The 288,358-nt window shown below is 46.8% G+C and overlaps 2 protein-coding genes across 4 annotated transcripts; one reads left to right on the forward strand and one right to left on the reverse strand.

Annotated features, from left to right (window-relative positions):
* Positions 1-75,255: 75,255 nt before the first annotated feature.
* On the reverse strand, positions 75,256-79,504 carry FHIT (fragile histidine triad diadenosine triphosphatase). 2 transcript variants are annotated; one of them, XM_075321921.1, is made up of 2 exons: positions 79,416-79,504; positions 75,256-76,188 (listed from the first exon to the last, which is right to left on the reverse strand). In XM_075321921.1, exon 2 carries the CDS (start codon positions 75,942-75,944, stop codon positions 75,498-75,500), a length of 447 nt encoding a protein of 148 aa, XP_075178036.1. In that variant the 5' UTR covers positions 75,945-76,188; positions 79,416-79,504; the 3' UTR covers positions 75,256-75,497. The 2 variants fall into 2 exon arrangements, with proteins under 2 accessions (XP_075178036.1, XP_075178034.1); XM_075321919.1 differs by having other exon boundaries at positions 79,014-79,467.
* Positions 79,402-211,312, forward strand: SLC25A17 (solute carrier family 25 member 17). 2 transcript variants are annotated; one of them, XM_075321917.1, is made up of 9 exons: positions 79,409-79,614; positions 112,548-112,608; positions 119,265-119,331; positions 128,742-128,893; positions 160,566-160,682; positions 180,269-180,414; positions 181,936-182,031; positions 205,682-205,764; positions 211,082-211,312. In XM_075321917.1, the coding sequence occupies exons 1-9, from the start codon at positions 79,516-79,518 to the stop codon at positions 211,215-211,217; spliced, it is 957 nt and encodes a 318-aa protein (XP_075178032.1). In that variant the 5' UTR covers positions 79,409-79,515; the 3' UTR covers positions 211,218-211,312. The 2 variants fall into 2 exon arrangements, with proteins under 2 accessions (XP_075178033.1, XP_075178032.1); XM_075321918.1 differs by lacking the exon at positions 181,936-182,031 and having other exon boundaries at positions 79,402-79,614.
* Positions 211,313-288,358: the final 77,046 nt, after the last annotated feature.

The following is a 288,358-nucleotide window of genomic DNA, read 5'->3' on the forward strand; positions in this document are numbered from 1 at the left end:
CGGGCAATAAAAGCCCTGGCCCTGACGGGTTCCCCGCCAAATTTTATAAATCCTTCTCGGAACAATTAGCGTCTCTAATGCTCCTTTCCTTCAATTAAATCTCGGACTCAGTCCCCTTTCCGCCCCACTCCACCACGGCCAATATTTCACTAATTCAAAAAGCCGGAAAGGATCCCATTACGTGTAGCAGTTTTAGAACAATATCACTCCTGAACGTAGATTTAAAAATTTATGCCAAGCTTTTGGCAAATAGATTTAGCCCCTTGCTCCCCGACTTGATCCACCTTGATCAGGTCGGATTTGTCCCAGGTAGAGAGGCAAGGGACAATACCATAAAAACCCTGGACTTAATCCAATACGCACACAATAAAAAGCTGCCCATGATGTTACTGTCTTTGGATGCCGAGAAGGCTTTCGACAGAGTCTCCTGGCAGTCGATATCACAGACCCTAGACCATATAGGCCTGGGGCCAGTTTTCTCGTCTAAAATTATGGCTCTATATCACTCCCCGACTGCTCTCCTTAAGATTAATGGCACTCTGTTGAGACCCTTCTCCATCCGAAACGGGACCCGGCAGGGCTGTCCCTTGTCACTGTTACTATATGTATTAGTCATGGAACACTTGTTGTCAGCCATCCGGGCTAACCCAGACATACGGGGAATTAGAATCGCCAATCGGGAGCATAAATGCGCTGCCTTCGCCGACGATCTTCTTGTATATTTAGGTAACCCCACCACATCCCTCCCGTCCTTAATAATGGAACTAAACCGGTTTAGTAAGTGGTCCGATTTTAAAATTAATTTTGATAAATCAGAGGCCCTAAATATCTTCTTGCCCCAATCAACTGTAAATGTTATAAAACCAAACTTTCCCTTTAGATGGCCACCCCATGGTAGCATTGGATACTTAGGCATCAAGATCCCATCTGACCTGTCCAGACTTTTTCAATTAAACTACCAGAGTTTTTTGTCACGGCTCGAGGGAGATCTGACTCGGTGGCATAGGGGCACTCTTTCATGGTTTGGTAGGATCAGTGCACTCAGGATGACGGCCCTCCCGAGATTGCTATATTTGATACAGACGGCCCCGGTCTATGTTCCAGCAACCTATTGGGCCAAGATGCAGCGCATGTTCGGTATATTTGTCTGGTCTGGAAGACGTCCTCGTATATGAAGTGGCGTCTTAACTAGGACCAAAGCAATGAAGAGGAAAAGAAAATGTGCAAAAAAGTGGGATCACCAATATAACAAATAACATCATTTATTAGACACAAAAAAACAAACATAGACATGCATTAAAAACAATTAAAAAAAAGCACAAGCTTATAATCATATGTTTGGTGTCAATGGTATATGGCACCAAAGAAACACCCCACACCCTCAACAAGCCAAACAGCCCAATGAAAAGGACATAGCCCAGCATACAGGTTCAAACAGATATAATGCAATGAGGCAGGTGAATAAAATACCACACCAAAAAATGCCCAGACGTCAATAGAATCGGTAACTGACTAGCAATACATTGCAGTAAATAACACACATGGGCTGAAACACAACAATCACCTGTCTCAAGCAAGTATGTAGAGCCGGAAGAGTGCAAAGACGCACGCTGATGAGAAAATGAGGGCTGGAGGCGAGAAAAATGCAGGAGAGGGGGTGGGGTGATGACCCCACGCGTATCGCTACAGCAAAGTGTAGCTTCCTCAGGGGAAATTGAGGAATGCCATGAATAGTGTGCCTTAAATACAACATAAATTGATTAGTAAATTGTTTACCAGCATGGAGATAGGAGGCAGAGAGGAATCACCATGTATGCCGAAAGACGCCGATGGACGCCGCCATATTCACCATGTGATGCGGTCAGGTGGAGTCATGACATGAGAGTGCCATGTACTGCGCATGCGCTGGATCAATGACGCTCGTAATCAAAAGAGCCTCACATGCGCATGCGCGACGCTATGGGCGAGCAGAACACACATGGTACAATCACATGACTAAAAGCCATGCATCACGTCACTCATCCGCGCGCCTGCGTAAACACAATCATATTCCAAGTAATACAGGTTCCTATAAAGCGTCGAACGCATATAAGCGGAGAGAGGTGCGCATACATAATACACAGCACTGTACATGCCATAGTGTCATAAGCAGCATCATGTAAGTAATCTATTATCCAATGCAGGCGCAGAAACGACGGCACTCATTACAACAGGAATGAACTCATACAAATATTGAAGTGACCAGAGATCTAGACTCTGATTGCAGCGTATAGGGCATGGTTCACATGAAAGCTGTAAGAATATCAATGTGATGCCAATGTGGCAGAATGGACCACCCACTGCACAAGTGGACCACATAGATGAAAGATATATCCATATGTATGAGAGATATGAACAGCAAAAATTGCTGATTTTCACACACGTCGCCTGGGAGTGCATAGAAGTAACCTATGCCATCACAGCCGACATACTGTAGGTGAGTCATTGTCCAGCGCATGCGCAAAGAAAGCGGCACTCATCACATGAACCCATAAGGATATTTAGATACCCAGAGGTCTGGATTCCAGATGCAGCAAATAAGATAGTGTAGGGCTTAACGCACATAGAGACAATAAACAATGTAAACATGATACTATTATGGCGGAATAGACCAGCTGAATAACAGATGGACCAAATATATGATGACAATTGAAAGTCCTTGAACATGAAAAGTCTCTGTGAAGGAAAAAGAAAACCTTCATAGTAGGGCATGAGACACACAGAATTTTTTGTTGTGGGATTCAAACAGGAAGATGTCACGATGATGTAAAAAAATCTGTAGATCCAAAAGAGCTTGATGAAACACACGGCCAGAGATGAACAGATGAAACTGTAGGTGGACCAGAATTCATCACTCAGAGAGCATACCAACATCAAATAGGAATCTTCAAGCGTAGAAAGATGGTTACGCACACTATTCCATCGCAGGGGATCCGACCTTCCCAGGTGTGGGAATGCCACCTATAAATAAGGGAAAACCCACAAATGAATAAACCAGTAAGGAGAAACCCCCCCCCTAAAACAACAACCCCCCCTCCTCCTCACCACAGAAGAAAGGGGGGGGGGGAAGCCACTGGGGAAGACAAGGTGACCCAGAAACAAGTAGGTGTCAGGCCAGTGAGGAAAATTCAACTGGCCCCTACGGCAGGAAGAGGGTTCAAATACCGGACACAAGCGAGCCCTCATTTCTTATAAAAGCCTGTGAATAGTAATTCCTCGTTGAGGCCATTGGGAGAAAGACTCTGTAGTTGGTAAATCCACCTAGCTTCCCTTCTCAAAAGCTCATCGGACATCCTGCCCCCCCGAATATTAAGTGGGACAGACTCAAGCACCAAAATACGGACCTTGCGAAACGAACCATTATGTGCATCAAGGAAATGTTTAGCCACAGATGTAATGGGCTTACCTTGAGCTTGATCCTTATTCGCCCGTCCAATGTCCGAAAAGTGGTGTTGAATCCGACGCCGGAGCTCCTGTGTGGTCTGTCCAACATACAATTTGGGACAGTCACAAATCAGAAGGTACACAACATTTTTGGTACGACAGTTGGAATACACCTTAGTTGTGATAGTTCCTGGAAAGATAGAGATTTGTACAGACCTATCAGCAGCAAGAAAAGGACAGATCGAACAGTCCCCACATGGAAAAGAACCGACCAATCTCTCTCCACGACCCAAAGGGACCGTGGGTCTTTTGAAATGACTTGTGGAGAGAAGGTCTTTCAAGTTTTTAGCACGTTTAGCGATCAATTTCGGACAAGTATTAATGAAAGGGACCAACCTGGGTTCACTGAGAAGAATATTCCAGTTTTTTGCCAAAACCTGTCGTACTTTGTCCCATTGATTGTTGTAGGTTGTCACCAGATTGATAGTACTCATCTCTGTTTTTTGGCGGCCATGGAAGGTATCAGACCGTGAAATATTAGATGAGTGTTGAAAGGCTCTGGAAACCACTTTACGTGGATAACCTCTCTTGAGGAAACGTGTGGTCAGATCTTGTGCTTCACTCCTAAATGTAGTCACTTCGGAGCAATTGCGACGTACCCGCAGGAATTGGCCCTTGGGTATTCCATCCCGAACATGTTTGGGGTGGAATGAAGTGTAGTGTAACACACTGTTGGTTGCAGTCTGTTTCCGAAACAGAGAGGTCGTGATCCGATCATTCTCCAACGTAATCCTCAGATCGAGAAAATCCACCGATGTAGTTGAAATATTTGATGACAATTTTATGTGCCACGGGTTTTCATTCAGCTGGGCAATGAAATCCTCACACGATGCACGCTCACCTACCCAGAAAAACAGAACATCGTCGATGTGCTTGTGCTTTTTTTAATTGTTTTTAATGCATGTCCATGTTTGTTTTTTTGTGTCTAAATAAATGATGTTATTTGTTATATTGGTGATCCCACTTTTTTGCACATTTTCTTTTCCTCTTCATTGCTCAAGTCTTCTTTAAAATGTGCTAGTGGCTTTTTATGATCCCCTTTTTTTCATTTCTACATGCTATTTGTGTCTAGTGCCCTCCCACACCTTAGTGCTTACAATTTTTAACTAGGACCAAAGGTGCAGGAGGAACGGGGCTGCCCGATTGTAGGCGGTACTACTTGGCGGCCGCTCATGCCAGGGTCTTGGACCTTCTACATAATTCTAGTTCTAAACTGTGGGTTAGCTTGGCACAGGAAATATGCCCCTTATCAATACCGACTCTGCCGTGGACCTGGCCGCTCCTCACCAAACATAAGATTGAGATGTCTTATAGCACCAAGCAGACCCTGAAAACGGTGCACTCTGGGCCGTCACGTAATCTCATGATCCAACCTAGAGGGCCCCCTATGCCATTGTCGGACAACCCGGAGTTTCTGCCGGGTGCATCATTCAACAATTTTCTAGGAAGCACGAAATTGAACCCCTTGAGGCTAAATCGAGTGATCCCGAGGGGGTCCATTATCCCACTTCAGGAGATAGTAGAGAGTTGTAATTTTAAACTACGTTTCCATTTTGAATATGCCCAACTCAAACACTTCTTGGCTTCCCAAGACACTATCATGACTCACCCCTTACCCCAAACCCCTTTTGAAAACCTATGCACTGGTTCCTCTGATACGTGCCATGCTATATCAAGGGTATACAAGCTTATGACGAGTACAGTAGAGGTGTCGCCTCCTCGCTTCTGTAAAGCTTGGGAGTTAGAGCTCAACCAAACGATAACCGGGAGCCAATGGGAGCGTTGTTACCGCCTGACCCACAGGTCCGTGATTGCCACTAAGATGCAAGAAACTAGCTATAAAATACTTTCCAGGTGGTACAGGGTACCGGCGTCTCTACACGCGTGGTGCCCCGAAATACCTGACTCTTGCTGGCGATGTGGAGCCTCGGGAGGCACCATGTCCCACATCTGGTGGCACTGCCCGAGCCTGTCGGTCTTTTGGAGCAAGGTACTGGCAGCCATACGGGGGGGCCACAGGGATTGTAGTACCCAGTCGCCCGGAGGCAGTTTTACTGTATATCTTTGACGTATCAGAAAGGGTTTTTAAGAAATCGATCCTAGGCCACCTTCTTCAGGCTGCCAAGACCGTGATCCCTCGGCGCTGGAAAGATTCAAACCCTCCGACGGTAGATGAGTGGATAACAGAGGTAAATGTGATTCACCGCATGGAAATGGTGATGGCCCAATCCCGAGGGCAGACGGTAGAAACAGCCTCCAAGTGGTTCCAATGGGAATCTTTCTTGCCTAGTAAAACACTTCTTGAACTAATTTAACCTCCGGACGGGGGGCACTCTGGCCTTTTCTCTTCCAGACAGCTCACACCACATTCTTGACAAATTTTTAGCTCAACAGACAACGTATCAGTCCCGGTCGCCTCACTCTGCTTTCTATCCTCTCCCTTCTCTGCATTACCCCTCTTTCTCTAGATTCTGTGACTTTCTCTTGTTTTAATATCTTCTCCTTGATTTATCATTTTATTGTTTCTTAAGGTTTTAAGTGATTATCTATGTATCATTTCTACCATCGATAGAATTTTGCGAAGCCTGCGAAGGCTTGGTCTCGCATTAACTTCTGATTTGTTTCATTTTCAATAGTATGGATGCATGTTCTAACTTTGTATTTCCTGGAAAATTAATAAAATCTTAAATTGGAAAAAAAAAGAAATATAGCACAGACAGAAGCTCGTGTTTGCTGCTCCGTGAGACGTCCGGGCAGTGATGTCCAGGAGTTCTCTGTCTATGTCATGCTTCTCTGAATGTAGTTCCAGACAGATGATGTCCAAAACTCCTTGGTGATGTATTTAACTGTACTTAACCTTTGTATGTTCAATATACAAAAGTGTACGCAATATCATACTTTTCCTTTAAGTTTGTATTTCATATTAACCTTTATAATAAAATTACTTATTTGCCTTCTTTAACCCCTTCACCCCCGGCCACTAAAACACCCTAATGACCGGGCCATTTTTTGCAATTCTGACCAGTGTCACTTTGACAGGTTATAACTCTGGAACGCTTCAACGGATCCTGGCGATTCTGAGATTGTTTTTTCATGACATATTGTACTTCATGTCAGTGGTAAATTTAGGCCGACATTTTTTGCGTTTATTTGTGAAAATTTTGGAAATTTTGAGAAAATTATGAAAATTTCGCAGTTTTCAAACTTTGAAAATTTATGCCCATAAATCTGCGAGATATGTCACACAAAATAGTTAATAAACAAACTTTCCCACTTGTCTACTTTCCATCAGCACAATTTTCGAAACTAATTTTTTTTTCGTTAGGAAGTTAGAAGGGATCAAAGGTCATCAGCAATTTCTCATTTTTCCAACAAAATTTACAAAAGAATTTTTTTTAGGGACCACATCACATTTGAAGTGACTTTGAGAGGCCTAGATGACAGAAAATACCCAAAAGTGACCCCATTCTAAAATCTGCACCCCTCACACTGCTCAAAACCACATCCAAGAAGTTTATTAACCCTTTAGGTGCTTCACAGGAACCAAAGCAATGTGGAAGGAAAAAATGAAAATTTTACTTTTTAACACAAAAATGTTACTTTAGCCATAAAATTTTCATTATTACAAGGGAGAAAAGAGAAAGTGTACCATACAATTTACTGTGCATTTTCTCCTGAGTATGCTGATACCCGATATGTGGTAAAAATCAATTGTTTGTGCGCATGGCAGAGGTCGAAAGGGAAGGAGCGCCATTTGAATTTTTGAACGCAAAATTAGCTGCACTCATTAGTGGATGCCATGTCGGGTTTGAAGACCCCCTGAGTTGCCTAAACAATGGAGCTACCCCACAAGTGACCCCATTTTGGAAACTAGAGCCCTCACATAATTTTTCTAGATGTTTGGTGAGCACTTTGAACACCTGGGGGTTTCACAGTTGAGCCGTGAAAAGAAAAAAATTTTTTTTTACCACAAAACGGTTGCTTCAACTAGGTAGCTTTTTTTTTCACAAGGGTATCAGGAAAAAATGCACCATAAAATGTATTGTACATTTTCTCCTGAGTATACAGAAACCTCATATGTGATGGAAATCAAATGTTTGGACACACGGCATGGCTCGGAAGGCAAGGAGCGTGATTTGAATTTTTGAGTGCAAAATTAGCTGCACTCAATAGCGGACGCCATGTCAGGTTTGAAGACTCCCTGAGGTGCCTAAACAAGGGAGCTCCCCCATAAGTGACCCCATTTTGGAAACTAGAGCCCTCAAATAATTTTTCTATATGTTTGGTAAGCACTTTGAACACCTGGGGGCTTCAGAGAAGTTTATATCGTTGAGCCGTGAAAAGAAAAAACAATTTTTTTTTTACCACAAAACGGTTGCTTCAACTAGGTAGCTTTTTTTTCACAAGGGTATCAGGAAAAAATGCACCATAAAATGTATTGTACATTTTCTCCTGAGTACGCAGATACCTCATATGTGATGGAAATCAAATGTTTGGACACACGGCATGGCTCGGAAGGCAAGGAGCGTGATTTGAATTTTTGAGTGCAAAATTAGCTGCACTCAATAGCGGACGCCATGTCGGGTTTGAAGACTCCCTGAGGTGCCTAAACAAGGGAGCTCCCCCATAAGTGACCCCATTTTGGAAACTAGAGCCCTCAAATAATTTTTCTAGATGTTTGATGTGCACTTTGAACCCCTGGGACTTCACAGAAGTTTATAACGTTGAGCCGTGAAAAGAAAAAACATTTTTTTTTACCACAAAACGGTTGCTTCAACTAGGTAGCTTTTTTTTTCACAAGGGTATCAGGAAAAAATTCACCATGAAATTTATAGTGCATTTTTTCCTGAGTACGGCGATACCTCATATGTGGTGGAAAGTAATTGTTTGGGTGCATGGCGGGGCTCAGAAGAGAAGGAACGCCATTTGACAGCAAAATTGGTTGGAATCATTAGCGGACGCCATGTCACGTTTGGAGACCCCCTATGGTGCCTAAACAGTAGAGCTCCCCCACAAGTGACCCCATTTTGGAAACTAGACCCCTCAAGGAGTTTATCTAGATGTTTATCGAGCCCCAAGGGGCTCCACAGAAGTTGATGATGTTGAGCCAGGAATACAATTTTTTTTTCACAACAAAACTGTCACTCGAACCAGGTAGCTTTTTTTTCCACAAGGGTATCAGGAAAAAATGCACCATAAAACGTATTGTGCAATTTCTCCTGAGTACGCAGATACCTCAAATGTGGTGGAAAGTAATTGTTTGGGCGCATGGCGGGGCACAGAAGAGAAGGAACGCCATTTGACAGCAAAATTGGTTGGAATCATTAGTGGACGCCATGTCACGTTTGGAGACCCCCTATGGTGCCTAAACAGTGGAGCTCTCCCACAAATTACCCCAATTTTGGAACTAGACCCCCTCAAGGAATTTATCTAGATATTTGGTGAGCCCCTTGTACCCCCAGGGGCTCCACAGAAGTTGATAACGTTGAACTGTGAAAATTATTATTTTTTTTTTAACCACAAATGTTTTGCATCAATCAGGTAGATTTTTTTTTTTACAACGGTATCAGGAAAACTGCACCATAAAACGTATTGTGCAATTTTTCCTGAGTACATAGATACCTCATATGTGGTGGAAAGTAATTGTTTGGGCGCATGGCAGGGCTCAGAAGAGAAGGAACGCCATTTGACTTTTCAAACGCACAGACGCGGTGCACTAATCGGCCGCTGCAGGACGCACGGTCGGATGCGATACAAAAAGTGTCAGGGATACGGAAAAAAAAAGTCACGCCAAAAATTGACCATGGATGCAGATACGTTATGTGCATCCCTGATCAGCGCTTGGCGGGACGCACGGACGGATGCGATACAAAAAGCGTCAGGGATACGGAAAAAAAGTCATGCCAAAAATTGACCATGGATGCAGATACGTTATGTGCATCCCTGATCAGCACTTGGCGGGACGCACGGACGGATGCGATACAAAAAGCGTCGCAGATACGGAAAAAGTCACGCCAAAAATTGAGCAGGGATGCCGATACGTTATGTGTATCCCTGATCAGCGCTCGGCGGGATGCACGGACGGATGCGATACAAAAAGCGTCGGGGATACGGAAAAAAAGTCATGCCAAAAATTGACCATGGATGCAGATACGTTATGTGCATCCCTGATCAGCACTTGGCGGGACGTACGGACGGATGCGATACAAAAAGCGTCGCAGATACGGAAAATAGTCACGCCAAAAATTGAGCAGGGATGCTGATCCATTATGTGCATCACTGATCAGCGCTCGGCGGGACGCACAGACGGATGCGATACAAAAAGCGTCGGGGATACGGAAAAAAGTCACGCCAAAAATTGAGCAGGGATGCCGATCCGTTATTTGCATCCCTGATCAGCGCTTGGCGGGACGCACGGACGGATGCGATACAAAAAGCGTTGGGGATACGGAAAAAAAAAGTCACGCCAAAAATTGAGCAGGGATGCCGATCCGTTATCTGCATCCCTGATCAGCGCTTGGCGGGACGCACGGACGGATGAGGTGTAAAAATGGACAGGATACAGGAAAAAAAAAAAGAGTTATACTCACAGTACCCAGAGGATTAGCAGGAGGATCACTGACCAGAAGAGCTACAGGAGGAACAGCTTTACAGGAGCAGCAGGCAGGACGTTGGGCAGATCAGCAGAATGCCCAGGAAGGACCCAGCGATGGAGGCAGAGGTGATCGGGCCAGTTAAGACCTCGGACGAGCCAGTGAAGACAGGTAAGAGGACGTCGGGGGACAGCAGAGTGGTAGGGGGAGAGCAGAGGGGGATAGGGGGGGAGAGCAGAGGGGGAGAGGGGGGGAGAGCAGAGGGGGAGACCGGAGAGGGAGCTGCAGAAGCAGAATAGAGATAATGGGGGAGGCAGTCAGATCGCGGGGGAAACAGATCGGGATGTCGAGGGGGCAGTTCGGGGCGTGGGGGGGGCAGATCGCAGGGGGGCACGGGCAGGGGCCAACACGGGAGCGCGCACGGGGCACCACGGGAGCGCGCACGGGCTGCAAGGTGAGCACAGTACTCACATGCAGCAGGAGCGGTGACCTCAGATACGGAGGCGGCAGCAGCATCGGTGGCGTGGTACCACAAGTACCAGCCACTGCACGCTGCAGACATGTTGGGGGAGGGCTCGCAGGCCAGCACAGGCCTGGGGAGGGCGGCCACCGGCAGATCAGACCGCCCCACTGCACACTGATTGGAGCGATTGCGTGTCATAGCACGATCACTCCAATCAGTGCTGCAGGGGCTGGGGGCGACATTTTACAGCTCCAGCTATGATTTGTTGAAGCTGCTAGAGCAGATCATAGCCGGATCTCACAGTATCGCAGTAATTCTGGCATTATTTTTGCCGAAATTAGTGCGAACGATGTGGTTGGCGGTTCAGATTTGAACAGCCAATCACATCGATCGTCGATAGGGGGTGGCGATGCCACCCCCCCTGGGGTCAAGCAAAGATCCCCTGCTGTAAGAAACAGCAGGGAACATCATTTGAAAGCTGTTGCTATGGCCACGGCAATCAAATGAAGTTTAGGCCGTAAAATTACGTCCCTGGTCGTTAAGTCACGTTAAAATAGGACGTAATTTTACTGCCCGCGGTCGTGAAGGGGTTAAAGCCGTATCTGAACCTTAGTGCTAAAGATATTAGCAAAACATTTGGCGTAAACATTTGGCGTCACAAACAGGATATACGCAGAAGGCTCTGATGTTATTTTTGTTAGTGTGATATTGCGTAAAATATGCCTCTTTTTAAGAAAAAAGTGGTTGTGAGTGAATGCATTGAGATTCCAGGTTGGGAACAGAGTCCCTATGATATTTTAGCAACCAAGTGGTCGCATAGTGTTGGTTTGAGTGAACCATGGGACAAATGTTTGAAAAATGCTGAACCTGTTGATGTGGTTGAATGCTTGCAGAAAGTAAAAGTGGAAAAAGGTAAAGAATTGGGCGCTGTTGGTAGGCGTGGATGGATCCTGTTGTCTGCATATAGAAAACAGCATGAGGACAAGGTACGTATGTTAACAAAAGTTCAGGAATTAGAGAGACAGTTGTGTGAGGTCCAGACTGCATTGGTTACAACACAGTGTCAGAATAAGTTGTCAGTGGACAAATGTGATGGATATCAGCATGATGCAGACAAGTCTGCTGTATGTATAGAGCAGTATAAATACAGAAAGAAGAGAGGGAAGGAGAATAGAAAGAGAGTAGCTTTGGCCATAGCCAAAGCAGGGACAGAGGGGAACTCAGATCAGTGGAATGGTGACATACAGAACTCATCTGATTCTGAAAACGTCACCGACCCAAAACAGGAGGATGAACATTTCAGTGGGGAGAAGGAAATTGATCCTTCTCTTAACCCAATAAAAGTTCATCCTATATACCGGACACGAGTTGTAGAAACAGCTACAGGTAAACAGAACAGGAATATGGTACAGGATTGCAGTCAAGAGGAGCTTAATGACCTTCATGATCGTTATTCACAAAGGCCAAATGAACCTTTGATAGCTTGGGCAGTCAGATTGTGGGAGGCAGGGGCTCATGGAGTACAGCTGGATGCTGTGGATGGACCAAAGTTTGTTCAACTCAGCCATGAGCCTGTAGTGAAGGAGGCATTTTGTTCCTTGATAGTTCAGCAACCAGATGTGGTGTGTAGTATGTTGGATGTTGTGGCTATGGCATTGAAGCATAAATACCCATCTGAGGCGGACTGGCCGCCCAATGGAAAACCATGGTTTACATTGAAAGATTGTGCTCGGAGATTGAAGGAGGAGGCTATAAAAAATGCTATTTCAGCAAGTACATATGACGATTACATGCAAGTTGTTGTGTTTATATTAGAAATTGTATGATTAGAAAGGCCCCTCCAGCTTATAAACATGTCATGATGGCATTAATGGTAAATCAGACTGGGAAACCCATCTCCAATACATTGGAGGCGATCCGACAGTTAGGGGATTTGGGAGAATGGGGTCCCAAACAGAGAGGTCAGCTTAATTTTGAAGAACAGTGTAAGAACGTCAAGAGTAGTAAAAATCGTAGATCCCGTATTACCAGGAGAGATATATTTAGGGCCCTGATAAAGGATGGGGTTGCTTGGGATAAAATAGACGGGATTAGTACTGACAAGATGTGGAAATTGTACCAAAAGAGAAAAAAAGTCAGGGGTTTCACATAATAAAAAGGTTGCAGCAAAAGATTCTGAATCTCCACAGCAGGGGCACAGCAGGACACGGGGAGAAAGAGGGCCCACTTTCTCATTGTCACCAGCACAGCCCACAGCACCAGGGTTTGAGGCTCTTTATGCTGAAGTCAGATGTTTGGTGCAGGAAATCAAAGCCCAGCAGAACAGGTTATCATCATCTTCCACCAAGATGTCTTCATCTGAAATGGAAGATAGATGGGGGGAAATTGATGAGGGTAATATTGAGACCACACAGGAAATTGCCACCAATACAGAATGTACAGAGATATGTAAAGAGATAAGTATTACAAAAGCCATTCCTGCTCATAAACAATACAGAGCCATCCAAATGTTCACAAAGGAGAGACTAGAACCCAGCAGGATCTCTGTGTTCAGTCTATTTGAAGGGCAATTATTTTTGCTATTGTTTGGTTGGTCATATATTTGCATACCCATGCTGATAATTAATACAGCACAATATACCAATATGGTTGGGTAAATAGTGAGCTTTTTTTGGCAACCAAGTTAGATGTGAATCTTTTAGCATATGGATAATGGACTGGATAAAATTGTGTTTTGTGTATTATTTGAGCTCATATTCTAATCATGTTTGTGCTTTCTTTTTAGACTGGAGACCAGAGTTTTACATGTTATTAGAGCAATCAGGCTAAAACAATGAAACAAGTAATCATCCCATTGTGATGAATGGGTATTATATTTACCTAATGGTTGTTGTTTGTTTTTTGTGTATGTTCAATCAGGACCACAATAGGCTTGTAAATGCCATCTCAGTATGATGGTCTCATAAGGCCCCTTTACACACTGCAACATCGCAAACGACATTGATGTAACGACACTGGTTTTGTGACGTAATAGCGACCTCCCCAGCGACATTGCAGTGTGTGAGACACATCAGCGACCTGGCCCCTATTGTGAGGTTGCTGATCACTACACATCTCTCAGGACCATTCTTTGGTCCTTTGTTTCCCGCTGTGCAGCATGATCGCTAGAAAGTCTCAGTGTGTAAAGGGGCCTTTACAGCGACTTCGTTAGCGACTTTCCTTTCAAAAAGCTGCTTTACAACGTCCCCAATGACTAGCTAGGTCGTTCTGCAGGTCCGTATCGCTGTTGCGTCGTTTTCCAGGTATGCCTGTTTGACAGCTCACCAGCGACTCACCAGAGACTTTGTAGCGATCCCGGCCAGGTTGGGATCGCTGGTGGGATCGCTAGAAAGTCTCAGTGGGTAAAGGGGCCTATAGTCCAAAGGTCAGATTTTGCCTTCAACTGATTTCAGTTAATAAGAGAAGGGATAGATCAGGATTATTAATTAAGGTAATTCTAATGAATAGTGGAGACAGTGACATGTTAATACAGAAGTGAGATAGAATAGCTCAGTTGATGGTACTGTCTATTTCTAAAATGTAGATAGTCAGAGGGAGGGCTCCTAGAGTCCTGCAGAGAAGATAAATGATTTGGATCTTCACATCCTATCAATGATTGTGCAAAAATTTGGGTGAAACAATTGAGTGACAAAGGTCCTCCAGAACCTGCTGAAGTCATTACTCAAGGAACAGACAATGTGCTGACAGTTATGAAACAAGAAAAGTGGGAATACATCCCAACTGACAGATGAGTAATATGCATTATATATTAGGAGTAATTTTTGCTATTGTGCATGGATTGCTTTTTGTTGTTGTATCATTCGCTAAAGCTATGCCGTTAGGGTATGGTACCTGGTATAAATAATGTTTGGCTCAAAATAGCCAAGGGTGGAATGTATTGCAAATATAAAAATGGCTATTTTTGAGCACATACATTATGTTATACTATAACATATTGTTTAATCAGACAGACAAAGTGTACATGGTTACAAAATCTTGTGTATTCTTAAGGGTTTCTGTGTGTTTGTCTTGAATATACAGGCAGACAATATACCATTGTAGGAGAATCCTTATGATTTACTTTAGTTCAACAATCTGATGTTTTATGTGTTTGCTATATACACAGACAGACAATATATCCATTTACCTAGCTCAAATACCTGATGTGTATTCTTGGGAGATTTGAATGCTGTGGGTTTATTACCCCATTGTCTGATGTGTGGTGCATTTCTGATTCATCTATGCCCAATGACTGGCCATCAAAGGGCATGGATCAATAAGACTACAACACATTAACTCTAAGGCTTGTAATATTGTTCAAGCCTCTATAAGATAAGATGAAATATAGCACAGACAGAAGCTCGTGTTTGCTGCTCCGTGAGACGTCCGGGCAGTGATGTCCAGGAGTTCTCTGTCTATGTCATGCTTCTCTGAATGTAGTTCCAGACAGATGATGTCCAAAACTCCTTGGTGATGTAAGTATTTAACTGTACTTAACCTTTTTATGTTCAATATACAAAAGTGTACGCAATATCATACTTTTCCTTTAAGTTTGTATTTCATATTAACCTTTATAATAAAATTACTTATTTGCCTTCTTTAAAGCCGTATCTGAACCTTAGTGCTAAAAAATATAGCAAAACAGAGACACAGCACATGAGTACTACCACATGAGTAGTACCGCCATACAGTGCACACATGAGACATTGCACATGACTAGGACCACATGAGTAGTACCACCATACAGGCCACAGGACCTACACACTACAAGATGCACAAAGCTGGCTCATAGGTCAAGCACAAGTGATACTAAAGTCCTGAGGAAGCAAGACCACTACCATAACTGTTAACTTTCACGGTGGCCAGCACCCGGGAGTGGTTTTCAGAGACTGTAAGTAAAAACCCGGCCAATAATAATCGCTAATCAAGGGTTTAAAAAAAATACACATAAACACCTAGGGACTACATCTTTATTACTTCCTCTCACCTCTGAAACTATGCTGGTCTTCTGTCTTCTTCATGCTGATGCTTCCCGTGCTGTCATAACACGTCAACGCTGCCTTAGTAACCTAACGAGCGGGTTACTATAGCAATGGCGACCAATGAACCAGGAAGTCAGAAATTCAAATGAAGTTATCGTACCAGAGCCTGCTCTGATCCGGACTTGCTGGGTGGTGGCTCGAGCGTCTACGGACCTGGGGGGCCCTGTGGTCCACTCTGATCTGAAAGGGGGCTGGCGCTTTAGGGGACGTAGGTGTACGGCCAGAGTCGTGTTTTTAAGTTCGTGACGCTACCCACGCCGCACCAGGAAACACACGCACACACACACTGTGCACATATACACACATAGCAGATACACATGAATACACCGAGCGCATACACACATAGCGCACATGCATTTATCTATACACACACACACACATACTCTGCTGTCCACTCACCCAGCGATGCGGTCCCTGGCACTGAAGTCCCCCGCGCTGTACCCGCTTCCAGCTCCAAGGGGCACTGAATATTCAGTGAGTATAATGAGCGGCGGGCGATATGGAGCGGTAGGTAGCAGAGCCGGAGACAGCATCGCTGGAGAGAAGAAAATATAGAAATTATTTTTATTAAAAAAAACATATTTTCTGCGGTATGTATTACACTGATAATAAGTTGATAATTTGTTGCGGCCAGTCCATGAAGTTTGTTAGAAAATTCCAAATGGCCCACGGCAGTACAAAGTTTCCCCACCCCTGTTTTAAAGTTTTGTAAAAAAATTTACACAACAGCGAATATAAACTACAAATGTTTCTGAAAACAGTAAAAAAAAAAAACAACAGTTTTTGTAAACAACTTTAGTGGCCCTGCGGTTGGGCCGCCACAAACTTGCTGAGCAAGTCACCATGCTCGCGGATGACTTCTTCCATCCGCCTGTGTGACTCCACCAGGTCCTGTAGTGTGGGGATTTCTGTGGAGGGAATGGTAAAAGTTAACCAGACAAATTCGGTTCAAACAACGAACTGACAGCTATGTGTTAGTTGTTTACCACTTACGGTTTTGGGGTTCATCAGCTTCTTCCTCTGATGCTGGTGAGGAGCTGAGGACTCAACCAGATCCTGAGGCTAGGGAACACACATCAATTAATATTACACGACAGCCCTCCATCATTTTAACACCCATGTATCCTTTACAACTTGTAGGGACACCATATTATGTGCTTCAATTACAGGAAGGGTAGCCTGCACCAAACTCACCAACTGATGCGGGGGAGAAGGCCATATCTGGAGAATTGGTATTCGGAGGAGACAGGGTAGAAGGTGGCGATGGGGTAGAATGTGGAGATGGCGTTGCAGCAGGAGATGGTGTAGGAGAAGGAGAGGGTGCCTCAGCAGGAGATGGTGCAGCAGGTGGAGGTGGGGGATCCGCAGGAGATGGTGGAACAGGAGATGGTGGAGCAGGTTGCGGTGGTGAACAGCTGGAGGTGGTCCTAGGTATAGGAGAAAACTTCTATTGAGCGGATAACTCCAGGCCTTCATGGCTTAAGCCTGCTTTACAGCATACAATTCCACATACGATATCGTACTGTACTGCGGTATGAGCTCTATTGAGGTATGCTGTCGTTCAATGTTCCCGGGGTGTCACACACTGCGATGTGTGCAGACTCGGGAACATTGATCAACCCGACGTTCAATTTTTAGCTTTTGAACGACGTGCAAGCGAGGAACGGTTTTACGTTCAATCGCAATCGCACATAGCTGTCACACTCTACAACAACACTAACGATGCCGTATGTGCGTCACTTATAACATGACCCCACAGACACATCGTTAGATTTGTTGGTGCGTGTAAAGCACGTTTTTTTCATGTATGTTTTACATACTTTTTCTCTTGTGGTACCAGACACATGGGGACCCCTTGCCTCAAAGCAGCAGACATGCTGCATTCATTGAAAAAACAAGGCACAAAAAGCAATACCCAATCAGCAAAATTCTTTGATTTAATTTAAATAGGAGATCATATGGCTTGTACACAAGGCTTCTAATGTCACTCTGATATGCACCGAGATAACAACGATAGTCAAGTCAATGGACAATACTACAAACGCGATTACACAGCATGGTTTTTGCAAAGAGGGTGTTGATCAAATGCTAATATATGCAAAGAGAAAATAATCCCATTATACCCCAGGAGCATTGAAGTTTTACCAAAGGTATCAGAAATTTACATATAATCAAGTTTGCATATCAGACTTTACAAGGGGTAATTAGCTCTTTTTCGCCACCTTCTCCCTCTGATATGCAAACTGTATATCTAATGTGATTGTTTTATTTTGAATATATTAGCATTTGATCTACACTGTGCTTTGCAATGAACAATGTACACGCCTCCGTGACCCTATTCCACCTCAGCGGGACCTTTAGGTAAGTTCTCTAAATTGTTTTTTATTTGCTCACAGCAGCCTGGGCTCTTATACAGCATGTTATAATGCTGTATATAACAGCCCTGTGATGGTGATGGCCACAGCTTACAGCCCAAAAAAGTGGTGACAGGTTCCCTTTTAAGGAAACCATAAGTTTAACCATACAGTGGTACCTCGCTTAACGAGTAACCCACTTAACGAGAATTTCGCTTAACAAGCAAAGCTTTCTGTAAATTTGTAACCCGCTTTACGAGAAAGCTTTGCTGTGCGAGCGAAATTCTCACCGCACACACTTCTGGTTTCGTCCATCCACCACATTCTGACCCGCACTTGCAGTCCACACAAACACACACATGTACGCACAAACACACACACACACGCACGCACGCACATACAGTATTATGCTCACCTTACCTTCCGTTCCACCGCCGGCCTCATGGTTCTTGTAGTTCCCGGGTACATCGCGACGTCCTCACGGTGAACTACAAGACCCAGGAGGCCTGCGATGGAACGGAAGGTAAGATGAGCATATAATATAACATAATATGTTTACCTTTCGTTTAATCGCCAACCTCCTGGGTGCTGTAGTGCGCCGCTGCGCTCCAGTCCACGCTGTGTATCTGCATCCATAGCGATGAGGGAGGAACTTCCTGTCACCGCTAATGAAAGGCAGCGCGCTGGCCAATCAGAGGCAAGCAGCTCTGCCTTTGACGTCAGCGCTCTGGCCGGGAAGTTCCTGCCTCGTCGTTATGGTAACGTGATACACAGCCCAGCCCCATACCAGAGAATAGCAAGTCCCAGGAGACCTGCGATGGAACGGAAGGTAAGGTAAGCATATAATATGTGCATGTGCATGCGTGCATGTGTGTTTGTGTGAGTTTGTGTGTGTTTGTATGTGTTTCTGTGTGTTTGTGCATGTGTGGAATGACAGAATAGGGGATCAGGATGGGACATTTTAGAAGTTGTGGAACAGATCATCAGCATTGCAATGATTTCCTATGGGAAACCTTGCTCTGCTGAACGAGTACCTTGATTGACAAGCACAGTCCCAGAACGGATTGTTCTCATTAAGCAAGGTTCCACTGTATAGTGTTCTTGAAAACGGGAAAAAAAAAAAAACTCGTGTCGAAAATCGGAAAAAAAGGGTGATCCTACCATTTTTTTTTTTGGGATATTATATTTACCATGTTCACTAAATGGTAACACCGATGTTTCGGTGTGATGCCTCAGGTCGGTGCGAATTTGGAGACACCAAACATGTATTGTTTACTCGGGGGGCCGTGACCTCCGATGGTGAAGTTATCGAAATGGCTAGGCGCATATAGCTCTTGCTGCCAGATTTTGTCAGAATGAACTATAAGGGGTTAATAATCGTGGGTGGAACCATATTACACCCGCGACTACACATGTACACCCGCGACTACACAAGTTAATTGTTGAAATTAAATTATATCTGTACGGATCGCCACGTCATGCTCAGGGCAGAAGGTGGCGATTAAGGAAACAAGATCCATGACGTAACCAGTAAGTCATGGGTTGTTCAGGGGTTAACAAAACAGAACCTTGCCAGAGACGCTAAACAGCACTCACCACGACGCCTCTGGATGTCTGCCCGGATGCTGACGAGGAGCTCACTGGACCTGTAGCACAGGTCCGCCAGCTTCTTACGTATTTGTGTTGTGGACCGCTCCACCCCAAACCTTCGGGACAGGCCTCTGCTGATCATCCCCAGCACTGCCTGTTTATGAAGCATGGGATGCTCATGTTCTGCCTCACAAAACTAATCTTTTTTAATCATCATTCTGATGCGATAATGCACCTCAAAAGGCCCCCAGGGAGAACAGCGCCTCCTGGCTGCCATGTTCCCGCCTCTAAACATAACAGAACATCAACGCCGCCCACTAGACTGAAACGTCATGACGTGACGTCGCACGAGCGTCCACAAACGACATAAACCGCGTCGCAGCAGCGATCCCGCTAGCGGTCTGCATATAACAGCCCTGAGGACTCTACTGCGATCTGCAATCCAGAACCTTTTGTCACCGCCCAGTCATAACGCACTTACGATTACCAATAGGAGCGGAGGGGGCGCGGAAAAGGCAACGTAGATGCACGCCTATATGTTGTTAATCGTTCAATGTGACAGGTCTCAGTGACCAACAATGTTGTTGTACAAGTTGTTTATGGATCTCAGGATCATTGGTGCGTCGTTGTTAAGGTTTGACTGTGTGACATCTCACCAGCGACCTCCTAGCAACTTACCAGCGATCCCTATCAAGTTGAGTTGTTGGTTGGGATCGTTGGTAAGTTGTTTAGTGTGATGGTACCTTAAGGCTTGTAATATTGTTCAAGCCTCTATTTAAGATCAGATTAAATATAGCACAGACAGAAGCTCGTGTACCTGCTCCGTGAGACGTCCGGGCAGTGATGTCCAGGAGTTCTCTGTCTATGTCATGCTTCTCTGACCTCCAGACAGATGATGTTCAAAGCTCCTTGGTGATGTAAAGGGGGCTTTACACTCTACGATATCGCTAATGCGAAGTCGTTGGGGTCACGGAATTTGTGACGCACATCCGGCTGCATTAGCGATGCCGTTGCGTGTGACACCTATGAGCGATTTTGCATCGTCGCAAAAATGTGAAAAATCGCTCATCGGTGACATCGGGGTCCATTCTCAAATATCGTTACTGCAGCAGTAACGAAGTTGTTCCTCGTTCCTGCGGCAGCACACATCGCTCCGTGTGACGCCGCAGGAACGAGGAAGCTCTCCTTACCTGCCTCCCGGCCGCAATGCGAAGGAATGAGGTGGGCGGGATGTTACGTCCCGCTCATCTCCGCCCCTCCGCTTCTATTGGGCAGCGGCACAGTGACACTGCTGTGATGTCGCTGTGACGCTGAACGAACCGCCCCCTTAGAAAGGAGGCGGTTCGCCTGTCACAGCGACATCGCCGGGCAGGTAAGTAGTTTGACGGGTCCGGGCGATGTTGTGCAGCACGGGCAGAGATTTGCCCGTGTCGCACAACAGATGGGAGCGGGTACCCACGCTAGCGATATCGGTACCGATATCGCAGCGTGTAAAGTGGCCTTAAGTATTTAACTGTACTTAACCTTTGTATGTTGAATATACAAAAGTGTACGCAATATCATACTTTTCCTTTAAGTTTGTATTTCATATTAACCTTTATAATAAAATTATGGGCGGCACGGTGGTTCAGTGGTTAGCACTGCAGCCTTGCAGCGCTTGGGTCCTGGGTTCAAATCCCACCAAGGACACTATCTGCAAGGAGTTTGTATGTTCTCCCCGTGTTTGCGTGGGTTTCCTCCGGGTTCTCCGGTTTCCTCCCACACTCCAAAAACATACTCAGAGGGAACCTAGATTGTGAGCCCCAATGGGGATAGTGTTGTCAATGTATGTAAAGCACTGTGGAATTAACAGTGCTATATAAATGAATAAAATTATTATTTATTTGCCTTCTTTAAAGCTGTATCTGAACCTTAGTGCTAAAAATATAGCAAAACAGAGCCCCATATGGAGAGGGGCAGCATGATGTGAGGACAATGTGCAGATCATATTTCATAATTGAGGAAGGTGTGGGGGGTATAATTTATAAGGGAGGACAGTGTGGCGTTTTAGTTTATTAGGGGGCAGTGTGGTGGTCAGAGTATATAAGTGGAGATGTGCTGGGAATATTTTATATGAGAGGATAGTGTGGTGGCCATGTACGTTAAGAGGGATTGTGTGGAGTAATGTTCTTTTGTGGGGAGCACAGAGAGGAGCAGTTATTTTTTTTTTTTTTCAGACAACAGCATAGGGCTTATTTATGGCACAGCATTTGTGGTTATTGTTGTTCAGCAACATTATTTATTTAAAACATATTTTATTTGATGTCAGCAAGCACATATTGTGGCGCCCTGGACAAACCAGGTCGTCACAGGTACTGCAACAACACACCCCACACCCCGAGATAGGCACATCAGTCACACACAAATCCTTGTTTCCTCCCTCCAGGGGCTGATGTCCACACCAGGTGGGGTGGAGCCAGGCGGTTGGCCCCACCCACTGAAGAGTTCACAGTCCTGGAGGCGGAAAAGGAAGGCAGTTGAGTTAGGGAGAGTGAAGGAGAAGGAGTGAAGTGGCAAGTGAGGAGCAGACTGACCGTGTCCGGGTACGTGGCCCGGGCACATACAGTAAGGTTGGCAGATGGTGGTGGCCGTCTGCAGGAGTGGCCTATCGACGCGGAACCGTAGGGCCGGGGCTGGGCGGTGGCCCACCGGTACCGAACCGGGGAGCGAAGAGAAGCCAGCACAAACCGGCAGGGCCTGCAGACCCCAACCAGGCTGGGAGTCGCCGTTAAACTGGTTAAATCCGTTAGCGACGGGAACCTCCGGGGTTTCCTAGTGACCAAGACCGGATAGAAGGCAACCGTCCAAACCGAGAAGGGAAATACAGCTACCGCCAAGGCTAAAATTCCCAGGGCCAGAGCCTGCGGGCAAAAGGGGCTCCTCCGGCACACATCCAAGCTGGGGAGCGGGTTACCGGTGGGAAGCCATCGGGACCGAAGACACACAACAGGTGCAGAGAAAGGCAGCCACCACCACCCGTCCGGGAGTAACCACCGCAGCCGGCTGCGGGACCCGTCCATCCAGCCGTTTGTTTTACTGGAGACTCTGCATTCATCATTGGCTGAGTGAGTAGCACCGTGCCATCAGGCACCGCGCTGCCTCCGCGACCCTGCACCTCGCCAACCCTGCCTCCCCCGGCACCTCACCGGGCCCCGGGACCACCAAATCCCCCTACCCACAGAGGGGAGAGAAACATCTCGGCTGCTCCCTGTCATCACTCCCGGGATCCCCGTCCAGAGCAGTGGTGGTGTCCCAACCTCACCACAAACCGTGGGTGGCGTCACGGACCATACCCTCCAACCCCAAACCACCCCTTTCACTCACGGGCGAGGAGCGCAGCGGCCCCCCTCCCCGCCCGCGACAACTTGGCGTCACAAACAGGATCTTACGGTTCTACCGGCTGGTAGAAGTGCGCCTTGTGTCCCGCCGGAGGTGTCCGGCCGAAAAATTTCAGAAGCCGCCATCTTGGGCGCGAAGATCTTCCCGCTCGAGCGTCTTCTCGAGCAGTGGAGGTGCAAAAGCCGAAGCTCCGCCCCTGAAGAGGAGGTTCTGAGAAAAGACGAAGGGGGACGCGGATGGAGAGATGGTGGCGTCCTCGAATTGGAGCGCCGGAGCGCCCGCCACTAGAGCGTCTAAGCTCTGGGGGAACCGAGGCAGAGTAGCCTTTGAAGATTGCGGTCCTGGTGAGCTCCCCACTGGGACCGCTGCTTGGCTGGAGCGGGAGCTGGCCGGATCTGCTTGAAGGTGAGGGCGCAGAGCTTGCTTAAGCTGCTGGATTGGAAGGCGGAGATGCGATGAATGGTTGCCGTGGTGTGGGCCCGTGAGAAAGGGGCCGCTGCAGCAGTAGCGCGTCGCGATCAGGCCACCCAAGCTCCTGAACCAGCCTTGATTGCGTGGGAGCCGGGGGCCAGCACCGCAGCGGGAGGCCCAGAGAGAGTGCAGCTGATGGAAGAGGAAATTCCGAGCACGCTGCCCCCGCCACCGTTCCCAGCAGCGATCAGCGGTTCCGGGCTGCACTGCCAATGGAAGGAGAACCCGATGTACCACCCGGTCCCTGAGTGGGCCGACCCCCTGCGTTGGTAGCCGCCCCAAAGTCAGCGGTCCCCCCGTTGCACAGTTGTTCCCGTTGGGACCACCAGTACCGTTATGTGAGTAAATGATAAGAAACTAAGCAAAGGACAGAGTTGCACAGCTATGGTCACAAATAAGGAAAGTGAGGGTGCAGAGCCTACCAAGCTGATTGAAGGAAGAGAAAAAGAAGTAGGCAAAAAGCACTCAACTCACTAAATAATATACAAAATATATCAAGAAATTTATTGGAGAATAATTCAGTGCAAAATCCCATAAAAACATTTAAAAACAGGACACTCACTCCAAGGACCCAATAAAAAAGTGCTAATGCAAATACAATGTAGGTACATCAATACAGAAAACCAGACACAAGTACTGACTGGAGCAATAAAGTATGTAAAGAGCCCAAAGATAACAGCCTAAGTAGAGCCAGCAATTTATAAGAGCCCCAGTAATACAGTGCCAATGTAATACAAATAACAGTGTCAGTCAGTAATGCAAGAACAAAGCATAAATACAGAATGCAGCACTATAAGTATGCATGAGACCCCAAAGTCTTGGCCAAGGTAGAGCAAGAGAATAAACAAGGTACCAGCAAGGGATTAGTAACCCACAGGGTCCAAGGAAAAAATCACCTGGAGCAGGGCAAAATAAGAGCCATATAGGAGTGTCAGGATATAGACACCGACCCGACGCGTGTCGCTCCAAAGAGCTTCATCAGGGGAGGGTAGTGAAATAAAAAGAAAGCACACACATAAATACAAAAAGAATAAACATAAATTAAATATCGGTGTGGCAGTAATTGAAACTGTGTGTTCGGCGTCCGGAAATGAAAGTCAGCAGGAAATGAACAATTGTGCACCCATAAAGTGCTTCCCGGACGATACAAGACCTACGAACGCATCTGCGCATGCGCGGATATCAATAGGCGGAAGTGCAACCGTATGAGGAGTCCTCCTAAAGTTCAGAGATGATCGACGTAAATGCGCATGCGCGGAGGCCACCATGGAATGCCATACTGCGCTTGCGTCCAAAGTATACAGCGCGACATGTTCAAAAACAGCATCCTAACATCAATATGCAGGGCTGGGGACACGTATAGTGAGGCGCAAATATTATCGTAGCCAGTTAGTAACATCTATTAGGATGGCTGAAAACAGCCACATCACATTTTTTCCTTGGTGTGAATAAAAGGTGCTGTAAGTATATATTTAGTAATAAGGCACCGATGTTTGTGGAGGACAAGTACTGAGAAGTAACACTAAATCATTATCATATGACAGAAAGATCAATGAAAAATAGGCGCATTGGTAGGCAAGAGACCAATTCATTTGAACATTGCCAATCCATATCCAATGGAAAAAGGACTTATATAGTGGATATAGACATAATAATGATCATTATAGGTCACTACCCTCCCCTGATTGTATACAAGCAGAGAAACACATAAGGATCGACCAATAATTCAGATATCATTGCAGTGAAAGCATAAAAATTGATATGAGGCACTGTAATAATACTTTAAAGGGATTATAACATACAGATAATATGCCAAATACAATCATAAGAGATATCATAACTCTTGTGTCACTGAATAATCAAAGGAGCCAGTACAAGTCCCTAGATGGTAGAAGAGAGGTCCAGTTGGAATCCGAATGAAGAAGAGACGAAGGCTCATCAGTGATCAGTATATCCATATGTTTAATTGAAGCAAAAAAAGGTTAGGAAGCGAAGGGTTCTCCGTTTCTTGTTCTCATGGAGGGAACCAAGGAACTCCAAAAAGATATAGTATAAGTCCAGAGGGCTGTGGAGAAACATATTATGTATAAAAAGCAGGACATAAACCAGCAAAAGGTAGCCATAAGAAGATGACCCATGTTCACCCAAGGAACCCGGTAAACAGCAACTCCTCGTTGAGGCCTGCTGGGGAAACCGAGTTTAGGCACCAAATCCACCGAGATTCCAATTGTAAGAGCCGCTTGGTAAGATCCCCACCCCTAATGTTGGATTTAAGGCGTTCCAAGCCCACCACCCGCAGGCCTCTAGGGTTGCCCCCATGATGGGACAAAAAATGAGACGCCACCGAGGTGAGCTTCTTACCTTTCCGTTGGTCTCCAGCTGCCAAATTAATGGTTGATACATGCTTCTATATCCTTTTTCTGAGTTCCTGGGTAGTTTCTCCCACGTAGAGCCTGTTGCAAGGGCAAATGATAACATAAATTACACAGGAGGTCTTACAATTGATAAACCCCTTCAATCTGTGCTGACTGCCCACCGTGGGGTGTGCAAAACTGTCACGTACAGGCCGCATAAGGAGGCATATATTGCAATCCCCACAGGGGTAGGAGCCAGTACCAATGGAGCCGTGTCCCAAACGGTGCGTAGGCCTAACAAAATGGCTACTAACCAGTTTATCACTGAGACTTGGCGCCCTTTTGGCTGTGATAAGGGGTTTATCCCCAATCAAATCAGAGATCCTTGGATCAATTTTTAGAATCCTCCAATGGCCCGATATTATCCTGCCGAATCCTTCCCACTGATTGTGGAAATTGGTGGTCAACCGAATCTGATGATCCTCAGATCGCATTTTTTGTGTCAAAAGGGAGTCTTGAGTCTGTAGACTGGCTCGCTTGAGTGCTTTGGATAGAGGTTTTTTAGGGTACCCCCTTTGTGTAAACCGCCTGGTAAGATCCTCGGCCTGTGTCTGGAAGTCAACATCATCCGTACAGTTTCTTCTAACCCTTAAATACTGACCGACAGGTATTCCAAGTTTAAGATGATGAGGATGAAAACTGGAGAATTGTAAAAGCCCGTTAATAGCAGTGGGCTTACGGTGAAGGTTGGTATGTAGACGTAGTTCCACCACAGATAGAGACAAATCCAGGAAGATACCGCACCGCCTGTGTGGGAGATACAAGAAGTCAAGAAAATATTCATAGAGTTATTATTCAAAAAGGCAAGAAAGTTCTTTCAGTCCAGTTCAGATCCCCTCCAAAGAAACATGATGTCATCAATGAACCTGAACCATCCGAGGACATGAGTGGTGAAGAAGTCAGACGGATAGACAATCGTGTCCTCCCACCACCCAAGAAAAAGATTTGCCACCGAAGGTGCACAGTGGGCACCCATGGCCACGCCAGAAACTTGCCGGAAGAAGGCCCCATCGAAGGTAAAGTAGTTGTGTGAGAGCACAAACTGTAAAAGATCAATAAGAAAAGAGTCATGAAACCCATCTGTGAATTCCTTTTGGCGTAGAAAATAACCCACTGCCTCAAGACAGTCTCGATGAGAGATGTTGGAATAAAGGGATTCCACATCACAAGTGACAATCAAAATGCCCTCAGGGAGGACAATGTCCTTGATGTTTGTAATAAAGTGAGTGGAATCCCTTATATAAGAAGAGAGAGACTGTACCAGGGGTTGTAAAAAGAATTCCAGATAGGAACATGCCTTCTCACACAGACTACCCATACCTGTGACAATTGGGCGACCCGGCGGCTGGTGCAAATTCTTATGGACTTTGGGCAATAAATAGAACGTTGCCACAGTAGGTTTAGGCACCCAAATGAAGTCCTTCTCCTTTTTCGTTATAATGTTCATGTCCAGGGCTGATCCAAGTAGACGGTCTTGATATCCACGCATGCGCAGATGCGTTCGTAGGTCTTGTATCGTCCGGGAAGCACTTTATGGGTGCACAATTGTTCATTTCCTGCTGACTTTCATTTCCGGACGCCGAACACACAGTTTCAATTACTGCCACACCGGTATTTAATTTATGTTTATTCTTTTTGTATTTATATGTGTGCTTTCTTTTTATTTCACTACCCTCCCCTGATGAAGCTCTTTGGAGCGACACGCGTCGGGTCGGTGTCTATATCCTGACACTCCTATATGGCTCTTATTTTGCCCTGCTCCAGGTAATTTTTCCTTGGACCCTTTGGGTTACTAATCCCTTGCTGGTACCTTGTTTATTCTCTTGCTCTACCTTGGCCAAGACTTTGGGGTCTCATGCATACTTATAGTGCTGCATTCTGTATTTATGCTTTGTTCTTGCATTACTGACCGACACTGTTATTTGTATTACATTGGCACTGTATTACTGGGGCTCTTATAAATTGCTGGCTCTACTTAGGCTGTTATCTTTGGGCTCTTTACATACTTTATTGCTCCAGTAAGTACTTGTGTCTGGTTTTCTGTATTGATGTACCTACATTGTATTTGCATTAGCACTTTTTTATTGGGTCCTTGGAGTGAGTGTCCTGTTTTTAAATGTTTTTATGGGATTTTGCACTGAATTATTCTCCAATAAATTTCTTGATATATTTTGTATATTATTTAGTGAGTTGAGTGCTTTTTGCCTACTTCTTTTTCTCTTCCTTCAGTAAATGATAAGATTGAATCAACCGAAGTTTAACCAGATTGTCAACCGTGATTGAACTGGCCGTTGCCGGCAACTAGTCCCCGTAGGTACCTTTTGCAACCGTGCGTAAGGAACTGCTTACGGACAAGCCCGAGAACTTGCAGGGTAACCACAAACTTGTGGAATGTAAATAAATGTTGGCTTAATTCCGTGACCACCTCCGGAGAGGCTGATTTGGAGGATGGGCCTGGAGGAAAGAGATGACCCAGGCCCGCCACTACCGTAACCGGTGGCGATCCTCCGGGGGCCAGGGTTTCCCCATGGACGTAGGTCCCCTGAAGTGACCGTAGGGTATGAAATACCGTACCCGTACCCGCTCGGGCAGCTTGGTTCTGGACTGGGGTCAAGGGGTGCTGCCCACTTCTTAGGGGCAGCATCAGGGCCAGGTTGTTTGGGTGGGAGAGAGCGGAAGCCAACCGTTACCGTTGATAAAAATGACTACCGTTAGTAACGTTTAAGTACCGTGCCTCCCCGTGATAAAAATGCTTATGTTTGAATGTTTACCTGTTTTCTACTTTTTCTACAGAACAAAAATAAATGATGACGGGCAGCCCGCGGATGGTCTGCATTTAACTAAGAGGGAATGTGATGCCCTGGAAAAACCAGGTCGTCACAGGTACTTTAACAACACACCCCACACCCCGAGATGGGCACATCAATCACACACAAATCCTTGTTGCCTCCCTCCAGGGGCTGATGTCCACACCAGGTGGGGTGGAGCCAGGCGGTTGGCCCCACCCACTGAAGAGTTCACAGTCCTGGAGGCGGAAAAGGAAGGCAGTTGAGTTAGGGAGAGTGAAGGAGAAGGAGTGAAGTGGCAAGTGAGGAGCAGACTGACCGTGTCCGGGTACGTGGCCCGGGCACATACAGTAAGGTTGGCAGATGGTGGTGGCCGTCTGCAGGAGTGGCCTATCGACGCGGAACCGTAGGGCCGGGGCTGGGCGGTGGCCCACCGGTACCGAACCGGGGAGCGAAGAGAAGCCAGCACAAACCGGCAGGGCCTGCAGACCCCAACCAGGCTGGGAGTCGCCGTTAAACTGGTTAAATCCGTTAGCGACGGGAACCTCCGGGGTTTCCTAGTGACCAAGACCGGATAGAAGGCAACCGTCCAAACCGAGATGGGAAATACAGCTACCGCCAAGGCTAAAATTCCCAGGGCCAGAGCCTGCGGGCAAAAGGGGCTCCTCCGGCACACATCCAAGCTGGGGAGCGGGTTACCGGTGGGAAGCCATCGGGACCGAAGACACACAATAGGTGCAGGGAAAGGCAGCCACCACCACCCGTCCGGGAGTAACCACCGCAGCCGGCTGCGGGACCCGTCCATCCAGCCGTTTGTTTTACTGGAGACTCTGTATTCATCATTGGCTGAGTGAGTACCACCATGCTGTCAGGCACCGCGCTGCCCCCGCGACCCTGCACCTTGCCAACCCTGCTTTCCCCCTGCACCTCACCGGGCCCCGGGACCACCAAATCCCCCTACCCACGGAGGGGAGAGAAAAATCTCGGCTGCTCCCTGTCATCGCTCCCGGGATCCCTGTCCAGAGCAGCGGTGGTGTCCCAACCTCACCACAAACCGCGGGTGGCGTCACTGACCATACCCTCCAACCACAAACCACCCCTTTCACTCACGGGCGAGGAGCACCACTCGAGTCCCCGGGTATGGCCCACCGCTAGAGCCACCGAGCAGCGGCGAGCAAGCAGCAGCCCAGAGCCGGACCCGAGCGCGGTGAGCGCAGCGGCCCCCCCTCCCCGCCCGCGACACATATCATCAACAAGAGAACATGTTGTTACATTCCATAAAATGTCTCCGGATTGTACAATGCTTCTGTTACATCATTTTCTTTCTCATTGTCACAACAATTTCAACTCCATAGAATTATCTTAACAATAACTATCTTTAACTTAACAACCTAACCTATTTATTCAATTCAGTTGGTCCTTTGGATGCTCCCTACCTTCAGTGTCCCTAGTGTCCCTGCAATGTCTTCCACACAATACCAAGATGTGTGTTCAAATGCTTTAATTAACTGGGTGATTTCCGTTTGTGTGAAGCTTTGCTCAAGAAATGTTCTCCAGTTTTTGAAGAATTTTTTAGTGGACTTCTCCTTATGTTTCTCCGAATCCAGTTTGTCGTATATCATTATTGTTTTTAGGGTATCAACTATTTCTGTATTTCTCGGAGTCTGTCTTATCAGCCAATTCCTAAGTAGGCATTTCTTAACTACAAGCAATACTACGTGTATTACACCTGGAATGTGAGAACTTGCTCTGTCAGTTTCCGTAGGGGCTTCTATACAGTGAAACAAACAGGCCTGAGGGGTGACGGGTATAACTACTTTCCAAATCCTCAATATGTTCGCCACCGCTTACTCCCATACCCCCCTCACTCGTGGGCATTCCCATATGCAGTGAAACAGTTTTGCCTTATGGAGTCCACATTTAGGGCAATGGTCCAAGAAATGCACTGGTGAGCTGCTATGTGGTATATTAAAGGCGTAAATTGCGTTGTGTACTAGCTTAAATTGCATCTCCCTCCATTGTTCATTTATCATTACTTTCTTAACAGATTCCAACCCCCTTAGAATTTTATCATAGATGTCCGAATTGCATAGAGCAGTCTCCCAGGTTTTAAATATTTGCTCTTTCCAGGGGCCCTGTACTTGATCTCTCAATCGTTGGTATATGATCGAAAGGGATTCATGTCTCGCTCCCTGACCAATCAATACATCAAAACTCCCCTTCTTTTCAGCCTTCCCAACCTCTTTTACCACTGATGTGTAATGTCTTGTTATTTGTAAATATTGTAGGTAATGGTGATTTTCCATGTTAAATTTTTCCGATACCTCCGCCCAGCTCAGGACTCTCCCCTCCTCAGTTTTCAGTAAATCACCCAACCTCTATATCCCCCTCTGCTTCCATCCTTGAAATCATTTGTTTTGAGACCCTTGAATAAAATTTGGATCCTCCCACAGCGGGGTAAATTTTGAAAGACAATAAGGGAGTCTATACAGTTTTCTCAGTGCTCTCCAGGCCCCCACCGTGTCCTTTATTAAACAGCTCTGTTTCACCTACGTTGGTATTTTATCTAGCTTCATATGTAATACCGCTACCAAGTTAAAAGGGCTTGTTAGCTCCCTCTCTAGCTGAACGTTAGAAAAGAAGGTTGTCCCATTGATGCAGTCTTTTATATGTCTGGCAAGCGCCGTTAAGTTGTACAATCTAATCATGGGCATTTGTACCCCTCCATCTTTTTTCTGTAGACATAGCTTTGAGTAGGCTACTCTTGGTCTCTTTCCCTGCCATAAAAGTTTTACAAACGCTTTTTGCAACTTGTTGATATCGGTGTGTTTCAGCAGTAAGGGAATAGCTTGTAGAGGATAGAGCAAACTGGAGAAGCTGATCATCTTTATCAGATGTGCTCTGCCAAACAGGGACAGGGAAAGATTTTTCCACCTGTCTAGCTTTTTAGTTATTTTTTCAATTAGGTGTGGATAGTTAAGTCTATATAATGACATTGAGTCTCTGCCTATTTTAATTCCTAAATAAGTGATGTAGTGCGGGGCTATGACTACTTCTATTCCCTCACCTTGCCTATTTCCCAAGGGTGTCAAATATAGAATCTGACTTTTACTGATATTTATCCTGTAGCCTGAAAAGGAGCCAAAGTACGCCAGTTTGTCTATTACGTTCTTCAGATGGTTGTCTGGGTCTGACATAAATAAAAGCATATCGTCTGCAAAGCAGGTTAGTTTTATCTCACTATTCCCCACCTTGATTCCTGAGAAATCATCTGATTTTATTAAGTATTGGGCTAGTGGTTCAAGGGTCAAGTCAAACAGAAGAGGAGACAGGGGGCACCCCTGCCTAGTTCCCTTCTGTAGCTGAAAAGATTTTGACAGAAAGCCCATTGAGGCAAGGAAATTCTAGCTTCAGGCGTAGCGTAAAGTGCCTCCATATAGTTCCGAACAGTACCCATTATACCAAATGTATCTAATACTAGCCCTAACCAATGCCAATTTACATTGTAAAAGGCCTTTTCCGCGTCTAAGGCCAACAACGTAGGGTTCCCCTTTATCAGGCCCGGTCTTTTTGTGTCAACTAGTACCGCCAACACTGTGCGAATGTTGAATACTGCTGACCTATTTTTAACGAACCCCACTTGATGTAGTCCTACTATCGATGGGAGGACCAATGCTAGCCGGTCCGCCAGGATTTTAGAGGTTATTTTAATGTCTTGATTTATCAGCGATATGGGCCTGTATGATGAAGGGTCCGAGGGGTCTTTTCCTTGTTTGTGTATTACCTTTATATACGCCATATGGCCTGACTGTAGTAGAATTTTATTTTGGAGAGTGTAGTTAAAAACTTTTACCAAAGTGGGCATAACATCTTCCTGTAGTATTTTATAAAATTCCCCCGTCATTCCATCTGGGCCTGGGGCCTTGTTATTTTTAAGGTTTTTCACAACTGTTCTCACTTCCTCCTCTTTTATTGGGGCATTTAACATTTCCCTGTCCGATTCCGTAATTGTGGGTACTGACAGATTGTTTAGGAAGTTGCCTCCTTCTATGTCATTTGCTGGCCCTTGTTCATACAGTTTTTTGTAGAATTCTCCAAATATGTCATTGACTTTCTTTGGGTCATTGTGGCTAGCCCCAGATGGGTCCCTCAAATGAGTTATAGATGTTAAATGAGTTATTCCCTTTGCCATTCGTGCCAGAAGCGAACCTGCCTTATTCCCGAATCTAAAATAATGTGATGCAATTCTCTGGCCCCTCATCCTCTCTACCCTGTCCACACACAAGTCAAATTCTGCTTTCTCTTTTATCCACTTGTTCCTATTACCAATAGATGGATTATTAATGTAGTTTGTGTATGCTTCTCTAGTCCATCTGCTGGCTACAGTGTATGCTTTAGTTGTTTTGTTTCGCAATGCTTTCACATATCCCATTATTCTTCCCCTTAGTACTGCCTTAGCTGCGTCCCAGTATAAATGGGAATTTTCCTCATGCTCCTTATTATGCCATGTATATTCCTGCCACCACATTTTCACCAGTTTTTGGAAGTTCTCTTCCTGGGCTAAGTGTGAAGGGAATCTCCACAGTATGTCTGTTCCCTTGGAATAGGTCTCTTCTAGGTCTAGGAGTAATGGGGCGTGATCTGATATCCCCAGATCTTGTATGTCGATCCTCCTCATTTTGTTGAGTAGACCTTGTGTTAGTAGAAAATAGTCTATTCTAGACCATGTGTTATGGACGTGGGAGAAATGAGTGTACTCTCGGTCTGCCGGATATGAGTTTCGCCAAGCATCTATTACGCTAGTATGTTCTGTGAATGGATTCAGCACCCTGTCATGTGTCCTGGCTATCATGCGTTTGTGTTCTGTGCCCGACCTATCTTCTTTGACGTTCATTACCGTATTAAGATCCCCTCCTATTATTATGTTCCTCTCAGGGTCCTCCAAAACCTGCCTCTCCAACTCCTGGAAGAAAATCTTATTACTCTCATTTGGTGCATATACATTATAGATTTTGAGTCGTCCACATGGGGTATCAAGCAAAGCTTTTTGTATTCTCCCATCTCCATCATTTTCCTGTGTTATTACCTTACAATGTGCCTGCTTATGGAGTAGTATTAACACACCTGCTTTATTATTTTGGGCTGAGGATCCCATCACTTCTCCCACCCACATTTTGCATATTCTGGTGAAATCCTGATTTCTCAAATGGGTCTCCTGAAGTAGGGCAATGTCTACTTTAAGCTTCTTTAAGTGCCTCAATATCATTCGTCTTTTGTGTGGCGACTGCAGGCCTATATCCTATATCCTTTGTAGGAAAACACAGTTGCGGACTTCACTTTTTTCCCGCATATATGTAGGGACTCCTAGTGATCCCTCTTTCGCTCCTCAAAATATTTTCGCTTTCTTGAGCTTCCCCACTTCACTTAAAGGCATGCTAAACATAGCTTCAGAAATATATACAAGTATCCCCAAGCCCTGAGGACTGAAAGTAGGTTGAACCTCGACCCAGGATAGAGAGGCTCATTCCCAGGAGAGATGAAGGAAAAGAAAAGAAAGAAAAAGGAAACAAAAGGAAGAAAGGAGGGAAGAATGGAGGAGGGGTCCAGAGGATGGTTATGGGAAGGAGAAGGGTCATAAATGGGGGGAGGTGTGAATGGGATGGGGGAGTTGATTGGGACGGATGGGGTGGGAGGTAGTTTGTGGGTGGGAGAAAGTGTGTAGTCAGGGGGGCAGGAGAGGGTTTGTTTGTGGGTGACAAAGGGGGTGTGGGTGGCAAAGGGGGTGGAAAGTAGTTTGTGGGTGGGGAGTGTAGTTGGAGGGAGTGGGAGGGGAGTGTGGTTATGGGGGTATAGGGGGGCAGTTATGTGTTGGAGGGGTGTGTGTTTGGGTGATGGGATAATAAAGGGGTTGGGCAACACAGGGAAAGAAGGAAAGAGGAAGAAAAAAAAAAAAAGGGGGGAAAAACGGGGGTATGGAGAGGGACTGGGGGTGTCTGGGTTATGGTAGAGTTAACGCTTTCAGGCCCACATCATGAACTCCACACCCCCATACAAATCCCGCTCCCCTATCGCTCCTTTAGAAACAGCATCAATACTCCACATTAATCATCAGCAATTTTGCCCCTGTATGGGCTATTTTATGTCCTCACCCCCTCTGGGGAGTAGCATCCCCACTCTTCGCCAGGGGTGATGATTTAGCAAAAGTCTTGTCCACATAGTGTCTTGCCTGATCAGGGGCCGTGAATGTCTCTGTACCTCCTCCTGGGGCAAAGATTTTAAGGACGGCCGGGAATTGCAAAGCAAATTTTATCTTCTTTCTGAAAAGCTCTGTGCAGACATCGCTGAAGGCTCTTCTTTTCTTTGTGACCTCCGACGAATAGTCACTGAATATTAAAATCTTATGTCCCCTTACCCCCGTGGGGGATGTCTTCTTCCGAAATGCTTGTAAGATGTTAGTTTTATCCACAAAGTTCAAATATCTGACAATCACTGGCTTGGGTCTTGGAGGTGTGTTTGCACTTGTGTGCTGGGCTGGGGGTCCCACTCTGTGTGCCCTTTCAGCCTTGACTGTATCAGCAATCCCCAGAGCGTGAGGTATGTCCTCCATGCATATCCCCATTAGCTGGTGAGGGGTGATAGTTTCTGGGAGCCCAATGATTCTTAAGTTGTTTCGTCTGGAGCGATTCTCTAGATCGTCAATTTTATCTGCAAGTTGCTGGTTCAGCCTGGTGACTCTTTGCAGCTCGGCCTGCACCTCAACCAACTCATCCTCTGCAGTGCTGAGTCTGTTCTCCATTGTAGCCAGTCTTTCTGATTGCTGTGAGATGGCTTCCTGCATTTGCTTCAGGGCATCAGACACTGTCTGCTCCAGCATTTCCTGAAGCTTGGGGGTTAACATCTTTATCACCTCATCTGCTAGGGACTTGTAAGAAATGCTGAGACCTGTGGTGCTTATCTCCTGCTCACCCCCTCCCTCCTGCTGGGTAAGCTGATTACCAGGTTTATTGCTTTTCCTGGGCTTGGTCACCTCCACAGCCATTTTAGCATGGCTATTCCACTGGGTTAGGGGGCTCTGTCCTTCAGTCCCGTTCTTGTGTACATACCTCTCCATTATGTCTGAGGGGCATGCACACTATCTTATCTCCTCTTTCCAACCTCTTATCAGCTGGTTTGTGTGCTGGGACTGCAGGGGTCTTGATAAAGTAGCAGGAGCTCTCTTCACAGGCTGCCTTCCATGTGAGCACAGGACCCGGAAGTCTTCAGCAACATTATAATGACATTGTTATTTTTCAGGCCACCATGGTGAGATGTGCTGCAGAGGACCGGAGAAGAGGGAAGTCTGCAGAGACGAGCTGTGGATGTGAAGTCATCATGGAGTCGGGTGCATGAGAACAACGATCGGTGAGTGAATTATCACAGACCTTAAAATACACTAACATTTACACAGGTTTAGAGGGAAAAATGACTGCAGTGCTTTTTTAAAGGGAACCTGTCACCAGATGTAGTGACTATAACTGCGGCCACCACCAGTGGGCTCTTATATACAGCATTCTAGCATGCTGTATTTAAGAGCCCAGGCTGCTGTGCAGAACATAAAAATCACTTTATAACGCTCACCTAAAGGACAGTGCGATGCGGACTGGTCGAATGGGTGTCTCCGTTCTCCGTGTGCGGTGCCTCCTCTTTTGGCCATTTTTGTCCTCCTTCTTCTGAAGGCTTGGTGCTTCACGCGTCCTACGTCATCCACACTAGACGTCATTGAGGTCCTGCGCAGTACAATACTTTCATCTGGCCTACTCAGGGCAGATCAAGTGCACCTGTGCAGGACCACAATGCCAGCTGACAGGTTCCCTTTAATATTAGCAGAAAAATCTACATTTATTTAATATAAAACATAAAGGACCGTGGATAAATATTAGGTAACAACTCAAACAATATTATTAAATCTTGAGGAATGAGTCTTTAGATTTACCGAGTATGACATACACCCAAGAGGCAGACATAGTAAAAAATATAAACATTTTTATTTTTCAATAATTGCATAGGGTGTGACATAAATACAAAATAGTCATAAGAAACCAGAGTATAGAAAAGTGTAGGAGGGGAAGAAACCCCACGTGACCTAGGGAAAGAAATCAAATATCACCAGTGATCTGCATAGAAGCCTGGACATACAAAGAAGTGCCTAAATGCAAGTGCAAAAAGTGGCCAGCTAAGAGATGGCAAAAATCTCAAGGCATAGCCTAAATAGGACAGCTTACCAGGGCGGCAGATCACTGGACTTGGACCCAGGTGTACACGTGGGGACCGGCGTCCCAACACGTGTTTCGCGTGGTGTGCTTCGTCGGGGGACAGATAAGAAATAAGTGCTCAGTACAGGGTTATAAAGGGGCCAGATTGCCGCTTAATCGCCAATTAGGCGGCGCGCCATGATATTATGCTACGGGCTGCGCCGTAGTTCAGCGTCAGCAGCGAAGGCCGGATGGAGGAAAAACCTCCGGTGACGTCACTGGTGCTTCCGGTCCTTCGCTACTAGGGACGCTAACTCAGGCACGCCCATAGAGGCGGATACTACGTCTGTGACACATTACGAGTGTTTCCGGTCCTCCGCTGCTAAGGACGCCAGCACAGGCACGCCCCCAGCAGCGGACAACATGTCAGTGACGCGTCGCTGATATCTCCAATCCAGGAAGAGGAAAAAAGGGGGCCCTCTGAACTGTAAGTTATAATGCAAATAATTGCATTAAATCGATGATCACCTCCAGCAAAATGGCAGAAGGTGACAATCGTTGTTAGTTTATAGAGAGAAGCGAATACATAAAAGTTAATAGAAAAAGTGAGAATAGAAAACAGAAAAAGAAGCAGACGTCTGCAGAGAGTACATAGTAAATATTATTAATCACACAATGCATGAATATACAAAAAACAAACAAACAGACGGCTGCTACATAATTCTTCATGGATTTAGAGATATAAAGTTCGTTCAGAAGGCATGATTGCCACAGTATTTCCATTAATTCCTGAAGGGGGCCTGGAATGGAAGTAAGGTGGCGAGATAACGGCAATGGATCCCTTTTAACTAGACAAATATAAAAGACACACTGTTAAAAAAAGGAGTTATATATGACTGCCACAAGTCCCAGCATGAGCAAGCATCAACTTATATGGGAAAACACATCAATATACTAAAATCTAGGCAGTGCGCAGCCCTCAGCGGAGATACATTCATCATGGAAATATATAAAATATATCCATCTTCGGGAAATATCAAAAAGAGAGAGTAATGAAAACATCCGGGTCCACCAATGTCAGGGAGACTGGGAGGCTAGAGAAAAGGGGCATAGGAGAGACGTTCATTGAGGCCATGTGGTGTCTGGGTGCCCAAGGTGAAGATCCATCGACACTCCATCTGTGCCAGGCGTTTTTTGAGGTTGCCGCCTCGGATTCCTAAATGTACCTTATCGATACCTCTAACCCGCAGAGAGACTGGATCACAATTATGAGTCTCTCTGAAATGGCGGGGTATCGTTTTCAGGGTCTCAGGGTTGGTGGTCTCTTTTGCTGCCAAAATGTCCCGCACGTGCTCTCTCGTGCGAATACGGAGCTCGCGGGAGGTCAAACCAATGTAGATCTTACCACAGCCGCATGTGGCGTAATAAATTACGCCAGATGTGCTGCAGGAGATGTATTCACGAATGGAGAATTCTCTCCCTCCGTCTGCGGAGCAAAAAGTGGTAGCCCTGATAATATTTTGACAACCTCGGCAGCTGCCGCATGGGTAACAACCGACTCGTTGGGGGCCACATCCAAAGAGGGGGGTTCTCTTGGCCACATAGTGGCTATGTACCAGTATGTCTCTGAGACTCCGACCCCTCTTTGCTGTCATTAATGGGCGTTCAGGCAGATACCCCTCAAGAGAGGGTTCAGTTTGGAGTATGGCCCAATGCTTGCTCAACACCCCTCTAATTTGTTCCCACTGACGGCAATAGGTAGAGATAAACCTGGCCACTGGATTAGATGTTGTTGACGGGCCGTCATTCCCAGACAGTAGTTGTTCCCGTCGGGAGTGTTTAGCACGTTGGTAACCCCTTTTGATAGACCTACCACTATAGCCCCTATTAGTGAACCTCTCCCTCATATCTCCCGATTCCCTTTCAAATGAACCATCCGAGGAGCACAGTCTGCGTAAACGCAAGAACTGGCCCGTCGGGATTGCGTTAACCGTTGATCTGGGATGTCCTGAGGTGGCATGGAGGAGGGAGTTGACCGCGGTGGTCTTGCGAAAAATAGTGGTAGATACTAAGCCACTAGGTTCAGCAAAAATCCGAATATCAAGGAAATCGATGGTCCGAGGTCCGATCTGATGGGTCAAAAAGATGTTAAGGTCGTTGGAGTTGAGACGACGCACAAAATCCTCTAGTTCAGGGCCGGTTCCACCCCAGACGACAAGAATGTCGTCAATATAGCGGAGCCAGCACTGCGCATGGGAGCTAGCCGGCACACCGTCCCCGAAAACCTCCCTCTCCCAGAAACCGAGAAAGAGGTTCGCGTAGGACGGCGCGCAGGCCGCCCCCATCGCAGTACCGCGCCGCTGGAGGAAGAACCGGTCCCGAAACACGAAGAAGTTGTGCGTCAACACGAACTCCAACAACTCCATAAGCAGATCGGACAAGGACTCATCGAGGTTACTTGCATCAAGGTAAAACTTCGTGGCAGCAAGACCATCGCGGTGACAAATGCTGGAATAGAGGGCCTCAACATCCATGGTCACCAATATAGCCTCCTCCTCCAAGATAAGCCCATCTAATCTCCTAAGGACGTCAGAGGTGTCTCTGACATGGGAGGGCAACGTCTCCACCAAGGGGTTCAAGTAATGTTCAATGAATTTGCATGTGACGTCGCATAGCCCTCCCATGCCAGAGACAATTGGACGCCCCGGAGGTGTACGAGGATTTTTGTGGATCTTGGGGAGGAGGTAAAACGTTGGAATCACTGGTGTTGTTACTAAGAGGCCCTCATAAATTTTTTTAGGAATGATCCCTGCCTCAAATGCCCTCAATAGGATCACCTCAAGGTCATTGGTAAAGCCACGCACTGGGTTATAATGTAAGGGCTCATATGCCTCACGATCCCTCAATTGACGCCATGCCTCCTTCTCATATAGTTCCACTGGCCATATCACCACGTTCCCGCCCTTGTCAGCGGGCTTAATCAAAACCCCATCAAGGGACTGGACCTCCCTCAATGCCGCCTGTTGCTGTCTGGTGAGGTTATTTTTCCCCCCTCTACGTGAGAGTTGCTGGATGTCTCTTGTCACCAACTCACCAAAGATTTGGATCGAGGGACATAGTGACAACGACGGGAACGTGGTAGATTTTGGCATGACATGGCGTGGAAAATTACCTGGTGCATGGTGGGCCGACTCCTCCTCCAGTTCCTCGAGTGCAGCTATAGCTTCCTGTTCCCGGATGGAAGTACTGGGTTCACTAGTCAATCGCTTGGAGTGCAATTTATGCAGTACCAGCTTCCGCAGAAACAGGTGGAGGTCCTTAATTACTGAAAAGACATTAAAATTAGTCTGGGGCACAAAAGATAGTCCCAACTTAAGGACCTCAGTCTGCACAGGGGTGAGCGTGTGTTTAGATAGGTTTATTACCTCCAGATGTGATTCTCCCCCTTTCCTTGGAACCGGAAGAGGAGCCGCCCGTCCAACCCCAGAGGTTATGACTTGTTTATTGCGGGCATTAGTAGCCCTAGTGATGGGTCTCAAATTCCTAGTATTGTCAGATGCGGGGTCCTCATCTAATGAGGAGATGGACGAAGCCGAAACCGACATAGATGAGGCATGGTGTTTTTTCTTATTAAGATGAGAAGTACCCCGCCAACGAAACACCTGTCCGTTCTTATAGTCCATGACATCCCGCTGATACTTTTTGGTCTTGGTATTGAGAATCTCCTTCTCCCATTTAGAAAACTCCTTATCCAATGATTCGTTATATTTGGATAGTTCCTCAGGGGTTAATTCCGAGGTAAGGTGGGCCTGGGCGTCCGCAATTTCGGTCTCTAAATCACTAATGGACTTCTCATTCAGCTCAATCAAGAGCTGCATGAAAGTCCTGGAGCAGCTGGACGCAGCCTCTTCCCATTTGTTTTTAACCGTTTCATCAGAGACGATGAAGGAGGGGAACACCCTGACCCTCAGTCCCCTCGGGATCAACCCCCTATCCAAGTATCTCTTCATAAAGGCTACATTCCACCATAATCTCGTTTTCCTGTTGAGCATGGTTTTAAGACTGCTCATACGGTCTAGGGCAGTCCTAGAACTCAATAAAGGTAACTCATCCCCTCCAGCTTCAAATACTCGGTCCAGTTGTGTCTCCCACGTTTTCTCGCGGGCTTTGAGATCCATAGGATCCTGAGAGAGGCCTGTGGTGAACCACAGATAAACTAGAATATAAAACATAAAGGACCGTGGATAAATATTAGGTAACAACTCAAACAATATTATTAAATCTTGAGGAATGAGTCTTTAGATTTACCGAGTATGACATACACCCAAGAGGCAGACATAGTAAAAAATATAAACATTTTTATTTTTCAATAATTGCAGAGGGTGTGACATAAATACAAAATAGTCATAAGAAACCAGAGTATAGAAAAGTGTAGGAGGGGAAGAAATCTCTAAATCCATGAAGAATTATGTAGCAGCCGTCTGTTTGTTTGTTTGTTTTTTGTATATTCATGCATTGTGTGATTAATAATATTTACTATGTACTCTCTGCAGACGTCTGCTTCTTTTTCTGTTTTCTATTCTCACTTTTTCTATTAACTTTTATGTATTCGCTTCTCTCTATAAACTAACAACGATTGTCACCTTCTGCCATTTTGCTGGAGGTGATCATCGATTTAATGCAATTATTTGCATTATAACTTACAGTTCAGAGGGCCCCCTTTTTTCCTCTTCCTGGATTGGAGATATCAGCGACGCGTCACTGACATGTTGTCCGCTGCTGGGGGCGTGCCTGTGCTGGCGTCCTTAGCAGCGGAGGACCGGAAACACTCGTAATGTGTCACAGACGTAGTATCCGCCTCTATGGGCGTGCCTGAGTTAGCGTCCCTAGTAGCGAAGGACCGGAAGCACCAGTGACGTCACCGGAGGTTTTTCCTCCATCCGGCCTTCGCTGCTGACGCTGAACTACGGCGCAGCCCGTAGCATAATATCATGGCGCGCCGCTTAATTGGCGATTAAGCGGCAATCTGGCCCCTTTATAACCCTGTACTGAGCACTTATTTCTTATCTGTCCCCCGACGAAGCACACCACGCGAAACACGTGTTGGGACGCCGGTCCCCACGTGTACACCTGGGTCCAAGTCCAGTGATCTGCCGCCCTGGTAAGCTGTCCTATTTAGGCTATGCCTTGAGATTTTTGCCATCTCTTAGCTGGCCACTTTTTGCACTTGCATTTAGGCACTTCTTTGTATGTCCAGGCTTCTATGCAGATCACTGGTGATATTTGATTTCTTTCCCTAGGTCACGTGGGGTTTCTTCCCCTCCTACACTTTTCTATACTCTGGTTTCTTATGACTATTTTGTATTTATGTCACACCCTATGCAATTATTGAAAAATAAAAATGTTTATATTTTTTACTATGTCTGCCTCTTGGGTGTATGTCATACTCGGTAAATCTAAAGACTCATTCCTCAAGATTTATTTAATATGCAAATGAGGGCGCTTTGGTTCACTATTGGTGTAATATTTGCTTTGGTGCACTATTGGTGTGGTGTTTGCTTTGGTGCACTATTGGTGTGGTCTTTGCTTTGGTGAACTATCCCCGCACACTCAGAGATGTTGGATCACAATTATGGAATCTCTTAAAGTGGCGAGGGAGAGTTTTTAGCAGAGACATCCGTGATGTCCTTGGATGCCGCAATGTCTCGAACATGCTCCCGGATACGTACGCGGAGCTCACGTGAAGTGAGTCCCACGCAGATCAGGGAGCATGTACAAGTAGCATAATAGACAACGTAGGCAGTGTTACAAGTAATATACCTACGTATGTCCATCGTGCGAGTACCATCAGATGTCCTAAAAGTGTTGGTACGTAGAACATTGGAACATGTCAAGCATCGTCCGCAAGGAAAACAACCCAGTAGAGGACCGTGAGCACCAAAAGGGTTGGAGGGGGGAGGTACATAATGACTCCTTACCAGGATATCACGGAGATTGCGAGCCCGACGAGCCGTAATGAGAGGAGTAGAAGGGAGAACATCAGCCAAGGTAGGATCCGAACAGAGAACAGGCCAGTATTTGTCCAGGATATCCCGCATAGTATTCCAGTGATGGTTAAAAGTACCTATGAAGCGAACAGGTGGGTCAGATTGTTCCTTTTTTGGAATATAGTTTAGTAATTGTGCACGAGGGGTCTTCTTTGCACGTAGATATGCCTTTTTGATACTGTGATTGCTGTATCCATGGTCCTGGAAGCTGCGCACAAGATCAGCCGACTGGGTTTCAAAGAACTGGTCAGAGGAATACCTGATCTCCTCGTGACCGTGTGTGCGCTCTCTGGCTCTGCCGTTAGTGGCGTATGGGCGGTTGCCGGGGGGACGCGTCCCTGGCGCCAGACATTCGCTCTCCGGCGCGCTGGGCAGGCGGATGTTCTGACACTAGCCAGCGTTTCCTCACTTCCGGATTACATGTCATACGCCGTCAATCTGATTGCTGCTAATTGAGGAGGCTATTTATAGCCCCTACCATGCATACGCCACTAGGAAGTGAAGAAGCGTGCAACCCGTAGCGAAACACGCGTTGGTGGTCCCTTGATCCCATCTGAGGGGGTCTCTGATGGCCTAGGAACGTTCCTTCACTGCACTTTATCCGCACTCGCACTTTAGGTAATTATGGCTTCCTTGAACTCTATGTGAAATATGCGCCTATATAACTTCTGCCCAGAATGAACTTTGTTTATGATTTGATGCACATATTTATTATTTTGTTATTTTTTGCATGATATACATCCTTGGAAGCCATGTATCCTAACTAGATGGCCTCAGCTCCACCTTCTTTCTCCATTCATTGTGATTGATTTTATTACATATTTTTATCTTTGTCTGTTCCGTGATTTTTCAATAAAGTTAAAATTGCTTTTTGCACATAGTACTGAGACAAAGCAAAATGTGCCTGCAGCTTACGGAAGCGGAGGTGGCAGCGTTGGAGCTTCCAATATCAAACCAAGAGCTGTGGGATGCGATAGCATCCTCTAAGTTAGGCAAGGCACCGGGCCCTGATGGACTGCCCCTCACATATTTTAAAAAACTCAGAGACAAGCTGACCCCACACCTTCTGCTGGCCTTTAACTCTAGAGCTCAGGCAAACTTTACTCCCAACGTGGACTCTCTAAGGGCACATATTACTGTAATACATAAGGTGGGAAAGGACCCGACACAATGTTGTAGCTATCACCCAATTTCACTTTTAAACGTTGACACTAAACTCTTTGCAAAAATTCTTGCAAGCAGATTGGCACCTTTGCTCCCAAAGATGTTTCATCCAGACCAAGCAGGGTTCATGGCGGCACGCGATAACACCATCAAGGCCATCAACCTAATGTATAAGGCTAAATTATGGGGCATTCCGTCCATGCTGCTCTCGACCGACGCCGAAAAGGAGTTTGACAGAGTAGACTGGACATTTATGGAGGCCACGCTCAGGAGTCTGGGGTTGGGGAACGGAATGTTGAGATGGATATTGTCTCTCTACTCGGCCCCTTCAGCTAGGGTACGGGTGAATGGGATCCTCTTGAACTCATTTAATATCTCCAACAGCACCCGCCAAGGGTGCCCGTTATGCCCATTGATATTCATCCTGACTCTGGAACCCTTCCTCAGACACATACGAGCCAATAGTGACATCGCAGGCATGCGACAGTCCCGAGGCAGCTGCGGCTGATATTCTTGGCTGCAGGAGGAGGGGGGACAATAACCCTGCCCCCCGTCCTCGCCAGCCTGAGAATACCGGGCCGCCGCTGTGTGCTTACCTCGGCTGGAAGGTAAAAATACGGCGGAGCCCACATGTTTTTTTTTCTATATTTCCGTTTGACTTGTATGTGTATTCTATATGTCTGTGTGTGAGTGTTATGTGTGTGTATTCTATGTCTGTGTGATGTGTGTGTGTTTACTCTCTACTCCGCTTCCTCTTCCTGTAATGACATCACTTCCCTGTGAGATTTCACAATTACATTGCAGTCAATGGAGTGAAATCCCGCAGGGACCTGCGGAAAAGAAGTGACATACAATTGTTTTTGCTGCGGGAATGCCGCAGCAAAACATGCAGCTGTCAAATTCCGCATAGTGCGCACAGCATTTTTTTCTTCGCATAGGTTTTGCTGGTGAATCACTGCAGAGATGTTATGAACATTTTCTGCAGTGAAACATGCAGCAAAGCCGCAGGAAATCTGCGGGAAAAAACGGTAAGTGTGCACAGGGCCTTACAGCGGCAGTGGTGCGTAAAGCATTCTACTGTTGTGAAGCCACGATGGCAGCCTGCAGCGGCGCCTCCGTGCATGGGACAGGATCATCAAGGGGTGCCTCTTGCAGACCGCAGGTACATACACCCCTCCGTGACTGCGTCCTGTACACGGGGTCACCGCCAATTCTGTCAACGTTTTACAGCAGTTGAATGCTTTGTTGCACTGCCGTCTTAAAGCATTCAACTGCAGTAAAGACATGATGGCAGACAGCAGCCCCATGCATCGGACGCTATCATGGAGGGGTCTACAAGGAGCAGCTGAGGCACCGCGGGAATGGAGATGTAAAAATAATTTTTATTTCTTAATAGAGGACAAGGAGGACATTACTACAGGGGACATGACTACAGAAGACATTACTAGAGGGCACAAGGAAGGGGCACAAGATGGGCACATTACAATAAGGGGAGGGGGGAGAAGAATGGGGCACATTACTACAAGGGGGGCACAAGGATTGGCCCCTTAATACAAGGGGGGACATGGATGGGGCACAGTACATTTTATTGGAATCTATTTTTCTTTTTGAAACTTCACAGTAACAGATGCATTATCCTCCCTAGGCTTATACTTGAGTCAATACGGTTTCCCAGTTTTATGTGGTAGAATTAGGGGCCTCGGCTTATACTCAAGTCAGCTTATACTTGAGTATAGACGGTAATAAAAATACACAGTTGGTATTGCTGCATTTGTAAATGTCCGATCTATCAAAATATAAAATAAATTAATTGTTAAACAGGTAATAAGAAAAAAAAATTAACATGGCAGAAATTCAGGCCGCAACATCAGAAAAAAAATGTGATAACAGGCAATCAAAACATGGTATATAGCCCAAAATAATATCAATAAAAACATCAGCTGGGGCGCAAAAAACAAGCTCTCACACAGCTCCATTTCCAAAAAACGTAAAGCTTTATGGCTCTCGGAAATTAAAGATTTTATTTCAGAATTGTTTTTTTTACCACTTTAAACAAAAACTATACATGCTTGGTATATAGACAATTGTAATGACCTGGAGTATCACACTGCCTGGTCAGTTTTATGGTAAAATAAACACTGTAAATAAAAACAACTTGAAAATTTCACTTTTTTTTGCTATTTTGCCAGACTTGGAATTTTTTTTCCCCCTTACCATCATATGATCAAATTAGTGGTGTCAATCAAAAGTACAACTCATCTCGCAAAAACAAGCTCTTACACGGCAATATTGACAGAAAAATAAAATAAAAGTTTTGGCTCTTGGAAGAAGGGGAGAAAAACACGAACGAGCAAAACAGAAAAATCGCCGGGTCCTTAGGGGGGTTCATCATAGCATGAAAACAAATATGTAAACAGCAATTTAAAAACCATCTAAATGGAAGTGACATGATACAAACTGATTCATTTATTAATTGCACTTGGGTAACTGGATATTACGAGAGATTGCTTGTAACGTGTAAGCGACATTCATATCTTCTGTTTATGGAGTCTCACCGGAAACACGTTTTTAACTTGGAAGAAAAAAAAATAAAATTCCAGGTTTTACTTAATTTTGGAAACTGACTTCAGTTGTTCCCTTCTTTTAAATGTTATTAATTTAAACACAAAGTAATATGAATATAACCAAACATGTTATGAAAATATACATTGCTGATGTTAGTAAACAACACACGTCAATATTCTAGGTTATAGAATGTTACTTTTAAATTTAACCACTACATACTAAACTACTACAACAATAAAATACATTAACTGTCAATCTGTCTTGTTTACTCATTGGAGTGGAAATCACCAAATTACAACATATCGATCAATCATAACCACAAGGATATTTTAGAAACGTAAATTATTAAATATATAACTGGGAGAGGGGAAAAAAAAACCAAAAAAAACCCCACAGGTTTAAATAGAGTTATTTATCATTAGGTTATTCCATCGTTCCCAAATTTTTTGGTATTTTGGGTATCGATTATTAAAAGTGGCGAAACTTCTCTCATAATTATTATGAAGCATTATCGTTTCTTTAATTTCTGTAATAGATGGTATATCTGTCTTTTTCCATTTAGCCGCTATATGAATTTTGACAATTAAAAAAATGTGAATAACTAGGTATTTGTCTTTGGTAATACTATCTAAATCTAATGAAAGAAGAGCCATTTGAGGTGTAATAGTGATACTATTTCCAAGAATTTGATTTATTAAAAGGTTAACCTCCCTCCAAAGACATCTCAATTTGGGACAAGACCAAAATATGTGAAGGATATCTCCCTTTAAATTACATCCTCTCCAGCATAAATGGGAATTATTACTTGAAAAGAGCGATAGCTTATAAGGAGTAAAGTACCACCTAGAAAGCAATTTATAATAAGCTTAATGAAGTGTTAAACATATATTAGAGGAGTATGTATCTCCAATACATCTATTCCACTTTTCCAAGGAAAAGGTGTTTTTTAACTCTTTTTCCCATTTTATCATAAATGGCCTTTTTTTCAAAGAGAATGTCTCTGTTGAATACTTCATATATTCATCTAGTTTGCCAAATAATATTATTATTGGCATTACAGATAAGATTACAAGATTGTTCAGTTAATAAATGGTTGTCTTTTAGTAAAGCGGAGATAATTTTTCTGATGGATAAATAGCTGTAGAAATCAATATCTGGTAAATCATGTTGTTTTTTTAGAGTTTGAAAATAAATAAAATTAGTCCCATCATGTAAATCCAAAATTTTTTTTAAGATTTCTCTTCCTCCATAATTCTGGAGTTTTGACTTCTGGGAGCCAATTGAAAAAAGTAAGGGGGATATTCTTTATTTGCTCATATTTATTACTTTTTTGATTTAAAGCCACTAATTTTCTCCATGTTAAAATAGTTGCACATAAAATGGGAGATTCAGGAAGAGGTTGATGACGATTCATTAGATTATGAATGATTAATGAATATAAAGGAATATTATTATGTAAGGCAGATTCAATCTCCTTCCATGTAGTAGTAAGATTATCTTTAAACCAAATTTGACTTTGTCTAATTAAATTAGTATAGAAATAACTGTAAATATTAGGTAAGCCTAAGCCTCCTCTTATTTTGCTTTTTCATTAGAATATAGTTAGCTACCCTTGTTCTTTTTTTATTTGAAACAAAGGTATTAATGAGAGACTGAATCTTACTCAAGTAATTTTCTGGAATAAAAAGCGGAATAGTTCTAAAATAGTATAATATTTTTGGAATAATGAGGTTAATAGATTGTCCAAGGACAGGAGTAAGCGCTAGATCCAACCATTCACTTAAAATTCTGCAGCTGGTTTGTAGGCAAAAAACACCCCAAAATTGCCTGGATACAAACAAATAATAAATTGGAGATTTTTCATGGATAGAAAAAGCTCACCAACCAGCGCTGAATAATAGGAATATTTGATATTTTAATATTTTATTAATCGACAGTATGAAAAAATAATGAATAATACTACTACATAGGACAAAAAACACAAAAAACACAAAAAACCACAAAAGAGATATACAGACAAGAGGGAGTATAATATAGAGGGAGTGAAGCTTTCCACTAGACCTCAAGCAGCTTGGATTGTGGCCTCTCCACTCTTCCTCCAGACTCTGGGACCTTGATTTCCAAATGAAATGCAAAATTTACTTTCATCTGTAAACAACACCTTGGACCATTGAGCAACAGTCCAGATCTTTTTGTCCTTGGCCCAGGCTTTAATGGAATGACTGAGCTATCCTTGAGGAAGGGGGACTGGTGACGCCCCCGAAACGCGCGTCGGATCTAGCTCAGTTTAATATTGTGAAGTGGACGCAGTTGTCTGCTTGTTCCTATCGATTACGGACTCTGCTGATTTACTGGCAACTGAACGTTTAAGCAAGGTGCACGGAGGAATCTACGCCTTGGGACGGTGCAATATTGCTTCAGTAACTCTCAACTAATATCCTGCTTGGATCTAAGGATTTTCGCAAATCCCAACCCGGCATAATTCCCTCCTCTCCAGCGGTGAGAGAGAATCGCTCCACGCAAGGACCATACTTCACGGAGTCCCCATGCCAGCGCGGGTGTCAGGTAATATACACCGAGACTTGTAACGAGTCCCTGGTGCACTGATCCGTCTGCCTGTCAGAGCCTTTGGTAGAAGCGCGGCATATTCAATCTTATTTCAGGGACCGTGAAAACTTGCAGCGTGGATGTCAGCACAATCTAATCGATTTTGAAGGATACATCTGTGCACTAACATTCGCCAGAAGGAACCCTTGCCCTCACATATGGGCTAGCACGGACGTGGTACCCCCCTTGGGCAAAAAATTTTTTTTATAACAATCATCCTTCATTTTTTTGGATATTCCTGAGGAAGTTTTTTTCTCTTGATCGGACCTTTAGTTTTACCAACACTTAGTAATATTCGTGGTGCCACCGGCCGGGGCTCCACGATAGTACAGTATTATTATACTCCCTCTTGTCTGTATATCTCTTTTGTGTTTTTTTGTGTTTTTTGTGTTTTTTGTCCTATGTAGTAGTATTATTCATTATTTTTTCATACTGTCGATTAATAAAATATTAAAATATCAAATATTCCTATTATTCAGCGCTGGTTGGTGAGCTTTTTCTATCTATGAGAAATCTCCAATTTATTATTTATTTTTGGAATAATCATCATTTTAATAGAGGATATTCTTCCAAACCAAGTGAGTTCATAGTTTGTTAAGTTTTTTAAGTCTGACTGAATTATTTTAATTAGGTTCTCCATATTAATGCTAATTATGGATTTTATATCACTAATTAGTCCAATTCCCAAATATGAGATTGTATGTGTAGACCAATTAAAATTGGTTAGATTTTTAATTTCCTCTGTTATACCATGACTGAGATTAAATTCTAAAATATTTGATTTTGTAATATTTACTTTAAAAAAAGAAATTCTTGCAAATTCATCTAAACTATGCAGAACTTCTGTTACGGAAGTTACTGGATTTGATAGGGATAATATATCATCTGCGAACAGGCAAACTCACTATTTTTTAATTGGATTCCTTCAATATTAGCATTTTCTCTGATATATTCAGCAAGGGGTTCTAAGATTAGGGCGAATAGTAAAGGAGATAAGGGACATCCTTGAGGGGTACCATTAGTTAAGTTAAATGACATGGATAAAAATTTATTTGCATATACTTTTGCTGAGGGACAAGAATATAGAGCAAGAATGGAATTTAAAATTTGATTTTTTTTAGGCCAAATTTAAGTAATGTTGTTTTCATATATAACCAATTGACTCTATCAAATGCTTTTTCGGCATCAAGAGTGATAAGTAATGTTGGATCCTTCTTATTGTTCATAATGTTGATTAGATTAATTATTCTACGGGTACCATCAGATGTTTGACGACCTTGAATGAAACCTAGCTGGTCATTAGAAATTAGTCTGGGTAGAATCTTTTTTTAGTCTATTAGCGATAACTTTGGAATAAATTTTAATATCAGAATTTATAAGTGAGATAGAATTCGTTAAAAACTATAGACCTAAGTCTTCCTTAGTTTTAGGAATTAAAGATATAGTGGCTTGGAGCATTTCCTTGGAGAATTGACCTGTTAAAGTAGCTTTGTTAAAAATGTTGACTAGGTGTGGAGTAAGGCTATGTGCACACGTTGCTTTTTTTTCAGCGCGGAAAAAAACGCACCCTCTGGCAGAGGGGAGAATTGTAAACAATGCTTTTTGAGAAAAACGCATGGAAAACGCATGCGTTTTTCATGCGTTTTTTTAGGTGCGTTTTTTAAGACTTGTCAGTGTTAATAAAGTTGGTTGAACACAGACCTTTGGAAAAAAAAACCTGTGATGTCATTTCCTTCTTCTCCACATTCTGTTTGGATAAATGGGAGGGCTTGGAATGGAAGCAGCACCATTTGAATTTTGGAAAAGTTGAAATAAACTTCACGCACCATGTCACATTAGCAGGGCCCCTTGGGCACCTATCAGTCAGAAAACCCCCACAAGTGACCCCATTTTGGAATCTGCACCCCTCAAGGATTTTATTCAGGAGTATATTAAGCATTTTGAATCCACAGCTACTTCACCCAAAATGTTGCTGTAGCAACAATATTCTCACTTTTAGGCTATGTGGCCATGATCCAGCGACACGGCGTCTAGTACACAGTGTCAGCCTTCCTGCAGAGATGTGATTGTTGAGAACGCAGCTGCCCATGCCCACGATTTGGGTTCAGGCTGCTGTGGACTTTAGCTCTATTCTACCTGCAGAGAACACTCTCATCTCCACAGCATAAATTGACATGCTGAGGTTCAGGAAGCCACGCCACCGGTCAGTTTATGCTGCGGAGAAAAGAAGCACAGTGGGCATGGGATCTCCAAAAATCCTTCCACTGTGCTTCTACTGCACAACGCAGCGTTATGGACGCAGCGAAAACACTCAGCGCCCAAACCACTGCAAAACCTGATTGTGGGCACACAGCCTAAAAAGCGTCAATGGATGAATGGATGTCAAATATATATAACGTCCCACCCCCCTGCATATTCTAAGCTGGCACCTTTAGTACCTTTCATGTGGCACTAAAGGGTGCCTAGCTTAGTATTTATCAAAAAAAAAAAAAAAACAATGAAAAAAAATGGCGTGGGGTCCCCCCTATTTTTGATAGCCAGTCAGGGTAAAGCAGACAGCTGTAGCCTGCAAACCACAGCTGGCAGCTTCATCTTGTCTGGTGATCAATTTGGAGGGCTCCCCAGGCTTTTTTTTTTATTTATAAATAAAGAATTAAAAAAAAAAAATAACGTGGGGTGCCCCCAAATTAGATCACCAGCCAAGGTGAAGCTGACAGCTGGGGTCTGGTATTCTCAGGGTGGGAAGAGCCATGGTTATTGGACTCTTCCCAGCCTAAAAATAGCAGGCCAAAGCCGCCCCAGAAGTGGCGCATCCATTAGATGCGCCAATCCTGGCGCTTCGCCCCAAATCATCCCGCGCCCTGGTGCGTTGGCAAACGGGGTAATAAATGGGGTTGATACCAGATGTGTAATGTCACCTGGCATCAAGCCCAGCAATTAGTGATGTCACAGCGTCTATCAGATACCAGACATAACTAATTGACAGTAAACAAAAGCAAAAAAATGACAAAAAAATTTTTATTAGAAAAAACACTCCCCAAATCATTCCCTTGTTCACCAATTTAATCAAAAAATTTGAAAAAATGGGTCCGCAGAAATCCTTCTAGATTCAGGGAACATATCCCCCATTTTCTAGGAGGGCAGACCCTCCATTTGAGGAGAGTGGGTGCCAAAAATATGCAAACACTCTCCCCGGGTCACAGCTGCAGAGTGCGAGCAGTCAGCACAGCTCTCTGAACACAGTGCTGGCTGTCAGCTGCTCTGCTTATGTGACCTCACTGACCGGCGTCTGCTGTGAAGGAGGAGGGGGCCGCGGGGGATCAGCGCTGCGACCGGACAGGTAAGGGGGAATACCGGGGGGAATAGGGGGTGACCTGGCAAGGCCTGGGGGGCATTTTTCTGTCGCATGTCTCAAGCCACATGCGACAGAAACAGAGGAGCAGGGCGACCGGTGCGCTACTGTGCGCGCGGCCATGTTGGATTTTCGGGAGGGGGGGGTCGGGGCGGGCACTTTGGCGACACCGGGGGCTTTCCAGGACTTTGCCAGGAAGTGAGGTCGACAGGAAACCTCTTGACCTCACTTCCAGGTAAAATGCCTGCGTTCTGTATGCCGACAAAGCCCGCGGACCGCAACAAAAAAGCAGCGAACTGCGGTGTAGCTGCGTTCTGACCCACATCATTGATTTAATGGGGGAGAGAACGCAGCCACAACGCACAAAAGAAGTGACATGCTGCTTTTCTTTCCGCACTGATTTTTGGCATCCAAAACACTGCGTTTAGAAACGCAGCGTGTGCACTGATTTTTCGGCTTTCTCATACACTTTGCTGGGAAAGCTGAACGCATGCAATTTGCCACTGAAACGCTGCGTTTCCGCGGTAAAAAACGCAACGTGTGCACACAGCCTTAGTAAGTTGGGAAAGGCCTTAAAATATTCGTTTGTAAAACCGTCTGGACCTGGGGATTTCCCAATTTTTAACTGTTTAATTACATTTATTACCTCATCAAATACAAATGGGGAGTTTAAAGTAGATAATTCGTCTTCTGAGATTGAGGGGTGATTCACTTTAGAAAGAAAGGTATCAATAACTTCTTTTGTGGGCTGAGGAGTTTGTGGATCAGAATTAAGATTATAAAGATTTTTATAATATTTTCCAAATTCTGCTGCAATATCTTTTGGATGAAAACAGTCTTCCCCATTTTGTTTCTTAATCTTTCTTATTCTGTTTTGAATCCTAATTTCTTTCAGTTTTCTGGACATATATTTAGTGGGTTTATTAATTGAAGCATAATGGTTTGCCTTGATTGCACCTATATATTTATCAGACTCCGAGAAAAGGGAGTTTTTAATTTCTGTTCTTATCCCAAGGATTTTATGATATATACTTTGCAAGGGAGTTTGAGTACTTTGTTGTAAATCCTCAAGATCTTTTAATTGTGTTTGAAGATTCTTAATTCTTTTCTCTGTCTCTTAATTCTAGCTGAAATTTCAATTAAATGACCTCTAATTACTGCCTTATGTGCATTCCATGTGACAAATGGACAAATAGATTCGGACGTGTTTTCTTGAAAGTAATTTTTTATGTTGGTTTCTAATTCTTCTTTTAAATGGAGAGTATGTATTAATGTTGGATTGCATCTCCATATATAATCCATATTTGTTGGGATCCCCAAATCTACTTTGCAAATAATTGAGGATTGGTCCGAAAAGGTTTTATGATTTATTGCAACATTTTTAAATTTCGTAATAGAAAAAATATCTGCAACAGTTAAATCAATACGGGAAAAGGTTTTATGAGGTTCTGAATACAATGTATATTCTTTAGAGGAAGTATGCAAACAACAAAAAATATCATAAAGTTCATTTGCAAAAAGCCAGTTTTTTAATGTTGGGTAAATTCCTCTATTTGGAGCTGTGGAATCAAGGTGAGCATCTGGGACAATATTAAAATCACCCAGCATAAGGAGATCTCCCTTTCTGACCTCTTGGATTTTGGACATTAATTTATTTAAAAAACGAATTTGCCCTTTATTTGGCACATATAAATTAACTAATGTATTATTCAAATTTGCAATTAAGATAAAAAATCTCCCTTCAGTATCTTTGTATTCCGCAATTAAATCAAAGGTTATAGTGTTCTTAATCATAATTAACACCCCTGCTCTTTTTTTTCGTTTAGAGAAGAAAAAATGTGTGGGAAATTTTTATTATGAAATTTAGGATGAGAATCTTTAGCAAATTTCACCTCTTGTAATTGTAAAAACACAACATCTGCTTTGTTATCTCTAATTTCCTTCCACGTGACAAATCTTTTCCTTGGACTATTTACTACCTTTAACATTAAAAGACAAAAACATTGTAGCCATAAGATGCAAGCCTGCTTAAAATAATGAGAGGGACACAAAAACGAAAAAAAAAAAGGTTAAGAATACCTATAATAAACAGTAGGAAATAACTAAATAGCTAATATCCTTATTGCAAGATTAATAATAAAATTCTTGAAAACAAAGAGTAAGAGATAATTACTATTTTAAGAAATCGCTACTCTACAAGATCTTAAACTATGTAATTGAATAATAACAAAGTTTACAAGTACAAAGAACACAAAAAGAACTTATAATCTTAAATTAATATCTTTCAAAATCTTTCAAATAATCCGCAGTCGAGAAATTAAAGATCAAATAAGTAGTAGTAACAACTAAACTAACAAACTGATCTTCCAAAGTATCCACTAACAATGGAAGCTCTTCGTGGGGGAATAAGTTTGTGGAAAAGAAAGTTTGCGAAGCCAACCATGGTAAATGAGGATTTTAGTTAGACTCAGATCAATGTCTCCATAACAACTATTGGAATTAATATCTCCATTAGTAAGTGACTTTAAATCGTGCAATCAAGTGGGTTGATGATGGAGTTGTTCATGATTTCTTCTGTTACCTAAGGAAGAAAGAAACTTTGTGCCCTCTTCAGGAGTGAAATCTGTATGGTTTTTCCATTTTGATAAATTAACAATTTTGTAGGGAAGCCCCATCTATAAGCAATACCTTATTGTCTTAGAAAGTCATTTTCATCTGTTACCAGCATACTAAAGAGACATTGTGTTTTTGGAAAGATCACTGAATACTTTAATCAGATGATAGGGAGATGGAAGGGTTTTCTTTTCTCTCATGTATTTTAAAAGTCTTTCTTTGGTACCAAAAAAATGCAGACGTAAAATAGTATCTCTTGGGGTTTCTTCAGCAATAAAAGATGGTCTTAGCAAACGATGGATACGGTCAATTGTCAACTCCAGATCCGATGCAGATGGAAAAATCTTTAGAAGAAGATTCTTAACATAGTCTGAGAGTTTATTAGATGGAACACTTTCAGGTATACCTCTAAGTTTAACATTATTCCTCCTACTCCTATCTTCGAGGTCTGAACGTTTCTGTTGGAGGTAATAAAAGTATTTTTTTAGATCATGTTGATATTTTTCCAGGGAGTTTGTTTTTTCTTCCACCTGATCAATTTTGACCTCGTTTGCATTTATTCTGCCATTTAATTGTTGCATCGTGTCCTGTAAAACCTTAGTTTGTTTGTCCATTGCTGGCATTAAATTGTGGTTGAATGCATTAATAAGCTCATTGAAGTAAGGGTCTGAGCAATTGATCCTTGTTATTTCTGTATTTGGTGAAATAGAATGTTTTATTTCATCCATGTTTATAGAGATATCAATTCTAGGTCGAGTCTTATCTGGACCATGAATAGGAGAGTCTTGTGAGTCAGAATCGCTAACTGGCCCTTTCCTTTTTGCATTGGTACCAGCTGGAGTAGTATCCATAGTGGAGACTTTACAATCCTGTGCATTTTTGGATATCAGAAGAGTATGTTCAGTAGGTTTTGTATAACTTGTTTTTCCAAAATTATTGGAAGAATTAGTTGTTGCATCCTTTTTAACATGTGTTCCTTTTATTTCTACAACTTATGAAGTTGAGGAATCTAAACACTTAGTATGAATTTTTTGAGGTTTACCTACATTACCTTGTTTTAAGGATTTGTCGCTCATTTTGTTTTGTGATTTGACTCCACTACTGTATCTCCTTCGTATATCTCTATATCTATTCCAGCAAATGTGGACAGATTAGATTTACTATTGAAATACTTGCAACTGAGTCCAATGAAACTTTAACAGCTTTTAATTCTTGCTCCCGATTTACTCAAAAACCACCAATACACACCAGATCTATTTCACTTTTGTCACTGGCCACGTATTAAGCTGTCAATACTTGCTTAGCAAAAATAGTTTCAACACAGTCTGCACAACTCCCTTGAACTCGGAACTAGACGCTCAGTATTAGGTTATATTTTATAGAATAAGTCAATAAATGTGGCTTTTGTGAGATCTTAAGTCCGCTACTCTTGTCTATGTCTTTATTAACTTCAACTCCTGTTTTAGTAAAGAAATACTTCAATGAGACTTATGCTGAGATGACAGAAATTCACTGAGGAGTTGTCATGGAAACGGCACATAGACCTCTTCACTCAGGTGTCAAATTTCCCTGGGAGATCTTTGACTAAAATGTTTTGGGTTTTTTTAGAGAATGACCAATGTTTGGGTGATTTTCTATGTTTAGTACTTACATTTGTCCCACAACATCACTTTTATCTCCTCAAACAGTCGTTTTTAATTAATTAGTTATATCTCTCCTTCTGAATCTCCTCAGACAAAGTCTCTCAGAAGTGTTGCTCCTCAGAACTGACAAAATTCCTCTTCCGTAAATATCTTTTTTCAGCAACAAAAAAAGTCAAAAAAGGTCTCAAAATGTTCCAACAAATATACTGAACAAAATTATATATATTGTCTTGAAAATGTTTTCCTCAGTATAGCTTTATAAGTTGATATACATGAATGGCTCTCAGAGCACTCTCTCCCTGTGTCCTACATCGTCCTCAGCAGGCCACGCCCCCAAGTTGTTCCCTTCTAACTAAGCAGTTACCCCGCATCTATAGAGATAGAAATATCCTGGAGTGAAAAAATAAAAACTTGGAAGAAAATCTATCCAACTATGGTGGAACATGAGTTAGTTCACAAGATGAAAAACCCCAATACGGTTAATGACAAGGTTATTTATTTTGAACAGTGACTGCTCGTGCAATGTCGCTTTAACCCCATCATTTCCTACATCAAAGACAAGTGTGTTAAGCGACATGGTACTCTACAGTAGAGTTGAGCGCGGTTCGTGGTTCTCCAGTTCGCGGCTCGAGTGATTTTGGGGCATGTTCTAGATCGAACTAGAACTCGAGCTTTTTGCAAAAGCTCGATAGTTCTAGAAACGTTCGAGAACGGTTCTAGCAGCCAAAAAACAGCTAAATCCTAGCTTGGTTTCTGCTGTAATAGTGTAAGTCACTCTGTGAATCAAACTATTATCACATTTCAGTGTATAGTGTGCGTGAACAGCGCCTTCAGATCACTGCTGTTTCTATAATGGCGATCGCCATTTTTTTTTTTTTTTTTCTTGTCTTCCTTCCCTAAGCGCGCGCGTCTTGTGGGGCGGGCCAGCATGTCAGCCAATCACAGACACACACACACCTAAGTGGACTTTGAGCCAGAGAAGCAACGGCATGTGTGATAGGATCTGCATGTCACATGTCCCTGCATTATAAAACCGGACATTTTCTTCACGAACGCCATTATCTGCCTTCTGCGTCTTTGGTGTCAGACATCAGTGTCGCAGCTCCGTCCTCCTGAGTCCTATAGCCGATACAGCTGTATGCGCTGCATACACAGCGTTAGACAGCTTAGGGAGAGCACATTCTAGCAGTCCTTTTAAGGGCTCAAAGCGGCAGGGTCAGAGAGCCATAAGTGACAGGTCCTGCAAACAGCAACAGCGTCTGTGTAGCCCAGGTCAGGGATTTCCTCCCTGCATTTCACCATTAGGAGGGAATAGAAAGGCAGGCTTCCATTCCTCTACCCAGAGCACCACAATCCTGCCACTGTACCCTCTTGTCCTCTGCACACTCCAACTCATTCTAAGTAAGCCATTATACTAGCAAACACTCAGTGTACCTAGTGGCATCCTAAACGTGGCTATTGGACTTTGCTATAGTCCCACTAGTGCAAAGACATTAGCAGAGCACATCTGCCTGCATTGCACACTCCAAGTTTTTTAAACTAAGCAATTTTACTAGCAAACACTCAGTGTACCTAGTGGCATCCTATACGTGGCTATTGGACTTTGCTATAGTCCCACTAGTGCAAAGACATTTGCAGAGCACGTCTGCCTGCATTGCACACTACAACTTTTTTAAACTAAGCAATTTTACTAGCAAACACTCAGTGTACCTAGTGGCATCCTATACGTGGCTATTGGACTTTGCTATAGTCCCACTAGTGCAAAGACATTTGCAGAGCACGTCTGCCTGCATTGCACACTACAACTTTTTTAAACTAAGCAATTTTACTAGCAAACACTCAGTGTACCTAGTGGCATCCTAAACGTGGCTATTGGACTTTGCTATAGTCCCACTAGTGCAAAGACATTAGCAGAGCACATCTGCCTGCATTGCACACTCCAAGTTTTTTAAACTAAGCAATTTTACTAGCAAACACTCAGTGTACCTAGTGGCATCCTATACGTGGCTATTGGACTTTGCTATAGTCCCACTAGTGCAAAGACATTAGCAGAGCACATCTGCCTGCATTGCACACTCCAAGTTTTTTAAACTAAGCAATTTTACTAGCAAACACTCAGTGTACCTAGTGGCATCCTATACGTGGCTATTGGACTTTGCTATAGTCCCACTAGTGCAAAGACATTTGCAGAGCACGTCTGCCTGCATTGCACACTACAACTTTTTTAAACTAAGCAATTTTACTAGCAAACACTCAGTGTACCTAGTGGCATCCTATACGTGGCTATTGGACTTTGCTATAGTCTCACTAGTGCAAAGACATTTGCAGAGCACGTCTGCCTGCATTGCACACTACAACTTTTTTAAACTAAGCAATTTTACTAGCAAACACTCAGTGTACCTAGTGGCATCCTAAACGTGGCTATTGGACTTTGCTATAGTCCCACTAGTGCAAAGACATTAGCAGAGCACATCTGCCTGCATTGCACACTCCAAGTTTTTTAAACTAAGCAATTTTACTAGCAAACACTCAGTGTACCTAGTGGCATCCTATACGTGGCTATTGGACTTTGCTATAGTCCCACTAGTGCAAAGACATTTGCAGAGCACGTCTGCCTGCATTGCACACTACAACGTTTTTAAACTAAGCAATTTTACTAGCAAACACTCAGTGTACCTAGTGGCATCCTATACGTGGCTATTGGACTTTGCTATAGTCCCACTAGTGCAAAGACATTTGCAGAGCACGTCTGCCTGCATTGCACACTACAACTTTTTTAAACTAAGCAATTTTACTAGCAAACACTCAGTGTACCTAGTGGCATCCTATACGTGGCTATTGGACTTTGCTATAGTCCCACTAGTGCCAAGACATTTGCAGAGCGCATCTGCCTGCGTTGCACACTCCAACTAATTATAACGAAGCCATTATACTAGCAAACACTCAGTGTACCTAGTGGCATCCTATACGTGGCTATTGGACTTTTGTCAATTCACAGTATTGGAACGTTATTTGCATGACATCTGCCTGCATTGCACACTCTAACTTTTTTAAACTCAGCCATTATACTAGCAAACACTCACTGTACCTAGTTGTATCCTAAACGTGGCTATTGTACTTTTGTCAATTCACAGTATTGGAACGTTATTTGCAGGACATCTGCCCGCATTGCACACTCAAACTTTTTTAAACTCAGCCATTATACTAGCAAACACTCACTGTACCTAGTTGTATCCTAAACGTGGCTATTGTACTTTTGTCAATTCACAGTATTGGAACGTTATTTGCAGCACGTCTGCCTGCATTGCACACTCAAACTTTTTTAAACTCAGCCATTATACTAGCAAACACTCACTGTACCTAGTTGTATCCTAAACGTGGCTATTGTACTTTTGTCAATTCACAGTATTGGAACGTTATTTGCAGCACGTCTGCCTGCATTGCACACTCAAACTTTTTTAAACTCAGCCATTATACTAGCAAACACTCACTCTACCTAGTTGTATCCTAAACGTGGCTATTGTACTTTTGTCAATTCACAGTATTGGAACGTTATTTGCAGGACATCTGCCTGCCTTGCACACTCAAACTTTTTTAAACTCAGCCATTATACTAGCAAACACTCACTGTACCTAGTTGTATCCTAAACGTGGCTATTGTACTTTTGTCAATTCACAGTATTGGAACGTTATTTGCAGGACGTCTGCCTGCATTGCACACTCAAACTTTTTTAAACTCAGCCATTATACTAGCAAACACTCACTGTACCTAGTTGTATCCTAAACGTGGCTATTGTACTTTTGTCAATTCACAGTATTGGAACGTTATTTGCAGCACGTCTGCCTGCATTGCACACTCAAACTTTTTTAAACTCAGCCATTATACTAGCAAACACTCACTGTACCTAGTTGTATCCTAAACGTGGCTATTGTACTTTTGTCAATTCACAGTATTGGAACGTTATTTGCAGCACGTCTGCCCGCATTGCACACTCAAACTTTTTTAAACTCAGCCATTATACTAGCAAACACTCACTGTACCTAGTTGTATCCTAAACGTGGCTATTGTACTTTTGTCAATTCACAGTATTGGAACGTTATTTGCAGGACATCTGCCTGCCTTGCACACTCAAACTTTTTTAAACTCAGCCATTATACTAGCAAACACTCACTGTACCTAGTTGTATCCTAAACGTGGCTATTGTACTTTTGTCAATTCACAGTATTGGAACGTTATTTGCAGGACGTCTGCCTGCATTGCACACTCAAACTTTTTTAAACTCAGCCATTATACTAGCAAACACTCACTGTACCTAGTTGTATCCTAAACGTGGCTATTGTACTTTTGTCAATTCACAGTATTGGAACGTTATTTGCAGGACGTCTGCCTGCATTGCACACTCAAACTTTTTTAAACTCAGCCATTATACTAGCAAACACTCACTGTACCTAGTTGTATCCTAAACGTGACTATTGTACTTTTGTCAATTCACAGTATTGGAACGTTATTTGCAGCACGTCTGCCTGCATTGCACACTCAAACTTTTTTAAACTCAGCCATTATACTAGCAAACACTCACTGTACCTAGTTGTATCCTAAACGTGGCTATTGTACTTTTGTCAATTCACAGTATTGGAACGTTATTTGCAGGACATCTGCCTGCATTGCACACTCAAACTTTTTTAAACTCAGCCATTATACTAGCAAACACTCACTGTACCTAGTTGTATCCTAAACGTGGCTATTGTACTTTTGTCAATTCACAGTATTGGAACGTTATTTGCAGGACATCTGCCTGCCTTGCACACTCAAACTTTTTTAAACTCAGCCATTATACTAGCAAACACTCACTGTACCTAGTTGTATCCTAAACGTGGCTATTGTACTTTTGTCAATTCACAGTATTGGAACGTTATTTGCAGGACGTCTGCCTGCATTGCACACTCAAACTTTTTTAAACTCAGCCATTATACTAGCAAACACTCACTGTACCTAGTTGTATCCTAAACGTGGCTATTGTACTTTTGTCAATTCACAGTATTGGAACGTTATTTGCAGCACGTCTGCCTGCATTGCACACTCAAACTTTTTTAAACTCAGCCATTATACTAGCAAACACTCACTGTACCTAGTTGTATCCTAAACGTGGCTATTGTACTTTTGTCAATTCACAGTATTGGAACGTTATTTGCAGCACGTCTGCCTGCATTGCACACTCAAACTTTTTTAAACTCAGCCATTATACTAGCAAACACTCACTGTACCTAGTTGTATCCTAAACGTGGCTATTGTACTTTTGTCAATTCACAGTATTGGAACGTTATTTGCAGGACATCTGCCTGCCTTGCACACTCAAACTTTTTTAAACTCAGCCATTATACTAGCAAACACTCACTGTACCTAGTTGTATCCTAAACGTGGCTATTGTACTTTTGTCAATTCACAGTATTGGAACGTTATTTGCAGGACGTCTGCCTGCATTGCACACTCAAACTTTTTTAAACTCAGCCATTATACTAGCAAACACTCACTGTACCTAGTTGTATCCTAAACGTGGCTATTGTACTTTTGTCAATTCACAGTATTAGAACGTTATTTGCAGCACGTCTGCCTGCATTGCACACTCAAACTTTTTTAAACTCAGCCATTATACTAGCAAACACTCACTGTACCTAGTTGTATCCTAAACGTGGCTATTGTACTTTTGTCAATTCACACTACTGCAAATCTATGTGCAGCACCTCTGCATGACAACCTCGTGCTCTGTTTTTAATAAGCTATAATGATAGCACAAAATACTGCCATTTTGTGGCATCATAGAACTGGCTGTTGTATTCCATTAGTGCCCCACTGGTGACAAGCTATTTCTAGCACCTCTACATCACACCCTCATGCACATTTTGCTACGCTAATGTTATAGCAAACTCATGGAATTCATTGCTGCATTTCATAATTCGGAGGGATAGAAAGTCAGGCTTCCTTTAGCTTTTCCTTCTGTTCATAGACAGCATCTCCAAGACAAATTTCCCCTCCACGTCTAAGTGTGGAGAGGCAGCTAGTGCGCATGCGTGTGCCGATGTACCCCAGCTGCAGCATAATTACAGTGTTTCGCCTAGTGAGTATGCTCAGCCTGACTGTGCCATTCCTGACGCTAAGTTTTCATTTCGGGATACAGCGCATGCTCCCACACTAAGTGTGAAAAGCCTCTTTGCACAGGTGCTTGCATTCCGTGCCGGGTATAAGTCCTGTTTTGGGCATAGACACCATGCTAAAGCTGATAGTCTTTTTTCAGAGACTGTATTTCATGCTACTGAGCATGCTCAGGCACTTCCTGCATCAGAGACTAGGTCCGGTAATGAACTCTTTGGCCCTGGCCCTGATGTGGGGGTCCCATATAGACCACAGGGCATCAGGTGTCCTCCCAAATGGCTTGCAGAGGCCCACACCTATGACTTGTCACCGCATTATTGATGCTCAGACGATGACTGGTGAGGTGTTTGGGTCATGGCAGCCATGAGGTCATCATTGAAGTTGCGTTTCCAAATAGGACGCTAGTTATGCCACTCATGACGTGTCACTCTACTTTTGTCTCCAGGAGGTGCATTGTGGTTCACCCTGGTTTGGGGCGGACCCAGGTTATAAAAGGGGCTGGAGCCAACAAGGAGGTGCGCAGTCTTCTATTATGCTCCGAAAGAGCACACCTCCATGTGTTGAACCCATTGCGGCTTTAGGCCAGAGGTAGGCAGGGATCGGGTGGTGGATGCAGGCCACCACCACAGTTGGTAACGCAGAACGGTTAAGACCAGCTCCTGTCCTAACAGTCCTGCTTGTGCAGCCCAGTGGCATTAACAGGCCTGCTGCTGCTGATGCGCCTGCTGTCCACAGGTGTGGCCCCTACGCACACGGTCAGCGTACTCAATGGCCCCTGTGTTGTTAACAGGGAGTTCCTGGGCTGGGTGGGCATGTGGACCCTGTGACGCTAACAGGGCTCACAGTCTCCAGATCCGAATGGCGTCTAACTCGGTTCAGGCTACTATTAGTTTCATAGCCACACAGCTCTGTATCCTCCACCAAACCTTCAAGTTGCCAACCTCTCCTTTTCCAACTGGGAGCACGGTGGACACTGACTGCTGATGGGGATATATACCTTTCTCTTTCTTTTCTTATTAATTTTCGTTATATAGCGGTCACAGATTATATACCACTTTATCCAAATCTGCCAGTCCCACTGTAACAGATGTTGTTTCTTCAGCAAATGTTACAGTTGCTTAACCACCAAATCCACGGACCAAAACTTTTTTCCCCTTTCCAACACACCTGTTCCCCTTTCCAACAGCATCTGTCCTTTTTCAACTCATTTTGGGATATGACCAAAAGTGCAACTGTGCAGGGACACCGTACTCAACGCCATCTCAGCACAGCAGCCATCCCTCGGTCCCTCCGATGTGGACAAGTAAAAGACCATTTCCTCCTATCCATGACAAAGCGTTGAGATTCACTCTGTGCAGCACTGGTGTTTAGTGGACAAGTAGATCTAAGATTGCGTACCACATTCTGCAGATACTCCTGTATACGTGCGTCTATTTCTATGGCAGGAATTAGTTCGCCAAATTTTGTCTTGTACCGGGGATCTAACAGTGTGGCAACCCAGTATTCAGGATTAGTTCAAATTCATACAATCCGAGGGTCATGTAGGTAGTGCAGCAAGAAGGCGCTCATGTGTCTTGTGCATCCAGGAGGACCAAGTCCTTGGTGTGTTGGTGGCAGAGAGGTGAGAATCGTGCATCCTTCCTCTGCCCTCTCCCCCCAACCTCGCACAACCGAAATGTGAGCAAGCTCTCACTCATCTGCTGAGTCTTCCATGCCCATCGCCAGTTCGTCCTCCATTTCTTCATGGGCTCCTGCACTTTCATCAACACTTTTTGCTGATACTATGCGCCCTTGTTAATCCCTCTCCCTCACCATGACTGCCGCATAGGTGCCGCTGACCATCTGGACCTCGTAGATCTTGTTATCCCTTCCGCATATGACTCCTCCTGTACTTCCTCCCCTTCCTCTTGTCCCAACACCTGACTCCGAATAATAATTACAGTGTGCTCCATCATGTAGATGACCAGAATTGTCACGCTGAGAATGACATTGCCAGTGCTAAACATCTTCGTCGACATTTCAAAACTGTGTAGCAGGGTGCATAGGTCCTTGATCTGACACCACTCCAGCAGCGTGATCTGCACCACCTCTGGATCAAGTTATCCCAGGCTATATGTCTTACCGTATTTCAGCAGGGCTCTGCGGTGCTGCCACACACGCTGCAACATGTGCAGATTCCAATTCCTGCGTGTCGAAACATCGCATTTACGGCGTTTAACTGCCAGACCCTAAGACTTCCGGAGTGATGAAAGTTGTTGAGCTGCTGTGTGCGCACGATGGAAGTGAGCACATAGCGAGCGTGCCCACTGCACAAGGCCATGTAGGCCGTGATGGTGTTTTAAAAATTGCTGGCGAATTCGGTTCAACACGTGAGCCCTAAAAGGCACGTGTGTCACATTGCCCTGAGGATGGCCCGCAGCCAGGTTTGCATCATTGCCGCACACGGCTGTTAAGTCACCAACGGAGTCCGCTCCGTCAATTTGTACTCCGGTCGCCAGGTGACAACGTGTTCCTTTCATGAATAGTGCTGATGATGGGAGAGTAGTCGATGCCAGCGGCGCAGGTGGACGCAGGTTATGCTCACCCACTGGGCTGCATTACCTTGACAGATGCAGAATCTCTGGCTGAATGTAGCTGGTGGGTATCTCACAGATGAAATACCATCATTCAGCTACAACCAATGGGAAGACACCACACCCTTTTTTATGCCCATCCTGTCTGCAGACCACTGCCAGACATAGCTATGAACCTCTGGTTAATTTTACCCCCAGTTCAGTTTTATGATTTTGTGTGCTTGTTACCTGACTACTTTTCCTGCTTGCTGTTTATGTACCTTGTTGGCCGATACGCATTTCACCTCTGCTTGTTTTCTGATTCTTTCCTGGCCGTCCCATTCTGTTCCTGTTCCTCAATTAATGTTTTGACCCTGCCTGACTACTATTCTCTGTAATAGCGGTGTGACTCACATTTCCCATACATTTCAAAGTAAAACTTTGACCGCCTGATGGCATTGAGCTCTGCTGCCAGCATAGTAAGGAGGTGTGTGGTAGTCCTTGTGCGCAGTTGCAAGGAAGGGTGGCCTGACCACACAGGGTTTGCGCCAAGGTAGAGGACCCACACGAGGTTGAAGAGGCAGAAGCAGTGTATTAACTTCTACATACAAAACAAGGATTGAAACAACTCGTGGGGACGGCAAGACTTGTACAGCAGACCCTTCTCCATCTCTCACCATAGTTTGCCAGTGCCCAGTCAGTGACATGTAATGACCCTGTCTATGCTTACTGGTCCAAGTATCTGTGTTGAAATGCACCCTGTCGCACACAGATTTTCTCAAGGAAGTGGTGATGTTGTGTGCGACATGCTGGTGTAGCGCGGGCATGCTTTTCTTGGAGAAGCAGTGGTGATTGGGCATCTGGTACTGGGGCACAGCGACAGACATAAGGTCTGTAAAATCCTGTGTGTCCACTACGCGTAAAGGCAGCATTTCGGTAGCCAACAGCTTACAGAGGGATAGAGTCAACCACTTAGCTTTGTCATGGGTCGCAGTAAGTGGCCTTTTATTTGACCACATATGAGGGACAGAGATCTGGCTGCTGTCTGTAGACGGTGTTGAGTAGGGTGTCCCTGGAAAAATGCAGGTTTGTGAGAAAAGTGCAGGCGGAGACATGATGTTGCCTTCATCTTGCCTTCAGATCTGTTCATCTTGTATCATTTTTAAAAAACACAGCAAGCAAGGGTTACTCCAAGCGGAGTCTACCTTTTTTCCCCAAATTGGGCACACAGACACCCCATCAGTGGCAGGACTTGTGCCCTAGTTGCAAACAGGATGTTTTGATTTGCATCAAGCACATTCCAAATCCACAAGCATTTACTCTCCCCAGGATGACACAGGGGTAGTAAATTCCTTCTGGATCCATGACTTGTTCATTTTGATGAACGTCAGTCTGTCCACATTGTCACTGGACAGACGCGTGCGCTTATCTGTCAGCACACACCCAGCAGCACTGAAGACACGTTCAGAGACAACGCTGGCAGCTGGACACGACAAAATCTTCAAGGCGTAACTGGAGAGCTCTTGACATTTTTCTAGATTTGAAGCACAAAAGGAGCAAGGCTCCATTTGCAAAGTCATTGCATCGATGTTCATTTGGAGATACTCCTGTATCATCCTCTCCATCCGTTGACTATGTGACACACTTGATGTCTCTGGTGGCCTTGCAAAGGAGGGTCTAAAAAAATTATGAAAAGATTCCATAAAATTGCTGTTACCAGCACCAGATACGGTCCTACTGGTACGGGTAGACTGTTGAAGATGACGAGGCCGTCCCATGTTTGTCAAGTTACAACTGGGAGAATCACTCCCTTCACCTGCACGGTTGTTTGGTGGAAAAGCCGAGCTAAGATCGAGTAACAGCTTCTGCTGATACTCCTGCATACGTGCGTCCCTTTCTATGGGTGGAATTATGTCACAAAATTTGGACTTGTCCCGGGGATCTAATAGTGTGGCAAGCCAGTAGTCATCATCACTTCTAATTTTGACAATACGAGGGTCATGTTGGAGGTAGTGCAACAAGAAGGCACTCATGTGTCTTGCGCAGCCATGCGGACCAAGTCCACGCTGTGTTTGTGGCATAGAGGTGCTAACCGTTCTTTCTTCCTCTGTCATCTCCCCCCAACCTCTTTCAACTTAAATTTGACCAAGGTCCCCCTCATCTGCTGAGTCTTCCATGTCCATGGACAGTTCGTCCTCCATATCTTCATGTCCTCCTGCACCTTCCTCAACATCTCGCCTGCTACCATGCGCCCTTGTTGATCCCTGTCCCCCATGGTCCCATGCCTGCCGCGTTGGTGATGATGAACGTCTGGACCTTGGTGATGTTGTTGTGTCTTGCGCATATGAATCCTCCTGTAGTTCCTCCCCTTCCTGTTGTCCCACCCCCTGACTCCGAATAGTGTTTAGCGTGTGCTCCAGCATGTAAATGACTGTAATCGTCATGCTGATAATGGCATTGTCAGCGCTAAACATATTCGTCGCCATGTCGAAACTGTGCAGAAGGGTGCATAGGTCCGTGATCTGAGATCACTCCATCAGGGTGATCTGCCCCACCTCTGCATCTCGTTGGCCCAGGCTATACGTCATGACGTATTGCACCAGGGCTCTGCGGTGCTGCCACAGTCGCTGTAACATGTGGAGAGTTGAATTCCAGCGTGTCGCCACATCGCATTTCAGGCGATGAACCGGCAGGCCGAAAGACTTCTGGAGCGATGCAAGTCGCTCAGCTGCGGCGCTTGAACGGCGGAAGTGAGCACTGCAGACAGTTTCCGTGCCCTGGTCAGAAGGCCATCTAGGCCGGGATAGTGTGTTAAAAATTGCTGGACAACAAGGTTCAACACGTGAGCCATACAAGGCACGTGTGTCACCTTGCCCAGGCGAAGGGCCGCACCCAGGTTTGCAGCATTGTCGCACACGGCCTTACCAGGCTGCAGGTTGAGTGGAGACAACCATTTATTAAACTCGGACCGCAGAGCTGACCACAACTCCTCAGCTGTGTGACTCTTATTCCCAAGACATGTCAAGCTAAAGACCGCCTGATGCCGTTGCGCTCTGCTGCCAGCATAGTAATGAGGGGTGCGTGATTCCTTCTGCGCAGTGAGAACGCTGGTGGCCTGACCAGGCAGGCTTGGGGCGGAGGTGGAGGACCCAGATGAGGTGGAGGATGCAGAAGCAGTGGCGGAACTTGGACAGACAGAGGATTGACACACAAGTCGTGGGGACGGCAAGACTTGTGCAGCAGACCCTTCACCATCTATCACCATAGTTACCCAGTGCCCAGTCAGCGACATGTAACGTCCCTGTCCATGCTTACTGGTCCAAGTATCGGTGGTGAAATTCACCCGTTCACACACAGAGTTTCTCAAGGAAGCGGTGATATTGTGTGCGACATGCTGGTGTAGCGCGGGCACACCTTTCTTAGAGAAGTAGTGGCGACTAGGCATCTGGTACTGGGGCACAGCGACAGATATAAGGTCTCTAAAATCCTGTGTGTCCACTAGGCGGAAAGGCAGCATTTCTGTAGCCAACAGCTTACAGAGGGATAGAGTCAACCTCTTCGCTTTGTCATGGGTCGAAGGAAGTGGCCTTTTATTTGACCACATCTGAGGGACAGAGATCTGGCTGCTGTGTGTAGACGGTGTTGAGTAGGGTGTCCCTGGAAAAATGCAGCTTTGGGAGGAAAGTGCAGGCGGAGACATGATGTTGCCTTCATCCAAAGTTGGTGCTATCGATGTCTGAGAGAGCTGTACACACTCACTTGTTTCCCCTTCCAAACCAACTGACGACCTACCAAGCAAACTGCCTGTTGCGGTTACAGTGGTGGAAGTTGTGGGTGGAAAAACAGGTGTGACAGCTGTCCCCACAGTCCTAGAAGATGACGAGCGCGCGGATGCCCTGGAAGGGGCAGGCGGTGGATGGTTGGCTCCACTAGGCCGCATTGCAGCACGGTGAGCTTCCCACCAGGCCATATGATATTTATTCATGTGACGATTCATGGAAGAAGTTGTCAAACTGCTGAGGTTTTGACCTCTACTAAGATAACCATGGCAAATGTTACAGATCACATAATTTGGCCGATCTTTTTTTATGTCAAAAAAGGACCAGGCTAGGCAAGGCTTAGAGGCCATGCGACCTGTTGATCCACCCCGAATAATGCTCAGAGGCAGAGTGGTGGCTGAGGATGCAGTTGTAGACGTGCTACCAGTGCTCCGACTGTGTCCAGGAAGGCGCCAGGTTACTTCGACGTCGGTTGCATCCTCCTCCACCGCCTCTATTGACCTCCTCGAGTGTCTGACTGTGGGTTGACAGTAGGTGGGATCTAGAACTTCATCATCAATTGTTGTGTTTGCACTCCCCTCCCCCTCAGACCGAGTTTCTTCTTGCCCTGACCGAATATTTAAGTTGTCATCCCAATCGGGTATCTGCGTCTCATCTTCATCAGTATGTTCCTCATTGCCTATAACCACAGTTGTTGGAAAGGCAGCATTTTGGTAGCCAACAGTTTGCATTTTATGAAAGTCAACCTCCAAGCCATGTCATGCCCTTCTAAAAGCATGTATAACACAGCGAGGGGACTCCAACCACAGTCTCCCTCGTTGCCACTCACTGGGCCACACACACCCCACTTGACTGGCATCGGTTGAGCCCCCTTTTGAAAAAGAAAAAGATGCTTTGCATGAAGCACTCTCAAAAATACGCGTGCCTTTCCCGTCCCCTGGCTGACCCCGGGGAAGAAAAGTCCTCTGAGAGCCATGACTTGTTCATCTTGGTTCTTTTAGAAACACAGCGAGGGGACTCCAACCACAGTCTCCCTCGTTGCCACTCACTGGGCCACACACACCCCACTTGACTGGCATCGGTTGAGCCCCCTTTTGAAAAAGAAAAAGATGCTTTGCATGAAGCACTCTCAAAAATACGCGTGCCTTTCCCGTCCCCTGGCTGACCCCGGGGAAGAAAAGTCCTCTGAGAGCCATGACTTGTTCATCTTGGTTCTTTTAGAAACACAGCGAGGGGACTCCAACCACAGTCTCCCTCGTTGCCACTCACTGGGCCACACACACCCCACTTGACTGGCATCGGTTGAGCCCCCTTTTGAAAAAGAAAAAGATGCTTTGCATGAAGCACTCTCAAAAATACGCGTGCCTTTCCCGTCCCCTGGCTGACCCCGGGGAAGAAAAGTCCTCTGAGAGCCATGACTTGTTCATCTTGGTTCTTTTAGAAACACAGCGAGGGGACTCCAACCACAGTCTCCCTCGTTGCCACTCACTGGGCCACACACACCCCACTTGACTGGCATCGGTTGAGCCCCCTTTTGAAAAAGAAAAAGATGCTTTGCATGAAGCACTCTCAAAAATACGCGTGCCTTTCCCGTCCCCTGGCTGACCCCGGGGAAGAAAAGTCCTCTGAGAGCCATGACTTGTTCATCTTGGTTCTTTTAGAAACACAGCGAGGGGACTCCAACCACAGTCTCCCTCGTTGCCACTCACTGGGCCACACACACCCCACTTGACTGGCATCGGTTGAGCCCCCTTTTGAAAAAGAAAAAGATGCTTTGCATGAAGCACTCTCAAAAATACGCGTGCCTTTCCCGTCCCCTGGCTGACCCCGGGGAAGAAAAGTCCTCTGAGAGCCATGACTTGTTCATCTTGGTTCTTTTAGAAACACAGCGAGGGGACTCCAACCACAGTCTCCCTCGTTGCCACTCACTGGGCCACACACACCCCACTTGACTGGCATCGGTTGAGCCCCCTTTTGAAAAAGAAAAAGATGCTTTGCATGAAGCACTCTCAAAAATACGCGTGCCTTTCCCGTCCCCTGGCTGACCCCGGGGAAGAAAAGTCCTCTGAGAGCCATGACTTGTTCATCTTGGTTCTTTTAGAAACACAGCGAGGGGACTCCAACCACAGTCTCCCTCGTTGCCACTCACTGGGCCACACACACCCCACTTGACTGGCATCGGTTGAGCCCCCTTTTGAAAAAGAAAAAGATGCTTTGCATGAAGCACTCTCAAAAATACGCGTGCCTTTCCCGTCCCCTGGCTGACCCCGGGGAAGAAAAGTCCTCTGAGAGCCATGACTTGTTCATCTTGGTTCTTTTAGAAACACAGCGAGGGGACTCCAACCACAGTCTCCCTCGTTGCCACTCACTGGGCCACACACACCCCACTTGACTGGCATCGGTTGAGCCCCCTTTTGAAAAAGAAAAAGATGCTTTGCATGAAGCACTCTCAAAAATACGCGTGCCTTTCCCGTCCCCTGGCTGACCCCGGGGAAGAAAAGTCCTCTGAGAGCCATGACTTGTTCATCTTGGTTCTTTTAGAAACACAGCGAGGGGACTCCAACCACAGTCTCCCTCGTTGCCACTCACTGGGCCACACACACCCCACTTGACTGGCATCGGTTGAGCCCCCTTTTGAAAAAGAAAAAGATGCTTTGCATGAAGCACTCTCAAAAATACGCGTGCCTTTCCCGTCCCCTGGCTGACCCCGGGGAAGAAAAGTCCTCTGAGAGCCATGACTTGTTCATCTTGGTTCTTTTAGAAACACAGCGAGGGGACTCCAACCAGTCTCCCTCGTTGCCACTCACTGGGCCACACACACCCCACTTGACTGGCATCGGTTGAGCCCCCTTTTGAAAAAGAAAAAGATGCTTTGCATGAAGCACTCTCAAAAATACGCGTGCCTTTCCCGTCCCCTGGCTGACCCCGGGGAAGAAAAGTCCTCTGAGAGCCATGTCCACATTGTCAGTGGACAGACACGTGTGCTTATCTGCCAGCAGACCCACAGCAGCACTGAAGACAGGTTCCGAGAGAACGCTGGCTGCAGGACACGACAAGATCCCCAAGACGTACGTGGCGAGCTCAGGCAATTTATCAAGATTGGAAGCCAAGAATGAGCAGGGCTCAAGTTGCACAATAATGGCATGTTTCCTTGCATATACTCATATATCTGTGTGTCCTCCTCTTTTTCCTTGTCCAGCTCTTTTGTTTTCGCATGAGTATATGTCCTTGTCACTTTCCCATGTGTTGTGAGTTGTTTGTGACCTTTTGGACACCTTTGAGGGTGTTTTCTAGGTGTTTTTCTGTGTTTGTGATTGCCTGCCATTGTTTCCTATGCAGTTCGAGTTCGGTTCGTCGAACGTTCGACGAACCGAACTCGAACGGGAGGTCCGTTCGGCGAACCAACCTCGAGCCGAACCGCGACCGGTTCGCTCATCTCTACTCTACAGTGCTGGCCAAAAGTATTGGCACCCCTGCAATTCTGTCAGATAATACTCAGTTTCTTCCTGAAAATGATTGCAATCACAAAATTCTTTGGTATTATTATCTTCATTTAATTTGTCTTCAAGAAAAAAAATAAAAAAAAATTTTCATAAAGCCAAATTGGATATAATTCCACACCAAACATAAAAAGGGCGTGGACAAAAGTATTGGCACGGTTTGAAAAATCATGTGATGCTTCTCTAATTTGTGTAATTAACAGCACCTGTAACCTACCTGTGGCACCTAACAGGTGTTGGCAATAACTAAATCACACTTAAAGCCAGTTGACTTGGATTAAAGTTGACTCAACCTCTGTCCTGTGTCCTTGTGTGTACCACATTGAGCATGGAGAAAAGATAGAAGACCAAAGAATTGTCTGAGGACTTGAGAATCCAAATTGTGAGGTAGCATGAGCAATGTCAAGGCTACAAGTCCATCTCCAAAGACCTGAAAGTTCCTGTGTCTACGGTGCGCAGTGTCATCAAGAAATTTAAAGCCCATGGCACTGTGGCTAACCTCCCTAGATGTGGAAGGAAAAGAAAAATTGACGAGAGATTTCAAAGCAAGATTGTGCGGATGGTGGATAAAGAACCTCGACTAACATCCAAACAAGTTCAAGCTGCCCTGCAGTCCGAGGGTACAACAGTGTCAACCCGTACTATTCGTCGGCGTCTGAATGAAAAGGGACTGTATAGTAGGATACCCAGGAAGACCCCAATTCTTACCCCGAGACATAAAAAAGCCAGGCTGGAGTTTGCCAAAACTTACCTGAGAAAGCCTAAAACGTTTTGGAAGAATGTTCTCTGGTCAGATGAGACAAAAGTAAAGCTTTTTGGGAAAAGCCATCAGAGTTTAAAGAGAAAAAAAAAAAAAAAAAAAAAAAAAAAGGAGGCATGATGTTTTGGGATTGCTTTGCTGCCTCTGGCACTGGACTGCTTGACCGTGGCATGGCATTATGAAGTCTGAAGACTACCAACAAATTTTGCAGCATAATGTAGGGCCCAGTGTGAGAAAGCTGGGTCTCCCTCAGAGGTCATGGGTCTTCCAGCAGGACAATGACCCAAAACACACTTCAAAAAGCACTAGAAAATGGTTTGAGAGAAAGCACTGGAGACTACTAAAGTGGCCAGCAATGAGTCCAGACCTGAATCCCATAGAACACCTGTGGAGAGATCTCAAAATGGCAGTTTGGAGAAGGCACCCTTCAAATCTCAGGGACCTGGAGCAGTTTGCCAAAGAAGAATGGTCTAAAATTCCAGCAGAGCATTGTAAGAAACTCATTGATGGTTACCGGAAGCAGTTGTTGGCAGTTATTTTGGCTAAAGGTTGTGCAACCAAGTATTAGGCTAAGGGTGCCAATACTTTTGTCTGGCCCATTTTTGGAGTTTTGTGTGAAATGATCAATGATTTGATTTTTGTTTCATTATCTTTTGTGTTTTTTCATTACAAGCAAAATAAATGAAGTTAATAATACCAAAGAATTTGTGATTGTAATCATTTTCAAGAAGAAACTGAGTATTATCTGACAAAATTGCAGGGGTGCCAATACTTTTGGCCAGCACTGTATATGAAGCCCCTTCTCAGCAATGTAAAAACTGCTAAGTGCACAAAACAACCAGTCAGCTAAAGAATTCTAAAAGTTGTCAAGTGTCACAGCTTCAGTAAAAACCACACAACACTGAAATAAGGCCCATAGTATTGATAAGGCCTCTATCACACGTCAGTGATTCTGGTACGTTTGTGCTTTTTTTTCTACGTACCAGAATCACTGACATACGCAGACCCATTATAATCAATGGGTCTGCTCACACATCAGTGCTTTTTCACTGAACGTGTCTCCGTGCGGAGTACCCGCGTGTCCGTGATTGCCGCACGGAGACATGTCCATTTTTTTCTGGCATCACTGATGTCCCACGGACCACGCAGTGGTGTGATCCGTGAAACACGTGCCAGAAAAAAACGTGCATATAAAATAAAAATCATTTTTACTCACCTGGCTTCAGCCGCGCTCTCTGCAGCCTGTTCTGCCTGCTGCTTCTGAGCAGGCTCATCACTGTCGTGCATATTCATGAATGCACGACACAGCCGACCCGGAAGCAGCTGCTGCGGGGGTCAGCGCTGGCCGGATGCTGCACCGCGGGAGCGTTCAGCACCATGGAAAGCGGGAGCGGGCACAGGTGAGTTAATCTCTATGTGCAATCACGGACCACGGAGAACGGAGCCCGGATTGCACTTAGACAACCCACGTGTGACGTGAATCACAGCACACGGAGGGACATGTGCGTATTTTATACGTCAGTGAAGAACGTCTGTGTTTTTCACTGACGTGTGAAACGGGCCTAAAGAACAGTTTGATAATTAGATATGCTCCTCAAAAAAATGTTTCAAGCCTTTATCACCTATTCTTGCAGTGTCAATCTGTCAGCCGAGAATAAGGACAAGACGTTTCCTGCTGCTGTTTTTCTTAATAATTTCAAGAAATATTTTCAACACATTTTTATTTGCTATTGTAGAATACATCATTAAACAATTGTTTAGCTCTATATAAGCCATTTAATGATATCCTAATAGGGTGGGAAAATCTGAATTTCAATCATATCCAAATGTACAGTTGTAGCTAATCACCAGTCTAGTAACATTACGTCTAAGTGCAGATACAAGAAGTAATGGAGAATTTGTAGCAGCAAACATCTCCAGTTCAGAAATACTTCCTAAGCTCATTGGCCTCTGCTTCCATCTCTTCCTCAGATCTCCACTTTTCTGAAGCTGCCAGCTCCTCTTTGTCATGGTCGGACAAGACTTCATACACAGTGTCATTTTTTTCAAAATCTCCCGTTCTTCTGGGTAAAATGTGTACATGAACGTGAGGTACAGTCTGCCCTGCCTCTGGCCCATCCTGGATTGAGATGGTTAGAGAGGTGCCACCAAAGTGTTTCTCTACCACGATGGAAACCCTCTGTACTGTGTGAAAGAGGTCACTTATTTCTTCAGGCATTAGGTCTTTAAAACGATTTACTGTCCTTAGAGGACAAACAAGCACGTGTCCGGGTACTACTGGCTTCCGATTCACAAGGGCAAAAGATAACTCAGTCCTTAAGAAGGTAACTGTTGGCTTAATGAGATGTTTACCGAACCACAAAGACATGGCAGGAGAAAGCACCAGCAATGCTCTTTCCTGACTGAGCAAGAACCTAAACACCCCATATAACACTTCTTATATTTCTCCCACAATAGGAAAGTTTATTTTATATTTTGAATGGCAACAACCAACACTGTAAAATGGATTGTCAGCTTGCACCAAGATATGGATTTAACATCAACAGCGAAATGTCCAACGTTGTTATTCCAGAGGTGCATTCTGAGCCAGAATTTATTACAGTAGCGTCACACTGCAAGAGAACAAAAGTTAGAAATATATATTATTTTGCGAATCATAAAAGCTGAATTTTCATTCTACATGCAAATACACTATTAGGAATACATTATAGTTGGCTGTGGTACTAGCCAACTAGATCATTACTACTTTAGCATAATATGTTGTATAGTGCGTCAAGGTGTGTGGGGGTCCAATAGTGTAACTATCGGGGTGTGCAGGAGGTGTGGTAGCCCCACGCTCGGAGGGGCCCATCCGCAGCCACCACTACTCTTCACTATATCAGCATACAAAGCACGCTGTTATATTTACCGTATTTTTCGGACTATAAGATGCACTTTTATCCCCCCAAATGTTCGGGGAAAGTGGGGGGTGCGTCTTATAGTCTGAATGTAGGGCTGCGGGGAATGAGGGTGCTGCGGTGGAGCAGGTCATCGGTGGCATGAGCAGGCTGTAGCAGCCAGGCGTGACCACGTGGGCCCACTCATTTGATATGCACGCCCATCCTCCCGCCAATCATCCCTCAGCGCTGAAGCCGGCACTGACAGGTGGGCGGGATGATGGGCGGGGTTTGCGCGCATAATTAACAGCCGGCCCGCAAGATCACCCCTGTTAACTACAGCCTGGAGTGATCATGTGCAGCTGTATTCACTGCCCCCCGCGCATCATCATCAGCGCAAGGCGCAGTGAATCAGAATACTCACCCGTCACCGTTGTCTGCAGCATCGCGATCTCCTCCTGTCTGCCGGCCTGCTGATCTGTGTAGAGAGCGGTGAGCACAGGGATGATGTCATCACTGTGCGCACCGCTAGTCTCCACACAGTGCTGTAATGGGGGAGACAAGAAAGGCGCAATAGGGTTTTACCCGGTTTACAGAGTGAAAGAGGATAAAAACAGTGCACTCACCTGGCCGGGTTGTGCCAGTCACAACCCCTTTGTTAGCATGGATGAGCGCTTGGGTGGTTCTGCAGCGGCCCCGTTATAGAGCAGATTTTAAATATGAAGGACTGGAGAAAACGGGTTTATTGCCGCGCTAAAAACCACGAGCATGTATAAGTCAAATTATTCTCTTTATTTAGATCATTCCTACGCGTTTCCGAGGCTCATCTGCCTCCTTCATCAGGGAAAAAGAATCTCTTTTTCCCTGATGAAGGAGGCAGATGAGCCTCGGAAACGCGTAGGAATGATCTAAATAAAGAGAATAATTTGACTTATACATGCTCGTGGTTTTTAGCGCGGCAATAAACCCGTTTTCTCCAGTCCTTCATATTTAAAGTCTCCACACAGGTCAGTTGGCCGGCAGACAGGAGCACATCGCAATGCTGCAGGGGAATGGCTCCACACAGGTCAGCTGACAGGAGGATGAGCGATGCTGCAGTCAACGGTGACGGCTCCACACTCCAGCGGCGCTGCTGCCGGCACTAACAGGAGGAGGAGCAATGCTGCATGGAACGAGGAAAGGTGAGTATAAACGTTTTTTGGGGTTTTTTTGTGTGCCACAGGAGACAGGCCATTTAGCATGATGTGGGGCATAGAGCAGGATGGATGTGGGGCATAGAGCAGGATGGATGTGGGGCATAGAGCAGGATGGATGTGGGGCATAGAGCAGGATGGATGTGGGGCATAGAGCAGGATGGATGTGGGGCATAGAGCAGGATGGATGTGGGGTATATAGCAGGATGGATGTGGGGCATAGAGCAGGATGGATGTGGGGCATAGAGCAGGATGGATGTGGGGCATAGAGCAGGATGGATGTGGGGCATAGAGCAGGATGGATGTGGGGCATAGAGCAGGATGGATGTGGGGCATAGAGCAGGATGGATGTGGGGTATATAGCAGGATGGATGTGGGGTATATAGCAGGATGGATGTGGGGTATATAGCAGGATGGATGTGGGGCATAGAGCAGGATGGATGTGGGGCATAGAGCAGGATGGATGGGGGTATATAGCAGGATGGATGGGGGTATATAGCAGGATGGATGGGGGTATATAGCAGGATGGATGGGGGTATATAGCAGGATGGCAGTATATAGCAGGATAAGGGCATATACCAGGCTAGCGCTATGTAGCAGGATGGGGTCTAAACCACGATGGTGGTATATAGTAGAATGGGAATCTATACTATGATGGCGGTAAATAGCAGGATGGGAATATATATCAGGATGAGGTACATATATACAAGGATGGGAATCATATACAAGGCAGGAGGATCATTACCAGGATGGGGTACCTTACTTAGAGAATTTGGGGACATTACCCCCATAACAGTGTCAGCAGCAGATCCTCGCCCCATAATAGTGTGTCATGACCACATTTTTTGCTTAAGATTTTATTTTCCTCCTCTAAAACCAGGGTGCGTCTTATGTTCCGGTGCGTCTTATAGTCCGAAAAATACAGTAGTTATGAAACAGCATTTCCGGCCACCTGTTACCGCCAGTAGCACCTAGTACAGGTGGGGGTACGGGGCGTCTGATCCTGATCAGACATTGATAACCTATCCGAAGGATAAGCGATCAATGTTAAAATGGACAACCTCTTTAAGGGTACATGCCCACAATCAGGACCCACTGGGTGCTGAACTGCAAGGCCGCGAGTGTCCTCTGCAGGAGACCACAGCTGCCCATGCCCACTATCAGGGTTCGGAGCGCTGTGGTCTTGTGTTCTCCCTATGGAGGACGCGTGCGCCTCTGCAGCAAAGAATTGACGTGCTTGTGCTTCGGAAAGCCGCCCTGCAGGTCAGTCTTCGCCGCGGGCCATACACACACAGTGGACATGGGATTTCTATAAATGGATGTATACAAATAGCCCCCCATACACAGTATACGGTCATCAAAACTCACCAACATTGATGCGTCCGGACAAAAGGCTCATGTGTACGGGCCCAGGACAGCTGATGTCCATACTAGTAGATCCTTGACCGATTTTGGACGGCCAGTCCTGGAGATGAGGCGCCGCAGAGTGAAGGCCCCGGTGTATGGGCGCTGGCGTTGGCTGCAGTGCTACACCACTGGGGCAATTCGCCGTCAATCAGCACTGCATGTAGCAGCAGTTGTTTAGCAAAGGGGAAAAGCACAGCAAAGTGTTGGCAGCGTGCCCCCATCTATAGCAATCCGACTGCCATGTGAACACCCCGCATAATATTTTGGAAATGCCGGCGACTAGTAGGTGGGACAATACCCCGCCCGAGTAATGTGTCCGCACCGTCCGTCAGTCAGAGCGAGGACCTGGACCGCAGCACTCACCGGGACTCACGGCGGCAGCAGAGCAGACAGGACCTCAGAACGAGGCGTGGACCGCAGAACCCGGAAGTCATGCGGCCCCTGCAGCTGATGGATCGTAGTAATGGAGGAAGAGCTGCAGGACGGCGCCGAGACAGGCACAGCTGTGATGACTTCTATTCTATCCTACGAGAATTTAGTCCATGCCGTGTCTGGAGCAGTAGTAAGTCCGGCCATTGCTTTCCTTAGTTTGAAGAGACAGTGATATTTGTAGCTGAGGTTTTCTAGGCTGCGGCACCTTGTAGTAATGTATCTCCGTCCTGTTCTAACTGCAGAGGAAGACGTATCCTGCACCTACAGATTACTGTAAAGGCTCCGGCCTCCGCCTGCTGTCTGCTAATGCAACTTATATTTATGAAAGCTGCAGTCCAGCTTTACATGTAAGCCCCCTGCCTTATACTCTCCTGCCCTCTGCCTTATACTCTCCTGCCCTCTGCCTTATACTCTCCTGCCCTCTGCCTTATACTCTCCTGCCCTCTGCCTTATACTCTCCTGCCCTCTGCCTTATACTCTCCTGCCCTCTGCCTTATACTCTCCTGCCCTCTGCCTTATACTCTCCTGCCCTCTGCCTTATACTCTCCTGCCCTCTGCCTTATACTCTCCTGCCCTCTGCCTTATACTCTCCTGCCCTCTGCCTTATACTCTCCTGCCCTCTGCCTTATACTCTCCTGCCCTCTGCCTTATACTCGCCTCCCCCCTTCCTTATATGCGCCCGCCCCCCCCCCTGCCTTATACGCGCCCGCCCCCCCCCCCTGCCTTATACGCGCCCGCCCGCCCCCCCCCCCTGCCTTATACGCGCCCGCCCGCCCCCCCCCCTGCCTTATACGCGCCCGCCCGCCCCCCCTGCCTTATACGCGCCCGCCCGCCCCCCCCTGCCTTATACGCGCCCGCCCGCCCCCCCCTGCCTTATACGCGCCCGCCCCCCCCCTGCCTTATACGCGCCCGCCCCCCCCCTGCCTTATACGCGCCCGCCCCCCCCTGCCTTATACGCGCCCGCCCCCCCCTGCCTTATACGCGCCCGCCCCCCCCTGCCTTATACGCGCCCGCCCCCCCCTGCCTTATACGCGCCCGCCCCCCCCCTGCCTTATACGCGCCCGCCCCCCCCCCTGCCTTATACGCGCCCGCCCCCCCCCCTGCCTTATACGCGCCCGCCCCCCCCCCTGCCTTATACGCGCCCGCCCCCCCCCTGCCTTATACGCGCCCGCCCCCCCCCTGCCTTATACGCGCCCCGCCCCCCCCCTGCCTTATACGCGCCCCGCCCCCCCCTGCCTTATACGCGCCCGCCCCCCCCTGCCTTATTCGTGCCCGCCCCCCCTGCCTTATTCGCGCCCGCCCCCTTGCCTTATACGCGCCCGCCCCCTTGCCTTATACGCGCCCGCCCCCTTGCCTTATACGCGCCCGCCCCCTTGCCTTATACGCGCCCGCCCCCTTGCCTTATACGCGCCTGCCCCCTTGCCTTATACGCGCCTGCCCCCTTGCCTTGTACGCGCCTGCCCCCTTGCCTTGTACGCGCCTGCCCCCTTGCCTTGTACGCGCCTGCCCCCTTGCCTTGTACGCGCCTGCCCCCTTGCCTTGTACGCGCCTGCCCCCTTGCCTTGTACGCGCCTGCCCCCTTGCCTTGTACGCGCCTGCCCCCTTGCCTTGTACGCGCCTGCCCCCTTGCCTTGTACGCGCCTGCCCCCTTGCCTTGTACGCGCCTGCCCCCTTGCCTTGTACGCGCCTGCCCCCTTGCCTTGTACGCGCCTGCCCCCTTGCCTTGTACGCGCCTGCCCCCTTGCCTTGTACGCGCCTGCCCCCTTGCCTTGTACGCGCCTGCCCCCTTGCCTTGTACGCGCCTGTCCCCTTGCCTTGTACGCGCCTGCCCCCCTGCCTTATACGCGCCTGCCCCCCCTGCCTTATACGCGCCTGCCCCCCCCTGCCTTATATGCGCCTGCCCCCCTGCCTTATACGCGCCTGCCCCCCCGCCTTATACGCGCCTGCCCCCCCTGCCTTATACGCGCCTGCCCCCCCTGCCTTATACGCGCCTGCCCCCCCTGCCTTATACGCGCCTGCCCCCCTGCCTTATACGCGCCTGCCCCCCCTGCCTTATACGCGCCTGCCCCCCCTGCCTTATACGCGCCTGCCCCCCCTGCCTTATACGCGCCTGCCCCCCCTGCCTTATACGCGCCTGCCCCCCCTGCCTTATACGCGCCTGCCCCCCCTGCCTTATACATGCACGCCCCCCTGCCTTATACATGCACGCCCCCCTGCCTTATACGCGCCTGCCCCCTTGCCTTATACGCGCCTGCCCCCTTGCCTTATACGCGCCTGCCCCCTTGCCTTATACGCGCCTGCCCCCTTGCCTTATACGCGCCTGCCCCCTTGCCTTATACGCGCCTGCCCCCTTGCCTTATACGCGCCTGCCCCCCCTGCCTTATACGCGCCTGCCCCCCCTGCCTTATACGCGCCTGCCCCCCTGCCTTATACGCGCCTGCCCCCCCTGCCTTATACGCGCCTGCCCCCCCTGCCTTATACGCGCCTGCCCCCCCTGCCTTATACGCGCCTGCCCCCCCTGCCTTATACGCGCCTGCCCCCTTGCCTTATACTGGCCCCCCGTGTTCATCTGTTACCAGCGTCACTCTGGTCGGTCTCATGATTTGTGACCTGCTAGCAGCTTCAGTGTTTCATGGAGCCAGAGGTCACATCAGTACAGCTCTATGAGAGCCTCATTGTGGCTCTCATAGAGATGCATTGGGAGCTCATGAGCTGGGGATCGTTCACACAGCACAGATTTACCCATGGTAATCCCTACTGTTTTTTTTTTTTTACTAGCAGCTCTGTACTGCATGTTCTGTTTCACCCGACACAGACTAAAACTGAAGCATTCTGGCCCGGCTGCAAGGGAGATCTACTGTATACCATGGGAACAGTTATCAATCTATTTACACACATTTCACAAAGTTGGCTGCTTCAGTGTTCTTCGGTCTTTTAGCTGTTTCTATGGTTACTGCCGTACAGTTATCAGCATTTCAAGTGTTTTACACTTTTATTGACAAACACTCAAAGATAAAGACTCAATATTTATAGTGTTGATCCTTATTTTTCAAGACTTCTGCCCTTCCCCATTTCAGCTGGATATCAGCTTCTGGGCTAAATCCTGACTGATGACCCGTTTGTCATGGTTAGACTGGCAAATGTCCGGGGCAGCGTGACAAACGTGCATGCACAGGTGAGTGTTCAGCACATGGTGTAACACATAGGAATCAACGGGGATGGTAAGGGAGAAGACGACCCTATCAATAGTGAGCAGGGGTTGGGACACCAACTGACACTAACCTGGGTCTGTCCTCTAACGTCCCTAAAAGAGTCCTTCCCTTCTTTGATATCAGGTACCTAGTTCTTAACTGTCTCTACACTTACCGTGTATAGTGCAAAGGTCAGGGAGTGCACTAGACATCACCACTACAGCAATATAACACAGGAGAAGGAGGACAACCAGGGGAACCTAGACAATAAAGGATTTACACCAACTTCCACAGTCACAGCTAAACACCAGGGCTGCAAGCAACATGGCTTCCCCCAGCAGGGCTCCAACATCTACCAGAGCTTCCTTTCTCCACAGTGGCTAGTTAAGGCCAGGTACACATATCCGGCTTTTCGCCAGTTTGACGGATGCTGTGCACGCCAGCACAGTGTATACAGTACATTGGCAGCGCAACAAGCGCCGGTCACATGCTGTCATATGACCCGGAAGTTGCGGCGCTGCCACTGTACTGTATTATACTGTACTGGCGTGCGCCGCATCCGTCAAACCGGCAAAAAGCCGGTTATGTGTACCCGGCCTTAGAATGAAGATTCTATTACTGGTATCATGTGATGGAACATGTAACTATTTAAAGGAGATGGGAGTGGTCATAAATTGGCTGCACCTGAGGAGAACTAACAAGTAGTTGCTAGTAAGGATGGAGTCACATTAGGGTATGGCATCTGATGCAAGAGCATCAGATGCGATATGTTAATGACCCTCGGCTCAGGCTCTGCTGCAAGTGTAGTCCGAGTGTCATGCAACTGTGATCTAATCTTGCGATCGGATCACAGCTGCATAGGAGAGGGAGGGAGGCATTCTCTCCATCTCCTCCATTGTCAACCTGTGCGTAAATTGCAGTCTGATGTTTCGCACCCATTAGACTTGTATGGGTGTGAGTGATTCGAGACTCACAGACAATCTCAGCATGCTGCCATTTATTCCTCAGTTCTATTATGGCTAAGTAAAAACTCGCAGATCTGAGCTGCAGCGTTGTCCTAAATAGAGCCGAATGCAATTCAAGATTTTCTCGCATTGCACTCCTGCGAGTCATACGCTAGCGTGACTTTAGCCTAAGGAAAATTACATTAACTGCATGAAGAGAAAGCAAACACGTTTAAGATCACAGACCAATGAAGCTCAAATCCCAGCGCTGTCACAAGTCTCTTAAAGACTGAAGACACTCGTGACACCGTTCTTGCCTAATCGTGTGTGTGTGTGAGATATATATATATATGTATGTATGTATGTATGTATATATATATATATTTATATTTTTCAGGGTCGGACTGACCCACCGGGTTTCCAGGGAATCTCCCGGAAGGCCCCGAGCTTTCAGTGCCTCCCCTCCTCCCACGTGCATTATATAGTGCAGGGCCGCCGTACAGGGCCGCCTGTTCCTCTGGACCGGAGTTTATTGGTGGGTAGCTGATCCAGGGCCCCCAGCCTTTCAATCATAAACTTCAGTGATCGTGCAAGTTCTGTGCGATCACTGAAGCTTCCGCAGTTGCAGAATGACCTTTAGTGACATCACAGCCATGTGACTCACCAAAGGTCCTAATGCTGCGGGAGTCCCCAGGCCTGCACAGATAAGGTCTGCAGGACCTGGAGACCGCGCCGCTATTCAAATGTATGCACGTGTTTCAGGCGTGCATACATTTGAACAGTGCGGCCGGCGACAGGACTGAGGCAGAGGAGTGCTGCACCACGACAAACCATCATCACCGGGGCTGCACAGGTGGAGGAAGCCACAGGACTGAGGCAGAGGAGCGCGTCTTAGTCTTGCACATACGTCCATCATCACCGGGGCAGCAGCTGGAGAGATGAGGAGGAGGACGATGTGCATTCACAGGTAAGCGCTTCAGAGGAGCCGAAGAGAACATGTACAGTAATTTTACATGAGGGGCTGCGGTGGGGGAGGAGTGATGTACTTCACAAGGGGCATTAAGGGGCGGGGGGGGGACTTTATGGAGCATATTATGGGTCAGTGTGGCACACTATAGGACAGTGGGGGACATTATGAAGCAACTTGGGACACTATTCGGCAGTGGGGGACACTTTTTGGCAGTGAGGGACACTATTTGGCAGTGGGGGACGCTATAGGGCAGTGGGGCACATTATAGGGCAGTGGAGTACATTATGAAGCAAATTGGGACACTATAGGGCAGTGGGGGACATTATGAAGCAAATTGGGACAGTATAGGGCAGTGGAGTACATTATAGGGCAGTGGGGGACACTAGGGCATTGAAGAACACTGTAGGGCAGTGTAGGACAATAAAGAGCAGTGGGGCACATTATAGGGTACTGGGGGACATTATAGGGCAGTGGTGGACATTATGAAGCAAATTGGGACACTATAGGGCAGTGGGAGACACTATAGGACAGTGGGAGACACTATAGGACAGTGGGGGACATTATGAAGCAAATTGGGACACTATAGGGCAGTGGGGAACATTATGTAGCAAATTGGAACATTATAGGGCATTGGGGAACACTGTAGGACAGTGGGGAACTCTGTAGGACAGTGGGGGACATTACAGAGCAGCGGGGCACATTATAGGGTACTGGGGGACATTATAGGGCAGTGGGGGACATTATGAAGCAACTTGGGACACTATAGGGCAGTGGGGGACATTATTAAGCAAATTGGGACACCATAGGGCAGTGGGGAACATTATGAAGCAAATTGGGATACTATAGGGCAGTGGGGAACATTACAGGGCAGTGTGGGACATTATGAAGCAAATTGGGACATTGTATGGCAGTGGGAGACATTATGAAGCAAATTGGGACATTACAGGGCACTGGGGTACATTATGGGTCAGTGGGGGACATTATGAAGCAAATTTGGGCATTATAGGGCAATTGGGGGACATTATGAATCAAATTATCAAATTGGGACACTACAGGGCAGTGGGGTAATAAAGGTGGCAGGATGGGGGATATTATTAAATAAAAGGGGCCTGGATGAGGGTCATAATTACTATATGGGGCCAGAATGAGGGACATACATTATTGGTTTATGGTGGCAAGTGGGGCATAATTACTGTAGGGGCAAATTAGGGGACATTATTACTGATGAAATATAAGTTAATTTTGAGGATACTGTCTTCCATGGGGGAACAAAAGTCTGACTTAGTGTAGAAATTGGGGGGGAAAGTGTGCAATGTGCCCTGGGAGTGATCGGCTGTAGGTGACTGTGTGTTATTCTCTGCAGAGTTGCGTCATGACAGGAAGAAGTGATGGCGGTCAGTACCGGATGAAGAGAAAAACGAAGATGAATAACGTCTGCTAGAGACGTCACTGGTAAGTCAGTGTATTACATATACACGTACGTGCGCTGTATACAGAGCTCCTGTGTATTATGGCACTGATGATAATATTAGTGTTATTAGTGTTGTAGTTTTTATTCATGCTCATTGTAGCACTAGATGGTGGACCGATTCTAGCTCTTCGGGTGTTCTAGAATATATATAGAGTTTATTTATGAAGATTTAAGAATAATGCAATGAATATACAGGGTAAAATACCTGTTTCCCTGAAACTAAAACACGGTCTTATATTTTTTTGCCTCGAAAAAAGCACTAGGCCTTATTTTCAGGGGGTGACTTATTCTTGAGGAGGCATGGTTGGGGGTAAGTTTACCCCCCACTTCCCTGGATCGTCATACTTACCAGCCCCGGGTGTCTGTATGGCTCCCAGATCTCCCACCACGCCGCACTCCCCTGCATCTGGCCGACATACATACATCAGATCACACACTCACACATCAGATAGCATACACACATATACACACACACTCACACATCAGATAGCATACACTCATATAGACAGACACACCTATCAGATTCCATATCATTCCTCCCTGGGATCTCTGTGCTGCACGCCTCCCCTGCATCTGACCGACACACATACATCAGATAGAGCACACACACACACACACACACACACACACTGCACACTGCACACTGCACACACACACACACACTGCACACCATCCTCCCCTGCGTCCGGCCGACACTCACACATCACATCGCATACACTCACACACACTCATGATATCGCACATACCTGTACAATCGCTCGCACACACTCACAACATCCGGAGATATCACGTACTTCCGGACATGTGATCCTCCCGCAGGTCTTGGAAGATACACTGCACAGCGTCGCAAGCGCCGAGAAGCAAGCGATATTGCTGGATGTGGTGAGTGTGTGGATGCGATCTGTAGTGTGTGTGTGCTCATGTTCTCGTGTGCGTGTGTATATGTGATCTGAGGAGTGTGTGTGTGTGTGTGTGTGTGTGTTTGTTTGTGTTCTGCCGCAGGACCTTGATGCGCTCACCTGCTCCCGGTCGGCGTCTGGTGACTATGACTGCGGGGTCTTCTTTCTTCTGTCTTCTCTCTTTTGGCGGTGCCCGCTGTCAATAATGAAGTGTCCTGCAGTAACTTTTTTACCACTGAACGGACACTTCATTATTGACCGCGGCTAGGTCTTATTTTCGGGGGATGACTTACATATAAGCCTCCCTGAAAAATCCTGCTAGGTCTTATTTTCGGGGAGGTCTTATTTTCGGCGAAACACGGTATATACATTATCATTAAATATTATTGTTCATAGAACTTAGTACCACTGAACGAAATTATTAAACAGATCATCAAAATATATAAACTATTACATGAATATTTAACTGTATTTAAATAAATCATCGGATGGAACAAGTACATCGACACTATAATATATTAGTTAACAATATCAACCTAAAATATTTTTGTACACCACATTTCTTGTGAATACCTTTTGACTATCTATAAGCAACTTTCCTTGTAAAGGGGGATCAAAAACTTGAACCTTGATGTTGGATGTCATTTTAACTCTTGAAAATGCAACATAGAGTTGTCCATGACCAAAAACGGGCTCTGATAGATATATGCCAACACAGTGTAGCGTTTTACCTTGTGACTTGTTTATTGTCATGGCAAATGCTGGTTTTACTGGAAACTGTCGACGCTGAAGCCTAAATGGAAGACCGGTGTCCGAAGGACATAAATCAATGCGTGGAATGAACAGTGATAGTCTGTGTCACGTTGCAAAGGCCGCAGTCGGGTATCTAAGGGGCCTGCCCGCACCACTCCCTCAGCAACACCTACATCCAATCCAGAGGCAGCTGAGCAGAGAGGTGGGCGGGACATGCCGAGGAGGAAATAGGAAGCAGCTGCATCTTCCAGCCTGCAGGGCCAGCGAGGGGAGGGAGAAAGTACTACAGAGTGTGAAAAGAGAAGAAAGTGCAAGACTGCTGCTGGGGTGTATATAGAGGCTTTGGCTTGTGGGGTGTATATAAATGCTGCTGGGGTGTATATGCTGGGGTGTATATAAAGGCTGCTGGGGTGTATATAGAGGCTGTTGGGTGTATATAAAGGCTTCTGTGTGCGGCGGTGTCTGTGTGCTGCGAATCAGCGAAGCGTGGTTCAAATCCCACATCAATTCGCGGCCGGACTGCGCCTGTCGCTGATTGGTCACGCCAGCCACCCGCAATCAATCAGCGATGCTGGATTTCCGTTACAGACAGAATTAGACAATTATATATATATAGATTATACGTTCCAGTGTGGCGGTAATATGTGGTCTGTTCATGGTGTGTTATTTGTCTCTTGTGTTTGGTATTATTTGGTCATTATGTGGTTATAGTGTCGTGGTATTTTTCCCTTTTACGTGGTAATATTCAGTTACTATGTGGTCTAATTATGGTGTGGCAGTATTACTCTCTTGTATGTGGTTGTACTCTGTCAATGTGTGGTCGTAATATGTTTGATCACTGTGTGGCAGTATTTCTCCCTTAAGGCCCAGTCACACTAAACAACTTACCAGCGATCCCAACAACGATCAAACCTGATAGGGATCGCTGGTAAGTTGCTAGGAGGTTGCTGGTGAGATGTCACACTGCGACGCTCCAGCGATCCCACCAGCAACCTGACCTGGCAGGGATCGCTGGAGCGTGGCTACACGAGTTGCTGGTGAGCTCACCAGCAACCAGTGTCCCAGCCCCCAGCTAGCAGCGCCGCGTGGAAGATGCTGCGCTTGGTAACTAAGGTAAATATCGGGTAACCAACCCGATATTTACCTTGGTTACCAGCGCACGCAGCTACACGTGCAGGGAGCAGCGCACACCACTTAGCGCTGGCTCCTTGCTCTCCTAGTTACAGCACACATCGGGTTAATTACCCGATGTGTGCTGCAGCTACATGTGCACAGAGCAGGGAGCAGCGCACAATGCTTAGCGCTGGCTCCCTGCTCTCCTAGTTACAGCACACATTGGGTTAATTACCCGATGTGTGCTGTAGCTACATGTGCAAGAAGCAGGAGCCGGCACTGACAGTGAGAGCGGCGGAGGCTGGTAACGAAGGTAAATATCGGGTAACCAAGGACAGGGCTTCTTGGTTACCCGATGTTTACCGTGGTTACCAGTGTCCAAAGAAGCCGGCTCCTGCTGCCTGCACATTTAGTTGTTGCTGTCTCGCTGTCACACACAGCGATCTGTGCTTCACAGCGGGACAGCAACAACTAAAAAATGGCCCAGGACATTCAGCAACAACCAACGACCTCACAGCAGGGGCCAGGTTGTTGCTGGATGTCACACACAGCGACATCACTAGCAACATCGCTGCTACGTCACAAAAGTTGTTCGTTAGCAGCGATGTTGCTAGCGATGTTGCTTAAGGCCCCGTCACACTAAGCAACATCGCTAGCAACATCGCTGCTAACTAACAACTTTTGTGACGTAGCAGCGATGTTGCTAGTGATGTCGCTGTGTGTGACATCCAGCAACAACCTGGCCCCTGCTGTGAGGTCGTTGGTTGTTGCTGAATGTCCTGGGCCATTTTTTAGTTGTTGCTGTCCCGCTGTGAAGCACAGATCGCTGTGTGTGACAGCGAGACAGCAACAACTAAATGTGCAGGCAGCAGGAGCCGGCTTCTGCGGAGGCTGGTAACCACAGTAAACATCGGGTAACCAAGAAGCCCTGTCCTTGGTTACCCGATATTTACCTTTGTTACCAGCCTCCGCCGCTCTCACTGTCAGTGCCGGCTCCTGCTCTGTGCACATGTAGCTGCAGGACACAATCGGGTTAATTAACCCGATGTGTGCTGTAGCTAGGAGAGCAGGGAGCCAGCGCTAAGCAGTGTGCGCTGCTCCCTGCTCTGTGCACATTTAGCTGCAGTACACATCGGGTAATTAACCCGATGTGTGCAGTAACTAGGAGAGCAGGGAGCCAGCGCTAAGCGGTGTGCGCTGCTCCCTGCTCTGTGCAGCTGCACCCTGTACTCTATACCCTATATATGTACCCTGTGCAGCTGCACCCGGTGTGCGCTGCTCCATGCTCTGTGCACATTTAGCTGCAGCACACATCGGGTAATTAACCCGATGTGTGCTGTAACTAGGAGAGCAGGGAGCCAGCGCTCCGTGTGCGATGCTCCCTGCTCTCTGCACGTGTAGCTGCGTGTGCTGGTAACCAAGATAAATATCGGGTTGGTTACCCGATATTTACCTTAGTTACCAAGCGCAGCATCTTCCACGCGGCGCTGGGGGCTGGTCACTGGTTCCTGGTGAGCTCACCAGCAACTCGTGTAGCGACGCTCCAGCGATCCCTGCCAGGTCAGTTTGCTGGTGGGATCGCTGGAGCGTCGCAGTGTGACATCTCACCAGCAACCTCCTAGCAACTTACCAGCGATCCCTATCGTTGGGATTGCTGGTAAGTTGTTTAGTGTGACTGGACCTTTAGTGTGACGGGGCCTTTATATGCGGTATTATTGGTCTTGGTATAGTGGATTGTGTTGTGTCTGGAGGTCACTTTTTATCTCTATTAGGCCCCCTTCACACGTCCGTGATACACGTGCGTGTTTGGTCTGTTTCCGTATATACCGGAGACACGGCCAAACGTGCACCAATGTTAATCTATGATTGTGGTCACACGTGCGTTATTTCATTATGTCCGTGTGTGCGCGTCCGTGATCCGTATGTGTTTGCGTTTTGCACGGATGCATGTCCGTTATCTGCACGGAGCACGCACACGTGGACACAATGAAAGTCTATGGGTATGTGCACACACGTTAGTAAACACGTATGCATCTACCTATAGTCCGTGTCCGTTTGGTGTTTTTATTTCTAGTGATGTCGGCTATTCTTTCTATTTCTGTGTATGTCGGTCAATCTCCCTGAGTCTGTCGGTCGGTCTCTCTGTCGGTCTCTCTGTCCCTCTCTCACAGTCTGTCGGTCAGTTTCCCCCCCTCTCTCATACTTACCGTTCCCCGATCACCGGAGCGGCGCTGCACGGCATTTACACTGCTGCGGCGGCGCGGCTTTTACTATTTTGAAAAAGCCGGCCGCTCATTAAACAATCTCCTATTCCCTGCTTTCCCCGCCCACCGGCGCTTATGATTGGTTGCAGTGAGACACCCCCCACACTGAGTGACAGGTGCCTCACTGCACCCAATCACAGCAGCCGGCGGGCGTGTCTATACTGTGCAGTAAAATAAATAAATAATTAAAAAAAAACGGCGTGTGGTCGCCCCCAATTTTAATGCCAGCCAGATAAAGCCATACGGCTGAAGGCTGGTATTCTCAGGATGGGGAGCTCCACGTTATGGGGGCCCCCCACCCTAACAATATCAGTCAGCAGCCGCCCAGAATTGCCGCATACATTATATGCGACAGTTCTGGGGCTGTACCCGGCTCTTCCCGATTTTCCCTGGTGCTTTGGCAAATCGGGGTAATAAGGAGTTCATGGCAGCCCATAGCTGCCACTAAATCCTAGATTAATCATGTCAGGCATCTCCCTGAGATTCCTTTCATGATTAATCTGTAAATTACAGTAAATAAACACACACACACCAGAAAAAATCCTTTATTAGAAATAAACACACACATATACCCTGGTTCAACAATTTAATCAGCCCGAAAAAGCCCTCCATGTCCGGCGTCATCCAGGATGGTCCAGCGTCGCATCCAGCTCTGCTGCATGGAGGTGACAGGAGCTGCAGAAGACACCACCGCTCCTGACACCTCCACTCAGCAACTGAAGACAGCCGCGCGATCAGCTGAGCTGTCACTGAGGTTACCCGCTGTTACTGGATCAGTGACAGCGGGTAACCTCAGTGACAGCTCAGCTGATCGCGCTTCTCACCTCAGTTGCTGCGTGGAGGTGACCGGAGCGGCGGTGTCTTCTGCAGCTCCTGTCACCTCCATGCAGCAGAGCTGGATGCGACGCTGGACCATCCTGGATGACGCCGGACATGGAGGGCTTTTTCGGGCTGATTAAATTGTTGAACCAGGGTATATGTGTGTGTTTATTTCTAATAAAGGATTTTTTCTGGTGTGTGTGTGTTTATTTACTGTAATTTACAGATTAATCATGAAAGGAATCTCAGGGAGACGCCTGACATGATTAATCTAGGATTTAGTGGCAGCTATGGGCTGCCATTAACTCCTTATTACCCCGATTTGCCAAAGCACCAGGGCAAATCGGGAAGAGCCGGGTACAGCCCCAGAACTGTCGCATATAATGTATGCGGCAATTCTGGGCGGCTGCTGACTGATATTGTTAGGGTGGGGGGCCCCATAACGTGGAGCTCCCCATCCTGAGAATACCAGCCTTCAGCCGTATGGCTTTATCTGGCTGGCATTAAAATTGGGGGGGACCGCACGCCGTTTTTTTTTAATTAATTATTTATTTATTTTACTGCACAGTATAGACACGCCCACCGGCTGCTGTGATTGGGTGCAGTGAGGCACCTGTCACTCAGTGTGGGGGCGTGTCTCACTGCAACCAATCATAGGCGCCGGTGGGCGGGGAAAGCAGGGAATAGGAGATTGTTTAATGAGCGGCCGGCTTTTTCAAAATAGTAAAAGCCGCCGCAGCAGTGTGAATGCCGTGCAGCGCCGCGCCGGGGATCGAGGAACGGCGAGTATGAGAGAGGGGGGGAAGCTTCAGTCACTCGGGGGATTAGCGGTCACCGGTGAATCCTTCACAGGTGACCGCTAATCAGTACTCGACACAGACAGAGCCGCGGTATGAGGATGAAGTCGGGTGAAGTTCACCCGACTTCATTCTCATCGCGCAACTCTGTCTGCTGTCAGCCGACATTTATAAACGACATTGTGCATCACACACACTGACATTCCACACGGACATTCCACACGGACATTCCACACGGACATTCCACACGGACATTCCACACGGACATTCCACACGGACATTCCACACACACATACACGTTAATTCCACACGCACACACGGACGTTCTACACACAAACACGGCTAGCATACGCAATTCACACAGGTGCCACACGGACCATAAAAACGGACACAAAAATGGGACACGGACCCGAAAAACTGCCCGTAACACACGTGCGTGTTTTTCACGGACGTGTGAAGGGGGCCTAAGAGGGAGATTATTTCCAATAGAGATTAAATACTTGAACATTTAACCCCTCCCTGTCCTGTGATTATTACACTGTAGCAAATATGCAGTAACAGAGGTTCTCCTTTCAAAACAAGTAATCATCTTTTTTAAGTCCACACAATGTGTATTTGATGAGTTTTTACCTCAGTATTTGTAGCCAAAACCAGGTGTGGTAAAATCAGAGGAAAAGTATAATGGAAACACGGGCACCACTTCTGTATTTTTCACCCACTCTTGGTTTTGGCTACAAATACTGATGTAAGATACTGACCAAATACTGGATGTCTGCATGAGGCCTAAGGATAAGTGATAACTTATTGATCAGTCAGGGTCTGATTGCTGGGACCTGCACCGATCGGCAAAATATGCATCTTTTATCCCCCATTACACTGGAGCTCATGTCCGACTTGAACCCTGAACCATTCATTCCCTCAGTGGCCGCGAGCGCTGCGCTTGGCTTTTTCTGTCATTCCCAAAGAGGAAAAATGGAGCTGCGGTCACACATCCTACCCGCCACTGCATTATATAAAGGGGATAAAAGTGCCCTGTTAGGGATAAAAGTTCCTCATTCTTCCGATCAGTGCGGTTTCCACTGGTCTGGTTCCACCGATCAATAACATCACCTACCGAACCTGTGGATCGGTGATAACTTGCCACCAAAGAACCCTTCACTGCAAACTACTGTAAATGTACATCCCAGATATGGTGTGCAAAATAGATGTGCAGGAGCCGCCTGTGTATACAGCATACAGTCAATGTAATACAATAACGGGGATAGCGGCTAATAGGTATTTGCATATAGCTGTAAGGTGGGCTCCAGACACCCCAGGCCGACCCTGTATATATTTATCTCTATAGGCACACTAAAGGGAACCTGTCTGGTGCAATATGCACCCAGAACCACAAGCAGTTCTGGGTGCATATTGGTAATCACTGCCTAACCATTCCTGTTTATACTAGCATAGATAAAGAGATCTTTAGAAAAAGTATTTCTAAAGATCTTTTATCATATGCTAATGAGCGAAGGTAGTAGCCCCCTGGGCATTGCTTTTTTTGCTTGTCGCACCCATTAGCATTTTAATATGTCCCTGTGGGCGTACTATCATGCTAATGAATACGCAGTGTCACAGGATGATCTCACTCACCTATCCGCCGCCATCGTGTCCAACAGGGGATTTCGGCTCAGTGCGAATAACCCCGGAGTTTGGGTCATGCGCACTATGAAGCCGGGTGTACGCATCCTGGCTTCAAACTGAAGTAGTGCGCATGACCCAAACTCTGGGGTCACTTGAAACAAAAGAAATTGCAGCGTCTCCAGGAGGATTGAAGAATATTAAAAATTAATTCTTTTTATTTGATCCTTAAAAACATCCATCATAGATACAAAAAGAGGCACGTAGGAACAGGACAGATGAACTCTCCTATGCGTTTCGACCTGTTAAGGTTAATCATGGAATGAACTCCGGGGTCATGCACACTGAGCCGAAATCCAGCGTTGGACACGATGGCAGCGGAGCAGTGAGTGAGATCATCATGTGACGCTGCTTATTCATTAGCATGATGCCACGCCCACAGGGATCTACTAACATGCTAATGGGGGCGACTGGCCGGGGAACTAACGCCCAGGGGACTAGTGCCCTCGCTCATTATCATATGGTAAAAGATCTTTAGAAATAGTTTTTCTAAAGATCTCTTTATCTGTGCTAGTGTATACAGGGACGGTCAGGCAGAGATTAGCAATATGCACCCAGAACTGCTTGTGGTTCTGGGTGTATATTGCACCTAACAGGTTCCCTTTAAAGTCACTTTGAAACCCAATAGGTCTGTAAAAAAATAGATTTTGTAAGTTTTGTTGAAAATATGAAAACTGTTGCTAAACTAACTTTTTTACTTTTTGAGCATCCTAACAAAAATGGGTGTTTAGAAATGATGCTGATGTAAACTAGCTACATGGGAAATTGCAAATTTTAGTAAATTTTGACTAAACATCCAATATTGTCATAAATTAACGCAAATTTCTATCTACCTAAATTTACCATTATCATGAAGTACAATATGTAATGAAAAAAATAGGTAACCGTCTCAGAATCACTGGGATATGTGAAAGTATTCCAAAGCTGTTGCCATATGAAGTGACACATCAGATTTGAAAAATGGGATTCTGCCAGGAAGGTGAAAACTGGCTTTGGCAGTAAGGGGTTAATCTGTATTTTATCACATCAATACCATCTTTATGTTCAATACGATACAAGCTCTCAACGTTTATTCAGGCAAATTTGCATGGTTCATCCCATTGAAAATTCTCAATTTAAAGTGTTGGCTAATCTGTAGGTGACAAAAATAATCTGTAACGCTGCGTCTCTGCGCTCCTTGCTCTTTTGCAGGGACATGCTCTGACTCACCGCCACAGCTGGGTCCTTCCACGCTGTCTGGCGTACCTGCCTCTCCCCCATGTGGGATCTCCTTTTCCTGCCTCCTTGAGTCTGTGCATGTGTCACAAGATCTCTGGGATCACTCGCCACACCAGACACTGTGCCTGTCCGTCCTTGGCTGTTCGTCCAGCCTCAGCTATCCCCGTGGCCCTCGCCACACCAGAGACTGTGCCTGTCCGTGCCGGCTGTGCCTCCAGCCTCAGCTAACTCGGTGGCCCTCATCACACCAGAGACTGTGCCTGTCCGTCCCTGCCGTGGATCCAGACTCAGCTATCCCGGTGGCCCTTGCCACACCAGACACTGTGCCTGTCCGTCCCGGCTATGGCTCCAGCCTCAGCTAACCTAGTGGCCCTCATCACACCAGACACTGTGCCTATCCACCCCTGCCGTGCCGCCTGCCTCAGCTAACCCGGTGGCCCTCGCCACACCAGACACTGTGCCTGTCCGCTCCGGCCGTGCCTCCAGCCTCAGCTATCTCGGAGGCCCTCGCCACACCAGAGACTGTGCCTGTCCGTCCTGGCTGTGTCTCCAGCTTCAGCTATCCTGGTGATCCCAGCTTTGCTAGCGACCCTGCCTGTCTGTCCTGGCCGTGCCTTCTGCCTCTGCCACTCCGGTGGTCCCTGTCTACACTTGAGACTCAGTCCTGTCTTCTCTTGCGTCTGCCCTTGCCCTGAGGGTCAGCTGCCACAGTCCCAACCTTAACCCCACAAAAGGGTAAGTCCAGGGTCTTTCTGTGGTCCAGTGGGTCCACTTCTGCTCGCCACAGTACCATCACCCGGCGGCTAGCGTGACACAATCAAGGTATTCATAAAAAAGGGCATTGCGTAAACTGATCTCCTGTGGGTTTTTCAAATTCTCAGCATGTCAATTTCTCTTGCGGGTACGTGGAGTTTTTGGTGCAGAGTTTCTCCATAGCTTTGCACTAGATGCTGAAAATCCATAGGTAAACTTTTTTTTTTGTGTGTTTCCATGGCGAAAAAGCATGAAAAACGATGTAGACTAAAGGCTGCTTTACACGCAGCGGCATCGTTTGTGCGTCACGGGCAAATCGCTGCCCGTGGCGCAAAATATCGCTAGTACCCGTCACACATACTTACCTGCCTAACGACGTCGCTGTGGCCGTCGAACTGCCTCTTTTCTATGGGGGCAGTTCGTGCGACGTCACACGGCAGGCGTCCAATTGAAACGGAGGGGCGGAGAGCAGCCGCAGGGAAGTCACGGCCACCTCGTTGCCGGAGGACGCAGGTAAGCTGTTGTTCATCGTTCCTGGGGTGTCACACGTAGCGATGTGTGCTGCCTCAGGAACAACAAACAACCTGCGTCCAGCACCATCAATGATATTTGGGATTTGAATGACGTATCAATGATTAGGTGAGTATTTTTGATCGTTAGCGGTCGCTCGTATGTGTCACACGCAACGACGTCGCTAACTAAGCCGGATGTGTGTCACGAATTCCATGACCCCAACGACATCTAGTTAGCGATGTCGTTGCGTGTAAAGCCCCCTTTTAGAGATGTCATAATAATTGGGTGGTGTGGGGGATTATTAGCGCTCTTATGTATCTGTGGCAGAAAATACCATTTAGAACACTGTTCCCCAACTCCAGTCTTCAAGAGCCACCAGTAGATCTTGTTTTCAGGATTTCCTTAGTATTGCACAGGTAATAATTCCAACATATGAGCAATACTAAGGAAAAAACCTGATCTATTAATGGCTCTTAAGGACTGGAGTTGAGATATACTGATTTAGAAGGATCTGGATTAGAAGGATTCAACCTTTCTGCTTGGTGAACTTCCTCTCGAAGCAAAGAATGCAGTTTACGTGCATATTTTACCGCAGGGTTAGTAGGCAATTTATTATCAGATGAAAATAATTATACTAGTCTATTAGCCTGTACCAGAGGGTGGGGAACCTCTGACCTGCAATCTGCATGTGACCTGCAATGACCTTTTGCAAAGGCCGTTGTGGCCTTCTCAATGCTGTATGTGTTCCAGCCTTAGCCTCCCAGTGATTTACACTCCCTGACAGAAGTTCTGTCGCTTATCCATGTTATGTAAATAAAAGCTTATAACCTGACTTTAAATTTATCCATTGGTTTTATAAATCACTCTTTTGAAAGCTGAAACCCTCCCAAATTTGGTTTAGGTTATGAAAATAAAGTTGCTGCAAAGCTGAAATTTTGATCATTTAATGAACACCGGTCAGATTTTGGCAAGACAAAAGTTTTGTCGCCCACAGAAAGTAATGTGAAATTAAAACATATAATTAACTTCTAATACAAAGATATGTTGCATAACATTGGCGAATGAAGTTGTGGTGCTATTAGAGCCATATTTAATATTTTGTGTGACTTCCATGAGCTTGAAAGACTGCATCCATGCAGTTCAACAATGATTCATACAATTTATTGATGAAGCTATCAGGAATAGCAAAGAATGCAGTCTAAGGGTATGTGCGCACTAGGCGTTTTTTTCACGCTGCGTTTTTCTGTGCGTTTTTGTCTAAAAAACCACACCCGCAGCTAAAAAACGCGGCAAAAACGCATGCGTTTTTGCCGCGATTTGGTGCGTTTTTTGCTGCGTTTTTGCTCACTGCGTTTTTAATCAGTGCACAATGCCATTAAAGATTGTTGATCAAAAAAAAAAAAAAAAAGGTCTGATGTCATTTCCTTCTTCAAAATGTTCATTGTATGCAGGAGAGCAGACAGCAGCTGCAGAACTACAAGTCTCAGCATCCTCCATTCACTAGTGTATGCAGGAGAGCAGACAGCAGCTGCAGAACTACAAGTCTCAGCATCCTCCATTCACTAGTGTATGCAGGAGAGCAGACAGCAGCTGCAGAACTACAAGTCTCAGCATCCTCCATTCACTAGTGTATGCAGGAGAGCAGACAGCAGCTGCAGAACTACAAGGCTCAGCATCCTCCATCCAGGACTGTATGCAGTTTTTTGCCCAAAAAGAAAAAAAAATGACATGGGCTTCGCCATATTTTTGTATGCTAGCCGGGTACAGCAGGCAGGTACGGGCTGCCCCCAACCCCCAGCTGCCTATTTGTACCCGGCTGGGAACCAAAAATATAGAGAAGCCCTTTTTTTTAATTATTTCATGAAATAATTAAAAAAAAAAAATGACGTGGGCTTCGCCTAATTTTTGAGTCCAGCCAGGTACAACTAGGCAGCTGGGGATTGGAATCCACAGTGCAGGGTGCCCATGCTTTCTGGGCACCCCCACTGCGAATTGCAGTCCGCAGCCACCCCAGAAAATGGCGCTTTCATAGAAGCGCCATCTTCTGGCGCTGTATCCAACTCTTCCAGCTGCCCTGAAGCCGGGTGGCTAGCTAGGTAATAATGGAGTTAGGGCTAGCTGTATATTATCAGCTAGCCCTAAGCCCGAAATTCATGGTGTCACGCCAATATTAGGCATGGCCACCATGAATTTCTAGTAATGATAAAAAAAAAAACACAACACACAGAAAAATATTTTTATTAGAAATAAAACACAACACAATTAGTGACTCCATCTTTATTGAAATAAAGAACCCCCCCCTCCGCAGTAATCCTGGGTTAGGGTCCCGCGCCGTCCAATTCGGATCCAATATCATCTGATCGGTTTGCTGGAAGGCAGAGCGATCAGATGATGTGTCAGGTTCAAGTGCCTGAATCCCATCACACATCAGCTGATTGTATAAATGGCATTTATACAATCAGCTGATGCATCAGTAGAAAAAAAAAAAAAATACTCACTTATGTGCTGTGCTGATTACCGGCAGCTCCTGCAGCGATCGATTGGACAGGAGTCTGATCCCGTCCGATCGCTGCAGCAGCTGCCGGTAATCAGCTGATGAAGTCCCCTGACGGCAGGATCAGCTGATGGCCGGGCGCGAAAAAGCCGGCGAGACTACGATCAGCTGATGCGTCAGGTGACTGCATCAGGTGATCCACCGCCAGGTCCTGCAAGCAAGGTCCTGCCCCGGGGAGACTGCACACAGCCAGAGCGGCGGTACCGGGAGGAGCTGGGAGCGGGCATGGCACCGGGACCCTGCAGACAGGTGAGTATATGACATTTTTTTTTTTCTACTGTTCACTTTGGTTTTCGCCGCTGCCTCCACCTCCCGCCCAGACATGGCGCCGCACGGAGCTGACATGCACAGGACGGGAGGTGGACGCAGCGGTGACGGTACCGGGAGGATTCATGCTTCTGTGTTTACCAACAGAAGGAATCCTCTTCCTGTACACGTCACTGTAGTGCCCACCCCTTGCGTTTATAGCTGCGTTTTTAGTCATAGAAACGCGGCTATATGCGTTTTTCATTGCGTTTTTAACATCTCATTGAATTCAATGAGTGAAAAACGCGGTGGAAAATGCAGAAATAATTGACATGCTGCGTTTTTGTGGTCACCACAAAAACGCAGCTAAAAAAAAACGCTGTGTGTGGACAGCACTTATGAAAACCCATTGACATTGCTGGGGAAGCAATGTCACTGCGTTTTCAGCACAAAAACGCGGTAAAAAACGCCGCTAAAAACGCCTAGTGCGCACAAGGCCTTACTTGCCTCCCAGAGTTCATCTACATCTTTTGTTTTGTCTTCCAAGCTTCCTCTTTCTTCCTACCCCAAACATGCTCAATGATGTTCATGTCTGGTGACTGGGCTGGCCAGTTCTTGAGCACCTTGATCTTCTTTGCCAGGAGGAACTTTGTTGTAGAGATGGATGTATGAGATGGCGCACCATCCTGCTGCAGAATTTGACCCCTTTTTTTTTATTAGGAATGTAAGAGGTAGCTAATACTTCTTGATATTTTAGGCTATTGATATTGCCTTCCACCTTGCAAATGTTTTGCACACCCCCATACTGAATGTAACCCTAGACCATGATCTTTCCACCACCAAACTTAATTGTTTTCTGGGTGTATTTTGGATCCATACGGTTTCTTGCAGTATTTGCGGCGGCTGTGGTGTAATTCGACTGTAGATTCATCAGAGAAATCCACCTTCTGCCACTTTTCCAGCGTCCATCTGTTTAGCAGGCTGTGGGACTTGGCAAATGCCACATGTTTTTTTTAATTGCCTTTTGTTTAGTGCTGGCTTCTGGGCACTGATTCGACCATGGAGGCCATTTTGAGACAGAATCCTACAAACTGTTCTAGTTGACACAGGGACTTGAGGTGACCAGGTCTGTTGGAGCTGTGCTGCAGTGGAAGAGGGGTTCGCTTTGGATTTTCTAACCAACAAACATTCCTCCTGAGCAGTTGTCTTGTGGGGTCTGCCAGACCTGGGCTTGTCCAAAACATCTCCAGTCTCTTCAAATCTTTTTTTAACTCTTTGTACTTGACGCTGAGACACATTAAAGGTGCCAGCCACCTCTGCAGTGGATCTGGTCTTCAGCCTCTTGATAATCAAGGAGAAAGGACGGGACGCAGCACCAATTCCAGGATAGCAAAAATATAAATCCAACGAAAAATATATAAAAGTGTAGAAACTTTATTCAATGATTAAAAATCCAAGAAAAACATCATCGGTTCCATGAAAACATCATGGCTTGACGCGTTTCGGACAGTTGGAATATAGATAAGTCCTTAATCATAAGCATAAAAATACACAGTGGAACCAAACATATAAAGCTTACCATGGAGAATGAAGGGCTGACAAAAGGTGGGTGTAGTCCCAGGAAAATGCAAATGAGAACATGATGAGATTTAACCCTTGCATAGAAGGTAAATACCTGTTTGGATGTGGAAGAAAAATAAAAGGAGAAAAAAAAAAAATCACTATTTGATATTTGTCTGCATATATAATATAATCATGTGCATGTCTTCCCTTATATAGATATATATCTCCTATGCTCCTATGCTTCCATATATAACGCACCTTGTGAATAGGAAGCTGACCTTTGATAACATTTCATTGTCCCCCCCTTTTTTTTTTTTTTTTTTTTTCATTTATAAACTATGATCTCATTGCCTATATATTTTAACATACACCCTTGTGCACATGGGATCATTTAATCTTTGTCCCAATCCTTAGCCCACTTTCAGATGCAACTCATTTCATAGAAAAACGGTTGATCTCCTGTAAGATCCTGTCTTTTCCCTGATCGTTCTTACCGCACATTGCAATTAGATTCTAGGAGTATTCCTTGCCACACACGTTGATCTGTTCATGCATGGGATTGCTCAGAAATGTTTCCCCTAATCCCAAATATAACGCACCTATATGAACAGTCTACTACCTTTCCATACAATTTAATCTTTTTCAGTTTTCATGATACACTAGAATCTAACATAAAATACATTTTGATATATTATGGAATCATTATCCTTATTCGTCAATTACACAAATAAATAAATGTATATTTTTAGACGCTCATATAATACGTCCTTTTTATGAGTCAATAACAAATAATATTAGTTTATATACAACTACATTTAAGAAATAATGATAATGAATAAATAAAAAAATATATAAAAAAACAATAAAAAAAAATAATAAAAACATAATTCATATTTTCCCTTTATTTTGGGATGATATAACAGGCAGCTTAGTGACTTACTATCACTCCTTTTCCTCATGTTTCTATATATACATTTCTTATTTAATTTATTTTATTTTAGTTTTTCATTTTACTGCTTAGGTGCTTGTTCTCACCTTACTTTTTGATTTTTGCTGCTTTTTTTGTTTCTAGTGCATTTCTGCACAGCCTCCCATATGGGTCCCATGCGAACATACCTCATGCACATAAATACTTCTTATTCACATACATCCTTATTTACATATTTTTATTCTCACTTTTTTTTACTTTTCCAATTTTTTTTTTTTTTTCTCCTTTTATTTTTCTTCCACATCCAAACAGGTATTTACCTTCTATGCAAGGGTTAAATCTCATCATGTTCTCATTTGCATTTTCCTGGGACTACACCCACCTTTTGTCAGCCCTTCATTCTCCATGGTAAGCTTTATATGTTTGGTTCCACTGTGTATTTTTATGCTTATGATTAAGGACTTATCTATATTCCAACTGTCCGAAACGCGTCAAGCCATGATGTTTTCATGGAACCGATGATGTTTTTCTTGGATTTTTAATCATTGAATAAAGTTTCTACACTTTTATATATTTTTCGTTGGATTTATATTTTTGCTATCCTGGAATTGGTGCTGAGTCCTGTCCTTTCTCCTTGCTATTGCCTCTACGGACCTGCCTGTCCGGTGGACATCCTGCATCCCACCTGAACTGAGCGGATACATATACGGGTGAGCTGAATAATTTTTTTTTCTTGATAATCAAGGCTTTGGTTGCAGGGTGGATTTTTGGCATGTTGTCAGAGGTCAAGTTGCAGTTCAAGTGAAGACTTGGGGTGCTGGGTTTCTTTTTATACACACCCAGTAATTATCCAATCATTTAGTGAGCACAGGTGAGGATGTAAACTAGGATTGGGTGCATTATATGACAAGGCGACAAAACTTTTGTCTTGTCAAAATCTGACCTTTCTCTGTTCATTAAATGACCAATATTTCAGCTTTGCAGCAACTTTATTTTCATAATTTAAACGGCCCAATGTCTGGGCGGGAGGTGGAGGCAGCTGCGAAATCAAAAGTGAACAGTAGAAAAAAAAAAGTCATAGTCGCCTGTCTGCAGACTCCCGGTGCCATGCCCGCTCCCAGCTCCTCTTCCCGGTACCGCGCTCTGGCTGTGTGCAGTCTCCCCGGGTACGTATGCCTGCAGGACCTGGCGATGGATCACCTGATGCAGTCACCTGACGCGTCAGCTGATCGTAAGTCTCGGGCTGACGCCAGTGCCCGGCCGGCTTAACCTGTCAGCGGATGCCGTCAGGAGACTTCATCCCTGATTACCGGCAGCTCCTGCAGTGATCGGACGGGATCAGACTCCGCTCCAGGAGCTGCCGGTAATCAGCACATAAGTGAGTATTTTTTTTTTTTTTTTGCACCGATGCATCATCTGATTGTATAAACGGCTTTTATAGAATCAGCTGATGTGTGATGTGATTCAGGCACTTGAAGCTGACATCATCTAATCGCTTTGCCTTCCAGTAAACCGATCAGATGATATTGGATCCGGATTGGACGGCGCGGGACCCTTGACCCAGGATTACTGCGGGGGGGGGTTCTTTATTTCAATAAAGATGGAGTCACTAATTGTGTTGTGTTTTATTTCTAGTAAAAATATTTTTCTGTGTGTTGTTTTTTTTTATCTTTACTAGAAATTCATGGTGGCCATGTCTAATATTGGCGTGACACCATGAATTTCGGGCTTAGGGCCAGCTGATAATATAAAGCTAGCCCTAACCCCATTATTACCCAGCGAGCCACAGTCACCAGGGAAGCTGGAAGAGTTGGATACAGCGCCAGAAGATGGCGCTTCTATGAAAGCGCCATTTTCTGGGGTGGCTGCGGACCGCAATTCGCAGCGGGGGTGCCCAGAAAGCATGGGCACCCTGCACTTTAGATTCCAATCCCCAGCTGCCTAGTTGTACCCGGCTGGACACAAAAATTAGGTGAAGCTCGCGTCATTTTTTTTTTTTTTAATTATTTCATGAAATTCATGAAATAATTAAAAAAAAAAAAAAGGGCTTCCCTATATTTTTGGTTCCCAGCCGGGTACAAATAGGCAGCTGGGGGTTCGGGGCAGCCCGTACCTGCCTGCTGTACCCGGCTAGCATACAAAAATATGGCGAAGCCCACGTCATTTTTTTTGTTTGGGGGGGCAAAGAAATCCTGCATACAGTCCTGGAAGGAGGATGCTGAGCCTTGTAGTTCGACAGCTGCTGTCTGCTCTCCTGCATACACTATTGGATGGAGGATGCTGAGCCTTGTAGTTCTGCAGCTGCTGTCTGCTCTCCTGCATACACTATTGGATGCAGGTTGCTGAGCCTTGTAGTTCTGCAGCTGCTGTCTGCTCTCCTGCATCCACTAGTGGATGGAGTATGCTGAGCCTTGTAGGTCTGCAGCTGTCTGCTCTCCTGCATACACTAGTGGAGAATGAAGAGCATATGGAAGAAGGAAATTACATCAGACCTTTTTTTTTTATTTTTTTCAACAATCTTTAATGGCAATGTTCACTGATAAAAAAAACGCAGGAAAACGCAGCCAAAAATGAACCAAAATGCGGTAAAAATGCACGCGTTTTTTCATGCGTTTTTAGCGCTAAAAAAACGCACAAAAACGCAGCGTAAAAAAAACGCAGCGTGTGCACATAGCCTTACTGTAATCAATTCTTTAGCAATAGGTTCCTATCCTTCCATAAATTTGAGGGGTTTTTTAACCCAAAGAGTGGCATTAGAGATATGTCTTGACATTGGCTGTTGGGCTCACAAAAAACTATCACTACTTATGTTCATATTCCTATATTCATTGTTACCATATCTTAGACTACTTTCACACTTGCGTTGAACGGCATCCATTGCATTGCGTTGTGAGACGCATGCAACGGATGCGTTGCATATAGTGGCACAACGGATGCAACGTATTGTACAAAATAACGCAATACGTTTATAGTTTTTTTTTCTTGACTTTACACATCTGGGCATGCGCAGTTGTGTAAAGACGATTGCGTTAACGGAATCCGTCAAATGACGAATTCTAACGGAATCCGCCACCATAAGCGTCAATTATAAAAACAACGAATGTCGACGGAATCCTGCAGGTTGCATTTTTTTGACACTCCGCTAAGCGCAGATGAACGCTACATGCAGCGTTCCATCCGCCAGGGGGATGCAACGCAATTTCATCCGTTGTTATGCTATCCGTAGCTAATAGAAGTCTATGAGGAATAAAATGGTTTCCTGCAACGGTTACCGTAAGTCCTCAAGGCGGCAGATAGCAACGGATGCCGTTCAAGGCAAGTGTGAAAGTAGCCTTAGGCTGCTTTCACACATCCGTTTTTTTGCTGTGTGGCACAATCCGGCTCTTTGCAGAAAAAACGCAACCGTTTTTTTTTTTGCCGCCGGTTGCGTTTTTTCCGCATAGACTTTCATTAGTGCCGGGTTGTGCTGCATGGCTTGCGTTCGGTCCGTTTTTTGCCGGATGCGGCATATTTAGCCCATGCGGCGGCCGGATGGAACGTTGCCTGGCACGTTTTTTTTGTCCGCAAAAAAAAATGCATCGCGCCGCATCCGGCGCTTTTTCCAATGCATGCCTATGGACGCCGGCTGCGGCACGATGCGGCAAAAACCGCATCCGGCCGCCGCATGCGTTTTTTTGCACTGCGCATGCTCAGTAGCGTACCACAACCAGCAAAAACCGGACGGGCTGCATGTAAAAACTTATGCAAAGGATGCGTTTTTTTCGCCGCATCCGTTGCATAGGTTTTAGAGCCGGATTTAGCTGCACTGCTAAAACCGGATGTGTGAAAGCAGCCTTAGCATTTCAGATTTCTTTTTACTTGCTACTCCAATATTACGGTAAATCTTATTCTGTGTCAGAGACATCAGTGCAAATAAGGACAGAGATGGACAAGACCCGACCTGCAGCCACCTGTGCTGGGAAGCTATATAGATGCAATGTCTAATTCAGAGGGAGGGACCAGACTCCCATTTGTACAGAGGAAAAAACAATTAGGCTGGTTTCACACTACGTCTTTTTAACATCCGTCCTTAACGTTATTTTAGCGGACAAGCGGATCCAGTGCAAATGCGTTTTCATTTCAATGCATTTGCAATGGACTCGCGTTAACATCCGTTCACCTGCGTTTGCCTGCGTTATAGTGAGGATCCAGTGACTTGCAGTTTTTTAACATGTTTCAAAAACGCTACTTGTAGCGTTTTTGAACTCCGTCCAAATACTGCAAATTGCTGGATCCTGACTATAACGCACGCAAACGCAGGTGAACGCTGGCGTGCTGATAGACAGGATCCTGCTTTTGTACTGAGCATGCCCAGAAAGTACTGAGCATGCCCAGAACCAGTCTCGCGTGATCTGTCTCTCTCTCCTCCTCCCTCCCTCACCCTCTCTCTCTCTATCTGTCTTTCCCCCTTCCTCCCTCCCTCCCTCTCCCCCACCTGAGAGCTGCGGACACTCGTAACCAAGGTAAATATCGCGTAACCACTTATCTTAGTTACCCGATGTTTACGTTGGTTACGTGTGCAGGCAGCCCTGCTCCTAGCAGCTGCAGACACTCGTAACCAAGATAAATATCGGGTATCCAAGGCCGATGTTTACCTTGGTTACCAGCGTCTGCAGCTGTCAGAAGCCTCCTCCCAGTCTAGTTCCCCTCACTCCCGATCACATGACTCCAATGCCCGCCCCTAAACATCCAGTGCAGGATCCTGCAAAATAACATATGCGTTTGCATACGTTATTTGCTGTAAAAGCAGGATCCGTACTTCCGCTAAAAAAAACGTTTTCAACGGATGTTAAAAAGACGTAGTGTGAAACTAGCCTTACAGAAAAAAAAACAAAACAAAAATAATGAGCTGGAATAGGGGTTCCCAACCTTTTTTACCTTGAGAGCCACATTCGACTTTGAAAGTTGGTCGAGAGCCACATGGTAGAGATGAAGACGTAAAAAAATATATAGGTGTACGGCACTCCTGGGGTTATGATTGGTGCTCAGATAGGGTCCGATTCCGTATATATAGAGAAAAAAGATTCCGGCACTGACTATTGTAGTGAGAAAAAGATCCCTTTAATTGTTAGAGTGTATAATATCAATTGGCGTTTCGGTCTATATGACCTTCTTCATGTATACACTGTCAACAATGTGCTGGACACAAAGAAAAATGTAATCAGCTGTGAACTGCCGTGCACAACAGGTGAGGGATCAAACCTGGTGGAAGACGTGAAAGCTGCAAGCCTGCGGATAGCGGTATCGCTGTGGTGAATGGCGTCTGAATGAAGAGATGAAGACGTAGTCAAAGCCAATTTAGCAGAAGAAAACCGGAAACAATTGGACATAAATAATCTTCCCCCATATTGCTATCACAGAGAAAAAGTGACCTCCATACACAACACAATCCACTATACCAAGACCAATAATGCCACATACAAGGGAGAAACCATGACCAGACAACATACAGTATTACCACCACATAGTGACCGAATACAGGCACATACAAGGAAGAAATACCGTGACACTATGACCAGATAACATTTTACTAACACATAGTGATCACATACAACCACATACAAGAGAGTAATACCACCACACCATAATTGGACCACGTAGTAACCAAATATTACCACATACAAGGATGAAATACTGCAACACTATGACCAGACCACATCATATTCCCGATCATGGATACAGACTTCTATATATGGCCTCATTCTGTTATATGTGGCCCAATCCTGGCATATATAGCCCCATCCTGGTATATATGGCCCCAACCTGGTATATATGCTCCCATTATGGCTCCATCATGTCCCCATCCTGGTACATAGTCCCATCCTGGTATATGTCATAAGCATGTCCCCATCCTGATATATAGCCCTCCATCCTCTGGGTATATAGCCTCCCCATCCTCCTGGTATATAGCCTCCTCATCATCCTGTTATATAGCCTCCCCATCCTCCTGGTATATAGCCTCCCCATCCTCCTGGTATATAGCCTTCCTATCCTCCTGGTATATAGCCTTCCTATCCTCCTGGTATATAGCCTCCCCATCCTCCTGGTATATAGCCTCCCCATCCTCCTGGTATATAGCCTCCCCATCCTTCTGGTATATAGCCTCCCCATCCTCCTGGTATATAGCCTCCCCATTCTCCTGGTAGATAGCCTCCCCATCCTCCTGGTAGATAGCCTTCCCATCCTCCTGGTATACAGTCCCACTCCAGGACACAGTAAAAAAAAATAAACAAATATACTCACCTACCCTGCGCTCCACCGGTATCATCCTGTGACACTGGCATGGCAACTGACCAGAGTATAAGCGGTGTAGCGCATGACATCAGTCTCATGCATGGCCACTTATACCACCGGCAACCGTCAGCATATTCTCTTCTCCTCATGCCCACGATTGTATGCGTGGGGAGCAATGAATATTCATGACTAGAGCTGATTGAATTGCCAAAAAAATGGGACCGGGGGATCACTGCCAGATTTTAAAAAAAGAGTCCGATCCGGAATCCGGTGCCCATATAAGTCAATGGGAACCGGAATCCGGAGATTAAAACAGTTTGTGGAGGGGATAGGGGGGGAAGGAGCGAGCGCGGCATACTCACCGAGGTGCTGTCATGGCAGCAGACTCCTTCCGGGTCATGCTTTTACCTTCCGGAGCCGACAATTCAATATTCATTGTTTTGCCCACCCACCGGCGCGTGTAATTTGTTGCAGCTAGACGCGCCCCGCCCTGAGTGGCAGTGTGTCAGCTGACTGCAACCAATCACAGGCGCCAGGGTGGGCGGTGAAAACAGTGTCTGCCGGTCAGCATGGTGGTAAAAAATAAACAATCGGCAGCACAGATATAGCTCACGGCTGCAGCCCCAGCTGTCGGGCTGTGTCTGTGCGGTGCATCCAGTCACACGTGCGAGGCTTTGCCGGGTGCTGCCATGGCAGACTCGCGCGAGTCCCTCGCATGCGTGATTCTGGTGAAACCGCATGCGGCTTTTCTTTTTAATTTAAATAAATAATAATAAAAAAAAAAATACGTGCAGTTCCCCCTAGTTTTCATCCCCAGCCAAGATAACACCGGCTGAGGGCTGGTATTCTCAGCCTGCAGCCGCCCGGTATTGCCGCATCTATTAGATGTGACAATCCCGGTGCGATAGCAGGCCTTCCCGGTGGCCTGGTGTGGTGCCAATCGGGGTAATTAGAGGTTAATAGCAGCGCACAGCTGTTACTAAACCCTAGGTTTGTGATGGCACAGGCGTCTATGAGATACCTGCATCACACAAACCTGTAAATAACAGTAAATAAACAAGACACAGAGAAAAATCCTTTATTTGGAATAAAATACAAACACCCCCTCCTTCACCACTTTATTAACCCCCAACACACCCCTCCAGGTCCGGCGTAATCCACATAAGGTCCCACGCCGCTTTAGCTCTGCTATATCTGAATATCACAGAGAGAGGCCATAGAGCAGGACCGCTCTCCGTGAGCTCCAGAGAATGAATGAGCTGTGCAATGAGCGGTGACGTCACTCAGATAATTTGCGGTCACAGCTGGAGGTTTCCACGGTCCTTCACCTGTGATCGCAGGTAACCTGACCTCAGGCGGAGGTCACTGAGTTCACAGACTTGCATCTCCTAGCAGAAAAATCGCATTTTTTTTGGCCAAGAGATGCAGATTTTGTGCTGAAATTTTTACAATATATTCCTGCATCCAATCTACACCTCCTGGCAAAAAAACGCAGTATTTTGCCGCATTTTTTTGCCGTGTTTTTTTTTTTTTCCTCGATTTTTGCCATGGTTTTTTGCCAGGAAGTGCACATTTGGTGCTGAAAATGTCTGCACCAGCTTTCAGCACCAAACTTCCACCAGCTAGCAGATTTATTTTTTTTTTAGGGCCAAGGGATGCAAATTTGGTGCTGAAATTTTTATATCATATTCCTGCATCCAATCTACATCTCTTGGCAAAAAAAACGCTGTGTTTTGACACATTTTTTTTGCCGCGTTTTTTTACGCTTTTTTTCCGTGATTTGTGCTGCGTTTTTTTGCAGTAGGTGCACATTTGGTGCTGAAATCGTCTGCACCAGCTTTCAGCACCAAATTTCCACCTGCTGGCACAAATTATTATTTTTTTTTTTTACAGCCTGCTGTTCTCTGAGCATGAGCGTGCATGTACCTAGAAACACATGCACGCTCCTGTCAGAAGGGTGCAGCTGGGCTGCGAATTCAGACTCACGGAAGTCCCTTGCAAGTGTGACTGCAGCTTAAGAAAAAACCCATGCAACTTTTTTTAATTTAAATAAATAATTAAAAAAAAAAAAATCTGACGTGCGGTCCCCCCCAGTTTTCATCCCCAGCCATGATAATGCCGGCTGGGGGCTGGTATATTCTCAGCCCGCAGCCGCCCGATATTGCCGCATCTATTAGATGTGACAATCCCGGTGCAATACCGGCTCTTTCCGGTGACCTGATATGGTGCCAATCAAGGTAATAGCAGGGGTTAATAGCGGCGCACAGCTGCTACTAAACCCTAGGTTTGTGATGGCACAGGCGTCTATCAGATACCTGCATCACACAAACCTGTAAGTGAAAGTAAATAAACAAGGCACAGAGAAAATCCTTTCTTTGAAATAAAGTACAAAACACGCCCTCCTTCACCACTTTATTAACCCCCAACACACCCCTCCAGGTCCGGCGTAATCCACACGACGTCCCACGACGACACATCCAGCTCTGCTACATCTCAGAGCGAGCAGCCATAGAGAAGACTGCCAGCTCTGAGTGTAGCTTATGACTGAGCCACGATACGCGATGACCGCAGCAGAGACTGTCACAGGCTGGGGGCGCGTCAGCCTGCAACCAATCACAGATGAGAGGACGGCCGGTGGGCGGGGAAAGCACAGAAAGCTGTATGATTGTGTGCACAGTACAGGAACTGAATGCGCGACCTGGAAGCAGTGTGCTGCCATGACACCGAGTCTCAGTAAGTCTGAAACTGAAGCTTATTTTTTGTTTTGTTTATTTTTACTTAATTTGCAGAATCCGGATTGTGCACCCGGAATCCCGTGCCCGGGTCCAGCACCTAGATATCATTGACTTTTACGTCCGGATCCGCTCAGCCCTATTCATGGCCTTAATTGGCAGCCAGTACATCGCAGTACAGGGACCCGATGTGTCTCTGTGTTGCGATGTATTTCAGCTGGATGCATGCCCTCGGACACGCATCCATCTGAATCAGGGGCTGGGGCAGGCCTGGGCCCGGTCGCAGTGGCAATCTCTGCAATCGCGGTAGTTACGTCCCTGAATACATGTCCTCTTCGGCTCCTCCTGGAGCTTACCTGTACCTGTGCGTCTTCCTGCTCTTCTCTGCAGCTCCAGCCCCGGTGATGACGGCATGTTGGTGTGGTGCTGAGGTGCTCTTCCGCGTCGAGCCTGTAAGACTCGTATACATTTGAATAGAGGCGGGGTCTCCAGGTCCTTGACACTGCATATGTGTAGGTCTGTGGACTCTTGCAGTGCAGAGTTAGGGCCTTAAGTGAGTCACAAGACTCTGATGTCACCAAAAGTCATTCTGCATCTGCAGAAGCTTCAGTGATCATACAGAGCTTGTACGATCACTGAAGTTAATGATTGAAAAGGCTGGGGGCCCCTTAGAGCATGGGGGCCGTGGATCAGCTGCCAACCAAGAAACGCTGGCCCTGAGAAACAGACGGCCCGCGGCCATGTACTGCTACATTTCCAGGGACTGATGGCGAGCCACATGTGGCTCGCGAGCGACGGGTTGGGGACCCCTGAGCTAGAGTATAACTTGGCATATGTGCAATAGGAGCAAGTTCAGCATGACAACAACCCTAAGCATACCCCCAAATCAACAAAAGAATTTTCCAGAAGAAAATCAAAGTTTTAGAATGGCCTAACCATAGCCCAGACCTGAATCCAATTGAAAATATGTGTGCTGACCTGAAGAGGGCACTAGACACAGGAGATGCTCTCACAATCTGACAGTATTAGAGCGGTATTGCACGGAAAAGTTGGCAAAGATTACAAATTCTATATGTGCCTGTATGCTAGACCCCAAAACATTGCAAGCTGCCAGAAATTCAAAGGGTATTTCATAAAGTATTTGTTTAAGGTTGTTCATATTTAGGCAACCACATTATTTTAGTTCTTTATTTTTATTCTTGCACTTAAAAAGATTTAAGGTTAATTCTAAATTGCAATATATAAATTATAAAGTGGAAAAGTTCGGAAATTCTTCTTATGGTTTTTTTTCATGACATTTTAAAATTGCATTTTAAATAGAATAGTTTACTGTATCTTTGTAATAGCAATTCAGACTGTCATTTCTGCTTTTCTTTTCATAGGGTAGTGTTACTGCTATGTCTCTCTTCTATCCATTAGATACTGCACGTCTCAGATTGCAAGGTAAGCTATACCAGCTTTACTTCTATAATGCTGCACTATTTGTGTGAGTAGCGAATAGTGAGGAATTCGGGTTACTCGTTACATTGCAAGTTTTCCCCCATTGACTTGCATTGCACATGCTATTTGGAATGAATACGCTAGTATTAGACAGTACTCATTATGAGTATAGCAAGTACCAATAGTTAGGTACTCGCTCAACTCTATTTGCTACTAAAATATTCCATTAACAACACATTTTTCATTTTCAGAAGTTTTAATAAGTGGAAATGGACCTGACAAGTTGTTGCTCAATTTCTCCCAAACACTGTGATGTCCTATATGTCATTGGACCTTATTCTTTGGCCACATGACTAGGAAGGACTGCTGTTTGACTTTTGGAGCTCAGATTTTACTAGAATAGTTTTGCTGGCAACTGTTACAGAGCCTTTAATGTGCCAAGACAGTAAGAAAACCTCAAAGTGACCCCATTTTAGAAAGTACACCTCTCAATTAATTAATCTATGGCTGTAGTAACTATTTTGGACCCACAGAATAATAATAATAATAATAATCTTTGTATAGCGCCAACATTTTCCGCAGAGCTTTACAATTCAGGAGGATCATATACAAACAAGCAACAGTTATAGAAAATACAATAATTAGAGGGGGAAAAAAAGACAACCTTGTTCGTGAGAGCTTACAATCTACAATGAGATGGGGGGGGGGCAAGGTACAAGTGCTTATTTACAATGACAATCTAGCCATCTTAAGGAAATGGGGGATAGATAATGGCTGCCTGGACCAGTTGACCAGAACCTTGAGATGCATTTGGGTGCCATGGAATTTGATGTGGGGTTATGTTCTGAGAAGGCGTGGAAGGACTATGTGAATTTAGTTCGGCTAGGGAGTGTGATAGGCCACCCTAAAAAGATGCGCTTTTAGGGTGCCTCTGAAGCTGAGTAAGTTGTGATTCATCCTACCTTCTTGGGGGTAGAGCATTCCAGAGGATTGGTGCAGCTCGGAAGAAGTCTTGAATCCGGGAGTGGGAGGTTCGAATTAGTGTGGATGTTAGTCGAAAGTCATTTGCAGAGTGTAGAGAATGGGTGGAGTGATAGACAGAGACGAGGGCGGAAATATAGGGGGGTGCCACACTGTGGAGAGCTTTGTGAGTGAGAACAAGCAGTTTGAATTGGATCTTGTGATATATGGGCAGCCAGTGCAATGACTGGCAAAGAGCAGAGGCATCTGAGTAGCGGTTAGCCAGATAGGTGACCCTGGCTGCTGCATTAAGAATGGACTGTAGAGGAGAGTGTCTAGTTAGAAGGAGACCAATTAATAGAGAGTTACAGTAGTCGAGGTGGGAGTGGATCAGGGTCAAGGTGAGGGTTTTTGTCGTTTCCATTGTGAGAAAAAGGAGGATTCTAGAGATGTTTTTGAGGTGCAAGCGGCAGGTGCGGGCAAGAGATTGTATGTGGGAGGTGAAGGAGAGATCAGTGTCAAGTATAACACCCAGACAGCGAGCTTGCTGCCTAGAAGTTATCACGGTGCCACACACAGAGAGGGAGATGTTGGGTTTAGGGAGGTTAGAAGATGGAGGGAATAAAAGTAGTTCAGTTTTGGAAAGGTTAAGTTTAAGATAGAGAGCAGACATGATGTTGCAAACTGCAGTCAGGCAGTCACTGGTGTTCTGTAGAACAGCGGGGGTGAGCTCAGGGGATGAGGTGTATAGTTGTGTGTCTTCCGTATAAAGATGGTACTGAAAGCCAAATCTACTGGTGGACTGTCCAATTGGGGCAGTGTAGAGGGAGAAAAGAAGAGGGCCAAGGATTGAACCTTGAGGGACCCTAACAGTGAGAGGAAGAGGAGCAGATGTGGAGCCAGCAAATGATACACTGAATGAGTGGCCAGAAACATAGGAAGAGAACCAGGAAAGAACAGTATCCTTAGGCCAATAGAATAGAGCATAGAGAGAAGGAGATGTTGGTCAACAGTGTCAAAGGCGGCAGAAAGGTCAAGAAGAATAAGCAGAGTGGTCACCATTATGTTTTGCTGTCAATAGGTCATTGGTCACTTTGACAAGGGCAGTTTCTGTTGAGTGTAAAGGGTGGAAGCCAGACTGTAAAGGATCTAGAAGAGAGTGAGAGGAGAGGTAGCGGGTGAGGCGGGAATAGACCAGGCGCTCAAAGAGTTTGAAAATGAAGGGGAGATTGAAGACTGGTCTGTAGTTGCTTGTGCAGGATGGATCAAGAGACGTTTTTTTTTAATAAAGAAGTAATGATAGAGTATTTGAGAGAGGAGGGGAAGATACCAGAAGAGAGAGAGAGATTGAAGATTTTAGTTAGGTGAGTAGTGACAACCAGAGAGAGGGACTGGAGTAGGTGTGAGGGGAAGGAATCAGTAGGGCAAGTGGTAGCACGAGAAGAAAAGAGGAGCCTGAAGACTTCCTCCTCTGTGACTGGGTTAGGCTATGTGCGCACGCTGCGTTTTTTTTACGCTGCGTTTTTGTGCGTTTTTGGCCACTAAAAATGCACAAACGCACCTGCGTCGAAAAAACACATAAAAAAACGCATGCGTTTTTACCGCGATTTGGTGCGTTTTTGGTTGCGTTTTGCTGCGTTTTTTATTTCTGCGTTTTGCTGCGTTTTTCCAATGCATTGCATGGGCGGAAAACGCAGACAAATGCAGGAAAGAATTGACATGTCCATTTTTTTTTTCAAGCTCAAAAACGCAGCTTAAAAAAACAGTTGTGTGCGGACAGCAAAAATGAAAACTCATAGACTTTGCTGGGGAAGCAAAGTCATGCAGTTTTGAGGCCAAAAACGCACCCGAAAAACGCGCAAAAACGCCGCGAAAAACGCACTGTGCACACATAGCCTAAAATGTGGAAAGTAAGCTGAATGGGATGTAGGGAGGGATGGGATTCACAACGCTTGGTGGCTGGGAGCTGATCTCTCGGCGGATGTTTTCTATTTTCTCTGTGAAATACGAGGCCAGGTCATCAGCATGAAGGTCTGTGATAGGCGTCTGTACTTTGGGACTGAGGAGAGAGTGATAGGTGTGGAATAGCTGCTTTGGATTGTTGGATGTGAGGAGTTCAGGGTGGTGAAGTAGGTCTGTTTGGCGAGGTGAAGGGAAGAGTTGTAGGTCCTTAACATGAACTTGTAGTGGATGAAGTTTTCTGGTGTGCGGGTTTTCCTCCATAGGCGTTCAGCACTCCTAGAGCATCGCTGGACAAATCCAGTTTGAGATGTGAGCCAGGGCTATTTTACTCTGTGTTTTGAGGTTCTGAGAGTGAGGGGTGCTACTTGGTCCAGGGTTCTTTTGAGTGTTTCATTGTAGTGATTTACAGCCAGATCAGGACAGGAAAAGGAGTAGATGGGGGAGAGTGATGAGTGTAGAGAGTCAGTAAGTGTCTGAGAGTCAATGGCCTGTAGGTTTCTGAATTTGTGAAAGGTAGGAGTGTGCTGGGGTGGACGAGGGTTTGTGAGCTTAAAGGAAATGATGTGGTCAGAGAGGGGAAGAGGTGAGTTGTCGAAGTGAGAGATTGAGCAGAGGTGGATAAAGACCAGGTCAAAGATGTTACCATCTTCATGTATCTCAGAGGATGAGAGCTGTGAGAGGCCAAGGGAGGTGGTTAGAGATAGAAGCTGGGATGCAGAAGGGGATGAGGGGCTGTTAATGGGGATGTTGAAGTCTCCTAGGATGAGGGTTGGTAATTCTGAGGACATGAAGTGAGGCAGCCAGGCTGAAAAGTGGTCAAGGAACTGGGTGGGTGAGCCTGGGGACGGTATATAACAGCTACTCTGAGGGAGAGGGGATGGAAGAGCCTGATGGTGTGAACCTCGAAAGAGGGGAATGAGAGTGATGGAGCTGGGGGGATGACCTGGAAAGTGCATTGTGGGGACAGGAGTAAGCCAACTCCACCACCTTGTCTGTTCTCAGGTCTTGGTGAATGGGAAAAGTGTAAACCACCGTGAGAAATGGCAGCAGGGGAAGTAGTGTCAGAATCCTGAATCCAGGTCTCAGTGAGGGCCAGCAGACTAAGCGAGTTATTGAGAAAGAGGTTGTGGATGTAGGGAAGTTTGTTACATACAGACTGTGGATTCTAGAAAGCACAATTAAAAGAGGGAAGTGTTGGTGCACAACTAATGTTTATGAGGTTAGCAGGGTTTCTATGCGAGGTGGGGGGAGGAGGTAAAGCTGGCATAGGGTGGACCGGGATTAGGAGAGATATCATGCCTGAGAGAAGTAGCAGTTAAAGGTTTCACTCTGAACATCCACTCTATTTTTTTAAGGCAATTTCCAAAATATGCCAACTTAGTGCCCATACATTGTGCCCAGCTTGTGCTTCTGGAAACAAGCACCCTATTGTTAAGCGGGTTCTCCCCACTACAGCAATGCCCTCCGTGTAGACCGAAAGTGACCCCATTGTAGAAATTACACATGCCAAATAATTTATTTATGGCTGCAGTGACTTTTTTCTAGCATCCACGCCACACTTTTTTTCTGGAGAATTACAAATATGCCAGTTTGGTGCCCTTATATATTGTAGCGCCCCCATACATTGTGCCCAGCTTCTGCTCCTGGAGACACACACCAAATAAATTAAGTGCACTCTCCCCACTGCTATAATGCCACACATGGGGCTGCTTACTGTGGTTTAGACACAGGGGGGGGGCTCAGAAGGAGGGGAGAATTTAGATTTGGGAGTTCAGATTTCACTGGATTTTATTTGGGGGGGGGGGAGGTGGTGGGAGCCATATCGCTATTTCAGGGTCTTAATATTTCCAGTGACAGGTGACAGACCTGATTGGGGGGGGCTTGGTTTATGCATGATAAGTTAGGGGTTGTACTGGTAACATTTTGGGATACAGAACATTTTTTGATCGCTTTCAGTATAAGACTGGGATCACATTCTTGTGTTCTGCGCTGAGCACTAATGTGGGGATTTCCTCGTAATTTCCATTTCACATTTCCCCAACATGTGATTCAGCCGAAACGATGGCTGGACCACTCACACTAAGGAAGATGGTGACACTTTGTATTAAGTTTGGCGTCTGTTTCGCTGGTGTCCTTTTTTTTTAAGATGTGCAGAGAGCTGTGGTCGTCCACAAAAGACTGCTAAAATGATGGGACATTGCCAGACCGGAACAGAGACTAGACCTGGTCCAAAGTGTCTCCATCTGCCTCAGTAGAGTGACTGGTTCCATCAGGGGTTTTGTCTGAATCGCAGTTTTTGGGATTTACATCCCCACTTAAGTGCTTAGCAAAGATAGCAGGAGAAATATTAGCGAAGCCTTTATTCCTATTATGTTTGGGATGCAGAATAAAGAAATAGATAACAGTGTATGTAAATTTGATGCCATGTAGTCCTGCATAATCATGAGCTTTGTATATCCCCGCCCCCAGCAGTGATTGAAGCTTTCTGTTTGGCTGCTTTCTGCCTATGCAGAATGTAAACAGCACTGTGGGCGTGGTTACTCAGAGTTCAAAATTCAGAGAACGACTAGAGCTGCAGCAGATAAAACTCTATATTTTTCAAAAAATGACAGTAAGAACCTCAGTAGCTGAGACCGCTGGAATCGGGGTCTCAGCCCCTAGAATATGCTGCTCTCAGATGGGGGAGCAAAAACCTGGTGACAGATTTTCTTTAATCGGCTGTACCCCACAAACAACCATTGTGAACAGAGTGTTTGTTTTTTTTTTTTTTTTGTTTTTTTTTGTTTTGGTCTGTGCTTAGCTTATTGGCTTTGTGAAATATCAAACTCGTAACGGATGATATATTTCCACTATGTGAAACATTTATCCTCCTGATTTTTTTCGAAAATTCTAAATGATATTTAGTGCTCATGACTATTCCTTTTGCGTTTAATCGTTGACCTTTCCTGTAATTTATCAGGTTCTTTTGTATCAAACCCACACTAATCAAATCTATTAGCTTTAAAGTGGTGGTTCACTAGTTATTTTTCCAAGGCACATCGATATTATGTTGAGAAACAAGGTTTCTCTCAAATACATTGTGTTGCCAATAGTGCCTATGAGCGGTGCTATTGTGGTCTGCTCATTCCCTTCTCATGACCCCCGGGCTCCATGACCTCTGATATCCGGTGATGTCACATCAACTTCCAGTTGTCCTGACCTCACCGCTGCCGGCCCCAGTTTTCCTGAGTGACTGGGCTGTGGGCGGCATTTCACTACTTGTCACAGCCCAGCATCTCCCTGCTCCCTCCTTCACTGCAGAGCGCTGCAAGCAGGAGCACCACTGGGCTGTGACGAGTGGTGAAACGCCACCCACAAGCAAGTCACTCAGAGAGACTGAGGCCGTGCTTGGTGATGTCACGTCAACGTCTAGTTGACCTGACATCACCGGACATCAGAGGTCACGGAGCCCAAGGATCGCGAGGAGGGCCGCTTACAGGCACTATTGGCAACACAAGGTATTTGAGAGAAACCTTGTTTCTCAACATAATATCGATGTGCCTTAGAAAAATAACTAGGGAACCACCTCTTTAACTTATAAACTCATACACTTCTGATTAAAATGACTTTAAAAATGTAAAAATGGGACAATAGAGAAAGATGGTATTGTGTTTAGCTGATTGCATCAAAGAAAATGTTTTGTTAAAAAAAAGCTAGTTGCGTCATGCAATTTGTCATTTGTGTTCTGTTTTTCTTAGTGGATGAAAAGAGGAAATCCCGCAGCACTCCTACTGTATTGATGGAAATTATTAAAGAAGAGGGACTGTAAGTAAAAATTGCAGCTCGGACTCTTTTAGAACTGACTTAATTACTTTTGTTTACAAAAAAAACTGCATTAGCAAAACTGATACCAGCTAAAGGAGGCAAAGAATTGCAGTTTTTATATATTTTCCCTGACTTACATGTCCTCTATATTATGCGGGTCTATGTCTTGAAAACCCAGTAGGCAGAAGCGACATCTATCATATACTGTAAGTAATGCTTCTTATGGTATTGCAAAGTGCTACCTAACTACCTACAATAAGTTTTTAAAATCTTTTTATTTGTTTTCTTAATAGCTTTAAAGAGAACCAACCACCAGGATTTTCATATATGAACTAAAGCCAGTGCTATACTGGTGCTATCATGCTGATTATAAACATACCTTTAGTTGTGAGATCGGATGTATACTTTTTGAAATCTAGGTAATAAAGTTTCTGAAATGCACTGTTATTTGATAAGAGGTGCAATATCTAATAGGTAGTTATTTCCACCCCTGTCTGTCCTCCCTCTTCTTGTCTCTGGTATTTATGCTAATTACAGTATTTCACAGATTTACTAATCTCTTCACTAAGATGGTGTCAGAGTTGTTGCCTACACATAGCGCTTATCTCCGGTGCCATCTTCGTGAAGACAATGTGACGTCATCTTATTGTTTTGTGGCCTATGCGAAGGCAGCACATGTGCCCTCGCATCCGCTTCTCTTGTTGTGACCGTGGTCACAACATAACTGGAGCACACCCACAGGAACAGCTGATCAGAGAGCTCAGGGCAGACACGATCAGTACAGACGATGCAGACCAGACCGGAGGAAGCAGCCTGGCCACCGTGGAGCTCACCACCTCGCAGGTATATTGATATGCCCTATCAGCCTGCCATCACACGAACTAAACCCCACTGTGCCACTAATGGGTTTATATATATTTTTCTATAGAGCTGTAAAAACATATCTATATCTATCTATATATCTACAGTATGTCCACCCATATCCTGTCCACCGCCATTAACTTTAGAACGGCGGCAGCGATAGGCATAGAAGTGGCGTCTAGGTATAGTAAAGTAGCCATGCACTACGCCATGAAACAACCTTCTATGCCTATATGCCTATAGCTGCCGCTGTTATATATATATATATATATATATATATATATATATATATATATATATTATAGATACACAACTCTAGCAAAACTTAAGAGCCCACTGCACAGTTTTTATTTTATTTATTTGGGGCAGCATAATTTTATATGGGGGTGTATAATACTCTGAGGCTGCATGCTACTGTATGGGGGCTCATAATACTATATAGGGCTGAATCCTATTGTATGGGAGGCACATAATACTGTATGTGGCTGCATAATAGTATATGGGGGCGTATAATACTATATGGAGGTGCATAATACTATATGGGGCTGCATCCTACTTTATGGGGGCACATAATACTATATGCATAATACTGTATCGGGGCTGCAAAACTGTATTGGGGCACATAATACTATATGGGGGCTCCAAAATACTGTATGGGGCTGCATACTATTGTATGAGGGGCACATAATACTAAATGGGGCACATAATACTATATGGGGCTGCATACTACTGTATGGGGGGCATAATACTATATGGGTCTGCATACTATTGTATTTGGGTGCATAATACTATATGGGGCTGCATCCTTCTGTATGGGACTCATAATACTATATAGGGCTGAATCCTACTGAATGGCGGCAAATAATACTATAAGGGGCTGCATACTACTGTATGGGGCGCTTAATACTTTATGGAGCTGCATACTACTGTATGGGGACTCATAATACTATATAGGGCTGAATCATACTGTATGGGGGACACATACTATATGTGGCTGCATAATACTATGTGGAGGTGCATAATACTATAAGGGGGCTCAAAATACTATATGGGGCTGAATCCTACTGTTTGGAGGGCACATAATACTACATGTGGCTGCATAATACTGCATGGTGGCACATAATACTAAATGGGCCTGCGTACTACTGTATGGGGGTGCATAATACTATATGCATAATACTGTATTGGGGCTGCATCCTACTGTATGGGGGGCACATAATACTATATGTAGGGGTATAATACCATATGGAACTGCATACTACTGAATGGGGGCGTATAATACTATTTGGGGCTGCATCCTACTGTATGGGGGCGCATAATATTGTATTGGGGCTGTATGGGGCTCCATAATACTGTATCGGGCACATAATACTATATGGGGGATGCATAATACTATATGGAACTGCATATTACGGTATGGGGGAAAATAATACTATATGGGGGCGCATAATACTATATGGGGCGCATAATACTGTATGGGGGAACATACTATATGTGGCTGCATCCTACTGTTTGAGGGGCACATAATACTGTATGTGACTGCATAATACTATATGGGGCGCATAATACTATATGCAACATACTGTATTGGGGCTGTATGGGGGCTGCATAATGTATCAAGGCACATAATACTATATGTGGCTGCATAATACTATATCGGGGTGCATAATACCATATGGGGGTGCATAGTACTATATTGGGCTGCATACTACTGTATGGAGGTGCATAATACTATTTGCATAATACTGTATCGGGGCTGTATGGGGGACACTTAATACTATATGGTGGCGCATACTACTATATGGATGCACACAATACTATACGGGGGAGCATAATAATATTATATGGGGCTGCATCCTACTGTATGGGGGGCGCATAATACTGTATGGGAAACATGAAGGAAAGAGATATGAATCGAACATCCCAAAATCATAGTTTGATCTAAAGCCACTAGACAAAAATTAATTACCTGAACATGAGGTTCTTGGTTTAACATTCTGTCCAGACTGTATGAAGCCCACTGCCATGTCACGGCGAACCTCTGAGTGGGTTCCTGATCTATGCATCAAACGTGCGGCGCCGTGCGCCAATAACCACGGCTGCGTCAATGCACCAGCAGGGCATAATTCCATATGCATAATACTGGATCGGGGCTGTATGGGGCTGCATACTACTGTATCAAGGCACATAATACTATATGGGAGCTGCATAATACTGTATTGGGTCACATAATACTATATGGAGCTGCATCTTATTGTATGTTTCGGCATAGCAGAAAGAGACAATGACCTCAGGTAATTCAACATTTGTTTGATATGTATCTTATTTTCAGAGTGATCACCTGCTTCTTGGTTGTTAGCAGACATTATTAGTTTGTTTACATGCACTGTCACTTTACCTTTACCAACTGGGCATGTACATTATATGCATAGAGTCATATGCAGTAGTATTGTGCAGTAGTATGCAATATTAGACACATGGTGTGTATATACAGCTGTATAAATAAGCGTATGTGTGTGTGTGTATATAATATATATATATAGAGCTGATAAAAAAAATATATATCAAACCACTGGTGACACAATGGGGTTTAGTTTGTGTGATGGCAGGCTGGTATGCATTATCAACATATCTGCGGGGTGGTGAGATCCACGCTGGTCTGGTGCCTTCCTCTGGTCTGGTGTACAGCATCTGTGCTGATCATGTCCTCCCTGCGCTCGCCGATCAGTTGTTCCTGAGGTCGTGATCCAATTATGTTATGACTGCATGCACTCCTGCTGTCACAACAAGAGGAGAGGATGCGAGTGGCTATGTGCTTCCCTCACATAGGCCACAAAACAATAAGATAATATCACACTGTCTTCACAAAGATGGCGCCGTAGATAAGCGCTATGCGCAGGCAACAACTCCAACACCATCTTAGTGACGAGACTTAAGGGTGGTTTACACGCTGCGACATCGCTAACGATATATCGTCGGGGTCACGGTGTTTGTGATGCACATCCAGCGTCGTTAGCGACATTGCAGCGTTTGACAGCTAGGAGCGACCAGAGTTAAAAATCGTTGGTCTGTGACACGTCGTTCATTTACAAAAAATCGTTGTCTGGTCAGTAGCGAGGTTGTTTGTCGTTCCTGCGGCACCACACATGGCTACGTGTGACACCGCAGGAATGACGAGCATCTCCTTACCTGCGTCCACCGGCAATGAGAAAGGAAGGAGGTGGGCGGCATGTTCCGGCCGCTCACCTCCTCCCCTCCTCTGCTATTGGGAGGCCGCTTAGTGACGCCGCAGTGACGTCGCTATGACGCCGAACGCACCTCCCCCTTGAAGGAGGGATTGTTTGGCGGTCACAGCGACGTCGCTGAAAAGGTATGTGCATGTGATGCTGCCGTAGCGATAATGTTCGCTACGACAACGATCACCAAATGTCGCACGAACGACGGGGGCGGGTGCTATCGCTCGCAACATTGCTAGCAATCGCTAGCGATGTCGCAGCGTGTAAAGCACCCTTTAGTAAATCTGTGATATACTGTAATTAGCATAAATAACAGAGACAGGGGGAGGTAGTACAGACAGGGGCAGGAATAACTAGCAAAACCTGACTCACCTTTTAGATATTCTGCAGCACCTCTCACCAAATAACAGTGCATTTCACAAACTTTATTTTAGAAAGTATACATCCGATCTCACAACTAAGAGTTTGCTTGGAATCAACATGATAGCACCAGTATAGCACTGGCTTTAGTTTATATATGAAAATCCTGATGGTTTGTCCTCTTTAAAGTAACATACAAAACGAAAACAATGTCATTGCTTATTTCAGGTATCAAAATACTGGGATATCAAAGAAAACTGCATTGCACAAATTACAGTAACTGGAAGCTTAGCCATTTAATCATGACACATTAAAGGCCGCTTTACACTATCCGATCTCGCTAGTGAGGTCGCTAGCATGCGTACCCGCCCCCATCGGTTGTGCGTCACGGGCAAATCTCTGCCCGTGGCGCACAACATCGCTCGGACCCGTCGCACTACTTACCTGCCTAGTGACGTCGCTGTGACCGGCGAACCGCCTCCTTTCTAAGGGGGCGGTTCATTCGGCGTCACAGCGACGTCACTAAGCGGCCGCCCAATAGAAGCTGAGGGGCAGATGAGCGGGACAAACATCCCGCCCACCTCCTTCCTTCCTCATTTTCGGCGGCCGCAGGTACGGTGAGTTTCCTCGTTCCTACGGTGTCACACATAGCGATGTGTGCTGCCGCAGGAACGATGAACAACATCGTACCTACAACAGCAACGATGTTTGGGAATGGAAAAGCGTGTCAACGAGCAACGATAAGGTGAGTATTTTTGCTCGTTAGCGGTCGCTCGTACATTTCACACGCAACGACGTCGCTAACGAGGCCGGATGTGCGTCAAGAATTCCGTGACCCCAACGACATTGTGTTAGCGATGTCGTTGCGTGTAAAGCGGCCTTAATACATTTCCTATCACTATGTCTTTGGAGCGTGGGAGTAAACCGGTTTACTTAGGGAAAACCCATGAAAGCACATTGAGAACACACAAACTGCTTGGTTGGATATAAACCAAGGACGGCAAGGCTACTGTGCTAACCACTGAGACACTTTGTTGCCCATACCATGAAACTTATAGAGTGACCATTGTTTTAATTTATTTTTTTTTATTAATGAATGAAAATAATAAACTTTGTAATCAATCTTATTGGAGAAATTTGCTTCTTTCTCCTAGACTGATCTTTCTCAGTAATATAGATCACTTCCCTGTCTCTTGTCTAACCATACTTCGTAGGCATTACAGATCTCCGGATACTTGATTCTGTTTGAATCTGTGGGTATATTTAGAAAAGCAAAATATGCTCCCGCCAAATTTGTACTGTGCGCTTTGTGTTGTTCTAGAGTTGTCATTTTAAAGGGGTTGTCCACTACTTGGCCAATCCCTTTCCATTCCTCTTGTTTGCCTGCGTAAAAATAAATAAGCCTATACTCCTCACCGGTTTGTCCGCGGTTCCAGTGATGTCTAAAGGACGTTTCCAGGGGCCCACATGACATTATGACACATGGGCCCCGCAACTAAGCAGTTCCTGGTGTCTGTTTCCCCGCCTTTGGACATTTGAGAAGGATGTGAGTCCTGTGCTGACTTCCTGCTCAAATATCTGAAGGCGGGATGGAGGAAGCCAGCCTGTCTTTACAATGTCACGTGGGCCCCGAGAACATGGCTTTAGACATCGCTGGAACTGCGGCCGCATTGGAGGTGGGTATATGATTATTTGTTTTTACGGACGCGAACAACAGGAATGAGTAGGGGTTGTCCAAGTAGTGGACAACCCTTTTAATGTTCAAAAAATATGCCATACACTTTCTTCTTAGTACAGCCTTGGCCATTCTCTAATAAAGTCTGCCTTATGACCATCTCCTAAGTTGCTCTACAAAGCCATCAGGTTTCATAAGGAATGATTCTAAAATTAAGAAATTTCTACAAAGGGCTGTGGGGGAATCCCTTTTTGATTACCGGTGCATGGTCTGAGATTATCAGATCATGTGTTTCTACTGTCCTAATGTGCATGGGCATTAACCAGAAGATAGTCTATATGTGACCAGGCTTGCTGTGCATGTGAGAAATCATTAAATTCTCTAGCATCCCGATTTAGTAATCTCCAGGCATCGATCACGCCTGTGAGTTCCAGAAATGTTGAGAAAACCTCATATCTTCTTCATTCCACTAGCGCCCTCATTACGGTCTTTCTTATTCTTCCCCCTTCCCATCTGTTAAGATCCCCCACCCCACTACTTTTTAGCCTATATGAGGTTGCTTAACGCCTGAAAAAGGTTTTGTTTTCTCAATTCAGGCCATAGATATTATGTATCTCTCTCGGCTTTCTCATAGCAGCAATTAAGGGTACTTTCACACTTGCGTTATTTTCCTTCCGTTACAATCCGCCCTTTTGGGAAACAGCGGAATCCGTTAACGGATTCCGCTGTTTCCCATAGACTTGTATGGTTGACGGATTGTACCAAAAGGAGCTGCGTTGCTTCCGCTGGGCGACGCTCCGTTGCTTCCGCCCAGCGGGAGGAACGCAGCATGTAACGTTATTTTGAGCAGCGGAATCCTCTGGATTTCACTGCGCATGCTCTTTTTTTTTTTTTTTTTTTTTTTTTTTTAAATCAAACTTTATTTTGGCTCGCGGTGGCCGAACGTTCAGCTGAGCGCCCGGCCGTCGGCAAGCGACAGCGCTCAGCTGAATGACCGGCCACCAGCATGCCCGGCCGCCGGCAAGTCACAGCGCTCAGCTGAGCGCCCCGCCCGCCGGCATGCCCGGGCGCCGGCAAGTGACAGCGATCAGCTGATCACCCGGCGGCCGGCTGCAGGGAGCGATCAGCTGATCACCCGGCGGCCGGGAGCGATCAGCTGATCACCCGGCAGCCGGCTGCAGGGAGCGATCAGCTGATCACCCGGCAGCCGGGAGCGATCAGCTGATCACCCGGCAGCCGGGAGCGATCAGCTGATCACCCGGCGGGCGGGAGCGATCAGCTGATCACCCGGCGGGCGGGAGCGATCAGCTGATCACCCGGCAGCCGGCAGCCGGGAGCGATCAGCTGATCACCTGGCAGCCGGGAGCGATCAGCTGATCACCTGGCAGCCGGGAGCGATCAGCTGATCACCCGGCGGGCGGGAGCGATCAGCTGATCACCCGGCGGCCGGCTACTGGGAGCAATCAGCTGATCACCCAGCGGCCGGCTGCAGGGAACGATCAGCTGATCGTTCACTATAGTCTGCCGCTGGTAAAACCGGGAAAAAAAAAAAAAAAAAATCAAAACGAATTGCGTTGTTTTGCAGCATCCGTTGCATCCGTTGTGTCACTATATGCAACACATCCGTTGCATCCGTTACACAACGCAATGCAACGGATACCGTTCAACGCAAGTGTGAAAGTAGCCTTAGATGAGTAAGTGTGACAGAAGGACTCCTGTGGAATCTCACCTCCCGGTGGCAGGTCAGAGCTACTATTAAGCAGCACTTTGGTGAGTTTGTTCGGCTGTGAAGCAGAAGCACACCCTCCTATCTCTTCACATCACTAGCACAAGAACGGCCATTTTCTTACTGCAATCAGTAATCTTCCTACAGATCATTCATCCTTCAAGTTGCCATGGCTCGAGAACGAGTCAAACACCATAAAAAAAAATAAGTCTTTATTCCTCAGGGTCACTTTTTTAATACCTTGAGGAATAAGTAAACAGCACCCCCCGAATAATTAAATTGCACACCACTTGAGTCCATAGATACCACTGTCAATTGTGACAGTGGCATATAGGTGATTAATAAAGCAGGCCTCCTTCTTTATCTCTATCGGCATCCTGCAATCATGGGTCACAATAGTTGCTTTGGCAATTCAGGCTATGGTGGTCTGTTAGGCCCTGCCATAAGAAGGATCTAAAAATAGTTAAGAATAAAAATGGGTAACTAATGACATTGCTGATTTATGAAGAGGTGAAGTTAGGTAGAAATGTAAAGGACAAGATAAAACAGGCTACGCTTTTTGGCACATGACCGTGCCTTCCTCAGGCCTATTACAGTAACAAATACCAGGAATTTCTATACACGATAAGACAGGTAAAGGTATTGACATCATGAGTTTAGGTGAATAGTCATGACGTCACAGAAAAATGACTAGTTCTAAAAAACCTCATGTTGGATTAGACCCCAGGACTCTATTATAAGCAGGTAATGATGCTATCACCAGTTCCACCAAGCCAGATCTTACAATGAGGACACTAAACAAGAAATGATGCACACTCTGCACTACTCCAATAAAGGAAAACTTGCCGCAACCAGATGATCCAGCTTGAGCTGTGGAATTTAGGGTGGTGCTCTGCTAATGATTCCCAGGTGAAGGGACAATGATAAATCTTCAAGATCAAGAACTTCGCAGCACTCACTTCCATAAAATAAATTTTATTCAATCCTCTTAAAACTACCTCTTCCAGTGGTAACTGCAGTGGGGCAGAGGGAGCGAAGTGCATCAGGTGGAGGAACAGGTCAGACAACGGCCGCTTCGCGCAGCAATGCGCTTCCATGGGTCTTATTGGGATGTGACGTGGACAGGTAACCTTTATACCCGTCTACCAATAGTGTACATAGACATATACATAATGTGATAATATGTGCAACATATATACAAAGCCGGGTTGAAACATATATGAACACCAGCATGGACCACAGAGGAGATTGAAGGGAAGACTGACAGATCATTCTTATCATTCAGGCCAAGTGGGCCTGGTGCTTTACTTTTTATTATCCAACTGGGCTCTCTTTTAAATAATTCTCTATGACGATCACCATCTCTTAACATAGGTTTTACTTCTTCTAGACTTATATGAATTTTTTGGACTCTACAGTATTGGTTATATTTGTTACATTGATTGGAATAACACCCATTACCATGAGGGACCATACTAAAACAAACTACAAATATGAATGTTATCTTTAATTTAACTTTTGTGTGTGTTCTGCTTTTTCCTTTCATTTATAGGCTTGCACCATATCGCGGTTGGTTTCCCGTAATCTCCAGTCTCTGTTGCTCCAACTTTGTTTATTTCTACACTTTTAAAAGTCTGAAGTCTTTATGGATAAGAGGGACTGTTCCAACCACCACCAAGGATTTGACTGTCGGCTTCATTGCTGGTAATAAGAGAACTGAATATAAAATACCTAATATGCACTATAGTGGGATTTCGGCAAGACTCTTATTGATATTGAAGGGTAATGTAAAAGGGGCTTTACCCTCTTTGAAATTCATTGTTAATGGGTAGAGTAATTTAAAAAATTCTATGTTCACCTCCTGGAGCGGCGTCTCAATTCCGCATTTGCTCCTGTGTTCGCCGCCAGTCTTGGGGCATCACAAACCGGAGGGGGCATCACCTGAATGTTGCACATTGTGTCCGACATGGCTTCTTCCACTGATCGGTTGCAGTCTTCAAATTCCATCTATTTGGCTGCAGTGTTCATGTGGTGGACTTTCCGGATGTTGATGTATATCAAGCATTGGCAATAACTTTAAAAGTAGGGGATAACCCGTTTAATACTATTGCATACAGAAACAATTTGTGACAACATTTTCGTTACAACTTATTTTTGTTTTTGCACGACTGTCCACTGCACAAAATAAGATCTATAAAGATACAGTTTAAAGAGTGGCTTTTATAAGGGCACACAATTTCCTCGTACAACATATTTTTATTAGATTTTTTTCCAACACAGACATTACAGATAAATACGTCCAATTTATGGGGGGGGGGGGAATAAGGGTAAATGAGGTAACATCTTATTAGAAGAATATTATTGGAGAAAATGGGAAGGAATCGGGGGAGGGGGGAAGTATTCCTAACAATGAAAAATAAGAGAACTCTTTATGAGGGCACACAATTTCCTGACTGTCTGAATAATTTTACACGATTTTGGTTTGATTGCTATGGTGAACTGATATGGCTTCCGGGTCAGAGTCGCTTGAATCTTCTTATTCGACTGTATACAGTTAGGTCCAGAAATATTTGTACAGTGACACAAATTTGGGCATTTTACCTGTTTACCAAAGCATATTCAATCTACAGTTATGTAATCGACATGCATTTTTAAGTGCATATTCTCAGCCTTAATTTAGGTTCAATATATCTTTATTAACATAAAAAAACAACATTTCCAGGCATTCAAATAGGCAGGAACACAATGCCAATTACAGTTGAGACAGGTCGGGGATCACCCCTTCTTCTGGAATAAAAATGTGCCTATTATAACATTCAACTATAGTCAATAAATTGCCATATGTAGAATTCTCTATACCATTTTGGTAGTATAACAGGTGAAGAGGAAAACAAGCAAAGAGAAGATGGGGAGAAAACAAAGGAAAGAAGAGAAGAAAAGGAAAAGAGATCAGATTAAGCATCCCAGTGGTAAAAACATAATGGTCTCCCGCAGGCCCCAGACCCGCGCTACCAATTAAGTCAGACCTCAAATACCCCCCTGCGTTAACCACTGTTGAAACCCTGGTGACTCCTTAAAAAATATCCAGGGGTGCCAGATTGCAAACCATTTGGGGTCAAAACCTTTCATCAAATGCCCTGATCTCCTCCATATGCTGGAGCATGTTAATCGCTTCTAGCCAGTCTATCCTCTGCAAGACATAGGTGGTTTTCCAGAACCTAGGGGTAAGTTGACGCACCGCAATCAAAAAGAACGGCAATAGGTCATTCTTGATACTGGACACGGACCCCGAGAACATGGATAGGAGGGCCAGTTCTGGGGTGGGCTTGGCCTGGCCAGAAAGCAAATGGTTGTATAACTGAAATATGTCATTCCAGAGAGGTCTAATGCCTCGGCAGCTCCACCATATATGCAACATTGTTCCCTCCCCCAGCAGTGGTTCTGCCTGAGCGTCTCCATCACCAGTATATAGAGGGAGGGTGACAACGGGCACCCCTGTCTAGTCCCATTCCTAATAGCAAAGGGGACTGACAGCCTCCCGTTAACCCCTACCTGTGCTGTTGGGGTGTGGTAGAGTGCCATAATCCAGTCCACCAACCTCTGCCGAATCCCGACCGCTCCGTATGGCTTCCAGAAATTTCCAATTGACCCGGTCGAACGCCTTTTCGTCATCTACAGATAATAGGCAGAGTGGTGTTTTATTCACATGTTTCCCTGCCTGTACAAATCCCACTTGTTCCTTATGAATTAACCCAGGGATGTATGGTTGGAGACGTAATGCTATAATTTTGGCGTATTATGAGATCTACATTAATTAAAGATATTGGCCTATAGTTTGAGCAGACTGAGGAGACCTTACCTGGTTTTGGGATAACTGATATGGGTGCCTGAACCACCTGTAGAGGAAAATTACAAGATTTTGAGATGGAATTGAAGGCCTTAAGGAGGAGGGGGCTACACTCTTCACTGCATATTTTATAAAATCTGGGTCTGGGCTTTTCCCTGTTTTCATTCACTGCATAACTGCTTTCAAGCAATGAGTAGAAGGGAAGGACCCAGCACTGATGCACGTAAAAATAAAGTTTGACTTATGATTAAGGACTTTGTTTTTATTTTATAGTCCGAAACGCGTCAGGTTTCAGGCTTGGGCACATATTGTGGAGCCTTTACCCTAATAATGTTTTTAAGATGACCTAATAAACCCTTGGATTTTATTTTTACGTGCATCAGTGCTGGGTCCTTCCCTTCTACTCATTGCTTCTAACTCTACTTCTGGACTGACCTGTTCAGTGGACCGCATGCACTCCTGCTGAAGTACTGGAACAACTTTATACTAGGTGAGCTGAAAACACTTTTTTTTTTATTTTTCTTAACTGCTTTCAACTCTGCTTCCATAAAGTCTGACTCTAAACTATCCGCTGCTTGTTCTGTGATTTTCCTAGGTGAAAATTTCTTTAGGTATTCCTCAATATCTCGCGGCACGCCTGAGGGGTCCCAATCTAACCTATCAGGGAGATTCTATAGAGAGGAGTAATATGATCTGAATTCCTCTAGAATCTGAGAGGTAGAATGAACCATCTTGCCGTGGGTGGTGCTAATAGAAATAACCGGGTTCTTAACCATTTTAAGGTGTAACGTCCTGGCTAGCCAGTTGCCGCACTTATCACCAAATACAAAATTGTTCCTGCGTAGCTTGTCCCTAGCGCAGAGGTACCGCTGGTCCAGCAGGAATATGATCTGTTGCCTCGGCGGAAATTTCTGCTCTCAAGGAGTCACATGCCAGAGTCCTGTTGGAGGTCTCCTTTACGCCCAAGAGATGCAGGGCATCCCTCAATTGTTCAGAGCGGTCCTTTTTCAGTCTGGACCCATGCAAGATACCTAATCCCCGAATGACGCTTTTAAGGGCCTCACACTTGATCGGATCAGGTGTGGGGTCTGTTGTGCTCTACCAAGAAAGACAAGATAGCGCTTTTGATATCAGCTAGACACAGCTTGTCCTTCAGGAGATTATCATTCAGTTTCCACGTGTACCACCCTGCCCTTCTCTCTGATCCCTAATTCACCATACACCGGTGCATAATGTGACCACAGCGGGACATCCATAGAGCTTTTCGGGCTATCGTCCAACAGGTCCTGGGAGAAAAAAAGTTGATCCAGCCTGGAATACCTATTGTGGACCACTGAATGGTAGATAAAGTCTCTGACCCCGGGGTGCAACACCCTCCACAAGTCCACCACTCCTAGAGTCAAAAGGTATTTTTTTAGGCAACAGATTGCGTTGTAGCAGAGGTCCTACCTGTAGAAGAGTCGATAGATGGATCCAGGATGAGATTAAAATCGCTCTCCAGGTTTATCTTTGATCCACTGGCAAAGGACGCCAACTTCCTCAGTACCTTGGATCCAAACTACACCTGCCCTTGATTGGGAAAATATATGTTAGCTAAGGTGTAGCACTTTTTAAATAGGAAATCTGGAGAAATATGTAGCAGCCCTCGGGGTCCATGTCTGGCACCTCGGGGGAAAGTGATTTGTGAAAGGCTATGGACACACCACACACCTTACACGAGGGATGTGGTCCATGATACCAAGCTGGATATAATGTAGAGTTACAATTGGGTACATTTGCAGCCAAAAAATGTGTCTCTTAGAGCATCACGACCTGGACTCTTTTTTTTTTTTTTTTTTTTTTTTTTTGTGCAGGCGATAAAGAATCTGACTTCTATTTTCGGGTTTGTTGAAACCCCATGCATTATAGGTACAGAAGGTCAGGGTGCCCATGGAAGGCACAACATGTACTCAAGGGGAGACTGAAAGAAGAGAAGTACAGAAAGTAAAAGCAAGAAGAAAGATAGCTCAGAAGAACACTTTTAGAAATAGAGGATAATATATCCTCTCTAAACACTACAAAGACTTTCGTCTAGGGCAGCACCTTTGCTGCAGTCTCTACTGCGGGGAAACGAGGAAACCCTAGATCAGGAGAGAGCTCCATACATCCCATATGTAAGTGGTTGGAGCCTACTGGCTCTAACTATACAGAGACTATATGCAACATGTAACATATACTGCATTTAACACTAGAACTACTGGACTCGTGACACCTATATAGAAATACATGGTGCAAAGTAGTCAAAATGACTACCTCAGTAGTTCTAGTGTTAATTAACAACAACGCTCTAAAGTGAACACATTATGTACACTCAAAAGACATTGCTATGCGCCCTCGAGCGTTTCCAAAGCACATAGAGAAACCAGTCCCACTGAGGGCCATAGCTGTTGATAAACTTTTGGGTCATAGAAACAGGGACACCACTACCCCTGTGCATGGACCAATTATCCAAGAGGCAACAACCGGATATAATAGTTGATCACAGTCCTATGTAGGTGGTTAGGTTGTAGGGGTGGTCGGAGAGCCTCCATTTCGTCCCTTCCTGTTGCGAGCAGGATGACAGGTGTCTCTGGGGTGTATGGGGGACATGCGGCATGATAACGGCCAGTCTGGCATCTTCACCATGGGCAGTTTGAAGGTCCCGAGGAATTTTGGGAGGAACAACAAGGACCGCATGGTTGTAGATTTTCCCATCTTTCCTGGCGATATGTTAGAATGGGTAACCCCATCTGTAGAGGATGCCCCTAGATATGAGTATCTCCAGGAAAGGTTTAAGGGTTTTGTGGAGCTGCAGGGTCCTACGGGCCAGGTCTGGGAGTATGAGGAGAGGGGAACCTTAATACGAGCAGGGGCCTTTATCCCTATAATTCCTCAAGATGGCCTCCTTCTCCTTGTAAAAGTGGACCCTGCAAATGATATCTCTTGGGTGTTTAGAGTTGGTGGACCGGGAACCCAGGGCTCTATGAATCCTGTCCAGTTCAATATGTGATCCTGGCTTAGATTGGAGCAAATTCCCAAAGAACTTCTGAGCTCATGGCTCAAGCTCTGCAGTTTCCACCTCCTCAGTCAGGCCCCTGATCCACAGATTATTTCGCCTGTGCCTGCTGTCAGTGTCATCAAGATGGTTCAGGATGTCCCCCAGCTGGATGGAGTGTTCCTGGTGGGCCTGCTGGTGATCCTCTCAGTAATGGAATATTTGCTCCTGTGCTGACTAAACAGCCTCTATGCATCAGCCAATGTGCTGTATTTCCCCTTTTAAGTGCAGACATGTCCTCTTTATGTGAACTCTCCATTCTGCTCAGGAGGAGATCCATCTTCTGTTTGATGGGGATGGCCCTTATGTGTGCCTCTTCCTGTCCAAATCCTCTTGAGGGCTCTTCTGTGTGCTCATTCCCCTAGCTCCAGCTCCCCTCAAGTCCTGGCCTGCACTCTCTGTGGTGATTTGAGGGGGAGAGTGCTTACTTCTTGGAGAGTTCTGGTGATGGAGTGGGGGGGAAGGAGGGGAACCCCGGTTCTGTGGTGTACTTATAGTCCTCTGTCCACCGCACGGAGGCTTGCACGCATCCTGGTTGGGGTTCGCTGTGGGGGCCACAGCCTTCTCCAGCGTCCGCACAGCAGCTGTGGGATGCTGCAGCGCTATCTTGGTTCCTGAACCGCCGCCTGTGCCCGAAGTCTCGAAAAAGTGGGTGATGTCGCCTCGCTCACCCTCCACTGCCATCCCTCGCCCTCCTGCTTCTTCTTGCCCATCGCTGGAGCCTAGGCAGATTAGTGTTTCTTTGTTTGGGGTAATGGTCGTCGGGATGCAGGAGCTTAGAAATTCTGCTTCCTACCTGGCCATGCGTAAGCCATGACCCCTTCAGTTTTAATTTGAGGGTATTCCCATCCTGATTTTGAGTAAGGGTTTAGGAATTACAGCTCTATAACATGTAGCTGCCTCTTTTCAAGGGACCAAAAGTAATTGGACAATTATCTTAAAAGCTATTTAATGGGCTACATGGGCTTTTCCCTCATTAAACCATCATCAATTAAGCAGTTAAAAGGTCTGGAGCTGACTCCAGTTGGGGCATTTGAATTTGGAAGCTTTTGTTTTAAACCCACAACATGCGGTCATAGAAGCTCTCAATTGAGCTCTCAATGGAGGAAAAACAGACCATCACTAGGCTGAAAAAAAAAATCCATCATAGAGCGAGCAATAATGTTAGGGGTAGCCAAATCAAGACTCTGGTATATTCTGGGGAAAAAAATGAGCACACTGGAGAGAATGGGAACTCAAAGTGACCTGGATGTCTATGGAAGATAATAGCGATGGATGATCACAGAATCCTTTCCTTAGTGAAGGAAAACCCCCTTCACAACATCCACCCAAGTGTAGAACACTCTCCGGGATGTAGGTGTTTCAATATCTAAGTCTACCATAAAGAGAAGAGTTCCTGAGTGCAAATACAGAGAGGGGTCACCACAAGGTGCAAACTATCAATCAGCCTTAAAAATAAAAAAGCCAGCTTAGACTTTGTCAAAAAAAACATCTAAAGAAGCCACTCTGTTCTGATGAACCTGTACCAAAATGATTGGAAGAAGAAAGTATGCAGAAGGCAAGGAGCGGCTCATGATCCAAAGCGCACCACATAATCTCTGGCTGTGTGATGACATGGGCATGCATGGCTTCCAATGGCCCTGGGTCACCAGTGTTTATTGATGATGTGACTGAAGACAAAAGCAGCCAGATGAATTCTGAAGTGTACATGGCTTTAATTCTGCTCAGATTCAACCAAATGCAGAAAGGTTGATTGGACAATCCTTCACAGTACAGATGGTCAATGCTGCAAAAGCAATCCAAATCTTTCTTAAGGCAAAGAAGTGGAATATTCTGCAATGGCTGAGTCAATCACCAGATCTCAACCCCATCGAGCTGCATTTCACATGAATAGGAAAAAACTAAAGGCAGAAAGACCCACAAACAAGCAACAACTGAAGTCTGCTGCAGTAAAGGCGTAGTATAGCATTGCAAAAAAGGATACCCAACATTTGGTGATGTCCGTGGCTTCAGATATCAGGCAGGCATGGTCTTCGAAGGATTGTCTATGAATAATTAAAAAATGACAATTTAATTAACGGTAAAGTGAATTTGTCCAATTTCTTTTTAGAAATGAGGAGACCTTGTAGAAAAATTAAAATGTAAAACAGAAATTTGCCAGCTTACCGGTGTCCTTAATTACTTGTGGAGTGCTTTGCAGAAGATCAGTATGCAGGAGTCTGCAGGGAAACGGGGAGGAAGCCAGCCACACAATCCAGAACAAGGGGAAAAAAAATGTTCAAAATGATTGGAAGAAGAAAAAATGTTCAAAATCCAGCGGAAAGAGAATCCTTATCTAAAAAATATAAACTTTTATTTCATTATTGCATTAAAATCCAGCATTTCACAATATGGGGCAAAATGATGGGGGTGATAGTCTCACCGGACTACGCGTTTCAGCGTTTACTCACGCCTTCGTCATGGTCCAACATTATACTAGACATTTTACCTACTATTTTAAAAAGGAAGTATTCACCGTTCACAGAAAATAGGGTGGGGATCAATTAAAACAGGAGTGTATACTCCCCGACACTACACGTCCATCAATTCAGGATCACATTTTCAATAATACATTATATCATACAGGAAAACCAAATATATACATGAATAGAAATTTGTCGACTTAAATATCCATACAAATATATTTTAAGAACTATTTAAATATTGAATATTACAGTGAGTACTCCGCAATTCATTGTTCAGCCTGGCAATATCAAAAAATGAAATATCTTATCATTCATAATATACAAATAACTCTTGTTCGAATGTAAAAAATCTAAATATGCATATATGTTGTAAATTATCTGTAGGTATAAATAGGGAAGTTAATCACGTAAAAAGTCCACTTCATTGGCCACTATAGACGTTGCTACTCAGTAGCACATAATCAAGTCTTGTCTCCAGTTCAATCCCTCGGGCATGCAACTACCTAGAGTAAATATCCAATAACTCTCGCAGTTTAAAAGTTTCCGCCTTGTGATGGCCACCCCTAGATGGTTTAATTACCTTTTCTTTCCCTTTAAAAGAGAAAGCGGATAGATCTCTATTATGTTTATTTTTAAATTCAGATTTTAAAATTTTTAACATTTTTAAAATAGATTTTTTTTTAACATTCAAACAAGAATTATTTGTATATTATGAATAAGAAATTTTATTTTCTTATATTGCCAGGATGAACAATGAATTGCGGAGTACTCACTGTAATATAAAATATTTAAAGGAGTTGTCCGAAATTAGCTTAACAAAACTTTTTGAGTTTATCTGTGCTGTATTGTCATATAAATCACACCTACATTATTTTTTGTTTTCTAACTTTTGTTCCTCTTGAATTATCCCTTTATTCTCTGCAGCTCTTGTTTACATTCAGATCCAGCAAACATGACCACTTCCTGTGCAAAACCTCAGTCAGAGCTGTCACCACCCACCCCAGTGTCCAGCCTCGCCATCTGCCCGCCCCCTGCACACACATTCCCTGTCAGTATTCTTCCCCAGCACCTGACCTGGTATCACTACAGCATTGCAAATAACAGCCCCACATCGGGCTCTGCACCGCACACGCACACATGTGGCTCTGCACCACACACGTATGCTCTGTACCGCACACATATGGCTCTGTACCGCACACATATAGCTCTGTACCGCACCTGCACACATATGGCTCTGTATCGCACACGTACACAAATGGCTCTGCACCACACACATATGGCTCTGCACCGCACACATATGGCTCTGCACCGCACACGCACACGCACACATATGGCTCTGCACCGCACACGCATGGCTCTGTACCGCACACATACACATATGGCTCTGCACCGCACACATATGGCTCTGCACACGCACACATATGGCTCTGCACCGCACACGCACACATATGGCTCTGCACCGCACACATATGGCTCTGTATCGCACACGCACATATGGCTCTGCACCGCACACACACACACACATGGCTCTGCACACGCACACACATGGCTCTGCACACGCACACATATGGCTCTGCGCACCCCCCCCCCCATAGGGAACACATGTAGGGAGTACATACTCACCCGTCCTCGGTCCCCACCGCTCCTGCACGTTCGCGCGCTGTCTGTGCTCTGGACATATCAGCACAGTAGTGACGTCACCGCTGTGCTGAAGAGAGCACAGACAGCCGGAGGGACAGTGATGAGAAGCAGCGCTGCGCTGCTTCTCATCAGCACTTTCAAATGTACCGGCATCTGTGATCTGCGATGCCGGTACATTTGAATGTGCGATCCTGGGCAGGGGGCCTGGTGCTGGCGCTGACACCTCGGCAGCCGCCGCCAGGCCCCTCCCCCAGGTCACGGACCCCACAGCAGTGCAGGGGGAGGTTACTGGAGAGTAAAAGAGGTGCGGGGCAATGTGTGTGAGGGTGCAGGAAAGGGGGCGGGCACTCCTCGCACTGTACAGCCCAGCAGGGCGGCAACATGCTGTTCCACATTTGCATGTCAACATGGCCCTGCCCATTTTGACATGAAATGACCGGAAGCAGCAAAATCGCGGCAGGAGCGGTCACATGACCGCTCTGAGCCGGGGGAGAGGGGCTGACAGCAGGGCAGGTAAGTGCTCTCTATCTACTTACCTGCCCCAATGTAGCCCAATAGGGAAATAAAAAAAAAAAAAGTCAAAGAAGCCGGATAACCCCTTTAAATAGTTCTTAAGATATATTTGTATGGATATTTAAGTCGACTAATTTCTATTCATGTATATATTTGGTTTTCCTGTATGATATAATGTATTATTGAAAATGTGATCCTGAATTGATGGGCGTGTAGTGTTGGGGAGTATACACTCCGTTAGGGAGTTTACACCCCTGTTTTAATTGATCCTCACTTTATTTCATGTGAATAGTGAATACTTCCTTTTTAAATAGTAGGTAAAATGTCTATTATAATGTTGAACCATGTTGAGGCGTGAGTGAACGCTGAAATGCATAGACCGGTGTGACTATCACCCCCATCATTTTGCCCCATATTGTGGAATGCTGGATTTTAATGCAATTATGAAATAAAAGTTTTTATATTTTTTTACTTGAAGATAAGGATTCTTTTTCCGCTGGATTTTGAAAAAAAATGTTTCCCTTGTAGAAAAATGCAATTCCTAAACGTTTCATAGGATATTTTTGTTCAACCCCTTTAATTAAACCTGAAACTCGACACTTCAATTGCATCTCAGTTGTTTCATTTTAAATAAAGAATAGCGTCATGCAGAGGCCACTGTCCAAATATCTCTGGACCTAACTGTATTACAAAATTTTGCTAAGGCTGGATTTATATGGTGAGTTTAGACCTGGCACAGGTTGTGCGGCACAATATCAATGTATATTGCTGCTACAGTACATAGCAGCAGAAAGCAAGTGAATAGGGTCACATTGCAACATGAGTATGCTACACTGACAAGCAGGTTGCCAAAAGTCATAACTTTTTTTTTTTTTAAACTTCCTTGTGACAATGTGACCCCACTACTCTGCATCGCGCTACAATGTAGCAGCGGCATTGAATGATGTCCGTCAGCCGGACCTGTGTTTTCATGCAGCACCTGTATGGAATAGACCTCACGTGTGTTATGTTATCATTCTGTTTGTGTATTGAGCTAAAACAATACATATACCGTGTGTGTGTGTGTGTGTGTGTGTGTGTGTATGTGTTTGGGTATATATATATATGTATATATATATATATATATATATATATATGTATATGTATATGTATATGTATATATATATATATATATATATATATATATATATATATATATATATATATATATATATATATATATATATATATATATATATATGTATATGTATGTATACAGTACCAACCAAAAGTTTGGACACACCTTCTCATCTCTAGAGCAACTGTTAAGAGGAGACTTTGTGCAGCAGACCTTCATGGTAAAATAGCTGGTAGGAGACCACTGCTAAGGGCAGGCAACAAGCAGAAGACATTTGTTTGGGCTAAACAACGCAAGGAATGGACATTAGATCAGTGGAAATCTGTGCTGTGGTCTGATGTGTCCAAATTTGAGATCTTTGGATCCAACCACCGTGTCTTTGTAGAAAAGGTGAACGGATGGACTCTACATGGCTGGTTCCCACCATGAAGCATGGAGGAGGAGGTGTGATGGTGTGGGGGTGCTTTTCTGGTGACACTGTTGGGGATTTATTCAAAATTGAAGGCATACAGAACCAGTATGCCTACCCCACAGCATCTTGCAGCGGCGTGCTATTCCATCAGGTTTACGTTTAGTTGGACCATCATTTATTTTTCAACAGGAAAATGACCCCAAACACACCTCCAGGCTGTGTAAGGGCTATTTGACTAAGAAGGAGAGTGATGGGGTGCTACGCCAGATGACCTGGTCTCCACAGTCACCAGACCTGAACCCAATCGAGATGGTTTGGGGTGAGCTGGATCGCAGAGTGAAGGCAAAATGGCCAACAAGCGCTAAGCATCTCTGGGAACCCCTTCAAGACTGTTAAAAAAACATTTCCGGTGACTACCTCTTGAAGCTCATCAAGAGAATGCCAAGAGTGTGCAAGTAGTAATGAAAGCAAAAAGTGGCTACTTTGAAGAATCTAGAATATAAGACATATTTTCTGTTGTTTCACACTTTTTTAAGTATTTCATTCCATATGTTTTAATTCATAGTTTTGATGCCTTCAATGTGAATCTACAATTTTCAGAGTCCTGAAAATAAAGAAAAGGACTACTCCTCCTATTATACTCCTCCCCCCCAGGACTACTCCACCTATTATACTCATCTCTCCCCAGGACTACTCCTCCTATTATACTCCTCTCTCCCCAGGACGTCTCCTCCTATTATATTCCTCACCTCCAGGACTACTCCTCCTATTATACTCCTCTCCCTCCAGGACTACTCCTCCTATTACACACGCCTCTCCCCCCAGGACTACTCCTCCTATTATACTCCTCTCCCTCCAGGACTACTCCTCCTATTACACACGCCTCTCCCCCCAGGACTACTCCTCCTATTATACTCCTCCCCCCCAGGACTACGCCACCTATTATACTCATCTCTCCCCAGGGCTACTCCTCCTATTATACTCCTCACTCCCCAGGACTACTCCTCCAACACACACACACACACACACACACACTGCACAAAACATACCTCTCCAAAACACACACACACCGCTGCAGACACACAACGCTCCACAAACAACGCAACACACACAACGCAACACACAAACACCGCTCTCATACACCCCCACACCCAGACAACACCCAGAACATTTACAGCGCCCTACACAAACACTGGCAACTACACACAACAACCTCTATATGTATAACAAAAACCATACATTAACTACACAATAAATTCTAGACTACCCGATGCGTTAGAATCGGGCCACCTTCTAGTATGTTTGTGTGTGTGTGTGTATGTATGTATGTATGTGTATGTGTGTGTATGTATATATATATATTTCTTTTTCGCTCTATTGGGAGACCCAGACAATTGGGGTGTATAGGCTATGCCTCCGGAGGCCGCACAAAGTACTACACTCAAAAGTGTTAGGCCCCTCCCCTTCTGCCTATACACCCCCCGTGCTCCCACGGGCTCCTCAGTTTTTTGCTTTGTGCGAAGGAGGTCAGACACACACAGCACAGCTCCACAGATTAGTCAGCAGCAGCTGCTGACTATGTCGGATGGAAGAAAAGTGGGCCCATATAGGGCCCCCAGCATGCTCCCTTCTCACCCCACTCTTGTCGGCGGTGTTGTTAAGGTTGAGGTATCCATTGCGGGTACGGAGGCTGGAGCCCACATGCTGCTTTCCTTCCCCATCCCCCTCTGGGCTCTGGGTGAAGTGGGATCTTACCGGTCTCCAGGCACTGAGACCGTGCTCCATCCACAACTCCTGTGGAGCCTGATGGATAGGAGCCGAGTATTGTTCAGGCCCTGCATCTTGGAGGTACTCTGTATCCCTGTGGGGACCGCGCACGGCATCACCTCAGCTTTGCTGGGTGTGCTAGTGCACCGGGGACCGCGGCGCTGACCGGGTCTATATGTGCCATTACACACTCAGCGTCGCTGAGTGTGTTTATATGTAAGGGCTACCGCACTAACCGCCGCTGCCATGGGACACTGCGGCGCGGCTGGGACTTGTAGTTCGCCGGGGACTTTCACGCCGGCCGCGCTTTTACGGCGACCGCGTTTATTACTAGAGTCCCCGGCTTCCTTGCGGCCTAGTTTACTTTTCTCCCGCCCTCAGCCCTGACAGGCAGGGGGAAGGGCGGGACGCTGCACGGAGCGAGCAGCTCTGAGGGCTGGAGTATGATTTACATACTCCACCCCCCTCACTGTGCACGGTGTGAGCACCAGTTCGCGCTCTTTCTCGGCCACGCCCACAGCTCCCTCATCTCGTCAGGACGCCGCAGCCATTCCGGTCAGCTCCACCGATGCTGCAGAAGAGGGACAAGTCCTGGGAGACCCAGACACGGTCTCTGGTGGCCTCACAACCGCTTTAGGCGGCTGGTAAGCAGCACCTGTTGGTGCTAGCCCCATGGTGCTGTAGTGTATTGGTACATTATTTGTGTATCATATATACTTTACACTGTATGAGCACAGTGCATTCTGGCTATATACCCTTTTGTGTAACTCAAGGAAAACTATAGCATGGCGCCCACAAAAGGCAGGGGTGCCAAAACACAGGCATCTTGCAGTGCACCTCATGTTTATTTTTCCATCTGTCCTGATTTTTGGCGGTTGGTGGCTGTTCACACTGGCCATCCAACCCCGTCCACTGGCTATTTATTCTAAGCAGCATGTGCTCGGGCCTGTCCCGCCCACAACCATGAATCAGTCATGGAGACGGTGACTGAAAAGCACAAGGTACGTGCTGTGCAGTCCTAATTTTGCATATGTGAGGCCACATGGCACACTTTAAATAAAAATATTTTAGTGTTAGGACTGCCCCAGGAGATTTGCCGTGACGTTGGCGGGGTGGCTCGAAAAATTGCAATTTTTTGCCAAAAATCTCATTTTTTCAATAGTACAGCTTGGAATGTTGGTACTGTGCACACTTTGCAATACATAATATTTTTGAGTGGAGGTTGTTTTTATGCTGTTTTTTCTTGTTATATAGGGTCCCAGTTGGTTCTCATCTTGCAGTGCACCTCATGTTTATTTTTCCATCTGTCCTGATTTTTGGCGGTTGGTGGCTGTTCACACTGGCCATCCAACCCCGTCCACTGGCTATTTATTCTAAGCAGCATGTGCTCGGGCCTGTCCCGCCCACAACCATGAATCAGTCATGGAGACGGTGACTGAAAAGCACAAGGTACGTGCTGTGCAGTCCTAATTTTGCATATGTGAGGCCACATGGCACACTTTAAATAAAAATATTTTAGTGTTAGGACTGCCCCAGGAGATTTGCCGTGACGTTGGCGGGGTGGCTCGAAAAATTGCAATTTTTTGCCAAAAATCTCATTTTTTCAATAGTACAGCTTGGAATGTTGGTACTGTGCACACTTTGCAATACATAATATTTTTGAGTGGAGGTTGTTTTTATGCTGTTTTTTCTTGTTATATAGGGTCCCAGTTGGTTCTCATCTTGCAGTGCACCTCATGTTTATTTTTCCATCTGTCCTGATTTTTGGCGGTTGGTGGCTGTTCACACTGGCCATCCAACCCCGTCCACTGGCTATTTATTCTAAGCAGCATGTGCTCGGGCCTGTCCCGCCCACAACCATGAATCAGTCATGGAGACGGTGACTGAAAAGCACAAGGTACGTGCTGTGCAGTCCTAATTTTGCATATGTGAGGCCACATGGCACACTTTAAATAAAAATATTTTAGTGTTAGGACTGCCCCAGGAGATTTGCCGTGACGTTGGCGGGGTGGCTCGAAAAATTGCAATTTTTTGCCAAAAATCTCATTTTTTCAATAGTACAGCTTGGAATGTTGGTACTGTGCACACTTTGCAATACATAATATTTTTGAGTGGAGGTTGTTTTTATGCTGTTTTTTCTTGTTATATAGGGTCCCAGTTGGTTCTCATCTTGCAGTGCACCTCATGTTTATTTTTCCATCTGTCCTGATTTTTGGCAGTTGGTGGCTGTTCACACTGGCCATCCAACCCCGTCCACTGGCTATTTATTCTAAGCAGCATGTGCTCGGGCCTGTCCCGCCCACAACCATGAATCAGTCATGGAGACGGTGACTGAAAAGCACAAGGTACGTGCTGTGCAGTCCTAATTTTGCATATGTGAGGCCACATGGCACACTTTAAATAAAAATATTTTAGTGTTAGGACTGCCCCAGGAGATTTGCCGTGACGTTGGCGGGGTGGCTCGAAAAATTGCAATTTTTTGCCAAAAATCTCATTTTTTCAATAGTACAGCTTGGAATGTTGGTACTGTGCACACTTTGCAATACATAATATTTTTGAGTGGAGGTTGTTTTTATGCTGTTTTTTCTTGTTATATAGGGTCCCAGTTGGTTCTCATCTTGCAGTGCACCTCATGTTTATTTTTCCATCTGTCCTGATTTTTGGCGGTTGGTGGCTGTTCACACTGGCCATCCAACCCCGTCCACTGGCTATTTATTCTAAGCAGCATGTGCTCGGGCCTGTCCCGCCCACAACCATGAATCAGTCATGGAGACGGTGACTGAAAAGCACAAGGTACGTGCTGTGCAGTCCTAATTTTGCATATGTGAGGCCACATGGCACACTTTAAATAAAAATATTTTAGTGTTAGGACTGCCCCAGGAGATTTGCTGTGACGTTGGCGGGGTGGCTCGAAAAATTGCAATTTTTTGCCAAAAATCTCATTTTTTCAATAGTACAGCTTGGAATGTTGGTACTGTGCACACTTTGCAATACATAATATTTTTGAGTGGAGGTTGTTTTTATGCTGTTTTTTCTTGTTATATAGGGTCCCAGTTGGTTCTCATCTTGCAGTGCACCTCATGTTTATTTTTCCATCTGTCCTGATTTTTGGCGGTTGGTGGCTGTTCACACTGGCCATCCAACCCCGTCCACTGGCTATTTATTCTAAGCAGCATGTGCTCGGGCCTGTCCCGCCCACAACCATGAATCAGTCATGGAGACGGTGACTGAAAAGCACAAGGTACGTGCTGTGCAGTCCTAATTTTGCATATGTGAGGCCACATGGCACACTTTAAATAAAAATATTTTAGTGTTAGGACTGCCCCAGGAGATTTGCCGTGACGTTGGCGGGGTGGCTCGAAAAATTGCAATTTTTTTGCCAAAAATCTCATTTTTTCAATAGTACAGCTTGGAATGTTGGTACTGTGCACACTTTGCAATACATAATATTTTTGAGTGGAGGTTGTTATTATGCTGCCTGCGCCGCTTGTAAGACCCCACTACCGGCAGGTTCCACTGACCCTCATTGTGTGCAGTGTTCGACCCCTGTGCCACTTCTTCAGCCGGAGCCTATGCTAAGAGGGGCCCAGGGGGAGACACCTGTTGACACTGTCCAGGTGACGGGGACTGAGTTTGCTAAACTCTCTGAGACTATGGCTAAGATACTAGAAGCCTTGCAGTCCAGGCCGGTATCTCAGCAACGGGACCCTGTTGAATCGTTGTTCCCGGGCCCCCCTCAGTTGGACCAACAATGTCCTCCCGGGGTATCTCCTACATCCCAGTCTGAGGGTTCTGACTTAGACCCCAGCCCCAGATTGACTAAGCGGGCTCGCTTAGAATTTCCCTCGACATCATATTGTTTAGGGTCTCAGCGGGGGGAATCTTTGGTTGATGATGCGGAGACAGCTGATCAGGATTCTGATCCTGAGAGCGCTCTGAATCTTAATACTCCAGACGGGGACGCCATAGTGAACGATCTTATTGCGTCCATCCATCAGTTGCTGGATATTTCTCCCTCAGCCCCTCCGGCGGAGGAGTCAGCTTCTCAGCAGGAGAAATTTCGTTTCAGGTTTCCCAAGCGGACACAGAGTATGTTTCTAGACCACTCTGATTTCAGAGAGGCAATCCAGAATCACCATGCTTGTCCAGATAAGCGTTTTTCTAAGCGCCTTAAGGATACACGTTATCCTTTCCCCCCGGACGTGGTTAAAGGTTGGACTCAATGTCCCAAAGTGGATCCTCCAATCTCCAGACTGGCGGCTAGATCCATACTTGCAGTGGAAGATGGGGCCTCGCTCAAAGATGCCACTGACAGGCAGATGGAGCTCTGGTTGAAATCCATCTATGAAGCTATCGGAGCTTCTTTTGCCCCAGCATTCGCAGCCGTATGGGCGCTGCAAGCTATCTCAGCAGGTCAAGCGCAAATTGAAGCAGCCACTTGCACGGCCGCGCCACAAGTGGCATCCATTACCACCCAGACGTCGGCAATTGCGTCTTACGCTATTAATGCTGTCCTGGACTCTGTGAGCCGTACGGCGGTGGCGACCGCCAATTCGGTGGTACTCCGCAGGGCCTTGTGGCTACGGGAATGGAAGGCAGATTCTGCTTCCAAAAAGCGCTTAACCAGTTTGCCAATTTCTGGCGACAGGCTGTTTGGCGAGCGTCTGGATGAAATCATCAAACAATCCAAGGGAAAGGATACATCCTTACCCCAGCCCAAACAGAACATTCCCCAACAGAGGAGAGGGCAGGCGAGGTTTCGGTCCTTTCGGGGCGCGGGCAGGTCCCAATTCTCCTCGTCCAAAAGGTCTCAGAAAGAACAAAGGAACTCTGATGCATGGCGGTCTAAGTCACGTCCTAAAAAGAACATTGGAGGCACCGCTAACAAGACGGCTTCCTCATGACTTTCGACCTCCTCTAGTAGCATCCTCGGTCGGTGGCAGGCTCTCCCGCTTTTGCGACGCCTGGCTGCCACAAATAAAAGACCGCTGGGTGAGAGACATTCTGTCTCACGGTTACAAGATAGAGTTCATCTCTCGTCCCCCGACTCGATTCTTCAGGTCTTCTCCGCCTCCCGAGAGAGCCGAGGCTCTTCTGCAGGCGCTGGGCACTCTGAAGGCAGAAGGAGTGGTGGTCCCTGTTCCTCTTCATCAACAGGGCCACGGTTTTTACTCCAACTTGTTTGTGGTCCCAAAGAAGGACGGGTCTTTCCGTCCTGTCCTAGACCTGAAACTTCTCAACAAACACGTAAAGACCAGGCGGTTCCGGATGGAATCCCTTCACTCCGTCATCGCCTCAATGTCCCAAGGAGATTTCCTTGCATCGATCGATATCAAAGATGCTTATCTCCACGTTCCGATTGCCCCAGAGCACCAGCGCTTCTTGCGCTTCGCCATAGGAAACGAACACCTGCAGTTCGTGGCACTGCCATTCGGCCTGGCAACAGCCCCACGGGTTTTCACCAAGGTTATGGCTACTGTAGTAGCGGTCCTCCATTCTCAGGGTCACTCGGTGATCCCGTACTTGGACGATCTGTTGATCAAGACACCCTCTCAAGAGGCATGCCAACACAGCCTCGACGCTACCCTGGAGACTCTCCAGAGTTTCGGGTGGATCATCAATTTTCCAAAGTCAAATCTGACACCGGCCCAATCGCTCACATACCTTGGCATGGAGTTTCATACCCTCTCAGCGATAGTGAAGCTTCCGCTGATCAAGCAGCGGTCACTACAGACAGGGGTACAATCTCTCCTTCAAGGCCAGTCACACCCCTTGAGGTGCCTCATGCACTTCCTGGGGAAGATGGTGGCAGCAATGGAAGCAGTCCCTTTCGCGCAGTTTCACCTGCGTCCTCTTCAATGGGACATCCTACGCAAATGGGACAGGAAGCCGACGTCCCTCGACAGGACCGTCTCCCTCTCTCAGGCGACCAAAGCTTCCCTTCGGTGGTGGCTTCTTCCCACTTCATTATCGAAGGGGAAATCCTTCCTACCCCCATCCTGGGAGGTGGTCACGACGGACGCGAGTCTGTCAGGGTGGGGAGCGGTTTTTCTCCACCACAGGGCTCAGGGTACGTGGACCCAGCAAGAGTCCTCGCTTCAGATCAATGTTCTGGAAATTCGGGCAGTGTATCTTGCCCTGAAAGCGTTCCAGCAGTGGCTGGAAGGCAAGCAGATCCGAATTCAGTCGGACAATTCCACAGCGGTGGCATACATCAACCACCAAGGCGGCACACGCAGTCGACAAGCCTTCCAGGAAGTCCGGTGGATTTTGATGTGGGTGGAAGCCACGGCCTCCACCATATCCGCAGTTCACATCCCAGGCGTGGAAAACTGGGAAGCAGATTATCTCAGTCGCCAGGGCATGGACGCAGGGGAATGGTCCCTTCACCCGGACGTGTTTCAGGAGATCTGTTGCCGCTGGGGGTTGCCGGACGTCGACCTAATGGCGTCCCGGCACAACAACAAGGTACCAACGTTCATGGCACGGTCTCAAGATCCCAGAGCTCTGGCGGCAGACGCCTTAGTTCAGGATTGGTCGCAGTTTCAGCTCCCTTATGTGTTTCCTCCGCTGGCACTGTTGCCCAGAGTGTTACGCAAGATCAGGGCCGACTGCCGCCGCGCCATCCTCGTCGCTCCAGACTGGCCGAGGAGGTCGTGGTACCCGGATCTGTGGCATCTCACGGTCGGCCAACCGTGGGCACTACCAGACCGACCAGACTTGCTGTCTCAAGGGCCGTTTTTCCATATGAATTCTGCGGCCCTCAACCTGACTGTGTGGCCATTGAGTCCTGGATCCTAGCGTCTTCAGGGTTATCTCAAAAAGTCATTGCCACTATGAGACAGGCTAGGAAACCAACGTCCGCCAAGATTTATCACAGGACGTGGAAAATTTTCCTGTCGTGGTGCTCTGCTCAGGGTTTTTCTCCCTGGCCATTTGCATTACCTACTTTTCTGTCCTTCCTTCAATCTGGACTGGAAAAGGGTTTGTCGCTCGGTTCCCTTAAGGGACAAGTTTCAGCGCTCTCTGTGTTTTTCCAGAAGCGCCTAGCTAGACTTCCACAGGTACGCACGTTCCTGCAGGGAGTTTGTCACATCGTTCCACCTTACAAGCGGCCGTTAGAACCCTGGGATCTAAACAGGGTGCTGATGGTTCTTCAGAAACCACCATTCGAGCCAATGAGAGATATCTCTCTCTCACGACTTTCGCAGAAAGTGGTTTTTCTAGTAGCAGTCACTTCTCTTCGGAGAGTGTCTGAGCTAGCAGCGTTGTCGTGCAAAGCCCCTTTTCTGGTTTTTCACCAGGACAAGGTGGTTCTACGTCCGGTTCCGGAATTTCTCCCTAAGGTGGTATCCCCTTTTCATCTCAATCAGGATATTTCCTTACCCTCTTTTTATCCTCATCCAGTTCACCAATGTGAAAAGGATTTGCACTTGTTAGATCTGGTGAGAGCACTCAGACTCTACATTTCTCGTACGGCGCCCCTGCGCCGCTCGGATGCACTCTTTGTCCTTGTCGCTGGCCAGCGTAAAGGGTCACAGGCTTCCAAATCAACCCTGGCTCGGTGGATCAAGGAGCCAATTATCGAAGCTTACCGTTCGGCTGGGCTTCCGGTTCCCTCAGGGCTGAAGGCCCATTCTACCAGAGCCGTGGGAGCGTCCTGGGCTTTGAGGCACCAGGCTACGGCTCAACAGGTGTGTCAGGCGGCTACCTGGTCGAGCCTGCACACTTTCACGAAGCACTATCAGGTGCATACCTATGCTGCGGCGGATGCCAGCCTAGGTAGACGAGTCCTTCAGGCGGCGGTTGCCCACCTGTAGGAAAGGGCCGTTTTACGGCTCTCTTACGAGGTATTATTTTACCCACCCAGGGACTGCTTTTGGACGTCCCAATTGTCTGGGTCTCCCAATAGAGCGAAAAAGAAGGGAATTTTGTTTACTTACCGTAAATTCCTTTTCTTCTAGCTCTAATTGGGAGACCCAGCACCCGCCCCTGTTTTTTTGTGTACACATGTTGTTCATGTTGAATGGTTTCAGTTCTCCGAGTTTTCCTTCGGATTGAAGTTACTTTAAACCAGTTTATAATTATTTTTCCTCCTTCTTGCTTTTGCACCAAAACTGAGGAGCCCGTGGGAGCACGGGGGGTGTATAGGCAGAAGGGGAGGGGCCTAACACTTTTGAGTGTAGTACTTTGTGCGGCCTCCGGAGGCATAGCCTATACACCCCAATTGTCTGGGTCTCCCAATTAGAGCTAGAAGAAAAGGAATTTACGGTAAGTAAACAAAATTCCCTTCATATATATATATATATATATATATATATATATTATATTAAGCTGAATGTGTGTATGTATGTGTGTGTATGTCCGGGATTGGCATCTGCACCGTCGCAGCTACAGCCACAAAATTTTGCCCACTCACACGTCTGGACCCCAAGAGCGTCATAGGCTATGTTGTGAGGCGAAATTTTAACCCCGCGCGTTCCAATTTACCAATCAATTTTGCCCCTATCTACATAATGGAGAAAAAGTGAAATGGAAAGTGTATACGCACCGTCGCGTTTACAATCACGAAATTTTGCACAGACACCTCATGTGACCCAGGGAACATCGTAGACTATGTTTTGACAGGAAAATTTAACCCCGTGTTTTACAGTTGCTCTCCAAAAACATGCCTCCATTAAAGTAAATGGAGCCTGGAACTACAGGTTATTAGTAGGAGCTGTGATTGGTTGCTATAGGAACAAAAGACATTCATAGTATAAGAAGCTTATATGTGAGGTAATAAGATGTCGGTGGGGAGACGGATAGAGAGTCAGAGAGAAAGACGGATAGAGAGACAGGGAGAGAGAGACAGGGAGAGAGAGACAGGGAGAGAGAGAGACAGAGAGAGACAGACAGAGAGAGACAGACACAGACCGAGAGAGACAGACGGGGAAAGAGACAGACACAGATTGGGAAAGAGACAGACAGAGACAGACCTGGAAAGAGACAGACCGACATGCACACAGGGACAGAGACAGGCAGACAGGGAAGGAGGAGACAGCCAGAGAGACAGACAAAGTTAGATGGGGAAAGACACAGACCTTGATAGAGATCACGGAGGCACGCTGATGTGGAGCGCATGGTGCGTTCCACCGGCGTGCGACTTCCGCTGACGTCATCCTTAGTGACGTATCCATTGTGATTACGGAAGTTTTGGAATTGCCTTCTGTGGAGCGCATGGAGCGTTCCTCCTGGACGGAACTTCCGCTAACGTCACTTCCGGTGATGTCGGCAAGCGCCATTTTTTAAAAGAACGCTCATTTGATCCCACGCGCAGAAGCGGGGACTAGGACCGGAGCAGAATGGCAGATTGTGGCCTGTGTCCTGTACCCCATTGTGGGAGCCCCTGAAGAACCCCGGCAGGATTCTGAGCCGGGGAAAACGCGTCGGGAAAACGGTTCCTGAGCCAACCCTTTTTCTCTTGGCCACCAGCGATTTGGCTGAAGTGTGACTGACTGGTGATTTGTTCAAAATCTGCGCTAAAGCTAAGTATCACTTTAGCCAGTGGAAACATTATATTGATTATATTGTAGTTACGTTTTCTGCTGTGAATTGACTTGCAGTGGGGTGCATCTTTTCATTCCATATCTTTATGAATGCTGGGTATTTGTATATTTGTGTATACTTGCTGTATAGGAGCCTGAAGATCTGACACTCACATTAAGTGATGCTTTCATTGGCACAACAGAGTTTTTTGAGCAAATAATTGCTACTGCATGCACGGCACTTTAAAAGATCTGTATAAATCATATGCTGCTATTATATCAATTGAGTGGAGAGTTTACATATCAGTATGCATAGTACTTTAAGGCTTCCTTTGATTATATAGCACTATTGCACTTTATGATCCATAATTTTTCTGGTGGACTAACTGTCCTTTAAAGGCATTCTTTTTATTATAAAGAGTGGATACCACATGAGCCTTTTCTATGTAGGGTCACACCTCTATTTATTGAATGTCAAAATTGTCAATAGGCTATAATCCTGACCGTTTTTGACTTGTATTTTTTGATTATAACTGCAGTGCAGTGACTATTCTGTGCACTCCTATACTCCCAGACTAGCTGCACTCTAATCTAGTGCAGGGAGAGGAGGGCGAACCGACGTTGAGCGGGGGCGCCACTACGTTCATTTAGGGTGCCAACCTCCGCGGCAAGGTAGGGAAAAGTTTGAGGGCATCTGACCAATCCCGCTCTGCACTGCAGCACTTTTGCTCTGTGTATTTCTATGTATTTTTGTGTGTGATTTGTTATATGTGGGATATCAAATTTTAATCTAAATTAAATAAGGTTTTTTTAAGGTTTTTTTTCACGGTTTTCTGTTTCAATCATCCCTTAATGATAATTTTTTACGGTTTTTCAAAGAGACAGACCTGGAAAGAGACAGACCTGGAAAGAGACAGACAGACATGCAGACAGGGACAGATACAGGCAGACAGGGAAGGAGGAGACAGCCAGAGAGACAGACAAAGATAGATGGGGAAAGACACAGACCTTGATAGAGACAGACGGGGAAAGAGACAGAGAAATAGAGATAGGCAGACAGGGAAAGAGACAGACAGGAAAAAACACAGACAAAGAGACGGGGAGATAGACGGGGAAAGAGACAGACCTGGGAAAGAGACAGAGCTAGAAAGAGACAGATGGGGAAAGAAACAGAGAGATAGAGACAGACAAAAAAAGAGACAGGCATACGGGGAAAGAGACAGATGGGTAAAGAGACAGACGGAGCACATTACTTGGCCAATTTAGTTAAATCTGTGTGGAGTATCTGGGGTGTTGAAATATATGCTGTGAAATGCTTCTATTAGCTTAGTTTTTGCCTTTTAATAATTACATTTCTATCTATTTGTTTTGTGGTTTTTGTGTGCAGAATACATTTTTGTTAATACATTCTATTTTGTTAACAACAGGGCGAACCCGGGCGAAGCTAGTATATATGTATATATGTATATATGTATATATATATATATATATATATATATATATATATATATATATATATATACAGTACAGACAATACGTTTGGGCACACCTTCTCATTCAAAGTGTTTTCTTTATTTTCATGACTCTGAAAATTGTAGACTCACATTGAAGGCATCAAAACTATGAATTAACGCGTGGAATAAAATACTTAAAGTATGAAACAACTGAAAATATGTCTTATATTCTAGATTCTTCAAAGTAGCCACCTTTTGCTTTGATTACTGCTTTGCACACTCTTGGCATTCCCTTGTTAAGCTTCAAGAGGTAGTCACCGTAAATGGTCTTCCAACAGTCTTGAAGGAGTTCCCAGAGATGCTTAGCACTTGTTGGCCCTTTTGCCTTCACTCTGCGGTCCAGTTAACCCCAAACCATCTTGATTGGGTTCAGGTCTGGTGACTGTGGAGGCCAGGTCATCTGGCGTAGCACCCCATCACTATCCTTCTTAGTCAAATAGCCCTTACACAGTCTGGAGGTGTGTTTGGGGTCATTGTCCTGTTGAAAAATAAATGATGATCCAACTAAACGTAAACCGGATGGAATAGCATGCCGCTGCAAGATGCTGTAGTAGCCATGCTTGTTCAGTATGCCTTCAATTTTGAATAAATCCCCAACAGTGTCACCAGCAAAGCCCCCCCCCCCCACACACCATCACACCTCCTTCTCCATGCTTCACGATGGGAACCAGGCATGTAGAGTGCATCCGTTCACCTTTTCTGCGTCGCACAAAGACACGGTGGTTGGATCCAAAGATCTCAAATTTGGACACATCAGACCAAAGCACAGATTTCTACTGGTCTAATGTCCATTCCTTGTGTTCTTTAGACCAAACAAGTCTCTTCTGCTTGTTGCCTGTCCTTAGCAGTGGTTTCCTAGCAGCTATTTTACCATGAAGGCCTGCTGCACAAAGTCTCCTCTTAACAGTTGTTCTAGAGATGTGTCTGCTGCTAGACCTCTGTGTGACATTGACCTGTTCTCTAATCTGAGCTGCTGTTAACCTGCGATTTCTAAGGCTGGTGACTCGGATAAACTTATCCTCCGCAGCAGAGGTGACTCTTGGTCTTCCTTTCCTGGGGCGGTCCTCATGTGAGCCAGTTTCTTTGTAGCGTTTGATGGTTTTTGCCACTGCACATGGGGACACTTTCAAAGTTTTCCCAATTTTTCGGACTGACTGACCTTAATTTCTTAAGGTAATGATGGTCATTCATTTCTCTTTACTTAGCTGCTTTTTTCTTGCCATAATACAAATTCTAACAGTCTATTCAGTAGGACTATCAGCTGTATATCCACCAGACTTCTGCACAACACAACTGATGGTCCCAACCCCATTTATTAGGCAAAAAATCCCACTTCTTAAACCTGACAGGGCACACCTGTGAAGTGAAAACTATTTCCGGTGACTACCGCTTGAAGCTCATCAAGAGAATGGCAAGAGTGTGCAAAGCAGTAAAAAACAGCTGGCTACTTTGAAGAACCTAGAATATAACACATTTTCAGTTGTTCCACACTTTTTTGTTAAGTATTTCATTCCACATGTTTTAATTCATAGTTTTGATGCCTTCAATGGGAATCTACAATTTTCAGAGTCATGAAAATAAAGAAAACTCTTTAAATGAGGTGTGTCCAAACGTTTGGTCTGTACTGTATATACACACTGTAAGTGTCATTGTATTCCTTCATTTGTCCTGAGGTAAAAGTAGAAGTCTTATCAATGCCTAAAAAGGTGGCTCCTGCCTCCTGCAAGATCTAATAGACTAAGGGGTCATTCCATGTCAAGTGGACCAGTTTTAAAAATCATCCCCACTTGACCTTCTCCGATTTTGCTGAAAATTTAGAAGGATGTACATGTATGTTTGAAAAGAGGTTCTGTAAATTTTTAGGGCCAGATCTCAAATACATTGGGCACTGTTGACCTTTCACTGGAGGTTCCACCAAGCCTGCGGCTTCAGCTAAGAGGATTTTGCAAACTTTGGCACATAGCCATTAGAGTTCTATAGTGGCTATGATGCTGAAATTTGGCATACTAGCTCAACTTTTGCTGCTAAACACGATAAAATTATTACCGGCTATGACAAAACTATATTTCGGCCGCAATTTTGTGTCAAAGTAGCTTGTAAAACGCCTCGCATAAAATTTATGCCTAACTTTGCCCATATATAACTCAAGACCAAAAACCAATAGTAACTGGTGCTTTGCCCTGTACACCAAACATCTACATGACTTTGCATTGCTGCAATATCACGGTCAAAGCATATGTTTTTGTGTAAATATTCACACCCACATATGAAAAACTTAAAAAACCCGAATTTTACGTATTTTTAGGTCAAATTTCTCAAAAAGGGTACCCCTAAAATATATTAATTCTGATATCATTATAAAGAGCACATTTTTCTCTACAAGGATCATTGTTTTTTTTTTTTTTTTGGAGTCTCTCAGTTTAAGAAAAGAAAAATGCCACTGAACTTGGTGTTATTTATTAATACGCAATGAATGGTAACTGCACTATTCAAACCCTTGCGTTGGTCCATGGTGGTTATACCACAACCAATTCCCTAAGAATTGGTATTATAATCCTATTAAGAATTGTAATAATGCTGTCTTTCGGGAATTGGCAGCCCCATCGCCAAGGAGCCATGGCCGATAGCCGTGCAAGGCCAGCCGCGGGCGGTCTCTTTATCGCAGGTTCCGAAGCCTGAGGGTGGGTGTCTTTGCCTAGGATCCCAAGCCTAATATTGGGTATCTTTTGTTGGTTCCCAAGCCATAATGTTCAGTCTAAGTGGTCTGAAATTGTTGCTGAATTTGCAACATAATCGGTTCAGAGAAGCTGTATTGTCGGCCCATTGCTGTTGCAGCTGGTGCTGGAATTATTGCAATGATTGACTGCTCGGGAATCCAGCATGTATCATTTCTCACAGGCCAGTAAAAGAAGCTAGCTGGTCCATGAGGATGCATAAAATTTATTAATGCATCATGGTCGTCGACTGAAATTTCAGAAATATTTCCAATCCACCAGTTCCTGTCGTAAATGCAGGCAATGTATTGCCCTGGCTGGAGGTTTGCAATTGGCACAAAAGGCATTTCTGATCTGACAGATCTATCTACATGGGCAATGAAAGATGATGGGTCATTTGACACCCTTGAAATGCGAATCTTTTTGTCATCAATTGGCACAAACTGGTGATTTTCTCTTGTTCCAGCAATTGTATGTCCATCTTTGAACCTTTCCTCTTGAACTACTCCTATTTCGTCAAATTTTTCTTTTGGAACAAAAAAAAACTTGATTCCATGCAGTTGCTTGTTGCAAATGTTGAATAAATCCACCGGGGTCAGAATTTGGTTTTCAGTTGGGCGTTGAAGACTGGCACGAGCTGCCAACCTCTTTGCTGTCCCTCCAATCCCATCACAGGGCGACTTTCCATGACTGGTACCAAAAAAAATTCCATTCAGCGATGATATTGAAATCAGCATTGTGGTGGCACAAGTTGAGAAAATTTTTGAAATTTTTGTACTGAGCTGCAGATCCATCGCTGAAGTAGTGGATATGACGAATCCCATAGATGAGAGTCTTGAGATACTCCATAATTACTGTTAAGAAAGTGTGGACTGCAACTGTGTCATGTCGTGAGCAATCACTGATTAGTTATTATTAGTTATTATCATTAGTCAATAACTTTTCATAAAAAGGTTTATAGGTTTTTGATTATAATAGACATTGCTAGCAACAATACAACTCTGTAACGTGATAAGAATCTGAACAAACAAAATCAATGCATTACGCGCATAAATAACACCATGTTCAGTGGCATTTTTCTTTTCTTAAACTGAGAGACTCCAAAAAAAAAAAACAATGATCCTTGTAGAGAAAAATGTGCTCTTTATAATGATATCAGAACTAATATATTTTAGGGGTACCCTTTTTGGGAAATTTGACCTAAAAATAGGTAAAATTCGGGTTTTTTAAGTTTTTCATCATATGTGGGTGTGAATATTTACACAAATACATATGCTTTGACCGTGATATTGCAGCAATGCAAAGTCATGTAGATGTTTGGTGTACAGGGCAAAGCACCAGTTAGGCTATGTGCACACGTTGCTTTTTTTTCAGCGCGGAAAAAAACGCACCCTCTGGCAGAGGGGAGAATTGTAAACAATGCTTTTTGAGAAAAACGCATCGAAAACGCATGCATTTTTCATGCGTTTTCCATGCGTTTTTTTTAGGTGCGTTTTTTAAGACTTGTCAGTGTTAATAAAGTTGGTTGAACACAGACCTTTGGAAAAAAAAACCTGTGATGTCATTTCCTTCTCCACATTCTGTTTGGATAAATGGGAGGGCTTAGAATGGAAGGAGCACCATTTGAATTTTGGAAAAGTTGAAATAAACTTCGCGCACCATGTCACATTAGCAGGGCCCCTTGGGTACCTATACGTCAGAAAACCCCCACAAGTGACCCCATTTTGGAATCTGCACCCCTCAAGTATTTTATTCAGGAGTATATTAAGCATTTTGAATCCACAGCTACTTCACCCAAAATGTTGCTGTAGCAACAATATTCTCACTTTTAGGCTATGTGGCCGTGATCCAGTGACACGGCGTCTAGTACACAGTGTCAGCCTTCCTGCAGAGATGTGAGTGTTGTCCACGGGAGAACGCAGCTGGCCATGCCCACGATTTGGGTTCAGGCTGCTGTGGACTTTAGCTCTATTCTACCTGCAGAGAGCACTCTCGTCTCCACAGCATAAATTGACATGCTGAGGCTCGGGAAGCCACGCCACCGGTCAGTTTATTCTGCGGAGAAAAGAAGCACAGTGGGCATGGGATCTCCAAAAATCCTTCCACTGTGCTTCTACTGCACAACGCAGCGTTATGGACGCAGGGAAAACACTCAGCGCCCAAAACACTGCAAAACCTGATTGTGGGCACACAGCCAAAAAAGCGTCAATGGATGAATGGATGTCAAATATATATAACGTCCCACCCCCGCCTGCATATTCTAAGCTGGCACCTTTAGTACCTTTCATGTGGCACTAAAGGCTGCCCAGCTTAGTATTTATCAAAAAAAAACAAATGAAAAAAATGGCGTGGGGTCCCCCCTATTTTTGATAGCCAGTCAGGGTAAAGCAGACAGCTGTAGCCTGCAAACCACAGCTGGCAGCTTCATCTTGTCTGGTGATCAATTTGGAGGGCTCCCCAGGATTTTTTTTTTAATTTATAAATAAAGAATTAAAAAAAAAAATAACGTGGGGTCCCCCCAAATTAGATCACCAGCCAAGGTGAAGCTGACAGCTGGGGTCTGGTATTCTCAGGGTGGGAAGAGCCATGGTTATTGGACTCTTCCCAGCCTAAAAATAGCAGGCCACAGCCGCCCCAGAAGTGGCGCATCCATTAGATGCGCCAATCCTGCCGCTTCGCCCCAACTCATCCCGCGCCCTGGTGCGTTGGCAAACGGGGTAATAAATGGGGTTGATACCAGATGTGTAATGTCACCTGGCATCAAACCCAGCAATTAGTGATGTCACGGCGTCTATCAGATACCAGACATAACTAATTGACAGTAAACAAAAGCAAAAAAAAATGACAAATTTTTTTATTAGAAAAAACACTCCCCAAATCATTCCCTTGTTCTCCAATTTAATCAAAAAATTTGAAAAAATGGGTCCACAGAAATCCATTTGGACGTCCCACGTCGGCTCTGGACCTTCTAGAATATGGGGGCATGTTCAGGGAACGTATCCCCCATTTTCTAGGAGGGCAGACCCTCCATTTGAGGAGAGTGGGTGCCAAAAATCTGCACCCACTCTCCCCGGGTCACAGCTGCAGAGTGCGAGCAGCCAGCACAGCTCTCTGAACACAGTGCTGGCTGTCAGCTGCTCGGCACATGTGACCACACTGACCGGCGTCTGCTGTGAAGGAGGAGGGGGCCGCGGGGGATCAGCGCTGCGACCGGACAGGTAAGGGGGAATACCGGGGGGAATAGGGGGTGACCTGGCAGGGCCTGGGGGGCATTTTTCTGTCGCATGTCTCAAGGCACATGCGACAGAAATCATAGGAGTAGGTTGCGGCCGGTGCGCTGCTGTGCGCGCGGCCATGTTGGATTTTTGGGAGGGGGGTCGGGGCGGGCACTTTGGCGACACCGGGGGCTTTCCAGGACTTTGCCAGGAAGTGAGGTCAACAGGAAACCTCTTGACCTCACTTCCAGGTAAATGCTTGCGTTCTGGCATGCCGACAGCCCGCGGACCGCAACAAAAAAGCAGCTCACTGCGGTGTAGCTGCGTTCTGACCCACATCATTGATTCAATGGGGGAGAGAACGCAGCCACACCGCACAAAAGAAATGACATGCTGCTTTTCTTTCCGCACCGATTTTTGGCATCCAAAACGCTGCGTTTAGAAACGCAGCGTGTGCACTGATTTTTCGGCTTTCTCATACACTTTGCTGGGAAAGCTGAACGCATGCAATTTGCCACTGAAACGCTGCGGTTCTAAACGCAGCGTTTCCGCGGTAAAAAACGCAACGTGTGCACACAGCCTTACTATTGGTTTTTGGTCTTGAGTTATATATGGGCAAAGTTTGCAAAATCCTCTTAGCTGAAGCCGCAGGCTTGGTGGAACCTCCAGTGAAAGGTCAACAGTGCCCAATGTATTTGAGATCTGGCCCTAAAAATTTACAGAACCTCTTTTCAAACATACATGTACATCCTTCTAAATTTTCAGCAAAATCGGAGAAGGTCGAGTGGGGACCACTGGTCCTTTTGACATGGAATGACCCTAAGGGATATGGCAGACTGTGACCATTGTTAGGCTTCTGGCTGCTACTGCAACCCCTCCACATCCTGGGGTCTCGCTGCATTGGTACGGTTATTAGAAACCATAGGCTGGGATGGCAAATAGCTCCTATCATGCCGTTTGCAGTCAGAGCCCAGCTGTATGTAACAGCCGATTGCTTCCTCGTTGTATACATGAGGAATCTAGCACTGCTAGTGAATTTATTAATAATAATAATATAATATTTACTCACTTATATAGCGCCATTAATTCCACAGTGCTTTGCATACTTCAGAAACCTTGTCCCCATTGGGACACATAATCTAAATTCCTCATCATTATGTCTTTGGAGTGTGGAAGAAAACCTATGAAAACACAGGGAAAACATACAAAATGCCTGCAGATGTTGTCCTTGGTGGGATTTGAACCCAGGACCACAGTGCTGCAAGACTACAGTGCTAACCACTGAGCCGCCGTGCTGAGTATTTTCATTACATGTTGGTAATAGATTAAGAAACCACTTTAGAATACAATTGTGCATATATTTTTTTCGTGTGTGTGTGTGTGTGTGTGTATATATATATATATATATATATATATATATATATATATATATATATATATATATATATATATATATATATATATATATATATATATATATATATATATATATATATATAATATTTTTATATATATATGATGCAATGACTACAATAAAAAAATAGTTTTAATGTAATATTGTATCTTGTTAGGGGTAGTGAATGTCCTGCTCACAACTCCTCTATGGGTGGTAAATACAAGACTGAAACTTCAAGGTGCCAAATTTAGAAATGATGATATAAAGCCCACGACATACACTGGCATTGCAGGTAAGTTTTTCAGGAATTGTGGGGTAGATTTACTAATCCTGGGTGATAATTAGTTAGTATAAACTTAGCTTTTAATAGTCTAAAAATGCACCAAATTTATCACAGTAGGTCATGCTGAATGATACACGACATCGCCAAAAATATTGGGACCCCCTTATAAATCAATTACTGTCTACTGGTGTATAAAATCAGACCCCAGCCATGCATTCTGCCTTTACTAACACTCCTGTAACAATGACTTGTTCTAAAGAGCTCACTGATGTAATAAGATCAGACCATGAAAAGTTACAGAGCAGCTCGTCAAGTGCTCAGGTGAAAAGGGTATAAAAGTCACCAACTCTCTGTGGAGTCCACACTTCTTGTTACTAACAGCACAAATACTTCACCTCGTGATTGGTCATGGAAACCCAAGCAATCAATCTGCTGCATGTAGCCTACATCACTAAGCTTTGTGGGAACAGTTTGGGAAAGGCCCTTTTCTGTTCCAGCAAGATTCTGCATTGACAAAATTATTGACTCTGCATCGACAAAAGGGCACAGAGACCTGACCTAAACCCTACCACAAACCTTTGGGATGAACTAGAATGGTGATTGTGAGCCAGGTCTTCTCATCCAACACTAAATCCGCATCTAAAATAGCCCTTAAATTTCATCCAGGCTTCTGTCTGTCTGTTAGTATTTGCTTCACTAAAGACTGGATGACAATATGTTAGACAAGGAGCTGTCTTTTTTTGTGGAACAAATCGAACACCTCTTTGAGGATGTCATCAAGTTTGGGATGCTGTTGCAAAAGAGGCATATGTTTCTTAAGAATGGAAATTATTTGATGATACTCCTGTAGGAATTAGGTGGAGAATGTAACAGTCAATCCTGACCTCTTATATATGGGCTGGAAAAGGACCCGCTAACAGAAAATTAAAGCACCTAAAGTAACTGGGATTGACACAAAGAGAGGCATTCACTAGGTTAGGACCCAATTGAGAGGTACACCGGGATGTGGTAACATGGCCAATTTTATTTCAGCCCATTGTTTCAAAAATATTTTTTTATGGGTTTTTTTTTCATGCAGTAATGCATGTTAACATTCCCATATTCACTATCTGCATCCTTCAGCTTTTTTTTCCCTCTTGCTTGAGTGCAATTGTTATTGTGATAGTATACTCGTATGTGATGTTCAGTATGCACAAGTTCAGACCTTCAGGTTAGGAAGTGCCAGCAGTTTATCTCTAATCTTACTATTCATTTTAATGCATCCGCAATGCATCTGCTTTTGGATATGGTACAGACGACCAGAGAAAAGGGAAATTTGTAAAGGCAACCTGTGGATGTCCAAAGGTTGGGCTTCACAGGAGGACAAAGATGGTGGCCATGGGGGCCTTCAGGTGGTACCTTGCTGCCATGACAACCAATCAGTTCACATCATTCATGTTACAGAGGACCAATGAGAGCCAGTGCATACACCAGCTTTCTTGCTATTTAAATATCGCTATTAACCCCTTCACGACCGCGGGCAGTAAAGTTACATCCTATTTTAACGTGACTTAACGACCAGGGACGTAACTTTACGGCCTAAAGTTCATTTGATTGCCGTGGCCATAGCAACGGCTTTCGAATGATGTCCCCTGCTGTTTCTTACAGCAGGGGACCTTTGCTTGACCCCAGGGGGTGGCATCGCCACCCCCCATAGACGATCGATGTGATTGGCTGTTCAAATCTGAACCACCAACCACATTGTTCGCACCGATTTCGGCAAAAATAATACCTGAATTAGTGCGATACTGTGAGATCCTGCTATGAGGTGCTGTAGCAGCTGCAGCACATCATAGCTGGACCTCAAACATGTCGCCCTGCAGCACTGATTGGAGCGATCGTGCTATGACGCACAATCGCTCCAATCAGTGTGCAGTGGGGCGGTCTGATCTGCAGGTGGCCAACCTCCCCAGGCGCCTGTGCTGGTCTGGGAAGGCCCCCCCCCCAGCATGTCTGCAGCGTGCACTGGCTGGTACTTGTAGTACCACACCACCGCTGCTGCTGCCGCCGCTGATGTCACCGCTACTGCTCCTGCTCCATGTGAGTATTCTGCTCCCCTTGCAGCCCGTGCGCACTCCCGTGATGGCCCCTGCCCGTGCCCCCCGCGATCTGCCCCCCCCCAAGACCCGATCTGCCCCCCAACATCCCGATCTGCTCCTCCTGCGATCTGCCTGCCTCCTCTGTGATCTCTATTCTGCTTCCTTCCTTCTGCCTTTGCTTCTCCGCCACCTCTGCTCTCACCCTTCCCCCTCTGCCCCCCCCTCGACGTCCTCTTACCTGCCTTCACCGGGTCGTCTGAGGTCTTCACTGGCCCGATCACATCTGCCTCCATCGCTGGGTCCTTCTTCCTGGGTCTTCTGCTGATCTGTCCAACGTCCTGCCCTGCTGCTCCTGTACAGCTGTCTATCTCGCTTGCCTTCTGTTCCTCCTGCAGTTCTTCTGGTAAGTGATCCTCCTGCTAATCCTCTGGGTACTGTGAGTATAACGTTTTGTTTTTTTTTTTCCTGTATCCCCTGTCCATTTTTACACCTCATCCGCATCCGTGGTCAATTTTTGGCGTGACTTTTTGTTTCCCGTATCCCCGACGCCTTTTGTATCGCATCCGTCCGTGCGTCCTGCTGAGCGTTGATCAGGGATGCACATAACGAATCTGCATCGTGGTCAATTTTTGGCGTGACTTTTTTTTCCGTATTCCCGATACTTTTTGTATCGCATCCGTCCGTGCGTCCCGCCGAGCGCTGATCAGGGATGCAGATAACGGATCTGCATCCATGGTCAATTTTGGACATGACTTTTTTTCCGCATCCCCGACGCTTTTTATATCTCATCCGACCGTGCGTCCTGTAGTGGCCGATCAGTGCACCGCGTCTGTGCGTTTGAAAAGTCAAATGGCGTTCCTTCTCTTCTGAACCCCGCCATGCGCTCAAACAATTTCCACCACATATGAGGTATCTGCGTACTCAGGAAACATTGCACAATACGTTTTATGGTGCATTTTTTCCTGATACCGTTGTAAAAAAAAGCTACCTGGTTGATGCAAAAATTTTGTGGTAAAAAAAATAAAATAATAATTTTCACGGTTCAACGTTAAAAACTTCTGTGGAGCCCCCCTGGTGGTACAAGGGGCTCACCAAACATCTAGATAAATTCCTTGAGGGGTCTAGTTCCAAAATGGGGTAATTTGTGGGGGAGCTCCACTGTTTAGGCACCATAGTGAGTCTCCAAACATGACATGGCGTCCGCTAATGATTCCAACCAATTTTGCTGTCAAATGGCGTTCCTTCTCTTCTGAGCTCCGCCATGTGCCCAAACAATTACTATCCAACACATATGAGGTATCTGCGTACTCAGGAGAAATTGCACAATATGTTTTATGGTACATATTTTCCTGATACCCTTGTGAAAAAAAAGCCACCTGGTTCAAGTAATAGTTTTGTGGTGAAAAAAAAAATTGTATTCATGGCTCAACATTATCAACTTCTGTGGAGCCCCTTGGGGCTTGTTAAACATCTAGATAATGCCTTGAGGGGTCTAGTTTCCAAAATGGGGTCACTTGTGGGGGAGCTCCACTTTTTAGGCACCATAGGGGGTCTCTAAACGTGACATGGCGTCCGCTAATGATTCCAACCAATTTTGCTGTCAAATGGTGCGCTTTCTCTTCTGAGCCCCGCCATGCGCCCAAACAATTACTTTCCACCACATATGAGGTGTCGTCGTACTCAGGAAAAAATGCACTATAAATTTCATGGTGCATTTTTTCCTGATAACCTTGTGAAAAAAAAGCTACCTAGTTGAAGCAACAGTTTTGTGGTAAAAAAAATTTTTTGTTCTTTTCATGGTTCAACGTTATAAACTTCTGTGAAGCCCCCAGGTGTTCAAAGTGCTCACCAAACCTCTAGAAAAATTATTTGAGGGCTCTAGTTTGCAAAATGAGGTCACTTTTGGGGAAGCTCCATTGTTTAGGTACCTCAGGGGGTCTTCAAACCCGACATGGCGTCCGCTTATGAGTGCAGCTAATTTTGCACTCAAAAATTCAAATGGCGCTCCTTGCCTTCCGAGCCCTGCCGTGTGCCCAAACAATTGATTTTTACCACATATGGGGTATCCGCGTACTCAGTAGAAAATGCACAATAAACTGTATGGTGCACTTTCTCTTTTCTCCCTTGTGAAAATGAAAATTTTATGGCTAAAGTAACATTTTTGTGTTAAAAAGTAAAATTTTCATTTTTTCCTTCCACATTGCTTTGGTTCCTGTGAAGTACCTAAAGGGTTAATAAACTTCTTCAATGTGGTTTTGAGCAGTGTGAGGGGTGCAGTTTTTAGAATGGGGTCACTGTTGGGTATTTTCTGTCACCTAGGCCTCTCAAAGTCACTTCAAATGTGATGTGGTCCCTAAAAATAATATTTTGTAAATTTTGTTGGAAAAATGAGAAATTGCTGATGACTTTGACCGCTTCTAACTTCCTAACGAAAAAAAAATTTGTTTCGAAAATTGCGCTGATGTAAAGTAGACAAGTGGGAAAGTTTATTTATTAACTATATTGTGTGACATATCTCTCAGATTTATGGGCATAGCTTTTCAAAGTTTGAAAATTGCGAAATTTTTGCAAAATTTCCTAAATTTTCACAAATAAACGCAAAAAATATTGGCATAAATTTACCACTGACATGAAGTACAATATGTCATGAAAAAACAATCTCAGAATCGCCAGGATCCGTTGAAGTGTTCCAGATTTATAACCTCATAAAGTGACACTGGTCAGAATTGCAAAAAATGGCCCGGTCATTGGGGTGTTTTAGTGGCCGGGGGTGAAGGGGTTAAGAGATTGAAAGATGCATATAGTTAAAGTGAACCTGTCAGGTGAAATATGCACCGAGAACCAGGAGCAGTTCTGGGTGCATATCTCGAATCCCTGCCTACCTGTCCCTATATACACTAGTATAGATAAAGGGATCTTTAGAAAAAGTATTTCCAAAGATCTTTTATTGTATGCTAAAGAGCGCGGGGACTAGTCCCAAGGGCATTGCTTCCTGTGGGCATGCCAACATGATAATGAATGCGCAGTGTCAGAGCATGATCTCACTCAGGCCATTACCGCCTGACGCTGGATTTCGGCTTAGTGCGCATGACCCCTGGAGGTTCCGTCATGTGCACTATAAAGCCGACTGTACGCATCCTGGCTTCAAACTGAAGTAGTGCGCATGACCGGAAGTCCGGGGTCCTGCACACTGAGCCAAAATTCAGCAGAGAGGTGAGTGAGATTGTGACGCCCTGGACCAGCCAGGTAGTCACAGATAGGGGACTGGTGTTGTGCGGGGCTCTAACAAGGTGTCAGCAGCCAAACCACTAAAACCCTAGTCACCTCTCTCAGTGCTTGATGGACACACCAGGGGGCGGAGCCAGGCAGTTGGCCATGCCCACCGAGGAGTTCAGAGAGCCTGAGGCAGGAAAACAGTTCAGTTTTGGAGTGGAGTTTGAGAGTTCAGTGGAGGAGGTCAGGCCTGTGTGACAGGCCTGTTGTAGACTGACAGGTGCCAGGGTAGGACCCGGGCACCTTTTGGCTAGGAGGCATATGGAGGCCTCTGCCTACAGGAGCCGGGAAGACGGCTCAGTGGAACCGAGGTGGCCCGGGACAGGGTAGTGGCCCGCCGTTACCGACCCGGGGAACCGACTGGAAACCGGAGCACAAAGTGGGGTACTCAGACCCTGAAGCTAGGTCCAGAAGCTACTGGGGGCTAGCTAATTAACTGATTGCAGCCAGGACTATAGGTCCTTTCCCACCCAAAGTCCCGACTGAAGACAACAGCCCAACGAGGGGGATAGAAAGCCTCCGCCACGGCAGAGAGATCCCACGGGCCAGCGTCTGCGGGCAAAGGGCTCTTCCGACATCTACAAGCCGGGGAGCGGACTCCTGACGTTGCAGGCGCAGGTAGTCCATCATCACAAACAGGTGCAGAAGAAAGGCAGAGACCACCAACCGGGTGGGGGACCAGACTGCAGCCGGCTGCGGGCACCGACCACCATCACCTTGGTTTACCAGAGACGTGTGTGTTTCTAATCGTGCGTACACCAGTGCCCTCCGGCCGCCCATCTCCCTGCACCGCCAAACACTCCCAACGGGTCCCGGGGCCACCATCCCTGCCCACGGAGGGGTTAACAACTTGCTGAATAAAATCTCCCCCGGGTGCCCCATAACTGCAGTGGTGGTGTCCACCTTGACCACATCCCATGGGTGGCGTCACGAACTTAACCACGGCTTCGGCCGTACACCTACGTCCCCTAAACCGCCAGCCCCTTTCAGATCGAAGTGACCACAGGACCCCCGGGTCCGGAGACGCTCGAGCCACCCACCAGCGAGCCCGGATCCAAGCAGCTCTGCTGCAGCCGAGCACGGGGCGGTACACATCGACTCTTGTGGCGTCACGAACAGGATACTTACCCATTCACTTACCTAGTGAAGTGCGCCTTGTACGGACAGTCAGCGGTAATCCGTTGTAAAATTTTCAAGATCCGCCATCTTTTGGCGCGAAGATTCCCGCCAGAGTCTTCTTCCCCGCGAAAAAAGAGCGCGAAAGCTGAAGTCCCGCCTCCTGGAAACACTGCTGTGCAGCAAGGCCGGAAGTCGCAAAATGAAACTTACCGGCCGGAGAAGGGAGTGCCGCGAAAAGACCAAGGGGGAGCGGGTGAAGATCAGCGGCATGTAACTAACGCTGTGAAGTGCAGGGACGCCAGGACTCTGTGGCAACCCATTCCTGGATACCAACGTGGCAGGATGTGTCGGAGTACCCAGGCCCAAGCCCACTTCATGCTGGCAAAGTGGACGTCGGAGATGAAGGGCATGGCTGCAGCTGTCCGGGCACGCGAAGTGGAGATGATCTCGGAGGAGCGGGTAAGCAGTGATCCACGCCCCTTTGTTCCACAGTAACCGGCCATCTCGGCTGAGGGACCCGGCCTGCTCCCGTCCACCACACAGTCTCCCTCGTCGGCCGTGTCCGCAGCCACCGCCCCGACCGACCCGCTGCCTCAGTCCGTGGCAGCGGAGCCCGTACCACCTACGGGGGAGGACCCAGCTACTGGGCCCTCCGGGCTTACTGTCACCATCGGTCCAGCACCGCCGACGGCATCCCATCCGACCCAGAGCATGGCCGCAACAGAGATGACGACGGCTCCGCCTGCCCGGCCGCAACTGAGGCGATCCTCGACCAGACGCCAGCACTGCAAGTTACGTTGACCGCTCCCAGACACCCGACCTCGGTTGAGGCACGGCGGGGATGTAGTTGCCAAGCGGCAGAGCAGGCCACGTCACAGCGAAGTCCCTCATTACCGAAGGTGCCGGTCGTAGCCGGCACGGAGGGACTCCGGCTAGGCCCGTCCCCCGCACAGGCTGACCTGGAGCAGGTGCCGAAGCTCCGTACTGGGAGCGTCAGCAACAGCAGCTGCACTGCGAGATTGCTGTTTAAAGATAAAGAAGAAAGTTTAAAAAGGTAATTGTTCCCGGCTACCATCCTGCCCGTCCCCGTTGGGAATTTGTTGATTCAGGAAAAAACCGTTATAGATAATGATTAAGGGATCATAAGCTGTACACCGTGAGAAACAACCCTTAAAATTACAAATCTTTAATGATAAAGTTTAAAATGGATATCCCAACATGAAAATCACACACATGTATACATACAACAAAAAAAGGGGGAAAGTGCTGCAGTGCAGACTGGGAGTGGTCAACGCCCCTTCACTTCTCCCTACCTAGCCTGCGGAGGTCGGCACCCTAGATTGCGTAAAGGCGCCCCCGCTCACCGTCGGCTCGCCCTCCTTTCCCTGCACTAAGTTAAGAAGTGCAACTAGTCTGGGAATGTAGGAGTGCTCAATTAAAATATTGCTGCACTGCAAAAAATTTACAGGGTTACAAGGAATATCTATTGATATCTGACACACATGTGGGTGTGACTCTACAGAGATGCTGAAATGACCGATACAATATAATATGAGATGCTTGAGATTAGAATAACCACCTCAACATGAAGTTAATCAGTGGACACCGTGCACCCGTTTAGATGTATCCCCTGGAGCCACCTATATGGATATCAATTGTCCTGTGCATTCAATAAAGGCATATAATTGGACACATATTGTGGTGCTAAAAAACGGGTTACTGTAATATACGCAAAAGACTCTGATAAGCCTTGCCTTCGCCTGCTCCCACAAACAAATCAATGAGAGTCAATCAATAACTCAACACGTGACTCCACAGTAGGCACACAGATGGATGGTCCTCAGATATAATGACATAATTAGCCATAGCATGGAAAAAACTTTCACTCCAGTCTATTCACTGTAGATGTAACAATAACATATAAAAGATACTTAGCTTTTTGGTGTGAATATGGACAAATCGCCAGATACACGCTAATACTTCAGTGTAGTCACTGGAAAAATACAGGCCCAGTTTGGGAACCGCTAGCTCGACGCGTTTCCCCCTGGCACACAGTCCCGCCAAGGTTCATCAGGAGCACCCACAATCGGGCACAGAGTATCGGCCACAATAAACCGCTCTGCCTCGGTCCTAATCCCCGCCTATACACGTGGGGTAAAGAGCGCTCTTTAAAAATGGCGCTTCCTGACGTCACCGGAAGTGACGTCTGTTAGAACGGAAGTGCCGCTCGCGTGGAACGCATAATGCGCTCCACCGCGGCTCATCACTATGGGACATAAGATGACCCTCCATGTGGCGCTTCCTGACGTCAAAGGAAGTGACGTCTGTTAAAGCGGAAGTGCCGCTCGCGTGGAACGCATTCATGCGCTCCACTGCGGCTCATCAGTACGGGGCGGAGGCTGTCCAACCAGGTGACGCACGGTATCAGTCACATGACCGCGGGACGCAGTAATGCACTCCGCAACCCCGCACCACATGGTTACCAGTGTTAGGGGAACAGGGAATGAGTTAAACCCACCAAGAGATAAGCCTAGATGGACTCATACCTCATCACTAGTGGGCTGAAAAATCATGATAAATCCCCTTTCCCACTAATTTACAAAGAACGCCCCACAACGGTACATTATAGTTACAAATCACAAAGGGATATCAGGAAATGCACATGTGGACCAATACGTCAACATGAATAAACTGTAGCAACCAGGGACATTAGGTCCATGATCAAGAAACAAACCCCGCAGTCCACAAACGGACCTATACAGGATGGCTGTATACAAATATACCTAATTTCCCATATGTCTAGGAAGGAATAAATATCCCAATACACTGAATGCTAAGGTCAGATGAAGCTAGAGAAGGTTAGTTGTTCATTTAGCCCGCCTGGACTGGTTGACTCTAGCCAAAAGATCCAACGTGTCTCCCTTTGAAGCAGTTTTTTGTCCCAATCTCCCAGACGTATTGATGGGGAAATCACCTCAATAGTCCTAAAGGAAAAAGACCCCAAATCGCCATTGTGATGTGAATTAATATGACGAGCTAGGGGTGTGTCCCGTTTATTTCTCACGTCCCCTAAGTGTTCTCCTATCCGTACTTTCAATTGTCTCCTAGTCTTTCCCACATAGTCTTTTGGGCATGTACATGTACAGAGGTAAATGACTCCCTCTGTTTTGCAGTTCGCAAAATTACGATTCTTATACGTTCGCCCAGTGACTGCGCTGCAAAACTCTCTTGATAGAACCACATGTTTACAATATATACATGACCCACATTTAAAAGTACCTACATCTCTCCTGTCCAACCACGTACCACTCTTTTTAGGGGGGACATAGAGGCTATGTACTACCTCATCCTTGATTGTCTTTCCTCTCTTAAACGTTACCGAAGGGTGCGCCGTTATATGTCCACAAATATCGGGGTCACTCTTTAGAATGCCCCAATGTCTTACATTGTTACATCTACAGTGAATAGACTGGAGTGAAAGTTTTTTCCATGCTATGGCTAATTATGTCATTATATCTGAGGACCATCCATCTGTGTGCCTACTGTGGAGTCACGTGTTGAGTTATTGATTGACTCTCATTGATTTGTTTGTGGGAGCAGGCGAAGGCAAGGCTTATCAGAGTCTTTTGCGTATATTACAGTAACCCGTTTTTTAGCACCACAATATGTGTCCAATTATATGCCTTTATTGAATGCACAGGACAATTGATATCCATATAGGTGGCTCCAGGGGATACATCTAAACGGGTGCACGGTGTCCACTGATTAACTTCATGTTGAGGTGGTTATTCTAATCTCAAGCATCTCATATTATATTGTATCGGTCATTTCATCATCTCTGTAGAGTCACACCCACATGTGTGTCAGATATCAATAGATATTCCTTGTAACCCTGTAAATTTTTTGCAGTGCAGCAATATTTTAATTGAGCACTCCTACATTCCCAGACTAGTTGCACTTCTTAACTTAGTGCAGGGAAAGGAGGGCGAGCCGACGGTGAGCGGGGGCGCCTTTACGCAATCTAGGGTGCCGACCTCCGCAGGCTAGGTAGGGAGAAGTGAAGGGGCGTTGACCACTCCCAGTCTGCACTGCAGCACTTTCCCCCTTTTTTTGTTGTATGTATACATGTGTGTGATTTTCATGTTGGGATATCCATTTTAAACTTTATCATTAAAGATTTGTAATTTTAAGGGTTGTTTCTCACGGTGTACAGCTTATGATCCCTTAATCATTATCTATAACGGTTTTTTCCTGAGATTTTTTTGATATTATGGCTGGTTTCCTTACTGGATCTATGAATGCTAATAATTGGTTGGATGACGCTAGGGAAGCTTTTTCCGAACTATCTATAAATAACAGTTCGGCAACAGGCCCTTCTCTAAGGAATATTTTCACTGATTTAACCACCGCATATAAAGAGAACATCAAATCTTGGTGGGAAGTTCAATCATTAGATAATTATATCAAACAAAGGATTGTCCCCAGAGGCCTACGGATTACTGTTGTACCGGCAAACAGGTCTAGGTCTACAGCATTATTAGCGAAGTGGGAGGAGGAGTCAGTTTCATCATCATTACGTTTTATGGGCATTTTGTTGGAGGAAGAGAGATGCACGCTTGAGAGATCCTCTAGTGCCTTACAGAAACTCATTGAGGAGGCCCTTAAGTTTAAAACAGATCCCGAATTTGCCAGCAGAGAAACTGCCCTCCAGGCAACAATAGAAAAATATCGATTGAGCATAAAAGATAGAAAACATAAGCGTTTCATTAGAGATTTGTTCGAATTTAGGGACAAACAAGCATACGCCTTTCTGACAAAAGAGCCACAACCTAGTGAGGTTTCATCCACTGATCCGGAATCATCAGACACTGAATCCAGAAGGGTTAGAAACAAAGGTTTTTCAAGGAAGAGATGGAGGGGAAATGCGAACAGAGGAGGGAGACAATTTACACCCAGGGAGGCCCCCTCTGGACCATCTATGTCCTCCTCTCTCTCTGCTGCGCCCTCTGCTATGACAACTCCCTCTTTTTTAGAGATGAGGAATCTGGGGCCGTACGACCTCAGACAGAGAGCACCTTTACCCAACAGAAAGGGCAATTAGGTCCTAAAGATCTTAGGATCATTAATCTTTCTAAATACACACCGACGGATTCGGAAATGTCGGTGTTAAATGCAGGCCTATCCTTTGTCCCCACTGTCAAATTTGATGCTTTCACATGGGTGAAAGACATCAATTTGTTTATAAGAAAACTTAAATGGAAGAAGTTTTTCGTCCATAATGATCGGAACAAGTGTACTCAACTAGGGATACCACTGGAAATGATGACAGACTTTAATGTACTTATGAGCCTGGAGGAAGAGAGCAGTAGACCTGAGGGAGAAGGACCCTTCTCAGGGCTGAAACTCAAAAGTAAGAGGATGCCTCCCATTAGCGAGTTCAACAGCACTGATATCTTCTGCAAATTGGTGTGTGAAGATATTAAAAAGATTAACCCTAGGTCAGGACCAACAAGACCAAATTTGATGACCGAACAGAGATTGGCTATCCAGAGTCTGGGCAATAATTCAGAAATAGTAATAAAGCCCTCCGATAAGGGGGGCAACGTTGTTATAATGAATTACAAGGAATATCTGATGATGTGTCAGGTCATTTTGTCAGATCGGTCAACATATGAAGTCTTAAGGTCTGACCCAACTTTGGGGTATCTTAAAGATTTAAAGGTGATCTTATGTGAGGCGAAAACAATGAAACTGATATCCTCAGACGAATTGGATTTTTTATTACCTAAAACACCAATGGTGGCGACCTTTTACGCCTTACCGAAAATCCATAAGGGGTTATCCCCAGTGAAGGGTCGCCCCATTGTGTCCGGGATTGAGGCACTCTCCCAGAATTGCAGCATGTACGTGGACGAAATTCTTCGTCCATTTGTTATTTCCCTGCCATCGTATCTGAGGGATACAATGGATCTGCTGAATAAAATTGAGGGTCTAGTGGTTGATTCAGACGCTCTGTTAATGTCCATTGATGTAGAATCCCTCTATAGTTGCATCCCTCATAACATCGGTATAGAAGCAGTGAAGTACTACCTTAACTCTAGAGGAACATCTATGTCCCAGCATAATGATTTCATCCTACTATTAATCAGGTTCATCCTGACACACAACTATTTCATCTTTAATGCAAAGTATTACCACCAGCTCAGGGGCACTGCAATGGGGAGCCCTTGTGCTCCCACCTATGCAAACTTGCTCCTGGGTTGGTGGGAGGATACTGTTGTGTTTCAGGATGATGATGTGTGGGGTCCCCAGATTCAGTTCTGGGGACGCTACATAGACGACATATTGGTAGTGTGGCGTGGACCAGCCGATTCCTTTGTTGCTTTCGTCAATCAGTTGAACATCAATGACTTGGGGTTGAGATTTACGTATGAGATTGGAGGCAATAAACTCCCCTTTTTGGATGTTCTAATAACAAGGGAATTAGATGGTACTTTGAGCACCTCTATATTCAGAAAACCGAACGCCACAAATAGTTTGTTGAATTGGGAAAGTCATCACCCGGTCAGTTTAAAAACTGGGATCCCAAAGGGACAATTTTTGAGATTAAGGAGGAACTGCTCCACTGTCCATGAATATGAGAAGCAATCTGTCCACCTTAAAAAGAGATTTAGGGAAAGGGGTTATCCTCCAAACGTGATTGATAAGGCGCAGAAAAATGCCCTTCACAGTGACCGTAGGGATTTGTTAACCACTTCTCCCAAAAATGGTGACGGGCAGATCACACGGCTGATCGGGATGTACGATGATCAGCATGGAAAGATCATGGCCATTTTGAGGAGACATTGGGGCATTCTAAAGAGTGACCCCGATATTTGTGGACATATAACGGCGCACCCTTCGGTAACGTTTAAGAGAGGAAAGACAATCAAGGATGAGGTAGTACATAGCCTCTATGTCCCCCCTAAAAAGAGTGGTACGTGGTTGGACAGGAGAGATGTAGGTACTTTTAAATGTGGGTCATGTATATATTGTAAACATGTGGTTCCATCAAGAGAGTTTTGCAGCGCAGTCACTGGGCGAACGTATAAGAATCGTAATTTTGCGAACTGCAAAACAGAGGGAGTCATTTACCTCTGTACATGTACATGCCCAAAAGACTATGTGGGAAAGACTAGGAGACAATTGAAAGTACGGATAGGAGAACACTTAGGGGACGTGAGAAATAAACGGGACACACCCCTAGCTCGTCATATTAATTCACATCACAATGGCGATTTGGGGTCTTTTTCCTTTAGGACTATTGAGGTGATTTCCCCATCAATACGTCTGGGAGATTGGGACAAAAAACTGCTTCAAAGGGAGACACGTTGGATCTTTTGGCTAGAGTCAACCAGTCCAGGCGGGCTAAATGAACAACTAACCTTCTCTAGCTTCATCTGACCTTAGCATTCAGTGTATATTTATTCCTTCCTAGACATATGGGAAATTAGGTATATTTGTATACAGCCATCCTGTATAGGTCCGTTTGTGGACTGCGGGGTTTGTTTCTTGATCATGGACCTAATGTCCCTGGTTGCTACAGTTTATTCATGTTGACGTATTGGTCCACATGTGCATTTCCTGATATCCCTTTGTGATTTGTAACTATAATGTACCGTTGTGGGGCGTTCTTTGTAAATTAGTGGGAAAGGGGATTTATCATGATTTTTCAGCCCACTAGTGATGAGGTATGAGTCCATCTAGGCTTATCTCTTGGTGGGTTTAACTCATTCCCTGTTCCCCTAACACTGGTAACCATGTGGTGCGGGGTTGCGGAGTGCATTACTGCGTCCCGCGGTCATGTGACTGATACCGTGCGTCACCTGGTTGGACAGCCTCCGCCCCGTACTGATGAGCCGCAGTGGAGCGCATGAATGCGTTCCACGCGAGCGGCACTTCCGCTTTAACAGACGTCACTTCCTTTGACGTCAGGAAGCGCCACATGGAGGGTCATCTTATGTCCCATAGTGATGAGCCGCGGTGGAGCGCATTATGCGTTCCACGCGAGCGGCACTTCCGTTCTAACAGACGTCACTTCCGGTGACGTCAGGAAGCGCCATTTTTAAAGAGCGCTCTTTACCCCACGTGTATAGGCGGGGATTAGGACCGAGGCAGAGCGGTTTATTGTGGCCGATACTCTGTGCCCGATTGTGGGTGCTCCTGATGAACCTTGGCGGGACTGTGTGCCAGGGGGAAACGCGTCGAGCTAGCGGTTCCCAAACTGGGCCTGTATTTTTCCAGTGACTACACTGAAGTATTAGCGTGTATCTGGCGATTTGTCCATATTCACACCAAAAAGCTAAGTATCTTTTATATGTTATTGTTACATCTACAGTGAATAGACTGGAGTGAAAGTTTTTTCCATGCTATGGCTAATTATGTCATTATATCTGAGGACCATCCATCTGTGTGCCTACTGTGGAGTCACGTGTTGAGTTATTGATTGACTCTCATTGATTTGTTTGTGGGAGCAGGCGAAGGCAAGGCTTATCAGAGTCTTTTGCGTATATTACAGTAACCCGTTTTTTAACACCACAATATGTGTCCAATTATATGCCTTTATTGAATGCACAGGACAATTGATATCCATATAGGTGGCTCCAGGGGATACATCTAAACGGGTGCACGGTGTCCACTGATTAACTTCATGTTGAGGTGGTTATTCTAATCTCAAGCATCTCATATTATATTGTATCGGTCATTTCAGCATCTCTGTAGAGTCACACCCACATGTGTGTCAGATATCAATAGATATTCCTTGTAACCCTGTAAATTTTTTGCAGTGCAGCAATATTTTAATTGAGCACTCCTACATTCCCAGACTAGTTGCACTTCTTAACTTAGTGCAGGGAAAGGAGGGCGAGCCGACGGTGAGCGGGGGCGCCTTTACGCAATCTAGGGTGCCGACCTCCGCAGGCTAGGTAGGGAGAAGTGAAGGGGCGTTGACCACTCCCAGTCTGCACTGCAGCACTTTCCCCCTTTTTTTATTGTATGTATACATGTGTGTGATTTTCATGTTGGGATATCCATTTTAAACTTTATCATTAAAGATTTGTAATTTTAAGGGTTGTTTCTCACGGTGTACAGAATTTGTTGATTCCCCGTTTCAGTTAAAACCCCCATTTTTACACACAGACATGGCTGAGAACTAGCAGGCCACCCAAAAACTTTTGGGCCTTGTAAATAGTCCCTGACCACCCTTTTCATGTCCTGCAGTCTCCGGAGAGGCTGGTTGGAGGATGGGCCTGCAGGATGTTGTAGGCCGAGGTCCCATCACCATGCAGACCGGTGACAACCCTCCGGGTCAGGGTCCCGTGGACGTGGGGCCTCTAAGAGACTGCCGGGTAAGGAACTTATTACCCGGCCTGTATGGGCAACACCCGGACCCGAACCAGATTCCTAGACTGGGGAAAAGGGGTGCTGACCTAGTTTTTAGAGGCAGCATCAGGGCTAGGTTTGCTTGGGTGGGCAAATGAAAGGACCCGGTCCCGTCCCGTTCCCAGTTAATAAAAATGTTCCGCAACGTTTAAGTAACATGCCTCCTGCAAGGGAAGAAACCAGAAGTATGCTTGATTGTAAATACTGTTATTATAATTGTACATATGTTATCTTTTATCATTTTCAGTTCATAAAAAAATAAACGGTGGTGGTCGGATAGGCCGCGGACGGTCAGTGGTTAACCAAGGGGGAGTGTGACGCCATGGACCAGCCAGGTAGTCTCAGATAGAGCCCCGCACAACACCAGTCCCCTAACAAGATGTCAGCAGCCAAACCACTAAAACCTTAGTCACCTCTCTCAGTGCTTGATGGACACACCAGGGGGAGGAGCCAGGTGGTTGCTCACGCCCACTGAGGAGTTCAGAGAGCCTGAGGCAGGAAAACAGTTCAGTTCAGTTTTGGAGTGGAGTTTGAGAGTTCAGTGGAGGAGGCCAGGCCTGTGTGACAGGCCTGTAGCAGACTGACAGGTGCCAGGGTAGGAGCCTGGGCACCTTTGGCTAGGAGGCATACGGAGGCCTCTGCCTGCAGGAACTGGGAAGACGGCTCTGTGGAACCGAGGTGGACCGGGACAGAGTAGTGGCCCGCCGGTACCCACCCGGGAACCGACTGGAAACCAGAGCATAAAGGGGGGTACTCAGACCCTGAAGCTAGCTCCAGAAGCTACTGGGGGCTAGCTAATTAACTGATTGCGGCCAGGACTATAGGTCCTTTCCCACCCAAAGTCCCGACAGAAGACAACAGCCCAACGAGGGGGATAGAAAGCCACTGCCACGTCAGAGAGATCCCACGGGCCAGCGTCTGCGGGCAAAGGGCTCTTCCGACATCTACAAGCCAGGGAGTGGACTCCTGACGTTGCAGGCTCAGGTAGTCCATCATCACAAACAGGTGTAGGAGAAAGGCAGAGACCACCAACCGGGTGGGGGACCAGACTGCAGCCAGCTGTGGGCACCGACCACCATCACCTTGGTTTACCGGAGACTTGTGTGTGTTTCTAATCTTGAGTACATCAGTGCCCTCTGGCCGCCCATCTCCCTGCACCGCGAAACACCCCCAACGGGTCCCGGGGCCACCATCCCTGCCCACAGAGGGGTTAACAACTTGCTGCATAACATCTACCCCGGGTGCCCCATAATTGCAGTGGTGGTGTCCACCTTCACCACATCCCGTGGGTGGCGTCACGAACTTAACCACAGTTCCGGCCGTACACCTACGTCCCCTAAAGCGCCAGCTCCTTTCAGATCGAAGTGACCACAGGACCCCCGGGTCCGGAGACGCTCGAGCCACCCACCAGCGAGCCCGGATCCGAGCGGCTCTGCTGCAGCCGAGTACGGGGCGGTACAAGATCATCCTCCGACGCTGCGCATTCATTATCATGTTAGCACACCCACAGGAGCATACTAACATGCTAATGGGGCCGACTAGCAAGGGAAGCAACGCCCTTGGGACTAGTCCCCTAGCTCATTAGCATAAGATAAAAAATCTTTAGAAATACTTTTTCTATAGATCTCTTTATCTATGCGAGTGTATACAGGGACAGTTAGGCAGGGATTAGAGCTATACACCCAGAACTGCTCGTGATTCTGGGTGCATGTTAAACCTGACAGGTTCCCTTTAAAAAGCAGCAATCAGCTTGCTCTGACCAGTGCTGCTGCAGGTAGATATGCTAAGATTTTATTTTTTGACTAGTATATGAGCTATGCAGTGATGGGTTTTACATATACGAGGGAAGTTCTGTTTTTGAAAATCGATGTGTTGTAGAAAATAGCAGAGATGTGGAATAAACCGTTCTAAAACACACTATATACACATCTACGCACTTTAATGTATACCCATATTGGTAATGATTGCTCTTTGGCCCTCTAGTTTTTCAGGGGTTTTTTTCCCCCAAAAACTAACAAAATGTTAAAAATGAAAGAGTTATACACTGTTACAATATGTTTTTGCTACATTTTTGTTTTTATTTTTTATGTAACTATCTTATTGCTCTAACCATAGTCCTGACCCTAGTTAGTTAGAAAAGGAGTATAAAAATGAAAATTTGTTATAGTTTTTTATTATTAGTATTATTATTTTTATTATATTAAGGGTAGCTCTCTCAGCAGGTCTATGTCTCCTCACAAAATAACAAGTAAGAAGAGATGTAGTAAACTGCTGTGTTGTTGAGCATAGCTAGCTTCTTGTTACACTGAGAGTTCAGCACTACTTGTAGCCCCATTTCACTCCAAAGTGTCACCACAAAAATGCAGCACTGCAGGATAAGGCCCTTTGATCACCACTGTAAAAAGGGGGTAAAAGATACATCTTAACTTGTACCATTGACTTATGGAAAATCTGAAAGGCTATTAATTTTTTAATTAGTTGTCCCACAAACAAAGTACATTTTAATCAATAGATCTTAGAATACTAATAAATTCCACAAATGTATGTGTTAAAAAAAAAATGCTCCTGTGCTGAAATAATCTTATAAATGTGCCCTTGCGTTATACTGTTATTTGCTGTTTTCAACCATGCAGAGCTGCTTCAATTCATTGTTGGAAAATAGCACAGCAATAGCTCGGGGAGGAAGCATATGTCACGTATGATAAATGAGTATCAAAACGAAACAGCAGTGGCTCACAGATGCTGCTTTCTCAGCAAATGCTTTTCCCTGCCTGTTTTATCACAGGAGTGAGTATCTCTACCCTGTTTCCAGCCCATGATAAATCAAGTCAGTGATGTACAGTAGGAACTCCTGTGGCTTCTGAACTTGCATAGCACTGACTTGCTTTATGATAATCTCACAGGACTGGTGACATGGCAGAAACATTAACTTCTGTGATAAAACAGACAGGCAGGGAACTGTTTTATTTCTACACTAACTTACCATAAATAACCTATGCTTCCTCCCCAGGCTTTGTGATATGTGCCGACAATGAACTGCAGCAGCCCCTTATGGTTAGACATAAATAACAGATAAAGCATATTCATATTGTAGAGCATGTAAAGCTCTATTGATTAAATATATTTTCTCCGTAGGAAAGTGTACCTATTGTTCTTTTATTATAGATCAAATAGCAACAAAAAGAGGAATAAATATCCTCCAAAAATTAAGTATTACTTACAGCAAAGATGGGCTGCAGTTGTACATCGCCCGGGCCAAAAACTTATATTCTAGCAGGATACAGCTAAACCCCCACTAAGTGGAGACATCACAGGTGCAGGGGGAGCAAATCACACACACTTCCAAAAAATGGAGGGGCGTCACCTAATAGGCTGTGGGCTTGTGACTGTGCATCTGCATGTGTGAACAGCGCTCTATGCAAGCCATCAGTGTGCAGTTTTATCATCCAGCATTCGCCCCTTCCATCTTTTGGAAGTGTGTGTGTGATTTTCTCCTCCTGCACCTGGGATGCCTCCACTTAGTGGGGGTTTAGCTGTATCCTGCTAGAGTATTAGTTTTTGGCCCGGGCGATGTACAACTGCAGCCCATCTTTGCTGTAAGTAGTATTTATTATAGATCAGTAGTGTACATTCACGAAATTATGTAATATATCGTCCTTTTAACCATCTTTTAATTTTGTTTGTCCGTTTTATGTCACATTTTAGATGCTTTTCAAAAGATACTGCAGCAGGAGGGAGTCCTGGCACTGTGGAATGGGACATTGCCTTCTCTACTTTTGGTTTTCAACCCGGCCATCCAGTTCATGTTTTATGAAGGATTAAAACGGCAGCTCCTAAAACAACAGCCAGAAGTAAGATCATTATTTAATCCTATAGTGGTTTATGGTTTATATATGCAAATAGGTGGTAGCAGCTGAGATATACTATGTTTGTGAATTTTAATTTCTAAGTTTATAATCTCATACTGATATAAGATATACTATAATGAATAACTAACTGGAATATTTTTATAGACATACATGCAGCATATTAAATCTAATGTCTAATACACTGTTCAGCCAACTCATTAAAACTGCTAAAATGCTTAATATTGTGCTAGGTCGTGCCTCTAAAACTCTGACCAACCAAGAGTTAGAGTCCGCAAAACCTCTAAAATTGCCTCATGGTAACCGACACTAAAGGGTGCTTTACACGCTGGGACATCGCTAACGATATATCGTCGGGGTCACGGTGTTTGTGACGCACATCCGGCGTCGTTAGCGACAACACAGCATGTGACAACTAGGAGCGACGATCAACGATCGCAAAAATGGCAATAATCATTGACACGCCGCTCCAAATCATAATGTCGTTGATGTTTCATTCCGCAGGTTGTTCGTCGTTCCTGCGGCACCACACATCGCTGTGTGTGACACCGTAGGAACGACGAACATCATCCTACCTGCGTCCACCGGAAAGAAGGAAGGAAGGAGGTGGGCGGCATGTTCCTGCCTCTCATTTCCTCCCCTCCTCTTCTATTGGGCGGCCGTTTTGTGACGTCGCTGTGATGCCGAATGCACCTCCCCCTTGAAGGAGGGATTGTTCGGCGGTCACAGCGATGTCGCTGAACAGGTATGTGCGTGTGACGCTGCCGTAGCGATATTGTTCACTATGGCAGCGATCACCACATGTCGCACGAACGACGGGGGCGGGTGCTATCGCTCGCGACATCGCTAGCGATGTCGCAGCATGTAAAGCACCCTTAAGGCTGTGTTCACGTAACATTTTACCGTACGTCTCATGCCTCTGTCGGGGGTTACGTCTCAACCCTACAAAACAGAATTTGTGTATATGCGCAGACGTTGCCATTGATGTTGCCTCAGACGTACATTCAATTGAAATCAGCGGGCCCTAAGAACTGGGCTGAGGAGCTGGTTCCTGCCGATTCGGTGAACCAGCTGCAATTTTAATAATCTTGCTCTCCGAACTGGAAAGAACTGACTGAACTCCACTCCTGGCTCAATGAAACACAAGTCTGGAGAAGCTGGCAGTCATGATAGCATGTTTAAGGCACGTAGGCTGCTTCCAGTAGCACGAGCAATATGCAGCTTGGCATTGTCATATTGAAAAATCGTCGCATTAAGGTTCCACAATTGATCCATTTTGTACTGCATTGAATGCAATGACAAAAATGCATTCCAAAAACCGCATCAAATACACATCAAAAATGCATCGAAAAAGGCAGCAAAATGCTCATTTTTGCCGTTGCGTTTTTCCATCCAGTATTCAATGTTTGCCTACAGTCCAGCACTTATTGTCCTGCTGCATTCTTTTGCTTGTACGAGTATGGTGTTTTTATCCTGCGGTTTCCTAATCTGGCTCTCTTTTCTCAGCTTACCTCTTTTCAAGTCTTTGTTATAGGAGCTATTGCCAAAGCCATTGCAACAATTGTCACCTATCCTTTACAAACTGTGCAATCAGTACTGCGGGTAAGTGCTAATATAACTGTTGCAATTTTCTATGTGAACATGTAAAACAATGATTACATACTGCTACAGAACTTTACTCTTGAGCAGAATCGGTGGAGCATTGTCAATGAAACTATAAACTTTCCTCTTCACAATGTAAATCAATCTTTCTTACATAATAATCTGAAGTGAAGATCAACTGATACAATACTACTCCATTGCATATTGGTGCAATTGTGGTCTTCAAGTTATAGAAAACCTTGCCTTCTTGATCAGAGCACAAAAAGGAAAAGTCCACCCCCTTTTGCAAAATAGGTACAAATTCATCAGTACTTTTTTTCCCAGGGAAACTCTGTGGAGACAACCCCTGTGATATAGTGTGTCATTTGTCAGGGTCCATCCGGAAACCTGAAGACGATACCAGGTACCCAAAAAATTGTGCCTCCTGTACGGCAAATACACAGTTTTCAAGTTTAGCATACAGTTTATTAGTTTGTAAAAAGCTGTAATACCTGCCTGACGTGTACCTGATGTGACTAAAAATATCTTCGTTATAAACCACTACAGACCTGCCCACCAAATGGCAAAAAATGTAATTGAAGAAATGTTGCAAAATAGTGGTGGGAGACAGTGGCGTAACTAGAGTTTGATGGGCCCCGGTGCAAAGTTCAGAGCTGGGCCCCCCTTCCTCCACGTACACTGACACTTGGGATACGGGATAATGACGGGGTACGGGATTATAAGCACCAGGTTTTCCCGTGGTATGAAATCCCTCTATCAGCACCCAGCTTTCCCTATGTTCTGATATCCATCTTGTCCTCGGCACCCAGCTTTCCCATGCTCTGCTATACATCTTTCCCTCAGCACCCAGATTTCTCATATCAGAGCATGGGAAAGCTGGGTGCTGAGAGATGTACAGCAGAGCATGGAAAAGCTGGGTGCTGAGGAAAGAGCCTTTTTCCCTCAGCACAAAACGTTCCCATCCCATGCTTGTATCTTTGTCCCCCCTCGTATATAGTTCTGCAAATACTATAATGGCGCCCACATAGCCTTCCATATAGCATAAAGGGTCGGGTATAACCCTTCATATATTAGAATGCACTTCCATAGTCCTCCATGTATTATAATGCATTTCCCATAGTCCTCCATATATTATAATGCATTTCCCATAGTTTTCCATATATTATAATTCAGCCCATAGTTCTCCATATATTATACTGCACCCCATAGTCCTCCATGTTTTATAATGCACCCCCATAGTCCATGTATAAGGTAACCCCCATAGTCCTATCTGTATTATAACGCAACCTTATAAAACTTCATATTGCATTTTGCAGCCCCATACTCCTCCAAATATAATGCACCCCTATATTCCATGTATAAGGTGTCCTTCCAGCCCCCTAGACCTCCATGTATAATGCAGCCCTTGTCCATGTGTAAGGTGTCCTTCATGTTTATTATGCAGTCCCCCCTGACCTTCATGTATAATAATGTAGCCAGCCTCCCCAGGCCTCCATGTATAATAATGCAGCCAGCCTCCCCAGGCCTCCATGTATAATAATGCAGCCAGCCTCCCCCGGCCTCCATGTATAATAATGCAGCCAGCTTCCCCAGGCCTCCATGTATAATAATGCAGTTAGCCTCTCCAGGCCTCCATCTATTATAATGCTGCCAGCCTCCCCAGGCCTCTATGTATAATAATGCAGCCAGCCTCTCCAGGCCTCCATCTATAATAATGCTGCCAGCCTCCGCAGGCCTCCATGTATAATAATGCAGCCAGCCTCCTCAGGCCTCCATGTATAATAATGCAGCCAGCCTCCCCAGGACTCCATGTATAATAATGCAGCCAGCCTCTCCAGGCCTCCATCTATAATAATGCTGCCAGCCTCCCCACGCCTCTATGTATAATAACGCAGCCAGCCTCTCCAGGCCTCCATGTATAAGAATGCAGACAGCCTCCCCAGGCCTTCATGTATAATAATGCAGACAGCCTCCCCAGGCCTCCATGTACAGTATAATGCAGCCTCCCCAGGCCTCCATGTACAGTATAATGCAGCCTCCCAGGCCTCCATGTACAGTATAATGCAGCCTCCCCAGGCCTCCATGTACAGTATAATGCAGCCTCCCCAGGCCTCCATGTACAGTATAATGCAGCCTCCCCACCCCAGGCCTCCATGTACAGTATAATGCAGCCTCCCCACCCCAGGCCTCCATGTACAGTATAATGCAGCCTCCCCACCCCAGGCCTCTATGTACAGTACCATGCAGCCTCCCCACCCCAGGCCTCCATGTACAGTATCATGCAGCCTCCCCACCCCAGGCCTCTGACCACCGTGTACTCACTTATATATATAAAAGAAAACAACAAGTACTCACCGTTCTCCTCCTTCCACTGCTGCTCTGTCCTGAAGTCTCCTCATTCCACTGCTGTTGTACTCACGGCTCTCCTCGTTCCACTGCTGCTCGTCCTCCCCTCTCCTCGTTCTCCCGGTGCTCCGGTCGGCGTCCTCCCTCCCTGCGCTCTGTGCACTCAGCACAGCAGTCGCACAGGAGTGACGTCACCGCGCAGGCACAGGGGGAGAATGATGATGCAGAGCGGCGCTGGCCGCTCTATGCTTCATTATTACTGTGCGCGGTGACGGGGGCCCCGGTGCCACGGCTGACATCGGGCAGGGGGGCCCGGTGTCGTGGACAGCAGCGGGTCATATAGTGGGCGCGTGCACTGTCACAGATCTCACTGACAGGAGCTGGCTGCTGATCTGCCGGGTGGCCGCGGGCCCCAAACCTCCCGGGCCCGGTCGCGATGGCGACCGCTGCGACCGCGGTAGTTACACCCCTGGTGGGAGCATTGGTCAGATCAAATGACATGACTAGATTTTCATAATGCCCTTCAGTAGTATTAAAAGCCGTTTTCCACTCATCCCCCTTTCCCGATTCAGATCAAATTATAAGCCCCCTCCTAAGGTCCAACTTGGAAACCATTTAACACCAACAATCTGATTAAACGAATCAGGAATGAGTAGAAGTGGGTAAAGGTCCTGGATGGTAATCTGATTTAACTCCCAAAAGTCTAAACAAGGACGTAAGCCTCCAGTTTTCTTCTTAACCCCTTCATGACATAAGATGTAACTGTATGTCCTAAATCATGAAGGGGTAATCGCCGCTGGCTGCTGCTGTGAGCTGGCGACAATCCCTGCTGGTTTGAACAACAGACTTGTGCCTCGCAGGCGCAGGTGGATTTGCGTTCCACCCGTGCCTATTAACCCCTTACATCGCGCTGTCAAAATGTGACAGTGCAATGTAAATGGCCACGCCGTTCCCCGCCTCCATCAGAGGCCCCGTGATGCAATCACAGAGAGCTGACAGTTGCCATGGTAGCGATGGGTCATGTGACTCCTGTCGCGATCATGACGTATTTCCTGTTAGAGCCATCAGAGTAGCAGCAACTGTAACAGTAGTGCAGCATTTGAAATGCTGATCAGAGCTGTGCTGATCTGATCAACAGAAATGAATGAACAATCAGACTGCTGATCCTTCTAGTCCCCTAAGGGGAAAAAAAAAAAAAAAAAGCCCTAAAAATTCAAATCACCCCCTATTCGCCCAATTGAAAATTAAAGGGTTAAAAAAAAAATAAAAAATATACCCATATTTGGTATTGCCATGGTCAGAAATGCTCGATATATCAAAATATAAAATCAATTAATCTGATCAATAAACGACGTAGCAGCCAAATAAATTCCAAACGCCAAAATTATGGTTTTTTTAGTCGTCGCAAATTTTGCACAAAATGCAATAACAGGCGATCAAAACCTAGCATCTGCGCAAAAATAACACCATTAAAAATGTCAGATCGAGACTCAAAACATAAGCTGTCACTGAGCCATAGATCCCGAAAAATGAGAAAGCTACGGGCCACGGAAAATGGCACAAAAAGTGCACCACTATTTTGGACAAGCTTCTGAATTTTTCTCTAGTCACCCTCCACAACAGCACACAGGAGGTTAACTCTCCACCCTAATAGGGACCGGAAACACAAAGAGGTTACATAACCCCTCCCCACCTCCCATCTCCAGTGTTGTTTCCTGTCCCTATGGGACATGAAGAGGTTACTGCGGTGCTCTTGTGGCCAGTGATGAGAGCGCTGCATTCAGGATTACATACCGGGCAGCTGAGGTCGGGGCCAGTTCGCTTCCTCCTCCATTGCTGCTCCCGTCTCCTCAGGACTCGGGACCTGTCTGCCCCTCCTGCGCTTCTGGGAGGTAAAGCGGGGCAGGCTAACTTGCCATGCACCTCCGGTAGCTCCAGGACACATCCTCCTCTCACACGCGCGGTGGCGATGGTGCGCAGAAGTGACGTCGGCCGGCACCTTTTGCTGACGTCACTTCCAGGGCCATACATTCCATGGTGGTCTGCACGCGCGGCCGCTGCCCGTAGTGTTACCGGAACTCGTTCCTTTGCAAGCCTGCTCCCCCTCTGACCGATTGAGGAAGAGGAGTCCCCCACAAAGTGGCCAGCTGGATATAACCCGGACCGCATTAAGGACTCAGGTTTGAGCACTATCCAGAACTAAGAAAGAATGGAAGAAGATCGCTCTGCATCTGTGGAGCACAGCTCAGCCCCCGGTTCTGTGAGTAACAGTGACTAGGTGGTAATGTCGGGGGGGGGGGGGGGGGATCTTCCATTTCGGCATGCCTGTATATTCATGACCTCTTTTCTCCCCCTTAGGGAGACAAGACTCCTGCCCCTAAGAAGGAGAAATAGAAGACATCCTGCAAAAAATGCATGATATGTAATAAAAATCTTCCTTCTGGGCATTCCTGTACCGATCAGGTCGTGAGAGAGGAACCACCCTCCCTCATGAGTGAGCTAAAAAGCCTAGTGCGTCAGGAGATTCAGTCCTCCCTGGTGTCCCTCTCCCATCCACCCCCCCCAACAGCAGCAGCTCCTGTATCCAAGAAGAGGAAAATCAGCCCTGTGGAGGACTCAGTCAGACTCTTTTGAGTGTCCCTCCTCACCACCGGGAGAATTGTTAGAAGAGGATGATGGCTTATCTTCAGATGGAGTCGAAGCCAGATATTTGTTCTCCATGGAGGATATGGATGAACTTCTAGGTGCAGTAAGGTAGACTGTGGGGCTGGAGGAAATAAAATCTACTAGATCGGTACATGGGCGTACCCAGGATCAAAACTAGGGGGGGGGCAAGCCATGGTCGTTCAGGTTGTAAAATATTAGAACAGAAAAGGTGAATGAAACAAAAAATTTAAGAGAATAAGGCTGTGTGCACACAGTGCATTTTTCGCTGCATTTTTCGGGTGTGTTTTTGGTCTCAAAACTGCATGACTTTGCTTCCCCAGCAAAGTCCGAGTTTTCATTTTTGCTGTCCGCACACAACTTTTTTTTTAAGTTGCGTTTTTGAGGTTAGAAAAAAAATGGACATGTCAATTCTTTCCTACCTTTTTCTGCCTTTTCCCCCCATGCAATGCATTAGAAAAACGCAGCCAAAAACGCACCAAAAGGCGGTAAAAACGCATGCATTTTTGCCGCTTTTTGCTGCGGGTGCGTTTTTAGCGGCCAAAAACGCAGCATCAAAAAAACGCAGCGTGTGCACATAGCCTTAAATGTAATCATAGCTCGATTAATGACTCCGCGCCCCTCCACACACACACACACACTACAATGCACCCCCATTACACACACAATACAATGCACGCTCCATTACCCCTCCCCTCCACAGAATACAATACATCCCCCCCATCAACCACTACACACACACACAAATACAATGCACCCCCCCCATTACCCACTACACACACACACACACACACACACACACACACACTACACCCCCCATTACTCCACACACACACACACACACACACACACAATGCACCCCCCATTACTCCCTACACACACACACACACAATGCACCCCCCATTACTCCACACACACACACACACACACACACAATGCACCCCCCATTACTCCACACACACTCACACATACACAATGCACCCCCCATTACTACACACACACACAATGCACCCCCCCATTACTCCACACACACACAATGCACCCCCCATTACTCCCTACACACACACAATGCACCCCCATCGCCCCCTACATACACACACACACACAAAAAACAATGCACCCCCCATTACCCCCTCCCCACACACACACACAATACAGTGCACCCTCCATTACCCCTCCCCCCACACACTCAATACATTGTACCCCCCATTACTCCACACACACACATACACAATGCACCCCCAATTACTACACACACACACACACAATGCACCCCCCCCATTACTCCACCCACACACACACACATACACAATGCACCCCCAATTACTACACACACACAATGCACCCCCCCATTACTCCACACACACACACACACACACTCACACACAATGCACCCCCCATTACTACACACACACACAATGCACCCCCCATCACCCCCTACACACACGCAAATACAATGTACCCCCCCATCGTCCCCTACACACACACACACACACACACACACACAAAACAATGCACCCCCCCATTACCCCCTACACACACACACACACTACAATGCACCCCCCATTACCACTCTTTACACACACAGACAATACAGTGCACCCTCCATTACCTCTCCCCCCACATACACAATACAATGCACCCTCCATTACCCCCTCCCCAGACATAATACATTGCACCCCCCCATAACCCCCTGCATACACAAATTACACTACCCCATCACTACACACTCCTGCCTCCCCCCTCCCTCGGAATACAGTGCTCCTCCTCTGCCTGTCACAAAGCTGTGTCTCCTTCACAAATGTTCCCCGTTATGTGTCCTCAGCCCCTCCCCACACATCTCCATTAATTAAACCTTTCATCTTCGGCTCCTCCATGGAGCGCTTACCGCTTCCTGATTCTGATGTCTCCTGTGTCCCCGGCGCCCGCAGCACTGTGATGACGTCAGTAATGTGCTAATCTCATCACGTTGCTGCACGTCGGGGGCGTGGCCCCGTCACGGCGCACTGTTCAAATGTATTTACGTCTGAAAGACGCAAATACATTTGAATAGAAAGAAGGAAGCTGCGGTCACCGGCACCGGCTCTGCTGCGCTCCTCTGAGATGGTTTTCAAAGAGTGAGAGAACCTGAGAAACGCCTCACCATTTCCCGTGAATTGAGGAATAGATTCCCGCTGGAAGAAGACTCCACCTGCTGCTGAGATATGCCTAAGGTGGATATTCAAGTCGCCAGAGTGGCAAGGAAGACAACTCTACCCTTTGAGAATTCGTCTCAACTCAAAGATCCCATGGACCGTAAGATGGACAGCCTCCTTAGGAAATCCTGTGAAACATCTGCGGTTCTCCATAAGACTGGGGTAGTCTCCATCTGTGTGGCCCGCTCCCTATTCAGATGGCTGGGACAGCTGGAGGAACATCTCAACGAGACACCCCCAAGGAAGATATCCTAGCTTCTCTCCTCTCCACTCCTCCTAAAGGCAACAGGGTTTCTGGCTGATGCTTCGGCAGAGTCTGTCCGTGTAGCTGCAAGAAGTGGGGTCCTTTCTAATGCAGTAAGAAGGGCTCTTTGGCTTAAACTTTGGAGTGGTGATGCAGACTCCAAGGTTAAGCTGTGCTCTCTCCCATTTCGAGGGGAGCATGTTTTCAGTCCAGCCGTAGAAGGGATTCTGTAGAAGGCTACGTACAAGATGAAACTGTTGCCAGAAGAGAGACAACATAGAAAAAAATTTCGTATTCCCCAAAATCCATCCACCCAGTACAGAGGGACGAGTAAGACAGGCCGTTGGAGTTACCCGAAAGGGGGCAGGGGAAGGAACATCTTTCAGTCCCAAAGGTCTGAAGATCGGAGACAGCAACAGGACAAACAATGACGCCACTAGGAGGTCGGCTGTCAGCATTTTTCAGTCAGTGTCAGGAGATATCATCAAATCAATGGGTCTTAAGCACCATCAAAGAGGGTCTCAAAGTCAGGTTGACCACTTATCCTCCTCACTTTACAAGCGTCACTTCCCCTCCCTCCCTGGGGTGTCACGACACTCTCATGGGCTGCATTCAAAACCTCCAAAAATAGGGATAGTATCATTAGTACCAGATTCGGAGGCGGGTCACGGCCTTTACTCCCGTCTCTTCCTGATCAAAAAACCCAACGGCACCCCTTGGTTAATCATAAACCTCAAGCCTTTAAATAGTCACCTCATCTACAGGCGTTTCAAAATGGAGTCGGTCAGGTCCACCACGCCCCTTGTCGGTCCGGGATTTTTTATGTCACTATAGATCTAAAGGATGCGTACTATCATATCCCGCTCTTTCACGCTCACAAAAAATTTTTTTCGTTTCACAGGGTGCGTCTTCGGCATTATCAGTTCAACTCCCTCCTGCTCAGTCTCTCATCTGCACCAAGTTAATGGGGGAGTTGGTAGCATTCCTGCGACGTCAGAACATTTGTATAATCCCCTAGCTCGACGACTTTCTAGTAGTGGCCCCCTCTGCCCAATTGCTCAACCAACATGTGCAAATCACGCTAAGAGTCCTGCACAACCTAGGATGGGTGGTGAACCCCCAAAAGTCAGACCTCCTTCCCTCCACAAGAAAGAGCTTCCTCGGGGTCATGTTAGACTCTGTGAAACAACAATCCTTCCTTCCCAGAGACAAGCAGTTGGGGATAAAGGACAAGACTTCATTTCTGCATGGTCAATGGGTTGTAACCCTGAGATTCGCAATGTCCGTGCTGAGCTCGATGACATCTTGCATCCTGGCGGTCTGGGCTCAGGCCCACTCACGCCCCTTTCAAGCTCATATACTGGCATCTTGGGACGGTTCCCAGAGCTCCCTAAACAAGAAAATATCCCTGCCAGGTCCTGTAAAAGCCTCCTTGTTGTGGTGGATGATTCCCACCCATCTCCAAAGAGGGAGTATATTGGCGTCGAGAGCCTTTAGTGACAATCACCGCAGATGCAAGCCAGAAAGGCTGGGGGGGCGATTGTCTCTCAGATTCCCTTCCAAGGCCTCTGGTCCCCGGACATCAGCACCCTATCCTCCAATTATCGAGAATTGGAAGCCATCCTTCAGGTACTCAGAGCAGCGAAACCCATGCTCCAAGGGGCACATGTCATGGTGTACTCAGACAATGTGACATTCGTAGCTCACCTTCGTTATCAGGGAAGCTCACACCACAAAAATCTACAGAGGATTTCCATAGGAATATTTTTTTGGGGCAGAAAGACATCTGTCGCTATCCACCTGAGGGGCTCCGAAAATACTTGAGCGGATTACCTCAGCAGGCAGGTCATTCATCCTAGGGAATGGTCCCTGAAGCCAGAGGTGTTTCATACCTTAGTCCAAAGGTGGGGACAACCGGAGGTGGATCTCTTTGCGACTTGGCAGAATGCAAGGGTAAATCAGTTTTTTTCTTTAAGTCCCAAGGATCCGGCGAAAGCAGTGGATGCCTTCTCCTGTCCTTGGAGGGTTCAACTGGTGTACGCCTTTCCACCAATCCCGTTACTGGCAAGGACTCTACAGAAAGTCAGATCAGACGGAGTTCCTACCATCCTGGTCGCTCCACTGTGGCCAAGACAAAGCTGGTTCAGGGCCCTGGTCACCATGGCTCAGAACGGACCCTTCCTATTGCTTCAGCTCCCTGATCTTCTCGATCAGGGTTCTCTCTTCCACCCAGACCTCAAGAGACTGAATCTGGCCGCGTGACTTCTGAATCCGTCATTCTCAGAGCTAGGGGCCTGTCTGAGAGGTCATTGACACGCTACAGAAAAGCCGTAAGCCTGTCACTAATCTAATCTACTTTAAAATCTGGAAGACCTTTACCACCTGGTGCAGTCCTCAGATTCCTGACCCATTCCATCCAAATGTGGCTCTCATCCTGGACTTTTTACAGTCGGGACTTGAAAAAGGTCTCAGCCCCAGCACTCTCAAGGTCCAAGTAACTGCTTTAAGTGTGTATTTTGACCAGAACCTAGCAAACCATTGCTAGGTGAAGCAATTCCTCTCTTCAGCGGTTAGATCTTGTCCTAAACGGCTCGCGATAGTTCCCCCTGGGATCTTAACACAGTTCTTCAGGGTTGACTCAGGCTCTCTTTGAACCTCTAGCCTCCTCGACCCTGAGGTGTCTGGCCTGGAAAACCGCATTTTTGATTGCAATCACTACGGCCAGGCGAGTAGGTGAAATCCAGGCTCTTACCATCTGAGACCCCTACATGAAGATTCTGGATGATCGAATAGTCTTCCGTCTGAATCCTTCCTTTCTCCCGAAAGTAGTGTCCGAATTTCATAGGAATAAAGAAATTATTCTACCATCCTTTTGTCAGGACCCAGCTAACCAAAAAGAGATGAACTTTCATTCCCTCGATGTATGTAGGGCAGTTATGCTATACCTAGAGAAATCTGAGTCCTCCAGAGAGGATTCCAGTCTTTTTGTGCAGATTGTAGGTCAGAATGCTGGGAAGAAGGCAGCCAAGAGCACAATATCCAACTGGATAAAGAACGCTATTAAGGATGCATATGCTACCCCAAGGCCTCCTTCCTCCGGATAACTTGACCGCACATTCCACTCGATCAATATCAGTCTCCTGGGCGGAGAGGGCAGAAGCTTCAATTGATCAGATTTGCAGAGCAGTGACCTGGTCCTCTGTCCATACTTTTGTCAAACATTAACGTTTGGACTGGCTTTCCATCAGGGATTTAGCCTTTGGACGTAAAGTCTTACAGACTGTTGTCCCTCCCTAACCTGTTCGTTGGTACTCCTACTGTTTGCTGTCGTGGAGGGTGATTAGAGAAAATGGAATTTATCTTACTATTAATTCGGTTTATAGGAAACCCTCCACGACAGCACAATTATTCCCTCCCTATCAAATTACTTATTTGGGATGTTAATGGCTTATTTCTGAAAATAAAAGATTTAAACCATTCATGATTTTGTTTGTGGTACTTGAAAAAACACTGGAGATGGGAGGTAGGGAGGGGTTATTTAACCTCTTTGTGTTTCCTGTCCCAAACCCCTTAGATAAAAGTAAACCTATACATGTTTGGTATCTATAAACTCGTACCATACTGAGGCATCACACCCACACAGCAGTTTTACCATATAGTGAATACAGTGAACAAAATACCCCCAAACTATTGTGCAGTCGCGCTTTTTTTGCAATTTTTACGCAGTTGGATTTTTTTTTTACATTTTCCAGTACACTATATGGTAAAACTCATGGTTTCATTTAAAAGTACAACTCATCCCACAAAAAAGCAAGCCTTTATATGGTAAGATTGACAGAAAAATAAAAACGTTACGGCTCTCGGAAGAAAGGGAGCAAATAACAAAAAGGGAAAAGTGGCCAGGGGTGACGGTGTTAACAAAGAAGAACCCTGCAGCCACGGTAGAAGAGGAGAGTCTAATATGTCCCTTAGCAAGGATTTTGGAGATAGAATCTTTCATGGCCTGCTTCTCAGCCTGAAAGACTGTATAATCTGGTTTTGGGTAGTTTTTCTCCAAGGAGTAAGTTAATGGGGCAATCTTAAGTATGATGGGGGAGGGGGGCAAGTCTTGACTCCCTTCTGCAAATACATCCTCAAAACCGGACAGACAAAAGATTAAAGTGTTGGTGAATTTCTTAAGGAATCCAAAGTTTCCAAAATTAGCCAACTGTTGTGGTAGTTATTCTTTTCTAGCACCTTCGGGACTAAGATGTCATAGTGTACACAATCTGGTCGAGAAAACCTAGCACTCTAAATGACTAATTCCACATGCACAAATAGTAGTTTCCAACCATGGGATATCGGTGTACTAGTAAATTGTACAACGAATTATGAGGTTAATTTCTTCCTTCATCCCATGGTGGTTCTCTCGATGTCTGACAGCTCAACAATTACATCTGTTTGCACTTACAAAACAAGTGACGACCTGTCAATCACACTCCCGCTTACGGGTAATGGGGTGGAAGTTCAGTGTGAAAAAGCATGTGTGACTGCTGTCCCCACAGTCACAGAGAATGAAGAGCATGCAGATGCACGTGATGGGGCAGGCGGTGGTTGCACAGCCCCGCTAGGCCGCATTGTAGCACAGTGAAATTCTCATTGCGACTTATGCTTCATTTTAAGTCTTGTATTTGGTGTGATCCCCAGTATGCATCAAAACTACGCAACATGAAAAGCACTGTATGCAGTTGGGTTCATAAATGATTGTTTCACTTTCTGAAAACAAACAATAAGAACCATGCATTAAATTGAAATAATAGAACAATCTATTCAGTTGCCTACTGCCTGGTAAGCCCTCCGCGTAGCAGCAGTAATTGTGTGTTTGTGTGTGTGTGTGTGTGTGTGTGTGTGTGTGTGTGTGTGTGTGTGTGTGTGTGTGTGTGTGCGCGCGCGCGCGAAGACAACTTACTAGTGGCGCATCACAAGAGCTTCCCAGTTATCTACCTAAACATAGACAAAACACATCACCCACCCTGAATACCCTTGTTAGCTGAAGCCTCACAGATATGTGAATGGAAACCACACAGCTCTGCAACACAGTCATGCAAATCTTGTAAAGCAACATTCAATGCAAACATGTGTCGCTGTCCCTCTATGATTTAAACTATACGTGACAATTTGACAGTGCAGAGGCAGCAAGTCTTATTGTCTATATAGTCGTCCTACCCAGAACAGATATGTGTTTTCATAATAAAACAAAGTGTTGCGTGCACGCATTACTGTCTGGGCACAGCCTACCGTACCCGGGTAATGTGATGTCCAGTTGCAATAAATACAGACTTTACGCTCCTATCATGGTTAACAGTATAGACAGCACCGGAAGAATGTTGGTCTGTGGCACAGGATGCTGCTCACTGGCGTCACGGTACTCCTCACCAAACTCCACAATGACTCCCCTCACAATTGAACGAAGTGTTTCCGCAGTTGCTCCTTCCTGTGTGCCGGTTTACCCCAGCCGCAGCCTAACTCCAGTGTTTCGCCAACTGAGCATGCTCTGCCTGACTGTGTTATTCCTGAGGCAAAGTCTTAATTTTGGGCTACAGCGCATGCTCGTTTGGACTGTGCCTGAGTCATTCTGCGACCTGCGGCTCAACACACTTACACAGGGCCCTGGTGCTTGACTCACTCTAGGGAGGCCACTAAAACTAACTGCACCCAACATCAGCCCCAGGTGTCCCCTTACACTGCAGTGGCGGTCCCCACTGACCGCAATACTGAGAGTGGCATCACGAAAATACATATAAAGAAGCAACCTAAGTGTGACCAGACTCTTCCTCCACGTGGAGTCCCTGAAGGTAATGCACCAACACAACACCTGTGGGGCTTCACACTGACTGAGAAAAGCCTCTTTGCACAGGTACTTGCACTCCGTGCCGGGTCTAAGTCCTGTGCTGTGCCTAGACAGCATGCTGAAGCGGATAGTCTTTTTTTTCAGAAACTATTTCATGCTACTGAGCATGCTCAGACACTTACTGAATCAGAGGCTAGGTCGGGTAATGAACTCTTTGGCCCTGCCCCTGATTTGGGGAGCCCATATAGACCACAGGGAATCAGGTGTCCTGACAATTTGGCCAGGCTACTCCCAACAGGCTTGCAGAGGGCCGCCCCTGTGACTTGTCACCTCATTGTTGTTGGTCAGACGATGACTGTTGAGGTGTTTTGGTTGTGGCAGCCATGAGGTCATCATTCAAGTGGCGGTTCAAAAGAGGACGCTAGTTATGCCACTCATGACGTGTCACTCTGCTTTTGTCTCCAGGAGGTGCATTGTGGTCCACCCTGGTTTGGGACAGACCCAGGTTATAAAAGGGGCTGGAGCCAAGAAGAAGGTGCCCAGTCTTCTATTATGCTCCGAAAGAGCACACCTCCATGTGTTGAACCCATTGCGGCTTTAGGCCAGAGGTAGGCAGGGATAGGTCATCGATGCAGGCCACCACCACAGTTGGTAACACAGAAGTTTAAGAACAGCTCCTGTCCTACCAGTCCTGCTAGTGCAGCCCAGTGGCATAAACAGGCCTGCTGCTGCTGATGCGCCTGCTGTCCACAGGTATGTCCCCTACGCACACGGACTGCGTAACCAATAGCCCCTGTGTTGTTAACAGGGAGTTCCGGGGCTGGGTGGTCGTGTGGACCCTGTCACGCTAACAGGGCTCCAAGTCTCCAGATCCGAGTTGCGTCTAACTCGGTTCAGGCTACTATTTGTTTGAGAGTCAACCTGCTCTGTATCCTCCACCTAACCTTCCAGTTGCAAACCTCTCCTTTTCCATCTATGAGCACGGTGGACACTGAATGGCGATTGGGATATCTACCTTTCTCTTTCTTTTCTTCTTAATATTTTTGATATAGCGGTAACATAGTATGTACCACCTTATCCAAATCTGCCAGTCCCACCATACCAGATGTTTTCTTCAGCAAATGTTAATGTTGCTTAACCACCAAACCCACGGACACAAACTTTTTACCCTTTCCAACACACCTGTTCCCCTTTCCACCAGCATCTGTCCTTTTTCAACTCAGTTTGTATATGACCAAAAATGCAACTCTGCAGAGACACCGTACTCAACGTTGTCTCAGCACAGCAGCCAGCCCTCGGTCCCTCAGATGTGGACAAGTAAGACCATTTCCTCCTATCGATGAAAAAGCGTTGAGATTCACTCTGTGCACCACTGGTGTTTAGTGGAAAAGCAGATGTAAGATTGCGTACCACCTTCTGCTGATACTCCTGCATACGTGCGTTCCTTTCTATGGCAGGAGTTATTTCGCAAAATTTTGTGTTGTACCGGGGATCTAACAGTGTGGCAACCCAGTAGTCAGCATGACTTGTAATTCGTACAATCCGAGGGTCATGTTGTAGGTAGTGCAGCAAGAAGGCGCTCATGTGTCTTGTGCATCCAGGAGGACAAAGTCCTTGGTGTCTTGGTGGCGGAGAGGTGAGAATCGTGCCTCCTTCCTCTGCCCTCTCCCCACAACCTCGCACAACCAAAATGTGAGCAAGCTCTCACTAATCTGCTGAGTCTTCCATGCCCATCGCCAGTTCGTCCTCCATTTCTTCCTGGGGTCCTGCACCTTCCTCAACTGTTTTGCTGATACTATGCTCCCTTGATAATCCCTCTCCCCCACCGTACCATGACTGCCGACAAGGTGCCGCTGAACGTCTGGACCTTGTAGATCTTGTTATCCCTTCCGCATATGACTCCTCCAGTACTTCCTCCCTTCCTCTTGGACCAACACCTGTCTCCGAATAATACTTAGTGTGTTCCATCATGTAGATGACCAAAATTGTCACGCTGAGAATGTCATCGCCAGTGTTAAACATCTGCGTCGACATTTGTAAACTGTGTAGAACGGTGCATATGTCCTTGATCTGACACCACTCCAGCAGCGTGATCTGCATCACCTCTGGATCAAGTTAGCCCAGGGTATACGTCATAATAACGTATTTCAGCTGGGCTCTGCGGTGCTGCCACAGACGCTGCAACATGTGCAGATTAAAATTCCTGCATGTCTGAACATCGCATTTCTGACGTTTAACCGCCAGACCTTAAGACTTCAGGAGTGATGAAAGTTGTTGAGCTACTGGGTGGGAACGATGGAAGTGAGCACATAGCGAGCGTGCCCGCTGTACAAGGCCATGTAGGCCGGGATGTTGTTTTAAAAATTGCTGGAGAATCAGATTAAACACGTGAGCCATACAAGTCACGTGTGTCGCATGGGCCTGATGAAGGCACGCTGCCATGTTTGCATCATTGCCGCACACAGCTGTTAAGTCACCACCGTAGTCCGCTACGTCAATTTGTACTCCTGTCGCAAGGTGACAACGTGTTCCTTTCGTGCATAGTGCTGATGATGGGAGAGGAGTCGACGCCAGCGGTGCAGGTGGACACAGGTTATGCTCACCCACTGGGATGCGTTACCTTGACAGATGCAGAACCACAGGCTGAATGCAGGTGGTGGGTATCTCACAGATGAAGTACCATCATTCAGCTACAACCAATGGGAAGACACAACACCCTTTTTTAGGCCCCTCCTGTCTGAAGACCACTGCCAGACATAGCTATGAACCTCTGGTTACTGTTACCCCCAGTTTAGTTTTATGAGTTTGTGTGCTTGTTACCTGACTACTTTTCCTGCTTGCTGTTTAGGTACCTCGTTGGCCGATTTGCATTTCACCTCTGCTTGTTTTCTGATGAAGTCCTGTCCCTCCCATTCTGTTCCTCTTCCTCAATTAATGTTTTGACCCTGCATGACTACTATTCTCTGAAACTGCAGCCTTTCACAGGTATTGATCAACTTGGGCCCTGTGTCATTCAACATCACTGTATAGGGATTAAAGGGTTTCAGGGTTCTGGGGGTCCAGCTTGGTGAGTGGATTCCCTCTAGCCTATCCTTTACAGCCCGTCTGAGTGTGTCAATCCAGGCAGGCGTTACACCGTGCCCTCGACAGAAGGACATGTAGGCCGGGATAGTGTTTTAGAAATTGCTGGAGATTCGGATTCAACACGTGAGCCATACAAGGCACGTGTGTCACATTGCCCTGAAGAAGGGCCGCAGACTGTTTAGCATCATTGTCGCACTCGGCATTCCCTGGCTGCTGGGTGAGTGGAGACAACCATTGATGATACTCGGTCTCACTCTACAGAGCTAACCGTCCACAATTCCTCAGCGGTGTCTCACATTTCCCCTACATTTCAAAGTAAACATTTGACCGCCTGATGGCCTTGAGCTCTGCTGCCAGCATAGTAAGGAGGTGTGTGGGATTCCTTGGGCGCAGTTACAAGGAAGGGTGGCCTGACCACACAGGGTTTGGGCTGAGATGCAGCAACAACACGAGGTTGATGAGGCAGAAGCAGTGGAGGAACTTGTACATACAGAGGAAGGATTTAAACACACAACTCGTGGGGACGGCAAGACTTGTACAGCAGACACTTCTCCATCTATCACCATAGCTACCCAGTGCCCAGTCAGCGACATGTAACGCCCCTGTCCATGCTTACTGTTTCAAGTATCTGTGGTGAAATGCACCCTGTCACACAGAGTTTCTCAAAGAAGCGGTGATATTTGGTGCGACATGCTGGTGTAGCACGGGCACGCCTTTGTTGGAGAAGGAGTGGCGCCTGGGCATCAGCTGTTGGGGCACTGCGATGGGCATAAGGTCTTGAAAATCCTCGGTTGGAAAGGCAGCATTTTGGTAGCCAACAGTTTGCAGATGCAGAAAGTCAACCTCTAAGCCATGTCATGCCCTTCTAAAAGCATGTAAAACACAGCAAGGGGACTCCAACCAGTGTCTCCCTCGTTTCCACTAATTGGGCCACACACACCCCACTTGACTGACATCAGTTGATCCCCCTTTTGAAAATGAAAAAGATGCTTTGCATGAAGCACTCTGAAAAATGCGCATGCCTTTGGCCTCCCCTGGCTGACCCAGGGGAAGAAAAGTCCTCTGAGAGCCATGACTAGTTCATCTTGGTTCTTTTTTCAAAAGCGAGGGGACTCCAACCAGTGTCTCCCTCGTTTCCACTAATTGGGCCACACACACCCCACTTGACTGGCATCAGTTGACCCCCCTTTTGAAAAAGAAAAAGTTGCTTTGCATGAAGCACTCTCAAAAATACGCGTGCCTTTGGCCTCCCCTGGCTGACGCAGGGGAAGAAAAGTCCTCTGAGAGCCATGTCCACATTGTCAGTGGATAGACACGTGTGCTTATCTGCCAGCAGACCCCCAGCAGCACTGAAGACAGGTTCCGAGAGAACGCTGGCTGCAGGACACAAGATCCCCAAGGCGTACGTGGCAAGCTCAGGCAATTTATCCAGATTCGAAGCCTAAAATGAGCAGGGCTCAAGTTGCACAGTAATGGCATCGATGTTTCCTTGCATATACTCATATATCTGTGTCTCCTCCTCTTTTTCCTTGTCCAGCTCTTTTGTTTTCGCATGAGTATATGTCCTTGTCACTTTCCCATGTGTTTGTGTTGTGTTGTGAGTTGTTTGTCACCTTTTGGACACCTTTGAGGGTGTTTTCTAGGTGTTTTTATGTGTTTGTGATTGCCTGCCATTGTTTCCTATGCGGTTCGAGTTCGGTTCGCCGAACCGAACTCGAACGAGACGCCCATTCGGCGAACCGAACTCAAGCTGAACCGCGACCGGTTCGCTCATCTCTAATAGGGAGATCAATAAAGCACCCTTTAACAGATAGAAAAACACAGGCCAGCTTACAGCTAATAGCATATATCTGGTGCTGACATACCTGGAAGGGAAAGGGACCTGGAGACACACAGTTACCCGCGGGTAACATGCATTATCCTGGTCGGTGAAATTGTGGCGCTCCATCATCTATTATATTTAATGGGGTGCTATATTGTCCATGTACATTGTACATTTGGTCAATCATCATTTTTGATTGTTATTTGGTTATTATACCTTGAGTACCTGGATATATCTGCTGCCCGCAGTCCCACTTGTAATTGTGCCGCTCCTCACCTACCCTGGTTTCAATAAAGATATCACCTTTCACTATTGGGCGTTGTGGTCATACATTCTTTGTCATATAATAATTAGCGACTCGCCTGGGTCCTATTCTCTAATACCATGAATTCTAATTATAATAATAATAATAATAATAATCTTTATTTCTATAGCGCCAACATATTCCGTAGCGCTTTACAATTCAGGAGGATCATATACAAACAAGTAACTAATTATATAGCTTCTTACATATCAACTTGATAATCATGGTGAGGCTGTGTTTTTTGTTTATTAATGCTATAGTATTGCAGGCTAAAGTTCCCTAAAAAGAATAAAAACTAAATTTAAAAAAAAGTTTTTTAAAAATACAGCTTTTAATAACCCCCCCCCTTTCCTCCAATTAACGCCTATACGTCCCGAGTCACCTCCCTCCCTTTAATGCGGGCTCACACGGCGAGTCCGCATTATTCCCCGCATGTGTCTGACCTGATCCGCAGACATGTTCAGCTAACAGGCGCAAATGGATTGGAGATCCACGCGCTTCTGTTAACTAGTTAGATTGCACTGTCAAACTCTGACTGCGGGATTTGACGTGCTCCAGCGGGGATCGTGCCATTCCCCACCACTATCTGGCCCCATGACGCCATAACTGGATGCCAGTGGGTTGCCATGACAGCGTGGGGTCAGTTGATGACTCCTGTAGTAGAGCACCGGCCATCACAGGAGAACACCATTCCTGCTGTTCAGAGTGATGCTGAAGCATTGGCACATTTAGCTTGATTAATATGCCCATAGTATAAAATGTAGACACTGTACATGACACATTCTGCAGATTTAAAATTTGATGGTCAACTTCTTGGATTCTGTAAACTGAAATTCCTCAATAAATCCAAGTAATCCTGCAGTGATAATACTTCTAATTGAATATGAGGTTGCTCACAAAATGAATAGTCCTATTATGTTTTTGAATGTGTAATGGCTTTCTAATGATGCCAGACATTAAGATGCAGATTCTGGCTGTGTAACACAGAAGGCGTTTTTCGGGTATGATGTTGTCTGAGCTCCTAAAGGGCCCGTTACACGCTATGATATATCTAACGATATGTCGTCGGGGTCATGTCGTTAGTGACGCACATCCGGCATCATTTGACATATCGTAGCGTGTGACAGCTGTGAACGAGCAAAAATACTCCCCTTATCGTTGCTTGTTGACACGTCGCTCATTTTCAAAAAATCGAACGTCCTGTGTATATATACTTTGTCACTTTCCATGTGTTTGTGGTGTCTTGTGAGTTGTTTGTCACCTTTTGGACACCTTAGAAGGTGTTTTCTATGTGTTTGTATGTGTTTGTGTTTGCCTCCCATTGTTTTCAATGGGGTTCGAAAGTGTTCGTCAAACATTCGCCGAACTGAGCCGCCGTTCGACGAACCGAACTTGAACACTAGGGGGGGTGGCTCAACACTACTCTCTACCCCTAGATCAGTTGATGGTGGACCTTTCAGAGGCCAAGTGTTCAAACTGCAATCCAAAACCCAATTTTTCTTACTGCCAACAGGACAATTGAACCAATTCTATTATGTAAACAATAAATTGATTTTAAACTGACGTTTGCAGTCTTCTCTTCCCTTCAGAAAGGATTATTAACGGGAACTTGTCACCACATTTTTGGCCTATAAGCTGCGGTTACCACCACCGGCCTCTTATATACAGCATTCTAACATGCTGTATAGAAGATCACAGGCCGCTGTGAGAACATAAAAAACACTTTATAATACTTACCTAACGGTCGCACGAATGGCCATGTGGGCGTCTCCGGTGCCGTGGCCTCCTCTTTCGGCCATCTTCGTCCTCTTTCTGAAGCCTGTGTGCATGACGCGTCTACGTCGTACACAGTTCCCGGTCCTGCCAAGGCACACTACAATACTTTGATCTGCCCTGCTCAGGGTAGATCAAAGTGCACCCACTCAGGACTTGAATGCCGGCGAGTGTGTATGAAAACGGAGATAAAAATTTTCTGTACTGGTATATTTTTATTCCCTGAAGAAGAAGGCAGTGTGCCTTTGAAACGCGTTGGAATTGACTCAATAAAAATATCTAAGGAATCTTCAACAGTGTGGTTCATAGCGCGGCTGAAAAACCCGTCCCTTTTTATCTCCGTTTTCAGTTACTATTTCTGACGGGGCCGCAGCTGGAACCAGCTCAGCACTCCCATACGCTATTATAGGGGTTGTGACTGTCACAACCAGACCAGGTGAGTGCATCTTTCTTTCTTCTCATACCCTAAATATCGGGTAAGACCCTATTGCGCCCTTGTTTCCCCCACTTCAGATGGCGAGTGTGTATGACGTTGGACGCGTCATGCACCGCGGCTAGAGAATGAGAACAAAGATGGCCAAAAGAGAAGGCGTTGGCACCGGACTACAGAGACGCCCATATGGCCAACCGATCGACCGTTGGGTAAGTATTATAAAGTATTTTTTATGTTCTCACAGCGGCCTGGGGTCTTGTATACAGTATGTTAGAATGCTGTATATAAAAGCCCGGTGGTGGTGGCCGCAGCTTATACGCCAAAAAAGTGGTGACCGGTTCCCTTTAAGCTCATGCATGCTTATCATACATTGAAAGTAAGTCATTCCCACTGCCCTTTCCTGACACAGCAGTTAGATTGATATTTATGGAAAAAAATGCAGAATTTTAGATAGGTGGATAGATTGAGGGATAACTTGATGGATTTAAGCATGGAATGCTAGCAGATTCCACCCTGAAATCCACATCTACATTTCAAAGTGTTAACATCTCTAAATTCTATAAAGACATATGAGTCGACCCCTTCCCCTTCATTATGTAGCAATGATCCCCAATCTTGGGCTACTTCCTGTTTAATCTGTTCCCCATCCTGATATAAATGTCCGACATTAGTGATATCTATGTCCACATCATGGGCCCATCCTAGTATATGTCCCCATTATTGCCTCATCCTGGTAAATGTCTCCCATCCTAGTATATATGTCCCAGTCATAGCCTCATCATGGTATATATCCCAATCAGAAACCCATCCTGGTATAGATGTCCCCATCATTGCCCCATCCTGGTAAATGCCCATCCTGTCATATACAGTACAGACCAAAAGTTTGGACACACCTTCTCATCGCTAGAACAACTGTTAAGAGGAGACTTTGTGCAGCAGGCCTTCATGGTAAAATAGCTGTTAGGAAACCACTGCTAAGGACAGGCAACAAGCAGAAGAGACTTGTTTGGGATAAAGAACACAAGGAATGGACATTAGACCAGTGGAAATCTGTGCTTTGGTCTGATGAGTCCAAATTTGAGATCTTTGGATCCAACCACCGTGTCTGTGTAAGGGCTAATTGACTAAGAAAGAGAGTGATTGGGTGCTACGCCAGATGACCTGGTCTCCACAGTCGCCAGACCTGAACCCAATCGAGATGTTTAAGGTTAGCTGGACCACAGAGTGAAGGTAAAAGGGCCAACAAGTGCTAAGCATCTCTGGGAACTCCTTCAACACTGTTGGAAAACCATTTCCGGTGACTACCTCTTGACGCTCATCAAGAGAATGCCAAGAGTGTGCAAAGTAGTAATGAAAGCAAAAGGTGGCTACTTTGAAGAACCTAGAATATAAGACATATTTTCAGTTGTTTCACCCTTTTTTAAGTATTTCATTCCACATGTTTTAATTCATAGCTATGATGCCTTCAATGTGAATCTACAATTTTCAGAGTCCTGAAAATAAAGAAAACTCTTTGAATGAGAAGGTGTGTCCAAACGTTTTGTCTGTACTGTATGTCAACATCATAGCCCCATTCTGGTATATGTCCCCCATCCTGGCATGTATCTACCATCCTGGTAAATGTCCACCATCCTGGCATATATGTCGAAATCATAGCCCCATCCTGGTATATGTCCCTCATCCTGATATATGTCACTCCATCCTGGCATATATGTCGACATCATAGCCCCATCCTGGTATATATGTCCCCATCATAGCTCCATCCTGGTATATGTCACACTATTCTGGTATATGTCACCCATCCTGATATGTCACCCCATCCTGGCATATATGTCCCCATCATAACCCCATCCTGGTAAATGTCCCCCATCCTGGCATATATGTCCAGATCATAGCCCCATTCTAGTATATGTGTCCCCACCATAGCCCCATCCTGGTATATAGCAACCCATTTTGGTATATGTCACCCCATCCTGGTATATGTCACCCAATTCTGGTAAATGTCCCCCATTCTGGCATATACTGTGTGTCCCCATCATAGTCCCATCCTGGTATATGTCACCCCATTCTGGTAAACATCCCCCATCCTGGTATATATCACCCCATCCTGGTACATATGAGCCCCCATTGCACCGCACACAGTAAAAAGAAAAAAATCATACTTGCTTTCCTTCTCCCGCTCCACCACTGCTCGTCTGGCGCGACCACAAGACGTCATGATGCTGGCGCCGCCGCATGACCTTATGCAATGGTGTAATGATGCTACCAGGCCGAGGACCTGCGGCTTAGGAGAGTGAGTGTCGGCAGTGAGTGAGTAATGTCTTCTTCGCTCCCACACAACTTTGAATTGCTAGCGCCATCGCGCCGGCAGTACTCTGAGTGAGGCGACGACTCGCGTGCCAACAGAGAGAGCTCTGCGTGTCATAGGTTTGCCATCAATGCCTAAGATCATGCTGCTCACAGATTTCATTGCAAAAATCTGGTGACAGATTCCCTTTAAGCATTCTATCATCCTGCCAAAAAGTATAATGCTGACATAAAGTGCACATATGGTAAATATTATTTATTAACTTTTTTTGTGTGGTATGTTGGTTTTAAGGGCCTGAACATTTAAAGTTTGCACTTGGAAAAAATGTTATATTTTAATCAAATTTCTACTATTTTCATATACAATTCTTTTTGTCCTAAATTTACAACTACCATGAAGTTCAAAGTCATAAAATAAGCTAATACACTGGGATTGCTAGACATTTTTTAGAGTTGTTGTCACATAAAGTGACACTTGTCAGATTTGAAAAATGGAGCTCAGGAAAGCAAATGCTGGCCTGAATGGTAAAGTGTTAATAAAGGGCTGTCCAGTATTGGACAAAACTTTTAATTCTGTAATACTTTAATACATTTTGGTTTCACCTTTTAATGTTTTACAATATGTTTTGGTTTTTTTTGTTGTTTTAGTTTGGCCATGAAAAACTTAATCCAGAGAAACGGTCTTTTGGAAGCTTGTTCAATATTATTCATCTTCTCAAGCAACGCATTAGGTATGCTTCGTTTGTGTGACACCAGCGCTTTATGACTCTAACAGAAGAGATACAAAAACCAGGATAATTGTGGTATACTCCGCGCTGCTGTACAAAGAATCACTCCAAATAATAAAAGCCATGTGGATGGTTTATTCTGTGCGTTTCGAAGAGATATCCCTTGTTCTTCCTCAGGAAAATCCACCGATATTTTTTATCGGTGGATTTTCCTGAGGAAGAAGAAGGGATATCTCTTCAAAACGCGCAGAATAAACCATCCACATGGCTTTTATTATTTGTAGTGATTCTTTGTACAGCAGTGCGGAGTATACCACAATTATCCTGGTTTTTGTATTGCTTCTGCCTTTGGCACGTGTGATCGGCCTGCAGCTGTTATATGTCTCTATACTGGTTGTGAGTCTCACAACCTCTCCAGGTAAGCGGTTTTCCTATTAAAAAGTCACCATATTTTACACTCTATCCGTGAGGCTCATAGGAGACTGCAGTTTATACTGTATTCTTCAATGCTATAGTATTGTAGTATGCAAGCGATTGCAGGCTAAAGTTCCCTAAAAAGAATAAAAACTAAATTAAAAAAAAGTTTTTTAAAAATACTAATTTTAATAACCCCCTCTTTTCATTCAATTAACGCCTATACGTCCTGAGTCACCTCTCTCCCTTTAATGCGGGCTCACGCGGCGAGTCTGCATTATTCCCCGCATGTGTCTGCTGATCTGATCTGCAGACATGTTCAGCTAACAGGCGCGGATGGATTGGAGATCCACGCGCTTCTTTTAACTAGTTAGATTGCGCTGTCAAACTCCTGACGGCGGGATTTGACGCGCTCCGGCGGGGATCGTGCCGTTCCCCACCACTATCTGGCACCATGACGCGATTACTGGATGCCAGTGGGTTGCCATGACAGCGTGGGGTCAGCTGATGACTCCTGTAGCAGAGCGCTGGCCATTACAGGAGAACAGCATTTTTGCTGTTCAGAGTGATGCTGAAGCATTGGCACATTTAGTTTGATTTATATACCCATAGTATAAAATGTAGACACTGTACATGCTGAAAATCCACAACAGGTGCCACATTCTGCAGATTTAAAATTTGACTGTCAACTTTTTGGATTCTTTAAACTGAAATTCCTCAATAAATCCAAGTAATGCTGCAGTGATAATACTTCTAATTGAATATAAGGTTGCTCACAAAATGAATAGTCCTATTATGTTTTTGAATGTGTAATGGCTTTCTAATGATGCCAGACAGTAAGATGCAGATGCTGGCTGTGTAACACAGAAGGCGTTTTTCGGGTATGATGTTGGCTGAGCTCCTAAGCTTGTATACAAAAACAAAAAGGCACTCAACATTGGCTGTACGGCCATATCCAATACAGGAAGGGTTTATAAAGTATCAGGCATATGTTAAGAATGTGAAAAACTAAAGATGAAAATAATATGGACGTATACCCTACTGTAACTAAATAAAAGCATAGTGCATATAAATAATCTCACCGCGACATGGTGTACCCAAATCAGAACCTAACACACTCTAGTATTAAAACCTTACCATGGGTCAAAACAGACCTCAATCTGAATAAGGGCAGAGAGTGACTGGGTCCCGAATATGGACACAGAGCAATGGGAGGCACTATTGATGAAATGCACAACTCGCTGAAAAGGGGGCCACACCCTATTTGTACTATTTTAAAAATGTCTATTCTAAGTATACACCACGCCACCACTCTTTCTTTTGTTGGCTTAATTTGTGACTAAACCGTGCATACTTTTTAGTAAGACATTGGATGCTAGGCCATGTCCGTTTTCTGATAAGTCATATCCATTTTAGCAAAGTCACACCCCCTTGTCGGATAAGGCGCAGAAAGTGTCCAAAACATATAATTAATATAATGCCAGCCATCAAAAACAGATTTAGTGCTCAAAGTCCAAAATAATTCAGGTACATTTAGCTTGAGAAATCTCCCCCAATGTTCTGGCTAGCTTAATCTGCATAAGAAGGAGTTTAAATGCATACTATCAAATACTAACACAGTATGCAGTAAATTATAATATTAACAATATTATAAACAATATTATACAGCATGAGATCACAGCTGATTTCTTCTGGGAGATAAAATATTGCCCTGTTTATGTTTAAACATGTTTTACCTCACAGAAAGAACAGCTGCAATCCCTTGTTGTCCTCCTGTGTGTATCCTGTTTTGCTTCCTCTCATGCCCAAGAGCTGTGGTATATGCAGACCATGTTCCTGCTCGGTCAGAAACCCCTATTACAAAGTATAGATCAGGGGCACGTGTAAAAAATTATCTTCATAACATTTTTTAATGGATTTAATTGTGGATCTTTTCTATTATTATAAGATACTAGAAGGTGGCCCGATTCTACGCATCGGGTATTCTAGAATTTACGTATTGTGTAGTTCATGTATGATTTTTGTTATATATATATATATATATATAGAGAGATGTTGTTGTCTGTAGTTACCAAGTGTTTGTGTAGGCGCTGTACATGTTCTGGGTGTTGTCTGGGTGTGACGGGGGGTGAGAGCGGTGTTGTATGTGTGTTGCGTGTGTTGCGCTGTTTGTGGAGCGCTGTGTGTGTGTTGCGCGGTTTGTGTGTTTGTGGTGTGTTTTGGGGGGAGGTATGTTTTGTGCAATGTGTGTGTTGTGCGGTATGTGCGTATATTTGTGTGTGCCGCGGTGTTTGTGTGTTGGGTGTTGTGTGTGTGCAGCGTTGTCTGTGTGTGTGGGTGTCTGTGTAGGGCAGTTGTTTGTGGTTCCCAGTGTGTGTGTGTGTGTGTGTGGTGTGTTGTGCAGTGCGCGCGCGTGTGTGTGTGTGTGCATCAGCCTCTCTTCTCTCAGCCTACCTCTCCCAGCCTCCCCAGCATCAGCCTCCGCCAGCATCAGCCTCTCTCCTTCCAGCCTCCTCCAGCATCAGCCTCCCTCTCCCAGCCTTCCCCAGGATCAGCCTCTCTCCTCCCAACCTCCGTCCTCCCAGCCTTCCCCAGCATCAGCTTTCCCCTCCCAGCCTCCCTCAGCATCAGCCTTCCCCAGCATCAGCCTCTCTCCTCCCAGCCTCAGCCTCTCTCCTTCCAGCCTCCCCCAGCATCAGCCACTCTCCTTCCAGCTTCCCTCAGCATCAGCCTCCCCTTCCCAGCCTTCCCCAGGATCAGCCTCTCTCCTCCCAGCCTCCTTCCTCCCAGCCTCCTTCCTCCCAGCCTCCCTCAGCATCAGCCTTCTGCTCCCAGTCTCCCCCAGCATCAGCCTCCCCATGCATCAGCCTCCACCAGCATCAGCCTCTCTCCTTCCAGCCTCTCTCCTTCCAGCCTCCCCCAGCATCAGCCTCCCCTTCCCAGCCTTCCCCAGGATCAGCCTCTCTCCTCCCAGCCTCCTTCCTCCCAGCCTCCCTCTCCCAGCCTCCCTCAGCATCAGCCTTCCGCTCCCAGTCTCCCCCAGCATCAGCCTCCCCAAGCATCAGCCTCCACCAGCATCAGCCTCTCTCCTTCCAGCCTCCCCCAGCATCAGCCTCTCTCCTTCCAGCCTCCCTCAGCATCAGCCTCCCGTTCCCAGCCTTCCCCAGGATCAGCCTCTCTCCTCCCAGCCTCCTTCCTCCCAGCCTCCCTCAGCATCAGCCTTCCCCTCCCAGTCTCCCCCAGCATCAGCCTCCCCAAGCATCAGCCTCCACCAGCATTAGCCTCTCTCCTTCCAGCCTCCCCCAGCATCAGCCTCCCCAAGCATCAGCCTCCACCAGCATCAGCCTCCCTCGTCCCAGCCTCCCCCTCCCAGCCTCCCCCAGCATCAGCCTCTCTCCTCCCAGCCTTCCCCATGATCAGCCTCTCTGCTCCCAGCCTCCTCCAGCACGCCGTGCTCCTCTGCCGACACTCACACACCCGATCGCATCCACTCACACACACCCGATCGCATCCACTCACACACACCCGATCGCATCCACTCACACATACCCGATCGCATCCACTCACACACACCCGATCGCATCCACTCACACACACCCGATCGCATCCACTCACACACACCCGATCGCATCCACTCACACACACCCGATCGCATCCACTCACACACACCCGATCGCATCCACTCACACACACCCGATCGCATCCACTCACACACACCCGATCGCATCCACTCACACACACCCGATCGCATCCACTCACACACACAGACACTGACGATATCGCACATACGCGCTTATACTCACAACATCCGGGGATATCACATGCTTCTGGCCATGTGATCCTCCGGCAGGTCCTGGAAGATCACAACAGCACAGTATCGCCGCCGAGAAGCAAGCGATATCCCAGGATGTTGTGAGTATGTGGATGCGATGTGATGTGTGTGTGTGAGTGAGTGTGATCTGATTTGTGTGTGTGTATGTGTGTGCTGTTATGTGTGTGCTGTTATGTGTGTGCTGTTATGTGTCTGTATTTTCCGCCGCTGCAGGACCTTGATGTGTGGATGCGATGTGATGTGTGTGTGAGGTGTGTATGAGAGTGAGTGTGAGCCGGTGTACACTGGTAACTATGATACACATCGGGTAACTAAGGGACCTTAGTTACCCGATGTGTATAATGGTTACCAGCTTTCACGGCCTCCGTGAAGATCCCAGCATCGCAAGGTTGTGTGGCGCTGCTGGGATCCTGACGGAGCCGGTGTAGAAGCAAGAGATATCCCAGCATGTTGTGATGTGTGAGGTGTGTGTGTGAGAGTGAGTGTGATCTGATGTGTGTGTGTGTGTGTGTACTCACCTGGGAATCGGGGCTCCGTGTCAGTTGGGCCAGAGCGAGAGGCCAATCCGTGTGGGGGGCGGGGCCATGGCGAGCCCAGCGGCCAATCAGTCTTGTGTCACCGTAAGGACACAATTTCGGAGCATGACAGACAGACAGATAGACAGACAGATAGACAGACAGATAGACAGACAGATAGACAGACAGATAGACAGACAGATAGACAGACAGATAGACAGACAGATAGACAGACAGATAGACAGACAGACAGACAGACAGAATAAGGCAATTATATATATAGATATTGATTAAAATGTACTTTGTTAGTGGAAAAAAAACACCTTTTAATTCTGCTCAATCTTGACATATTTAATATTAATATAAATAATATGTTAATATTGAGCAGCAATAATTTCAGCCTTTTAATTTGGTCTTCCACAACAGTCTGTGTCTCTCACAAGGCCCCTCTGGATATATAAATGCCTACTCTTGTGACATATTGTATTTTTTCTTATTTAATTCACTATAAAGTGTTGTTTGTTATTCACATGTATCGTATATGTTTGTGTCTTTCTAGGCGTTTAGGATTTTTGGGTCTTTACAAAGGTCTAGAAGCAAAACTTCTTCAAACTGTTTTAACGGCGGCACTTATGTTCCTTGTTTATGAGAAACTGGCCATACTGACATTTCGATTTATGGCTCTAAAAAGCTGATAAAGAAAACTGAAGACGATATTTTAAATGTTTAACACTACAACTCTAACATGGGAAGAAAAACATTGTCTTAATAAAAAAAAGTATCTTTTTAATTTCTATGTGTATCTTGTAATTTTTTTTGCTTTGCAAACTTATGCTTTTAAGTCAATGTTATAAAAACTGTTCTTTAATAGAATAAAGTATAATGATTAGTTAAAGGAAACCAGTGGGCTCTTGTCTTGTATACAGCATCCTAACATGCTGTATATAAGAGCCCAGGCCGCTGTGTAGAACATAAAAATCACTTTATAATACTTGCCTAACCGGTCGGTCCGGTGCAGACTAGTCGGATGAGTGTCCCCATTCTCCGGCTGCAGTGCCTCCTTTTTCGGCCATCTTTGTCCTCCTTCTCCTGTAGCCTGGGTGCATGATGCGTCCTCAGTCATGCACAGAGGCGGGCCTTGAGGTCCTGCTCATTCGCACTACAATACTTTGATCTGCCCTTCGGGGGGAGCTGGAACAAGGATTGGAACACCATTCTAAATGTGAACTGGGTGCAAAAACCTAAAAAAAACATCACTATGGGGAGATAAGGTATGCACACCAGTGACTATGTAAGGGGAATACATGAAATAGCAGAAACTGCTGTGTGAATACTGACTTGAAAAATCCAATAGCTATATGTAAGAGGGAAAATGTGAAAAATGGAATCTGCATTACTGCCATGAACATATGAAGCAAGAGAAATTTAGCTACTGAATTGATCAATGCAATAGAGCCCCAACACTACGCCAAAGTATTTCTCTACGTTGGGGTCCCTAGCTTGTGTGTGTCCTCTCATGCAGTTAAAAAAGTTACCGTGTATGGGAAGCTGAGACCCAGGCTATTTATGCGTATGATATGGATTGGCAATAGGTGTGGTTGGGGAGGGTTCACAAACAAAAAACTACTAACAATAAGGAATAACGTTTGGAACACCATTCTAAGTCTGAACTGGGTGCAAAAACCTAAAAAAAACATCACTATGGGGAGATAAGGTATGCACACCACTGACTATGTAAGGGGAATACATGAAATAGCAGAAACTGCTGTGTGAATACTGACTTGAAAAATCCAATAGCTATATGTAAGAGTGAAAATGTGAAAAATGGAATCTGCATTACTGCCATGAACATATGAATCAAGAGAAATTTAGCTACTGAATTGATCAATGCAATAGAGCCCCAACACTACGCCAAAGTATTTCTTTACGTTGGGGTCCCTAGCTTGTGTGTGTCCTCTCATGCAGTTAAAAAACTTACCGTGTATGGGAAGCTGAGACCCGGGCTATTTATGCGTATGATATGGATTGGCAATTTTGTTGGATTGGATTGGCAATATTGTTAGTAGTTTTTCGTTTGTGAACCCTCCCCAACCACACCTATTGCCAATCCATATCATACGCATAAATAGCCTGGGTCTCAGCTTCCCATACACGGTAAGTTTTTTAACTGCATGAGAGGACACACACAAGCTAGGGACCCCAACGTAAAGAAATACTTTGGCGTAGTGTTGGGGCTCTATTGCATTGATCAATTCAGTAGCTAAATTTCTCTTGATTCATATGTTCATGGCAGTAATGCAGATTCCATTTTCATTCTTACATATAGCTATTGGATTTTTCAAGTCAGTATTCACACAGCAGTTTCTGCTATTTCATGTATTCCCCTTACATAGTCACTGGTGTGCATACCTTATCTCCCCATAGTGATATTTTTTTAGGTTTTTGCACCCAGTTCAGACTTAGAATGGTGTTCCAAACGTTATTCCTTATTGTTAGTAGTTTTTCGTTTGTGAACCCTCCCCAACCACACCTATTGCCAATCCATATCATACGCATAAATAGCCTGGGTCTCAGCTTCCCATACACGGTAAGTTTTTTAACTGCATGAGAGGACACACACACAAGCTAGGGACCCCAACGTAGAGAAATACTTTGGCGTAGTGTTGGGGCTCTATTGCATTGATCAATTCAGTAGCTAAATTTCTCTTGATTCATATGTTCATGGCAGTAATGCAGATTCCATTTTTCACATTTTCACTCTTACATATAGCTATTGGATTTTTCAAGTCAGTATTCACACAGCAGTTTCTGCTATTTCATGTATTCCCCTTACATAGTCACTGGTGTGCATACCTTATCTCCCCATAGGAACAAGGATTGGGACCTTGGCTGCTCCTGCTGTGCTCACAGATGGGTCACACAGAGCAGACAGCACAGGTCAGAAGGTCTTCATGGAGGATCACAGTCACTGCCACCAATTCCTCACAGATATACAGAGGGGCTATATAACGGCTCTGGATGTCCAATCTGAGGAAAATATGGCGTGCAGAGCAATTAACATTATTTTCAATTAATCGTTTTGGCTCCGATTAGTCACTAACTAGTGATTAACTAATCTGGACCAAAAGGGCTATTGAACAGATGACGCCACAATCACCCCATTTTATTATTGGTGCTGGCTCAATTTTTAATTTTTTTTTCTTCAACTTTATTGCGAACACACTGTGATTGACTGGTCAGAATTGACCGGCCAATCACAGCGATTGCCAATGTGGGGGTGCAGTACAGCCCCGATGCGATGATGTGCAGGAATGGCTTGCTGTTAGAGATAGCAAGTATCTTTACTTGGTCACTGCACAATTTACCACAGTGACTGAAACTTGCTGCACCATACATGTACACTGGTTTGCGGGAACACACATGTACAGCACGTGTAGTGAAGGGGTTAAGGTGATTCTGGTGTTTTTCATAGTATACTTTCTGTTAATAGTAAATTTAGTACTTAATTCATTACTGACATAGGACTTACCAGTACAGCCTATGTCGGCTCCCTGACTGTGATGCAGGCTCACATGCCGAGCCCACGTCTTTCCCTGCATATGTTGGCTGATCTGATCAGCCGACATATGGCTCTAACAGGTGCGGGTCGATCTGAGACAGTGGGATTTAGCACATGTCGGCGAGAAGCACATTATTCCCCGCTCCCATCAGCAGCCCCGTGACGTTATTGCAGGGTGCTGATTGGTTGTCATGACAACTAATGACCCCTATATCTCTCATCACAAACCTCCTGTGGATGCCGGCTGCGTTCTGGCATTCATAGAAAGTCATCATTTCTGTTGTACAGAGCGGTACTGATAACCTGGTCTGTACAGCAAAAAGGATCGAATGATGTCCCATGTCTTCATGTCCCCTAAAGGGACTAGTAAATAAAATAAAAAGTGAAAAAAAAGTTTTTAGAAATATAAAAAAAACTTCAAATCACCCCCCCCCATTACCCCATTGAAAATAAAACAATTTAAAAAACTACATATACTTAGTATCCCTGCATTCAGAAAAGCCGATCTATCAAAATAATAAGCGATCAAAACATCGCACCTACACTAAAATGGTATATTTAAAAACATTTAGCTCAGGGCACAAAAATGAAGCTATTTCACAGCCCCAGATTCCAAAAAATGAGAATGCTATGGTCTTAGAAAATGGTGTCATTTTTTGTTATACAAATTTCAGGATTTTTTTCACCACTTAACCCCTTCACCACCCAGAAATTTTTCATTTTTGTTTTTTCTTAACCTTGTTCCAAGAGCCATAACTTTTTTATTTTTCCATCATAGCCACGAAAGGTAATTTTTTGCGGGACGAGTTGTACTTTTGAATGTCATCATCAATTCTGCTACATGGTGAAACTGCAAAAATAAAGTGCAATTCCACAATTTTTTTTATTTACTATGTTTCTTGTTACGCCCTTTACCAATCAGATTAATTTATATTATATTTTGATAGAACGCACATTTCTGAACTTGGCGATACCAAATATGTGTATTTGTTTATTGTTTTAGTTTTAATGGGGCAAAACAGGGGGAGTTGAACATTTGTGGGGGGGGGGTTTGGTTTTTATCATATTTTTAAAACCTTTTTTTCACTTTTTAATGTTTTTACTAGTCCCGTTAGGGGACTTTAAGCTGTCATCATCCGATCTCTTGTGCTGTACAGAGCAGGACATGAAAACTGTTCTATACTCAGCCATTGTTCACAGGAAGTTCGTCATCATAGACACAGGCCCTACCCAGCCTAAAAATAGCAGGCCGCAGCTGCCCCAGAAGTGGTGCATCCATTAGATGTTCCAATCCTGGTGCTTCACCTCTGCTCTTCCCGTTGCCCTGGTGCGGTGGAAATAGAGTAATAAATGATGCCAGCTGGCTTCAAGCCCTTGTATTAGTAATCGGATACCCCCATTACTAATCCAGTAGTTGAAAAAAGGAAAATAAATTTTATTTGGACAAACACCTCCCGACTAAAGCTCTCGTTTACCAATTTATTACAAATTTTAACAAAAAACTGTCCTTGCAACCTGCCAGCCCTTTAACACTTATTTATAGGGGGATAGTGTGCACACACTTAGGTTGACAATAGAGGTGCAAGCATCAGGAAGATAATCCCTGGAAAAAAAAAAATATATATATATATATATATATATTCTGCACTCTCTTAGTTAGGAACCAAACAGACTAGTTTATTAAGTGGATGCTAATTTTTTTATTGCTTGTTTAACCCCTTCAGCCCCCGGGCACTTTCCGTTTTTGCGTTTTTGGTTTTTGCTCCCCTTCTTCCGAGAGGCGTAACTTTTTTATTTTTCCATCAATCTTGCCATATGAGGGCTTGTTTTTTGCGGGACGAGTTGTACTTTTAAATGAAACCATACGTTTTACCATATAGTGTACTGGAAAACGGCAAAAAAATTCCAAGTGCGGAAAAATTGCAAAAAAAGTGGGATTGTACAATAGTTTTTGGGATATTTTATTCACCGTGTTCACTATATGGTAAAACTGATGTGTGGGTATGATGCCTCAGGTCGGTGCGAGTTTATAGACACCAAACATGTTTAGGTTTACTTGTATCTAAGGGGTTAAAAAAAATTCACAAGCTTGTCCGAAAAACGTGGCGCACATTTTGCGCCATTTTCCAAAACCCGTTGCGTTCTCATTTTTCAGGATCTGAGGCTCAGTGATGGCTTATTTTTTGCGTCTCGACCTGACGTTCTTAATGGTACCATTTTTGCGCAGATGCTACGTTTTGATCGCCTGTTATTGCATTTTGCGCAAAATTTGCGGCGACCAAAAAACGTAATTTTGGCGTTTGGAATTTTTTTGCCGCTACGCCGTTTACTGATCAGATTCATTGATTTTATATTTTGATCGGGCATTTCTGAACGTGGCGATACCAAATATGTGTGTATTTTTTATTTTTTTAACCCTTTAATTTTCAATGGGGTGAAAGGGGGGTGATTTGAACTTTTAGGTTTTTTTATTTTTTTTTAATTTTTTAAAACTTTTTTTTTTACTTTTTTTTTTTTATTTTACTAGTCCCCCTAGGGGGCTATTGCGATCAGCAATCCGATCGCTCTGCACTATCTGCAGATCTCAGCTACAGAGCTGAGAACTGCAGATTTGCTGCTTCACTTTCAATGCCGGCTGTATTCCGGCATTGAGAGGAAGTGACTCATGTTAGCCACAGGCGTCATCACATGACCCTGTGCTACCATGGCAACCGCCGAAAGTCACGTGATCATGTCACGTGACTTCCGGCGGGGGCGGGGTAAGTCACTGTCATGGCGGCGCCATATACATATCGCTGCCAAGACTTTGGCAGCGAAATGTAAGGGGTTAATGGCCGCGGGTGGAAGCGATTCCACCCGCGGCTAGCAGGCACACATATCAGCTGTTGATAACAGCTGATATGTGCGCGTCTCGCCGCCGCCGACCGGCGGCAGGGGGCGGGGCTTACCGGCACACGATCCATGACGTATCTAGTACGTCATGGGTCGTTAAGGGGTTAAGACAAAAAATGCAAATGACAGGACATAAATAGCGACAATTGAAAAACGTTTCGGTCCTTTTCTGGACCTTGGTCACATATCGCTAGGAAAAAACAAGAAGACAAAAAACAATCGCCAACAGTGTATATACATAATGATTTACACCCATATTAAGCTATATACTTACAGTTAATTAAAAAATTATTTACATATTATACAATGCATGAAAAAAAGTCCTGTAGGTAATGGTGTTTTATAAGCGTAAATATATAGAGGCACAAGTAATTAGTCTATACGATCCATGTAGAATATATTCTACCGATTGATAGAGGAGACAAAGAAAAAGAGAGAATTGTATATGATTCTCACCAAGCTTATCTGTATGCTTAATAGACAGTTGAAAGGTTTTCGTTTGTAGCTCTCATGTGTGAGGCAGCAATGATTGGTACCTTGAAATAAAGGAATTGGATTATTCCTAGTTCAGGTTTATAGGTAGATATGTTATAACATTCAGTTATTTACCAGTGGTGATCACTGTAATAGAAGCTCCAATGGGGAGAGACATAGCGTAGAATTGATTGTAGGGAGTTGCGATAAAGACATTTTTTGGTGTTTAGTCATGTATAACATGTAGTAGTATCGGTGACACCATCACCACAACTCTCGTTGCTGTCCATGTTGCCTGGCTCTATTAAAACACAAAAGAGAGATCTGCTTAGATTTTGTCTAACAGCAGCCCGCTCAGTGATCCCTAGGCACTGGCGGACGACGATCCTTCCATCATTACAAGAGTGGAAACAGGAAATGACCTCCATATGTTATATGGAGGACTTGTCTGCAGAGGCAACAGGGGACAGTGAGAGATTTTTAAAAATTTGGCAGCCCTGGATCCTTTTCAAAGATACTGAAGCGTTTCGAGCACTGTTCGGCCCTTGAGCGGATAGCAATCCCGCTCATAGTTTCTATCTTAGCCCGCCACACCTGGGAGCACCACGGCCTTCCTCCCCCGTAAACCTTCCCTTTCATTACCTCACCCACTGTTGCTGCTTTTCTGCTACTCAGTTCTTTTCTTCTCTTCTTCTCTTGGCTAACTATTATTTATACTTTAAGATGCCTTGCATTATAGTTGGAGTGTCACTCGTTTGCCCAATATATGGGATCTACATGCCAGATTGATGTCGTAGACTCCTTTTCCCCTCACTGGTTTAAAATCTTGCCTGTCATGGAGAGAGAGAGTTAATGTGGATCGATTAATGGATGAGGGGGGGAGACGGAGAGAGCAGTTACATAAATTACATAAAGCAGGGCTTTACAAGTCTAACATATTTTTTGTTACAGAAAGTATAGGAGTAATAAATGGGGAGGTATATAATGTTGAAATACTTGCCCCTGAATGAATGTCAAAATCCAGTGGTAACAATGATCTGCAATATCATGGGATCTGCTGTATCGGTTCTTCTAATTGTAGGTAGTTACTGTAGAAATACGTGCAAGTACCAGGGGCGTAACCACCACGGTCGCAGAGGTCGCCACTGCGACCGGGCCCGCAGGGTTATAGTGGCCTGGCAGCCGCTTTGCAGAGCCGGCTCCTACACTGTTAGTGGCCAACCATGTGACCGCCAGGGGGCCGGCCCGTGAGTCAGGGGGCCCGGTGTCAGCAGGGGGCAGTGGGGTCCCTGACCTGGAGAGGCCCACCAGGCGTTTCTGACGTGCGGCAGAGCAGAAGTTCTCCTGCACAGAAGACTGAATCCATCCTGCAAGGACCTGCGATGATGTGATGCCCATGTGACTGTGTGGGAGAAGACACAGGATTGCCGGCAGAAAGCAAAGATACTGATTCCTGAAGTAGATTTGGACACATCATGACTGGTAATGAGAAAAGAGGGGACATGGGGGGGGGGGGTGTGAGTGGCATATGAGGGCTGCAGACTGTGACAGAAAGATGTGAAGGGGTGCAGAGTGTTTGAGAGGTGGGTAGGTTGGGTACAGGCAGGGTGAGATATGTGGGGCAGGGTGTGTGACATATGGGGGTGTAGTGTGTGTGTGATATGGGCGGTGCAGGTTGTATGAGGAGCAGGGTGTGACATATGGGGGTGTAGTGTGTGTGATATGGGGGGTGCAGGCTGTATGGGGAGCAGGGTGTGTGACATATGGGGGTGTAGTGTGTGTGATATGGGGGGTGCAGGCTGTATGGGGAGCAGAGTGTGACATATGGGGGTGTAGTGTGTGTGATATGGGGGGATCAGGGTGTGTGACATGGGGGTGTAGTGTGTGATATGGGGGGAGCAGGGTGTGTGACATGGGGGTGTAGTGTGTGTGATATGAGGGGTGCAGACTGTTTGGGGAGCAGGGTGTGTGACATATGGGGGTGTAGTGTGTGTGATATAGGGGGTGCAGGCTGTATGGGGAGCAGGGTGTGAGAGATATGGGGGTGTAGGCTGTTTGGAGAGCAGGGTGTGTGAGGTATGGGTGTGTATGTGATAAGGGGGGTGCAGGCTGTTTGGGAACCAGGGTGTGTGAGGTATGGGTGTGTGTGATATGGGGGGAGCAGGGTGTGTGACATATGGGGGTGTAGTGTGTGTGATATGGGGGGTGCAGGCTGTGTGACATGGGGGTCTAGTGTGTGTGACATGGGGGGTGCAGGCTGTGTGAGGTATGGGTGTGTATGTGATATGGGGGGTGCAGGCTGTTTGGGAAGCAGGGTGTGTGAGGTATGGGTGTGTGTGATATGGGGGGAGCAGGGTGTGTGACATATGGGGGTGTAGTGTGTGTGATATGGGGGAGCAGGGTTTGTGACATGGAGGTGTAGTGTGTGTGATATGGGGGGGTGCAGGCTGCTTGGGGAGTAGGGTGTGTGATATAGGGAGTGCAGGCTGTATGGGGTGTAGTGTGTGTGTGATATGGGGGGGCAGGCTGTATGGGGAGCAGGGTGTGTGACATGGGGGGGTGTGACATATGGGGGTGTAGTGTGTGTGATATGGGGGGTGCAGGCTGTATGGGGAGAAGGGTGTGTGACATGGGGGTGTAGTGTGTGTGATATGGGGGGTGCAGGCTGTATGGGGAGCAGGGTGTGTGACATGGGGGTGTAGTGTGTGTGATATGGGGGGTGCAGGCTGTTTGGGGAGCAGGGTGTGTGACATATGGGGGTGTAGTGTGTGTGATATAGGGGGTGCAGGCTGTATGGGGAGCAGGGTGTGAGAGATATGGGGGTGTAGGCTGTTTGGGGAGCAGGGTGGGTGAGGTATGGGTGTGTATGTGATATGGGAGGTGCAGGCTGTTTGGGAAGCAGGGTGTGTGAGGTATGGGTGTGTGTGATATGGGGGAGCAGGGTTTGTGACATGGAGGTGTAGTGTGTGTTATATGGGGGGGTGCAGGCTGCTTGGGGAGTAGGGTGTGTGATATGGGGGGGTGCAGGCTGCTTGGGGAGTAGGGTGTGTGTGATATGGGGGGGCAGGCTGTATGGGGAGCAGGGTGTGTGACATATGGGGGTGTAGTGTGTGTGATATGGGGGGTGCAGGCTGTATGGGGAGAAGGGTGTGTGACATATGGGGGTGTAGTGTGTGTGATATGGGGGGTGCAGGCTGTTTGGGGAGCAGGGTGTATGACATGGGGGTGTGTGACATATGGGGGTGTAGTGTGTGTGATATGGGGGGTGCAGGCTGTATGGGGAGAAGGGTGTGTGACATATGGGGGTGTAGTGTGTGTGATATGGGGGGTGCAGGCTGTTTGGGGAGCAGGGTGTATGACATGGGGGTGTGTGACATGGGGGTGTAGTGTGTGTGATATGGGGGGTGCAGGCTGTATGGGGAGAAGGGTGTGTGACATATGGGGGTGTAGTGTGTGTGATATGGGGGGTGCAGGCTGTTTGGGAAGCAGGGTGTGTGAGGTATGGGTGTGTGTGATATGGGGGCAGCAGGGTTTGTGACATGGAGGTGTAGTGTGTGTGATATGGGGGGGTGCAGGCTGCTTGGGGAGTAGGGTGTGTGATATGGGGAGTGCAGGCTGTATGGGGTGTAGTGTGTGTGTGATATGGGGGGGGCAGGCTGTATGGGGAGCAGGGTGTGTGACATGGGGGTGTGTGACATATGGGGGTGTAGTGTGTGTGATATGGGGGGTGCAGGCTGTATGGGGAGAAGGGTGTGTGACATATGGGGGTGTAGTGTGTGTGATATGGGGGGTGCAGGCTGTTTGGGGAGCAGGGTGTGTGACATATGGGGGTGTAGTGTGTGTGATACAGGGGGTGCAGGCTGTATGGGGAGCAGGGTGTGAGAGATATGGGGGTGTAGGCTGTATGGGGAGCAGGGTGTGTGACGTATGGGTATGTATGTGATATGGGGGGTGCAGGCTGTTTGGGAAGCAGGGTGTGTGAGGTATGGGTGTGTGTGTGATATGGGGGGATCAGGGTTTGTGACATGGAGGTGTGTGTGATATGGGGGGTGCAGGCTGTATGGGGTGTAGTGTGTGTGTGATATGGGTGGGCAGGCTGTATGGGGAGCAGGGTGTGTGACATATGGGGGTGTAGTGTGTGTGATATGGGGGGTGCAGGCTGTATGGGGAGCAGGGTGTGTGACATATGGGGGTGTAGTGTGTGTGATATGGGGGGTGCAGGCTGTATGGGGAGTAGAGTGTGTGACATATGGGGGTGTAGTGTGTGATATGGGGGGAGCAGGGTGTGTGACATGAGGGGTGTAGTGTGTGTGATATGGGGGGTGCAGACTGTTTGGGGAGCAGGGTGTGTGGCATATGGGGGTGTAGTGTGTGTGATATAGGGGGTGCAGGCTGTATGGGGAGCAGGGTGTGAGAGATATAGGGGGTGCAGGCTGTTTGGGGAGCAGGGTGTGAGAGATATGGGGGTGTAGACTGTTTGAGGAGCAGGGTGTGTGAGGTATGGCTGTGTGTGTGTGATATGAGGGGAGCAGGGTGTGTGACATATGGGGGTGTAGTGTGTGTGATATGGGGGGTGAAGGCTGTGTGACATGGGGGTGTAGTGTGTGTGACATGGGGGGTGCAGGCTGTGTGAGGTATGGGTGTGTATGTGATATGGGGGATGCAGGCTGTTTGGGAAGCAGGGTGTGTGAGGTATGGGTGTGTGTGATATGGGGGGAGCAGGGTTTGTGACATGGAGGTGTAGTGTGTTATATGGGGGGGTGCAGGCTGCTTGGGGAGTAGGGTGTGGGATATGGGGAGTGCAAGCTGTATGGGGTGTAGTGTGTGTGTGATATGGGGGGGGCAGGCTGTATGGGGAGCAGGGTTTGTGACATGGGGGGTGTGACATATGGGGGTGTAGTGTGTGTGATATGGGGGGTGCAGGCTGTATGGGGAGCAGGGTGTGAGAGATATGGGGGTGTAGTGTGTGTGATATAGGGGGTGCAGGCTGTATGGGGAGCAGGGTGTGAGAGATATGGGGGTGTAGGCTGTTTGGGGGGCAGGGTGTGTGAGGTATGGGTGTGTATGTGATATGGGGGGTGCAGGTTGTATGAGGAGCAGGGTGTGACATATGGGGGTGTAGTGTGTGTGCTATGGGGGGAGCAGGGTGTGTGACATGGGGGTGTAGTGTGCGTGATATGGGGGGTGCAGGCTGTATGGGGAGCAGGGTGTGTGACATGGGGGTGTAGTGTGTGTGATATGGGGGGTGCAGGCTGTTTGGGGTGTAGTGTGTGTGACATGGGGGGTGCAGGCTGTGTGAGGTATGGGTGTGTATGTGATATGGGCGGTGCAGGCTGTTTGGGAAGCAGGGTGTGTGAGGTATGGGTGTGTGTGACATGGGGGGAGCAGGGTTTGTGACATGGAGGTGTAGTGTGTGTTATATGGGGGGGTGCAGGCTGCTTGGGGAGTAGGGTGTGTGATATGGGGAGTGCAGGCTGTATGGGGTGTAGTGTGTGTGTGATATGGGGGGGCAGGCTGTATGGGGAGCAGGGTTTGTGACATGGGGGTGTGTGACATATGGGGGTGTAGTGTGTGTGATATGGGGGGTGCAGGCTGTATGGGGAGCAGGGTGTGTGACATATGGGGGTGTAGTGTGTGTGATATGGGGGGTGCAGGCTGTATGGGGAGAAGGGTGTGTGACATATGGGGGTGTAGTGTGTGTGATATGGGGGGTGCAGGCTGTATGGGGAGCAGGGTGTGTGACATGGGGGTGTAGTGTGTGTGATATGGGGGGTGCAGGCTGTTTGGGGAGCAGGGTGTGTGACATGGGGGTGTGTGACATATGGGAGTGTAGTGTGTGTGATATGGGGGGTGCAGGCTGTATGGGGAGAAGGGTGTGTGACATATGGGGGTGTAGTGTGTGTGATATGGGGGGTGCAGGCTGTGTGACATGGGGGTGTAGTGTGTGTGACATGGGGGGTGCAGGCTGTGTGAAGTATGGGTGTGTATGTGATATGGGGGGTGCAGGCTGTTTGGGAAGCAAGGTGTGTGAGGTATGGGTGTGTGTGATATGGGGGGAGCAGGGTTTGTGACATGGGTGTGTGTGACATATGGGGGTGTAGTGTGTGTGATATGGGGGGTGCAGGCTGTATGGGGAGCAGGGTGTGTGATATGGGGGTGTGTGACACATGGGGGTGTAGTGTGTGTGATATGGGGGGTGCAGGCTGTATGGGGAGAAGGGTGTGTGACATATGGGGGTGTAGTGTGTGTGATATGGGGGGTGCAGGCTGTATGGGGAGCAGGGTGTGTGACATGGGGGTGTAGTGTGTGTGATATGGGGGGGTGCAGGCTGTTTGGGGAGCAGGGTGTGTGACATATGGGGGTGTAGTGTGTGTGTGATATGGGGGGTGCAGGCTGTATGGGGAGAAGGGTGTGTGACATATGGGGGTGTAGTGTGTGTGATATGGGGGGTGCAGGCTGTATGGGGAGCAGGGTGTGTGACATGGGGGTGTAGTGTGTGTGATATGGGGGGTGCAGGCTGTTTGGGAAGCAGGGTGTGTGAGGTATGGGTGAGTGTGATATGGGGGGAGCAGGGTGTGTGACATGGGGGGGGTGTGACATATGGGGGTGTAGTGTGTGTGATATGGGGGGTGCAGGCTTTATGGGGAGAAGGGTGTGTGACATATGGGGGTGTAGTGTGTGTGATATGGGGGGTGCAGGGTGTGTGAAATGGGGGTGTAGTGTGTGTGATACAGGGGGTGCAGGCTGTATGGGGAGCAGGGTGTGAGAGATATGGGGGTGTAGGCTGTTTAAGGAGCAGGGTGTGTGAGGTATGGGTGTGTATGTGATATGGGGGGTGCAGGCTGTTTGGGAAGCAGGGTGTGTGAGGTATGGGTGTGTGTGTGATATGGGGGGAGCAGGGTTTGTGACATGGAGGTGTAGTGTGTGTGATATGGGGGGGTGCAGGCTGCTTGGGGAGTAGGGTGTGTGATATGGGGAGTGCAGGCTGTATGGGGTGTAGTGTGTGTGTGTGATATGGGGGGGCAGGCTGTATGGGGAGCAGGGTGTGTGACATGGGGGGGGGTGACATATGGGGGTGTAGTGTGTGTGATATGGGGGGTGCAGGCTGTATGGGGAGCAGGGTGTGTGACATATGGGGGTGTAGTGTGTGTGATATGGGGGGTGCAGGCTGTATGGGGAGCAGTGTGTGTGACATTTGGGGGTGTAGTGTGTGTGATATGGGGGGAGCAGGGTGTGTGACATGGGGGTGTAGTGTGTGTGATATGGGGGGTGCAGACTGTTTGGGGAGCAGGGTGTGTGACATATGGGGGTGTAGTGTGTGTGATATAGGGGGTGCAGGCTGTATGGGGAGCAGGGTGTGAGAGATATAGGGGGTGCAGGCTGTTTGGGGAGCAGGGTGTGAGAGATATGGGGGTGTAGGCTGTTTGGGGAGCAGGGTGTGTGAGGTATGGGTGTGTATGTGATATGGGGGGTGCAGGGTGTGTGACATATGGGGGTGTAGTGTGTGTGATATGGGGGGTGAAGGCTGTGTGACATGGGGGTGTAGTGTGTGTGACATGGGGGGTGCAGGCTGTGTGAGGTATGGGTGTGTATGTGATATGGGGGGTGCAGGCTGTTTGGGAAGCAGGGTGTGTGAGGTATGGGTGTGTGTGATATGGGGGGAGCAGGGTTTGTGACATGGAGGTGTAGTGTGTGTTAGATGGGGGGGTGCAGGCTGCTTGGGGAGTAGGGTGTGGGATATGGGGAGTGCAGGCTGTATGGGGTGTAGTGTGTGTGTGTGATATGGGGGGGGGGCAGGCTGTATGGGGAGCAGGGTTTGTGACATGGGGGTGTGACATATGGGGGTGTAGTGTGTGTGATATGGGGGGTGCAGGCTGTATGGGGAGCAGGGTGTGTGACATATGGGGGTGTAGTGTGTGTGATATAGGGGGTGCAGGCTGTATGCGGAGCAGGGTGTGAGAGATATGGGGGTGTAGGCTGTTTGGGGGGCAGGGTGTGTGAGGTATGGGTGTGTATGTGATATGGGGGGTGCAGGTTGTATGAGGAGCAGGGTGTGACATATGGGGGTGTAGTGTGTGTGATATGGGGGGTGCAGGCTGTATGGGGAGAAGGGTGTGTGACATATGGGGGTGTAGTGTGTATGATATGGGGGGTGCAGGCTGTATGGGGAGCAGGGTGTGTGACATGGGGGTGTAGTGTGTGTGATATGGGGGGTGCAGGCTGTTTGGGAAGCAGGGTGTGTGAGGTATGGGTGTGTGTGATATGGGGGGAGCAGGCTTTGTGACATGGAGGTGTAGTGTGTGTGATATGGGGGGGTGCAGGCTGCTTGGGGAGTAGGGTGTGTGATACGGGGAGTGCAGGCTGTATGGGGTGTAGTGTGTGTGTGATATGGGGGGGCAGGCTGTATGGGGAGCAGGGTGTGTGACATGGGGGTGTGTGACATGGGGCTGTAGTGTGTGTGATATGGGGGGTGCAGGCTGTATGGGGAGAAGGGTGTGTGATATATGGGGGTGTAGTGTGTGTGATATGGGGGGTGCAGGCTGTATGGGGAGCAGGGTGTGTGATATGGGGGGTGCAGGCTGTTTGGGGAGAAGGGTGTGTGACATATGGGGGTGTTGTGTGTGTGATACAGGGGGTGCAGGCTGTATGGGGAGCAGGGTGTGAGAGATATGGGGGTGTAGGCTGTTTGGGGAGCAGGGTGTGTGAGGTATGGGTGTGTATGTGATATGGGGGGTGCAGGCTGTTTGGGAAGCAGGGTGTGTGAGATATGGGTGTGTGTGATATGGGGGGAGCAGGGTTTGTGACATGGAGGTGTAGTGTGTGATATGGGGGGTGCAGGCTGCTTGGGGAGTAGGGTGTGTGATATGGGGGGGCAGGCTGTATAGGGAGCAGGGTGTGTGACATGGGGGTGTGTGACATATGGGGGTGTAGTGTGTGTGATATGGGGGGGCAGGCTGTATGGGGAGAAGGGTGTGTGACATATGGGGGTGTAGTGTGTGTGATATGGGGGGTGCAGGCTGTATGGGGAGCAGGGTGTGTGACATATGGGGGTGTAGTGTGTGTGATATGGGGGGTGCAGGCTGTATGGGGAGCAGAGTGTGTGACATATGGGGGTGTAGTGTGTGTGATATGGGGGGAGCAGGGTGTGTGACATGGGGGTGTAGTGTGTGTGATATGGGGGGTGCAGACTGTTTGGGGAGCAGGGTGTGTGACATATGGGGGTGTAGTGTGTGTGATATAGGGGGTGCAGGCTGTATGGGGAGCAGGGTGTGAGAGATATATGGGGTGCAGGCTGTATGGGGAGCAGGGTGTGAGAGATATGGGGGTGTAGGCTGTTTGGGGATTAGGGTGTGTGAGGTATGGGTGTGTATGTGATATGGGGGGTGCAGGCTGTTTGGGAAGCAGGGTGTGTGAGGTATGGGTGTGTGTGTGATATGAGGGGAGCAGGGTGTGTGACATTTGGGGGTGTAGTGTGTGTGATATGGGGGGTGAAGGCTGTGTGACATGGGGGTGTAGTGTGTGTGACATGGGGGGTGCAGGCTGTGTGAGGTATGGGTGTGTATGTGATATGGGGGGTGCAGGCTGCTTGGGAAGCAGGGTGTGTGAGGTATGGGTGTGTGTGATATGGGGGAGCAGGGTTTGTGACATGGAGGTGTAGTGTGTGTTATATGGGGGGGTGCAGGCTGCTTGGGGAGTAGGGTGTGTGATATGGGGAGTGCAGGCTGTATGGGGTGTAGTGTGTGTGTGATTTGGGGGGGCAGGCTGTATGGGGAGCAGGGTGTGTGACATATGGGGGTGTAGTGTGTGTGATATAGGGGGTGCAGGCTGTATGGGGAGCAGGGTGTGAGAGATATGGGGGTGTAGGCTGTTTGGGGGGCAGGGTGTGTGAGGTATGGGTGTGTATGTGATATGGGGGGTGCAGGTTGTATGAGGAGCAGGGTGTGACATATGGGGGTGTAGTGTGTGTGATATGGGGGGAGCAGGGTGTGTGACATGGGGGTGTAGTGTGTGTGATATGGGGGGTGCAGGCTGTATGGGGAGCAGGGTGTGTGACATGGGGGTGTAGTGTGTGTGTGATATGGGGGGTGCAGGCTGTTTGGGGAGCAGGGTGTGTGACATATGGGGGTGTAGTGTGTGATATAGGGGGTGCAGGCTGTATGGGGAGCAGGGTGTGAGAGATATGGGGGTGTAGGCTGTTTGGGGAGCAGGGTATGTGAGGTATGGGTGTGTATGTGATATGGGGGGTGCAGGCTGTTTGGGAAGCAGGGTGTGTGACCCATGTGTGTGTGTGTGATATGGGGGGAGCAGGGTTTGTGACATGGAGGTGTAGTGTGTGTGATATGGGGGGGTGCAGGCTGCTTGGGGAGTAGGGTGTGTGATATGGGGAGTGCAGGCTGTATGGGGTGTAGTGTGTGTGTGATATGGGGGGGCAGGCTGTATGGGGAGCAGGGTGTGTGACATGGGGGGGGTGACATATGGGGGTGTAGTGTGTGTGATATGGGGAGCAGGGTGTGTGACATATGGGGGTGTAGTGTGTGTGATATGGGGGGTGCAGACTGTTTGGGGAGCAGGGTTTGTGACATATGGGGGTGTAGTGTGTGTGATATAGGGGGTGCAGGCTGTATGGGGAGCAGGGTGTGAGAGATATGGGGGTGTAGGCTGTTTGGGGAGCAGGGTGTGTGAGGTATGGGTGTGTATGTGATATGGGGGGTGCAGGCTGTTTAGGAAGCAGGGTGTGTGAGGTATGGGTGTGTGTGTGTGTGTGTGTGATATGAGGGGAGCAGGGTGTGTGACATATGGGGGTGTAGTGTGTGTGATATGGGTGGTGCAGGCTGTGTGACATGGGGGTGTAGTGTGTGTGACATGGGGGGTGCAGGCTGTGTGAGGTATGGGTGTGTATGTGATATGGGGGGTGCAGGCTGTTTGGGAAGCAGGGTGTGTGAGGTATGGGTTTGTGTGATATGGGGAGAGCAGGGTTTGTGACAAGGAGGTGTAGTGTGTGTGATATGGGGGGGTGCAGGGTGCTTGGGGAGTAGTGTGTGATATGGGGAGTGCAGGCTGTATGGGGAGCAGGGTGTGTGACATATGAGGGTGTAGTGTGTGTGATATGGGGGGAGCAGGGTGTGTGACATGGGGGTGCAGTGTTTGTGATATGGGGGGTGCAGACTGTATGGGGAGCAGGGTGTGTGAGATATGGTAGTGTAGCGTGTGTGATATGGGGGGTGCAGACTATATGGGGAGCAGGGTGTGTGATATATGGGGGTGTAGTGTGTGTGATATGGGGGTGCAGGCTGTATGGGGAGCAGGGTGTGTGACATATGGGGGTGTAGTGTGTGTGATATGGGGGTTGCAGGCTGTTTGGGAAGCAGGGTGTGTGAGGTATGGGTGTGTGTGATATGGGGGGAGCAGGGTTTGTGACATGGAGGTGTAGTGTGTGTTATATGGGGGGGTGCAGGCTTCTTGGGGAGTAGGGTGTGTGATATGGGGAGTGCAGGCTGTATGGGGTGTAGTGTGTGTGTGATATGGGGGGGGCAGGCTGTATGGGGAGCAGGGTTTGTGACATGGGGGGTGTGACATATGGGGGTGTAGTGTGTGTGATATGGGGGGTGCAGGCTGTATGGGGAGCAGGGTGTGTGACGTATGGGGGTGTAGTGTGTGTGATATAGGGGGTGCAGGCTGTATGGGGAGCAGGGTGTGAGAGATATGGGGGTGTAGGCTGTTTGGGGGGCAGGGTGTGTATGTGATATGGGGGGTGCAGGCTGTTTGGGAAGCAGGGTGTGTGAGGTATGGGTGTGTGTGTGTGTGATATGGGGGGAGCAGGGTTTGTGACATGGAGGTGTAGTGTGTGTGATATGGGGGGGTGCAGGCTGTATGGGGTGTAGTGTGTGTGACATATGGGGGTGTAGTGTGTGTGATATGGGGGGTGCAGGCTGTATGGGGAGCAGGGTGTGTGACATATGGGGGTGTAGTGTGTGTGATATGGGGGGTGCAGGCTGTATGGGGAGCAGAGTGTGTGACATATGGGGGTGTAGTGTGTGTGATATGGGGGGAGCAGGGTGTGTGACATGGGGGTGTAGTGTGTATGATATGGGGGGTGCAGACTGTTTGGGGAGCAGGGTGTGTGACATATGGGTGTGTAGTGTGTGTGATATGGGGGGTGCAGGCTGTGTAACATGGGGGTGTAGTGTGTGTGACATGGGGGGTGCAGGCTGTGTGAGGTATGGGTGTGTATGTGATATGGGGGGTGCAGGCTGTTTGGGGAGCAGGGTGTGTGACATGGGGGGTGTGACATATGGGGGTGTAGTGTGTGTGTGATATGGGGGGTGCAGGCTGTATGGGGAGAAGGGTGTGTGACATATGGGGGTGTAGTGTGTGATATGGGGGGTGCAGGCTGTATGGGGAGCAGGGTATGTGACATGGGGGTGTAGTGTGTGTGATATGGGGGGTGCAGGCTGTTTGGGAAGCAGGGTGTGTGAGGTATGGGTGAGTGTGATATGGGGGGAGCAGGGTGTGTGACATGGGGGGGGTGTGACATATGGGGGTGTAGTGTGTGTGATATGGGGGGTGCAGGCTTTATGGGGAGAAGGGTGTGTGACATATGGGGGTGTAGTGTGTGTGATATGGGGGGTGCAGGCTGTGTGACATGGGGGTGTAGTGTGTGACATGGGGGGTGCAGGCTGTGTGAAGTATGGGTGTGTATGTGATATGGGGGGTGCAGGCTGTTTGGGAAGCAAGGTGTGTGAGGTATGGGTGTGTGTGATATGGGGGGAGCAGGGTTTGTGACATGGGTGTGTGTGACATATGGGGGTGTAGTGTGTGTGATATGGGGGGTGCAGGCTGTATGGGGAGCAGGGTGTGTGACATGGGGGTGTGTGACACATGGGGGTGTAGTGTGTGTGATATGGGGGGTGCAGGCTGTATGGGGAGAAGGGTGTGTGACATATGGGGGTGTAGTGTGTGTGATATGGGGGGTGCAGGCTGTATGGGGAGCAGGGTGTGTGACATGGGGGTGTAGTGTGTGTGATATGGGGGGTGCAGGCTGTTTGGGGAGCAGGGTGTGTGACATATGGGGGTGTAGTGTGTGTGTGATAAGGGGGGTGCAGGCTGTATGGGGAGAAGGGTGTGTGACATATGGGGGTGTAGTGTGTGTGATATGGGGGGTGCAGGCTGTATGGGGAGCAGGGTGTGTGACATGGGGGTGTAGTGTGTGTGATATGGGGGGTGCAGGCTGTTTGGGAAGCAGGGTGTGTGAGGTATGGGTGAGTGTGATATGGGGGGAGCAGGGTGTGTGACATGGGGGGGGTGTGACATATGGGGGTGTAGTGTGTGTGATATGGGGGGTGCAGGCTTTATGGGGAGAAGGGTGTGTGACATATGGGGGTGTAGTGTGTGTGATATGGGGGGTGCAGGGTGTGTGAAATGGGGGTGTAGTGTGTGTGATACAGGGGGTGCAGGCTGTATGGGGAGCAGGGTGTGAGAGATATGGGGGTGTAGGCTGTTTAAGGAGCAGGGTGTGTGAGGTATGGGTGTGTATGTGATATGGGGGGTGCAGGCTGTTTGGGAAGCAGGGTGTGTGAGGTATGGGTGTGTGTGTGATATGGGGGGAGCAGGGTTTGTGACATTGAGGTGTAGTGTGTGTGATATGGGGGGGTGCAGGCTGCTTGGGGAGTAGGGTGTGTGATATGGGGAGTGCAGGCTGTATGGGGTGTAGTGTGTGTGTGTGATATGGGGGGGCAGGCTGTATGGGGAGCAGGGTGTGTGACATGGGGGGTGTGTGACATATGGGGGTGTAGTGTGTGTGATATGGGGGGTGCAGGCTGTATGGGGAGCAGGGTGTGTGACATATGGGGGTGTAGTGTGTGTGATATGGGGGGTGCAGGCTGTATGGGGAGCAGTGTGTGTGACATTTGGGGGTGTAGTGTGTGTGATATGGGGGGAGCAGGGTGTGTGACATGGGGGTGTAGTGTGTGTGATATGGGGGGTGCAGACTGTTTGGGGAGCAGGGTGTGTGACATATGGGGGTGTAGTGTGTGTGATATAGGGGGTGCAGGCTGTATGGGGAGCAGGGTGTGAGAGATATAGGGGGTGCAGGCTGTTTGGGGAGCAGGGTGTGAGAGATATGGGGGTGTAGGCTGTTTGGGGAGCAGGGTGTGTGAGGTATGGGTGTGTATGTGATATGGGGGGTGCAGGGTGTGTGACATATGGGGGTGTAGTGTGTGTGATATGGGGGGTGAAGGCTGTGTGACATGGGGGTGTAGTGTGTGTGACATGGGGGGTGCAGGCTGTGTGAGGTATGGGTGTGTATGTGATATGGGGGGTGCAGGCTGTTTGGGAAGCAGGGTGTGTGAGGTATGGGTGTGTGTGATATGGGGGGAGCAGGGTTTGTGACATGGAGGTGTAGTGTGTGTTAGATGGGGGGGTGCAGGCTGCTTGGGGAGTAGGGTGTGGGATATGGGGAGTGCAGGCTGTATGGGGTGTAGTGTGTGTGTGATATGGGGGGGGGCAGGCTGTATGGGGAGCAGGGTTTGTGACATGGGGGTGTGACATATGGGGGTGTAGTGTGTGTGATATGGGGGGTGCAGGCTGTATGGGGAGCAGGGTGTGTGACATATGGGGGTGTAGTGTGTGTGATATAGGGGGTGCAGGCTGTATGCGGAGCAGGGTGTGAGAGATATGGGGGTGTAGGCTGTTTGGGGGGCAGGGTGTGTGAGGTATGGGTGTGTATGTGATATGGGGGGTGCAGGTTGTATGAGGAGCAGGGTGTGACATATGGGGGTGTAGTGTGTGTGATATGGGGGGTGCAGGCTGTATGGGGAGAAGGGTGTGTGACATATGGGGGTGTAGTGTGTATGATATGGGGGGTGCAGGCTGTATGGGGAGCAGGGTGTGTGACATGGGGGTGTAGTGTGTGTGATATGGGGGGTGCAGGCTGTTTGGGAAGCAGGGTGTGTGAGGTATGGGTGTGTGTGATATGGGGGGAGCAGGCTTTGTGACATGGAGGTGTAGTGTGTGTGATATGGGGGGGTGCAGGCTGCTTGGGGAGTAGGGTGTGTGATACGGGGAGTGCAGGCTGTATGGGGTGTAGTGTGTGTGTGATATGGGGGGGCAGGCTGTATGGGGAGCAGGGTGTGTGACATGGGGGTGTGTGACATGGGGCTGTAGTGTGTGTGATATGGGGGGTGCAGGCTGTATGGGGAGAAGGGTGTGTGATATATGGGGGTGTAGTGTGTGTGATATGGGGGGTGCAGGCTGTATGGGGAGCAGGGTGTGTGATATGGGGGGTGCAGGCTGTTTGGGGAGAAGGGTGTGTGACATATGGGGGTGTTGTGTGTGTGATACAGGGGGTGCAGGCTGTATGGGGAGCAGGGTGTGAGAGATATGGGGGTGTAGGCTGTTTGGGGAGCAGGGTGTGTGAGGTATGGGTGTGTATGTGATATGGGGGGTGCAGGCTGTTTGGGAAGCAGGGTGTGTGAGATATGGGTGTGTGTGATATGGGGGGAGCAGGGTTTGTGACATGGAGGTGTAGTGTGTGATATGGGGGGTGCAGGCTGCTTGGGGAGTAGGGTGTGTGATATGGGGGGGCAGGCTGTATGGGGAGCAGGGTGTGTGACATGGGGGTGTGTGACATATGGGGGTGTAGTGTGTGTGATATGGGGGGGCAGGCTGTATGGGGAGAAGGGTGTGTGACATATGGGGGTGTAGTGTGTGTGATATGGGGGGTGCAGGCTGTATGGGGAGCAGGGTGTGTGACATATGGGGGTGTAGTGTGTGTGATATGGGGGGTGCAGGCTGTATGGGGAGCAGAGTGTGTGACATATGGGGGTGTAGTGTGTGTGATATGGGGGGAGCAGGGTGTGTGACATGGGGGTGTAGTGTGTGTGATATGGGGGGTGCAGACTGTTTGGGGAGCAGGGTGTGTGACATATGGGGGTGTAGTGTGTGTGATATAGGGGGTGCAGGCTGTATGGGGAGCAGGGTGTGAGAGATATATGGGGTGCAGGCTGTATGGGGAGCAGGGTGTGAGAGATATGGGGGTGTAGGCTGTTTGGGGATTAGGGTGTGTGAGGTATGGGTGTGTATGTGATATGGGGGGTGCAGGCTGTTTGGGAAGCAGGGTGTGTGAGGTATGGGTGTGTGTGTGATATGAGGGGAGCAGGGTGTGTGACATTTGGGGGTGTAGTGTGTGTGATATGGGGGGTGAAGGCTGTGTGACATGGGGGTGTAGTGTGTGTGACATGGGGGGTGCAGGCTGTGTGAGGTATGGGTGTGTATGTGATATGGGGGGTGCAGGCTGCTTGGGAAGCAGGGTGTGTGAGGTATGGGTGTGTGTGATATGGGGGAGCAGGGTTTGTGACATGGAGGTGTAGTGTGTGTTATATGGGGGGGTGCAGGCTGCTTGGGGAGTAGGGTGTGTGATATGGGGAGTGCAGGCTGTATGGGGTGTAGTGTGTGTGTGATATGGGGGGGCAGACTGTATGGGGAGCAGGGTGTGTGACATATGGGGGTGTAGTGTGTGTGATATAGGGGGTGCAGGCTGTATGGGGAGCAGGGTGTGAGAGATATGGGGGTGTAGGCTGTTTGGGGGGCAGGGTGTGTGAGGTATGGGTGTGTATGTGATATGGGGGGTGCAGGTTGTATGAGGAGCAGGGTGTGACATATGGGGGTGTAGTGTGTGTGATATGGGGGGAGCAGGGTGTGTGACATGGGGGTGTAGTGTGTGTGATATGGGGGGTGCAGGCTGTATGGGGAGCAGGGTGTGTGACATGGGGGTGTAGTGTGTGTGATATGGGGGGTGCAGACTGTTTGGGGAGCAGGGTTTGTGACATATGGGGGTGTAGTGTGTGTGATATAGGTGGTGCAGGCTGTATGGGGAGCAGGGTGTGAGAGATATGGGGGTGTAGGCTGTTTGGGGAGCAGGGTGTGTGAGGTATGGGTGTGTATGTGATATGGGGGGTGCAGGCTGTTTAGGAAGCAGGGTGTGTGAGGTATGGGTGTGTGTGTGTGTGTGTGTGATATGAGGGGAGCAGGGTGTGTGACATATGGGGGTGTAGTGTGTGTGATATGGGTGGTGCAGGCTGTGTGACATGGGGGTGTAGTGTGTGTGACATGGGGGGTGCAGGCTGTGTGAGGTATGGGTGTGTATGTGATATGGGGGGTGCAGGCTGGTTGGGAAGCAGGGTGTGTGAGGTATGGGTTTGTGTGATATGGGGAGAGCAGGGTTTGTGACAAGGAGGTGTAGTGTGTGTGATATGGGGGGGTGCAGGGTGCTTGGGGAGTAGTGTGTGATATGGGGAGTGCAGGCTGTATGGGGAGCAGGGTGTGTGACATATGGGGGTGTAGTGTGTGTGATATGGGGGGAGCAGGGTGTGTGACATGGGGGTGCAGTGTTTGTGATATGGGGGGTGCAGACTGTATGGGGAGCAGGGTGTGTGAGATATGGTAGTGTAGCGTGTGTGATATGGGGGGTGCAGACTATATGGGGAGCAGGGTGTGTGATATATGGGGGTGTAGTGTGTGTGATATGGGGGTGCAGGCTGTATGGGGAGCAGGGTGTGTGACATATGGGGGTGTAGTGTGTGTGATATGGGGGGTGCAGGCTGTTTGGGAAGCAGGGTGTGTGAGGTATGGGTGTGTGTGATATGGGGGGAGCAGGGTTTGTGACATGGAGGTGTAGTGTGTGTTATATGGGGGGGTGCAGGCTTCTTGGGGAGTAGGGTGTGTGATATGGGGAGTGCAGGCTGTATGGGGTGTAGTGTGTGTGTGATATGGGGGGGGCAGGCTGTATGGGGAGCAGGGTTTGTGACATGGGGGGTGTGACATATGGGGGTGTAGTGTGTGTGATATGGGGGGTGCAGGCTGTATGGGGAGCAGGGTGTGTGACATATGGGGGTGTAGTGTGTGTGATATAGGGGGTGCAGGCTGTATGGGGAGCAGGGTGTGAGAGATATGGGGGTGTAGGCTGTTTGGGGGGCAGGGTGTGTATGTGATATGGGGGGTGCAGGCTGTTTGGGAAGCAGGGTGTGTGAGGTATGGGTGTGTGTGTGTGTGATATGGGGGGAGCAGGGTTTGTGACATGGAGGTGTAGTGTATGTGATATGGGGGGGTGCAGGCTGTATGGGGTGTAGTGTGTGTGTGATATGGGGGGGCAGGGTATGTGACATGAGGGGTGTGTGACATATGGGGGTGTAGTGTGTGTGATATGGGGGGTGCAGGCTGTATGGGGAGCAGGGTGTGTGACATATGGGGGTGTAGTGTGTGTGATATGGGGGGTGCAGGCTGTATGGGGAGCAGAGTGTGTGACATATGGGGGTGTAGTGTGTGTGATATGGGGGGAGCAGGGTGTGTGACATGGGGGTGTAGTGTGTGTGATATGGGGGGTGCAGACTGTTTGGGGAGAAGGGTGTGTGACATATGGGTGTGTAGTGTGTGTGATATGGGGGGTGCAGGCTGTGTGACATGGGGGTGTAGTGTGTGTGACATGGGGGGTGCAGGCTGTGTGAGGTATGGGTGTGTATGTGATATGGGGGGTGCAGGCTGTTTGGGGAGCAGGGTGTGTGACATGGGGGGTGTGACATATGGGGGTGTAGTGTGTGTGTGATATGGGGGGTGCAGGCTGTATGGGGAGAAGGGTGTGTGACATATGGGGGTGTAGTGTGTGATATGGGGGGTGCAGGCTGTATGGGGAGCAGGGTATGTGACATGGGGGTGTAGTGTGTGTGATATGGGGGGTGCAGGCTGTTTGGGAAGCAGGGTGTGTGAGGTATGGGTGAGTGTGATATGGGGGGAGCAGGGTGTGTGACATGGGGGGGGGGTGACATATGGGGGTGTAGTGTGTGTGATATGGGGGGTGCAGGCTTTATGGGGAGAAGGGTGTGTGACATATGGGGGTGTAGTGTGTGTGATATGGGGGGTGCAGGCTGTGTGACATGGGGGTGTAGTGTGTGACATGGGGGGTGCAGGCTGTGTGAAGTATGGGTGTGTATGTGATATGGGGGGTGCAGGCTGTTTGGGAAGCAAGGTGTGTGAGGTATGGGTGTGTGTGATATGGGGGGAGCAGGGTTTGTGACATGGGTGTGTGTGACATATGGGGGTGTAGTGTGTGTGATATGGGGGGTGCAGGCTGTATGGGGAGCAGGGTGTGTGACATGGGGGTGTGTGACACATGGGGGTGTAGTGTGTGTGATATGGGGGGTGCAGGCTGTATGGGGAGAAGGGTGTGTGACATATGGGGGTGTAGTGTGTGTGATATGGGGGGTGCAGGCTGTATGGGGAGCAGGGTGTGTGACATGGGGGTGTAGTGTGTGTGATATGGGGGGTGCAGGCTGTTTGGGGAGCAGGGTGTGTGACATATGGGGGTGTAGTGTGTGTGTGATATGGGGGGTGCAGGCTGTATGGGGAGAAGGGTGTGTGACATATGGGGGTGTAGTGTGTGTGATATGGGGGGTGCAGGCTGTATGGGGAGCAGGGTGTGTGACATGGGGGTGTAGTGTGTGTGATATGGGGGGTGCAGGCTGTTTGGGAAGCAGGGTGTGTGAGGTATGGGTGAGTGTGATATGGGGGGAGCAGGGTGTGTAACATGGGGGGGGTGTGACATATGGGGGTGTAGTGTGTGTGATATGGGGGGTGCAGGCTTTATGGGGAGAAGGGTGTGTGACATATGGGGGTGTAGTGTGTGTGATATGGGGGGTGCAGGGTGTGTGAAATGGGGGTGTAGTGTGTGTGATACAGGGGGTGCAGGCTGTATGGGGAGCAGGGTGTGAGAGATATGGGGGTGTAGGCTGTTTAAGGAGCAGGGTGTGTGAGGTATGGGTGTGTATGTGATATGGGGGGTGCAGGCTGTTTGGGAAGCAGGGTGTGTGAGGTATGGGTGTGTGTGTGATATGGGGGGAGCAGGGTTTGTGACATGGAGGTGTAGTGTGTGTGATATGGGGGGGTGCAGGCTGCTTGGGGAGTAGGGTGTGTGATATGGGGAGTGCAGGCTGTATGGGGTGTAGTGTGTGTGTGTGATATGGGGGGGCAGGCTGTATGGGGAGCAGGGTGTGTGACATGGGGGGTGTGTGACATATGGGGGTGTAGTGTGTGTGATATGGGGGGTGCAGGCTGTATGGGGAGCAGGGTGTGTGACATATGGGGGTGTAGTGTGTGTGATATGGGGGGTGCAGGCTGTATGGGGAGCAGTGTGTGTGACATTTGGGGGTGTAGTGTGTGTGATATGGGGGGAGCAGGGTGTGTGACATGGGGGTGTAGTGTGTGTGATATGGGGGGTGCAGACTGTTTGGGGAGCAGGGTGTGTGACATATGGGGGTGTAGTGTGTGTGATATAGGGGGTGCAGGCTGTATGGGGAGCAGGGTGTGAGAGATATAGGGGGTGCAGGCTGTTTGGGGAGCAGGGTGTGAGAGATATGGGGGTGTAGGCTGTTTGGGGAGCAGGGTGTGTGAGGTATGGGTGTGTATGTGATATGGGGGGTGCAGGGTGTGTGACATATGGGGGTGTAGTGTGTGTGATATGGGGGGTGAAGGCTGTGTGACATGGGGGTGTAGTGTGTGTGACATGGGGGGTGCAGGCTGTGTGAGGTATGGGTGTGTATGTGATATGGGGGGTGCAGGCTGTTTGGGAAGCAGGGTGTGTGAGGTATGGGTGTGTGTGATATGGGGGGAGCAGGGTTTGTGACATGGAGGTGTAGTGTGTGTTAGATGGGGGGGTGCAGGCTGCTTGGGGAGTAGGGTGTGGGATATGGGGAGTGCAGGCTGTATGGGGTGTAGTGTGTGTGTGATATGGGGGGGGGGCAGGCTGTATGGGGAGCAGGGTTTGTGACATGGGGGTGTGACATATGGGGGTGTAGTGTGTGTGATATGGGGGGTGCAGGCTGTATGGGGAGCAGGGTGTGTGACATATGGGGGTGTAGTGTGTGTGATATAGGGGGTGCAGGCTGTATGCGGAGCAGGGTGTGAGAGATATGGGGGTGTAGGCTGTTTGGGGGGCAGGGTGTGTGAGGTATGGGTGTGTATGTGATATGGGGGGTGCAGGTTGTATGAGGAGCAGGGTGTGACATATGGGGGTGTAGTGTGTGTGATATGGGGGGTGCAGGCTGTATGGGGAGAAGGGTGTGTGACATATGGGGGTGTAGTGTGTATGATATGGGGGGTGCAGGCTGTATGGGGAGCAGGGTGTGTGACATGGGGGTGTAGTGTGTGTGATATGGGGGGTGCAGGCTGTTTGGGAAGCAGGGTGTGTGAGGTATGGGTGTGTGTGATATGGGGGGAGCAGGCTTTGTGACATGGAGGTGTAGTGTGTGTGATATGGGGGGGTGCAGGCTGCTTGGGGAGTAGGGTGTGTGATACGGGGAGTGCAGGCTGTATGGGGTGTAGTGTGTGTGTGATATGGGGGGGCAGGCTGTATGGGGAGCAGGGTGTGTGACATGGGGGTGTGTGACATGGGGCTGTAGTGTGTGTGATATGGGGGGTGCAGGCTGTATGGGGAGAAGGGTGTGTGATATATGGGGGTGTAGTGTGTGTGATATGGGGGGTGCAGGCTGTATGGGGAGCAGGGTGTGTGATATGGGGGGTGCAGGCTGTTTGGGGAGAAGGGTGTGTGACATATGGGGGTGTTGTGTGTGTGATACAGGGGGTGCAGGCTGTATGGGGAGCAGGGTGTGTGAGGTATGGGTGTGTATGTGATATGGGGGGTGCAGGCTGTTTGGGAAGCAGGGTGTGTGAGATATGGGTGTGTGTGATATGGGGGGAGCAGGGTTTGTGACATGGAGGTGTAGTGTGTGATATGGGGGGTGCAGGCTGCTTGGGGAGTAGGGTGTGTGATATGGGGGGGCAGGCTGTATGGGGAGCAGGGTGTGTGACATGGGGGTGTGTGACATATGGGGGTGTAGTGTGTGTGATATGGGGGGGCAGGCTGTATGGGGAGAAGGGTGTGTGACATATGGGGGTGTAGTGTGTGTGATATGGGGGGTGCAGGCTGTATGGGGAGCAGGGTGTGTGACATATGGGGGTGTAGTGTGTGTGATATGGGGGGTGCAGGCTGTATGGGGAGCAGAGTGTGTGACATATGGGGGTGTAGTGTGTGTGATATGGGGGGAGCAGGGTGTGTGACATGGGGGTGTAGTGTGTGTGATATGGGGGGTGCAGACTGTTTGGGGAGCAGGGTGTGTGACATATGGGGGTGTAGTGTGTGTGATATAGGGGGTGCAGGCTGTATGGGGAGCAGGGTGTGAGAGATATATGGGGTGCAGGCTGTATGGGGAGCAGGGTGTGAGAGATATGGGGGTGTAGGCTGTTTGGGGATTAGGGTGTGTGAGGTATGGGTGTGTATGTGATATGGGGGGTGCAGGCTGTTTGGGAAGCAGGGTGTGTGAGGTATGGGTGTGTGTGTGATATGAGGGGAGCAGGGTGTGTGACATTTGGGGGTGTAGTGTGTGTGATATGGGGGGTGAAGGCTGTGTGACATGGGGGTGTAGTGTGTGTGACATGGGGGGTGCAGGCTGTGTGAGGTATGGGTGTGTATGTGATATGGGGGGTGCAGGCTGCTTGGGAAGCAGGGTGTGTGAGGTATGGGTGTGTGTGATATGGGGGAGCAGGGTTTGTGACATGGAGGTGTAGTGTGTGTTATATGGGGGGGTGCAGGCTGCTTGGGGAGTAGGGTGTGTGATATGGGGAGTGCAGGCTGTATGGGGTGTAGTGTGTGTGTGATATGGGGGGGCAGGCTGTATGGGGAGCAGGGTGTGTGACATATGGGGGTGTAGTGTGTGTGATATAGGGGGTGCAGGCTGTATGGGGAGCAGGGTGTGAGAGATATGGGGGTGTAGGCTGTTTGGGGGGCAGGGTGTGTGAGGTATGGGTGTGTATGTGATATGGGGGGTGCAGGTTGTATGAGGAGCAGGGTGTGACATATGGGGGTGTAGTGTGTGTGATATGGGGGGAGCAGGGTGTGTGACATGGGGGTGTAGTGTGTGTGATATGGGGGGTGCAGGCTGTATGGGGAGCAGGGTGTGTGACATGGGGGTGTAGTGTGTGTGATATGGGGGGTGCAGGCTGTTTGGGGAGCAGGGTGTGTGACATATGGGGGTGTAGTGTGTGATATAGGGGGTGCAGGCTGTATGGGGAGCAGGGTGTGAGAGATATGGGGGTGTAGGCTGTTTGGGGAGCAGGGTATGTGAGGTATGGGTGTGTATGTGATATGGGGGGTGCAGGCTGTTTGGGAAGCAGGGTGTGTGACCCATGTGTGTGTGTGTGATATGGGGGGAGCAGGGTTTGTGACATGGAGGTGTAGTGTGTGTGATATGGGGGGGTGCAGGCTGCTTGGGGAGTAGGGTGTGTGATATGGGGAGTGCAGGCTGTATGGGGTGTAGTGTGTGTGTGATATGGGGGGGCAGGCTGTATGGGGAGCAGGGTGTGTGACATGGGGGGGGTGACATATGGGGGTGTAGTGTGTGTGATATGGGGAGCAGGGTGTGTGACATATGGGGGTGTAGTGTGTGTGATATGGGGGGTGCAGACTGTTTGGGGAGCAGGGTGTGTGACATATGGGGGTGTAGTGTGTGTGTGATATAGGGGGTGCAGGCTGTATGGGGAGCAGGGTGTGAGAGATATGGGGGTGTAGGCTGTTTGGGGAGCAGGGTGTGTGAGGTATGGGTGTGTATGTGATATGGGGGGTGCAGGCTGTTTAGGAAGCAGGGTGTGTGAGGTATGGGTGTGTGTGTGTGTGTGTGTGATATGAGGGGAGCAGGGTGTGTGACATATGGGGGTGTAGTGTGTGTGATATGGGTGGTGCAGGCTGTGTGACATGGGGGTGTAGTGTGTGTGACATGGGGGGTGCAGGCTGTGTGAGGTATGGGTGTGTATGTGATATGGGGGGTGCAGGCTGTTTGGGAAGCAGGGTGTGTGAGGTATGGGTTTGTGTGATATGGGGAGAGCAGGGTTTGTGACAAGGAGGTGTAGTGTGTGTGATATGGGGGGGTGCAGGGTGCTTGGGGAGTAGTGTGTGATATGGGGAGTGCAGGCTGTATGGGGAGCAGGGTGTGTGACATATGGGGGTGTAGTGTGTGTGATATGGGGGGAGCAGGGTGTGTGACATGGGGGTGCAGTGTTTGTGATATGGGGGGTGCAGACTGTATGGGGAGCAGGGTGTGTGAGATATGGTAGTGTAGCGTGTGTGATATGGGGGGTGCAGACTATATGGGGAGCAGGGTGTGTGATATATGGGGGTGTAGTGTGTGTGATATGGGGGTGCAGGCTGTATGGGGAGCAGGGTGTGTGACATATGGGGGTGTAGTGTGTGTGATATGGGGGGTGCAGGCTGTTTGGGAAGCAGGGTGTGTGAGGTATGGGTGTGTGTGATATGGGGGGAGCAGGGTTTGTGACATGGAAGTGTAGTGTGTGTTATATGGGGGGGTGCAGGCTTCTTGGGGAGTAGGGTGTGTGATATGGGGAGTGCAGGCTGTATGGGGTGTAGTGTGTGTGTGATATGGGGGGGGCAGGCTGTATGGGGAGCAGGGTTTGTGACATGGGGGGTGTGACATATGGGGGTGTAGTGTGTGTGATATGGGGGGTGCAGGCTGTATGGGGAGCAGGGTGTGTGACATATGGGGGTGTAGTGTGTGTGATATAGGGGGTGCAGGCTGTATGGGGAGCAGGGTGTGAGAGATATGGGGGTGTAGGCTGTTTGGGGGGCAGGGTGTGTATGTGATATGGGGGGTGCAGGCTGTTTGGGAAGCAGGGTGTGTGAGGTATGGGTGTGTGTGTGTGTGATATGGGGGGAGCAGGGTTTGTGACATGGAGGTGTAGTGTGTGTGATATGGGGGGGTGCAGGCTGTATGGGGTGTAGTGTGTGTGTGATATGGGGGGGCAGGGTATGTGACATGAGGGGTGTGTGACATATGGGGGTGTAGTGTGTGTGATATGGGGGGTGCAGGCTGTATGGGGAGCAGGGTGTGTGACATATGGGGGTGTAGTGTGTGTGATATGGGGGGTGCAGGCTGTATGGGGAGCAGAGTGTGTGACATATGGGGGTGTAGTGTGTGTGATATGGGGGGAGCAGGGTGTGTGACATGGGGGTGTAGTGTGTGTGATATGGGGGGTGCAGACTGTTTGGGGAGCAGGGTGTGTGACATATGGGTGTGTAGTGTGTGTGATATGGGGGGTGCAGGCTGTGTGACATGGGGGTGTAGTGTGTGTGACATGGGGGGTGCAGGCTGTGTGAGGTATGGGTGTGTATGTGATATGGGGGGTGCAGGCTGTTTGGGAAGCAGGGTGTGTGAGGTATGGGTGTGTGTGATATGGGGAGAGCAGGGTTTGTGACATGGAGGTGTAGTGTGTGTGATATGGGGGGGTGCAGGCTGCTTGGGGAGTAGTGTGTGTGTGATATGGGGAGTGCAGGCTGTATGGGGTGTAGTGTGTGTGTGATGTGGGGGGGGAAGGCTGTATGGGGAGCAGGGTGTGTGACATGGGGGTGTGTGACATATGGGGGTGTAGTGTGTGTGATATGGGGGGTGCAGGCTGTATGGGGAGCAGGGTGTGTGACATATGGGGGTGTAGTGTGTGTGATATGGGGGGAGCAGGGTGTGTGACATGGGTGTGTAGTGTGTGTGATATGGGGTGTGCAGACTGTATGGGGAGCAGGGTGTGTGAAATATGGTAGTGTAGCGTGTGTGATATGGGGGGTGCAGACTATATGGGGAGCAGGGTGTGTGATATATGGGGGTGTAGTGTGTGTGATATGGGGGTGCAGGCTGTATGGGGAGCAGGGTGTGTGACATATGGGGGTGTAGTGTGTGTGATATGGGGGGTGCAGGCTTTATGGGGAACAGAGTGTGTGTGATATGGGGGGAGCAGGGTGTGTGACATGGGGGTGTAGTGTGTGTGATATGGGGGGTGCAGACTGTATGGGGAGCAGGGTGTGTGAGATATGGTAGTGTAGCGTGTGTGTTATGGGGGGTGCAGACTATATGGGGAGCAGGGTGTGTGATATATGGGGGTGTAGTGTGTGTGATATGGGGGTGCAGGCTGTATGGAGAGCAGGGTCTGTGACATATGGGGGGGTAGTGTGTGTGATATGGGGGGTACAGGCTGTATCATCGCCCGGATGATAGCGGGGAAGGTCTAGCAAAGTCTTTGCTGATCCCAGATCTGTTCATCTTGGATCATTTTTAAAAACAACGCAAGGGTTACTCCAAGCAGAGTCTCCCTTTTTTCCAAAAATTGGGCCACACAGACACCCCTTCAGTGGCAGAACTTGTGCCCCAGTTGCAAACTTGACAGGTACATTTGCATCAAGCACATTCCAAATACACAAGCATTTACTCTCCCCAGGATGACACAGGGGTAGTAAAGTCCTTACGGATCCATGACTTGTTCATTTTGATGAACGTTAGTCTGTCCACATTGTCACTGGACAGACGCGTGCGCCTATCTGCCAGCACACACCCAGCAGCACTGAAGACACGTTCAGAGACTACGCTGGCAGCTGGACACAACAAGATCTCAAAGGTGTAAGTGGCGAGCTCAGGCCATTTTTCAAGATTTGATGCCCAAAATGAGCAAGGCTCCAGTTGCAAAGTCATGAGCATCGATGTTCATTTGGAGATACTCCTGTATCATCCTCTCCAGCCGTTGACTATGTGTCAGACTTCTTGTCTCTGTTGGCCTTGCAAAGGATGGTCTAAAAAAATTATGAAACGATTCAATAAAATTGCTGTTACCAGCACCAGATACGGTGCTGCTGGTACAGTTAGACTGTTGATGACGAGACCGTCCCATGTTTGTCAAGTTACAACTGGGAGATTCACTCCGTGCACCACTGGGGTTTGGTGGAAAAGCCGAGCTAAGATCGAGTAACAGCTTCTGCTGATACTCCTGCATACGTGCGTCTCTTTCTATGGCTGGAATTATTTCACAAAATTTGGACTTGTACCGAGGATCTAATACTGTGGCAACCCAGTAGTCATCATCACTTCTAATTTTGACAATCCGAGGGTCATGTTGTAGGTAGTACAGCAAGAAGGCGCTCATGTGTCTTGCGCATCCATGCGGACCAAGTCCTTGCTGTGTTTGTGGCATAGAGGTGCTAACCGTTCTTTCTTCCTCTGACATCTCCCCCCAACCTCTTTCAACTGAAATGTGACCAAGGTCTCCCTCATCTGCTGAGTCTTCCATGTCCATGGACAGTTCGTCCTCCATTTCTTCATGTTCTTCTGCACCTTCCTCAACATTTTGCCTGCTACCATGCGCCCTTGTTAATCCCTCTCCCCCACCGTCCCATGCCTACCGCCTTGGTGATGCTGAACGTCTGGATCTTGGTGATGTTGTTATCCCTTGCGCATATGAATCCTCATGTACTTCCTCCCCTTCCTGTTGATCCACCCCCTGACTCCGAATAGTGTTTAGCGTGTGCTCCAGCATGTAAATGACTGGAATTGTCATGCTGATAATGGCATTGTCAGCGCTAAACATATACGTCGCCATGTCGAAATTGTGCAGAAAGGTGCATAGGTCCTTGATCTGAGACCACTCCATCAGGGTGATCTTCCCCACCTCTGCATCTCATTGGCCCAGGCTATACATCATGACATATTGCACCAGTGCTCGGCGGTGCTGCCAAAGTCGCTGTAACATGTGGAGAGTCGAATTCCAGTGTGTCGGCACATCGCATTTCAGGCGATGAACCGGCAAGCCGAAAGACTTCTGGAGCGATGCAAGTCGCTCAGCTGCGGCGGTTGAGTGGCGGAAGTGAGCAGACAGTTTTCGTGCCCTGTGCAGAAGGCCATCTAGGCCGGGATAGTGTGTTAAAAATTGCTGGACAACAAGGTTCAACCCGTGAGCCATACAAGGCACGTGTGTCACCTTGCCCCGTCGGAGGGCCGCACCCAGGTTTGCAGCATTGTCGCACACGGCCTTACCTGGCTGCAGGTTGAGTGGAGACAACCATTTATGAAACTCGGACAGCAGAGCTGCCCACAACTCAGCCGCTGTATTTCCAAGACATTTCAAGCTAAAGACCACTTGATGCCGTTGCGCTCTGCTGCCAGCATAGTAAGGAGGTGTGCGTGATTCCTTGTGCGCAGTTACAATGCTGGTGGCCTGACCAGGCAGGCTTGGGGCGGAAGTGGAGGACCCAGACGAGGTTGAGGAGGCAGAAGCGTTGGAGGAACTTATACATACAGAGAATTGCCGCACAAGTCATGGGGACGGCAAGACTTGTTCAGCAGACCCTTCTCCATCTATCACCATAGTTACCCAGTTCCCAACAATCAAACTGCCTGTTGCGGTTACAGTGGTGGAAGGTGTGCGTGGAAAACCAGGTGTGACAGCTGTCCCCACAGTAATAGAAGATGAAGAGCGCGCGGATGCACTGGAAGGGGCAGGCGGTGGTTGGCCCGCTACACTAGGCCGCATTTCAGCACAGTGAGCTTCCCACTGGGAATTATGCTTGGTATTCATGTGACGATTCATGGAAGAAGTTGTCAAACTGGTAAGCTATTTGCCTCTACCTATAGATTCCCGACACATTTTACAGATCACATGAATTGGGAGATCCTTTGCAAGGTCAAAAAAGGACCAGGCTAGGCAAGGCTTAGAGGACATGCGACCTGCAGAGCCACCCCGACTTGTGCTCAGAGGCAGAGTGGTGGCTGAGGATGCAGTTGTAGACGTGCTACCAGTACTCCGACTCTGTCTAGGAAGGCGCAAGGTAACTTCGTCGTCAGTTGCATCCTCCTCCACCGCCTCTGTTGACCTCCTCAAGTGCCTGACTGTGGGTTGACAGTAAGTGGGATCTAGAACTTCATCATCAATTGTTGTGTTTGCACTTCCCTCGCCCTCAGAGCTAGCTTCTTCCTACCCTGACCGAATATTTAAGTTGTCATCCCAAACTGGTATCTGCGTCTCATCGTCATCAGTATGTTCCTCATTATCTCCACCAACAGGTGTTACAGTTTGGGAATGAGGGTCTACATTATGCTCAGAAAGTTGGTCATCAGGGCCTGAATCTGAGTCACAAAGGTTCTGGGCATCACTGCAGACCATTTCTTGGTCTGTACTCACTGTAGCTTGGGAGCAGACCTCTGATTCCCAGGCTATAGTGTGACTGAACAGCTCTGCAGACTCAGCTATCTCTGTTACCCCATACTGTGCAGGGCGGGTGGAGACTTGATAGCTGGGAGAAAGCAATTGTGATTGGGATGACAACTCAGAGGACTGGGTTTTTTTTATGTGGTAATTAAGGTGGAGGAGAGGGCACTTGTTGGAGCACTTGTGATCCATTTAAGCATGTTCTTTTTTTGTGCATCATCTACCTTTCTTACAGTTGTTCGGGTCCGTAAAAAAAGGGAGCACATCGGATTGTCCACGGAAAGTAGTAGACAATTTACTTTTACTGGAAGATGGCTTATCTTCAGCAGATGTTAATGTAGCTTTGTCACCTTCCCCACGGACACAAACTTTTTTTCCTTTTCCAACACGCCTGTTCCCCTTTCCACCAGCATCTGTCCTTGTGCCACTCATTTTGTTAGCGACAAGATTAGTCACTTAAAATGTGGTAGCAAAAATTGAGAGGTGGTGTAGATTTCAGAGGTGGTCTAACTTTATTGACAGCTGAAGAACCAACACTTACTATCCCTGAAAATGCAACTATGGCCCTAAAACTGGCAGCACTGTTTGCTATAAAAATAGCGTAGCAAAATGTGCATGAGGGTTTAATGCAGAGGTGCTGGAAAATGCTTGGCACCAGTGGGACACAAAATTAGTATAGCAGCCACTGTTTGGATGCCACTTATATTCAGCACTGTTTGCTATAAAAATATCGTAGCAAAATGTGCATGAGGGTTTAATGCAGAGGTGCTGGAAAATGCTTGGCACCAGTGGGACACAAAATTAGTATAGCAGCCACTGTTAGGATGCCACTTATATTCAACACTGTTTGCTATAAAAAAAAGCGTAGCAAAATGTGCATCAGGGTTTAATGCAGACATGCTGGAAAATGCTTGGCACCGGTGGGACACTGTCTTGCTAAATTCTACTAAAAAGGGGGCTGAAAGCCCGTACTTACGAAGCGCTCACTGATATCCTAATCAGGCACGAATACTAATATTCTTTATAGCAAGATACTATTTATTTTAATAGCACATGAATATATATATAGTCAATGGTACATAGGCATAAGAACTATTTTCATAGAAACTTATATAATAACAGAAATATGCATCAACATTACCGTTATGTTGTAGCAATCCTTTCACATCGGAGGGAACTCGAGTTAATGATAAGGAATCAACATGGCATCATCTTACATCACAGGAACAGTGCGTACGTACACTTCAATGTCCTGGAAGGTTTTCCCCTAACATTAAACGAGTTCGGTGTATTTTTTATAAGAAAACTTGTAGGTTGGGTTTAATTGGTCACCAGCATGTGACAGCTGAGTCATGTTCATGTAACTTGACCACAAACTGATGTGGGCACCGGCAGCTTCCTGCACATTTCCTGCACATCCTGCCAGTTGACAACTGACCGACCACAGTGTTAGTGAAATATTACAATGAGCCGTAAATTTCATATGCAAGCTTCCTTAAACCTGTCTTTAAGCTAACCACAAGTTTCCGGTAAGTGGAACTGTAAATGTTACTTCCTTATTATCTTATTCTTTGGTCATAGTGAAATTGGTTATCCAAAGGACAGCTCTTTGATACTGAATTATTGATAGGTCAAATAATATCTGGGATCACTCCTATCTTTTGATTATGATCCCTATCTAATCAAATTCATACTTCAGTCATATCACATTGGTATCACAATCGGTCCTTGATCCCAGGGATTATTTTCCATCATCAGTATTCCACTAGAAGATCACTCGGAATATACCATACCATGACCAAGAAATATTGTTTGCCACAAATTTTGTTTTCTTGGTTTGTTTAGATAAACGTTGAATCACAAATATAATCACTTTCACTACTTTTGTACAGTATATTAAAACTAAAAGCAATATTATCTGAAAAGCTCCCTTGAAAATCATGTGTTTTGGCATTTGCTCGATATTCAAAGGAATCATTACACATTACATTTCCCGATATGTTACTACAAGTTTCACTAGTCCCATTTATGAACATATTGGCATAAGGCCATAACATATCATGAATTGTCCTTTCCACTAAGCTGGGTTTAAAAGCATCTACAGTATTTATAGCTGTCCCAAAACTTATTTTTATATTCTCTTATAGGGATGAATCCCAGGTTAGTCAGTCCAGTCTTATTTGTTGGTACCCAAATTCCTCCCTTAAAAGCCAGATATTGCAAATTGGTGACTGTTGCATTCAAATTGCCTTGCCACCATGGAAGATTGATCCATCCCACTATGGAAATGGGTACTGTAGTATTCTATAGACGAACACTTCGAGTGTCTTGATCAGCAAGATGATCCGAACAACTTTTCTACTTTAAGATTTCCTCCATCGATACCGGGACATCCAGATAAGGGATACTGGTGGCTGTAACCGGAGAATGTGTACAGATCCAGCAATCTGTGTGTTGAAAATGTGATGGTGCATCAGAAATTCATTCACCATAGGTTCCTCCTGATGTAGACTTGTCCATCCAACGACCAGAGAGGCAAACATCAAACACAGGAATTTCTCCATCTCATCACTATCGAGCTCTTCCCAGTAACCAATACCATGGATTCCGCTTATTTACAACACCTTCTGCAAATAAAGATACACTATTATTCTCGTAAATAACATTTTTCTTGTGGGACATATTCCCACTTCTCCACTCCTGGTCTCATTATCAGGAGAGTACGATCTTTTCCGACCGCTATTACCTCTGTCTCTGAGGGCGGTCCTTGGAGGTTTTGAATCCATATTTTTGCTCCTACATTTTTAATATTAGAGGATCCAAAACCTTTAGTACCCCGTATTGTTAATTCTGCCGAGGCAGTTCCTTCTCTTATTTCAGACAAGTTTATTGGAATTATTAACATCTGAGCCACCTTCTGGTGTTTCATCAATATCAAAGGTTCATTTCCCAAATTTAGCATCAGTACCTTGATTTCTCCCTGATAATCTGCATCTATTACCCCTCCCACCACTATGGCTCCTTTTAACGCTAAACTAGAACGAGTGGCTATTTGACCATAATGATTCGTTGGTATATGGCAACCCAATCCTGTTGAAATTGGTTTTACCTTACCTGGGGGTACCACGACAGTTTCCAATGTACTGAGGGCTACACCTGCTGAATAAGGTGGCGCTCTTTCTGGTGTGCCCAAACAGCTGTACCTTGCCTTGTCAACTGTTGGACTGACTTGTCTGATGGCTGCTGCTTTATCTGTTTCTGAATTAAACAAACGTTCAAGTGAGTTAGTAGGGACATGAGCATCGGCATGAAATACAGTGGTCTTGGTAGATTGAATAATCCCTTCAATGTCTTGCCACACTTCCCTGACCATCTCAAACGCATTTTGCTGTTCCTCTCCCCATTGGAACTCATATTTTTTACTTTGTACAAATTAGCCAACATTTGTCCCAAATGAGGGATATGTTGTCTCCAAAAATCAAACAATCCAATATAAGACTGAGTCTCCTGTTTGGATTTAGGGACCGGAAAATTAATAATTTTCTGTCTGGCATTGGGCAAGATCTCTCTGTGCCCCTTGTTCCACTGAATCCCTAGAAATGTTACCACCTGAGATGGTCCTTGAACCTTGGCATCACTGATTTCCCATCCTTTATTCCACATATGAGCAACCAGTTTTGTCAATTGATCTTTCACACTTTGCTCATCTTGTCCTTGTATCATTATATCATTGATATAATGTGAGATCTGCATTTCCTTATGACAAGACATAACCCCAAAGGAGAATTTTCCTTCGGTTCGATTAAGAGTCATCCATTTTAGGACATCAATTCCCAAAATATATTCTGGTATAGGAACTACCAGCACCGTATACTGCTTGATAGGTAAATTACCTATCTTCAAAGCTACCTGTGTCTGAACCCCGGTGATCACTTGACCACCTAGTCCAGCAATTTTTACTCTAGGTCCTTTTATTGTTTCTGGGTTTCCATGAATTAAAGTAGCCTCCGCCCCCGTGTCAATCAAAGCTGGGACTCTTTGAACATTCCCCCCTTTCCAATGTATGCTAAGATTGACGTAGGGACGTTCGTCCCTTTTCATCAATAGGGGGGCTTGGCTGGCTACCTATAGTAAATCACTTCCTTCTGAACTTTCATTTACACAGACTTCAGTCTGTGTATTAGCCCTTCCTTCCGTGACCTTTGTGGCCACGGCTGCAGCCAGTTCTTCCCATGGATAAACTGACTGAAAATCTTCCCAAGACACTTTCTTTGGGGTTTTTTCCCCTTTTCCCTCTAATTTCTTTACCTTGGGGGTTTTTGAACCCCCTTCCATATTTGTAGTGGTCACTTTCTTTGCAGATAGAACTTTCTGTTTGTACAACTTCCATAATTCTCCTGTCTCCTTTCCATCCATCCTTTCCTTATTGATCCCGGCTTTAAGCAAAGCCTGGAACATGTCTTTGCGAGACACCCGTGGGGCCTTCCCTACTGATTTCGCTTTCCAATCAGGATTGTTTAGCTTACTGTTACCAACATGGCCTCCAGGGGATGATTTATCCCACTGTCCCATATCCTGTAACTCCCTCATCCTCCCTAGAACTACATCGATTGATTCTCCAGTCAGCGCTACAGTTAAGGTTAAAATAACTGTTTTGTATGCTGGAGGAGCATGTTTAAGCAGCCTATTTCTTATGCTGGCTGTCAATGGGTACTGGAGATAATCATCATCCATTCCCAAAAGAGGAAGAGCATTCCTCATTGCTTCTTCCTTCAGCCTTTCCATACCATCTTTTAAGGTATACCAAGGTTTATCATTGACAGGAAAGTCTGCTTCTGATGGATATTTGTCCAGAAAAGCATGGGCTAAGATCATGATTAAGTTTTGAGTACCATGCTCATTACGATCAACAAAATAATTTTTTATTGATCTCTGAATTACAGGGTCCCGGGACATGGTGACAAATTTTGCCACGTCTCCGGCGTCAAAGTGCACTCCACCTCCTCCGAGATCGTGCACCCTGACCAACCAGGGAATTTCTCCTTCTCCTGGTTTTTTTCTAAACTGTGTTAAAATGCTATCAACTTCTCCTTGAGAGTAATCTTCAATGGTTACTCGATTTTTTACATGAGGAATCGTTCTCTCATTTATGATGGCATTACCATCTTCGTCATATTGCAGATTCCCCTGACCATCCCGGACATGTTCCCGGATGATCTCATTTTCTGTCCTCTCTAGGCGCCTCCTCACAGGATTAGCCTGAATCTTCCCTTTATGGTAATCCTCCTCATCAGATGATGAAGATGAATCCCACACATCCCCATCCCAAGTATCGGGATCCCAGTTTATAGAAGCTGAGGCGATACTTTTATGTACTTTGGTTTTATTTACTTTTCCTCTTCTTTTCTTGTACTTATTTTGAGCAATTTGGATTTTATTTACCTTTCCTCTTCTTTTCTTGTACTTATTTTGAGCAAATTTTATGGCAGCTTTTTGTGCCACATTCTGATAATGTTCCAATTTATCCTTCAACAGTCTGGTATTACATTCCAGAACTGTTTTCAGGCAACCTAATTCTATCATCTTTTGTTCCATCTGGGAACTTTTCTTCTGCATCTTTAGATTACGCTCATGCATTACACTATATGCACTTGCCAAAATCCAGATGTGCTGTGCTAAAGACACTACATCACCTGCTTTCACAGGGGCACCACTGAGTACATTCACAAAATCAGTAGCTTCACTACCCATAAGCTTGTCCTGCCATTGTTCTACCAATCCACAAGACACTACATCACCTGTTTTCACAGGGGCACCACTGAGTACATTCACAACATCAGTAGGTACACAACCCTTAAGCTTATTCTGCCATTGTTCTGCCAATCCACAATTGACCAATTCATGTGCTATAAGATTGTAGGGAGCCTCAATCCAGCTTGGGATCTCCACAACAACCTCCTTAACATTATCCTTACGTTTTCTGAACATTTTGACACTATGCAAAAAGATTTAAAAAAAATATCTGGAAATTTGCCAAATATATGTTTTTAACTTCTAAATTACAAAAATTCGTTAATTACTTCTTATAGAAGTAATCCTGCCGACTACGCCAATTTAATTACTTCTTATAGAAGTAATCCTGCCGACTACGCCAATTTATGTCTTGCTAAATTCTACTAAGAAGGGGGCTGAAAGCCCGTACTTACGAAGCGCTCACTGATATCCTAATCAGGCACGAATACTAATATTCTTTATAGCAAGATACTATTTATTTTAATAGCACATGAATATATATATAGTCAATGGTACATAGGCATAAGAACTATAGTCATAGAAACTTATACAATAACAGAAATATGCATCAACATTACCGTTATGTTGTAGCAATCCTTTCACATCGGAGGGAACTCGAGTTAATGATAAGGAATCAACATGGCATCTTGGCATGGCATCACAGGAACAGTGCGTACGTACACTTCAATGTCCTGGAAGGTATTTCCCTAACATTAAGCGAGTTCGGTGTATTTTTTATAGGAAAATATTGTAGGTTGGGTTTACATGGTCACCAGCATATGACAGCTGAGTCATGTTCATGTAACTTGACCACAAGCTGCTGTGGGCACCAGTAGCTTCCTGCACATTTCCTGCACATTTAGCCAGTGGTCAACTGGCTGACCACAGTTTAACCATAGTGTTAGTGAAATATTGCAATGAGCCGTAAATTTCATATGCAAGCTTCCTTAAACCTGTCTTTAAGCTAACCACAAGTTTCCGGTAAGTGGAACTGTAAATGTTACTTCCTTATTATCAAAACCTGGTTGACATGTATTTCTTGGTCATCATTAGTGCCAAAGGACATCTCTTTAATACTGAATTATTGATAGTAAAATAATATCTGGGATCACTCCTATCTCTTGATTATGATCCCTATCTAATAGTCATTCAAACTTCAGTCATATCACATTGGTATCACAGACACAAAATTAGTATAGCAGCCACTGTTTGGATGTCACTTATATTCAACACTTTTTGCTATTAAAATAGCTTAGCAAACTGTGCATGAGGGTTTAATGCAGAGGTGCTGGAAAATGCTTGGCACCAGTGGGACACAAAATTAGTATAGCAGCCACTGTTTGGATGTCACTTATATTCAACACTTTTTGCTATTAAAATAGCGTAGCAAACTGTGCATGAGGGTTTAATGCAGAGGTGCTGGAAAATGCTTGGCACCAGTGGGACACAAAATTAGTATAGCAGACACTGTTTGGATGCCACTTATATTCAGCACTGTTTGCTATAAAAATAGCGTAGCAAAATGTGCATGAGGGTTTAATGCAGAGGTGCTGGAAAATGCTTGGCACCGGTGGGACACAAAATTAGTATAGCAGACACTGTTTGGATGCCACTTATATTCAGCACTGTTTGCTATAAAAATAGCGTAGCAAAATGTGCATGAGGGTTTAATGCAGAGGTGCTGGAAAATGCTTGGCACCAGTGGGACACAAAATTAGTATAGCAGCCACTGTTTGGATGCCACTAAGTTTCAGCACTGTTTGCTATACAAATAGCGTAGCAAAATGTGCATGAGGGTTTAATGCAGAGGTTCTGGAAAATGCTTGGCACCGGTGGGACACAAAATTAGTATAGCAGCCACTGTTTGGATGCCACTTATATTCAACACTTTTTGCTATTAAAATAGCGTAGCAAAATGTGCATGAGGGTTTAATGCAGAGGTGCTGGAAAATGCTTGGCACCAGTGGGACACAAAATTAGTATAGCAGCCACTGTTTGGATTCCACTTATATTCAGCACTGTTTGCTATAAAAATAGTGTAGCAAAATGTGCATGAGGGTTTAATGCAGAGGTGCTGGAAAATGCTTGGCACCAGTGGGACACAAAATTAGTATAGCAGCCACTGTTTGGATGCCACTAAGTTTCAGCACTGTTTGCTATAAAAATAGCGTAGCAAAATGTGCATGAGGGTTTAATGCAGAGGTGCTGGAAAATGCTTGGCACCGGTGGGACACAAAATTAGTATAGCGGCCACTGTTTGGATGCCACTTATATTCAACACTTTTTGCTATTAAAATAGCGTAGCAAAATGTGCATGAGGGTTTAATGCAGAGGTGCTGGAAAATGCTTGGCACCAGTGGGACACAAAATTAGTATAGCAGCCACTGTTTGGATTCCACTTATATTCAGCACTGTTTGCTATAAAAATAGTGTAGCAAAATGTGCATGAGGGTTTAATGCAGAGGTGCTGGAAAATGCTTGGCACCGGTGGGACACAAAATTAGTATAGCAGACACTGTTTGGATGCCACTTATATTCAGCACTGTTTGCTATAAAAATAGCGTAGCAAAATGTGCATGAGGGTTTAATGCCGAGGTGCTGGAAAATGCTTGGCACCAGTGGGACACAAAATTAGTATAGCAGACACTGTTTGGATGCCACTTATGTCTAGCACTGTTTGCTATAAAAATAGCGTAGCAAAATGTGCATGAGGGTTTAATGCAGAGGTGCTGGAAAATGCTTGGCACCAGTGGGACACAAAATTAGTATAGCAGCCACTGTTTGGATGCCATTAAGTTTCAGCACTGTTTGCTATAAAAATAGCGTGGCAAAAGTGGGCAGGTGGGTACAGTGGCTGGGTTCTCTGGGTCAGTGGACATGAAATGAAGCCTCACTTTCTGTCCCTCCTAATAGTGAAATGCAGCAAGGAATTCCCTGAGCTTAGGTACACAGACGCTGTTATCTGAAGCTGTATACAGCGTTTCCACGGACCTGACTGTCACCTATGGCTCGGAGCCCAAGATAATTAGCCCTGAAAAGGGCTGAAATAAACTTCTGTCCCTAATCTGTAGAGCGCTGTGTGTATAGTGTACACAGCTGGAGCGGCGCCAGGAGCTGCGTGAGCGGTGACTGTTACCTACACGTAGAAAGCAGATAATGGCGCTGTGAGGGAAAATGGCCGTATTTATAATGCAAGGACATGTGACATGGACAGCCTATGACACATGCCCTTGCTTGTCTGGCAAAAAAGACCAATTAGCTGCGTGTGTGTGTCTGGGATTGGCTGACATGCTGGCCCGCCCAACTGCACGCGCGCTTAGGAAAAAGAAAAAAAAAATGGCGATCGCCATTATCCCAGCAGCACTGATCTAAACGCGCCGCCCCCGCACACTATACACTGAAATTAGATAATAGTGTGAATCACAGAGTGACACACTATTACAGTGAAAAGCCAGCTAGTAAATAGCTAGGCTTTTTGGTGATTGAACCGTTCTCGAACGTAACTCGAGCTATCGAGCTTTCAGCATAAAGCTTGCGTTCGATCTCGAGCACCCCCAAAATCACTCGAACATGAAATTGGCGAACCTCGAACATCGCTCAACTCTAGTAAGGACAGTGTGAGGCCACAGAATGAGGGGAGTAGTATATGAAGGACTATGTGAGGGCACATTGTGGAGGCTGTAGGGTGTGAAAAGGGGCACAATATGGAGAGGGGGTAATGTGGTGAGGGACATGGAAGATGTGAACAGTGTGGAGGCCATTGCTTATATCGCAGGTCTTGCCTCATGTTGGTATACTCACTGGTGGCTGCTGCGGGCAGCCAGCGGGGATTTCTGCACGTCAGCTGATTTGAACAGCTGACATGTGCGGCTCTCTACCCGTGCCTTTTAACCACTTACACTGTGCTGTCAATGTCACAGCGTGCTGTATATCCCAGCGGTAAGCTCTAACTTACCCGGCAGAATCGGAAGTCACGTGACATGATCACGTAGATCCGATGGTTGCCATGGTAGCACAGAGTCATGTGATGACTCCTGTAGCTATCATGAGTCAGTTCCTACACCTGGCAGACCGCCGTGTGTAAGAGGAGAGCAGCTTTTCTGCAGATCAGAGCAATGCAGCTGGGGGACTAGTAAAATATATATATAAAAAAAAAATAAAAAAGTTTAAAAAAAATAAAAAAACCTAAAAGTTTAAATCATCTCCACATTCGCCCCATTAAAAATTAAAGGGTTAAAATAATACACACACATTTCGTGTCGCCGTGTTCAGAAATGCTCGATCTATCAAAATATAAAATCAATTAACCTGATTGGTAAACGGTGTAGCAGCAAAAAAAAATGCAAATGCCAAATTACATTTTTAGGTGACCACAAATTTTGCGCAAAATGCAATAACAGGCAATAAAAACGTAGCTTCTGCCCAAAAATGGTATAAATAAAACATCAGCTCAAGATGCAAAAATTAAGCCATTATTTAGCCCCAGATCCTGAAAAATAAGAGCGCTACAGTTGTTGGAAAATGGCACAAATAGTGTGCAACTTTTTTTTTGGATAAACATCTGATTTTCTTAACGCTTAGATAACAGTAAACCTATACATGTTTGGTGTCAACAAACTCGCACCGATCTGAGGCATCACATTGACATATCAGTTTTACCATATAGTGAACACTGTGAATAAAATATCTTAAAAACAATCATGCAATCACACATTCTTTTGCAATTTTTCCGCACTTGGAATTTTTTTGCCATTTTCCAGTACACTATAAGGTAAAACTAATGGTTTCATGTAAAAGTACAACATGTTCTGCAATAAATAAGCCCTCATATGGCAAAAAGTTACGGCTCTTCAAAGAATGGGCGCAAAAAAACAAAAACAGAAAATCACCCTGGGGTTGAGGGGTTAATGAGGTGGGATGGTTTTACGGATATTTTTCGTAGGGAAAAGACAGTGTGGCGGCCATAATTCATGGTGGAGGGACGGTGCAGTGGTCATAGTATATGAGAGGGACATTGTGGAGGCCATGTATCATAAGGGGGACAATGCGGGGTCACTTTTTTGTCAGGGGCATAGTGGGGGAATTATTTTTTCAGGTGCACAGTATACGGGTTATTTAGTGCACAGTATATGGGTTATTTAGTGCACAGCATGTATGGATATTTTTTATTTAGGTGTAATAATGACACTGTTATTTTTTAGGGCATCGTGTTAGGATATGTTGTGGAAAACCAGAGAAGATGGAAGTCTGGGGAGACGAGTTGTGGATGTCCAAGGTCATCATGGTGTCTGGACCAGATGAAGAAGAATGGGATGAGACCATTACAATCTGAGAACAAGTCACCAATAAGGTACCTGGATCTAAGGGAGCATTTATACTGGACAATCGCCTTCTTTAAAGGGAATCTGTCACCAGGATTTGCTCCCCCATGTGAGAGCAGCATAATATAGAGACAGAGACCCTGCTTTCAGCGATGTGTCACTTACTGAACTGTTTCCTGTCATTTTGATCAAATCAATGTTTTCTCTGCTGCAGATAAAAGCTCATGAATATGCTGGACTACCTTGCAACAGGCCAAGTAGTCCTGTAATGATAATCTGCTGCTGATTAATCAGTGAATTTATCAAAACTACACTAAGCAGCCCAGTAAGTGACACACCGCTGGAATCAGGATCTCTGCCCCTATGTTATGCCGCTCTGAGATTAGAGGGCATAAACCTGGTGACAGATTCCCTTTAAATGATTGTTGACTGGTTATATGAAGCCGATCGGCAGTTGTTTAATGGCCTGTGACTGCAGATTAGTGAATCCTCATTGCATGCACACAGCGAGCTATCAGGGTTTTCCAGTGCCGGTGGTGAGAGCGGTCGTCATATGACCACAAGAGTGCGATTTACATACTTGTGGCCACATCGGCATGAGGCTTTAGACTGACTTACTGGTAGGGGCAGCATGAACACCAACTATGGCACTGCCACTACACTTAACTGTTTCATTATGAACACTGCAATTTTCTTTTTCTCAGACCACTTGGTCCGTGGACAAAATTGAACATAACCACTGCCTGATTGGATAACATTGGTCCGAGTGCGATCCAATGTTTTGTCAGATCGCACTCAGACCAAAAATACAGGTGTCTACACAAGCTCTTATGGTGTGACACCATGGTTGTAAAAATGTTTACCTGGTTAGGGGTCCACTCAGAAGCTTTGCCCCATCTAATCTGAAACCCTAGTTACGCCTCTGGTGAGGACATGTTGCTTTTTTGTTATTTAATGAGTGAGTAAACGGTGGCCAGAGGTCTATGGGGGTGCATTATACTATATGGATGATTATGGAGTGTGCATTATACTATATGGAGGATTATGGAGTGTGCATTTATATGGAGGATTATGGTGTGTGCATTATACTATATGGAGGATTATGGAGTGTGCATTATACTATATGGAAGATTATGGAGTGTGCATTATACTATATGGAGGATTATGGAGTGTGCATTATACTATATTGAGGATTATGGAGTGTGCATTATACTATATTGAGAATTATGGTGTGTGCATTATACTTTATGGAGGATTATGGAGTGTGCATTATACTATATGGAGGATTATGGAGTGTGCATTATACTATATGGAGGATTATGGAGTGTGCATTTTACTATATTGAGGATTATGGGGTGTGCATTATTTTAAATCGAGGACTATGGGATGTGCATTAAATTATATGGAGGACTATGTGAAGTGTATTATAATACATGGAGGACTATGGGAGGTGCATTATAATATATGAAGGGATATGTGGGACCCATTATACTATATGGAAGGATATGTGGGGGTCATTATAGTATTTGGATAACTATATACGAGGGGGACAAAGATAAAGCATGGCTTGGGAAAGTTTTGTGCTGAGGAAAAGAGGCTCTTTCTTTCAGCACCCAGCTTTCTCATGCTCTGATATCATGGGAAAGCTGGGTGCTGAGGGAAAGATGTATAGTAGAGCATGGGAAAGCTGGGTGTTGAGGGAAAGATGTATAGCAGAGTATTGGGAAGGTACGTAATGAGGCAAGATGGATATCAGAACATAGGAAAGCTGGGTACTGAAAGAAAGAGATTTCAGATCATGGGAAACATGGGTGCTGAAGGAAAGAGCCAAGTGTCAGTCATTATCCCATACCCTGAGTGTTGGGGGGAGGCAGGTCCAAACTTTGCACCGGGGCCCATCAAACTCTAGTTACGCCACTGGCAAGTACTGTATTATATACGGGTAAGTACTGTACTTTATGGTAGCAATAATGAACATGAGTTACTCTAATTGATTTTCAAATCACAGATTCTTGTTGGAAGTGATCAGAATGTTTCTATGGTGTCATTGTGGCCAGTAAAGGGTTAATCTGCTAAGAAAAACTATATTGCGGTAAAAAGAATGTTGCAAAGGAGGAAAAAGGTTAAAGAAGCACTTGCTTCTTTTGGAGAAATCTCTGTGTTAAGAAAAGCTGCCTTAGGCTATGTGTGCACAGTGCGTTTTTCAGGGCATTTTGCGCGTTTTTCGGGTGCGTTTTTGCTCAGAAAACTGCATGACTTTGCTTCACCAGCAAAGTCTATGAGTTTTCATTTTTGCTGTCTGCACACAGCGGTTTTTTTTTAGCTGCGTTTTTGTGATGCCCACAAAAACACAGCATTTTGATTATTTTTGCGTTTTTCACTGCGTTTTCCACCCATTGAGTTCAGAACTCAATGTGACTGCAGGTGTCAGAATGAACCTGCAGTCACATTGTATGCGCACCAACGCCAACACTGCAATAAAATTGCGTGCGCACCCACACGACACTGCAGTCAAATTGCGTGCGCACCCACACCGATACTGCAGTCACATTGCATGTGCACCCACGCTGACATTGCCGTCACATTGCGTGCACACCGACGCTGACACTGCAGTCACATTGCATGCGAACTCACGCTGACATTGCCGTCACATTGCGTGCACACCCACGCGGACACTGCAATTGTGACATCCTGACAAAATCAGGTTGTCACAGGAGACTGCCTCCATCTTCCAGATGCAGGACTCTCTCCTCCTTGTCCTTCCAACACAACCCCACACAGGTACAAACACCAGCCACAAAAGTCTAGTCACGCCCCCCATGACAATAGGGACACACCAGTGGGCGGAGCCAGGCAGATGGTGATGCCCACCTGGGGGTTCTGAGGAGTTAAAGGGAGGGAACACAGAGACAAGACAGTTCGTTGAGTGCTGACAGAAGAAGTGAGAGGAGTGATGTGGTAGTCGGGGGTTGTAGCTCCCGGACTACCGGACTACCTGAGCTGACTAGGTGGTAGACGGCAGAGCAGGGCCACAGGCGACGGAGATCTGGTCAAGGGAGACCTTAAGTGGACCGGGGCAGGGTTGTAGCCCGCTGGTGCCGACAGCAGGAATCCGGTCTGGAGGTTGTACACAGTCGGGGTACCTGGACCCCAGGGCGAGGACAGCTGCAAGCACCTTTCCAATTAACTAGCAGGGGACAAGATTCCAAGTCTTGTCCCACTAGCAGCCCAGATAGAGTAAGATGGAAGCCCAATACGGGGAATAGGGCGTCTGCAAGTGCCTGCTAAAATCCCAAGGGTCATATCTCGCGGGCGACAGCTCCCACAGCAAAGACAACGGGAGTGGACTTTTCCCGTTTCATGCGGACTAGTCAACACACAAGACAACAACACAGAAGTGCAGGAGGAAGGCCCCCTGTCCTGTCTATCAGTGTGCGGGACCCGAGCACACCCCTCTGGAGGCTACCGGTATCCGGATCTTGGTTTACTATTTGGACTCTGTGTGACTTTATTCAAACAGTGAGTACACCAGTATCATCCGGCCCAGCCCTGCAGACTGCGTCCCAGCACTTCACCTACACCTGGGCCCCGGGACAACACCTCCTCTACCCGTTGAGGGGATACCATCCTGCTGCCCCGCTCCATCAGCCCCGGGCACCCCATACCAAGGCAGCGGCGGTGTCACCAACACTCACCGCAACCCACAGGTGGCGTCACTGACAAACTCTCCCCTGTAAATAACTCCCCTATTCAGTTGTGGGCAACAGACTACTGCACAAGCCCGGGTCCGGCTGCCACTCGAGCCACAGTAATGACTCCAGATCCGAGCGTTCTCGAGCAGCCCCCCTGCCGTGGTCTGTTCCCTGCCTGCAACAGAAAACTTGGTGTCACGAACAGGAAACTTACCCCATCCACTAACCTGGGTGAAGTGCGCCTTTTCCTGTATTGTTAACCCGTGAAACGCTGACATTTTTTGGACCGCCGCCATCTTGCCCGCCATTTTTGGCGCCAAAAACAACAACCTCACCGTCTTCATCCCCGAAAAGAGCGCAAGTCTGAAGCTCCGCCCACCTCCTGTGAACACGGCCGTAACCCGGTGATCTCCAGAGCAGGAAGCAGCAAAGGACAGTGGGTCCCGCGAGACTGCTGTTGAAAATCAAGGGGGAGACGCTGGAAAGATGTCGGCGCCTGATGATGATTGCGGAGCCGCGGCTCCCGTGGCAGTGCAGGATGACTGAGAAGCAGCGGGTCCCGCTCTGGTCGCAAGAGCGGCGGACCCTGCGGTCCCAGCAGTCACGCAAGTTATGCTGATTACCCTACCTTACGTGCCCGGTGCCGCCTGGCTGCCCCAGTATGATGGCCGACCTGATGCCCTGCAGGTATTTAAGAAAAAGATATGTACTGTTCTCGATATGTATGCAATGACTGGCAAGCAGCACGCATCCGTGGTACTCAGACAGCTGACAGGCACAGCCGAGCAGGAGGTAGAGACATGGACTGACGAGGATCGGGCCTCGGTACCCGCCATATTTCATAAACTACCAGTAGCCTTTGAGACCCGCACGGAGGCGGAGCTGAGGATGCACTTTTACAACTGCAGGCAGCATCCCCAGAACATTATTAGAGACTATGCCCTGATACTGCAAACCGCTCTGCACTCTCTAAAGCTGGTAGACCCTATCAATGAGCCGGAGAGCAATAAAATGCTTGTGGAGCAGTTCCTGCAGGGGCTGGGGTCAGCAGAGGATCGCAAGCAGCTGCGGCTGTGGGCCCTGGAGTACCCGGACTTAAACTTTGCAGTTTAAAAGGACCGGGCCATAAAGGCTCTACAGACCCCTAAGGTCAGTGACTCTATACCATCAAACTGGCCAACCGACACCTCTCACCTGCTGGCGAAACCTTCTCTATCAGCATTACCAGCACCTGCAGTGCCAGCAGCACCCCCTGGAGCTCCCGGTGACCTGTCATCCCAAGTTCAACAGCTGAGCAAGGACGTCGCCAGGATCCTTGAGGCCATGCAGCTCCAGCCAAAGACCAAGCCGGATGAGAAGATCCAACTCGCCGACAGCCCTGAGGACATCCCCTGGATGCAAAAAAGGAGCAGCAACCGGTATGGACAACCTGTTTGTTACAGGTGCAACAAGACCGGCCACTACGCCCGTCGGTGTCCTTTAAAAGGGAAACCCCTGAGGCCAAGGGCCAATCCTCAAGAATAGATCAACAAGGCAAAGCTGATTGGCGTGAGCGTTATGTCGGAGGCCGCCCTATCATCTCCCTCACCGTAGACGGGATCCCCACGTTTGCACTTCTGGACACCGGCTCGCAGGTAGCGACTATACCCTATGTACTGTATAAGCGCTACTGGTCTGATGATGACCTTACCCCGCCAGATTCTGGTCTTACCATCATTGCAGCCACTTATAGTGGTGCAGAATGACCCTAGTGATCGTAATCCGAAAATGGTCCTAGGAACCCATGTTATTGAAAATTGTATGGGGGAAGTATTGTACTTGCTTCAGCAGCTGTCTGCAACGGCAGGAGTGGGGCGGCAGAGAGTCCTGCAATGTGAGATCCGAGCCCTCCTGCAGCGGCAATAGGTGAATCTGTCTGGTGGAGAGATTGGTGGTGTGCGAGTGATGGATGTAGGCCCCCTTGTAGTGCCTCTGTGACTGAGATGATTTGGTGTAGGGCAGCAATAGGTACCTGTGGACAAGATTATCAGGCAGTGGTGGAGCCCCTGCCTTCAGAACACTGCCCCACAGTTTTGACAGCCAGAGGAGTGATTGATGTCCGTAAGGGGAGAGTGCCCTTGAGAGTGATGAATTTCGGAGAGGAAGAGGTTAAGCTACCCAGTTATGCCACCAATGCCAAGCTGTTCACAGTAGATACACATGCCATCCAAGCAGCAGCATCCACCAACACTGCACCCCAACCAGTCAGTGACAGCTCACCAAGTCAGTCGGAGGAGTGGTGTCAAGAATTACACGTAGGCACTGACTCCACACCTTCACATCACAAGAAGGAGGTATACAGGGTAGTACAAGAATACGAGCAAGTCTTCAGTAAACACCCGCTAGACTTTGGGAGAATAAAAGGGGCCCAACACTACATCCCCACAGGTGCACACCCACCCATCAAAGAGAGGTATAGGCCAATACCACCTGCACATTACCAGTTTGCCAAGGACATGTTGAGGAACATGAAGGAGGCTGGGGTTATCCGTGACAGTTGTAGCCCCTGGGCAGCTCCGTTGGTCCTGGTATAGAAGAAGGACGGCACCATGAGAATGTGTGTGGACTACCAAAAAATTAATCAGATCACCCACAAGGATGCGTATCCACTCCCCCGCATTGAGGAATCATTAGCTGCATTGAGAACTGCAAATTACTTTTCTACCCTTGATCTCACTAGTGGCTACTGGCAAGTGTCCGTTGCTGAGGAAGACGTTGAGAAGACCGCCTTTGCCACCCCGATGGGTCTCTGTGAGTTCAACAGCATGCCCTTCGGGTTGTGCAACGTGCCAGGAACCTTCCAGAGACTAATGGAGTGCTGCTTGGGACACCGCAACCTCGAGACGGTACTGCTATACCGAGATGATGTCATTGTCTATTCTAAAACGTATGAAGATCATCTGGAACATCTTGTAGAAGTCTTTGAAGCCCTCTCCAAGTACGGGATGAAGTTGACACCATCCAAATGGCACTTGCTGAAGCCTAAAGTCCAATACCTCGGGCATGTGGTTAGCGCAGAAGGTGTGGCTCCGGATCCGGAAAAGATAACAGCCATCCAGAACTGGCCAAGACCCACTACCATCAAGGAGGTACGACCTGATGGGCTATTATGCCACTTCATCAAGGGTTTAACAAGATGGCAGCTCCTATGCAAGATCTCCTTGTCGGACAAACCAAGTATGGCAAGACTTCTGGTCCTCCATTCACATGGGGTGAGGAGCAAGAAAGTTCCTTCCAACAGATGAAGTCAGTCCTGACCGGAGAAGAGATCCCGGCAAACCCTGACTACGGTCTCCCGTTCATACTTTATATGGATGCCAGCAACGTGGGATTGGGAGCTGTCCTGTCCCAAGTGCAGAAAGGCAAGGAGAAGGTGATAGCTTACGCAAGTAGGAAGCTCCGCCCAACAGAAAGGAACCCTGAGAATTACAGTTCTTTCAAGTTGGAGTTCCTGGCACTCGTCTGGGCTGTGACAGAGAGATTTAAGTATTACCTGGCTTCTACAAAGTACACTGCATATACGTACAACAATCCTTTAACCCACCTGGACACAGCGAAGCTTGGAGCCCTAGAACAACGCTGGGTAGCCCGACTGGCGAATTATGACTTCACCATAAAGTATAGAGCCGGTCGTAAAAACACCAATGCTGATGCGCTGTCTAGAATGCCACAACTGCCTGATGATGAAGTAGATGAGGATGAGTTGGAAGAGATTGAACTGCCCGCGTTCCATCAACCTGACAGTTTGGAAAATACCAAACATTACAGCGGTAAGCAGGAGGCAGCCTTCAATCCATTACCTCATCACGGTTGGCAAGAAGCGCAAGATAAAGATCCTGCCGTCAGATTGATCAAGATGTTGATTTCCCAGGCTGATTCCAGGTTGGAGCCCACTGCCCCGGAAGAAGCACAGAGGCTGTGGAAAGAGAGGAGCAGGTTGTATCTGCAGCGAGGCAAGTTGTGCAGAGGACTGATCAATCCCAAGACGCATGAGAGGATCTGCCAGATAGTCATACCTCAAGCATACGTACCAGTGGTCCTGGAAACCTATCATGATGGAGCTGGACACTTCGGCTGGAAGAAGCTGGAAATGCTACTAAAGGAGCGCTTTTACTGGGCTGAGATGAGAGAATCCATTGAAGCATGGTGTAGGGATTGTGGTCCCTGTGTGCTAAGATGAAAGGATGGTACCAGCCAGAGAGCCCCATTACAGTCGATCATTACCCGCCAGCCGTTGGAACTCGTTGCTCTGGATCATGTCAAGCTCACACCAAGCAGGAGCGGATACACGTATGCGCTCACGATGGTAGACCACTACTCAAGATTTATGGTTGTAGTACCCGTCAAAGATCTAACAGCCCATACTGCAGCGAAGGCCTTCCAAGCCCACTTCTGCAGACCTCATGGCTACCTAGAGAGAGTCCTCATGGATCAAGGCCCTGCCTTCGAAGAGGAGATCTTCAAGGAGTTCTGCAGCCTGTACGGATGCAGGAAGATACGTACTACACCCTACCATGCCCAAACTAATCAGATGTGTGAGAAGATGAACCATTTAGTAATCAACCTGCTTAAGACTCTACCCCTTGAAGAACGGAACCAATGGCCTGATAGAGTGCCCGATCTGGTTGATATGTATCACAACATCCCCGTCAGTTCCACTAAGTGTACGCCTGCTTACCTCATGAGGGTGAGGCCTGGAAGATTGCCAGTGGACTTGGACATGGACGTTGAAGTACCTGAAACCATCTCCCCAACCACTGACTGGGACTCTAAACGTCTGATGCAGTATAAACAAATTCAGGAGTATGTGGAAAGGAACCTGAACCAAAGCAGAGAAAAGCAAGAGCAGCATTTCAACAAACAGGCAAAAGCTGCCCCCTTTGCACCGGGAGAAGTGGTGCTGAAGAGAAAAATTGAAGCTGCATAAATTGGACGACCAGTGGGAGAGGATTCCCTATGTCATTCAACCCTCTGACTTTTATATAATTGGAAGACCTGTCTTATTAGCAAAGACCAAGGGAGAACTACGGCTACTGTCTCCAGGGACCACATGAAAAGGTGCCCGGAACCTCTGAAGATCTTGAAAGAAATTCCCACTCCAGCCCTGGGTGTCGAGAAGTGAAAGTAGGTGATCCACACTGTCCTAGGTGATTTCCCCTCAGATTGGCCTATGCAAAATGGAGCAGTGATTGTTCCCGTTCTAACATTCCCACAACCCGTGGAAGAGCCAGAACTAAAGGGTCCTGCTGACATTGCACCAATACACACACCTAGAGTCGCACCTGAACCCATGCCACGCCCCCGTAGGTCTCTACCCACAGTACCCATCACGAGGCGTGAGGAACTCATAGATAGTACAACACCACAGGGCCCAGGAGAGAACTTAGGGCTGAGAAGGTCTACACGCCCTAACCTAGGCCAGCCACCACTCAGATACAGAGAGTGAGTGATGTCTGGATGTACTTGTATATAGTAAAGTATGTATATAAGCAAATTGTAAATGTCAAACCATGTACCTCACCTGATCTGCATGAGGAGTATTTAGGTAGCGGAACCTGGCTACCCCCTTTCCCTGTTAACCCAGCTTTTCCCCTGTTGTTTATGGGCCATGGCCTCAGGACTGGCAGAGGCCGCCCAAAGACTTTCTTGGGTTATTGTACATACCCCCCATTTACCTTCTTGTTCTTCAACCACCAGGACTGTAACACCCACTGTAGAGGACTGGTTGGAGGAAGGGCCTGCGGTAGAGTCGGCCGAGGCCCAGTCACTAACAAAACTGGTGGCTACCCTCCAGGCCAGAGGGTTCTGCACTTTGGGACTCTTTAGGGTGGACTGGTGGGAAAGGGACTGTTACGTAACGTTCAAGAAATGTGCCTCCATGTAAAGGGGCAAAATATTTTACAGTTTTATATGTTATGCTTTTACCCTTTTACGTTTTACAGAAGCAGAAAATAAAAATAAAAACCGGTGCCGGACAGCCCGAGGAGGGGCTGTGTTTTACCAAGGGGGAGTGTGACGCCCTGACAAAATCAGATTGTCACAGAAGACTGCATCTATCTTCCATATGCAGGACTCTCTCCTTCTTGTCCTTCCAACACAACCCCACACAGGTACAAACACCAGCCACAAAAGCCTAGTCACCCCCCAGGACAATAGGGACACACCAGTGGGCGGGGCCAGGCAGATGGTGACGCCCACCTAGGGGTTCTGAGGTGTTAAGGGGAGGGAACACAGAGACAAAACAGTTAGTTGAGTGCTGACAGAGGAAGTGAGAGGAGTGAAGTGATAGTCGGGGGTTGTAGCTACCGGACTACCTGAGCTGACTAGGTGGCAGACGGCAGAGCAGGGCCACAGGCGACGGAAATCCGGTCACGGGAGACCTTAAGTGGACCGGGGCAGGGTTGTAGCCTGCCGTTGCCGAAAGCGGGAATCCGGTCTGGAGGCCGTGCACAGTCGGGGTACCTGGACCCCAGGGCGAGGACAGCTGCGAGCACCTTTCCAATTAACCAGCAGGGGACAAGATTCCAAGTCTTGTCCCACTAGCAGCCTAGATAGAGCAAGATGGAAGCCCAACGTGGGGAATAGGGCGTCTGCAAGTGCCTGCTAAAATCCCAAGGGTCAGATCTCGCGGGCGACAGCTCCCACAGCAAAGACAACGGGAGTGGACTTTTCCCGTTTCATGTGGACTAGTCAACACACAAGACAACACCACAGGAGGAAGGGCCACTGTCCTGTCTATCAGTGTGCGGGACCCGAGCACACTCCTCCGGAGACTACCGGTATCCGGATCTTGGTTTACTATTTGGACTCTGTGTGACTTTATTCAAACAGTGAGTACACCGGTATCATCCGGCCCAGCGCTGCAGACTGCGTCCCAGCACTCCACCTACACCTGGGCCCCGGGACAACACCTCCCCTACCCGTGGAGGGGATACCATCCTGCTGCCCCGCTCCATAAGCCCCGGGCACCCCATACCAAGGCAGCGGCGGTGTCACCAACACTCACCGCAACCCACGGGTGGCGTCACTGACAAACTCTCCCCTGTAAATAACCCCTCTATGCAGTTGTGGGCGACGGACTGCTGCACGAGCCCGGGTCCGGCTGCCACTCGAGCCACAGCGATGACCCCGGACCCGAGCATCTCGAGCAGCCCCCCTGCCGTAATCTGTTCCCTGCTCGCAACACAGTCACATTGCGTGCGCGCCCACGCCGACACTGCAGTCAAATTGCATGTGCACCCACGCCAACACTGCAGTCACATTTGGTGCGCACCCACGCCGACACTGCAGTCACATTTAGTGCGCACCCACGCCGACACTGCAGTCACATTCTGTGCGCACCCATGCCGACACTGCAGTCACATTCTGTGCGCACCCACACTAACAGTGCAGTTACATTGTGTGCACACCCACACTGACACTTGGAGTGCTACTCTGCTCCTCCAGTGTCAGGACACGTGCAGAAATGCTAAGTGATTTTATACAGCACTGACTCTCACCAAAGTATGTCTGTCAGGTAAGACGAGGGACTGTCTTTAATATGCAAATAGAAGAGTGCACCGCTGCACCAAGACATCGGCCGTGCCAAAGGTGGACAGAACCGTCTGCATATATAAAATAAAATATTAAGTTAAAACTGTACATGCCAGCATGATGTCCCCTATATAAATGTGTCTGCAGATTAATTGGCATTTTGGGAGTAACAGACTCCTTTAAAATGTCATCGTTCTTAGCAACACATTGTCCTGCGTCTCCCAAGACTTCCCTCTTGTCTGGTCTTCTGCAGCACATCCCAAAACAGTGCCCTTACAGGGACTCTGTCAACAGGTTTTTGCTTTCCCATCTGAGATCAGCATAATGTAGGGACAGAGCCCCTGATTCCAGCGATGTGTCACTTACTGAGCTGTTTGCTGTCATTTTCTCTGCTGCAGGTCTAGCAGTTATAGGCTATGTGCACACAGTGCGTTTTTCGCGGCGTTTTTCGGGTGCGTTTTTGTCCTCAAAACTACATGACTTTGCTTCCCCAGCAAAGTCTGAGTTTTCATTTTTGCTGTCCGCACACAACTTTTTTTTAAGCTGCGTTTTTGAGCTTAAAAAAAAAATGGACATGTCAATTCTTTTCTGCGTTTTTCTGCATTTTCTCCCCATGCAATGCATTGGAAAAACGCAGAGATCAAAAACGCTGCCAAAAACGCATGCGTTTTTTGCCGCGGATGCGTTTTTGTGCGTTTTTGGCGGACAAAACCGCACAAAAACGCAGCATGTGAACATAACCATACAGAGCTCATGAATATGCTGGACTACCTGCAGCAGGCCAAGTAGTCCTCTAATGATAAGATACTGCTGATTAAACAGTGACTTTTATCAAAACTACACTAAGCAGCCCAATAAGTGACACATCGCTGGAATCATGATCTCTGCCCCAACATTATGCTGCTCTGAGATTAGGTGGCAAAAACCTGGTGACAGATTCTCTTTAAGACAAACCGTGTCAATGTAATGCTCCTCACTAAAGGGTAACCACCATAAGTAAGCCCTAGGCTGTGCCCAAGAATAAATAATTGCCCATCACTGAGCTCACTTCACAAAAAAGTACTCCACACCATGTCACTTATAGTATACGGCCTCCACATTAGTCTCTCCTATAACATATTCCTCCCCACTATGAATTTTATCCTCCACACCTTTCTCACTTGTGAACTATGACCTCCAATGTCCCCACCTCTCCATGCAGTCCCCACTTCACTGCCCCCCTCATGCTGTCCCCACTCTATTATGAGCCTTATGCTTCGCATTCTGCATACTGGGCCCTCCCAGGCTCCTAACTGAGCACTCCCCATGCTGCCCCTTCTCCATATCAAGCCCTTCCATACCAAGCCCCCCATGCTGCCCCTTCTCCATATCAAGCCCCCTCCATACCAAGCCCCCCATGCTACCCCTTCTTCATATCAAGCCCCCTCCATACCAAGCTCTCCCAATGCTACCCATTCTCCATATCAAGCCACTCCATACCAAGCCCCCCCATGCTGCCCTTCTCTATATCAAGCCCCTCCATACCGAGCACTCCCCATGCTGCCCTTTCTCCATATCAAGCCCCCCCATACCGAGCCCCCCATGCTACCCCTTCTACATATAAAGCCTTCATATCAAGCCCCCCATACTAAGCCCCCCATGCTACCCCTTCTCCATATAAAGCCTCCTTCATACCGAGCCCCCCATGGTGCCCCTTCTCCATATCAAGCCCCCTCCATACCGAGCTCCCCCATGCTGCCCCTTCTCCATATCAAGCCCCCTCCATACCAAGCCCCACCATGCTGCCCCTTCTCCATAGCGTGCCCCTCTGATGTTATTCCTTTTAATAACATGCCCCCTCAGGCTGCCCCATGTCCATAGAGTCCCCCCATGCTACTCCATTCTTCATACCATGCCTCCCATTCTCCATACTGCAACCCCCATTCGCTATACTGATTACCACCCTCATTTTTCATCCCCCATTCTCCATAATGTGCACCCTCATCATGCTCCATCGCCCAGGCTGCACACCCCCATCATGCTCCATCCCCAAGCTGCGCACCCCCATCATGCTCCATCCCCCCAGGCTGCGCACCCCCATCATGTTTCATCCCCCAGGCTGCGCACCCCCATCATGCTCCATCCCCCAGGATGCACACCCCCATCATGCTCTATCCCCCAGGCTGTGCACCCCCATCATGCTCCATCCCCCAGACTGTGCACCCCCATCATGCTCCATCCCCCAGGCTGTGCACCCCCATCATGCTCCATCCCCCCATGCTGCGCACCTCCATCATGCTCCATCCCAACATGCTGCGCACACCCATCATGCTCCATCCCCCAACGCTGCACACCCTCATCATGTTCCATCCCCCCATGCTGCGCACACCCATCATGCTCCATCCCCCCATGCTGCCTCACACCCATCATTGTTGTGAATGTTAGTTATGTTTTGGCTGCTGGGAGGCTCCCTCTGGTGGCCAGGAATGGTTTGGACAGAGACCAGGTGTGTTGTGCAGTGGGTGTTTCCTTTGCTAACTCTCTGCTTATATAAGTCCTGGTCTGATTGCAGGCTGTTGCCGGATGTCAGTTGTTCTTTGTATTTTCAGCCTGCTTAATCCTGCTCTACACCACATCTACTCCAGATAAGTGCTTGCTCTTTATTTATTGTCTGGTTCTTTTGCTTATCTGGGTTTGTCATTTGTTGTGGTTGGTTTCAGTTTATTTCCTTCCAGGGATTTTCCCCCTCAGTGGATTGTTGAGGAACTCCCTGCAGTTCTGTGTGGAGTATAGCTCCTTTGGGTTCATGTGTTTGTAGCTTGTTGAATTTGTTATAATTCTTGTTTTCTGTTCATTGGTATGACAAGGGTACCTGGTATAGGACGGAGTTCAGATCGAGCAATCTGAGGGCCTTTTTGTACTATCAGGAAGTTGATATTTTGCAGGGTTTTTCTCTGGCCACCATCAGTCCCTTTCCTGTCCTTTCCTATTTTAGTCAGCGGGGGCCTCACCTTTTGCTAATCCTGTCATCTACCTGTGTATTGTGTTTTTCCTATATCACCGCAGTCTTTGAATGTGGGGGGCTTGCTATTCTTGTCTATTTTCTGAGGCAGAGAGTTATTCATCTTTCCTACCTTTAGGATAGTTAGTTCTCCGGCTGGGTTCGCAGTGCACAGGATGTTAGTTCACCCCTCGGCTACTTCTAGTTGTGATGGTTAGTAAGGGGATGGCGGCCAGATTAGTTGCCAATGCTCTTGTCACCTTTTTGCCAATGATTTGTGGTGGTCTTCCATGGTTCCGGATCATAACAGTACATCCGGCCCACAAATTTAAAGGGTACTCTTAACCCCTTAAGGACGGAGCCAGTTTTGTCCTTAATGCCCAGGCCATTTTTTGCAATTCTGACCAGTGTCACTTTATGAGGTTATAACTCTGGAACGCTTCAACGGATCCCGGTGATTCTGACATTGTTTTTTCGTGACATATTGTACTTCATGATAGTTATAAATTTAGAACGATATTTTTTGCTTTTATTTGTGAAAAAATCGGAAATTTGATGAAAATTTTGAAAATTTTGCAATTTTCAAACTTTTAATTTTTATGCCCTTAACCCAGAGAGTTATGTCACACAAAACAGTTAATAAATAACATTTCCCACATGTCTACTTTACATTAGCGCAATTTCTGAAACAAAATGTTTTGGGGTTAGGAAGTTAGAAGGGGTCAAAGTTCATCTGCAATTTCCCATTTTTTCAACAAAATTCACAAAACCATTTTTTTAGGGACCACATCACATTTGAAGTGACTTTGAGAGGCCCAGGTGACAGAAAATACCCAAAAGTGACACCATTCTCAAAACAGCACCCCTCAAAGTACTCAAAACCACATCCAAGAAGTTTATTAACCCTTCAGGTGCTTCACAGGAACTAAAGCAAAGTGGAATGAAAAAAAGCAAAAAATAAAATTTTACCTAAAATGTTGCTCTACCCCAAATTTATTCACTTTTAGAAGAAATAACACAACAAAATGAACCCCAAAACTTGTTACCCACTTTCTTATGAACGCGCCAACACCCCACATGTGGTCAGAAACCTTTGTTTGGACAAATGGGAGGGCTCCGAACAGGAGCAGCAATATTTGAATTTTGGAAAGCAAATTTGGCTGAAATAGATTGCGGGCACCATGTTGCATTTACAGGTCCGCTAAGGTACCTAAACAGCAGAAACCCCTCACAAGTGACGCCATTTTGGAAAGTGGACCCCTTAAGGCTTCTATCTAGGGGTATAGTGAGCATTTTGGATCCACAGGTACTTCACAGATTTTGATAACGTTACATTGTCACATTGAAAATTTTCATTTTTTTCTAAAAAATGTTGCTTTAGCATCAATTTTTTCACTTTTTCAAGAGGTAATTCCAAAAACTTCACCCCAATGTTTGTTACCCACTTTTTTATGAGCGCGGTGATACCCCACATGTGGCCAAAAACCTTTGTTTGGATAAATGGGAGGGCTTGGAATGGAAAGAGCACCATTTGAATTCTGGAAAAGTTGAATTAAATTGCGCGCACCATGTCACATTAGCAGGGTCCCTTGGGTACCTATACATCAGAAACCCCCCACAAGTGACCTCATTTTGGAAACTAGACCCCTCAAGGATTTTATTCAGGAGTATAGTAAGCATTTTGAATCCACAGTTACTTCACAAAAATGTTGCTAGTACACAGTGTCAGCCTTCCTGCAGAGATGTGAGTGTTGTCCACGGGAGAACGCAGCTGCCCATGCCCACGATTTGGGTTCAGGCTGCTGTGGACTTTGGCTCTATTCTACCTGCAGAAAACACTCATCTCCGCAGCATAAATTGACATGTTGAGGCTTGGGAAGCTGCGCCACAGGTCGGTTTATGCTGCAGAGAAAAGAAACACAGTGGGCACGGGATTTCTAAAGATCCTTCCACTATGCTTCTACTGCACAACGCAGCGTTATGGACGCAGGGAAAACACTCTGCGCCCAAAACGCTGCAAACCCTGATTGTGGGCACACAGCGTAAAATGCTACAATGGATGAATGGATAGATGTCAAACATATATATAATGTCCACCCCCCTCTGCAGATTCTAAGCTGGCGCCCTTTAGTGCCTTTCATGTGACACTAAAGGGTGCCTAGCCTTGTATTTAGCCCAAAAGAAAAAAAAAATAATTAAAATAAATGACGTGGGGTCCCCCCTATTTTTGATAGCCAGCTAGGGTAAAGCAGACAGCTGTAGCCTGCAAACCACAGCTGACAGCTTCATCTTGTCTGGTGATCAATTTGGAGGGCTCCCCAAGCTGTTTTTTTTTTTTTAATTATTTATAAATAAATAATTAAAAAAAACAAAACAAACGTGGGGTCCCCCCAAATTAGATCACCAGCCAAGGTGAAGCTGACAGCTGGGGTCTGGTATTCTCAGGATGGGAAGAGCCATGGTTATTGGACTCTTCCCAGCCTAAAAATAGCAGGCCGCAGCTGCCCCAGAAATGGCGCATCCATTAGATGCGCCAATTCTGGCGCTTCGCCCCAGCTCATCCCGCACCCTGGTGCGTTGGCAAACGGGGTAATAAATGGGGTTGATACCAGATGTGTAATGTCACCTGGCATCAAGCCCAGCAATTAGTTATGTCACGGCGTCTATCAGATACCCGACATAACTAATTGACAGTAATAAAAAAAAAAATTGACAACAAAAAAAAATTTATTTGAAAAAACACTCCCCAAAACATTCCCTGATTAGCCAATTTATTGAAAAGAAAAAAAAATCCGCTGTAATCCATTTGGACGTCCCACGTCGATTCTGGACCTTCTAGAATATGGGGGACACGTTCAGGGAACATATCCCCCATTTTCTAGGTGTGAGGACCCTCCATTTGAGGAGAGTGGGTGCAAAGAATCTGCACCCACCCTCCCCGGGTCACAACTGCAAAGTGCCGAGCAGCAGCAGCAGCCAGCGTCCTGAACACAGGAAGCTGTCAGCTGCTCGGCACATGTGACCGCACTCACCAGCGTCTGCTGTGAAGGAGCCGGAGGAGGGGGCCGCGGGGGATCAGCGCGCCGACAGGTATGTAGGACACCGGGGAACACCGGGGGGGATAGGGGGTGACTTGGCAGGACCTGGGGAGCAGGTTTCTGTCGCATGTGTGATGGCACATGCGACAGAAACCATAGGAACAGTGTGAATGTGGCCGGCGCGCTGCTGTGATCGGCGGTGCGCGCGGCCATCTTGGATTTTCGGGAGGGGGTTGGGGGTCGGGGAAGGGGCACTTTGGGGATACCGAGGGGACCGGAGGGAACCGAGAAAGAGATTTATCTCCCATCTGACATGTTTGATCATGCCAGATGGGAGATAAATCATTTTTTACCGGCGCGGTCATTTACTATAACTTGATGATCGGTATACGGTGTATACCGGTCATCACGTGACTGGGGACCGGAAAAACCGGCCCGAATCATGATCTCCAGGCTCTCAGCTACCCCCGGTAGCTGAAACCCCGGAGATTTTCTGACGCTGGGGGGCGCTATACACTTTTTTCTGCCCGCCGTTTTAAAACGGCAGAAAGGAATAAGTACCCTTTTTTGGTGCCGTTTTAAAACGTAGCGCGGTCGTAATGGGGTTAAGAAGGAAAAAAAAAAAAAAGCTGCTGAGAAAACATTTTTTTTTGGTATTTTTCCTCTTCTTCTTTGGGTTCTGTGGAAGAATTCTTTTGTCTAGCATGGATGAATTGGGTGAGCGTGTTGCTCATCTTGATGCTAAGGTTCGTCGTATAGAGTCTTTTCTTGCACAGACTCCCATTGCAGAGCCTAAGATTCCTGTTCCTGAATTTTTTTTCGGGAGATAGGTCGAGATTTTTGAGCTTCAAAAATAATTATAAATTATTTTCTGACCTGCGCCCTAAGTCCTCAGGGAATCCCGTACAGCAGGTTAAGATTGTCATCTCCTTGCTGCGTGGTGACCCTCAGGACTGGGCCTTCTCTTTAGCGTCTGATGATCCGATTCTCAATGATGTGGACTCCTTTTTTCAGGCCTTGGGATTATTATATGACGAACCCATTATTGTGGACCAAGCAGAAAAGGTCTTGTTGTCCTTAACTCAGGGTTTGGATTCTGCAGAAACGTTTTGTCAGAAATTTCGTAAGTGGGCGGTCCTTACCAAATGGAATGATGATGCGCTTGCGGATCTTTTTCGCAAGGGTATTGCGGATGCTGTGAAGGATGTAATGGTAGGATTTCCTGTCCCTTCTGGTCTTGATGCCTCTATGACCTTGGCCATTCAGATTGATAGGCGTTTACGTGAGCGCAGGAAGATACCTGCTGGTTTTGTGCCTGTGGAACAGCCTTTGAAGCCTATGGAGTGTGATAGGGTCCTTTCTAATGCTAGTCGGCAGGGGTTCAGACGGAAGAATAGACTGTGCTTCTATTGTGGAGACTCTTCTCATAACATCTCTGTCTGCCCTAAACGTGAAAGGAGATTGGCTACTTCTGTTACTGTGGGTTCTTTGCAACCAAAGTTTCTTTTGTCTGTCACATTGATTTGCTCATTGTCTTCCTTTTCTGCATTTGCCTTTGTGGACTCAGGGGCAGCGCTCAATTTGATGGATTTTGGGTTTGCTAGGGATTGTGGTCTTCCCATGGTTACTTTGCAAACTCCTATTCCTTTAAGGGGCATTGATGCTACCCCTTTGGCAGAATATAAACCCCAATTTTGGACCCAGGTGCCTATGAGAGTTGCACCAGTGCATCAGGAAACTTGTACATTTTTAGTATTGCATAATCTACAGGATACCTTGGTACTGGGATTTCCGTGGTTGCAGACCCATAATCCGGTTCTTGACTGGAGATCCTTGTCGGTAGCTTGTTGGGGTTGTCAAGTTTTGCATCAGGACCTTTCCGTGTCGTCCACGTCTGCTCAGGCAGTTGATGTTCCGGCTTTCTTGTCTGATTTCCGTGATGTATTTAATGACCTGGAATCTGATTCTCTGCCCCCACACCGGGACTGTGACTGTGCCATTGAGTTGGTGCCCGGTTGTAAATTTCCCAAGGGGCGGATTTTCAACTTGTCTGTGCCCGAACATGATGCCATGCGGTCATACATCAGAGAATCATTGGAGAAGGGGCACATTCGGCCCTCATCTTCTCCTTTGGGTGCTGGCTTCTTCTTTGTTGCTAAGAAAGATGGTTCGTTGAGGCCTTGTATTGATTACCGTCTTCTTAATAAAATTACGGTCAAATATCAGTACCCTTTGCCTCTGATGTCTGATCTGTTCTCTAGAGTGCAGAGTGCCAAATGGTTTACGAAACTGGATCTCAAGGGTGCGTATAATCTCATCCGTATTAAGGAGGGTGATGAATGGAAGACGGCTTTTAATACTCCTGAGGGGCATTTTGAGTACCTAGTGATGCCTTTTGGGCTCACTAATGCACCCTCCGTCTTCCAGGCCTTCATGAATGATATTTTTCGGGACCTTGTTGGTAAATTTTTGATTGTGTATTTGGATAACATCTTGATTTTTTCTGATGATTGGGACTCTCATGTTGGGCAAGATCGGGATGTTTTTCAGATACTTAAGGATAATGCACTGTACGTTAAGGGGTCAAAGTGCCTCTTTGGGGTGCAAAGGATTTCCTTTTTGGGCTTCATCCTGTCTCCCTCCGCTATTGAAATGGACCCAGTTAAGGTTCAGGCTATTTACGACTGGGTGCAACCGACTTCTCTAAAATCCCTGCAGCGGTTTTTGGGGTTTGCTAATTTTTACCGTAAATTTATAGCCAATTTTTCTGCCATTGTCAAACCTCTGACAGATTTGACAAAGAAGGGAGCTGATGCTGAGCATTGGACACCTGAGGCAATTGTGGCCTTCCAGGAGCTTAAAAGGCGATTCACTTCTGCCCCAGTTCTGCAGCAACCTGATGTGTCTCGCCCATTTCAAGTTGAGATCGATGCCTCAGAGATCGGAGCAGGTGCTGTTCTGTCTCAACGAGACGCTACTTCGGGTAAACTTAAGCCCTGTGCCTTTTTCTCTCGGAAGTTTGCTCCTTCTGAATGGAATTATGATGTGGGGAACCGGGAATTATTGGCTATGAAGTGGGCATTTGAAGAGTGGAGGCATTGGTTGGAGGGGGCTAGGCATCAAGTTGTGGTGCTTACGGACCACAAGAATCTCATCTATCTGGAATCGGCCAAGAGGTTGAATCCTCGGCAGGCCAGGTGGACTTTGTTTTTTACCCGGTTTAATTTTGTGGTCTCTTTTTTGCCGGGTACCAAGAATGTTAAGGCCGATGCCCTTTCCAGGAGTTTCTGCGCTGACTCTTTGGAGGTTGTCGAACCGTCTACTATCCTGAATGATGGTGTAGTTTTCTCGGCTATTTCGCCTGATCTGCGGTTGGCACTGGCAGAATTTCAGGGGGATAAACCTGAGAGATGTCCTACAGGGAAACTGTTTGTCCCAGAACAATGGAGAGACTGAGTTGTCTCTGAGGTTCATTGCTCTGTTTTGGCGGGTCATCCTGGCATTTTTGGTACTCGGGATCTTGTGAGACGCTCTTTTTGGTGGCCTTCCCTGTCCCGAGATGTCCGTCGTTTTGTGCAGTCGTGTGGAGTTTGTTCTAGGTCCAAGCCTTGTTGTTCACGTTCTAGTGGGCTATTATTGCCTTTGCCTGTACCTAAGAAACCTTGGACGCACATCTCTATGGATTTTATTTCAGAGCTTCCCGTCTCTCAGAAAATGACTGTGATTTGGGTGATCTGTGACAGATTCTCCAAGATGGTCCACTTGGTTCCCCTATCTAAGTTGCCGTTTTCATCAGAGTTGGTGCCTTTGTTTTTCCAACATGTTGTTCGTTTGCATGGTATTCCCGAAAACATTGTTTCTGACAGAGGGGTGCAGTTTGTATCCAGGTTTTGGAGGATCTTTTGCTCCAAATTGGGTGTTCAGCTGTCTTTCTCCTCGGCGTTTCATCCTCAGACCAACGGTCAGACTGAAAGGGCTAATATAATAGAGAGGCCTGGCTCAACTAGAAAAGGAGAAAGTTAGGTGCTCGGAAAAAATAAGTCCAATAAATATAAAGAATCCGGCACACAGATGATGATTCGTTTGAAAAATTTATTATTATTTTATTCTTGTGGGGATATTGAGGAAATATACAAATAAGTCCTATTGAAGAAATATGCAAATAAGTCCAACGTATCGACCAAAAAACCTTCGGTCTTTTTCAAGGACTCAATGGGTTGTAGTCTGGCGCGTATCGCGTAGAGAGATCACTTGCATATATTTAATATATTTCACTCGTATAGAGCCTTAATATCCTCATATAGGTGGTAAGATGGCAATCGTCCTCTTATCTAACTTGTTTAAGGTGATGGTCATCTGACCATCCAAGATGGGAGAGAATAGCGTCTCCAACGTATCTTATGCAAAAAATGGGGTTTTTTTGTAGGCAAAATCAGTACCTGGCATTGAATTAGAACACCTGTGACTTATGATCTGTGGGAATTCTATGCTTGAGGCAAAAAGAGCAAGAGGCAGGTATACTATGGCACCCAGAGGGTGAAATTAATGGAAAAAACGTCCTTTGTGTGATCATGGGGCCTTGTGCCTGTTCCTCGTGGTGATCGTGTCCGTAGGTGATCGTGTCCGTAGGTGCCTGGGAGAGCACCTACGGACACGATCACCACGAGGAACAGGCACAAGGCCCCATGATCACACAAAGGACGTTTTTTCCATTAATTTCACCCTCTGGGTGCCATAGTATACCTGCCTCTTGCTCTTTTTGCCTCAAGCATAGAATTCCCACAGATCATAAGTGGATGACCATCACCTTAAACAAGTTAGATAAGAGGACGATTGCCATCTTACCACCTATATGAGGATATTAAGGCTCTATACGAGTGAAATATATTAAATATATGCAAGTTACCTCTCTACGCGATACGCGCCAGACTACAACCCATTGAGTCCTTGAAAAAGACCGAAGGTTTTTTGGTCGATACGTTGGACTTATTTGCATATTTCTTCAATAGGACTTATTTGCATATTTCCTCAATATCCCCACAAGAATAAAATAATAATACATTTTTCAAACGAATCATCATCTGTGTGCCGGATTTTTTATATTTATTAGACTGAAAGGGCTAACCAGACCCTGGAGACCTATTTACGGTGTTTTGTTTCTGCGGATCAGGATGACTGGGTTTCGCTTTTGCTTTTGGATGAATTTTCCCTTAACAATAGAGCTAGCTCTACCACGTTGGTGTCCCCCTTTTTCTGCAATTTTTGGTATCACCCTAGGTTCCTCTCAGGGCAGCTTGAGGCATCTGACTGTCCGGGGGTGGTTTCGGTGGTCAACAGAATGCAGCAGATTTGGGGGCAGGTAGTGGATAAATTGTTTCAGTCCCAAGAAACTGCCCAAAAGTTTGCCAAGCGGCGTCGGACTGTTGGTCCCCGGTTTAAAGTAGGGGACATGGTGTGGTTGTCCTCTAAAAATATTCCTATGAGAGTTCCGTCTCCTAAATTTAAGCCCAGATTTATTGGACCTTATAAGATTTCGGAGATTATTAACCCTGCATCTTTCCATTTGACTCTGCCTGCGTCATTTAAGATTCACAATGTCTTCCATAAGTCCTTGTTGAAGAAACATGTGGAGCCGGCAGTTCCTGCAGCAGCGCCTCCTGACCCTGTTTTGGTACAAGGGGATCTGGAGTATGAGGTTGAAAAAATTCTGGATTCCCATCGCAGTAGGCGTCAGCTTCAGTACCTTGTGAAATGGAAGGGTTATGGGCAGGAGGATAACTCTTGGGTTGTGGCTTCTGACATTCATGCGGACAGGTTGGTTCGCGCCTTCCATCATGCTCATCCCGAGCGACCCGGTGGCGTGGGTGAGGGTTCGGTGACCCCTCCTCAAGGGGGGGGTACTGTTGTGAATGTTAGTTATGTTTTGGCTGCTGGGAGGCTCCCTCTGGTGGCCAGGAATGGTTTGGACAGAGACCAGGTGTGTTGTGCAGTGGGTGTTTCCTTTGCTAACTCTCTGCTTATTTAAGTCCTGGTCTGATTGCAGGCTGTTGCCAGATGTCAGTTGTTCTTTGTATTTTCAGCCTGCTTAATCCTGCTCTGCACCACATCTACTCCAGATAAGTGCTTGCTCTTTATTTATTGTCTGGTTCTTTTTGCTTATCTGGGTTTGTCATTTGTTGTGGTTGGTTTCAGTTTATTTCCTTCCAGGGATTTTCCCCCTCAGTGGATTGTTGAGGAACTCCCTGCAGTTCTGTGTGGAGTATAGCTCCTTTGGGTTCATGTGTTTGTGGCTTGTTGAATTTGTTATAATTCTTGTTTTCTGTTCATTGGTATGACAAGGGTACCTGGTATAGGACGGAGTTCAGATCGAGCGATCTGAGGGCCTTTTTGTACTATCAGGAAGTTGGTATTTTGCAGGGTTTTTCTCTGGCCACCATCAGTCCCTTTCCTGTCCTTTCCTATTTTAGTCAGCGGGGGCCTCACCTTTTGCTAATCCTGTCATCTACCTATTGTATTGTGTTTTTCCTATATCACCGCAGTCTTTGAATGTGGGGGGCTTGCTATTCTTGTCTATTTTCTGAGGCAGAGAGTTATTCATCTTTCCTACCTTTAGGATAGTTAGTTCTCCGGCTGGGTTCGCGGTGCACAGGATGTTAGTTCACCCCTCGGCTACTTCTAGTTGTGATGGTTAGTAAGGGGATGGCGGCCAGATTAGTTGCCAATGCTCTCGTCACCTTTTTGCCAATGATTTGTGGTGGTCTTCCATGGTTCCGGATCATAACACATCATGCTCCATCCTCCCCATCCTCGGCGCGGTCTTCAGCTGTAAAGCGCTTACCTACTCCAGGCTGCATCTCCGGTCCTCTGCGGCGGCTGCATCTCCCATTCTCCGCGGCGGTGGTGGGACCTCCCATCCTCCTCTGCGGCGGCTCCATCTCACATCCTCCTCTGCGCGGCGCTGCTTCACGCTGCTGTGACCCCTGCAGAGTGAGCGCACGGCCACACGTCAGGGCAAGGAGCTGATTGGAGCTCTGCTGACCTCGGAGCTGCCGGCGCGCTCACAGGTTCATTCATATTCGCGTGTCTTATAGACACCCTGTATAAAAAAGTGCAAAAAATATATCAAATATTTCTGAGGTATTAGTTAGTAAATTGGACAATGTACATAAGCCTGCAATCCTCATCACGGGTCCTCATGCTTGCAGGTCCCTACACTGATAAATATCAAAAATAGCAACAAAAAGAGGAGATAAAAACTCCCCCAAAAATACAGGGTGCAGCCAGGCCTCTTAATACAGGCAATAGTGGAGTCTCTGTCCCTTGTGTGCTGCAGTGAGTAGTGTCCGGGTAACCCGCCTAATCTAATAGTAAGGGCGTGGTAATAGGTTGCTGGCTGGGCACCATGCACATACAAGTGTGAACAACGCCCTATGCGCGCCACTAGTGTGCAATTTACCTTGCACCTGTGAAGTGTCCATCATCTTGAGAGGTTTGTCTGCATCCTGTTGGTAAATTAGATGTGTTGGCCTAGGCTAACTGGACTGGTTGCTCTCTTTTCTGCTGTGAGTATATTACATTTTTGGGGGAGTTTTTATCTCCTCTTTTTGTTGCTATTTTGAACTTTGAACAGACCAGTGAATAAAAGCATCTGGAACCTGCACCCGGTGACTCTGAGTAAATGCCGCCCTCCTGCCCCCGGTGCTTCCGTGGACTACCACCCCCGGTTCTCACTAACCTCCCAGGGCTTCCCCGCTCCACCCGTGGGGAGCGATACCATTACGGCTTCACCTAACACCTGCCCAGGAGAGAGACTGTGCAGCGGCGGCTAATCACCTGGCCGCATACCACGGGTGCCGCTGCTAGCAACCCCCGTTCCCATCCAAAACCGCTCCTGGGAGAGAGAAGAGTTGCAGGGGGATGGTCCGTGGTGGAGGAGACCGAGACCCCAGTCGCCGCTGCAACCGGTGACATGCTCCCCAGGAACCCCGTCACTTTCCTTTCATTACCCCCTTGTTACACCGGACTATCGAACTCTTTTAATGAAACCCGCCGGGTTCATGGAAACCGGGTCGGGCCACTCACAGCTGACCCCAAACACCACCGGCCTGGTGACCGTGTAAGCCCTGCAGGCTCTGGCATGGGCGTTTCATATCCACTAGGTCAGGTAGCTTCTCTGGCCACAGGTTTCTTTCCTCTAGTGGGAGAGTCTTCATCAATTCAATGACGATTTGCTTCATTCTTGCACACATGCCATTGGTTTGTGCATGGTAAGGAGTGGTACAAATCTTCTTGCACCCATACAAGTTGCAGAATTCCTGGAATATTTCAGCTTCAAATGCAGGTCCTTGGTCTGTCAATATACCTGCTCTGGGTATCCATGTGGTCTGCAAAAATGTGCTTGAGAGATTTTTGCTGCAGTTTTTGCTGTTATGTCCTTGACTGGGACGACCAGCAAAAACCTGGAGTAATAATCCACTATTGTGAGTGCATAGGTGTAGCCTGTTCGACTAGGTGTCAGTTTCATATGATTCAGGGCTACAAGCTCCAACAGCTGTTTGGTAACAATGGGCTGCAGTGCGGCTCTTTGATTGTTGCGATCCTTTCTTCTCAGGGCACAGGGGCCAAAGTTTCTGCACCAGTTTTCGATGGAGGTTCTCATTCCAATCCAATAGAACTGGTCACGCAGCAATGCTTCCAATTTTTTCCAGCCAAAATGTCCTGCTCGATCATGGTAGGCTTCCAACACAATTTGAATGTTGCTTTTGGGTATTGCCACTTGACACACTCTTTCATGAGTTTTAGGGTTGGTAACACTTCTGCATAGTTTATTTCGGTGGATGCACAGCCTGCTCCTCTCTTTCCCCAACTGTTGAGCTTCAGGTGGAGCGTTAGGTCCTAGGCATGAACCTGGTTGAGTGATCAATTCTTTGTCCAACTTCACTGCAGGGTCACCATCTTGGGTTTCCTTCCAACCGTGATGAGGTAAGGGGTTTAATGCAGCCTCTTGATGCTTAATACAGGATTGCTGGTACTGGTAGGCACTAGGGTGGTGGAAAGTTGGCAATTCAATCTCTTCTAGCTAATCCACATCTTCTCTCTTTTCTGGTATGTGAGGCATCCTGCATAATACATCTGCGTTGGCATTCTTGCGACCAGCACGATACTTGATGGTGAAATCAGAGTTTGCTAGTCGAGCCACCCAACGTTGCTCCAGTGCACCCAATTTTGCTGCATTCAGGTGGGTCAAAGGGTTGTTATCTGTGAAGACGGTAAACTTCGCGGCTGCCAGATAGTGTTTGAACCGCTCTGTGACACCCCAGACCAATGCCAGGAACTCCAGCTTGAAGGAACTATAAATTTTCAGGGTTCCTCTCTGTAGGATGGAGCTTTCTGCTTGCGTAGGCAATTACTCTTTCTTTACCATTTTGCACTTGGGACAGCACGGCTCCCAATCCCACGTTGCTGGAATCAGTGCATAGCACAAAGGGTAGATTGTAGTGATGAGCGAGTACTAAAAAGCTCGGGTGCTCGAAGCTCGGGCCGAGCCTCCCAAGATACTCGTGTACTCGGCCCGAGCACCGAGCCCAATGTTATCCTATGGGAGACCCGAGTATTTTTGTGAAATGACCCCCCGGCAGCATGTAGAAACCCTAAAAATGTCACAAAAGTCTCAGAAGAGTGCTCAAATGACATGGCATCAGCATGGGGAAGACCCCTTGAAGCATTTATCACTCAAAAGTCACAGCTCTGAACAATTTTGTCCGAGTTTTACGCCATTTTTACGGACTCACCAGAAAACCTTCCAAAATGACACCAAAATGAATTTTCATGGCGGAAATGTTAAGGGCACATACCCAATAGTGAGATAGAGCTGGTGTATGTTACTTTTTGAGATTAATACATGAAAGATTTTACATGAAAACCTTGTGTGGCACTCCGATGTCCAAAACGCACGTTTTGTGCTTTTTACTAGCGATGTCGGTCATTTTTTTTTTTTATTCTATCTCCCTCAGTCCGTCGGTCTGTCTCTCTCTGTCTTGTCTGTCCCCCTCTCACAGTCTGTCGGTCAGTTCCCCCCCTCTCTCTTACTTACCGTTCCCCGATCACTGCCGCGGCGCTGCACAGCTGTTCAAACTCCGGTGGCTTTTCCTCTTTTGAAAAAGCCGGCCGCTCATTAATCAATCTCCTATTCCCTGCTTTCCTGCTTTTCGGCGCCTATGATTGGTTGCAGTGAGACACGCTCCCACACTGAGTGACAGCTGTCTCACTGCACCCAATCACAGCAGCCGGTGTGTGTATACTGTGCAGTGAAATAAATAATTAAATAATTAAAAAAACGGCGTGCGGTCCCCCCAATTTTAATACCAGCCAGATAAAGCCATACGGCTGAAGGCTGGTATTCTCAGGATGGGGAGCTCCACGTTATGGGGAGCCCCCCACCCTAACAATATCAGTCAGCAGCCGCCCAGAATTGCCGCATACATTAGATGCGACAGTTCTGGGGCTGTACCCGGCTCTTCCCGATTTACCCTAGTGCGTTGGCAAATCGGGGTAATAAGGAGTTAATGGCAGCCCATAGCTGCCACTAAATCCTAGATTAATCATGTCAGGCGTCACCCCGAGATACCTTCCATGATTAATCTGTAAATTACAGTTAAAAAACACACACACCCGAAAAATCCTTTATTAGAAATAAAAAACACTAACAAAGTCCCTCATTACCAATTTATTAACCCCGACAAACCCTCCATGTCCGGCGTACTCCACAGTCCTCCAGCGTCGCGTCCAGCTCTGCTGCATGGAAGTGACAGGAGCTGCAGAATACACCGCCGCTCCGGTCACCTCCACGCAGCTAATGAGATGAGTATAGCGATCAGCTGAGCTGTCACTGAGGTTACCTGGATCCAGCGGTGGATGCAGCGGTGGCCGCGGGTAACCTCAGTGACAGCTCAGCTGATCGCGCTACTCACCGCCGCTCCAGTCAGCTCCATGCACCAACTGAGGTGAGTATAGCGATCAGCTGCTGTCACTGAGGTTAATCGCGGCCACCGCTGGATCCAGCGGTGGCCGGGAGTTACCTGACTGACAGCAGCTGATCGCGCTATTCCCTTCATTAGCTGCGTGGAGGTGACCGGAGCGGCGGTGTCTTCTGCAGCTCCTGTCACTTCCATGCAGCAGAGCTGGACGCGACGCCGGAGTCCGTGGAGTACGCCGGACATGGAGGGTTTGTCAGGGTTAATAAATTGGTAATGAGGGACTTTGTTAGTGTTTTTTATTTCTAATAAAGGATTTTTCGGGTGTGTGTGTTTTTTAACTGTAATTTACAGATTAATCATGGAAGGAATCTCGGGGAGACGCCTGACATGATTAATCTAGGATTTAGTGGCAGCTATGGGCTGCCATTAACTCCTTATTACCCCGATTTGCCAACGCACTAGGGTAAATCGGGAAGAGCCGGGTACAGCCCCAGAACTGTCGCATATAATGTATGCGGCAATTCTGGGCAGCTGCTGACTGATATTGTTAGGGTGGGGGGCTCCCCATAACGTGGAGCTCCCCATCCTGAGAATACCAGCCTTCAGCTGTATGGCTTTATCTGGCTGGTATTAAAATTGGGGGGACCGCACGCCGTTTTTTTTAATTATTTATTTATTTATTTTACTGCACAGTATAGACCCGCCCACCGGCTGCTGTGATTGGGTGCAGTGTGACACCTGTCACTCAGCGTGGGGGCGTGTCTCACTGCAACCAATCATAGGCGCCTGTGGGCGTGGAAAGCAGGGAATATGAGATGGCTGTGTACAGAGCACAGCGCGCCGGCCGGTATAAAGGCTCGGTCACGCTGTGCAGGCCGGCCAATCACTGCAATTCCACAACTAACAGGGCTGTGGCATTGCAGTGGTCTGCCAGCCAATCCCTGCATGAGGGCTGGCTCTCAAAAGAGCGCCAACATGCAGGGATGAAGACCACGAGTAAAGCACGAGTATTGCAAAATTACTCGGTACCCGCCGAGTAGCCCGAGTACAGTGATACTCGTGCGAGTACCGAGTAGTAACAAGCATACTCGCTCATCACTAGTAGATTGTAGTCAGGATACGCCAGAATCTCGTCACCAGTCAGGGCCAACTTCATCTGTCTGAAGGAGTTTTCTTCTCCCTCATCCCATTCGAATGGAGGAGCAGAAGTTTTACCCTTTTTGGTCTGGCCTACTAGGAGTTCTTGTAAAAGCGCTGTAATCTTCGTGTAGCCCTTGATGAATCTCCTGTAGTATCCTGCCAGGCCCAGGAACTGACGTACCTCTTTGATGGTGGTTTGTCTTGGCCAGTTCTTGATGGCAGTAACCTTTTCTGGATCTGGCGCCACTCCTTCTGCGTCGACAACGTGTCCGAGGTACTGGACCCTGGGTTTCAACAGGTGGCACTTTGATGGTTTCAACTTCATTCCACACTTGATCAGTGCCTCAAATACCTCAGCAAGATGTTCCAGATGTTCCTCGTAGGTTTTCGAGTATACGATCACATCATCCAGGTAGAGCAGTAGTGTCTCGAAGGTGCGGTGTCCCAGACAACATTCCATCAACCTTGGAAACGTTCCATGTGCATTACAGAGTCTAAACGGCATGCTGTTAAATTCGCACAGTCCCATACTTGTGGCAAATGCAGTTTTCTCTCAATCCTCTTCTGCGACTGAGACTTGCCAATAGCCATTGGTGAAATCTAGGGTAGAAAAGTAGTTAGCAGCCTTCAATGCAGCCAGGGATTCTTTTGTGTGGATAGTGGATAAGCATCTTTGTGTGTTATCTGGTTGATCTGCCTATAGTCCACGCACATCCACATGGTGCCATCCTTCTTCTTGACTAGAACCAATGGCGCTGCCCAGGGGCTACAACTGTCTCTGATAACCCCAGCCTCCTTCATGTTCCTCAACATCTCTTTGGAACACTGGTAATGTTTAGGTGGTATAGGTCGGTATCATTCTTTAATAGGGGGGTGGTTCCCTGTAGGTATATGATGTACACCCCTTTGATCTTCCCAAAGTCTAGTGTGTGTTTACTGAAGACTTGCTCGTATTCCTGTACTACCCTGTAAATCCCGTGTTTCTGGTGTGTAGGGGTGGAATCAGTACCTACATGCAGCTCTTGACACTAATTCTTTAACTGCTGTTGGGGGTTGTCAACCTCTGCTTGTTCTGATGGGATCAGGGATTCCACTGCCTGGATGGAGTCATCTGTTACAGTGAACAGTTTGGCAATGGTGGCATACCTGGGCAAGTTTCCTCCTTCTCACAATTCAACACTCGCACGGGTACTCTCCCCCTGCGAACATCAACCACTCCCCTGGCTGTTAGGACCGTGGACCAATTTTATGAATAGATGGACTCCACTACTGCCTGGTAGGCCTGCCCCTTTAAGCCTATGGCTGCCCGATACCATATCATCA

The sequence above is a fragment of the Anomaloglossus baeobatrachus genome, chromosome 8, assembly GCF_048569485.1.
Source record: "Anomaloglossus baeobatrachus isolate aAnoBae1 chromosome 8, aAnoBae1.hap1, whole genome shotgun sequence".
In the NCBI taxonomy this organism is placed as follows: Eukaryota; Metazoa; Chordata; class Amphibia; order Anura; family Aromobatidae; genus Anomaloglossus; species Anomaloglossus baeobatrachus.

What these genes read in the sequence shown, in the direction of transcription:
- FHIT (XM_075321921.1), bottom strand. Translation starts at nt 75,944, where the DNA reads ATGTCTTTGTGGTTCGGTAAACATCTCATTAAGCCAACAGTTACCTTC.
- SLC25A17 (XM_075321917.1), top strand. Translation starts at nt 79,516, where the DNA reads ATGGAGGAAGAGCTGCAGGACGGCGCCGAGACAGGCACAGCTGTGATG. An exon ending in ATGCCGTGTCTGGAGCAGTA is followed by an intron (nt 79,615 to 112,547) that starts GTAAGTCCGGCC and finishes TTCTTTTCATAG; the next exon opens with GGTAGTGTTACTGCTATGTC. An exon ending in CTGTGCAATCAGTACTGCGG is followed by an intron (nt 182,032 to 205,681) that starts GTAAGTGCTAAT and finishes TTGTTGTTTTAG; the next exon opens with TTTGGCCATGAAAAACTTAA.